At 33.3% G+C, this 243,793-nt stretch overlaps 6 protein-coding genes across 13 annotated transcripts; 2 read left to right on the top strand and 4 right to left on the bottom strand.

The window, feature by feature from the left end:
* The first annotated feature begins 1,084 nt into the window (after nucleotides 1–1,084).
* Nucleotides 1,085–145,217, top strand: LOC140434227 (uncharacterized). Of its 2 annotated transcripts, none has more exons than XM_072522326.1 (7): nucleotides 1,085–1,433; nucleotides 92,213–92,342; nucleotides 107,139–107,249; nucleotides 109,710–109,847; nucleotides 127,730–127,827; nucleotides 134,031–134,196; nucleotides 142,149–145,217. In XM_072522326.1, the coding sequence occupies exons 1-7, from the start codon at nucleotides 1,308–1,310 to the stop codon at nucleotides 142,253–142,255; spliced, it is 876 nt and encodes a 291-aa protein (XP_072378427.1). In that variant the 5' UTR covers nucleotides 1,085–1,307; the 3' UTR covers nucleotides 142,256–145,217. The 2 variants fall into 2 exon arrangements, with proteins under 2 accessions (XP_072378427.1, XP_072378426.1); XM_072522325.1 differs by lacking the exon at nucleotides 134,031–134,196 and adding an exon at nucleotides 133,829–133,994.
* LOC140434226 (uncharacterized) lies at nucleotides 76,510–84,985 on the bottom strand. Its single transcript, XM_072522324.1, has 2 exons — nucleotides 84,216–84,985; nucleotides 76,510–78,991 (listed from the first exon to the last, which is right to left on the bottom strand). Exons 1-2 carry the CDS (start codon nucleotides 84,239–84,241, stop codon nucleotides 77,035–77,037), a joined length of 1,983 nt encoding a protein of 660 aa, XP_072378425.1. The 5' UTR covers nucleotides 84,242–84,985; the 3' UTR covers nucleotides 76,510–77,034.
* A 3,725-nt stretch (nucleotides 145,218–148,942) lies between the features above and the next one.
* LOC140434225 (uncharacterized) lies at nucleotides 148,943–159,699 on the bottom strand. The gene is made up of 6 exons (XM_072522323.1): nucleotides 159,151–159,699; nucleotides 157,601–157,865; nucleotides 156,564–156,818; nucleotides 155,484–155,749; nucleotides 154,222–154,467; nucleotides 148,943–151,346 (listed from the first exon to the last, which is right to left on the bottom strand). The coding sequence occupies exons 1-6, from the start codon at nucleotides 159,558–159,560 to the stop codon at nucleotides 150,980–150,982; spliced, it is 1,809 nt and encodes a 602-aa protein (XP_072378424.1). The 5' UTR covers nucleotides 159,561–159,699; the 3' UTR covers nucleotides 148,943–150,979.
* A 3,000-nt stretch (nucleotides 159,700–162,699) lies between these two features.
* Nucleotides 162,700–203,935, bottom strand: mus301 (mutagen-sensitive 301). 5 transcript variants are annotated; one of them, XM_072522315.1, is made up of 17 exons: nucleotides 203,818–203,935; nucleotides 190,174–190,248; nucleotides 189,344–189,386; nucleotides 186,987–187,165; nucleotides 185,909–186,182; nucleotides 183,901–184,106; nucleotides 183,413–183,558; nucleotides 183,214–183,338; nucleotides 176,334–176,661; nucleotides 174,374–174,605; nucleotides 171,419–171,545; nucleotides 169,749–169,906; nucleotides 168,037–168,135; nucleotides 167,886–167,984; nucleotides 164,097–164,285; nucleotides 163,408–163,542; nucleotides 162,700–163,072 (listed from the first exon to the last, which is right to left on the bottom strand). In XM_072522315.1, exons 3-17 carry the CDS (start codon nucleotides 189,348–189,350, stop codon nucleotides 162,995–162,997), a joined length of 2,382 nt encoding a protein of 793 aa, XP_072378416.1. In that variant the 5' UTR covers nucleotides 189,351–189,386; nucleotides 190,174–190,248; nucleotides 203,818–203,935; the 3' UTR covers nucleotides 162,700–162,994. The 5 variants fall into 5 exon arrangements, with proteins under 5 accessions (XP_072378416.1, XP_072378415.1, XP_072378412.1 ...); XM_072522314.1 differs by lacking the exon at nucleotides 203,818–203,935 and adding an exon at nucleotides 203,647–203,805; XM_072522311.1 differs by lacking the exons at nucleotides 190,174–190,248; nucleotides 203,818–203,935 and adding an exon at nucleotides 187,586–188,796 and having other exon boundaries at nucleotides 188,862–189,384.
* stck (LIM zinc finger domain containing stck) lies at nucleotides 190,262–236,179 on the top strand. 3 transcript variants are annotated; one of them, XM_072522318.1, is made up of 9 exons: nucleotides 190,319–190,401; nucleotides 190,755–190,798; nucleotides 218,619–218,732; nucleotides 221,823–221,955; nucleotides 222,025–222,197; nucleotides 223,101–223,206; nucleotides 223,343–223,495; nucleotides 223,556–223,697; nucleotides 225,984–236,179. In XM_072522318.1, exons 2-9 carry the CDS (start codon nucleotides 190,776–190,778, stop codon nucleotides 226,193–226,195), a joined length of 1,056 nt encoding a protein of 351 aa, XP_072378419.1. In that variant the 5' UTR covers nucleotides 190,319–190,401; nucleotides 190,755–190,775; the 3' UTR covers nucleotides 226,196–236,179. The 3 variants fall into 3 exon arrangements, with proteins under 3 accessions (XP_072378420.1, XP_072378419.1, XP_072378418.1); XM_072522319.1 differs by lacking the exon at nucleotides 190,755–190,798 and having other exon boundaries at nucleotides 190,262–190,401; XM_072522317.1 differs by lacking the exons at nucleotides 190,319–190,401; nucleotides 190,755–190,798 and adding an exon at nucleotides 204,006–204,213.
* On the bottom strand, nucleotides 229,519–230,886 carry LOC140433618 (uncharacterized). Its single transcript, XM_072521601.1, has 2 exons — nucleotides 230,481–230,886; nucleotides 229,519–230,321 (listed from the first exon to the last, which is right to left on the bottom strand). The coding sequence occupies exons 1-2, from the start codon at nucleotides 230,884–230,886 to the stop codon at nucleotides 229,519–229,521; spliced, it is 1,209 nt and encodes a 402-aa protein (XP_072377702.1).
* Nucleotides 236,180–243,793: the final 7,614 nt, after the last annotated feature.

Here is a 243,793-nt window from a genome sequence, read left to right as displayed (position 1 = left end):
TTTAGCACATCAGTATTATATTTCGTAGATTTTGTGCTCTGGCCCTTCTTAGCGTTTGATATACGAGCCCTGAGTTTTGTTCTTACAAGGTAGTGGTCAGAGTCTATTTATTAGCATCTCTACATGCTCTTACATCTAGTACGTCCGAGAAATGTCGACTATCAATTAGTACATAGTCGATTTGGTTTCTTGTTTGACCGTCTGGTGATTGCACTGCTGAAGAAGATGCCAGCAGTACTCAAAAACGGGATTACAGAAACGCAGTGATATAGAGTGCGTAAACTGTAAAGTGGCTTTGTGCTTGGATTGTTTTAAACCATATCATTCAAGTGCCTGAACTATTATTTTTATTATTATATTTTTGTTTGTTTATTCCAATATTGTGCAGTATTTTTGTATTATTTAAAGTCTTATACCTATTATTGATACACTTTTTATTATTTGGTACTCCCCATGTACCAAAGAAACTAGCATGAAAATTATTCCTTGATTGAATTCTGGTACAACGCCAACGTTTGACCAGCATTTTTTTTTCATAGAGAAAACAAAAGTACCTTTATTCAAAATTTAGTAACTGATTTAGTACTAACTATAGTATTCCAGTATAGTAATGAGAAACCAAGAACGTTACGGCCTTCTCCAGCTGATTCTCCAAGGGAAAGTAAATGGTAAGAGAGGACCGGGAAGAAGACGCATTTCCTGGCTTCAAAATTTGCGAAAGTGGTATAACACGACTACCACTGAACTGTTCCGCGCTGCAATAAGCAAAGTGAAGATAGCCGTGATGATCGCCAACGTCCGGAACGGATAGGCACTTTAAGAAGAAGATAGTATTCCAAACTATTATAGTATTCCAAACTATTATCTGAAAAAACTTTAAAAAAAATTCATCATAATAAACTTGCGGCTTAAAGGGTTAAATTAATAAAGTAAATAGTAACGTGTTAATTTTGTTCACGAGTTTCGGTGGTATATGAAAATTAAACGATGTTTAAAAATATCTCGAGTACGCTCCTGTCCATTTCTTGCGCAGGTACAAAACACCGAGAAACCTGTTCCCTGCCTTCGGCTTCCTTGGCTCGCCTGGAGTTCGAGTGTCATCTACAATCCGAAGAACTACTTTCGAACACTCCGTCCGAGGCGCAACGTGTACTTATACTCGCAAAAAATCATTTTCGTGGACCTCTTCACCATCGAATAACATGCCCCCGGGCCACCAGACGCCTGAATAAAGTTCATCGTGTGACCTAGTGTTAAATTCCCTGTGATTTTGTGAACTTTTTACTGTGAAAATTTAATAATTAACAATGCCTTGTTCTGCTGTTACCTTAAGTTTGGCCACTATTACCTCCATCATAGCTGTCGCTCTTCTTGCTATTGCATTCACAACGGATAATTGGTTGTATATCGAAGTAAAGAGGTCAAGCATTCAGGTAGGTGATCAGTTTTGTTAAAATTTTGAAAATCTATTTAATTATTGCGGGTAAGATGAAGTGTTACTGTCTTAGCCCATCATTGATTTTTCTTAACACAAAGAATAATAACATCTGTTCAGATTTAATGATATGTTGCTATATGTTTCTAGCTGCTTTATTTACAATATTTCTAACTAATAAACTTAAACTCTATTTCATGTTGGAAATTAAATATTTTATAGACTTATTTTTTTACGATGGATAAGTCAATAAATACCTACATATTTTTCAGAAGTCAAGATCATAAATTTGTAATAAAGCTAAAGGTGACGTAAGGTTCCAAATATATTTATAATATATATAATTTAGTAAGTAGTAAAATGTTGAATAAGTAAATATTCTTTTGTGGGCACGGAACCCCGTGTACAATAGAAAAAGATAACCGAGGACCGAAGAACCTTGGATTTCAACAATTCAAAAATGCTACTCACAAATTGAGAACAAATCTTATTAAATTGATCACTTGCTTCTTATTTTGACATTTAGATATTATCTCTCAAAAATATGAACAAAACAGACAGTGAGAGTCAACACAGTGAGAGAGTGATAATTACAAAGAAACTTCAGAATATTATGTACCATGGTTCTGAGAAACATTTTTTAATCGCTTTAAGGTGATCTGTTATTTAGACAAGATTGGATAAGGACCCTTATATAATATTGAATAAGAACAACGATTAGGTTACTTAAAAACGAAAAAATCGAATGAAATTTTAAGTTATCAATGAAAGAAAAATGTTGGGAAGGTTTGCGATGGTTCCCCTCCGAAAGGAATAGCTCCCTCTGGTAGATAGACATGATTTTGATAAATGAAGATACATAAATATAATAGATGAGATAAATATTTTCAATGAAATACGGAAAGCTCTCACTTTGTTGACATGACACTTTTCTGAAATTTATTTTTAACCCAACTAATGAAAATAGATACAGTTGAGTCCATGGTTCTTTACCCGTGCGTCATCATTTAAAGCATACGAAAAAAGTCGAAAATTTACTCCACGCAACAAGTAACAGAAAGTGGCTACTGCTCCGATCACGGATTATTTTATAAAATTTGACGTTATCAAATAAATGGAATGTAAAATGTTAGTTTTGCTTTAAAATTTTGGTGCAGGATTATAGCTACATTTGAAGTAGCTTAATAAATTCTTTTAATATCATTAGTGATATCAATAATATTTACAGTGTATATGTAATAGGTAACAGTAAAATTATTTAAATAAAAAGTTCCTAATTATAAATATTTTCTTATGTAATAAAGTTGGCAAATAATAATATATTGTTTTATTAGGTTAAAAATGATCCTTGTTGTGGCAAGGCTGTACCTTCGTTTGATAGATTAAGCAGAGGCACAACAACAATTCATTTTTACTCCAAATAGAATATACTATTTTTGTTTTTTCAAACGCCAAAATAATTTTTGTTACTTTGGTTACTTCTATTCCCATATTTCTCATGTCTTCATCGATGTTATCAAGTTCCTTGTTCTGGTACCACGTACCTTGTTCTGGGTCTTCCTCTTCTTCTCTGACCAATGGGTCTATCAAGGAGCGTATCGAAAAATATGGGAATACGTGCTTGGCGGAGAAAAGCGATGGATAGGGACGACTGGAGAGAAATTCTTGAGGAGGCTAAGAAACACGCAGGGTTGTAAAACCAGAATCATGATGATGGTTACTTCTATTGATTGCCACTTTGACAAATTAGAAAAATCTCGTTTTCGCAACTCGTTAAGTTGTGAAAACGGTTATGCTTATTGTGGCCCAAAAGTACTAGTATTATGTCTGATTCCAAAGATCCCACTCAATGATGCTACATAAAAATTATTGTTTTATCTCACCCGATAGGTATTAATGACGCACGGGTAAAGAACCATGGACTCAACTGTATCAAACCTTCTAGCATGCAAAATATGGGTCTATATAAGAAAAAACTTCTGCCTTACTTCCTATATAAGCACTATGGTGAATACACACATCTGTGTAAAATAGAATCTGGAGTTTCACAAGGTTATGTTCTGGAGCTACTGTTGTCTTTCACATACCGCAAAGATACCTACAAGTGACACGATTCTATCAGCAACATTTCGCACCCTCAGTGCAAGACTGCAGTAAGTCAGAATAAGTAAGTTTCGATATAAAGACGATTTTGTTTATTTTCGAGCTAATATCGGTGAAATAAGACACAAGTTTTAAGAAAAATTAACAATTAATTATGATTTTGAGCCTATATTACGTTAACCAAAAATATAAACTTAAATAAAATAATAATAATGCTAAAAAATTAGGAATTTCAAAGTTGCAACACTTTTGCACGGAGAAAATTGTTATACACTACACATTTAGTATTAGAATTTTAAAGTTACAACACTTTTGTACTGAGAAAATTGTAAAAAGTGTAGACACATTTTCTGTTACTTGTTGTCCTCTTCTCGTATATCATCTTGGGCCAAAATATTTTTATAAAAACTATAGCTTCTGGTATCATAAACGAATGGCATAAGTATACCAAATCTTTCTTTTTGGCCATTTTAATTTTTCAATATTTTTATTTAAATTCAAAACAAAAGGACTATAATAACAATATGCAAATCAGGCTACCTGAGTACAGTGATTAACAAAAGGATTGGAATTCACTACCTTAGTAAAAGTTGGGAATTACGGGGGGGGGGGGCAATAGGATAAGAACAACCTTCCCGGAAGGTTACATGAAGATTTAATACAATTTGGAATTTAGTTTTTATAGAACAAGTTTTCTGAGAATAAATATTTTTAACCTGCCAATATTGTTAATACACAAGTTTTAAGATAACTGTTTTTCCTTTCATAAGAAAAAGTACTTTTTGGTTGTAAATAATTAGTCTTAATTTGTGTTTTTAATCCAATCTAATAAATAAATGGTCAAACGACATCGCACACATTTTATGGAAAATATAATGTCACACAAAGGACATAAAACTTACATGAATAGATTGGTCTCGTGAATCTTTGTGTATTGTCTCGGCCGTTAATGGATTACGTAGACACGCTGTATATTAAAATTAAACACCACAGATATAGATATTAAAATAACAAATATTTTACTCTTTTTGTGCCTTTCATTGCTTGTTCTCCAAACCATTGCAATGTTCCGTGCAAAACTGCTGTAACTCTGTTACATTAGACTTACAACAGTTTTGCACGGAACTTATGTACAAAAACGCAAAATAGTTAAACTGTTGTGTTGTAATATTTAGCCGGTTAAGCATTTGAAAGTTACTAAAGTTTTACAGGGAATAGATATGCATGTTTACAATCGAATTCCGTGATTACTTCATTTTCATAAAATTTTGAGTTACTGCAGTCTTGCACTGAGGGTGCGATTTGCAGACGAAACTATTTTCCTAGCATCCCATGAGGATAAAAACATCACTTTATACCTAAGTAGTGCAAGAGCAGTTGCATAAAAATAGCATACTGGTTTATAGGTATTAATTATCTTCACAAACCTTAAAGAAAATTTTTCATCCATCACACTCAAAAAACAATAACTGCCACACCAAAATGAAGCAATATATGTATCCAATATAGAGATTTTTTGGTGCGACTGATAACAATTGCTTTATGTTGTTTTCCAAACTTCTTCATTGCACAAGGCCTCCACATAAACTCCGACAAATAAAAAAAAGACTTTGAATTTGTGAAAACTGGTTCGCAGACTTTTAGACTTAGTGTGATGCGCAGGCTCAAACGTTACAGAGCGACTTAAACAATTGCAACGGGGTATCTAATCAATTGCCATCTACAGTCGCCACTCATTTCTTTTTGACTCCCTTTTATATTATCTTATCTCTATTTTTTAACGAAGCCACCGCAAGTCACCGTAACTTTTACTGGCGGCTTCCTCTGGAGTTTCCTGACATTGGCCTGCCTGCCTAAGTATTGAATCTCGGTCTAGTCGACCTTGCCTTTCAACGTCATCTTCCAATGATTTTCGTGTCCTCTATGAGGCAGATTCTCGCTGCTGCCTACTTAATCCAGCTTCAGAACTCTCTTCTTCTCGACATCGCTGTTTAGATTTCGCTTCCTAAGCTTGTTGTTGTCAATTTTGTTGAGCTCTAACTTCCTTTCTTCGAGCATTACTAGCTTTCTTTCGTTCTTTATCGGAATTATATTTTTTAGGTCTTTAGGTTCCTAGGTGGCGCTAGGAGTTATCGTCCCGGACCGACTGCGTTTAAGCTTGACGTCTTGTCCTGGCCTTTTATATTGTTATATATTTTTTAGCATATTGCAATTATAGTGTGATTGAAAAAATATAATTATTAAAACAAGTAAAGAATTTTGATTTCGAAAAATTTCAAGATGAGCACTTTCCGAACACCCATTGTTTGTCGTCATTAATTGATTGAAGATGCCATTGTCTACGTCCTACCAGCGTTGTTTATTATTTCCACCTTGTACTTTAAACTTAGATCGTATATCTACAATCGACATCCCCTACTAAATGTTTATTTAAATATCTACAGAACGTTCCTATGTAATGAATCGTTAATTAAAAGCGTTATTTACAATTAAAACAAAGAATGTTGAACATAAACCGGGTGTTTGTGTAGTACAATGCATTTATACCTGTTTCCAAGGTTAATCATTACACAATCTTTAGATATTTACAGATGTATTTTAGATTCAAAGTTTAATTACAGTACAGGGCGATTGAACAACGAACACGAATCTCAAATTTATTAAAATTGCATGTATTTGATGCTACTGTGATTTGAACCATTCGAATTGTGGTGCTATAGACGAATCCTAAGGATATCGTGGGTTTCGCACACTTCCAATGAAGATGTTCTTCAAATGATCAATCAGAACGTCTGCTCATAAACACCATAAAGAGGAGAAAAACAGAATACTTCGGCCATATAATTAGAGGACCTAAATACCATCTACTTCGCCTTATAATACAAGGAAAAGTGGAAGGAAAGAGATGGATTGGTCGAAAGAAACTTTCATGGCTGCGTAATATTAGACAATGGTGTGGTTTCACAGTAGAAGAATTATTTCGCGCAGCAGCCGACAGAGAAAGGTTTCAGGAAATTGTAAACATGATGACGGCCAACGTCTGAATACGGACACGGCACCCAAACAAGAAGATGCTACTGTAGTTTACGAAATAAATATAACCTCTCATAACCTCGTTTCATAATGGAAGGAAAAAGTAACTGAAAAGAACAAAATGGTGATTGCAAAAAATATAAAAGATTGAGCACGCATGGATAGACATTCCTATTAACGATCTCGAAAAATAGAGATGGATTTGATGTAATAATAACCAATTTTCAGTAAAATATGGGGTACCTCAAAAATAAGTAGGTAGTTTAGATTTTTATTAGCCAAACCAAACACTAATAGACCTGTATGTCTTGTAATTTATCTTCTTTCTACAACACAAGTAGCGGGACAGACGTTGGAACTGGCTAAGTATGTAAACTTGGATTCAATATTCCTTCGTTCAAATAGTTTTTTAAGTCGAAATGGTAATAATAATGCTTGATGAATTTAAGGGCACTTTATTTTACGTTGCACTATTATAAATGATATTTATTTACAAATGTATTTAACTAAAACTAAAACTTCTTCTTTTTCTGCTATGTGCGAACGAAAATTTACATAGAGCGCATGTATTCTAGAAGTGAATTGAGATTTTTACTGCCCGGCATGTGAAAATGTGAACCGAAAGAGTAGTCTGGTGTCTCATTCCGTGTGAGAAACGAGAGAGGACTCTTTTTACACAAATGTTGAGAGGTCGAGATGTACCTACTCCTCAGGTTGGTGGACCGAGAACGGAGTCTCTGAATGCCGCTTCAATCCAACATTTTATAGGAAAGAGAATCGCCAAATTTCAACAGTCTTTAACGAACTTTAAACGTTCCAACGGTGGGTTATAATAAGCCACTTTTTCTATACATTTACGAAGAAACTGCCATAATAATAAAACAATAAAATTAAAAGATTTATTGCCCTTTTACGAGTTCCGAAAACAAATAAACATTACTGACCTAGTTCTATGTAGACAAAAAAACTTGTATTTTATAGTGACCTAGCGAAGCGGTTGGTACTAGGAAAAAACATTAATGACCAGTTGTGGTCATAAAAATGATAACTTTTTATATTGAAAAGAGGAGAATTGGTGGTAACAATATCGAAGCGTGTTTAGATACCAAAAAAAAATAACCTGTTTTAGCAGGAATCCCAACGGAAAACGGACGAGACAAAAAACTCTTTTTATTTAAGCTGAGATATATCGAAAATAAATAGAAAATATTTTCCTGTTTTATTAATAATTGTAACAAAAATAATGAGGGATTATTGGCGATATGTTAAGACTTTTAAGACAGTATGTTTTTAAGTCGACGGGAGGAAGGGGAGGAAGTCGAGAAAGGTGAAACAACATAATTTTATAAACAATTCTTTTTCTTCTTCTTCCTTTGCCCTATCCGTTTCGGACGTTGGCTATTAACAAGGCTATTTTGACTTTGTTTACGGCACCTCTGAACAGTTCGGTCCGTGTTAGTCCGAACCATTGTCGCAGGTTATGCATCCATGAGTGTCGTCTTCTTCACGGTCCCCTCCTACTGTCGATTCTTCCTTGGACTATTAACTGTAGCAGCCGGTACTTAGTATGCCTCATGACATGTCCGAAGTACTCAAGCTTCCGTTTCTTTACGGTGAAGATGATTTCTTTGCTTTTGCCTATTCTCTGCATTACTTCCACGTTAGTGATGTGGTCTGTCCAGGATATCCGAAGAATACGGCGATATATCCACAGCTCAAAGGATTCTAGTTTCTTCAGGGTGGCTTCCGTTGTGGTCCATGCCTCTGCTCCATAGAACAAGACCGGGAAGACATAACACTTGACCAGTCTTAATTTTAGTTCCATTGAGATTTTGCTTGTGAACCACTTTTTCATATTGTTGAACGCGTTTCGCGCTTTTTCAATTCGTGATCTTATTTCTGTTGACTGGTCCCATTTTGTGTTGACTGTGGTTCCAAGGTATGTGTATGTCTCCACTTGTTCTATTTTTCGGTTGTTTAATGTCCATTGCATCGGAGGTTGTTGTGTTCTGCTGATGAGCATGCATTTAGTTTTGGTTGTATTGAGTTCTAAACCAATACATACATACATAAACAATTACACAACGAAATTGTCAATGTATTAAAACAGATCGTATTAAAGTTACAAAGACCTTGAACATAAGAGTCTGCAGTAATGCCAATATCTAAAAGTTTGCGAGAATGAAAAAAGTCAAGGCAGAAGAAAAATATGTTATTTTGGAAGATGCTAAATTGATTTCCTTCGAAACAGATTTATTGCATAGCAGGCTGAGGCTAGTTTCTTACTTAACAAATCGATATGAAGGGACCATTTAAGGTTTCTGTCTATAAAAATACCAAGAAATTTTACAGAATCAACGATACTGATCTGGCTGTGTAAGAAGCAAGGGTTGAAGAGTTCCCTTATAGGATAATGCTACTGTCTTATCCACGTTAAAAGAGAGTAAATTAGAGTCAGACCAGGTTTTTATTATAAGTATTTACGATGTTAGAGTTCCTCCAGGTAATACTGGTATCATCAGCAAAAAGAAAAATTTTTCCATCGATTTTTAAGTTAGTAATGTCATTTATAAAGATAAGGAAAAGTAGAGGACCCAATAGTGAACCTTGTCGTACTCCACATACAATGCTTTTGTGACTAGAGTCAGTATCATTTGCTCTAACTCATTGTTTCCTATTCCTCAAGTAAGATTGGAACCAATTTAAAGAAATACCTCGAATTCCATAGAATTTTAGTTTTTTTATCAAATTGTCGTGATTTACACAATCAAAAGCTTTGGCATAGTCACAAAAAACAGTGGCAGTGTAAAGATTTATTGTTTAGTGCTTGATAGATCTCATGTAGTACAGAAAACATAGCATCACTGGTATATTTATTAGATAAAAAGCCGAACTGGCTTTGTGATAAAATGTTGTTTTCAACGAGAAAGGACATAAGTCGGGCTTTTACAAGTCTCTCAATAATTTTGGATAGGGCTGGTAGTAAGGCAATAGGTCTATAGTTGCGGACATTCGATTTTTCACCACTTTTATGAAGAGGAATAATAACGGCTGTCTTTAGGCACTCTGGCAATTTACGTTTTTCAAAGGAATCTTTAATTAGTGAGACCAGGACTTACAAGACATTTTTTGGGAGATTTAAGAAAATTTTTATGGATAGTCCATCAGTAAGTACTACAGGAAGATTTGCTTTTGATACTACTGATTGTTTGAATCAGTTCAGATTTATCAACTGGTCTTAAAAAGAATGAATTCGAGACCTTTTTTGAGAAGTGGATATAGGAAACAGGATGTTGTTGTGGCAAAATAGTTGATGTTACATTTTTACTTACATTAACGAAGTATTCATCTGAATTTTCAGGGTTTGGAAGAGAAAATGTTTGAGCTGTGTTAGTTTTATTTCGAATATCGTTTATGATGGACCAAGTTTCTCTTGCAACATTTTTTGAGCTTCCCAAACGATTCTGATAGTTCATTTTTTTTAGCTGTTTTGATAAGTTTTAGATAGCTTCCTCTGTACTTGGAGATATATTCAGCGACAAAGACGTTGGTAGTAAATTTCTTGATGTACAGTAGTAAACGCATATTCTTGGCTGATATGCGGATACCTTTGGTAGTCCAAGGTTTTTGATGTTTTGACTTAATTGTTATTAAAGGAAATGCCTTATTGAAATTACAGACAAGACTATCTAAAAAATCACTGCAATTATAGTCTAACTTCACAGAGGGAAAGTGCCACCCAGAAGTCAAGCACAAATTTTCGAATTTACGAAAGTTCTGAACGGAAAAAATCCTACCTAAACGTTGGGTTTTCGAGGATTGTTTGTTAAGAGTGTTACACTTGGTATATACCGCTTCATGATCAGATAGTCCTGAATTAATAATTGTAGAGCTTACATCAAGGGTGATACCCCTTGGAAAAACTGATTATTGGCAAATTATAATGCCTTCAATGCCTATCATATCGTCTTCTACTTTAATTCCGGAAATTAATACTGAAAGATTTTATTTTTTTTAACATGTCGTTTATCATTAAGGTTGAGAAATGTCCAGTCTCTATTAATGCTGTCAATTTCGTTTCGTGTACTTATAAACGGTTTTCGACTCCTTTGTTCTTGTTGATCATTATTTTATTCATTTTTCCATTTAATATGTTCCTTTTACGTGAAGCAGTGAAAAACTGTCCCATTCAATAAACCTAAACAACCATTTAGCTTTAGAAAGTCAATTACTAAAGTTTTATAGCTGTCCGTAAATGCTGTCCTGTACTTTTTATTTCCTAATGACCGTTTTAAGCACAAAATAACATATTACACCGGTTTATCAGAAAATCTTAAATGAAATTGCAACTAGACAATAGACGTCGTCGCTAACAATTAGTAGTAAAACTAATTTTGTATTTTTTCTCACGGAGGGAAAGTTACCGCTTTTTAAACGTTGTATTTCGAACAACCATATCTCACTACTATTAAAACGCTATTTAAATTGGCACTTGTGATAATTTTGAGTACGTGGGAGAAGAATTGTAGAATCGGAAAATTGTCAATACAGAAAAAAGTGTCGCTTCAAATCGATAAAGTGAAGGAACTAATATGAAAAATGTATCATACTTATATTCCATAAAATGTACTAAATAAATTTTAAAACTTTAAATTGTACTACGCCAATGACCTTTGAGGTTGAGGCATAAATAAATATAAAAAATCGATAAAGGATTAAAAAGACAAATCCATTTGTATTATGAAAAAAGTAAACAGTTATTAAAGTAAATTATATATAACAAATTATAAGCAAAAAACATTAAACTTTCTGGGTTACTATCATCGAGCAAAAAGACAAAAGAGGGAATGTAAAGGTAGTGGGGGCAAAAATATTGTTAGACAGGAAGTGTCATCTTGAGAGGCCAAATTAAACAAGGAAAGAGAGTCTTTCCTTGTTTAAGAAATCAAATTTAGTTGGGTTATGTTATTATGTGTCCCAACTGTCACATGAAATCTTATTTATATTGAAGTTTTTTAACAATTGTTTCACATTTTAGACTGTTATCGTTAATATTTAATTAAAATTTTCTCGTCTAAGACACATTCTGAAAACTATTTTATAGCTACTGTTAATAAGTGTCGGAAAATTTAAATTTGGCGCATTCGCATTTCCGGATATGTCCGCCATCAGAGGCCACTTTTTTGGTCGCCTTTTCATAACGATTAGATTCCCTCTTTTGTCTTTTTGCTCGATGGCTACTATACGGTAAACGTAGGGAATATGACGCACAATTCGGGTTTTTGGCAGATCTCAAACGGTAATAACGATAATAACATGTTGATTAGTGTTTATGACACCTAGTACTAACAGGCCATCATCATCCAGCCTCAAGAGTCCACTGCTGAACATAGGCCTCTTCCTCATGTTTCCAACCCCGTCTATCTTGCGCCGCTCTCATCCAGTTTTTATCGAGTCTTCTTAAATCGTCAGTCCATCTTGTAGGTGGTCGACCGACGCTTCTCTTGTCTTCCCTTGGCCTCCATTCCAATAACCTCTTTGTCCATCGCCCATCTGTCATTCTGGCTATGTGTCCTGCCCATCTCCATTTTAGTCTGGCTATCTTCTCGATGATGTCAGTCACTCCGGTTCTTCTCCTGATGTCTTCGTTGGTTATTCTGTCTCGCAGAGTTATTCCTAACATGGACCGCTCCATTCTTCTCTAACTAACAGGTACTCACAGCATAAATTCCAGCTAAATCCTACAATAAGAATTACTATAATTTAAAAAACAAAAAAAGTCAACTTTTGCGTCATATTCCCGACAGGAGGGGGGGTAATATGACGCACTAGGTGTTGGGGATATGACTTATGGGAAATTACATGTAAACCAAAAATAAAAACTCACAGTGATTAACTTTGCAACTTTTAATGAAATGAGGTGAAATAAAACTGTCTACACAACTGACATGGTGTTAGGGAATTTAACAACAAAATTGAAGTGTCCACGACGAACATTAGGTTTTGGCAGGATTTTCTTAATTTGTTCCATTTTGACAATACCGATGTCTTCAGCTAATAGAAAGACGAACTCAACCTTTTCTTTCTTCATAAACTTAACTTCCACGTCATCATTATTGATGCTAATTACTGCGCCCACATAATATAATGACTTGCTCTTTCCTGGAAACTCAACCAATACGTAGTCGTCGACGTTAACACTTTCTACACATTGGAGGAAATCTTCCTCATCTACAATTATTGCATCATCGGAGAATTTTTCGTCCCACTTGCCTCCAGATGATGATGGCAATTCTTCTTCTAGTAAGATCTTCTTTTTTGCTGGCTTTCGAAGCTTGAATGTCTTCTCCTACTTTGCAATTTTGATTGCTCGTTTGGCCTTTTTAGCTTCTATATTTTCAGTCGTTGTCAAAAGTTGAGCATGCTATTTCTTTCTCGCTACGGCAGGAGCATCAGATTTTGGTACTGGTGACACAATTTGTAGAAGTTTGGTAGGAGTTCCTTTTGTGGTTTTATGAGAATGTGGGTCAGTAGGCTTCTTCTTTGGAGTATTAAGTGAGAGTGAACCAGATTTGCTGGGTTGAGGATCCAAGGCTGAGCTAATACTTTCGTCGTCCTTGTCCATAGAGTTGGACTCCAAGGTTTCTTGTAGGTAACCGTAATCAGGAACAGAGGAGGGAGGAGAGAATGGAAACACCCCACAGGCCCTGAAGCCTGCTGAACCCGTAGACATTGTTGCAGTTTGTGACCAGGCTTTCTGTAGAAGTTGTCCGAAGCGTTCTATCTTCTTTTCAGGATTTGCATTTCCCCATTCGATAGCTGCACTTCGGTAATAGGCCTTCAACGGTTTGAAAAACGATCGGTCGAGAGGCTGTAAGTAATGAGTCGTGTGGCTGGGAAGGCAAAGAAAGTGGACATTATTTTCCAGCGCTATCTCTAATATGTCCGGCGAGTTAGTGTGAGATCCGTGTCCGTTGAGCAGTAATAGGCATGTATCAGCTGCCTTCCTTGGAATAAAGTGGTTTTCCAGCCAATTTTTAAAAAGGTTTTCATTCATGTAGGCTGATTTTCCACCCATCACCACTTCAGAACCGTTAGGCATATTATCGAGCCACACTTGTTGTTTGTATACACCTTTGAACACTACGTAGGGAGGTAAAAAACTTCCCTCTGCATTACAACAGGCAACAACTGTCACTGTCTCTCCTTGTTCTTTTGATTGCCGCACTTGAACTGCCTTGCTGCCTTTGGCCGCTATAACTTGAAACCTGACTCATCTACATTGTAAATATTTCCGGGTTTGTTCAAGAGGTTTAACGATTCTAATGTCTTTTTTAACAAATTGAAATAATCATTCACTTCGAGCCGTCTGCAACATCTTCAGTTCAGCAGCCCCGCATGTTCTTACACTCGTAGCTAGGCATATCTACAAAAGAAAAATAATTCCTACTGATGTTTGCTACAGGCAAAAGAAAGAACCAGAAGGCATCATTAAACATTAGAAAACTCAAAAACAACGATACAAAAGAAGCATATACAGAAGAAAATAACAATAGTTTCTTTGACATGACAACTGTGGAAGAAGGACTATAGGCCGCAAAAAATCAAGAACTAAAGAAGACAAAATATGCAACGAAACTAATCATCTAGTGAAGGAAAGAAGACAACTACTAGCGGAAAACAAACGTCACACTCAAAAATACGTATAACTAAATAAAACAATTAGAAAAGAACTAATATGACTACAAAAAATCGAACGAGAACTTGATAGAGCAAGTCATAGAAAACAGTAGAGGCTTAAAATGTCTAAGACCAACATTGGGTGTTCAGAAAATTATCTAAATTAAAAATTTCAGTAACAAGGAAGAGAAGGACAAATATAAAATAAGAAAGCTATTTGAAGACTTCTTCAAAACCTTGTACAGTTCGCAAAGCCAGTCTAATGAATCAAGAAAAGAGAACGTCAAAAGAAAAATAAAAAACTTGGGCTCAGAAGTACTACAAAATATAGAAGAATAGAGATTGATGAAAGGACTTGGAAGAAACCCAGAAGAAACCTATGTCAAAAAATGCACAATAAAAGGTTAGGAAGAAGAAGATGAATGTACATAATATTGCTAGATATAAATATAGGCATGTATATAGTTACTTTTGTTATAAAAATAAATATTATTCTGTTCATGACTCATTATTCGATGGCAAAATAATCGTTAATTTATGATAATTTTTGCATATTCGTGACTATTGGCAAATACCAGTTAAATTGTGCGGTATCTCATGGAATTTAGAGAAACAATTTTTAATTATTAAAAACATATATACTTATAAGTCTATGCTTATAAATTGTAATTTATTGTATCATATTTTGTAAAAACCAGTTTACACTGTCGCAATGCAATGTAATTTTTCTGGCACAATAGTTTTTGTTGTATTGCCAGAATCTTTCATTACATGCATCTAATAATGCAATGCAGTATTACTTATTACAATATAAATTCGAAGGATGGTGGGAAATAATCTACTTAGATGGAATATTACAAATGATACGTTGACAAATATATAAAAGTTTTTATTGTAGCCATAATGATTGGTTACAATATGAACTAGGTACTTATTGACTCTTTGAAATACTTGTCATGAGCAGGTAGTGCCAACCTTAAACACTAAAAAGATCCAATTTAGAATTGTAATACCAATAGAACAATAGAAGTGCCATTGATGGAAATGTAAGGCTCTGATGCCAGAAGCTGTTCATTCAAAACTATTTCAAGACCATTTGATTTAGCTCTAATAATTTTATAAGATTCCAGAATATCCAATCTATTACTGTTTTTGCATGTGTGTAAGAGTTTTACATCTAGAAGGAAATAGGAGTGGTTTGTTGACAGACTTTGGTTGGAGAAAGCAGAGTTATAGGTATTGCAGATGTTCTGAAATGCGGGTCTCTATTCTTCTACCACTTTGGCCAATGTAAACTGCTTTACAACAACAAAGCTTATAAACCCCAGACCTGTGTAGCATTGACAGTACGTTAGACAATACGAACACATGTCACAAATTCTGGTTCCATACTATCTCTCCAAAATGGTAACCAGAAATGAGCAATTGGACTTTTGGAGTCTTTTTTAATAATTATCTCCTATGGCGCTGACAACCTAGCCTATTTCTTTTAATTAGACTCCGTAAGTAGCAAATTTTTACATTAAATAATCTTCTGTCCACTAAGTTCTTTCTTAAAATTATGTATTCTTGTGCATTTCAGATTTGCCTACCTTCTCCTAAATTTATAGCTGAGGATAACAGAGATGTCGAAACGCGTCCAATGTTTTAAATAATAAAGATTTTTTACAATATTGTGGTTTTACATCGAGTTAGTAATTGTAGCAAAATTTTCTAATATAAATTCTAGCAGAATCCTTTTGGGAAGCTTATAAAGTAACTTTTTCGATAATAAACAAATTTCAATGATCGAAAGACCGCATTATATTTTATTGCTTTAGTTACAAAATCCGAAGAACTATAATAATCTCTTTGAGTCCGTACAATTTTTCATGTTGGACCAATTAGTAGGCAAAATTTCTCCAACAACTATTTGCGTCTTATAACTAGAATAATAAATGAATATATCAGAGATCTAGGGGTACTACTCCTATTAATACGGTGTTTAACTATGGTTTGTTTTTAACCAGGAGGAGTAAACTAAAAAGACAGATTCACACCCAAGAAAAGTCACCAAATACATCGTCTTTTTTGGTTGATTATCTCGGCCTTGCGGTAATCCACTAATCAGTATCGGACAACCTCACACGTCGATTCTAACCTAACTTTGTTTATGTTTGAATAATAATTTTTTCCAATTCACTTCCAATATGTATTTTTTTTTGTTTTTCTAATTCCAATAAAAAAATGTTTGATTGTAATGAAGAAGTTGAAGAATTTTTAGAGAGTTTATTTATCACATTGTAGAAGAAAATAATATTTATTTTATTTTACTTAAAATTTTAATTAAAGTGGGCATTTCATTATTGAAAAAGAAGCTGTGTACTATATGTCGTACAGATGTTTTAACTGTTTCATCGTATGTTGCAAGGATATAAGGTCGACCGCCAATATTTTTTTATGACATCTTACTGTTCCAGTTTGCGTATATTCCTTAATTGTTCTGTAAATAGTTGAATTCGCTACACCTAAAACTAGCACATTACTTTAGTAAGTCTTGATTTTAACGATAATTAAGGATTAATGTTATTTTCATTCTAGGATTATCAGTTTTTATTTGTTTATATATGTTTATAATGCATTGTTTTTCATTTGATGATAAATGGCCCAATTCTACTCGGCGTTTTTTAGGTGGAGAAGGATAATTATCACTAGTACTCCAGTCACTGTGGAGGAAAAGAGGTCAATACCTCTAATTTTTTTATAACTGAATCGATTTTGCTAATAATTTGGAATTAGGCTTATCTTACCTCCCTCTTCAAAAGTTATATATGCGATAGGGAGCTTTTTATTTTTAAAGCGTGAAATCACCCCTTATTGAAAATAATGAAAAAAATTTATATTAAAGCATTTTATGGATTTAAATCGTGTTAAATTAGGTAACTGAAATATTGTCAATTATATTAATGGATATTGTGTACATTCTCAACCCTTAAATAATCTTAAAAACCACCCCTTCTAATAAAAATAATTGTAAAAAATCGTTTAACAGGTTCAAACACTTTTGTAGTGCATTTATATCATCTACAATGTAATTTTCTGCTTATATAAAATAATTTTGGTTGATTGCAATACTTCAACCCTTAAAAACTACCCCTATGTCAAAATATATAAAAAAATCTTTTTAAACAACTTCAAAAGTTTTTAATGTACATTTATATTCAAAAATTCCTTTCTTATCAATAAAATATTTTTTGATTGGTTGCTTATTTTCAACCCTTAAAAACCATCTCTATGCTCACGAAACAAATTCCCCTTTGGTAAATGTCTAAATAAAAAAATTAAGTATACTCATGATGTTTTTATTGTAAAAAATTATGCATGAAAATACTTTACATTAGAAAGTATACGAAAAATATATTTACAAAAATAAAAATTATTTATAATGTATCAAATTATTCATTGTCTGAAGCGTCATTCTCGTCGTATTCTAACTCCACCTCTTCGTCTATTGCAGGACAGTTTTGACAATTGTCGCCAGAGCATGTTCCACACGTAGCATTGCAAAATAGACCTAGTCTACGACAGCCACACGCTGAGCCGCAACCCTTTTTGCAATTGCAAAAAATCAGTTTCAATAGTTCTTCTGGTGCAGGTGAACTTTTCACATTTATTGGTTGTAAAATATCATCACTATTGAACCATGCCCAATCCGTTAGATCAATCTCTTTGTTTCCAAGCCATATCTGAGTTTGTAAATAAACTCTTTTGATATGCTCATTCAGGGCACTTACAGTTGGTACAAGACATGATAATTTAACTGCACTATTTTTAGTTGTGGCTTTAATAAACGATTCGTATCGCATTTGTTCAAGTAATGATGAATAATCTTCGACCTTATTCATTTTGTTCATGTGGGTGTCTTTGGCAAGGCCATACAGCAAAATTGTACAGTATCTCCAGCTTCTAAAATGTCTTCGAGATCTGAAGTACTCATTGGCACTCATTGGCGGCTTGCCCACGCAACTTCCAAGGAGTGTCGCTTCTCTGTGTTCGTTAGTTCTCTGAAGCAAATGTTCAGTTTAGAGGTGCCTATATTATATACATAACATATATATATATATATATATATATATATATATATATATATATATATATATATATATATATATATGGATGTCTGTATGTATTATATACTTGAATATACTTGAATAAAGCATTTATATATACAGAAAATAAGTTGATGCTCCAAAATATAAATAACATGCTCCAAAATTTTTTTAGAATAACTCCGTTAATTTTTAAGCTACAGCGTTCATTAAAAAAATATTTTGAAGGTAATTTCAAAAGCTACAAGTCTAAGTAGATTAAAATATGTTAAAATTCTTTCTTTTTAAATAGTAAAGGGCCAAAGTGCTGATTACAGGTCTGTCAGCCGCTGTATCTCAAACTTCAATTGGCTATATCTCTATTATTTTTTGAGCTACAACAAAAATAAAAAAATCATAATGTTTGTTAAAAAAAAAACTACATTTTGGTATAGAACCATTTTTCACGTATCTCTTATAGTTTTAGATTTATTTTGAAAAAATGTAAATTTTTAGATAATTAAAAAAAAAAGATTTTTTAATTTAAACATGATTTTTTTAAAAAATACGCATTTTAAACAGACTTTACTTACAAAACTTATAAATAACACTAAAATAAAATAAATTGTAGAAGATATACGTTTAATTTCAATTCTGATCGAAATAGTGTTACTTATACTGCTCGTTTTTTTTAACGCGAGTAATTTAAATTCTTTCCTTCGTATTTCGCTTTGTTTTAATCGAAATGGCTTTTAACATAGCTCATTTTAAAGGTTTTTTCTAGCTCTTTAAAAAGTGTCGTATGAGTTTTTATCAAAAAAGATGTCTATTTTCCGATATTTGATGTTAAATGCATCGAGTATAGTATCCCAAAAACAAAAAGTCATCTTCAAACAATTATAAATCGGTTATTATTGTACTTATAAAACTAAGTAAAAAAATAATCTCTTTGTTTTTTTATAAGCTTTATTTTTGCTCATTATAGATTTTTCAATAAAACGCTTTGTTTTTGAGTTATTCGTACAAAATAATTGGAAAACATGTTCTTTTTTGCGAAAAGTTTACTTTTTCAAGTGCGTATAACTCAAAAAGTATTAATTTAGCGAAAAAAATTTTTAAAATTTGATTCTATATTAATTCCCGGGGTTATTTTAAGTGTAAAAAGTTCAACCTCCTAGATGGGGTGCCAACCACCCCAGGGGTAGAAGCACACATCGGCACCATATAACTTATGTTTTCTGAGTAATTTACTACCCACTGTAAAAATTTCAGATAAATCGGTGCAGTTATAAAAAATTTAAAGGGAAAATGCCACAGTAACTGGACTATAGTACTTGGCATTGAATCCATATTGTGATCTTAATAACACTAATACGTCGCTAAATAGTTATGAAAAGAACTGTTTTTTATATAAATGCAAACTAAAAATCTAAAAATTATAGGAATAACGCAGAAAATACAAAAAATCGTCGATATAAATTTGGAATTTTAAAGTTTTATAAATGTCATTAGTGTCAAAATGTCATAATTTAGTGGAGTAAACTTGCCTGCGATTGGACCAATTACAAACAAGCATTACGGAGCGGTGAATTTGAATTACTCTTCCTAGTTAAAAAATAAACCATAATAGATTAAGATCTATAATAGATTAATATATCAAAATTGTGTTCATTTTATAATAATTCATCATATATGACTTTATCATATAAAAGGGCTATTATTTAACCTCTGTATTGATTATACTTTTCTTCATAATACGCTTTTTCGAAACTACTCACGAATTACTTGCTGTTTGGACTCACTCATTGAATTATACACTGTCCGGTATATGTTAACATTTCTGGCATACAAGTATATCAATCAAACTCTCTCTTGGTAATGTGCGACTCATGTTCACTTATTGTAACATCAAGTGGACTACAACTTTCACATAAGCAAATTTGATTACATTTGTGTTTTATTTTGTTAAAACTTAAAACAGTTTGACATAGTCTTATTGGCAACTCACATAGAAAATAGCACAATCACAAATGAAGTCTTCCAGTGTTTGTTCTTGGAAAATATAGTAATATTTTAGAATAACCTACCTTTCTATGTGTACGATTTACACCTCATCTTTCAGTCATAAGTACTTGTAACTTACGGTTATCGGTACAAAGGTTATAATGATCAACTACTCCAATTAGGGCTTCTCAAAGTCTTGGTTTGGTGAGATAGATCAAGCCATTAGAGTAAAAGTTTCTGTTGTTGCTGTCAAAATAGCACTTAATTTTTTTTATTCAACTTAATCTGCTATTTTTATTTCTTAGTTCCATCTTTCTTTTGGTCGACGATCCAGTTTCTTTTAGTCATTTTGATGTTTGGTTCGCTGCCTACTATGATATCGACTGAGTTCTCTAGTGCCGATAGGTATGCTATGTCATGGGTGCAGTTTATTATTTGTTACGTCCCTCCACACATATTCTTAGTTTTTTTTATTAATAATTTTTATTATTTTATTTTTATATTTAATTCTTTAATTAACGTGTGTGTATGTCTATAATCGTGAATTAATACGGCCCTGTACACAACTCCCTATGAGACTTAAGTTAAGGGAAGCGAAGCAACGAGACGACACGCACTTCAGTCAAAGTGACAGTGACAGTTTTGTATAAATCAGCGCGCAAAACACTTCAGTATTTTTTTGTGTAAACCTGACGACGCGGCTTTAAGAAGATTCTGTCCCATCTGAATCAACCCCAGTGCACTGTGGAAGAAGAAGAAGTGTTACATCAACATCACAGGTACCGTAATTTGATTGCATACACACACAGTATTTATATTAATTGATAAATTTACAAATAACTTATTTTCGCATAAAAGTAATACCAGCACCTAAATAAACATTTATGAGCGAGTGTTTCTCTTATAGAATTTACAGTCGTTCATTATTATTCAACTATTTATTATTTATTTATTTGGATGTTACTCTATTTGCTTACTTTCGGCAGTTAGTTGTTATTATCTCCGTAACTGTTTCTATAATTTCCTTCTTGATAGTTCCCTGTTGTCTTGATCCTGCATCAAGGTTCCTAATTTGTATGGGTACAACTTGGTCTTCTCCTTATATCTTTACGTTTGAAGCCCCCACTTTTTCGGCGATGGTTTCTTTAAGGAGCTCTATGCTTTTGCTTTTCTTATCTACTTCTAGCAGTATGTTACCTGCCGCAGTTATTTGAATTCCTGTTAGTTCTATACCTAGTTTTTCTTCGCTTACAGTACTTTTAGTATACATAAGCACATCTGCGTAGAACTTCCACCTTTGTTTTTTGTTATAAAAACCTATTTTTTCTACCAGGTTTTTGTACTGAAGCCTTAGTTGTAGCAGACTGTTGTATACTTTGTGGAGTTTTACTTTTCGGAATAAGCATTTTACATTTGCTCATCTCCTGCCAACATAGGAACTCGATCGCTTTCAACAACTGAAGTATGTCGATTCCTTTTGTTGTCGCCAGTGCATTTTCGGGTCTTTCCAATTCTGCTGCTTTGGTTATTAAGAATCTTCTTCTTTACGTGCCATCTCCGCGACGGAGGTTGGCAATCATCATGGCTATTCTGATCTTGGATGCTGCTGCTCTGAATAGTTTAATCAATGTGCATCCGTACTATTCTCTCAAGTTACGCAACCATGAGATTCTTCTTCTTCCTACACTTCTCTTGCCCTGGATTTTCCCTTTTATAATCAATTGAAGTAGGTTGTATCTCTCATTACGCATAACATGCCCCAGGTATTGCAGGTTTCGTGTCTTGATGGTTTCCAATACTTCCATTATTTTGTTGATTCTTCTCATGACTTCGTTGTTTGTTACATGCTCGGTCCATGATATCTTCAGGATTCTTCTATACACCCACATTTTAAATGCTTCCAGCTTTTTAGCAGTCGACGCGTTAAGTGTCCATGCTTCTATCCCATAAAGCAGAGTCGAGAAAATATAGCACCTTGCCAGCCTAACTCTCAAGTCCAATTTTAGTTCTCTTGCACAAAGTACCTTTCTCATTTTATTGAAGTTTGTTCCTGCTTTCTCTATTCGAACTTTGATTTCTTTGGAGTAATCGTTTGTTTGATTAATTATTGTGCCAAGATAGTGGTAGTTTTCAACTTGTTCTAAAGCACTACCGTTAATTGTCAGGCTTTCACCATTATTTTGGGTTTTTGATATCCTCATAAATTTGGTTTGGTTTATTAAGAATAAACTAGCACTATACAGTTTTTGGCGATCTATTGTTTCCCCATTTTTCAGAGGTCTCGCCATCTATAACCATCTAGTAGTTTCTTCCGAGCTTAATTTGGGAGATTTCTGAGTCTGCGTTATGTGTTCTATATCAGCTTCTGAACATGTTTGCAGCAGGTTTACTAATTTGCAGCAGGTACTGCTTTTTGGTGGCGTTGAGAAGTCCTGTATTGCCTTTATCTTCTGTGTCAGCTATAATTTCTAGATTAAAGATTTCCGCAGGCCAGTATTTGTCCACTATTTTACATAGATCTTCGTAGTCTGCCTTTCCATTACCTCCCTGATTTGCACCGACTTGTTCTTTTTCTTTTAGTTCTTTAATTATTTCATTTTGTTCTGTCTGGACTCCTATGCAATTTACCAGCATTTTTTCATTAGGCTCGCTCTTCATTTCGGACTCATCTTTGGAGCGATCTAGAAAATATGCCTCACAAAATGTTTTTGTTCTCAAGTTCGCTCGTTCCTTGATTTCTTTAGCTTTCTCGACTTTCTCGAGCAGTGTTCACCTTTTATTTAGGGAGATTAAACAGGGTTCGCATGTTAGTTAGTCGCGTCTGTATTTCTGTTTTAGTGTATGTGTTCACCTTGATTAACTCTCCCAGTTGTGTTGCCGCTTTCAAGGCGTTTTAAGTATTGTTTTGAATTTGTCCACGCTCTCACTTTCGATGAGCCACGTCTTGGTTTATTTTTTCTTTTTTTGGGACATTATTTACGTAGTCTCTTGAGGCCCTACCTTCAGAAAGCTGGTATACTGGACCATGGTTGAGATCTTCCGTCTTCGTACTGGTCTTTATCTTCATCGTCATATTAAATTGTGAAGGTTGCTTAAGGCGTGCAAAAAACTTCTTTGAATGGGTCTATTGATTTTCGTGATCTAGGCAGTCCGTTTCCTTTGATCTCCTGATCATATCTACTTTTTGTGGAGGAATTTCCTTCGTTGGATTGTGTTATTTGACTTTTCGAACGTTTTTTATAATCGAGTAACTGGTTTGTGTGATAATATTTTTTCTTTGTCTATCTTTATCGTGTCGTATCAAGTGAATTATATTACCATCCAGTTCTCATGAGCAGCTAGAGAAAATATGTCAACTCCTACATAGCGTTGCTTTGTGCCCTCCAATTATAAAAAACTGGCAGGACCCTGGTCTACCTGGCCTTTCGGCATACGACCGTTAGCGACTCCACTGCCCCTACGAGTCCGATACCAAAATGAAGGTGGCGTGTTGCATACGCATCGCGGGGCTCCACCTCCCCCGTAGTACCTGTGTTGCGATTACCTCACCTATCTTATCCCCTCCCACGGGCGGACAGGTGACGCAGGCAGAGGAATTTCCACCTCGCACGTAGACAGGTCGCCGACGAGGATCTCTCCTCTACCACTCTTAAATCTCCAGGCGGGTACGTGCCGAGACACCGACACCCCTATTGGTGGTGTAAGGCCAAAAGAGGTGTGTACGGGCCCAACTCGTTCAACCTCGCCTGCTTCTCTTGGAATGAAAGTAGAGTGGTCCCACGAGAGTCTTGTCCCGGATACTAGGAGTGTAGACCGGAGACCATGACGCCTAGGCACCTTGGGTGCGCTTCTGCAGACCCGACACCTCAAGCGACGGCTCTTCACCTTTCGATTTCTACCCATTAGTCGCCTCTTACGACAGGCAAGGCCTTCTGACCTCGGCCGTATTCTTATCTCCGCGAGCCGAACGTAGTGTCAACTCCTACAGAGCCTCACATACAGGAGCAAAGCTGTTTGTCAATGGGATTTCGCCAGGTATCCCAAGAGTATCGTTAATGACTAACTCACATGGCCATCCCTCGGCATGATAACTTTCACTTTGGATTTCGGATTTTTTCCACTGGCTTTTTCCATAGGTTTTTTATTCTGTGTAAGGTTATCTTCAAGAGTTGTGTTGCGGTTTGAAGAAAGTTTACTCGATCGTGCTCATTTCCAACAAGTAAGGACCAAGACCGAGTCTGAGCTTCTTCACCAAGACAAGGTAGCGAGTGATTTGACGGGTGCATTACAGATAAAGAAGCTTAACTACATAAAAGGGTTGAAATACTTAAGTTAAATAGTTGAAATGCTTAATTATTGATATTGCTGGGATGATTTACTTCCAGAGTTTTAGGTACTGTGGTCAACTAGCTTCTTTCTGAAATGCTAAAATACTGAACATTTCTTAGTTATTAGTTAATATATTTTGGGAAATAATCGCAAATTACTAAGCAATATTTTATTTGAGGTTTCGACGTCCTGAGAAATCTGCAGGATGTAGCTTGTCTAGCAGAATATAGCGGGTTGACTCTTGTACCCCACTTATGTAGTTGAGATTGACATAGTTGCTTGATCTTATGATTTTAAGTCTGACAGCTGGCAGTTTCTCTTCGTTGAAATAACTCATGTATACAAGCAATATTTATATATCTGTCCATCGTCTTTTATTTGTTTTCTAAACGAGTATTCACATCCACGCGGAACTAAAACGAAAAAATTAATAAAGAAATAATTAGAAACTTCACAAATCGAAACGGTTAGCTTTAATAAATTTATGCCAAGGATACATATATCGCCAGTAACAGTACATGATTTTGCATCGTCACACTCGGTGGGCATCGCCTAACATTACTTAATTCACAAACACTCCAAAGACTACCGGAGAATATACAATTAAAGTGAACATCACATCATTCGAAAAGCCTAATTTCAATTACAACATTGGACTTTTGTAAACGTCCTGTACGGTTTTTTATTTAAATTATATAACTTTTCGACCGGTAGAATGCGGCAATATCGAGGCGTGGTAGTGAGAAGTCGCTCTATGAAAAACTGATTCAAGTGACCTTAAAATTTTTAATAGGAAGCTTACGCAAGGAAATGTTTATGTAATATTTATTATTTAAAATGCAGTCTTGATATTAAAAAAAGTGGAAAGCCATGAAAAAATTGTTATATAGCGTACTTCATATTTACTTAGGAAGTATTTCATTATCATCAATTTATCAGGATCTCCATCTCTTGTACAACCACCGTTGTTGACCGGTCTGGAGACTAGAGGTCCTTTTGTTTTGTAGTTTTGTGGTACGTGTCCTCAGATTTTAGCCCTCTTTGCAATTAGAATTCTTCTTCTTCCTCTTATGCTTGTAGATATTTTACAGTTTAAAGTTATATCTTTCGCATATTTTGGGTAGTACCTTACTTTTAAAAATCAATAGAGTGGATTCGTGTGTTTCGCGGTCCATGCTTTTGATCGATATGTGAGAACGGGGACTATGAGTATCCTCTACAGTCGTATACGAGTTTTTCTAAACAGGAGTTTGATGACTAAGTATTTTGTTAGCCTATGATGGCATTTTGCGGTTATTAACCGATGTCTCTAGATATATGAACGCTTCCAAGCTTTGGTCATTGACAATTAGATCAGCTTCAACATTTACAGCTCTCGTGTTTGTGTTAGTCAGCATGAATTTCGTTTAATTTTGATTTATAAATGTATTCCCATTCGTTCTACTGCTGCTACTATCTCGGTTAGGATTGCCGTGGTTTTCGCCCTAGTTCTTGTTATAATGTTCGGTATATGCTAGAATTGGACTAATCTAATAAATATAGTTCCCTGCTATCAAAACTAGCGTCTGATACGACTTTGTCTAAGGCTATTGGAGAGGAGCCATACCTCTTTTGATATGCAGACGGGGCGCTGGCGGTTTTCATCATGAAACCAAACCCCCGCCATCCGAAAACAGGTCTTATCCTATTGGTCTGTTCCTCTCCGTTCCAATCCGGAAAGTAACAGACCAGTAATATAAGGCCCTTTATGGTGCGGTATTTCACCAGTTGTACATCGCACGAGATCCACTATCCTCTCCTGCTATTACTATCTTCGTCCGCCAAAATGTCGCTAGCTTGCATAAATGGCGACAGAAAAGTAGAAAAATGTATAATAATAAAATGTGGAAAAAAGGGCATTCACAAAACATAAATGCGGCATTCACAAACATCTAGTTACTTAATCAAAGTCATAAGATACAATCTCTAACTAGAAGATCCCGTGATAGGAAGAAACCGTTATTTGCACTCTGCACTTTGCATTTTGAAGTAAATATGTTATCAGTCACTTATGCTAAAACCTCATAAAATGACTATTAATATGACTGCTACCTTGAATAGCCTTGATAGGTTAAAAATTCTCAGGATACGAGAATTCGATTACACCATGTTCCGCGAGCTCCCACGATTAGAGGTGCCATGCAAATAGTTTTCCCTAGATATAGGGTTTGCATGGTCTGAAGGAATTGAGGCTCAGTGTATAGCGCCGTTTTATTGGCGGCGGTTGTACTTAGGGGTTCAGCTGATCACAACGTCTGCGACAATTACCCGATCACCCTGCTGCGTGACAAGGTCAGGAATCTTGAGAGTACCGTCCTGACATCTTATTCGCGGCTCTGTCTCGCATATCTACCCTTTCTTTTCAGCTGCTTTTCGAAGGAATGTAACGAGCTGATTATGTCTCTTTATTCGGTGCCAGTGGGCTGCGGGGCACTTTTGAAGAACGTGACTTAGGCTCTCAAATTGATAAATAATTTACGGAGATATTTGCAAAAAACAATTTTTTTCCACTAATTTATAAATTTTAGTAATTTTTTTATTAACAAAATAAAATGTTATTAATATATTTGAACATCGAGGAATTACCGTCTTTTAAATTTGTGCGAAGTTTTCCCCCGATCGGTCAAATAGTTTAAAAGTGCCTATTGAAAACTTCTGTTAGTATCTCGAATAGTTTGTTGGTTCCATTTTTTATTAACTCTGCATACATATATCCCCTTTGGACCCGGAGCACGTCCATTTTTCAACAATGATACAGCTTTTTTAGTTTCTTCGATGTTAATTATTGGTGGCTCTCCTTGAATCAGGACTTCATGTTATTCTATGTTTTTGTATTCCGGTCTTTCTTCTACTAACAGTGTTTTATAGTGTTTTTCCCATTTTTCGGGCTCTATGGAGTGTATGGCTATTTGTTCTGTTTTGTTGGATCTGATGTTTTTTACAAACCTCCAGGATTCTCTTCTCGGGTTGTTACCATAGGTATTTTCTAAATTAACAAATATCAAAATGTCCTTTCGTACAACTATAAATTTTTTTGGTATCTATTCGGTATCTTTAAAAAAGTTTTCTATAGAGGATAAATTTCGTGAACATCCACTTTAATCTTCCGCTATTCTTTGACTGGTGTTTGATCATCGAACATTAATCGGAACTATTTTTAAATATTGATACCGGTTATATTTTAAACGAATCTATTTTTGTTACATCTACTGTTCTAAATCACCTATTAGATAACCTAACCAACGGAAGAGATACTCATACCATTTTTGACATACTTCCTGATTCACAATTTTGCTACACACCTTTCTTCAAACTGGGAAATTATTAGTTGATTATATAGATGTGTAAACGAACAAGGAATTATAATCAAACTACTTAGATTTCTATTCTCACATCAAACCAGATTAGTGTAATCAGGAAATATTAGAAATGCAACTAATTTTTGCAGTTATCGACTGCTCGCTCGAAAGCACACGGATTTTTATGTGCTGATGTTTATCTTGGAAATAATAAATATGTTAACGAATTTACTATGTTTTCAGTTATTTACCGTAATATTTATATGGTAAAGTAAATTAATATAAGTTCGTATGTATGATCGGTGTTGACGGTATGAACGTTTTTTTAGCCTGGTAGCTTCGGTAGAAAGTTTGACCATCGATCGGTCGAGCGCGAGCGGCCCGGCTTTGTTCAGCGGAATACTTTAAATACATATTTCCAAGTGACCACATGAATAAAATGAGTATATAAGTAGTAATAATAAACCATGGATAATGTCTCTCCTACTTTAGCGATATTTTTGGATCAAGCTAAGGCATTTGACACTGTTAGTTATCAGCAGTTGTTAGCTGCTTTGGATGATCTTGGAATAAGAGGCACACCGTTCTTACTATTTCAAAGTTATTTAAAAAATAGATCGCAAATTGTCAAAATTAATAACAAAGTAAGTGCTGAAAAAATCATTGAGTATGATGTGCCTCAAGGTACTGTTTTAGGTCTTTTATTGTTTTTAATATATATTTTTAACATACAGAATGCTACTATACGTATTCTCCACATTGCTCTGTGGCTTGGAAACAATAAAACAATTTAAAATTAAAAATTAGTTTCTTTACAAAATAAGCAAGACTCATATAGCGAGAAAGAAGAATATATATATATATATATATATATATATATATATATATATATATATATATATATATATATTAGGTTGATTATGTAGCGGAAGCTACAAGACAGGAGAAACCCTGGATCAAGAGTAATATTAGAAACAGCTGATATTTGAAAGGACCTATAGAAGAAAACACTAAAAAAGTTTCATTAAAATATTATTAGCATTAAAAGGACAAAAAATGAAGAAATTGTCTGTTTTTTTTTTTACGAAATACCGTATATTTTTCATTTATTTGTAAATCGGTAATGATGCAGAACTGATTTTATTTATACAATTAACGCTTTTTAGAAACCATACTTACTAATATAATTTCCGGTATTTTTTGAGGCCCGGAGAAAGTTTGATTATATGTTTCAATTTGTGCCTATTTGGGAAGCCAATTTGTCACCGATGGAAACTATACCATTTTCTCTGCCTCCTTACTTTAATTAGCAAACTCAAGACTCATTTCTATCTTTCATAGATGGATAAGTGTGAAGATTTTGTATGCATTGTGAATATGTGACCACATAACTGTTTCACCTACTTAAAATACAATGTTCACATAGACAGCGGCGCAGGCAAGTAACTTTAGAATTTCAATGTTTGTATAATTTATGCAAAATATAATCGAAAATAATAAATTGATTGGCAAACATTAAGAGCCAGACCAAATTTTTTCAAATAATTACTGAAATATTCAAAATACAAAAGTGTTTGAATAAAAATGACGAGTAATTAATAAAGATTAATGATAAGACTATTTATCTGAATTGACTTATATTCTGCTTGAAAAGTAAGCAAGCAATTTAAGTAAACTCAGCCTGTGAGACATGTTCACCCCTAAGAATTACGTTTGGGTGTAACATTTAACTCGAGTTAAAAACAGGAGTCACTTCACCGCACTCCAATGCTCCAGGCCATCCCTTTCCCCCCTATAGCACTCTGATGCGCGATAGGGGCACAACTGTCAGCCAAATGCTTTTCATGTGGAAGTCCTGGGTACAAGAACTCCAACACGATGTCCTAACCCGAGTCTGAAACCATAATAGAACAATTTTTGAAAGACAAATAGAGATATGTGGTCCAAATATCACTTCCCTTGTACCAAATATCACCTCCCATCAGTTCGCCAAATGCCGTTAGGCTGTTAGAAAAGCAACCATTTGACTTTTTGGCCAGTTGCAACACAATCTGGTGGCTTCACCTTTATTTAAACTTAAATTTCGTTCATAAATAAAAGAAAGTTTCAAGGCATTTTCTCATAAAACTAAGATAATTATTTGAAGAGCCAATAATGGGTAATCCTCTAAGCCCATTGCTGTCAGATATTTTTATGGATTGTCTAGAAACAAATATTTCAAAACATCCAACATTCAAACAGTTTTTATATTGGTGGAGATACGTAGACGATGTACTGGTATGTTTTACAGGAACTAACAGGCCAACTCACTCGACCAATTTTTATCGTATATTAATTCACTCCATAGTCATATTGAATTTATAATAGAAACAGAACAAAATCAATCCATATTTTTTTTAAGATTTAAAAATTATCAGACTTAAAAACAAACATGAGTTCTCCTTATTTCATAAACCTACCCATACTGACACGACTATACACAATTCATTATCCCATCCTACATAACATAAATTGGTAGCCTACCATAGCATAACATAGATTAATAGAAATTCCGATGTCAAAAAACAACTTTGAGATAGAATTAAATACCATTAAGCAAATAACAGTAAACAATGGGTACAACCAACAAAAAATAAATAACATTTTAAATTAAAAGCTACATAAGAAAGCCCTGAAATTAGTATTTCCACCACCAGAGAAAAAACGCAGTACATTCTACTCGATTACATATACAGGCAAGATATCAACAAGAATAGACAAACACAAAAAAGAAAGAAATAACGATGATTCCTCGTTTTTAACTTGTTTAGGCTCTGTTGCCGCTTCAAGGGTGAGTTTTTTATATACGTGAATCTGCATATTGCCGCTCTCCGGGACTAAGTGGAAGTTGTAAATATAAAGTGGACGCCGGTTGGACCAAGCCCGACACTAAGTACAAGTTCTATTGGGAAAAACGGTCCTTTTCAGATTGTTGGCCTTTTTGTTTTGTTCGGTTTAAACGCGCGGAGGATAGCTGTGGCTGTGTCCTCGCCTAGGATCAGGTATCGTTGTGCAATGAGATTGGGAAACACCGGAAAAACATTTTTGTGAAAATGCCGGGTGACCTCTATTACAGTTGGAATATTTGGGAACACCTATCGTGGAGCATGCGGTAGACCTGTGTTGTTGTCCACAGAGTGGACAGATATTTGATTTTTTGGGGCATTCGATACTGAGGTGTCTGCTTTTGCAACATTTCGAACAGTATTTTAGTCGAACTGGAACGGAATTGCTTGATCTTGGAATCTCGCATTTCAATCGTTCTCCCTCGATCTTAATACCGTTCGAGAGAAAGGAATATCAGAATAATGTTTAGAATAAATATATATATATTTAGGGATTCTACAGTATTCACTGCCTTCCCTCGCTCAACCGTTTCCATCTCTCTCTGTTGTTCCATTCTCCATCGTTTAGTCCTCTCTTACTCATGGCGTCGTCTACTTCGTTCCTCCAGGATTTTCGGGGTCGTCCTCTTTTCCTCCTTCCTATGGGGCTCCATTCGGTTATTTTCTTTATCCATCTGCTGTCGCTAGTTCTTCTTACATGTCCATACCACTTTAGTCTTTTTTGTTCTATATATGTTAGTATGTCTGTTTCTATTGATGTTCTTTGCTTTATTTCGTCATTACTTCTCCTATCCATTCTTGTTACTCTGCAGCATCTTCGCAGGCATTCCATCTCTGTTGCTACTATCTTACTGCTCTTACTGTTTAGAATAAATAAAAACTTAAAAACAAACTTAAATGTGGCGACTGACCAAAAACGTACATCGGTCAAACTGGTAGAACTTTTAACAAACGTATATCAGAACATAAAAGGGCTTTCAATAATAGGAAAACAGATTCTACGTACGCATTTCACCTTCTAGTCCACAATTATTCTTTAATTGACGAGTTTCAAATTCTTCACATCCAAAATAAAGGCCTTAAGCTACCTGTATAAGAATCTATGCAAATTAACAAATTAAAAAATACGGACATAATTCTGAATGACCAACTTAAGAGAAACAGTTCTCCCCTCCTCAATGTATTCAGTTTAAGATTATAAAGTGTAAATACATGCCAAAAATAGATCACTTGAGAAAGGCACTCTACCGAAACAGCTGTAGTAATAAGATATAATAAATTTTGTAAAAGTTTTTAAATCAAACATTTTCAGTGTTTTATTGTTATATCTTAATAACTTTATTGATATTTATGGAATTATTTTATTTATTAATTTTTTTTTATTATCAATCGTGTATTTTGTACCACCCATCCATCATAAGAGTAGTGGACCCGAAGAAACATACACGATACAGTCATGTCTCAGTCGAAAGGAATGTTGATTTTAAACATGCAGTGTACGGACTTCTTGGATTTGAAAGTAACATTCTTCTGTGCGAATTTTTACATCGCGTTAATACCTCGCGTTATTCTCGTACTTTTATAGGATTCTAATGCACTGCAGTAGAATTTTAATACATTAACTTCCTAGCGTTTGATAGTATAACGGTTTCGACAATTGGCAATTAAACTAAAATGATAAAAAAGGATATATATGACTGTTAAAAGTTAACAAGATCCTATTATTACCGTTATTATTTATTGATTTGTAATTAAAACATTTAATACGGGTAGCTGTAGGTGGATATTAATGACATTTTCTTATTAGGATATCAAAACTGCTTTTATAATATTTTCTATACTTGAACATGTTGATATACAGTTATACACTAAAATATAACAGAATGACGGTATTAGATTTTTGTTTTGATAGAGTGCAGCAACAACCGTTGATACGTATTTCGACCTCCTTAAGTCTCTTCAGAACGGTATAGCCACTGCTCTGAGCAGTGGCTATACCGTTCTGAAGAGACTTAAGGAGGTCGAAATACGTATCAACGGTTGTTGCTGCACTCTATCAAAACAAAAATCTAATACCGTCATTCTGTTTTGTTATTTACTTCGTTGGAAGTACGAGAAACTGAATTCACTACGAATTTTGACTAGGATGAACGGCTTGTGGGATGCAATTTTAGATTCCCTTGCCGAGTAATTCATCCAGCTGTTTGTTTCGCAAATTTTAGGAAACACAGTGGTTAAGATTTGAATTCGGTTTCGCTAAGTAGAAATCGTTTGATTTCTCTTTTTGTTTTACTAAAATATAAATTTATTTGTCGTTACTAATTTTGATTTCTTAATGTTCTAAAAACTCATTGCTTCGTGGCTCATTTTTTACATTTACTTTTCATAATTGCACTGACTTTACTTTACTTTACATTTACTCGACCTATTTGAACTATTCTTATTCTCCTTCTTGAAAGTTGGTGACTGCGTATCATCTTCTTCTCTGATATGTAGATGACCAATTAGTTAACAATGTTTCCCCTGGCGTCTTAGGGCTTCTGTGCACTATGCGGCTACGACAACCTCCTATATGAGCAGTCAGTTACACCAGCCAATTGACAGCCAATTGTGTCCGTTCTTTAATATGAAGCGAATATAAATATAAAGAGACATGGACAGAATAAAGAAAAGGCTGTATTCTTCAGAAGATATATCCCAAAATGGCTTTCAGCTTCCCTAATTAATTTTTCGGTGTCAAAAGTCATTTTAAAAACGTTGGGGATAGGTCCGGCTGACACAAGTGCAGTTGAAGGCAGCCATATTAATTTCTCTTCAAAATGCTCACTCGTTTCGGCTGCGGACAGCCAACACGGGCTGCCGGTGTAACAGGCACGTTTTAGTGGCTGCCGCAGCCTGCCTGGCTGCGCGGGGCCCTAAGCCCTTTATTATGTTGTTGATTAATTATTGCATATAGCAGATCCAGAATGATCGTTGTGGGTAGTTTTTTCGTAGTATTACTCAAGTACTGTGAACTCAGGTACAGTAAATAGTTGTAGTTTCTTTCTTTATAGAATTGTGTGTGTGTGCTGTCGGTTTCCTTTGACTGTAGACTTATCCATTAGCCGCTTTTTAGAGTTAATTTGGTACTTGGTCTAAATATTTCCACAGACGCTGTGTGAGTTTCTGGTGTCAGGCCCTAGTGAATTCTGCGGTATCATCTGCATAGAGTGCCATCCTAGTTTAAACAAGATACAGGATGACATTTTTCGTAAAAATACCTCATCCGAATTTTTACCTATTGCAAACTGGTCAAATAATAGATACAGTTTATTTCTTACATAATTTAGAATTCACTAAAACTAAAACTGTTTTTTTTTACCAAAAGGCTAGAGATACACGCGGGGCGTCCCGTCCTGCACTTTGTTCCGCATTTTGTTTCGCTGGATGAGGCGGAACACGGGAAAGTACAGAGACTTTTTGCGGGACGCAGCTGGGGCTTTGTTTCGCGGGACGTCCCGCATGTCCCACAAAACTTTACTTTTTTTATTATCGGAATGATTTGACAAATAAACTTCTACAGATTTGCAACGTAAAATTATTTATAGAAATTAAAAGTTTTTTCATTTATGTTATGTAAAAACGCCTATTTAAAGTAACAGATAGAAAAGTGCGGGATACAGGACGAGACAAGAGCCTGTCCGCGTCCCGCTGTCCCGGGTGAAATCCTAAAAACGGCTTTTGGTTTAGACGAATCTCCAAGTTGAGGGCTGGCTCTCAATAGATCCCAGTGTGGAATCTGCTCTAACAAGTACAACACTCTGCAGGTACGTAAGTCGTCTACAGATAATTCTGAGTTCCAACCTCGAAAAGATTATAATACCCATGTTCGTCCATCTAAAGATCTGGTCTACTGAAAAGAATCGATTCCATAGTAAACCGATAATCTCAACGAAATTAAGGCTCATTCGACAATTGTAGTGAACTACGATTGCCTAGTAAAGTCACATTGTTTTGGGCCTTTCGACTCTCGGAACTCCAAGAGATGTAGTTGCCACCTTTTTTCTCAAGTAAATGCGTCAATCAAACGTATGAACTTGCGATTCCTCCCGTACTGAGCAGGATTACTGTCGCAACAGCGAGTAATCAGTACGGTAAAACTAATCTTACATTCCCTGTCTGTGTGTGAACGTGAACAATCCAACGCTTGGCGAATTCTGCTTCACAATGATATAAAGAGCCGAAATCGAAGGATCAACAAAGCTACAAAATAATACACTAGATGTAAAAACCAAAACACAAGTGGCATACTATAATTACAAGACAATTTGAAACGAAACGCATGCACTAAAAAATGATCACTGGTAAAGCTTTTCGAAAGAAATTGAACATGATTTTTACGGTCTGCAAAATAAAATATGGCGCTTCATAAGAGGTCAAAAAACGGAGGTAAAGGAACTAATAAAACCAAAACACATAGAAAAGGATACGTGGATTTACTACCTAAAAAAATCTATGCAGAGGAAGAACAAACGACGCTACAACCGGAAACACCAGAAATTACCACAAATGAAGAACTTAGCATAAACGTACAGGAAGTTCGGAAAATACTTGAAAACCTGAAGAATAGAAAAGCAGAAAGTAAAGACGGGATTAACAAACGAATTACTGAAATGTTGTGGAGCATCAATGACAGAACAATTAACAACATTATTTAATAAAATTATAAAACACAATAAAATACCGGAAGAATGGAGAACGAGTAAACCAATTCTACTATTCAAAAAAGAGATAAAAAACAGCCAGAAAACTACAGAGGTATAAACTTGTTAAATACTACGCTAAAACTTACAACTAAAATTTTACAAGTGCTAATAAATCAGAGGATAAGTTTAGCAGATGAACAACAGCGTTTTCGTAGTGGAAAATCGTGTACAGATGCAATATTCGCTATAAAGAGAGTTACTAAGAAATCATTAGGGTATAATAGACCAACATTTCTGTGTTCGATTGACCTAAAGAAAGCGTTTGACAGAGTAAGACTCAAAGATGTAATCCATTTTCTGTATAATAGAGAAATTCCCCTAAATATTATTTATAGTAGAATAATATAATAGAATAATACAAGAGGATTCATTGAGCCCATACTCTTCAATTTGATCATGGATGAAATCATCAAAAGCGTTAACAAAGGAAGAGGATACAGAATGGGACACAAAGAAATAAAAATACTCTGTTACGCAGACGATACAATATTGATAGCCCAAAATGAAGATAGTCTGCAAAGACTTATCCATAGGTTAAGCATAAGAGCAGAAGAATTTAGAAAAACTAAAACAATAGTAGTCAGTAAAGAACCAACCATATGTAAAATAGAAATTGATGGCATCAGAATCGAACAAGTAATGGAAATAAAATACCTGGGACCACTGTCTAGCTATGGAGACCTGGACAAAGAAGTGAGAGATCAAGTACAAAAAGCAAATAGACTGGCAAAATGCCTTAATAACCGTATATGGTGAATCAGACACATTAACACTGAGACGAGGTCAAGAATTTATAAAGCCAGTGTAAGACCAATAATGACATATGTCTCAGAAACAAGACCCGACACAGCCAAAACGAAAAGGCTACTGGAAACGGCAGAGATGAGAGTACTAAGAAAAATTACAGGAAATGCGCTGAGAGGTCGAAAGAGAAGTAAAGACAAATACAACGTACAGTGTGTAAATGAATGGACACAAAATAGAAAAAAAATGGAATAATCACATAAGCAGAATGGAGGAGACCCGTGTCGTCAAAATACCAAGTCACCAATCGGCAGTAGAAGTATCGGACGACCGCGCAAAAGATGGAGTGACAACCATCCATAGAGGTATTAATCCGCCAATGAACAAGCAGAATTACTTATAAAGAGAAAGAAAAATAAGAATGTGAAAACATACCATTTTACACAATTTAGGATTTCTCCTAATCATACAATACACTTTTGTATCGAATATTTCGTTCTTGCTTTTATTTTTAACGTGGACTTTCCAGCTTGAGTATAGAAAAGTAGACGTGAGTATGTATCATTTATTCTAATGACATGTGGTAATAAAAAGAAAGCAGTTCAGAAATAGAAAACAAAAGAACGTAAATGTACATTTGAAAGTGTTTTTCAAGTTTAAAACAGTTACAAATTTTTATTTCAAAACTTAAGTCGAGATTTTAAAAATATTGAACAGAACTAATAAAAGACTAAAAAAAGAATATCAGATACATTTAAAAAATTTAGCTACTTAGTCCCAAATTGGAAAAATGCCAAAATGCACTCAACGATAAGCAATAATATATTTTTTAAATTGATTTGAATAAAAGAATGAGTTTAAGAATGATTGACTAGTAGTGATGTTGCTTTTCCTGGCTCTCTTTCTTAACTTACAATATATTCCCATGAATAGTGACATAATATCATCGAAACTGTACTGACAATATTATTAGACTATTATTATTTGTTATTACAGAGACATAAAAAACTTTTTCTACGTACTTATTATTTGAAATGAAAGTAGTTATTATTTGATGTAAAGCTACTAAAGGAGGAAAATGCAGTGAATTTATTTCCACGATTATTTATAACTAATTAGTAATTACGAATGGTTATACCGTCGGAATGAAAATTTAATTACTTTCTTCAGCAATGTATGGCTTCTACTTCGACTACTGTATTATTTTAATAGAGTAGTAATAGTAGAAGGCATCTACACTCTAAAACAAAAATAGTGATCAAGTAAAAATCGTATCGACTACGAAATACCTCATAGATGTGAATAGCCATTTATAAAATACAATTTTGGACAAGAAATGGACGAAGAAACTAAATAGAAAAATACAAAAAAGAAACGACTTCACTCGAAACATCGTCGTAGGTTAAATGAAATTAAAAGTGCTGGAGTCTTGGTGGTGTTAAAAATATAGATGGAAAAAGCATCAAAAGACAGAGGATATTTGAGAGTAAATATATAAAAAAAACCAAATAATGAGTTCAAGGAACAAGATCAGAATCTATAAAATAAGTGTAAAACGTTTACTTTAACAAGGCATAGAATGCAAAGCCAAAATATAAACAACAAAAATAATAATGGCAAACCAACTGAAAATATTAAGAATTATAGAATTATCAAGGAAATAACTCTCTCTCTCTCTCCCTCTCTCTCTCTCTCTCTCCCTCTCTCTCTCTCCCTCTCTCTCTCTCTCTCTCTCTCTCTCTCCAATGGCACTACAGCCCAAAGCTTTGCTTCAATTTACTATTCTTCTTTGAATTTCTGGTTCTTCTGTTCCATCCGTGTTTAATGTAACTCCCAGATATGTGAATACAGTTTTAATAGCGTCCTTTAATTCAACTGTGCGTATGTTTCCACTAGATCTTGCCTGTGTTAGTTTTTTGTCTTTTGAATATTTATTTCTAGTCCGGTCTCTTCTGCTCCTGTTTTTAATTGGAATATATTTCTGCTGTCTCTTCTGTTCTACGATACATGATGTTAATGTCATCGGCATAGGCGGCAATCTGTATTGATTTATTTGTTAAGAGATTCATCAATCAGCCAATGGCGTCCACTGCTGGACATAGGCCTCCCTCAGTTATTTTCAGTGTTCTCTACACTGGGCCGCTTGTAGCCAGTTTCCCGCTACTCGTTTTATATCATTGGTCCATCTAGTCGGTGGTGGTCGTCCTCGGCTTCTTTTATAGTTTCTGGGCCTCCATTCCATAATACGTCTTGTCCACCGTTCATATTGTGTTCTGGCTAAGTGCCCTGCCCAGTTCCACTTAAGCGTCGTGGTTCTTTCGATGACGTCTTGAACTCCTGATCTTTGCCTGATTTGTTGGTTTGTTACGTGGTCTTGAAGGCTCACGTTCAGCATTGCCCGTTCCATGGCTCGTTGTGTAACTCTGAGTTTATTCGCAGATTTTTGCGTGAGTGTTAAAGTCTCTGCTCCATAAGTTTGTACATCCAAAACACATTGGTTATAAACCTTTCGCTTGAGACACATGGGAATTGAACATTTTAGAATATGGCTTAATTTGCCAATTGCTGCCCATGTCAGGCGTATTCGCCTCTGTATTTCATGTGTTTGATTGTCTCTGCTTATTATGATCTCGTGTCCCAGATATTTGTAAGTGTCTGTTTGTTGTATGGTATTATTGTCTATAGTTATATTTTCACTCATTACGAGATTTGTCATAAGTTTAGTTTTCTCAAAGTTTGTCTTTAATCCTGCTCTTTCAGACAGACTTTTAAGCAAATGTACCATAGAAACTGTATCCTGTAAGTTATCTGCGATTAATACAACATCATCTGCAAACCACCTTAGATGATTTAATCTTTCTCCATCTATATTGATGCCCATATCTTGCCATTGAGTGTTCTTAAATATTGACTCTAGAGCTGCCGTGAACAATTTTGGTGAAATATTGTCTCCTTTTCTAACTCCTCGACCTAAGCTGAAGTTTTCTGTGTCTTCGTATAGTCGTATACTTGATGTAACGATCTCGTAGATGTTTTTGATTAGTGTCGTGTACCTGTAATCTATTCGGCTTTGATTTAGGGCTTCCAGTACTGTTTCAAACTCTACAGAATCAAAAGCCTTCTCGTAATCGACAAATGCAAGAACCAGTGGTATGTTGTACTCGAGTACATTGTTAAGAGATTACCTCTTCTTATTTTAAGCTTTCTTATCACATATTCAAGAGTCTGGTTGAATAGTGTCGGTGCCATGTCTTAATTCTTTAACTATTGAAAAGTTCTTCCCTTGTTCTCATTCTTGCAAAACTCTTAGGACGGTTCTCTCTTTTGGTATTCGTAAAACATGTCCCAATCATTTAACTCTCTGTCCTGATTTTCTGTGTTATTTTGGTTTTTTATACATCTCCATTAGCTCCTAATTTGTTCTTCTGTACCATTTCCCGTTATCCTCCTTCATATCAGCAAAAATTTTTTTTCTCCCCAATCTCTAGCTTTTTTCTCCTTTCTGCATTACTTTTTCAATTAGCGCACTGGGTTGTTTATAGAACTTATTTTTTATTTCCATGCATTTCTCTTCTGTAGGAGCATGTACGTAATGATGCTGATATAACTAACAAAAATACTGAAAATCTAAAGATTACTGGTAAAATAAATAAAAGAAAACAAGCAACGATACAATATCACAAACAACAAATCCTGTATAGAAATATACCACAAAATAAAATTATTATCTTATATACTAAAACGCTAAGCCCTTTTCTTTTCCACCACTTTACTCAAAAACCATATTAGATAATTAAAATATTTTTTCGGAATATTATTAGTATTACGTATGAGATTGTCAAGATATACTTTTGGTACAAAAATTCACTTCCGGTTTTGAGATGACCGGAAGTTAAAATTTACTTTAAGTTTTAGACCCCACAATGTATATATGGATCGAAAGGTCTCGTCGAGACGAATCTAAATATGTACTTCCGGTTGCGATCCGACACCGGAAGTGACCCAAAACGCGCATAAAACGTCAAGATAGAGCAAATCTGACACCGGATTCGTGATCAGCATGCAAAATTAACTGCTAAATGATATCCATGTCGACATTTGATGAACTAAAAATTGCATTCCGGTTTTGAGTCGTTTTTAGTAGTCAAATCAATAGAGAATTCAGCATAGAGTTCAAAAATGTAAGTTCACGAAATGATCATTTATAGTTTTTGAGTTATTGATAAAAATATTTTTACTTCCGGTCATTGTATATATTGTATATTTTTCTCGCAAAATAAAAATTTCATTTAAAAAACTCGATGTCGAGTTGGTCCGCTAGTATATGATAATAAGAAAGAACGAGTATATTACATAACAGGTAATACTATATTGTGTAAAAAAGGATTAAATCTAAAGCTAATCTGGAAAAAAAACGTCTGAAGGCTAGCCAGCGGACTAAATAAAAAAAAGTTATGGATTATTCTAATCCACCAACAACACAGAAAGTACACAGAAAGGTCTAATCACCAAAACTCCTTCCAAATTACGGATCATTTGTCCCCCCTTCCTGTGTAAAAATTGGTTGCGATTGAAACCCCACAACAGGATTAAAGTTATCAAAATCGGCCGGTTTTTATGGAATCAAATTTTAGGGTTGCAAAAATTTTCGTTGTATTGTCAAAATTATACAATTTTGCTTTTGTATTCAGCTTTCAACAATTTTCTATGTCTTTAACACATACATCTTGTCTCAAAACTTCTGTTCGTGAGTGTATTTCTAATATAGCTACTGATTAAAAAATATTTCTGAATCAAGCAAACGGCGACATGCATCGCTACTTCAAAAAAGTGGAATTGCCAAGGCTTTCAGCGAAGAAATTCAATGCGCTCCTCTAAGAAATAAATAGTAAACTTTAAAAGGACTTTCGCAATGAAACTTCTTGTTATTCTGCATTTATATCGACGGACACTTACTCTGATGAAAGCGCGTGTTTTTAAACTAAGATGAGAATGAAATGGAGCGAATAATTTGATCGAGTTCATTGGATGCAGCGGTTTTGTTTCTATTACAATATCTATTTTTTAAACGTCTGCAATACATTGTTGCATATTTATAGACTCAAAAATGTAAAATAAATTAACATAACTGGATTAATAGGTTTTTTCGGAAGATATTTGTAAAATGGTTAAGCCGTAGCCAGTATATCTTTTTTTCTATAAATATATTAGTATAATAGGCTGCTCAGTTGCACACCTAAAATAAAGATATACACGAATACAAAAGAATCTACCCATTAATCGGACAGAAGATAAGATATGGGAAATCTCAATTTCATAGAAAATAATGTAACGAAATTGGAAACACGATACTTCACCTGCACAAAAAAAAAATAAAAAAAAATCCCTGGCAGTCAATATCTCCCAGAAACAACTATTCCAAATCCACAATAAATTTTTTTTGAACTATTCCAAAGTTTATAAGACAAAAAGGGATACGGAGCACTAGACGAACAGTTATTATAGTTTATTTTTATGAACGAGAGAGTAATTAGCATAATTTTAACTGGTAGCTCCGACCACTCCATGGGCGTGCTCAAGATTAATTGAAAAATTACTTTGAATAATTGTAAAAAATAAATGAATTATTTCAGTGTTATAAAGTGTTATGTGTATGTAAACAAAAGTGACCTCTTTTATCACACACTATATTAGAACTGACTGGCCTACATTAAAAAGGGTTTTAAAAAATTCACATTTTTTTTAATTTTTAAAAATTACAAAAGAGAAAAAGAGTTTTTAAAACCGTCTAAGGTATGTTAAATAGATGAATAAAAATATTAATATAAAACTTACAGCTACTTGTTACAAATCCAAATCAGATTCAGAAGATGAACTTTCAGAACCAAGATTTATAATAACTGGCTCGATCATTTTATCAGTAATATTGTCCAGCTTCCACATTTTTTCCTCTTCTTTAGTAGTGTGATTTACTGCCTTTTCCCAGTTTTCAGGTTTTACATTATTTACGGCCTCCAAAAACAACTGTTTAACATCATGAATTTTAAAAGTGGTATTTTTTCTTGAAACTTCACTCTTTATCTGTGCCCATACCAGTTCAATCGGGTTTAATTCACAATGATATGGTGGGGATCTAAGTACTGTCATTCCACGATTTTTGGCAATTTCATCAATTTCGTATTTTTAAAATTTTTCTTTATGAAGGGCACACAACGAATAAAGTTCCTTTCTTATAGATCCGGGATGGTACGTAATATTTTTTGAACTCAGCCAATTCTGCAAGTCTTTTTTTAACCACTTGATTGTGTGCAGTCCTTCTATAAGTCTGGAGTGATAACTTGCATTATCCATTACTATTACACAGTTCTTAGGAAGAAGATCTATCATTTGTTCGAACCATTCTTGAAAGACATCAGCGTTCATGTCTTCATGGTAGTCACCGGTACGAGTTGATTCAAAAGTTAATAAACCACCTTCAACAAAACCGTCTGAACTGCCAATGTGTACTATTATCAGCCTGCGTCCCTTTCCTGATGGTGGGTTTAAACCAGTAGATAAGTTATTTACAAAAGCGTGCCTTTGACTTGTAACAGTTTCATCCTGCCAAAATTTATTTGGTGTATGACCCTCGTTGATCCATGTTTCATCAAGATAAAATATTTTTCTTTTTTGGTTTCTCATTTCCTTTATGGTTCTTAGAAAATGTCTTCTCCATATGACAATATCGCTTCTTTCTAATAAAATAGACTTTCTGGGATTCTTTTTCCAGCGGAAGCCTATTTCTTTTAAAAGTTTCCATAACGTACTTCGACTCATTTCTGGGTAATCCTTATCATCTCGAACTGAGACAAGAACTTTATCCAATGTTGGAAATTCTTGTCTAAAGAAGAATTCATGCACTTTCCGTCGAAGTCCTTCTTTAAAATGATATTCTATTTGAAATTTTGGTTTCCCTGGAGCATTACGTGGCATTTGAAAACTACCACATTTCTCTTCTTTAATAACTCTGTAAATCGTAGATTTCCCAACACCAAGTGTACTGCTAACTAACTCAACGGTCTCATCAACACTTTCACATAAACGTTTGTCTGTAAATGATTTAAAACAATTAAATATTAATGTTTTTTCATTAACTGTTAGAGGACCAATTTTTCGGCGTTTACACGGCACTTCCAAATTTTCCATAACACTAGTATACACAATAAACTGCACCTTGCAACTGAAGTACCTACTTTTAGTGAACTGTTAAGAATTTTGAATACGCCACTTGGACCTTCCTATATACAAAATGGAAAAACCCACTATCACATTTTCTGTGGAATAAGTTTAGAAGGTAATTATCTATTCAATTACTGTCGTAGATTCCTGGAATTAAAGAATTAAATGTTTGATTGTTGAAACCCTTACTTCGTGGAATGCACTTATTTCAGATAAAATAAAACGTTTTATTTTATCTAAAGAATTAAACTTTATTTTGCAAATAGGCAAAGAATTAAACTTTATTTTGCAAATAGATAAAATAAAACGTTTTATTTTATCTAAAGAATTAAACTTTATTTTGCAAATAGGTAGGTACTTATTAAACTTTTATTGGTTATATATAACCAATAAAATAAACATCTTACATTTTCTTGCAAATTCATTAGTACCTGTTAACCTCCATCACTCCGACACTGGCAACCTTATTTAGGGATTAGTAACCCTCACAACTATTGTATTCTATTCTGCTCCAACCTTTATACCTGGTGGTCATACTCAATTTAAAATTGTTTTCCTATATACTTCTGTAAACTTGTTGACAAATATCTGTTTTTCATTGAGTCACCCGTATCAACAGTTTAGGGATTTGCATACATAATTTATTGTTTTATTACTCTCTCATACATAAAAATACACTATAGACCAGGGCGAATGTTTTGAGGTGGATATGAGATTCTCCTTTTGCAAAAACAGTCGAAAATTGAATTTTCCGTAAGATACAACTGGTTAAAACATGTTTTAATTTATTACCCTAGATGCAAAATAGCAATAAATATAAAAAAGGGGGGAAACAAGACTTTTCTTATTCAATTTTTTTCAACCACTTATGACCTTCATAATTCGCCCAAAAAATTTGTATAATATAATAAAACATTCCACCAAATTTGATTAAAATCGATTTAATAGATTTCGCGTAATAATGTTGCAATCTAAATTATTTTTTAATAAAGTTCTTCAAAATCTTGTACAAGAAAAACTCGACCTTATAGAAGCTTGAAAATTTTTTACATATATAAAAAAAGCACTCTACCTATCTAACGTACTTTATAGAATTGAAGTCGGGTTATTTAGGCGGTATCAGGAGACATATTTTCGAATTCAATCGAATTTTCTCGTATACGAGTTAACTCGAATGAAAAAATTCGCTTGCGAATCTGAATGTGTATTTTTGAAGGTCCTACGAAATGTTATACGTATACGAGAAGAATTTGCACCGGCAACACTACAAATTTGAACAACCTAAATTCAAATAAAAAAAAAGAAGAATAATTGACAATTTTACTTAACCTATTTTATGGTGATTTGGTCGTATAAAATCATAGACATATATTTATGTATAATACAATTCATTTCCTGTAAATTAACTGAAATGAGTAAAAAAAAGGGAAGAAATATGGTGGTTTAGTCTCTGCCGAATAAAAATCCTTTATAAAAGGTACTTATATAATTTTATACCTTTTATAAAAGAATTTTTAATAAAAATTGTTTGAACTATTTCAAAGTTTATAAGACAAAAAGGGATACAGAGCACTAAACGAACAGTTATTAGATCAGGGCGAATGTTTTGAGGTGGATATGAGTTTCTCATTTTTGCAAAAACAGTCGAAAATTGAATTTTCCGTAAGATACAACTGGTTAAAAATGTTTTAATTTATTACCCTAGATGCAAAATAGCAATAAATACAAAAAAAGGGAGGAAACAAGACTTTTCTTATTCAATTTTTTTCAACCACTTATGACCTTCATAATTCGCCCAAAAAATTTGTATAATATAATAAAACATTCCACCAAATTTGATTAAAATCGATTTAATAGATTTCGCGTAATAATTTTGCAATCTAAATTTTTTTTTAATAAAGTTCTTCAAAATCTTTTCCAACAAAAACTCGACCTGATAGAAGCTTGCCAATTTTTTTAAATATATAAAAAAAGGACTCCGCCTATCTAACGTACTTTATAGAATTAAAATTGGGTTATTTAGGCGGTATCAGGAGACATATTTTTGAATTCTATCGAATTTTCTCGTATACGAGTTAACTCGAATGAAAAAATTCGCTTGCGAATCTAAATGTGTATTTTTGAACGTCCTTCGAAATGTTATACATATGCGAGAAGAATTTGCACCGGCAACACTGCAAATTCGAACGACCTAAATTCAAATAAAAAAAAAGAAGAATAATTGACAGAGTTACTTAACCTATTTTATGGTGATTTGGTCGTCTAAAATCAATAGACATATATCTATGTATAAAATAATTCGTTTCTTGTAAATTAACTGAAATGAGTAAAAAAAGAGCCATTAAAGTATATCAACACCATTGTGAAGGGCTTTGTTAATCTGTACAATTTTTGAAATTATCCGAATGGTCCTCTAGAGGGTTAAAAAAGAGATGGTAAACTCTTTCCCCGTTCCGCCAATATTCTCGCCTCTACAAGGACATTAACTGTATTTCTTTCTATTAAAAGATTATTTAAACCAGTCATTGAAAACAAAGTTCAATGTGAAAATATTATATACAACGATTAAAAACTATTAGCTGAAATCTTATCTGACGTACACGGGCCTAGTGTCCCAGTGAAAACTGAAATGACAAGAATTACTTTGATCGTACCGTATACGAAAAAATTTGTACAAGCAGTATTCTAGAATTTCTCTTAATTTCGCATGCGAAATAAGCTCGAATGAATTCGAAAATACGACCCCAGGAATGTTTTAAAATTACGAACAATTTTTTGTCTTATAAACAAATTGAATCCAGAAAACGGCGGTGGAAAAGACTCAGCAGGACGCTTCTTTTAAAAGAAAAAAAGTTTAATTACTAGCAATGGTTCCTGAGATACAACCGGTCGAAATTGACCATCATTTGCGACGAAGTTATAAACAATAGAATGGTAATCTTTGAACCATTACATTTTTCCACAAGGAAATTAAATCCCTGTAGCTGGCTGTATACCATGTATATACCGGCAACGTAGACTCCACGGAGGTTGCTGTTCCTGAGAAAAAGTGTCTACGAGGACTTGTTGCTATTAAATTCGACTGGAGATAGGGAATAGCTCAAGGATCATAATCCATATTATGCCAAAGGGCGCTTTCATTCGGATGTGGAAATTTTGTATTATATTCTGACCACTATTAGAATTAGAATTTTACTTAATAACCTGAAGAACTTACTTCTGAATACCGCTAGTAATAGCAATAAAACAAATAATATTAAATGTTAAAAACGTAATAAACTGGAATCTAAGTGGAATAAAAATACCAGCCATTTAGGTTAAGAAACCGATAACCGATACAACCGATAATTAAAATCGATAGAGAAGTAGAAGATTTCTTTGAAATAATAAAAAAAAAGGATATACCAGTCGGAAAAAGGATAATGTGATCATTTTGTTCTTAAAATGTCATGTCCTTCTAGAATTTCGTTTATTTTCGCAATTAATTGCATCATGAGGTTTTCTTTTACCTCAACCTCATTTCCTTTAGTTCATATTTTTCATTCATCGAAATAAGTCAGTGAACCTTCCCCTCGAAAATCGGTGCAGTATGACCGATTGATATGTAGTTTGGTGAATTCTATTCGTGAGAGCTTCAGAAAATATTGTGAACTAATGCGATCATGAATTGCATTTGTGAATAAGAAAAATGCATTTGGAAAAGTTGTTTTAGAAAAGTTGCATTAAAAATGTTGTTTACTGGAGTTTAATTTTTTTTAAATTGACCTCCTTGTTATAGTAAAGTTGCAACATTGCTTATAAAAAGTTGGAAGCACTGATGCTACCATTAAGCTACTTCAGGTAAGGAGTTCTTTACCTACTTTTACTGTACACGGCAATAGTATAAACCCTCTCGTACATAAAACTAACTACGTTTCTATGGGTTTTGCATAAAACCCCCGAAGACCAGGTGAGTACGATGACGCCCTGGACACTAGGTACCTTAGAGACCTTCGACGACAAGATGTTCGAAAACTGCCGAGAAACAAGTTTCGAATGATTTTATACGGAATCTGCAGAAAACACCCGGAGACGAGATATGTATTATCCGCCCTGGGCACATCGGAGACCTTCGCCTACATGATATTCGTGTTAAGCGACCCCCAAAACCCACGAGTAGCTAAATTAGACGTATTTTATTCAATATTTTGCCGAGTTAAAATTTTTTAAATTTGCAACTCTGGAAAATGCATTTTTCAAATGCAATTTTTCATTTTTTCATGATCTTATTAGTTCACAAACTTTCCTGACGCTCTCGCGAATCGAATGTACCAAACTGCATCTCAATCCGACTTTCTGCGACGATTTCTGCTGACTATATTATTCAATATGTTCATGTAATAAGTGTCCTGCATTACTTGAATGTTGCTTCTATCGTATCGCGTCTGTTATTTTCTCTTTTAACCATTGTAATGATGACATATCGTTTAGAGTTATCTCGGAAAACCCATGGTTTCAACACACCCAAAGAAATACATCCAATTATGTTAAGTTTCGAGATTAAATGGAAAATAAAAATCAGCGAAACGTAAAATCGCATTGTTTACAAACATCTCTAGCAGAAAGCTTCGTGTAGTCATATTTAGCTGAAACAACTGTCTACTGAAGGATGGATTTTTTAATTTTCAAAACCTCTGAAGATCATCTATAAACGGTGTAAGAACTTACGTGATATAGTGCTCTTAATTAATAGTTGCTGGACAGCCGTTTTGCTCAATGAAGTAAGATCCAATAATTCCCCCTTCGGAAACTGCGTATCTGAAGATCACTTGTTCAACACGCAACCTCTTTCTTGTACCTCTTCTGTTAGTTGGTAACTTAAAAATGTATTGATACGTCTCTATGTATGATCCAACACATTAAAATGCTGTCAATTGTTCGGTGGTCAGGAAATAACTTACACATGGACATTAAACTCTTTCAACTTCGTCTGAAAAGTTCTCCTGTTAATATTAAATTTGACGTCGTAGTGAGGATAATTTGAATACACGTTCGCCATTTTCTTTAGTATCCACAGTATTTCTTCGTCCAGTTTACCTTTTCCTTGATGTAGCATACTTTCAAATCTTCTAAATTGAATTATAATGTTCAGTATTTAGACAGCAACAACGTTCATTTAAACAACAGCCAGAGTATATATAAACTATTCCGATATCAGCCATTGTGATTCTTTTTATATAAATTAGATTGTTATGCTTCATTGAATCAACTAGTAAGAAAGTAATTCATAAATTATAAAAAAACTACTGTTACTCTCAAAATCAAACAGATTTCTTCTTTAAATTTGCTATATTCAATTTTAAAGTCATTCTTCGCAGAATAAACGTCAGTAAGCGTTGCATTCTTCTTATAACAATATGTCGATTCCAATGCAATGAACGATAAATTCCAAAGAATGTGGAGGGAGAAAACGTTTCGATAACTTTCATTGTAGAATCGGTCGAGCAGAAAACTCACCGATATCTCGACGGCTCCATTAATATTTTTTAATGTAGGTCATTGGTTATTTTATGCAGACTCTTTAATTTTTCACATTTTTATGGAGAAACTAATAATAAGCTATATGCTGCACAATTAGAGACAAAATCTAGGTAATAGCTGCGTTCTGAATACGAAAAATTATTCATTGAATGAAATAAACAAAAAAAAAATGTTATGATCTGTTTAAACGTATAATGGAATAAAATTATGTCAATTTGTTCATTGCCATGTCCTTTATTTAAGTATTTAAGGTACAATGTTTTCGGTAATCGGTGTAAAACGTGTACTCAACGGTAATTTTGTGAATGAATAAAAAATTTTGAGTATAAACAAACCGAATCCTACATTCTAAATATTTTATTATATGCAATAACTTATTATCAGAAGATATGACAGAATATTTGAAAAATAATAGCATACTTGGTTTATAAATAGAAGAGGAACCTCTAAATATTGACGTGGAATCTTTGACAGAAGCAGGAGCTTAAAGAATTGTACAACTTGCGTCCCACAAGGTATTCCGGCAGAATTGATTAAAAATGGAACATCTAAACTTTTTCAGATTTTAACAAATGCGTTTGAAATATTTCTGAATTTTTTTTAGTATCAGTTTTTTTTTGTATATTTTCTATTATTTTCTACCCTTTTGGTTTTATCGTATGCTGTTTGACGACATTATCTTCCTTCGAAATACACAAAAACCTGGTTAGCACATTTCTTCACAAACATAATTCAGATCAGCAGAATCTTACGGGAATTTAAACGTTCAAAAGTTATAGCAATACTAAAACCGGGGAAACTAGCTGACCACCAAAAAAACTATTGACCAATTGCTCTATTTTCTGTGACGTACAAACTACTTGAAAGACTATTTTTAACAGAATAAGGCCAATAATCCTCAAAGCTATTCCAATTGAGCAAGCAAGTTTTAGACCAAATGGAGGTTGCACTGACCAGGTCTTGTCTGTCTGTACTTACATAGAAGCCGGTTTTCAAAGAAAACTAAAGGGTTCTGCTGCTTTCATAGATCTGTCAGCAGCTTTCGACACAGTTTGGCGAGATGATTTACAAACTCTAACGCTCTAATCCTTGCAAATTCTCCTCCAGATTAATAGAAAATATGCTCACCGAGTATTTCAAGAAATTATTGGATCAGAAATAAGCACCCTCAGAAAACTCAAATATTGTCTACCAAAAGGCTCGGTATTCGCCCTACTGCTTTTTAGCCTTTAGGTTGCAGATATGTTGACAACAATATGAACAAGAAGAAGCTAAGAATATTCTGACGGAATCTCTTCATCTTCTTCTAGAAATTTGGCATCCACTCTTAGGTCTTCAGGCTTCATCATTCAATCTTCGCTTATCCACTGCTGGACATAGATCTCCCTCATAATTTTCCATCTATTTCGATCTTGTGCCTCTTGCATCCAATTCCTATGACAACGTTTTAGATCGTCAGTCCAACGTGTTGGTGGACGACCTCTACTTCGGTAGGCATCATCTCTTGGTCTCCATTCCAGTATCCGCTTTGTCCATCTATTGTCTGTCATTCGAGCCACGTGACCTGCCCAGTTCCATTTTAGTGTTGCTACTCTCTCTACTGCATCAGCCACTCCTGTTCTTTGTCGTAGCTGGCGATTTGGGATCTTGTCTCGTAGTGAAACGCCCAACATAGCACGCTCCATCGCCCTTTGACACACACGGATCTTTTGAACTGTTCTCCTGTTTCTTAGGTCTTCAGGCTTAGCTCTTCTTTATTCTGTAACTGAATATTGCACACTAATATGGATCAACAGTGCTCACGTTCAAAATATTGATGTCCAGATAAAGCACCATGATAATGATCGCTGAAGTAATTAAATCCACACCAACCCATTGGATACCAGTGCTAAGTGATATTCCACCAATACACCTGCTCTAACTCAATCTTCTGACCAAAGAATATAAAAAAGTCCTTAACAACATTGCGCTGCAGATATATAACTGTATAGAAGATGCAACCAAAAGTCGACTGCGCTCCATAAAATATCCCATAGAAATCACAGAAACGGCCTCGGCCATTGGGTTCAACATGATTACCATATAGACCCATGAATGTTCGGAAGTCCAACCAAATATAATTACACCATGCATCACAGAGAGACCTCCTAGATTTGATCTACCACGGAAGATCTGCTGCATACTTAACCGCATCACCTTAATCATCAAATGATTAAGTCTTATACAGTCAATATTAATTTAACTAATCTCATAAATAGCTGTTTTCACTGGAAAATACTTTTCTTGTGTGGTATTGTCCAGTTTTTATTATTTTCTGTAGTATTTTAAACAATAGGAAAATAACAGTTTGGCCAAAAAATACTGTATGCAACAAAGCTGCAAATAAAAATGGGCTCTAATAAATATTAACCAGAGATTTGTAAAGGGCTCAAATTCATTCAAATATATCAAATCATTACTCAAACCCAACTATTACTATTAACAGACTTACCTATATAAAGAAGAAAACAATAATCAATAAAATAAACTCATAAAAAAATAATACACTCCAAAAAAGTGAGTTAGTTACTATTTAAATGTTCAAAAATAAAAAATAATGGATATGGACCACAATTTTTCAACCGAAAAAGCTTTTTGTACCGAACCAATGAACCGAAAAGATACCTACACGTAATGTACTCAATACATAAATGAATTTTATAGCTTTATGTAATTTTATAGTTAATATTATGTAAATTTGTTCGAAAATAAATGAAAATTTAGTCGTAACATGAATTATATACATACCTCTAATTCCACCATAAAAATTTAACGTGAAATATCTTCACACCTAACTCAAAATTAATCGGTCGATAAACTCAGCGCGCTCAGCCTTAGAGGGCATGTGTCTTAAAGCAAAAAAAGGTAGGTACGGCCCTTACAGGTCGAAATTTAACATTATCTGGCAAAACCAAATAAATCCCGCCTGCCGGTGGGACTCTAGAAATATAAATCTTTCTATATTTTCGTGAGCAAACAAAGAGAGACAAAATTAAAATAACTCACCACTAAAGCGAACTATCGCCACAAAACTGTATTTAGGATACTAATTACTTAACGTCTGCCGCCATCATACACCAAAACTAATATGCCTCAAATTTTGGCATCTGGGTATTATATATACCCTTTAGCCAAACAAGTTAAAACTAAATGTTAATACAAATATTTTTAATAGGTACTTTGAGACAGAATATGCGTCTGTGTTTATAATGTAAAATTGGTCGCATCGCAGAAGTATTACGTACTTTTTAACAAGATTAAATACAGACGAAATTAATTATATGGGAACTGCAAATACGGCGTACAGCACAATCAAAATTTAAGGGCAGTTATTACTAGAAAAATGAAAACGCCACAGTATTATCGTATTTTCCACTATTTTCTTTCATATTTTCTATCCGAATCTTGGTTTGTTAACGTCATTTTTGTTTTCTTTTTTACATACTCTCTTTCATTGTTAATGAAAATAACGTCTTATTAAAAAACTTTTATTAGTCTTGCCTTGTCCCTCGCCTTTCTTGTGTAATATAATGCAAAAAAATAATATTATGGTAATGTTTTATGACGAACAATATTCTCGTGAAAGTTTAAATCGCTTAATAATTATTGTAACCCTGAATAATTTCCTACCTGTATTTATAAATAAACACTTGACTTTATTATTTCATCAACAACTATTTCATCGTACGCTTGCAATGTGTCCAGTCTAGTTTTAAGGTCAATAGTATGTAATGTAATTCATATAATTAACACAGTCCAACAGACAACAAGGCTTCCTCCTTATATTTGGAGAATAAAGAAATCGAAGAATTTCTCTGAAAATAATCATCATGAAAATACACGTGTAAGTTAAACCAGTTTTCGAATTTCTTCTTCCACTCAGAATGGGAAAACTTCTAAACTTATTATTTCTGTGCTTTAAACATTGAACTCACTATTTACTTTTTATGAACGGAAGCAGTAATTTAGGGCCAAATCAGGGCTGAATGAAGGATAATCCATTAATTGTTTTTAATGCTCAAAACTTAATGTTTATGAGTTTTTCTAAGAAAGCTAACAACTTTTGTTGGATTGGTCCCCTCTTTAAACATCTATACATTCCACTACTATTTAATTTCGATTTTAAATGCTTTTATTCGTGATTGGTCACCTGTCATAATCTCCTTTTCATCACCACGCTTGAATGTTTTAACAAATTTGCCGGTTCTTGAAGCCGACACTCACAGCGTCTTCACTGTTCAAAGATTCTTCCAAACCTTCACTGTAACTACACATAAAACTTAACACTGCTACTACAGTACACATTTTCTCATGATAGATGACGAAAAAACAGAAAATATTACAAATTTGAAGAAAAATTTGGACTATCACTGAAACCAATTGCTCCTGACAGCGGCCTCAGCGAGAGTGATGTAATTATCTTTAAAATTCATTCGCCCAACTTGGTATAAACAAAGCATAGAAACGGGAATATTTATTTAACGCGCAATATTAGGAGGCATAACGATCAAAGAATACCGAGGAGATATGCATCTGTGATATATAAACAAACTTTAAAAATGTGTTTATTATCAACTCGTTGATGCAAAAAGGATTGAAAGAACATTTCGGTGTTTTAATACCTACGATAGGAAACAGAAATACATTGAAAATATTCTTCGGTGTTTTAACATATACGAGGGGATTTCAATATATACCAAAGAATTTAAGAATACTACAAGTTTTTTATGTTTTTAAAGTTTAAAATTATATTTATTATAAAAAACGGAATGTGGCAATCTGGGAGTGAGCGAGGAGGGGAAACATAGCTTTATTATCGTAGTTTACGCACGGTTTTACATTTTTCAACATTGAAGAGACTGACTATTGACGAATCTTGAAACTGTCTTTTTTTTCTCTTGACTAGATACATCACTATCACTATTTACCATGATTTTATCAAGTTGATATTGTTATATGCCCCTAATTAGTCCAGTACTTCCAGTCCAGTACTTCGAGGGGCGAAGCTGTTTTCGAAAATTCTAGTCAGCAGTTCTTGACTTGTTCGCAAAATCTAGAAGTTACGATATATCTATTAAGGAGGTGATCTCTCTTAACCCACAGAAAAACATAAGAATATTAATAATAATAAATTTAAGAGAGCACGTGTCTGCAACATCTAAAAGAAATACGCATGGGAGTGCGTTTAGTACTCCAAGTAGTGTGAGAGCGTAAAAGAGACATGGAAGGAAAGACAGCGAGAGGGAGATGAGGGGACTGATTCTACAACTATACACAGCCGTATTAGAGTGCGGTATATATCATGTATATAACTATATGTATAGAATATGTGGTTCGCGCAATCTGTCGTTACAGTAGTTTCAGTAGTTCGTCTTTTTTTATCCTACCTCTGCGCGATCCATCGCTCCGTCACGCGAACGGTATTACAGAGTAATGGAAAAATAGATGAAGATGCATGCAGTAGAATTAGAGAGCGATGGATGAAATGGGAGAAGGGAAGTGGTTGGTGTGTTGTGTGACAGAAAGATTACAATTAAACTAAAAGGAAAAGTGTATGTATGTCATAAGAGCAGCTGTGATGAACGTAACACAGGGCAGGACGTAACTTAGGCAGTTAAAAAGAAAGAGGAACAACGAATGAATGTGGCGGAAATGAGTATGCCTAGATGAATGAGTGGAGTGACAAAAAAGGATAAAATAAAGAATGAGTATATTAGGAAAAGTCTAGTATTATTCTATTTTCGTGGCCTAAAAATGGTGCTACCTGTCAAATGTCGTATGTCACGTCTTTAGCCTGCTAATCGTCTTCTTTACAGTAGAGTGTGGGCCACTTAGGCCTGGTAAAATTTTGTATCTCAATAGCATTGATTAATTATCAATAAAAATGGCAACCGTATTATTTTATTTTCGTGGACTAAAAATGGCGCCACCTGTCAAATGTAGCTCACTGCTTTAGCATTCTAATTTTCTTCTTTTTGTCTGTAATGTCTTCTGTTATTTTGCGTTTGTGAAATCGTTTTTTACGTGTTATCTTGGTCTACCATTCTTTACTCTACTAATACTTTATTTGTTATTTGTTTACATTTAAGTAGTATGTTGTATCGTTTTGGGTTGGATTTGTGTATTTGCCAGAATTAATAAATCAATATTAAGTAGACAAAAGTCTTATGTTCAGATTGTTTTTTTTTTAATTTGTAATAACCAAACAGTGAAAAGTAAATATTTGCATAGTTTTTTCTTTTTTCGTAATTGCGATATTTAATCATTATATACTCAACACTTGTTAATTCCTGTAAATAAAGTTGCTGCATTTAAATACACGGTATAAAAATATTTACCGACAAAAATCAAGGAAACACTGCATTAGAAGTAGCAGGAAGTCCAGGTGCTAACTATTCGTGACCCGCACAAAAAGTTATACGCATTATACGGGCGAAAATACGTAAATAAATTGTTGAGCACGTACATACAATTACAATTTATGGGCTACATATTTTAATTTGCTTCACAGTGTTTGAATGTAATTTAAGATTAAAGCACAATCGCAGAATTTAGCTACTAAGTATTTAATGCACTACAGTAAATTACTTTATTTGCGTTAAAATTGCACTTAATGGGATGATGTTCTAAATTTTTATATTTACGACCATATAATAAATCCGATGGGTTGGATTTTGTAGGATGTCATTTGTTTGGTATCTCCAATAGGGTTTCTATGTCATCGTAATCGTATACTTGTAATGGTTGTCGACTTTTTACTGAGTTTCTGTGGTAGTTATTTGGTAGATTCATAAAATGAGGTTTTTGCTCATAATCCAGTAAAATAAGGCAAAAAAGGGGGCAAACCTCGGAATGAAAGATAATAAGCTGAAAATTTGCATACGTCTTTATTTTGATGGTATAAAACTTACCTCAAAAGTCTCATATAATCACGTGTCCGTGACTTAAGATATTAAAGGTTAAAGGTCACAAAAATGAGTTTTCTGCAAATATCTCGTTTCCCTTACACTTTATGGCATTTAAGGTGGTAAGAAAAATTGTAGAATGGAAAATTCTCTTCAATTTTTGTCTCAAGTACTTTTATGTACCTTCAACCCTTCTTAAGATAGAGCGCAAAGAGTGGGGGACCGCTTACCTTTGTATACGGTAACGTGAAGTCAGCCAGTAGGATTCAATAAATAATAAGTTATATAGTTAATTATTCACTTAAAATGGGTATATGCTATGTACGCTACGAATGCAATCTGCGAGGAAATTGAAAAATTTTGTAACGTTTCTTTGGATTCTTCAGAACAACACGTTGATAATAGAGATTCACGAGTGAAAAGAGGTAATAGCGATGTAAGTAAACTTCTAGATTGGTTTGCTCTTCATAATCCTTTTCAAAGTACAAAACAGGTGATATCTATAGCTTCTGGAATCGTGGGCAGTGACCAAATAAATTATCATAGAGCGTATGATATCGGCATCGAATCAATGGCGAAAATAACTGGTTTGAGCTTTAATGAGATAAAACTAAAACGTGTTAACAAAGTACTACCACTTTCAGCGGTTAATAACTCTGTCAAAATTAACAATTGTAAAGTTTCCATCGATCGATTACTACTCTTCCAGAGAATAACAGCAAACAAAAAATTCCAAAATAATCTAAAGAATATCTACAATATGAGTTAAGTCCGTATCCAACATCTTTATTTGATAATAATGGCATGAGAAAAACAACAAAATCAGCACTATATAAAAGTATGACTCCTAGTGATATTGAACTGGACGAAATCACTACAACATATATTATCGATGGTGGATTTCTTTTGCACCGCATTGTATGGAATAAATATGATACTTTCTGTAATATTTTACATAAATACGTCAGATATTTACAAACACATTACGGCTCAAGTATCGTTGTTGTATTTGATGGTTACTCAGACTACACTAAGAACATTAAAGCAATGGAACAACTAAGAAGAACTGCCGGTATTTCAAAATTGAACGAACTCCGTTTTGATGAAACAATGAATGTGCCTATCAGCCAAGAACAATTTTTATCGAACACATCTAATAAAAAAATCTTTATAGACATGCTTATCGATAAATTAAAAGCTGTTAATATCACTACAAAACAAGCCAGAGATGATGCTGATGTTTTCATTGTAGAAACAGCTATTGCAGAGTCTGAACATGTAGGAAAAACTTCCGTCATTGTAGGAGAAGATATTGATTTGCTAGTTATCTTGATAGGACGAGCTCAATCACATCAACAAGAAATTTTTTTTAAAAAAATTGGTAAGGGTAATGCGGAGACAAAATTATATTCATCGAAAAGTTTTGATAAATACCCTCATTCTAAGAAACACATCTTATTTTTACACGCGTTTAGTGGATGTGATACGACTTCTGCGATTTATAGGAAAGGTAAAATATCGTTTATTAAAATATTCGAAAAAAATCGTATTTTCTTAGCAGCGTATAATGCTCCAACATCAGAAGACGATATAGACTCTTTTCGATACACCCAGTTCATCAAATCAACAAGACTCAACAAACCAGTGCAGTTATCAAGTCTTCCACCTTCAAGTGCAGCAGCTCGTCAGCATATCATTCGTGTCTATTATCAGACCCAAATTTGGTTGGGAAATGATTTAGAACCCCAAGAATTCGGCTGGGTAATGCAAAATGAATTTCTGGAACCAATAACAACATTATTACCGCCAGCACCAGAAGAACTGCTGAATACAATATTTTGCAATTGCAAGAAAGGTCGTGGTTCTAATTGCGGATGCAGGAAATCAGGATTGCAATGTACTTTAATTTGTGGGCAGTGTAATGGAGAATCATGTCTAAACGCTTCATCAACTTCAGATGATTTCAATGAAGAAAGTGAATATGCACCTGATATTCTTGAATATTTTTATTCTGATACTTTAATAAACGAGAATGATGATGATGAATCCGATATTGAGCAGTCAGAGGAAGAAGAAGAAGAAGACAATGAAGAAGAAAATTAATACAAAAATATTAACCATACATAATAAAAGAATATATATTATATTTGTAACTTTAATAAATCGATTATTGGATTAATAAATAAATATATAATTTAAAAAAATAATAAATATGATGTTTTCAGTATTTAATTAAATATAAAAATGATTATCAAAACAAATGTTAAAAATATCATTAAAGTTCATTTGAAATATTTCATTTAATATTGTATGTGTGTTAAAAATAAAATAAATATTATATAAAAAACATATATTTTATAATTAATATCTATAAATATAGTTTATTAAATAATAAATAATAAAAATTTAATGATAATAATAGTATTTTAAGTGAATAATTAACTATATAACTTATTATTTATTGAATCCTACTGACTGACTTCACGTTACCGTATACACATGTAAGCGGTCCCCCACTCTTTGCGCTCTATCTTAAGAAGGGTTGAAGGTACATAAAAGTACTTCAGATAAAAATTGAAGAGAATTTTCCATTCTACAATTTTTCTTACCACCTTAAATGTCATAAAGTGTAAGGGAAACGAGATATTTGCAGAAAACTCATTTTCGTGACCTTTGACCTTAAATATCTTAAGTCGCGGATACGTGATTATAAGAGACTTTTGAGGTAAGTTTTATACCATCAAAATAAAGATGTATGCAAATTTTCAGCTTATTATCTTTCATTCCGAGGTTGCATCCTTATTTTACCGGACTATCAAGTATAATTTTTTTTAGATCTTGTAATTTTTTAAATATATCTTAATAACTCCTTAGCTTTTACATATTTATTTTTTGTAATTATTCTCATCCACCTTATTTAGCTTTTTGCTAATAAATCTCTGGTTCCGCCTTTTATGTTTAAATATTATCTCGAAAAGAGTAAAAATGTGACAAAATCGCTACATTTTAACACATACTAATTTATTTACTCAACGAATTACTTTCTCATTACGCTAATGATCGTACCGCGAAAGAAAAAAATGCAAAGCCTATAGGCACGCTCTGTTATACAAATAACTTTCAGGAACTCGTTATGAGAATCTTGAATGCGGAAATTCATGTGGACTTCAGTTGACAATGTGGTAAGAGTTGACTGCTTGAAGCAGTTTTCTGAAACTATAAACAGGGAGAAAATAGTTTGCTACATAGTTTAAAATAGAAATATTAATAATAATTAATGATTGTGTTGCTTTTTGAGTCATAGATGTTTTGTTGTAATAATATTTAAAAGTATTCTCCGTTCATAAATTGTTGAGAGCACGAAATGTGCCTCAAACTCATAAAACGGTCGTAAACTATAGGCGTTCCTGAGGTGTTTATTCATTAAATAATAATATAATATTTTTTAATACTGTTATATATATATATATATATATATATATATATATATATATATATATATATATATAAATATATATATATATATATATATATATAACATTAATAATATTTTAATACTAATATATTTAGCAAAAAAACAATTAAAACTTTCACGGCTAATGTTATGTAATTATATTATATTAATAAAAATAAGAATTTAACCATTAACAATTTTGTAAATAAGAATACCTTATCTCTTTGGATATTTCAATACTAATCTTCGCGTTTAATCACTTTACTAGAAAACCTGGAATTCATATCCGAAGGTACTATTCGTTGCAAGATAATTAGGATGGAATTCCCCAGATTTTTAATAATATAATGGGTATGCTTTGGCCACGTGCCTCGTTTGTTCAGTTTATATTCCAAACTTAACTTAAAAGGGTGAAGTTATTACGAACGAAAACATTTTTTTTGTTTAGTACGTTTTTGATCGCATGTAATTTACGGCTCGTCGGTGTGTCCGCGTCTACGGCAGTAATTAGCGTCTCGAATATTTCTTTTGCGAATTATATGCACTGCGTGAGTGATTTTTTATTCCATATACCTACGAACATATACGTACCTTTCGCTCGTGCTCGTTTTGTTGGATTGTTTGTGATGGCTTCATCATCAACATCATCAAGTTTTACACCGGTACTGTTGCGTACAGTCAGTAAGTCTGTCTATTCACCAAGAGAGAAGACTATTGTCCTGAATGTTCACGATGCTCTGGTTTCTCAGAATCCCACAAACACTGTTCGCAACATAGTCGAAAGTTGTGCCAACATGACTGGCGTAGGAGAGTCAACTATATATAGGTTCCTATCAGAAAGAAAAAAACACGGTATAGCTAACCCAAACACAAACGAACACTTAAAGAGAGGGAAAAAGCCTATTGAAATTGATGAATTTGCCAAAAATGGTATTCGAAGGAAAATTCATGGATTTTTTTTCAAAAAAGAAATACCAAACCTAAACAAAATTTCACAAGAAGTTAGAGACGACCCGGATTTGCCTCATATCGGACGAACTAAATTGTGGCAAGTTTTAAAAGAATTAAATTTCCGGTGGGAGAAATCAGACCGAAAATCACTTTTGATTGACTGGGAGGAGATAATATGTTGGAGAAGAAATTATCTAAGATCCATACGAAAATTCCGGGCTGAAGGAAGGCCCATCTTCTACCAGGATGAAACGTGGGTAAACTCAGGTCATACTCTAAAAAAAATTTGGTCAGATAAAAATATATTAAGCTCCAGGCAAGCCTTTATGGAAGGTTGGTCTACTGGTATCTCCCCACCTTCTGGTAAAGGCAGTAGATTAATAATTTCTCACATTGGCAGTGAAAAAGGATTTGTTAAGCATGGTTTGTTGGACTTTCAGTCCAAAAGCACAAAAGACTATCACGAGGAGATGACAGCTGATGTTTTCGAAGAGTATTTTGAGCAGATGATTGAACACATACTACCAAATTCAATTATAGTATTAGATAATGCACCTTATCATTCACGACTAGTAGAAAGACTTCCAACGACTGCGTGGAAGAAACAGGATATTCTTGACTGGCTGCGGAATAAGTATCTGCCTTACGAAGATGGAATGGTAAAAGCAGAACTTCTAAAAATTGCCCGGCAACACAAATCTAAGTTCAAAGAATACGTAGTTGACAAAATGGCGGAAAGGCGAAACATTACAGTCCTTAGACTTCCACCCTACCACTGCGAAATAAATGCAATTGAACTCATTTGGGCACAAATGAAAAGTTTTGTGGCTAGAAAAAATACGTTATATAAAATACAAGCTGTACGTGAATTGTTATACGAGTCTTTACAACATATTACAGAACAAAACTGGAAAGATGCAGTAAGGCATGTAATAGAAGAAGAACAAAAAATGTGGGATCTTGATAACATAATTGATGCGACCGTAGAGACACAACCGCTAATTATTAACCCTCAAGATGACTCGGATTCCGAAGTTGATCCTATTTATTTTGAATTTGAATAGTTTTCTAATCGTAATTATATAAGGTAAGTAACAATAGTTGTAATCGTAAGGTATTAAAGGGGAAAGGCGCAAAATGTCGCCTGTCAAAATGTTCAATGTGTTTTAAATGTATCCATTTTTTTTTCAAATCCTGAGAAAACTAAACAGCATTTTTGAAAAATTTAAAGGCTGAATGAAATATTTATTAGAATAAATCAAAAGTTTCTTTTGCATGCAATATTTTCAATTAAAAATTATACTATATTTTCTCTTTTATTTTCACCCCTGTTACATAACATATTAAAATAAACATTGTAGAAGTTTTCAGGGACTTTCTGCCCTCAGTAATAATGTAATCTTTCATTCTGCGTTTAAATTTTTCAAAAATATTTATTAGTTTTCTACGGATTCAAAAATAATGGATACATTTAAAACACATTGTAAATTATGCCAGGCGACATTTGGCGCCTTTCCTCTTAATTAAATAAATGTATCTTTTACAAATGGCAAGAAACTTTTTATTTTTGAATAAAATAAAGAAGTTTTATTAAAAAATACAATTTACATAAGTACAATTTAAAAAATATATTTATTTATTTAGTTCAAAAAAATGTTTCAATCATATACTCTACGACACTGGTGATGTAATAGGATTATAAGGTATTGTATTCCTTCAGATACAAGGTGGGTTAGTCGAAAACGTCTTAAACCGTCAGTTTTAGGTTGGTTTTTACTATTATATCGTATTACCTATCCTCTCTGTATTTCAACTCTCTAATTAGGGTTAAACTTGTAGTGAGCTATCGACAATTTGTAAACCGTGTATAGATAGTTACCAACCATAAAATTAAATGAATGGTTGTATGATGGTGCTTTGCTGTTATTAAAAATGTGGTATGGTGAACTGAAATATTTGTTAGTAGAAGGAACTCTTACTAAAGAAAAATTGATCAAATTCGGCCAACACTATCAATCATATAGTCATACATTAAAGACAAAAATTCTCAATTATGTTAGCAAAGTAGAGACTCACAATCCAAATTACTTATTTATTGTTGTAACTGGGGACGACTGGTTTCGGGGTTTACAATATAGTAGAAACTGTCAGAGGATATCAGTAATAGACACAGTGTCTTATCAAGTGTCCTTAGCTAATAGGGGTACGTAGGTTCTGAATGCTAATTTGGTTTGAACCCATCACGTCAAGATATTAAACACTATAGCCTTAGTCAAGCATTCTCTAGAAAATAGCCATTCTTTTGATTTTAAAAATGAACAGATTTTGGAAAAAGAACAAAATTACAACAATAGACGCATATTGGAGATGATTCACATAAAAAAAGATCAACATTATATCAATAATAAGCCTGATATTAATAATAAACAGCTGTTTTCGCTTGGTAAATATGTGTTTTCTCCATGTGAGCCTGCGATCCAAATGCATTCATGAGTATTTTATGTCATCTCTTTGTGACAGAGGTTGACCGTTTAACGATACCGGAGGGCAGTTTCCATTGCGATTTGTAAATGTTACCTGCGCAGATTTTGTCTCATTGGTTCGTAGACGCCACATTTTTAACCACATTTGTATTGCATTAGGATAGCCTGTACTCTGTGTGATGCTACGGCTGGGTCTTCATGAGAAGAGATTGCTGTATCATCTGCATAAGTTGCTGTTGTGACTTATGGTGATGTAGTTAAGTCCGCAGTGAATATCAGTTACAGCACTGGTCTGAGAACCCTACCTTGAGGGACTCCAGCCATAATTGGGTAAAGTCTGGTATACTCATCGTATCATCATCATGATTTTGTATAAAAGACCATTATGCTAGACTTTATCAAATGTCTGGGAGATGTCTAAGAAGATTCCGGAGCAATATTTTCTGTTTTTAAGTGATTAGCATTTGTTCATTGGCATTGGGGTAAACCCTATGAATTTGTTCAGTGGTAGCGTGCTGTGGCCTAAATCCAAACTGGTGACGAGGTAATATTTGTGTGTCAATTAAAATCGGCTCTATTCTCGATAACAGCCGGTTTTCCAATATTTTACACATAATAGGGAGCAGGCTAATGGGTAGGTACAACTTAATTTCCTCCAAGGATTTTCCGAATATTGGAATTAATATTATTTGTTCTAATTTCCAAACTAGAGGAAAATGTCCTTTTCTTAATATGGCGTTATACAGTTGTGTAAGATAAAGTAGGGCCTTTCTTGGTAATTCCTTTAAGATTCTTACGGTAATTAGGTTATACTCTGAGGAGTTTTTGGGGTTTAATTTAGTGTGAATAATGTTATTGACTTAAATGTAATTTTTTTAGAGGAGTTTGAAGTTGATAATGAATTAGTTGATAATAATTAAGGTAAACAACTTGTACCTTTGGCCTGAGGTGCTTGCATACATATAATATTCGCATGAAATTATTGTTATATATTTTGCATGTGATCTTATTTACTGGAAAGTAAATAACCTTATAAATATATTAAAATGTATTACAAATATTTAGGTAAAATTGGGAAGTTAAGATTAATATGATATTACAAATTAATGGGATGCATTTGTGATTGAACACTCAGGAGATGGCATCATTTTAGTATAATTTTCATTATGTTGGAGGTCTTTTGACTATTATGGTCTATATAGACCCAGTTAAGCTGTGTCTGTAAAGTTAGAAATGATGAAGTTCTTAGACCGCTGAACTAAACAACACAATTGGTAAATATTATAAAAAGACGCAAGCTGAAATACTTCGGTCACAGTATGAGGCACCCTCATCAACTTTTGCATCTCATCATACAGGAGCAGATCCAAGGTTAACGTGGGCTTGGCAGAAGGAGCACGTCATGACTTTAAACCCCGCACAGGTTCGTACGAGTTACGTACTTTATATAGGATACTTAGAATCTTAATATCAAATTATAAATGTGTTTATTAAAAAACTAGAAAGAAATATAAGATATGCCGACGACACGGTGATCCTTGCCAGTACCATAGACGAATTACAGCAGGTAATGGAAAGAGTTTATTCGGTTAGTGAGGAATACGGCCTGAGCCTCAACTTCAAGAAGACAAAGTGGATGCTGATAAGCAGGAAGCAACAGCCTGCTCGACAGTTACGGATAAGTAACATACTAATTGACCATGTAGAATCTTATGTGTACCTTGGCACCAACGTAAATGCAAAATGGGAACAGGCCACAGAAATTAAGGCGAGAATAGAACGAGCTAGAGCAGCATTTAGCAATATGAAAAAGCTCCTCATAAGCAGGGATTTGTCTCTTCCCCTAAAACTACGTCTAGTTAAATGCTACATTTTTCCGATCTTACTGTATGGTGTGGAGGCCTGGACGCTGACGGAGACGCTCACGAGAAAACTAGAAGCATTCGAAATGTGGGTGTACCGACGCATTCTTCGTATATCCTGGACCGAACATGTCACCAACACAGAGGTAATCCAAAGAATCGGAAAGGAGAAAGAAATCGTGAATACAATTAAACAAAGAAAGCTTGAATATCTAGGCCACATATTGAGACACGATAAGTACCGTCTACTGCAATTGATTGTCCAGGGAAAAATAGACAGTAAGCGAGGGCCAGGCATGAGAAGACACTCGTGGCTCCAAAATCTGAGGAAAGTGGTTCGGGCTCACATCGGTCGAACTATTCAGAAGCGCCGCAAATAAGATCAGAATTGCCATGTTAATAGCCAACGTTCGCAACGGACAGGCCACTTGAAGAAGAAGAAGAAGAAAGAAATAACGACGTAGTAATAACAATTGTCAACTTACCAAGCGTTATATTATAAACAATGGAATTAATGCAAACTTTTAAGACACCTTTCCTGTCTTATAATATTTATATAGCACTACAAATAAAAACTCTTTAAAAATAAGATGATCCGTGCAATGAAGGTTTAAAATCGCAATACATTTATTTTAATTATTACGTAACATCAGATTTGCTAGGATTTGCCGCCTATCATTGGCATGATTTACAAAGAAATATTTTGTAACGAGTCGTGGGTCTCATTGTTATCTACTGTACTCTGCACGAACTGGAATTAATGAAGCAATTGTATAATTTCCCTGACGATATTATTGAAGAAACGATAATTATTATTGTGTCATAATATTTTTGATTCACAATAGAGATAAGTATAGCACCTGTTTACTAAAATCTAAAATTCATATATATCTTCGTTTGTATATTAATAATGACATACCAATAGTCCTTACGAAATATTAAACAAAAAACTACTGTTAATACTGAATATGTAAATAGTGTATATTACATTGGTTAAGCAGCGAAACTTTGCTCAAAAATATATTCTTTTTACAAATTAACTCATTCCTCTTCTTTTTGTACCCATATTTATCCTCTTCTGGACATATAGTGCCTAATGTATTGTATTCATGATTGGTACAAAATATGGCAGTGTTGTCTTCTGTTTTCAGATCAAGTTAAGTAGTTAGTTTAGAGTATTTTGTGTTACAAAACATCAAACAATGTGACTTTACATCAAATACATTGACAATTGACATTGAATTGCTGTCTTTAGTCCATTTTACAAAAATATCTCCGTTAGGTAATTGTGCCTAATAAAGTTGCCTACATAGATTATAGGAGAGTTAAGTAATGACAGTCCTTTTCCACTCCATTTTACTTGAAGAAGTTTATAAACATTTGTTATTGATTGGTATTTATTACTGCAGATTGCAGACTTTTTATCGGCCGATAGTTTAACAAGTTCTGATGTTAAACTTTATTCTGAGTATATGACAATGTATGAATGTTATTTAGGCGGATTTTTCAAAAATTATAACAAATATCTTCTGTTCCATTGATAAATTGGATGATAAAATATGAAACCCTCAATTTCATTGCTTACTTTTTAAATATTCAAGCTAGACGTGCTCGAAAACGACAAAATTAGCTGTAATAAAAGGTTGTAAAGTAATAAAATTAAAAGCATCGGTAAGCTTTGAAAGAATCACCAGATGTATTTAGATTATATTGCATTTGCAATAATTTGTTGTACACACACACACGCAGTGATCAACCCTGCCCCTAGGAACATGTGTATACCAATGTAAGAATGGGATCCACATGTCCGAAGATCAAACCGGTCACACCTCGCTAGTCGAATTGGTACCTATCTGACCCCCAGGCTTTTCCACCACCCCTCCTCGTCGTGTGACTTACGTGAGGTGGCTTATGATCTGAAATTTACTTAAGATGCCCTGGGTAATAGGACATCCTCGGTTTTTAGTGAATGTGGTTATGCCACCTAACTGTAGGGGTAGCCACATCTAGGCTTTTCTCCCTATTTACTTTACTGACTCTATTGATTTTACTCTAGCTTTACGTCGGGACTTGAGTCCCTAAAAAAAAAGAAAAAAGAGCGTGTGTTCCGACCATAGAGCCATCAGCCTGAGCTGGTGACTCTATGTCCGGAAAAGAGTGTGTGCTCGGTCACTCAGCCGCCGATTTGGCAAAATAAATTTTGTTCTCCTCGCCGGCGCCGGCTGAGCACCCGAGAGGGGTCCGGCCACCAAGCCCATGCATGCCGTACATGACCTCAGTGCTCGGATTTCGCGAGTAGATCTTTCATTCGATCTGCCTTAAGGGCCTAGTCCGCGGAGCGGTATATAGAAGGCCTGACGGGCCCCTTCTATATTTGCTATATAAGGTAAATTTACGTTAAACGGTTTAATGAAAAGTATGAATATATCAATATGAATTTACGTTATTTAATCAGAAAACACTTTTTTTTTGTGGACTTCCTTGTGGCTTCGGGACTATAAAATGCCTGGGCAACAATTCTTTCCTTTTTCCTTAATCCTATTTGTGTGCGTGTATTGGGGTGTGCATTCCCAAGTGTATAATAATTTGTTGTATTATCATAATCTAATGCCGTCGGTTTATTTTGCTATGGATTCAGTAATATTTTCTACGCCTTCGGTGTTAGATGTTTTTTGGTTTTACTGTTAGTCATTACACGTGTTTTGCTAAATACTTCAATTTTAAATTATTTTTAAAATGAGTGATGAATATTGCCAACCTTCGACTACTAAACGAGGTAGGTGGGAAACTTCTCAGCCAATCTCAGATGATGAATTATTACACATATTAGAAGATTCACATGACGCTAGTGATGCAAGTGATGAAGATTTATATTGTGATCAAGATGATCGGACAGACGATCCTAATTTACAAGAAGAATCTGAAGATGATGATGGTGATGATGAGTCTCAAAATATGATTGAATGTGCTACCATCTCAATTACAGTGCTACCATTTACAGCAATACCAGGATTGAAAATTAATGTGGGTGGCAGCAATCCTATTGATTACTTCAATTTATTGGCATGTGAATTATTCTATGACACTAATTATTCAAAATAGCAATTTATATGCCGTTGATATTCTTTCTCTAAGTAAATCTGAGAAAAGTAGAATTGCAGCTTGGAAGGATATAACTGTAAAAGAATTTAAAATTTTTCTTGGTTTGTTGTTTCACATGGGAAGCATAAAAATTAATCGTATGAATGATTATTGGAAGAAAAATGATTTATTTAGTATTCCAGTGTTTGGACAATATATGAGCCGAAATCGTTTTATGTTAATTTTGCGTGCCTTACATTTTAACAATAATAGTGACAATAACCAGTCCAGCCTTGTCAAGATATCTCCATTATTAGATTTTTTTAATAATAAAATGGAGAATCTTTATTATCCAGAAAGAAAATTAGCCCTGGATGAATCTATGATTTTATGGAGAGGAAGACTTAGTTTTCGTCAATTTCTCAAGGGCAAACGACACAAATATGGTGTCAAACTGTATACTTTGGCAGAATGTACCGGGATGATTCAACGCATATTAGTTTATAGTGGAGCTAGTGACCCTGTAGTTGGAGGACGTAATCATACGGAAAAAATAGTGCTAAATTTGATGGACTCGAAACTAAATTTTGGTCACTCCTTATATATGGATAATTTTTATAATAGTGTTCCATTGTGTAAAAAACTACTTTCGGTTAAAACTTATCTTACAGGAACATTGAGAACAGGAAGAGCGGAAAATCCACACGAAGTTGTTTCTCAAAAATTAAAACAAAATGAACTGGTGAGTGCTTACAATAATAAAGGGATATGTGTGTGTAAATGGAAAGATCAGCGAGATATTTTAATGATCTCTTCCGAATTTGGTCATGAAATGGTTCCAACAATATCTAGGAAAGGAATTGATAAAGAAAAGCCCCGTTTAGTCGCTGAATATAACAAAAATAAAGGTGGTATTGACTTAGACCGCTCATTTCACCAGGCAAATACGAACTTTAGTACCTCTTCACCAACCGACTGTTTAGTTGGCTCGGGTGCGCACTAACAGCCCAACCCGTTTACACGTTCAGCTCCGTCTCTTTTTTTAAGGGAAAACAGTGGGCCACTGAGATGTATTTGTGTAAACTAATTAATTTTTAAGGTACACTTTAAAAAGTCATTTATAATAAATATGGGTACAAAAAAAATTAATTTGGTCACAAAAAAAAACTCACCGCGTGAGTCGCGTTGGTGGCCACAGGGCAGAAAATGTGTCGGCTGAACTTAAAAAAATAATAATAATCTGATTGAGAAAAGATATAATTATGAACCTAGATAACTAACACAAGTAATTATTAAATGGCAACAACATCAAGAAAACAAATTATCTAATTTTCAATTTCTTCATGAAAACGTCTAAAACAATTTTCTAAGCACAATCCCGGATGTTCAGGGCACTCCGCACAATGAAACAATGAGCCCTTTCTTTCTTTTTTAGTTTGCCAGCAATATTTACACCGTCGTCGTTTTGTAATACCATTAGCTGATTTAGGGCAATGGGATGGCAAATGAAACGTCAAATTTTTCTTGACTTGAGGGATTTTTGGGTTTAGTCCCAAAAGACTATCAATCACCGACAATCGAAAGTCATATAATGACATTTTTGTATTAAAATTATTATAGAAATACTATGCGTTGATTAGCATAATTTGAAAAATATGTATGCCTATTTTTTTGTATCACCTCATAGTTTTGTGTTCGCAACTATAATAATTTAACATCTGGTCAATACCACCATGCAAGCATTGTCTACTAGAAATGTTATTATTGTATTATTGCTCTCAACAATGAAGGAGGAAAATCAAGAAGAGATTCTGTGAGTGTTGGGTGCATCCAATTCTCAGTGAAAAATTTTTTAATGCAAAATTTTACACCATTCTAAAGTACTTGATTACCCAAAAAGTGTTTCGCTTTTTATCGGATTAATATAACCAGCTTCGATGAATTAGTGATGCTAATTGGACCAGCTATAGCAAAGGAGAATACCAATTTAAGATTTTCTATACCTTTGGAGGAGAGATTCAGATTTAAACTTTTTTTATAAAGCGCAGGTCTTTGCTCTACTTCTTCTATTAACTTCACCACGCACGTTTCTTCAATCAACGATAGTGAATTGGGCAAAACCATTTTCTCGTAAAAATAATCAAAAAATATTAGCACAGCACGAGTTGGGACGCTAAAGCTATAAGCGAATTGAACTATCGACCGATAAACAATCGACGTCGTGTGCGTAAGTCGTAGTTAGTCAACACTGATTAAACAGTCGGCCGATAGTTGGCAGTTAGTTTGAAGGCAATTGGGAAGCCCATCAAACTTTTTTATCGGCCGATACTGAATCGGTATAATATGCATACTTCTCCGTACGGGTTAAGAAGCTGACCAAACGATCGGCCGATAAAAACTCTGCATTCTGCGGGGGCCCTTAAAGCGACCGACGATTTTGAATGTTAGTTGAATTGATTGAGTGTCCAATCAACAAAAATCAAAATTCATTTTAAAGGTGAAAAGCCTGACAGTGGCCAGAGAGCTTGGAGTCAGTCGTTGTATGGTCCAAAATATACCAACGATTCGTAGAAACTGGATCTCACGAACGACAACCAGGATCAGACGCGAAAAGAACCACGGCGGCCAGAGAAGACCGTTCTGTACAACTTACTTTTTTGCAAAATCGGTTCTTTATGGCTAGAGCAACCCAAAAACGTTTTCAAAATGCTCACGGGTGGACATTAAGCACTTCTACAGTGGGAAGAAGGTTAAGGGAATTTGATCTAAGGGTCTGCTGTCCAGCACCTTTGCTAACAGCAGCTCATCGACACCGCTAACTTGAGTTTGCTAGAAACCACGAGCATTGGACAATAGAAGGTTGGAAAAATGTTTTGTTTAATGATGAGTCCAGGATGGTTTTTTATCAGCATGGTCAGCATGCAATGCCTTTTGCTGGGTTTGTGGGCGAAAACTTTATTTTCATGCAAGACAACGCGCGGCCACATGTAGCCAGGATGGTAATGCAATACCTGATGAAGCTGTTAAATAAAAAACCGTTGCGCGATTTTTGATATTTTTTACGATTCTCATGAGATCAATAAAATTTATCACTTCCATTGACCAGGAAAGACAAACTTTTTTGAAACCCCAAATTGATATTTTCAAGTAAAATTCAGTTTGTTCGTATGATTTTTAGAGGTTCGGTGTCCTTTTGATATCGGTATGACCCAAGATAGAATCTTACGGAAAAAAATTTAATTAGCGAACCCTTACCTGCATAGGAAATTAGGAATAAAGGCAAAGGGGCAAATAATAGGTGTAGTTTTGTGTTATATTAGTTTTTAATAAGTTACTTTAATAAATGAATTCGTCTATGTTTGATTTCTGCTTTCCAAAGTTCTTCTATATGGAAATAGTAAAAACAATTGAATTTTTTTAGATTAACTTTCATTGCTATTTAAACAACACGAAATATTTAATTCAGTACAGAATTTCAAATCAACGAAATATATCTGTTTAGCTTCAAATGTAATGGTATGATATCGGATTACAAGAAATGTACTTATTAGTAGTATGATAAACAGTAAACACATAGTGTTATTTGGTACGATATCAGTGTACCGTATCAATAGCGGTTATTTGATTAGGAAAATATATAGGTAGATGGACGTATGTGGTATAATTTTTGTAACGAACATAAACTGAGAGTTAAGACCGCAAACCATAAGGTCAATTCCACGAGCAGATTGAATTTAATGGTAACATTACACAGCGTTCAGCGTAAGATTAAATATGAAATTAATTATTTCAAGAGTAATAGAATTGGGTTAGTGTTATAAAACCGTTCATTAATACAAGAAGTTAATTTGTATTAAAAATTAGTTTTAGCTGTTGAATATAAATTTACAGTCACTTACAATAATTGTTTTGCTGTTTATTGGTATAATTTGCCGTTGAGTTTTCCAAGAGCGCAATGTTCAATCATCATTATAATTGTCCTCAATTGCGTTGTTGGTCCTCTTACCTATGAGAATGTAGTATACAGGATATTTTCCTGGTTTGCAAGTAAAAAGAAAGCTTTAGGAGATGATTCAGAGAAATACGGTAACACGGCCAAGTGTATCAAGAAGTTTTTTGAGACTTGTGGACCACAATAAATTAAAATCTGTAGGTTTTCTGCAGTGAATTCAGCGGATATTTTAAATTATTAATAATTTGAGGTTATAATACCCCCTTTTAAGTACCTTCGCCTACGAGTGAAAAGTAAAGCATTTTAAATGAAATATCGGTTAACTATCTTATATAAGACGTCTAAAGATTTAAAATGGCGATTTATGAATGTTGATCTACTAAGTTCTTGCATAAAAAACTGTAAAAAACCTAAGACTTTTTAATTTTCAATGTTAGTAACTACTGTCAAAAGTTAAGTAAGTAAAAGTCATTTAAAAAGGGAAGTTTTCGACCAGTGTATTGTTACGTAAAAAATATGAGTCATAGTTTTAACCTGTAAACATGTTTTTATTCACATGTTTATGTTTTAGATTTTACGAGAGGTTTCTATTTACCTGAAGGGACCTTCCAGAAAAACGGTCGAACCGATGTGAAAATACCCGTTTGCCTTTACCGTTATAATTTCGCCGCTAGTCGAGAAGGCTGCCGATGGTTCTAGCTAACGGCATTGGCATATATTAACAGGACATTTTATTTGGAAGGGACGGTTAAATCTGAAGACTCGCGCCCGCGATTTAATTGTCACATTCGCCTTTAAATAAATTATGTATTATTGAGTAGTTAAATAAATTAATATAAGTTATCGTGCTTTTTAATAAATTAAAATAAGAACCTTTTAATAAAGACATTATAAATTGAATAAAGACAAAAGACAGCAGTTAAATAAATAACATCACAGTATTCTACCAGTCCTTACATACGGAGCAAAAACCTTAACTATCACACAAACATCAGCGGAAAAATTGAGGACACAACATAAAATAGGAAGGTAAATAGTTGAAATAAGCTTGAGAAATACACTATGAAACATAGAAGTTCATAGACGAACTGGAGTGAAAAACATAATCGAACGTATTACAAGTGTTACGATAAATATTACTCATATTTAACCTGTAAACATTTTATTATTCTAACGAGTATTTTCTAGTAGGTTCTCCGATCCGCTAAAAAACATGTCTGGCGTTCCATACTATTCGAGAAGGGTCAGCACAGGTCCAGTCGAGGGGACTCCAGAATAACGGCTGTTTTGTATATGTAGAGGACATTTTTATTTGAAGTTAGTCTGAATAATGGTATAGAGTCGTCGAATTGTAACGCGAAAATAAATTAGTGTAAATAGTCTGAAAATAAATATTGTAAATAAATAATATAAATTAAAGTAGTTGTGTTCTAGTTTTTAGTGATAAGTGTAATCTTGTACATAAATTAAATAAAGACTCTAATAAACTAAGTGTTAGAACATATTATAATAAATAAAGTTAATAAATTAGATTCATAAACTCAGTTCACAAGACAAAAATGAAGGTGGACGGGAGGGACATGTTGCAAGAATGAAAACGGCAGATAGACAAAAAAAATTGTTTGAGGGGAGACCACGAGTAGACAAGGGAAGAAGGGTAATGTCCCTAACACGATGGACCGATAACCTAAAGCCCGCCACTCACGATCCAACGGCGCAGTACAATTTTGTTGGCTGCAATTGCAGTACAATAATATTGAAAATCGAATGGGAATACACACGTACCGATTTTGCAGTACGAGTTTTATTTTCAAATCTGCAACACAAAATAAGGAAGCAATCAGAAACATGTCAGATAACGATATACTTGTAGCGGCTCTTGCTCTTGGTATAACCGAAAATAAACGAAAAATGCAAGAAACTTAGGTGCTGGTGCAAAAATTGGTTGCTGAAAAGTCATATATACAGTCACATTTATTGGAAGAATTGCGATTATATCCAGATGATTGGAGAAATTACCTTCAAATTGATGAATCTACTTACGTTGAATTGTTATCATTATCAGCAATCTATCTATCTATCTATTTATAGCCCAAAATCTATTCATGTGGTAAATATAGGCCTCTCCCATTTGTCTCTGTCTTCTGTTTGTCTTTTCCACATTGGACCTGCGCTTTGCTCAATGTCATCTTTCCATCTCATTTGCATCAATCTAAGTTGTACCAAGAACAACTTAGATGGAATGAAGAAAACTCAAAGAGCTATGGAAAGACAAATGTTGGGAATATCGTTGAGAAATAAAAAGAGGAACGAGTGGATAAGATGCAAAACCAAAATAACAGACGCTGTCGAACATGCATTGAAATTAAAATGGAAATGGGCTGGGCATAACGAAAGATATCAGGATGGAAGATGGAATAAAGAAATTGGCCGCTGGAGACCATATACTGCAAAAAGGTCAAGAGGTCGACCGCAAATGAGATGGAAATGAAATGAGATTATCAGCAATAACACATTTTATTCAGAAAGAGGACACAGTTATGCGTTCTTCAATACCCCCATATGAAAGAACAACTTTAAGGTAAGTACCAACGATATATTTAATATCGATCTACAAGAAAGTTCGCGCAATAAAAGTTTGTCACAGACTGGAATGGTCAGAAGAAACAATTTTGTGGAATATTTTAATAATGAAGGCGCTGTAATCTGACAAAATAAAGCTATGTATATGAATTATATTTCTTTCATTTACTTACCTCTTTCCCATCAGACATATTAGAGACAGGTGTTCTTCGAAAATCTTGATCGCCTAAAAAAATAGCAATTGAAAATACCATAACTTTGGCTCATAAATTTCTTTAGTAATTTTAATTCCCTTTTGTAAGATGTTCGAAAATTATTAATTTTTTTTACCAACTCCTCATTAGCATTCACTTTCACTTCTTCAAATTTAGCAACCAAAGTATTCATTGCTTTTTTCTAGTGGTTTTATCATGACATGATGTCGATTCTATTTTCCAAAGACAATCTTGTTCTTTATAAATGTCAAATAAATCTCTTAAAAATTTGTCGTGATAAGCCATTTTCAAACGATTTTTTTGTACGATTTTTGTACTGCTGCAAACTGACTTGTTTGTCTGCCGTCAAATCGCGCCAATTTGGTCGAATGGTGCAAATACACCAACAAATTACGTTAAATTTTGTAATATTCGAATTCGACAAAATCGTTCTACGGCGTTGGAACGTGAGTGGCTGGCTTAAGTGCTGTTTCTGAAAGAAGAGTTCATTCTATACAAAAAATCCTAATAAACATTTTTTTCGGCGTACAGATTCGGTAAATCGATGTTTTCGGTTCCGCTCCTCCTAGAAGGGGGGTTTTAGAAGGAACCCCGGGGATAGGAGGAGCAAACTTCTTTGTATCTTTTTTGGGGTCCTAAAATTGACATTCTCACCAAAATTCAGCTTGTTCGTATGATTTTTAGATGTTCATTGGCATTTTCGTCTCTGACTTTGGAGCAGAAATCAATACTAAGAATCTAAAAGAAGCTTGAACCGATCACTGAGACAGAAATTAGAAGATTTAGAAAAGAATCCGTGAACTAATTTTCGAAACCAAATCTTCCAAATTTTTCTGTCCTTTCAAATCTTAACTGTCTTTTTCCATTTAGAAAAGAATAGATGGGAAAGGTTGAAATAAATTCACTATCATATTTTAAATTCTTATTAATTCAAATTTTTCAGTGTTATTATTTAATTTTGTTTAACGAAATTTAAACTATTTAAATCCTAATCTAAAAAAACCCGTCTTCACTTTCTAAGCTAATATTTAAATTATCTTACAGACTCATCTGTTATCCAGTTCACATGTTCACAACCGATTTGTGTTTAGAAATTCTGATAAGACGCTTCCCTCTTTGTTTTATAAAATATCTGCATTCTCTTTACCTGCTAACCTTTCTTTCGTCCCATCAACATAGTTGTACGCCGAAAGCTAAAAGCCTTAAAAAATATTAAACAGATGTCTTGTACCGTGGGCGGATGTTTAGCATTTGATATTTTTTGTTGGAAGGTCGCAAGGCACTTATGGTTCTTCAATTTTATTCTTTAGATTGAATTATTTAATAGATTGTAGATAACTGCGTATTAGCAAATATTTTTGTAACAGTCTCCTTTAAATTTATAATTTTACTAAAAATAATGTTACAGTCTTATAATCCCCATCTTCAATAATTTATGCTAGCTCCTGTGGAAATATTTTTGCGATGACTCTTTCTGTTCTTTCTAATAATACATACCTTGAGTGAGATGACAATTTGGCGCTTAATTTTGTACCAGAAACTATAGATTTTCTTATAGCAACTTCATTCTTTTTAATTGCTCTTACAGTTGATTCGCCTAAATTAAAATGTTTTATAATTGCCGTAGATCCTTCACCTTTTCCTAAGCGATCTAAAATTGCAATTTTCGTTAACAACGAAATTGATTGTCTTTGGTGTTTTTTTCTCCATTGGGCTAAATAACATCTTAAAAAAAGAAATAAAAAGAAATAGACTTACGATATTGAGATTGCAAAAACCTCTTCTAATGGAAAATAAAACTTTTGTTATGGAATACTATGCGTTTATTTCTTCTCCGGACTAACTCTTTGTTTTGGAATTAAACAGAATATATTGACATGTATAAATTTATTATATTAGAGGATGAAAATTACACTCTGCTTGTTATTTCTTAAAACTATGAATATATAAGTTCTGTTATCTACAATTATTTAACGATGTTTCTGGATGGATTTGAGTACAAGAGATTGGACTCAAATATTAATATTAAAATAGCAAATACGGATAGCTTATCGAACAAAGAAATAAGAGAAATAAATTATTATTATTCCATAGATACGAAGTATTAGGTGAATAAACTAGCGAAACTTATTTATTCTAAATAGGAAAATATTTATGAAGAGTATTGATTCTGATTTCTAACAGCAAATAATTATTAGTGATTATACATGAGAACTTTTCATAATTGTAAATAACATATACCAGGTGACTAAAAACTATATAGAAATACATAGATACTTTAATTATCTTACATGTGAGTAGGTAGGTACATTACACCTCCTTTTGTAAGAATGAAAATAATTGTAAAATGAATTTTCATTTAAATGGTATAAAACATTTGTATACATTATTATTTTATTTTAACACATTTAAATAGTTTCTTTTAGTCTCGATAGTCTTTCACTTCGTCTTATCGGTGTAGTCTCTGTGAAACTAGTCTCTTCACACTTTTTGGATTCACTATAATTATTGTCTTTATTATGTTTACAATCTATACTTAAATCTGTCTCATGTACATGTTTTCGTTTACTTTGACATATATTTAGTGTTAAACAATTTGTAATTTGTTGACAACTATGTGACGGATTTCTACGAAATCGTCGGTAAAAATATTTAATTATCCTGTATAAAATATAAAGTAACATACATTTTATCAAAAATAAGATTGCATAAGTGAAATAAGAACTATTTTTTATTGTGTCTGAAAAATTAATATTTGTTTCTGAGGTCATTTTCTCTAAATTATCTAGTTTATGGCTTGCTAAATTTAATGCATCTCGATCGAGATTATTTAATTGTAAGGGAACAAGGTGTAATTTGGATTCATTATTTATCTTAATATCATCACAACAGACTTCTGGAAGGGATAAATCTGGAATGATAGACTGAAAATTACTTTCTTTTGGATTTGAGACAGATATCAAAATAGTTGATCCGGTGTAAGTTTTGCAATTATTCGAAGTAGAAAAAATACCTGTGTTTGAAAGAACAATAGATATTGGCGTACTAGTCTGACAGCTTAAAGTTAAATCTGTTGGTTTGGGTAAAACATATATCCAAGAATTTGGTTTGTTTAATTTATGCCAAATTTCATATTCTGTTTGAATTATACGAGTATCGCAACTAGATGGTATGTTTGTTATTGAAGTTAACAATTCAGTTTCACAAATTGGATTAGTGTGTGTAAATCGGAAAGTATCAGGATTTTTGCAAATAAGTTTTTCTTCATCTAATGAATAACAGTCTTCTAATGTATCAATAGTAACATAAATGTTTCTATTTTCTGAAAGAACAAGATATTTGACAGATGGAAGAATAAAGGTAAGTCTCTTTAATGTTGGATGAATTATAGGAAGAGATATTAGTTTAAAAAGAGAATAAGGAGTATTACTAACCAAAGGTATACTAACCGTAATTAAAATCTTGTTATCAAAATATATATATTTAAGTAAAATGATATCGAAATATTTATGAGCATAATCGATAGTCAATGGAAATGGATAAGTCGATGTACTAGGTAAATGCGTTACCGTTTTAGATAATTCTTGAATTAGTTGCTCAGGTGTTATAACAGAAGGATGAAGGTTATTATTTCTTGCAAATAGAATAACGTTTATTAAAGTAGAATATTCTTGTTGTAATTCTGTTATAAAGAAAGTTAGTAAGGTAAAATGTTCTTCAATTTTTTGTTTTAAATCTAAATTAAAATATTTATTATTCATTTTATCTGTGTAATTGGTAATTGATTCAAAATTTTTATCAAAAATCACTTTGTTTCGGTCTAGATTTGTAATAGAGTTATTAAAATTTGCAATCGTGGCTTTTACTACATGAATTTGTTGTTTTAGTAAATCAAGAAGATGATTTTCGTTACTTTCAGCTTTGTTAATAGCATTATTGAAATTTTCAGCATCATCACTGTCTAAGGTACCGAATAAGGTCCTGAAAACAGATCCAATTGCATTAAATAGAGCGCGTTTTGGTCTAAAATGTTCATGCAGAATTATGTTTTTTAAAGTTTGTTCATCTTGAAAGAGTCTAGGTATGATTTGTCCTAAGAGTTTTAGTGAAGTATCGCATAATCGTAATTCAATAAGAACTGGTTTGTTTTGACACAGTCTTAATGTTTTTTGATAGGTGAGATCTACAAAATTTAATTTGTCTGTAAAAGGTTGTAAAGGAATATGACTTAATATGTTCCAATGAGTTTCAATAAATTGAACATTTTTTATGTGTTCGTAATAGATTCCAGGTGATTTGTTGATAGGAGTATTGGTATATTTCTTGTGAATTTGTTCACTATTTGTCAGCCATATTATTGCATACCTGAAACAAAAGCATGTTTCAATCTATTCATGTGAACTTTTATTGGTTTTTTATTTACTAAAATTGTGCAATTGACAGGAGAATTTATCTCTAGAATTTTATAAGGTCCATTATAATTTTGTGTAAGTTTTTTGGTTTGACCCTTCTTTGTTTGCTCATTTTGGAGATATACTAATTGTCCTTCTAAGAAAACGGTGTCATTAATCTTTTGGTCATAATATTTTTTACTGACTACTTTAGATTCTAATAGATTCGTTTTTGCTAACTCATGAGATTTTCTAAGCTTAAGTGTTAAATTATCTAAATAATCTTCATATGTATATTTGAGTTCTACTGGTCGTATTATACTGCTAGGTAGATTAGGTGTATATCCAAATATTAGTTCATATGGTGTGAATTTGGTTGAAGTATGATTAGTTGTATTATATGAAAACATAGCAAAATCTAGCCATTCGTCCCAATCGGATTGATCAGCTTTAATATAATGTTTAAGGTAGTCTGCTAAAGTAGCGTGACTCCTTTCTAATGCAGCATTTGATTCTGGATGATAAGCAGTACAATTTATATGTCTGATTTTAAAAAGCTTGGCGATTTGAGAAAATAATTTGGAAGTAAAATCTCGGCCTTGATCAGTAACTATTATATCGGGTTTTCCAAACTTGCAAATAAATCCACGAACCAGATTTTCAGCGATAGTCTTGGTTTCATGATTCGGAATTGCATAAGCTTGAGAAAATTTTGTTAAGTCATCTTGTAATGTTAATATGAACTTATTACCTGACTCGGTTAAAGGTAAAGGACCTACTATATCTAAAAATATTTTTTCTAATGGATTTGAGCTTGTTGTTGTTATCTCCATGGGCTTTACGAATTTTTTTCTAACGAGTTTATTTTTCTGACAAGATTCACAGGTTTTTATAAAGTTTTTAATATCATTTTTCATATTATTCCATTTGAAATGTTTTTTTTATACGATTGTATGTCCGATGAAAACCAGAGTGTCCAGCCGTAGGACTAGTGTGATTCTCTTGTAATATTGTAGTTATTTCCTCAGGTTCAGGATTTGTTAGTATATCATGATAAATGATAATAGATATATCAGTTTTTCTAAAAATAAATCTAATCATAGATCTAATTTTTCCCCAACTTAATTTATCGTAGCTAAAAGTTATTCTGGGTAGGCAAATTTTTAATATTTTATCGTTTAATAACCAGTCTCTTAATTTTATTAGGGAATTAAATATATCTTCATAAGAGGTATTGTCCCAATAATTATTTTTTATAAATATGTAATAAAAGTTTTTATTTTGATCAGAAATATATATAATGTCATTTAGTCTTGGATTTTTGGCTTTCAATTTTTCTATATGACTGAATTGTTTATTTATTTGTTTCTGAACGATCTCATTAAAATTTAAATCTACGGAAACAAACAATGCTAAATTTTGTGAAAATGATGTAATCTTTTCATTTGTTTCTTTTATATTATCATTTGTTATTAATATAGTTTCGGATTTAGATAAGAACTGTGAATAAGTGTCATTATTTTCTTTACTCATTTTGTTTATTTGTAAGGTGATTGTTGCCGGGTTTTTGTTTTCTTCGCAAATATTTGTTTCAGATATGGTTAAAGGAGGACGACTTAAACAATCAGCATTTTGATTTAATTTACCTGGTTTATAAATAATTTCATAGCTATATTCTTCTAATGCTAATCTCCACCTAACGAGTCTTGATCCGGGATCTTTTACATTAAATAGCCATGTGAGTGGTTTATGATCCGTATAAATGAAAAATTTATTTCCGTACAAATATGGTCTAAAGTGTTTAACACTCCATACAATTGCAAGTAATTCTTTTTCTGTTGTGCTATAGTTTGATTCCGCTTTGTTCAAGGTACGACTAGCATAAGCAATAGGTAAATCATCTGGTACTTTACCTTGAGAAAGTATGGACCCTATTGCATAATTACTAGCATCCGTTGTTAAGACAAAGGGTTTGGTAAAATCTGGATACTGAAGTATTGGTTCTGAACAAAGTATTGATTTCAGGTTCTCAAATGACTGTTGTTGAATGCTTGTCCAATTAAATTCAACATTTTTCCTCAGCAGTTTTGTTAAAGGTTGTGTTAAAGCACTGAAATTTTTTATAAAGCGTCTATAATAACCAGTGAGACCCAAAAAGCTCTTAATATCTTTTTGTGTTCTGGGTATAGGAAAATCTGTAACAGCACATACCTTTTTTTCGTCCGGTTTGACACCAAATTCAGTTATTAAATGTCCTAAATACATTACTTCGCGACGAAAAAATTCGCACTTATCTGGTTGTATTTTTAAGTTGAATGTAGACAATTTTTCGAATACTTCTTTTAATCTTTTATTATGATTTTCTAATGTATCGGCATGAATGACTATATCGTCGAGATAGACAAAACATCTGTAATTTTGTATTCCTGAGAGGACAGTATTCATTAGCCTTTGAAAAATACTGGGAGCATTTTTTAATCCAAATGGCATTCGTGAATATTGATAATGTCCAGACGGAGTTGAGAAAGCAGTCTTTGGAGAATCCTCAGGATCCATTTTGATCTGGTGAAATCCTGATGTTAAATCTATTGTTGAAAAATATTTTGAATGACCCAATTGGTCTAATATATCGACTATATTCGGAAGTGGAAATGAATCTCCTATAGTAATATCATTTAGTCGTCGATAGTCTATAACAATTCGCCATTTCTTCTTTGCTGAAGCATCGGCCTTTTTTGGCACAACCCAAAGGGGCGAATTCCATGGCGAAGTTGATTCTTCGATAATACCTTGATCTAGCATACCTTTTATTTGAGTTTCGACTTCATGTTTGTGTACTTCAGGATACCTGTATGATTTAGTGCTAATAGGTACATTAGAATTTAAAGGAATTTTGCAAGTTATGGCATTTGTACTGGTAAGTTGATCTCCTTCCAGATAAAAGATATGATTGTACTCCTTGCAAATAGAAATTAAAGATGATTTTTCTTCACTATTTAAATGATCTGTTCTCAAGGCATTTTTTAATTTAGCAATTCTGTTAGAATTCGTATTATCTTTATAAGAAGACATTTTTCGTATATTTGCATTGTTTTGTAAATTTGGAATTTTTTCTATTGCTACTTGAATATCGTTTAATTCAACATCCGTTTCAGTAGTGTTTACGATTGAGGTTAAAAAGAAATCATTTTTTACTTTAACAACACTAGGACATAAAAATACACCTTTAAAGATTTCGCGTTCGGGACATAATCCTTCGCTTAATTCATTATTTATTACTTTAATTTGAACAATTGTTTCAGTTCTTGCGGATAGAATAGTTTTATTACTTCTTGAGTTAGAATTAGAGTTTTGATTTAGTATAAGATCGTCTGAACAGGATTTTTCTTCTGAACAGGATTTTGATTTATGATTTCGTGAAGAGTTACAAGTTTTATTTGTGCATATCTCAGTGGATTTTACACATTTTGGACTTGAATTTTCTTTGGATTTAGAGTTAGATTTAGATTGAATTGGATTGGATAGTAGTTCTTCACTACTTAAGGTTATTTGGATATCATTGGTTTCTAAATAAGAATGATCCTCTATGGATTTAGCATCATAAGGAAATATTTCATCGATATTAGAACTTGTCTCGATATTTTGATCTCTCAGAAATTCGTCATTGTCATTGTTTAATGGAGATTTTATATATTCGATTGAAATAGAACAATTTTTAAAGTTTAATTTATTTTCTTTATAATCAATTTGGCATTTATTTATTTCAAAAAAATCGCTACCTAATATACCGTCGAAATGAAGAGGAAAATCGTCTTCTACGACATAGAAAACATGAGTTTGGACAAAATCTTTTATCTTGAAATTTACGTTACAACTACATATAGTTTTATTTGGATTTAAGACATTTTTATCAATGCCTCGTAGAGTAATAGACTTAGAATAAATTTTTGGAATGTTTAGTATTTTTGAATATTTAATTAAAGAAATATCTGCGCCTGTATCGATTAGAAACTTGCAAGAGGATGGATTAGAATTATTTACTAAGGGTAAATCTACATAGGAAGTGACTGAGAAGTTGATGGTTGTGATACGGCCTGAACTGAACGAACTCCTCGAGAATCGACCGTTGGTTGTCGAGGATTCTGGAAGTTTAAAGAATTTGTTGGATTTTTGTTTTTATTGTTAAATTCGCGTTTTCTACATTCTTCTATAACGTGACCTGGTTTTTTGCAGTATCTGCAAAAACGTTGGGAAGTGTTGGTATTTTCTTTTCTTAAGTTTGGAGGAAAATCAGAATTGGAATTTGAATTTGAAGGTTTATAATTTTGATTTTGAGAATTTGACCTTTGAAGATTTGAATTAGGATATTTTGGGTTTTGAAAACTAGAATTTTGAAGATGTCTAACATTTCTATCTGAATTGTTTTTATATCGACAGTTATTTGAGGAATGGTTATTTCGTTTGCAAATATTACAGAATGGTCTGAAAATTTCTTGTCTTGATAACTGTTCTTGTTCTTCGGCAATTGCTATAGCAACAGCTCTTTCTAAGGAATCTGGATTTCGGGCTTTGATTAAAATAGAGAGGTCTTTGTTTAATCCTCTAATAAAGACATTTAGTGCTTGAGTTTTTAAGAGTTTAGTACATGCATTTCTTGCATCTGGAGATAAGTCTGGATCAAGTGTATTTATTAATTTTATATAGCAATTTTCAACTTTATTTGCAAATGACATTACATTTTCACTGGGCATCTGACGTAAGGAATGTAATTCCAATTGCCACTGACCTTCAGTTCGGCGTTCAGAATAAGCATCTAATAAGAAGTCTTTTAAATCTTTCCATTCGTCAAATGTTCTGTTTCTAGTTATGGCCCTAGCTTTATCGGTTAATTTAGTTTCTATAATGGCTAATAAGATGGGTTTGGATTGCGGATTTACTAAATTGTATGCTTTATCACAATTGTCTATGAATTCGTATAATTTTGATTTTGTACCATCAAATCGAATGAGAAGTTTTTCAGCTATTTCAATTGATACTGACATTTTATTTGAATTAGAAGTAGAAGAATTTGAAAGAGAATTTGAGTCGGGAGAAGGTATTTGTTCGTCAAATAAGTTACTTATATCAGGATATAAAGTAGACATACGTTTACAAGATTTTTAAAATATGAGACAGAATTTAAGATAGAATGTACTTACAAGTAGAATATTGTTGTTGGTCGCATAGTCTATTATTCCACGGGTTCACCTCTACTTCCGATGGAACTACAATTGGGTTATGACTGGAACTGGATTTCGAACTGGATGTACTGGACCCCAATGTAATTAGTTGTAGTGGCGATTTTTCCACACTGACAGTTTTTTTTTTGAATGATTCCTCGAAGGAAACAAGTCAATTCAAAAATTCCTCAGCTCTCCTTCTATCAGCAATCAGAGGAACTCTGCTACTAATATCCCACGTTCTGACACCAAATTTTGTTATGGAATACTATGCGTTTATTTCTTCTCCGGACTAACTCTTTGTTTTGGAATTAAACAGAATATATTGACATGTATAAATTTATTATATTAGAGGATGAAAATTACACTCTGCTTGTTATTTCTTAAAACTATGAATATATAAGTTCTGTTATCTACAATTATTTAACGATGTTTCTGGATGGATTTGAGTACAAGAGATTGGACTCAAATATTAATATTAAAATAGCAAATACGGATAGCTTATCGAACAAAGAAATAAGAGAAATAAATTATTATTATTCCATAGATACGAAGTATTAGGTGAATAAACTAGCGAAACTTATTTATTCTAAATAGGAAAATATTTATGAAGAGTATTGATTCTGATTTCTAACAGCAAATAATTATTAGTGATTATACATGAGAACTTTTCATAATTGTAAATAACATATACCAGGTGACTAAAAACTATATAGAAATACATAGATACTTTAATTATCTTACATGTGAGTAGGTAGGTACATTACACTTTACTACACTCACTTGAAATATTTCAATTAGAAAACCGTTCTGCTTATCATACTGCAACTTGGATTCAGCAAAATTTTAAACAACTTATAAAATGAAGCACCTCTAAGAGAAAAACTAGTTTAAAACAATAACAAGCAAGCAAGCAATTTAATTTAACCCAGCCTGTGAGACTTGTTTACCCCTTAAGAATGACACTCGGGTGTTATCATTCATTGAGGCGAGGAGGATTAACTATTGTACTCAGGAGTCATTCCACCGCGCCCCAATGCTTTAGACCATCACTTTCCCCCCTATAGCACTCTGATGCGCGATAGGGGCACAACTATCAGCAAAGTGCTTGTCGTGTGGAAGTCCTGGGTACAAGAACGATATCCTATCCAAATCAAAGCAAGTTAGCTTAAGGCGCTCTTTTCCTGCTATCTCTGGTGACTTATCATCTAATCTGAAATTGCTTGCTCGGGCCCCAAGTCTCCGCTTCGGGCTCGCCCAGTTCGGCGACTTGGCGCTCGAGAATGAGGGCCTCTCGTGCCCGGGTTTAGGGTTTCTTGTTAATTTTTTTTTAGTGGCATTCGCCTTTTTAGTAGTTTTGAATTTTTTTTTTTTTTTTTGGTGGCCGAAGTCGTTTTTTTAAGTTTTTTGTAATTTTTTTGAGAGATGTCTGAAAAGTAATGTCATTAGTCATTATAAAATTTGCCAGTGCTATGTGCTGGGTTGTTTTCTGTTGATTGTTGATGGTTGTACCTTTTAATGCGAAACTAGCACTGATATAATAGGAACATCATGTAACAAGGGAATTCCCGAGTTGCAAAGGCTCACTTTACTGACATCTGTATGTGAATAGTTAATATTTAATTATAATAGTTGATAATAGAAATTTTTGGATGAAATACAAACCTCATAACTTTAAAATCGCATAAAAATAATCCGCCTAAAAAGAGACCTTACTGTAAATTTAAATGGTGAAACATTAAATTTGTTTATCGTCGCTCAAACTGCAAAACGTCGTATTTGCAAAGATAAACAAGTTTAGTTAATGCAATCTCTGTGTGGAGGCCAAACGGCCATTTTAAAAACTGTGAAACTTGCAAAACATACAATATTTACAATTATTTACAATGTTTACAAATTTAATCTTTATATTTTTTGGATCTCTTTTAATTTTTCTTCCTTAGTACCCTAATTCTCTATTTATTTCGACGCTTCCTTTGTTCTTCATTTTTATAAATATTCCAGTAAGTATGCATTTCCAAGATATAAAACAACTTTTTCTAATCCATATGTGATCAAGCGACCGTCCTTGATGACGCATTAATAATCAACATACCAGAGAGGCAAAATACGTAAATGGGGGTCAAACGTTAAAGATTCTTTCTTTGCCTGTTTGGAAAAAGCAAAAGCAACTTCAAACAAGGCATAACATGAATAATCGTTTAGAGAAAATGTCGGTCAAAGGTTTTGGTTTATTTGTCGATTTAATTTATACATTGAGGTTATGCAGATGTTAAAAAGACGAAAATTTAAAAATATATTTTAATTGAATTGTAAATGGAACTGAATTATGTTTCTTTCGCTATTTGATAATGACTTTACTAAAATGAATTAATAGAAACTTTCTATTACACTTGAATGCAAAACAACGTTCCTATTAATTACTATGATATTCAAGAATATATATGTTTAAACTACACAATGGCAAATATAAATTCGTAACACCTTTGTAATATTGGGCGCTGAATTAACAAGCTATTCCAATAAAAAATTTATATTTAATATTAATTTAATATCAGTTAAAAAACCTAAGATAATATAATAATCCAAAAATTTACAATAGCGCACATAACTAACATATAAAAAACTTTTCCCTAACATTTCGCATATTTTCGGTCCTTATCATATGTGCTAACGTTTTGATCGGCGAGACCTACTCCTCCCATAAAATTATTGTAAAAAATAATTACTTCTGGACAAGTGAACTCAGCTTTTTCTCCAGTTTTCAGCTTTCTGTTGATAATTCCAGCAGTTTTACTGTGACAATTGGACATCAGCATCACTTCTTTCGTATCTTTCCACCTAGTCGCTGAAATTCGTTCGGATGAAACTGAAAACTTAAAACCCCTTAACATCTTGTTATTATCAAATTCGGCTACGTTTACCCCATCGGCCATATAGGTTCCTAAACATGGTAAATTTAGGGTGTTCAGAAGGTTGAACAAGGTGAAAAATCTATCAAAGCATAGACACACATCTAGTGACCTTATGGTGTTGACTAGAGTTTCAACAACTCGTTGTCGTAGAGTTCCAGTGGTTGGTGTGGATTCTTTTTCCGAGTAAATATTGAAATCTTGTGAGAGATCCCTTCGTTGCCACATTTTTATACCACTTTTTACTGGTTTCATATGAAGATACTGCTGCAAGTCAGATCTTCCTTTGAACTTAGTCATTGATTCGTCGATGGACGATGGGAACTCTCGGTCCTCGCTTTTACAAAAGTTTGTTTCAAACAAGAAACCACTTCATAGATGTAGTATGTTTTTGACGTATTACTATTTTTTTCAGGATTATTATAGTAGGACTTAGATAGCAGGAATAAACAGCGATCTCTTGAAATAGCTTTTTTTATGGATGAATGCTGCTATTTTTTGGTTGTACACGAAGCAATATGCATAAATAAACTACGCGGAAATAATCAACAGGACGAGAATCTTTATCAATATTTAGTATCGTTATCCCATTTCTGTGGGTAGGAATTTCTTTTTTCGGAGAAAAGTTTGTATTTGGTATAGTTCATTGCGCAGTCGATTCATTTCATCGCATCAGAACTTTCTTCGACGGAAGCATCGACACGGTCAGAGTATTATCAGGTACCTCATCAGAATCTGAGGCAGAATCGTCACCAGGTACATAATAAGACTCTGAGGCAGCATAAGGTTCTTCATCGGATTCATTTTCAGAAATATTTGAGACGTTTTCAATTTCTTCTTGAAGCTCTTTTTGTGTTATAAAACGTCTACGTGCCAATATAAGTCTGCAACCAAACAATACGAATGGGATAAATAAGACCCGGTATAAACTACTACTGGGACACTAGAGTCCCGTTTAGAAAGTATGGTAGAATCGATGAAAACAATATCAAAAGTAAACAATATATATATATATATATATATATATATATATATATATATATATATATATATATATATATCACTAACCTGTGTTAATCAGCAACTAAATTATATATAATCGGTTAAAAAACAGAGAAGCCACTTTTTCTTTACTAAAATTGTATTAGTTATGAGTTGTTGATGCTTTTTAGCATTGATTGTTTAGTTAACATCAATTTATGACGTGATATGTAGGTTGTGGATACTAATAGGTAATGAGTAAGGAATGCGTTCAAATAACCTGGGCTTTAGGGACAAACAGATGCCAGCAGATTTTTTGAAATATGCTTGGACATATACGTCCCCACAGTAATGAAACGGTTAAATATCTCTTGAACTTTTTACGCAAAATTTTAATAGTTAGCAACTAAATAAAAGAAGTTTACTAGCGTAAACTAGAATATCTTGGACATATAATCAGAGGACCAAGATATGAGTTCCTTCGGCTAATTCTCAACGGTAAAATCGAAGGAAAGAAATTGATAGGACGGAAGAAACTCTCTTGGTTGAGGAATTTGCGGCAGTGGACAGGTTTGACAGCGGACCAATTGCTACACGTAGCGCAAGACCGAGATCAGTATAAAAATATTATAAGCAACTAAATAAAATTGTTTAATAAATATTTTTATTTTACACATTATTCTTTAACAAACTGCAAGAGACATGGGACTACAAAAACTTTACTGAAAAATAATTCCAGCAGTACCTACTGCCATAAATGATTACTCCATCAAAATCTTTTAACTAAATCAGATTTAAAAAGAACATACCCAGTTTTATTCATTCTGCAATAAACCGATTTCCTTATAGAATAGAAAATATGAATAATACATGATCGATTTTGTACATACACAAATTTCTCACAGATCTTATTTTTTATATTTCGCTCAAGTCGTGTTGTGAATTTTAAAGAAACTTAACTTTCTCTGCATATTGTGGCAGTATTACAAAATTTTGCAACAAAAAAAACAATGAATTCACTTAGTTAAGGTTGTTAACTGTTTTAATTTTTGATGGGTTTAATCGGTTTATTATGAAACGGAATTTTTAAAGCACGTCTAATGTTCCGGATACAACTTACTGTAATTAGCTGTATAGGACGTAGCATATTAAGCATTTGGAAGGCTTGAATACCCTGCCCTTTCTGCCTAAAAGGTTGTGCTGCAGCCACACTATGTATATTAGGGGAAAGTAGCCGTAATTGTACCGGCGCCAATATTGTACCGCCGCTGTTATTATTCTTTATGAGGAAGCCAGAGCACTCTTATGTCGTTTAGTGGAACTAGTTACTATCTAGAGTTGATTGCTGAAGTTTTACAACGTTCACGTTTGTCGATTTTGTTTTATCGACTTTTTTTTATTTCATGGTGTTTCAATATGGTTTTCTACTTCCATACGGTTACAGCATCTGTAAAGGTATGTGCAAACCATTTTGGTTCATAAATACAAAAAATCATATATTTAGGTGTATAACATTGAGTTGTTTCCCTTTGCTGGACCATTTTTAGGTTAGGAATCGTAGTTCATTTACATAAAGTGCAAGTTTCCCATATAGTACCACGCCGAGTTGCCTATATTGTACCGGTATAATTTTAGATACCATTGGGTATTTCTTCTTCTTAAAGTGCCCTCTCCTCAATGGAGGTTGGCTACTACAATTTTAAACTCTTCTCTATCTTCAGCTGTTCTTATTAGCTGTTCAAAATTTAGCCCTGTCCATTGTCGGATGTTTCTGAGCCACGATAGTCTTTTCCTTCCTAGGCCTCTCTTTCCCTCGATTTTTCCTTTCACTATAAGTTGGGCGTATTGGTACTTATTATTTCTCAGTATGTGGCCTAGGTATGATGTTTTTCTAACTTTTACTGTGTCATTGGGTATTTAAGACCTACTTATTTTCAAAAATAAATAACACACACTGTTCTTGTGTGTTTTAGATGTCCAAGGGAAAATATGGGACTTGAAATGTGAACGACATGAGCCGGGTTCTTTAAACATTACGTAATGGAGACATGGGATTAAATGAATGCTGCAGGCAGTATGGAGTCCCTAAGCCTACCTTGCTCCTTCACGTTAAGAGGACCGATGTCAAGGCAAAGAAGAAATGAAGGCTTTTGGCCGAGGCAGTGTGTTACCAACAGCAATGGAGAAGGAGCTAGTTGATCATATTTTAAAAATGGAGACGTTGATGTTTGGCCCCACGATCCTCACGATAAAATACCACATAATATTAATAAAGAATCCCAAATGGCAGGAAAGAAGTGGTTTTATGCTTTCAAAGCTCGTTATAAGGACATAATCTCACTGAGAGAACCTCAAGCAACGTCCATGATGCGCGAAAAGGATTCAATAAAAGGAATGTTTACGTCTTTTTCGACCTTCTGGAAAAAATTGTTAATAAGAATAATATTGATGCAACTGGCATATTTGACGTTGACGAAACGGGTGTCAGCACTATGCAGAACAAATGCCAAAATTTTCTGGCACAAAAAGGTAAAAGGCAAGTTGGGTCAGTGTCCAGTGGAGAACGTGTCAATACAACAGTTGTTTTCTGTGCGAGTGCTTCAGGAATTTACGTTCCACCTATGCTTATATTTAAGCGTATGCGTATAAACAATGATTTGAGGGTTGGTGCCCCACCAGGGAGTATGGTTGAGATATCAGAATCAGGCTACATGACTAGTAATCTCTTTGTAAAATCACTCCAGCATTTTATTGATTTTATTAATATTTACAGTAGCCTCTCAAAAGCTACTACACTCAATCAGTTGAAAAGTGGCTTCGTTCTAACCCCGGACTATATTTTACACAACTTCACGTAGGTGGCTTAATTTCTGAAGATTATGGGAGAGCAGCAAGCATTGAAATTGCAGTGAATGGTTTCCGAACTAGTGGAGTATGGCCTGTTGATCGCATGGTCTTCAAAGATCGTGACTTTTGTGCGGCTGAAAATTTAAATGACCTTGAAGACAGTGAAACTCGGGAAGATGGTCAATATGAAGAGTCTAATAAGACAAACAAGGAACCACTTATGTCTACAACAGGAGCTAATGTAGAGAAATAATCTGGCCTGAACTACCTAGTCCTAAAGAGAGTTTAGCTACGAGTACTACACCCACTAGGCCTACTAAAAAAACTCGTGAAGCAAGTCCAAAACTTAAAATTTCAAATGATTTAATTTCCCCGATACGGAAGCCTCCTCCAAAATCCAAGAAGGGAACAGCACAAAAGGCAATGGTTTTGACGGAAAGTCCCTATAAAAATGAATTAGAAGTAGCTACATATCTACAGTTAACGCAGGAACAGATAAAACAAACAAAAATGAAATTGAGGAAGGTTAAACCGAAATCGTCCAAGAAACTTGTAGGTGCTCCAAAAATAAAACTATAAGATAAAACTAGTCTTAAAAGTAACAAAGACGCTGTCAATAAAAACTTAACAAAAAAGGAATGTGAAAATCCTACAGAGTCTGTTCTTCTGAATGCCGCGTCAAGCTCAAATCAACCTGACATTGTTATAGATATGTGTGTTGATGAGTGGTTCTGTTTAATTTGCGAGGAAAAAAGAATTGAAGACATGATCCAATGCACCAAATGCCGTTCATAGAGCCACGAACTTTGTGCAGGTGTCCAACCTGGAACCCAAACTTTCTTACCGAAACGTTAATATTAGTATTAATTTTTGAAGAAACCAACAAAAATAGTTTTTGGGTGTATATCTCTTAATCTTGATTGATATATCGATTCTATAATTTTCATAGTGCAAAACATTTGGTTTATAAACATAAGTAGATCCAAAATGGCAACTATATCTAAAACCCAAATCATTTAAATTTGATAACTTTTTGATAGATTTTTCCAGGATTATAATAAAATGACAAACACTTGTTTGTTTTCACATTTCGTTAATTATGTTTTAGTATATTCAATGTGTTCCTCTAGATCAATTTTTTCTTTGTATTTCTTTGTTTTTATTTGTATTTATTTTACCATAATTGCAAAGAAGACGAAAAAGTTAAAAAAACTTAAAATTTCTTTTTCTTTTCAGAATTATCTAAGTAAACATTCAGATCCGCAAAGCCAGGCGTTGTTAGAAAATGTGAATTCAAAATATTACTACTATACGAGAACAAAAGGATTATTCAGGATATGTTACCCAAAGGAAAGGCCGCCTACTGGTAAGTCCTGCATAAGAAATAGGTTTAGAATATTAAATACATCATTTTTCCTGAAAAACATAAAATTAATCATAAGTATCTAATAACCAGTAGCGTCTCAACCTTCAGCAGATGTAAGACGTATTTACAGTGATTCAGTTTGTATATACGTGTACCTACTATTCCCTATAGTTTGTGTGGATAAATATATGTGACTACTTAGATAATAACTAACATAGACTTTGGTATATTTCACGTTTTTTTTAAAAAACCTTTTCAAAAACCCTTTTAGTTGCCGAGATATAGATGATGGGGTAGTTTTTGGGGAATGGTTAATATACCAATCAACAGCCATTAAATAGCAATAAAATATGTCGCAAAGATGGGCATTGTACCCATTTTCCTTTCCGAGATATAACTAGGGCTGCATAGCCATCGTTTCTTGGAAACGGTTGCAGCAATATATTGTTTCTTGGCGTAAAACTTTGGCAATAAATTATCAATCAATTCCTTACGGTTCGCTTTTTATCCGATATCTCGTTTTTCCGGGGGTGTGTTTTGAGCTAGGGGATAATGGGGTAGTTTTTAGGGATTGGTTAATATACCAATAAACAGCAATTAAATAGCAATAAAATATGCCGCCAAGATGGGCCCTGTACCCTTTTTCCTTGCCGAGATATAGCTTGACTATGTGAGCTTTAACGTAAAGTTAGCATACCCACTGTTTCTAGTGAACGGCTAAGCAATATTTTTTTACAGCATATATCTTACTCATATAAAGTTAGATATACTGCCGATAACATCGTAAAAGAAACCGTTGTCTAATATTTAGCATTTACCTCTCTTCACGGTATCAAGCAAAAGAAACAAACAAAAGACAAACGTGGATTAACCAAAAACCCAACAAAAAAACCGAAGGAGGTAGATGATTGTGTGATTAATCATATTAAATCTTTCAAGGGTGCGAAAGCCATTACAGCAGAAACAAAAGCAGTAAATTATACTTACCTGATGAACTGAATATTAAAAAAATGTATGAAATGTATAAAGCTCTTCAAAGTCCCATTGTTTCATATGAGTTTTATAGAGGGATATTTAATACAAAATTCAACATTTCCTTCGGGTATCCACGCAGTGATACATGCAGTGAGTGTGACAAATCCTTAGCAGAAATGAAGTCACTTAAACAAGTTTCAAGGCAAGAAATAGAAGCACAGATTGGAAAGTTACATATTGCCAATAGTGTACACAAAGGAAAAGCTGAAGCTTTTTATGAAATAAAGAGATCTGTCCGTAAGAAAGCAATGAAAATAGTTAAAATGGAGGTCATTGCTTTAGACTACCAGAAGAATCTAAATCTTCCTAATATTACAACAAATTATGTATACTATAAAAGACAATTAACTTTCATTTCTTTTAATATTCATGTGATGTCAACTAATCAGCCAATTTTTTATTGCTATCCAGAGACAGTTGGAGGAAAAGCTCAGATGAAGTTGTCTCATTTCTTCATAATTTTATATTTTCGTGTCTTAACGAAAACGTACGCCACTTAGCCATATTTTGTGATTCATGTGACGGACGAAATAAAAACTTTAAAATGTTATTGTAAAGTTTTCTTGTAGCAGCTTGAGGCTATCAAACATTACTGTCACTTTTCCAATGCGTGTGGATTCGTATTTACAGTGTGATCGAGACATGGCGTTGGTATGTTAAAAAACAAAAGCTGAAGATCCCCAAGAATGTGGAAACTACCGTGGAATCACGCTTCTGAATGCAGCATACAAAATAATGTCTAATGCCATTTATGAAAGACTTAGACCACACACTGAAAAAATAGTTGGCAAATACCAAAGTGGATTCTCTAAACAGAAGTCATCAATATACCAGATATTTGTTCTGCGACAGATCCTCGAAAAAACAAGTGAATATAACATCGACACTTATCATCTCTTCATAGACTTTGAAAGGGCATATGACCATATAAACCGAGAATTCTTAATAAAAGCAATGAAAGAATTTAAAATACCAACATAACTAATATAACTGATAAAAGAATCTCTAAAAGTAGAAAGTAGAATCTGGATACAAAATGAATTAACGGAAACAATAGATGTGAAAAAGGGACTACGCCAGGGAGACGCTCTATCATGCATCTTGTTCAACATCGTACTCGAGAAAATACTGAGGGACACAACAGTCAATACACGAGGAACAATCATTAATAAAAGCGTGCAAATACTAGCATTTGCAGATGATGTTGACATAATCGCAAGATCAAGAAGAGAAATGATAGAGGCATACAACCAAATAAAACGAGCTGCACAAAATAGTGGTCTTAAAATCAATCAGACCAAAACAAAATAATATGCAGGTAAGTAAAAATGCAGAAATAAGGCAGCCACAAAATATAACAATAGGAGAATACAACATTGAGGGGGTAAAAAACTTAATATACTTAGGATCCCTAGTCACGTCTGATAATAACGTTACGGAGGAAGTGAAGAGGCGAATATTTATTGCAAATAGATGTTACCATGGCTTAATTAGGCAACTAAGATCAGATAACGTCGCAAGAAAAACAAAATTTCAAATATATAAAACCCTAATAAGACCGGTACTCACATACGGCTCAGAAACCTGGACACTCACTAAAAGAGAGGAAACGTTGTTCCGCCTTCGAAAGAAAAATCTTGCGACACATATATAAGGGCACAAAAGAAAACGGAATATGGCGTAGAAGATACAACTCTGAACTATACAAAATATACCAGGATCCGGATATTATAACATTCATTAAAATAGGACGGCTGCATTGGATAGGACATGTAGAAAGAATGGAAGAAGGCGAAATACCAAACAAAATATTCAAACAGATGCCAGTAGGAAAAAGAACAAGAGGAAGACCGAAGCTTAGATACTTAGAACAAATAGAAAATGATATAACAACCTTAAAAATAAAAAACTGGAGAAAAAAAAGCACGAAACAGATCAGAATCGAGAAGAATCCTAGAACAGGCCAAGACCCAAAAAGGGTTGTCGAGCCAGCGATGATGATGATGAAGAAGATCCTCAAGATTGGATTACTGAGATTTGTACGTGCAGGACCAAGCCTTCTCCATTTCGGGTGATTGAAGTAGATCATCTAATGATTAGGGATTGTTCAACACTTCTGGATTGTTATTATAAAAAGAAATGTCGCCAAAAGTAAGTTTTTAAAATGTGGTGCTCTAAACCTTTAAAACCAGTTTTCTCACTAGTGTACTTGATTGAAATTCCCCCTTTTTGCAGTTTACTCTTCATATTATATTATTAAAATTGGCTATATATCATTACTATCATAAAGCAGTTTAATTAGTTTATTATAGCTATTAACGAATCTAACACATTTTGAAATTTTGCATTGTTTAGTACATAGTTTATTATAAGCTCTCACCAGCTTAAAATATAGACATGCATATAAGGTTAGAATAATATAATCTAGTTTAATCTAATGTAGCATTACTTTCCATTTTATTAAGATCACATAATTCACAACTTTATACTTTCATTACCGTGTTCCGAAAATTCACCACTGCGATACATATCAATAGAAGAAAACTAATAATTTATGATACGTTTTATAATTACAACGTGGAAACCAAAATCGGCATTGTTTTCTAAACAATCGTATGTTTTTTTGTTTCTCGTAGATATATGAGAAATGTCAATTTTGGTCTTTTCACAATGCAGCTTCGTAACTGTTTTAAGAATGCGACAAGAATTCGTGAGAATTAAAGCAAACGTACTTTATGTAAATCACCCTTTTCTTCACTTCATTACAAATGCTGCTTTATTTGTGTTACAATCAAAAACAAATTAAAAGTTTCTAATTGAATGAAATTTACATTTAGGTTTCGCGCTTTTCTATATGTTAATGTTTTTTATCGCCTAGTAGTAAAACTGGGTTTTAAAAGTTTAAAATGCAAAAATTATGGATAATATGAAAATGAACTTGACAAACAAGAATTTTAATACAAAAATATCAAACTATAAAATATAAAAATACAAAGTATACTTAACTCTAAACAGAAGGCCCAGAGCCCCTCTTCTAAACTTTTTAAGTCAAACTTTTTGAAATCCTAATGCATGTAAATCAATATGATTTGTGAATTTTTTAAGTTTAATTTTAATTTAAATCCATTCTTCTTCTTCTTCCTTTGCCCTATCCGTTTCGGACGTTGGCTATTAACAAGGCTATTTTGACTTTGTTTACGGCACCTCTGAACAGTTCGGTCGATGTTAGTCCGAACCATTGTCGCAGGTTATGCATCCATGAGTGTCGTCTTCTTCCCGGTCCCCTCCTACTGTCGATTCTTCCTTGGACTATTAACTGCAGCAGCCGGTACTTAGTATGCCTCATGACATGTCCGAAGTACTCAAGCTTCCGTTTCTTTACGGTGAAGATTATTTCTTTGCTTTTGCCTATTCTCTGCATTACTTCCACGTTAGTGATGTGGTCTGTCCAGGATATCCGAAGAATACGGCGATATATCCACAGCTCAAAGGATTCTAGTTTCTTCAGGGTGGCTTCCGTTGTGGTCCATGCCTCTGCTCCATAGAACAAGACCGGGAAGACATAACACTTGACCAGTCTTAATTTTAGTCCCATTGACATTTTGCTTGTGAACCACTTTTTCATATTGTTGAACGCGTTTCGCGCTTTTTCAATTCGTGATCTTATTTCTGTTGACTGGTCCCATTTTGTGTTGACTGTGGTTCCAAGGTATGTGTATGTCTCCACTTGTTCTATTTTTCGGTTGTTTAATGTCAATTGCATCGGAGGTTGTTGTGTTCTGCTGATGAGCATGCATTTAGTTTTGGTTGTATTGAGTTCTAAACCATATTCTTTAAATCCCTTAAACTTTAATATCATCCAAGACGAGGTTTTCTGTGGCAAAAAGATTCTTTGTCTAATGTCATCTCTCTCTCTCTCTCTCTCTCTCTCTCTCTCTCTCTCTCTCTCTCTCTCTCTCTCTCTCTCTCTCTCTACATCCAAGGCGAGAAGTTTGTCGCTGTTCCTTATACTCTTTTATACTCCCGGGTGGAAGAACAGACACGTGGTAAAGCACTTCATTCTCTTGGAGCTGAGAAATTAACTCCGAAGGCGAAAGAGCTAAATTAGTCAACGGCATTAAGATGTGGAAAGCCACGGGATGACTACTACATTAAAGATCCGCATGGATATCCTTAGTAAAAATCATCATAGACCCACTAGTCGATAATTTACTTAATGATCATGGAGCTCGGAATCCAAGATCCGGCAGAGGAGGACAATCAAATTTAGACGACAGGGCCTCTCAGGTCGTCATCAAGGTAAATCCCTGTCACACAAATAGGAATAACTCTATAGCCTTGAAAATTGGAACATGGAACGTAAGAAGTTTATACCAATCTGGCAAACTAGATATCACTGTGTCGGAGATGTACAGAATGAAGATTAACATACTGGGGCTTAGCGATATACAATGGACTGAATCAGGAATATGTAACACCAAAAATGGAACAATGTATTATTCCGGTAACAACAACTCCAACCACAGGCAGGAAGTTAGCATTATAGTCGATAAAAATTCTCAAAAAGCTGTTTGTAACTTTGTTCCCTACTCTGATCGAGTATTGATGCTGTCTCTCAACTCTCCTTTGAAACGTAAAATCTATATAATCCAAGTATATGCTCCCACTGCAGACACGGATGAAGACACCATAGAGAACTTCTATGTCTTAAGAGTATAGGCACAAAATTTCGGGCCAATGCTTTTTAAATGCATTCATTATTTTGAATCCTGAGAAAACTAATAAGTATTTTTGAAAAATTTAAAAGGAATAAAAGATTACATTATTACCGAGGGCCGAAAGTCCCTGAAAACTTCTATAATGTAGATAATCTATAATATAAACACCATTTAGAGTTATTTCTTGCGAGGACCAGGAAGTTTCTTTTTCCTTTGTATACAAAAAGTTGTCAAAACAAATTTTTTTCTTTTCATTTTTTTGGAATCTAAAAACGAAGAGTAGCCGAAAAAATATTCGATAATATGTAAATTCGATAAAGCAAGAAATGCTTGCCCCTAATAAGAACCTGCGATTTCTTCTAGTTTCCACTACGACTGAGATATCTACAAAGATACCTGCTGGTTTTAGGACGTTATACTTAATTAAAATAATAATATAATCTCGTGCATGAAAACTAAATTGTATATACTTTCGCTGAAATAATTTATTAAGTCTGTATTTAAATTTATATTAAAATCACGACCTGAAGCCAAAGTCAGTCGTGAGAATAAGAGTATGAAAGTAAAATTTTATTTTATTAAGTATATTAATCAAGGTAAAATGCTTGTTAGAATGGGGGCGCTTAAGATAAAACTTTATACGCCAAAGAAAAAAACTATTACATGTTTATTGGTCCGTTGACCTTTGAGTGACTTTGAGTTTGTTATCTCTTTCTTTAGTGTCCAAGTTCCGCATCCCTATGTCATGATTGGTAGTATACACTGCTCGCATGCTTTTTTCTTCAGAAGGAGTGGCATCTTCGATTTAAATATAACTGCATTTCTACCAAAAGATGCCCGATCCAGTTTCATTCTTCTGTTGATTTCTAGGAGTAAGGAGCCAGATTTATGTAATAATTGCTGCTATGTCTATGGTCGCCGTCTGTTTTGAATTTATTTATTACACTGACATGTTTTATTGTAGCAATCTTGTTAGTTAGAATGAAGTAAATTTCGTTCTTAGTGGTTCCATTTGGTGCTACCCAAGTCCATTTCCTGTTCGATTTTTTCTTAAAGAATGTATTTGCAATTGGTCTGTTTTGGTAGTGTGCAAACTGAATCAGTCTTCCTCCCCTTTCATTTCTCTCACCGATTCCATACTTTTCCATGACTTGTTCCTTACTTACTTGTTATGTTACTGTGCAGTAATCCTTGGGGGTATATTTGTATATTCTATCTCTTTGATAGATGTAAGATTAAGCTAGCTACTCTATCCGAGATACTAGTTATTTTTACTACTCTTTGTTTCCATTTCTTGTTGATTAGGAATCCAATATCGCCTGTTCTGCCCCTTAATGTTCCTCGGTAGTAGAATGTGTTTCCTGACGCTAATTGCAATAGCTCTTTACCTTTCCGTCTTACTTCGCTGATTCCTATGAAGTCCCATTTTATATTTTCAGTTTCTTTTTCCAGTTCTACAAGTCTGGATTGATTTGATATATGTCACTATATAAAGCGTTGTTGTTTTATTTTGGGTATCGTTTTGGACTCAGCAGATTCTTAGCACCCTCTGCCCTCCTGGCGTGATCCCGAAAGCTACCCAGTTCAGGGACATTTGCATCTACAGAGAATGAGGGCCATAATATGAATGTGTCTTTCGTGTTAGGGGTTGTGGGGCGTACTTTACCACGATGCTTTAATGCGGGTTAATGCGGTAATGAGTAATATTTTGCGCCTTCACCTCGTTCCAAGACCTTGCCCTCTCAGCTCTCCAAGTTTGTGTTGAGTCTTCTTTTTTTTTACTTGAGGATTCCAATCTAGTCTTTGTAATACAGCAGTTAAATTTACTAAGTTTGTGATCGATCCAGTCCTACTTGCTGTACTTTATTTCATTCTCTATCCCCTTCTGTACGGTCAGGTGTAACAGATCTTAGTTTCTGATAGTTTTAGGCCAAAAAGATACCAACAATTCTTCGTAGACAGTTGTTAACAAAGTCCTGTAGTTTGTCTATAAGGATTTTTGCCACTTTCCAGGTTTCACATCCGTAGAGTAGAACAAACTTGCCATTTGACTGGAATATTCTAATCTTTGTGTTTATGCTATACTGGCCAGACTTCCAAACAGGGTTGAGCATGCTAAATGCTTGTTGAGCTTTTCGTATTCTCATACGAATATCGTCTTTCGTGCCTCCACTTTTAAGGTTTGTAGAATTGTGCACCTTTCCAATCTGTTAGTTATTAATAGTAAATAGTATGTTATTTCTTGCATTGATTCTTATGGATTTGGTTTTATTAATATTATTTTCAAACCTACTTTACTGGCTTCAGTAGAAAATGTTACCAATTGGTCACATCTTGGAACTTTTGCCCTAAGAGGCAGATATCATTGGCGTATTGTAAATCGCGTGTGCATGTGGTTAACGTCCATTGTATGTGTCTAGTGTCGGAGACTCGTTTGGAGAAAAAGTATTCTATAGCTATATTGAGAAGTAACATAGAAAGCCCGCATCCCTATCTCACTATAATCAATATATCAAATCCGTCATTGATCCCATAGCGCTTTAGCAACTTACTTTTTTGATATTTTTGACACCATTGCTGATATTTTCTCCACTAGTAGTTCTAATGATTTTTTGTCATATTTTTCGTTTAATAGACTGTCGACCTCTACTAGTAGTATCTTTTTCACATCATTGTCGTGTCCTATCACGTTATTATTGTTATTGTTTTATTATTTATACCTCAGATACATCTAAGCTGTTTAAAATATTATACTTTCTTTGCTGTATGTTCACTCATTATATATCTTCCCTTCACCGTATGCTTTACCTTTTAGCTCCCTACTTTAGCTTCTTTAACTTGTGCCACAGTTAATTTTTCGCCATTTTTAGCAAGATTGGCATCTGAGAATAAAATGAGTTAAATCAGATGATATCGAACATTTTAACTTTATACCTTCATAGTAACAAAAATTTACATGTTTTTTCCATATTTTTAAATCACCATCCTGTATTACGAATAATAGAAAAATACTACCTAACAATCACTCTTTAGCAAATGACCCGTAGTATAACTCGAATGCCCAACAACAAATTACTATGCTCGTTGTAAATCAACAAGTAGAAAACACATTTATGTTGCCTGGGCAATCATTATTCATGAAAGGAATTAAGATTTTGATACGCCGTGTGGAGACTTAAATTACTGTAGAAAAACTCGCTGGTATCTAATAGCTAACAGTAGCAGTGGTCATTTATCCGTAAGGTAGATATCTCGAATCGCTTAGAACCAGATAAAAGTGGATTAAATAAAAAATATATACCGTGATTTGACGATATGTAGGCAGGAAATATAAGAAAAGGTTGTTGGCGATATTAATTGAATCGCTCAGAGGAAGAATGAGCCAATTAAAATATGTGAAGAAAGTTCAATAAAATAACTAATTGGGGGAACAAGCGGTCTTCATTTCTATAATTTTAATGGGTTTTTAGTTAATGCCTTGTTAATGTATTTAGACCAAGAAATCAGTTTTTCTCAGGTCATCGCAGTAGGCAGGTATTTGTTTCTGTATCCCACTTTTCACCATTCTCCAAAACACTCTTAACCCTTTGCAGCCCGAATTATGCTATTTGCATTAAAATGTATTTCTCAACAAAAATTGTGTTATTTATCGTAAAATTTAACACCAAAAATTGGAAATAATATTTTTTTATGACAACTTTTTGGAGTTTGGAGGTGGTTCCATGGTGGAACCACAGGGAAATAAGTATGAATTAAAAAAAGTTATTTATTTCGCATGAAAACTACAAAAACAATTACAACCACAGGAAAATAAGTATGAATTCAAAAAAGTTATTTTTATTTTTTATGAAAACTTGAAAAGCAATTAGATTTATCCGTGAGACAAAGCCCAACTTTACATGAGGAACAGTGCCATCTAGTTCTATGAGGTTGGTTTCTAGTGCTACAGTGAGCACATCGAACTTTATTGCCATGAATGGGCATATGAGCAGCTTTGTCGGTGCGTATTTCAATGGGAACCTGAATTTTAAATTTATTCGGCACTTCTGCTTTTGAACTTGGTCTTCCTCTTTGGGGAGTGGAAGGATCAGCACCTATCAAACCTGCAGATACTGCTAAACGAAAAACTTTGAGAGTAACTGATGGTGTTTGAGATCTTTCTTTGAATATGATATATGCGTTTACAATTGTTAGATCAATAAAATGCCAGAAAATTCGATGCCACCATTTTTTAGATTTACGATCTATTGCATAGCAAGCCTTGTACATATCTGATTTATCTACGTAACCCATATGTTTATTATAATCTGTCACTACTGTAAGACCAGTGAAAGTTTTTTTGGAGCCATCTTTTTGCTTTCTTGAGATTTCCTGCATATCTTCAGGGTTATGAAAATTGCTCAAGAAATGAACAGATTTGTTATCCATCCATTTTGTTGCCAATATGCCCCCATTACTAATTTTCCAACATGTGTCACCACGTTTCATTGATTTATCGTTAGAGAAATCTTTGGGAAAAAATTTAGTATTCAGCTTTGCTGTTCCACAAGCATATATATATTGGGCCCGTAGTTCTTCTAAGAGTAGATAAGAAGTAAAAAAATTGTCCATATACACTTCATGACACTTACCAGCAAGACTACTTGTTAAATCTTTGACCACTCTAGCCCCTAACCTTTTTTCTGCAAGATCACCTGTTTTACCTGTATAAATCTGGAATTGCGAAACAAAACCAGATTCATTTGCTCGCACCCATACTTTATAACCCCTTTTTGTCGGTTTTTTCGGCATGTATTGTCGTAGTGAGCTTCGCCCCTTGAACTTAATCATTCCTTCGTCAACTGACTGGCATTTACTGGGATTATAATACTTATCAAATGTTTCCGTCAATCTATCTATCATTGGTCTTATTTTATACAATTTGTCATAATCATTAGAACCTTTTTTAGGAGCAATAAAGTTGTCATTTAGGTGCATGTTACCCAAAAACCAATCAAACCGATTTCGAGACATAGCAGATGATATATAGGTGTCCCGTAAATCAGTTCTTGCAGACCAATAATCTCTGTAGCTTGGATCTTTTTTTATACCCATAAGAATATTGATTCCTAAGAAACATTTCATTTCTTCTTTTGTTGTTGGAATATATTGTTTATTTTTTTGGGTTGCATACAACTTGGTCTGAAATACTAATGTATCCAAAAGCTCCTCTGAAAAAAGAAGCATAAATATATCCAGCGGTTCTTCTATCTCTTCGGGCACATTAGGACCTACATCACTTACAAAAACTGAAGGACTCTTACCAAATTTTTTTGAATCATCGGACCAAACAACTACCTTTTCTTCATTCTTAGGTTTCTTTTTACCTTTGTTTTGTGTATTTGTGTCTTGTATTTTTTTTGTTAGTTTTCTTTTCCTATTGACTCCAGTTTCGTCTTCACTTGATTCTTGATTACTTGATTCTATTTCAATGTCCGTACCAGTGTCTTCATTTTCCGCAGTATTTTGTATTTCTTGAAGATCATCTTCAATAACAAATGATTCATCATTGGTATCATCGGGAGGTTCATCCTCTCGTCCATCATCATCTGAATCTATTTCGGAAGCTTCTGATTCTTCTCCGGATGGTATCTCTTCAATAAGTTGAAATACCTCATCAGCTTCTAGAGCTTCAAGCTCTCTAAAGAAACGGTTTCCTGAAACAATAAAAACAAATATTTATATTATGCTAATAATAGGCTTTGTGGGTCCACATGGAACCACATATTTTGAAAGCAAAAAACAACATATTTATGAAAAAATATAAGAACTTTTTTGTAACAACTCTAAAATAACATCAATATGTATATATTTATGATCCACTTACCTGACATATCTTTTATTTGCGTAGTTGAAATAAAAAAATTCGTTATGCGTGACAAAAAGTAAACATACATCTACCGCTCCTTGAAACAAACTGAAGCCACCGAGAGAGAAAGTCGCCGCATTAGCGATCTAAAACACAAAATGGTAGGGGACACCGGTCTGAACGTGGTTCCGGCAAGCGTTTACTGGGAAAGGTTTTAGAAATTTATGTATTTGTGGTTCCGCTGTGGAACCACTTGCCCGAAAAGGGTTAAATAATTCAATTTTTAGAGGATTTAGAAAAAAAAGCAGCCATTCCACTTAATGTTGAAAAAAAAATTTTCCCTTCTTTGATCTGCATGAGCGATTGGGATAAAACTAAGTTTAGTTTGTGGGAAAAACAATGTATAAGTATCGCACTATTACATGTTTCTCGCACTTTCAATTGTAGACCCCTAAATGCTCAGCCATAACCGCAGCGCCGTCATCTTCTTCTTCTTCAGGTGCCATCTCCGCTACGGAGGTTGGCAATCATCATAGCTTTTTTAATTTTTAGTAGCTCTAAATAGTTTTTTTTTGAGCTGCATCCAAACCATTCTCTCAGGTTCTTAAGCCATAAAATTCGTCTTCTTCCGATGCTTCTTCTGTCATCTATCTTTCCTTGCATTATGAGTCGCAGGATGCCATACTTCTCGCCCCGCATCACATGTCCGAGATACTGTAGCTTTCTTTCTTTAATTGTAAGTTCAACTCCCTTCTCTTTACCTATTCTTCTCAGTACTTCATTGTTCGTAACTATATCTACCCAGGAAACCCTCATAATTCTTTTATAGGTCCACATTTCAAAGGCGTTAAATCGTCTCATTGTGTCTAGATTTAACGTCCATGATTCCATTCCAGCGCCATCATAACTTTAGGCAATTAGCTTGTCATTACCATTAATGGATTTTAAAAGTTCACAAACAATTTTATATAATGCGTCTGCCGTTCTATCTTCTGATACATTTATAAAACCTAAAATTGGTAACATCAGTTGTTTCATCTAAAATAATTGCAATGAAGCGTTTTTGTTTAATGTAATCAAATATTTTGTTTGAAACTACTGTCGAAATAGCAGAAATCAAATCATTCTGAATTCGATTTGAGGTGTCTTGAAACACACTGGACTGTTCTGAGTTTTTAAACAAGGATCGTACTTAGAAATTAGTGAAACAACATCCATATAATTGCCCCTATTTGCTGATGTACCGGTTTCGTCGTTCATCGAAACATAAAAAACACACAGCGTCAATAAGTCTTTTTAGCATGTCTCTATTTTTATCAACTAATTCATTATGTTTTTGATGACGTACTTTTAATGAATTATCCAAAGTGTGTTCTATTCTATTTTGTTCTATGACATGTCGTTTCACTACCTTATGAAAATTGTTTAAATCACCAAAACCACTATGATTCCAAACACCATTTTCATTCACAAAGAGCAAACAACGCCAGCAAAAGAGTTTATTCCTAAATCCACAACCAGTTAGCCACTCGTATTGTTCGTAAGATTTTTCCGAATTAAAATGACCGATACAAGTTTTTATTTTTTTTCATTTCAGGCTTCGACCTACCTTTAATTAAAAAAACAGTAATACCTCAGCTTCTTTTATCAATTATTTTATTATTTTATTGATAATAATATCTAGGCCAGCCTTGGTATATTCTTCTTGTAGTTTCTTCATCATATAACTGAGGTTTTCTTGGTCTTGTGCAATCCCTAATTGATCGTCTGCAAAGCTTAACGTATATAGGTATTCGTTTCGTACCGGTAGTCCCATGCCTTTTTCTTTTCCATGCAGTCAAGGCTTACTCTAAGTATATTTTGAATATAATATAGTACTAATTGATGGATTCGACCGTTACTTGATGGAAATTCATTTTATGTAACAATAAAACACTGAAAACTTTGTTTTCAAAACTTCCACAAATTTTTATTTTAAATTCTTATCACTACAGCTGTTTCGGCTAATTGCCTTTCTCAAGTGATCTGTTTTTGGCATGGGTTTACACTTTATAGTCTCTAATGAAATAAGTTGAGGAGGGGAGAACTGTTTCTCTCAAGCTGGTCATTCAGAATTATATCTGTGTTTTTTAATTTGTTGCCAAGCCAGTTGTGACCAAGCCAGTTTAGTCTTTGTGACTTAGACCAAATCTAACAATATCTGCGCTCTGCATTAGTACATCCAGCTCGTGGTTCATTTTAATTCTCCACGAACCATCGCTGCATTGGGTAGGTCCAAATATATTCCTTAGTAACGTTACCGTTACTGGACTTACCGTTTGATTTTAAGCGTCTACAATTTTCCGTGCGTTTAGCTTTTACAATGACGATAAACAAATCGCAAGGGCGGCAACCGTTGGAAGAAGTTTCTGAAATTAACTTTTCCATAATTCCATTATCCAAGGCTTTTTATTGGGATTGTTAACCCTAACCTACCCTAATCCTCCCCCTTTATCAACCAGTCTTGGGATTGGCTATGGCGGAATTAGGTTCAATTTAATTTATAATAATAGTAACAACTGAAATCTTGTGAAAGTAAATCTTGTTTTAACTTAACTAACCAAAATAAAACGCATACACACGTCTGCTTTTTGCGCGTTCTAGCGGAAAAGTGGCTTTAATGACGACGGCGCGACAATAAGTTAGAATTGAGTTAGAAACTAAGTGAATAAAGTTTTAAATTCCGGTTAAAACATTGTGCTACTACTTACCTTTGTTGCTACTAGCCTCTCGCGCCCGTACGTTGTTCATTCAACTTCTATTGTATACGTAGGTCATTACGTTGTATTATAGTAATTCATTTATTTCACCGTCATTATCTGCAGTATTGGAGTTACTATGAATTAGACCTTGACAGTGTAATACATTCCATTATCCATTATAAGGGTTATAGCATAGTAGCACGGTCAAGACCACGACCAATTTTAACATTTACTCAAATCCAAGGGTGCGCACTAGAAAGAATTAGTAGTGATCGCCATGTCGGTAGCGAAATATTTCAATTCATGGCCAGTGTCATTTAAGTGCTGTTAAAGTTGTTAACCTATTTTTTCTTAAAAAATGAAGATTTGAAAAAATTGTCGCCTTCAGAGTATAATCATAGGTACTTTATAGTTTTTTCCACAATTAAACAGCGTTTTTTATTTTCTGTTGCAGTAAAGACATACTTGAGCCCATTGGAAACACATTGCAACAATGTAAATTACTATATTCCCGATGAAAATAACGATACCAAGGACTTCACCGATGATGCTTGGACAAGACTACGTGAGTATTTCTTATAATTATTTTATTTATGTAAACTATAATATCACTGTGTAGCTTTATCTTGTAATATAAGTTTTATCTTTTAATATTTCGATTCTACGAAATGATCGACAAGATTGTACTGTGATGGAGCGTGCTATGTTGGGCGTTTCAATATCAAGATCCCAAACCACCAGCTACGATGAAGATCAGGAGTGGATTATGCTGTAGAGAGAATAGAATCACTGGAACTGGGTAGCTTACGTGGCTCGAATTACGGATAACAGATGGATAAAGCGGATGCTGGAATAGAGACCTAGAGAGAAGAGATGATGCCTACCTACCGAAGCAGACTCCACCAATACGTTGGACTGACGATCTAAAACGTTGCCTTAGGAATTGGGTGCAAGAGGCAAAAGATCGAAACAGATGGAAAATTATGAGGGAGATCTATGTCCAGCTCTGGAGGAGCGCAGATTGAGTGATGATGATCTGTAACCATGGATAATAACAAAACCGTCAAACCGATATCACATTTCAGATATTTAGGAACTGACCTCTCGAGTGACCACGATCACGAACAACATTATTTCAAAAAGCTTATCAACGGCAGCCGTCAGACAAATGAAGGATGGAAAGGCATCGGGACTTGACGAAATTCCTGCAGAACTGCTGAAGCTATTAGATGCAGAGCAAATAAAAATAATAACTGAAATATTTAATGAAATATACAAGGCAGGAAAAATACCAGTAGAGTGGCTCAAATCGGAGTGCGTACCATTGCCCAAAAAAACCAGGAGAAAAAGTTTGTAAAGACTATAGGACTATAAGCCTAATGAGCCATCCGCTGAAGCTGTTTTTAAAAGTCATCCACAAAAGAATTTACCGGAAATGCGAAGAACAAATTGCGCCCACTCAGTTTGGATTTGTGAACGCCGTTGGTACGAGGGAAGCTTTATTTACAAGAAGCTTTTCGATAGAGTCAGGCATGAACAAATGATGGAAGTAATGTAAAGGACAGGGATTGACGGAAGAGATCTAAAAATAATAGCTAACCTGTATTGGAATCAATCAGCGGTGCTCCGAATAGATGGAGAATATACAGATCAGGTCAAAATCTTAAAGTTGAGTGAGACAGGGTTGCATAATTTCACCACTGATATTCAATCTGTACTCGGAGACTCGGAGCACATTTTTGAAGAGACGCTAAAACATATTGATGAAGGCATCTCAATTAATGAAGTAAAGCTCAATAACCTGCGGTATGCAGATCATACAATAGTGTTTTTAAATACCACAGAATGCAAAACTTGAACAAAATAACGGAAACAAGTAGAATATATGGACTGGATATAAACACCAGCAAAACCAAGCTAATGATCATCAGCAAGGAAAACATAACTTTAGCATATCTGTATGTGAACCAAATGAGAATTGAACGTGTCTCACAGTACAACTACTTGGGAACTATAATTAGTGAGTCGTGGGATAATACCCAAGAGATTAAATGTCGCATGGGAAAGGTAAAAAGTGCTTTCTTGACTATGAGCTCTATGTTTAAGAGCCATGACCGAGCCATGAAAATGAGCCCCAGGATAAAGAAGAATATCCTGGCTTGCTAAAAGCATGGTATAGAAAGACCTCAACACAGCTATTCCATATAGCAACCAACAAAGTCTACACAGGCACCCTAAGAAGAAGAATCAACAAGTGTTGTTAGGGGTCTCAGAGCGTTTAAAAAATATAGTTTGAGAGAACAAATATATAAGAGGGGACATGTCAGAATATGCAATATTTGCATTAGACCCAATCTCATATAATGAGATAGTTATCGAGTTAATTTGTTTATATCGATTACTATTTAAAAGGGAATAAGCCACAATTAAAGGTTAAAATACGTTTATTGACGTTTCAATTTCCACTTCGGAAATCGTTCTCAAAATACAAACATTAGTAAATTAGTAAACGTCTACATTGAAGGCGGAAACTCTATCAAAACTTCAGGCTTTTGAGCTATGGTTATACATAAAGATCCTGAAGATACCATGGGCACACAAAGCCACCAATGAAGAAGTACTACGGAGGATGAACACAACCGCTGATTTGGTCAACATCGTGAAGGGCCGTAAGCTGCAGTGCTTTTAAATTAATTTTAAATTCCGCCTTCAATGTCCACGTTTACTAATTTACTAATGTTTGTATTCTGAGAACGATTTCCGAAATGGAAATTGAAACGTCAATAAACGTATTTTAACCTTTAATTGTGGCTTATTCCCATTTAAATAGTAATTAATTTAAAATGCCACAAGAAAATAGCTTCAGAACAATATTGTTTATATCGATCTCTTATATTCTAATCTACACCGTTTAATGTTAATGGGATATCAAAGTTTGAGTATATAAAAGGGTAGTATCACTAATGTAGTGAAAAGTCTAATTATTTATGAGGATTTTAATTAATATAAAATCTATATTTTCCAGATATGGGACGGTCCATGATAGCGCTCTTTATCATATCGTTCATAGCTGTCTTTGCTGCCTTCTGCACAGGAGTAACGGGATGTTGGAAGAGGTCTCCAGGAAACATTACAGCCACTGCAATACTTATGCTGCTAGCATGTACGTATTCATTAATTAGCTTATTATTTATTGACAACTTAGAGTTTTTTCCAATTAAGCAATTGATTTCTTTTTGTCTCAGTTTGTCTCAGACTGATAGGTCGATAAGATTAGACTTCACTGGGATCCTTTCCTGGTGGTGGTAATAAACGTATTTATGCAATTTTTAGATTATTAGACCAATTAATTACACCTTAATATTGCGTTAAATATAGATGTGAGGATTACTATATCCTTTTGGGGCAATTCTTTTGCCATTTTTGGTGTTATTAGATCAAAACTTGGTGACTTTTTGATATTTATTCTTAAGATTTCTTCTTTAAGTTCTTTTGGCGTTGTTAGTCTTATTGGATTTACTGATGATTGTTCAGAATTTAGATAATTAATAATTTCTTGATCTTCTTCATTGTTGTGTGGTTGGCATACTGTTGCTAAATGTTCAGCAAATAATTCTGATTTTTCTTTATCGCTTCTTGTCCATTGGTTCTGTGTGTCCGTGGTTTTTGTACAGGTGCCGATATTGTTTAGGTTTTAAGGATGATTTGATTGATTTGCATACATAATGGTCGTATATATTAAGTTGTGTTACGCATTTTTTGACTGATTCTTGTCTTGCGATTTTTAGTTGTTTTTAATTTATTAGTTAAGCGATTGTAAAACGTTTTATCTGCTGGATGCCGACTTTGTAGCTCAGTGTTCAGTGTCGTATTTTAAACATCATTCATATTGCTTTTAAAAACAACTCAATTTATTAAATTGTTATACATATTGGAAAGATCTTTGGTGTCGGTCTTTCAGTATCATTATTGATAGAATTTTGATCTTTTTTATGTGAATCATCTCCAATATGCATATTTTGTTGTTTTGTTGTAGTTTTGTTCTTTTATTAAAATCTATGCATTTTCAAAATCAGAATAATTATTTTCTAGAGAATGCTTGGCTAAGGCTGTTGTGTTTAATTTGTAGTTTTGTACACTATGTTTGTGTGCGACAACCCTTCTATGCAGATATTGGTGTGTTTGCCCAATATATGTTGAATTGCAGTCTTTACAATTTATTTTATAAATAACATCCGACTGATGATCTTTATTCACATTGGGTTTAAATTTTGAAAAATATTTTTCGGATGTTTGTGGCGATCTAAATCCAATATTAATATTTTGCCAATATTGGAATTAGATTGGTTTCCGATAATAGAACTTCTGGTGGATAATTATTTTTTCTCAGATATCCTTAACTTTTTTCAGATATTCGGAATGGTATTGTGGACTAGATAGCTTAATTGCTCTGTCAGTAAGACAGAGCTAAGGCAGAGGCAGAGAAAAATGAGCTTTTTTTTCTGTACGTTTCTTAGAACTTATTGAACCAGTTTTACAAAAAAACCAGAATACCATCAACCACCACCAGTGGTAAACAAGTTTCAATCTTCCTGTACTAAACACAAATTAAAAAAAAAACACACACACACATATCTTTAATTGTTTTGTTTGATTATATGACAACTGCAGTGTTTTATTAGGGCTATAGTTTTCCAAACCTACCTCAATAGTCTAAACAATCAATTGATAAACACTTTTTTAATTCCTTTATAGCCAATTATCTCTAGAAGTACTTATTTATTTTAACGACCAAACAAAGACAATACAAGCCGTTTTCCCACGCAAAATTGCCGAGGACTGGAACGTTGAGAGGCATTGAAGTGAAACCTTCGATTTTTTGTGGTAGCATCCGATTTTCAGTTTGCTATAACTAATCCTGACCTTGTAAAGAATGTTAACGAATCAAAAGGAGTTCACTATGACAATGCCTGAATATTTATGCAGGTATTTTGCTTGCTAAATGTTTTAGACGCCTATAACTGTGAACAATAACGATATCAATTTGTAATCAGTTGTGGATTTGCATTTTAAAATGATTACGATAACATTATAAAGGCTAATGCTAATGGGGCGAAGTTTATTATAGACGAAAAATACGAAAGACATTATGTTCTTCTTCGATTAATGCTTGAACCAATGTCGTACCGCATTCTATAATCCTTTCGCTAAAAAGATCCTTTTTGAAGAGGCTTTGATATTTTTTCATGTGTTTCTGTTTCCTAACACTGTTTCAAAATGTTGGTTTGATAAAAATATTACCAATTCACGACAGGATTTTATGGAAGTTTATTCCTCTTCTTTGATTCCAGCTATTAGAAAATGTTACTTTAACTTGATTGGTCTAATAATATAATAAGATTATAATAAAATAATATTTTCCAAACATTTATACATAATTTCACAGCACAGAATCGTCAAATCTTTCGTTTTAGTTTTATGTTAACCCTCGAACCTATTGTATATATCATAATACAGGAAGGATACAAAGAAAGACAGCGAGTAAAGACACATTTCTAATAAAGAAATGCAAAGAGTTGCTTTAATTTTTTAACGACCCTCTAGTGTTTTGGGCACATTTTTGAATTTATAATAAGATGCTGTGCTATCAAGCTCAAGAGGACAGAATATAAATGCCTCTATTAATTTCCGGTAGTTTTTTGACCATTCACGAGTGAATTGAAAGAAAAAATAATTATTCGGTAGGGGAAGGGGAGGCACATGTGGACAGAGGCACAAGTGGACAGTTGATTTGTTCCGTCCAGATTTCTTTTCAAGTGGTTCTAGCTCACCTAGGTGGCACTGGTGATATAGTTCTATGCCAAGAAATAAATTCAATGACAGTTGCCATTTGTTTGTGTCACGAGGTTGTGTTACTTTTGCCGCGTAAAAGTAAATAAACAGTTTTTTAGAGATTGTAGTATTATTTAGTGACATTCTGTGTTTCCTTGTAAAGTACATCGTATTTTGAATATTGTCATATTTGATATCAGGTAAGTTTCTACAATTTTGTTCTAGTCATAACCTAAAAACAGATATCCGGTACTTTTGAAAAACTATGCATACGGCAGATGTGGACACCATACAGGGGAACAATTGGATAGTGTCCACTTGTACCCCATAGGTTCTTTCAAAACAAAACAACCTAAAATATCTTTTTTTTTACCTTACAGTTCGAAATAATGGTGAGAACCTACATCAGAAAAACTGATAGAAGTAATATTCCTGAAAAAGTAGTGGTTCAGGCCATTTGCGATATAAAAAATGGTAACGGATCAATCAGAAACGTAACAGAGAGATATGGATTGAAGAAGTCCATATTACATAAAAGATTAAAAAAAACTGAATAAAAAAAATATAAATGATACAGAAATATCCGAAATAAAGTTTTCATCAAAATATACAACACAGCAGATTTTTTTAAATGAAGAAGAGAACAATCTAGTAAATTATATTCTTCAATCTTCGAAGTTACAGTATGAATTAATCTACTTTCAAATTCGAACATTCTCATATGAGTATGCTCAGAAACTTGAAAAAAATGTGGCAAAGTCATGGTCGGAAAATCATTTTGCTTGAATTGAGTGGATGAAAGGTTTCATGAAGCGTCACAATAATGTATCTTTGCGAAAACCGAAGTCTACGAGTCTAGGCAGAAACCACAGTTTTAATAAAGTTAACGTAAACATGTTTTTTGATAACCTAGGGATTGTTTACAAAACGTACAAATTTACTAGTGATAGAATCGTGAACGAAGATTAAGGCGGAGTGAACACTGTTCTGCAAATACCAAAAGTGGTCGCAAATAAGGGCTGTAAGCAAGTGTTACAAGCAGTTGGAGCAGAGAGAGGTGAGCAAGTGACGTTTGTTGGAATAATAATTGCCAATGGAAATGCTATTCCACCTGTTTATATCTTCCCACGAGTGTGATTTAAAGAGTCATTCCTGACTGGAGCTCCAGAAGACAGCATTGGTATTGCTTCTCCAAGTGGTTGGATGACCAATGAGGGATTCCTCGAAGTTGTAAAGCATATTAAAAAAAACATGCATGCTTCTAAGGAAAACCCTGCGTTAATACTTTTGGATACACATGCAACGTTAGATGTTATATTGTATTACAGGGAAAATGGTTTAGTACTCTTAACGTTTCCTCCACACACAACACATCGTTTGCAGCCTCTAGATGTGTGTGTGTTTGGGCCTTTTAAGGGTCGTTGTCGTGCAGCATTCAACTTATGGATGTCTACACATCCGGGAAAAGCTATAACAATTTATGGCATTGCACATGTAACAGCTCCAGCCTTTGACGAAGTATTTAATAGGAAAGATATTATTTTTGGGTTTTTAAACACTGGTTGCTATTCCTTTAATAAAAATATTTTTTCCTCAGAAGATTTCGTAGGAGCTGAAGTTACGGAAGTCAGTGATGTATCGAGATACCACAACTGATGATTGTTTAAATTGCAGTACACTCTCTAATTCTGAAATGCCTTTTACATCATCATCGCCAAATGTTCAACCACAAGTCAACAATAATTGTCAACCTGTTTTAACTACCGAAAAACAAAGTTCCAAAATTGAAATTATTTCCAATGTAAAACTTACTTCAGAACATTGGTCCATACCGAAAGACCGTGAAAGGAAGAAAGAAAAAAATTACATCAATTCTGACCGCTACACCAAAAAAAAAATAGATTAGAAAATGAAATAAGAGAAAAGGAGAAAAAAAGAAACGCAAGGTAAGAAAGGCAAGCAATATAAAAAAGAAAAAATCCAAATCCCATATTCGCAAAGTTTTTGATGAGGAGACTTCAGAAAGCGAAATTAAGAATTATTGCGAAGAATTAGATGATAGTCTTATGGAAGTTGAGACTGAAGATGGTAAAGATTTTGGATTGGATCTTACGAATATCCAGAAAGGGGATTTTGTTCTAATTAAATTTGCTACAAAAAAAAACACTCAAATTTTTTGTTGGTCAGATCGAAAACGAACTAAAAGAGTCAGAATTTTTAGTAATTTTTTTAAAAATGACGCCGCGACAAGATTTTGTATTTCCAGATCAGAAGGATGAGAGTCATATTTCTGCAAATGATATTATGAAAAAATTGTCAGCTTCTGAAAAAAAAATTGGGACAGCAAGATCCAGCTCCTTTTTTAGGTTTTCGGTTAATTTTCATGGGTATATGGGATAATTCAATGTATTATGTTAAATAAATATTAAAAATTGCACTTATAAAAAAATGTTATTATTTTATTTTCATCAAAACCTGTGTCCATATGTGCTCCGTAGAAAATATTATCTTCTCCATATGTGCCTCTAATGTGGACTAATTACATCTACTTGGAATTTAAAGCACGTGCCCTAAATAATTTAATTACTGCCGAATTTAAATGAACACAAAGACTCAAATATGTGAATCTTACATTGGAGAAGCCGATACTTTACAATGAACCTCATTTTGCGGTATCAATTTTTTTTTAATTTGTCTATATGTGCCCCCCTCTCTCCTAACGTCAGAAAATTATTAATTGTTTGATGATCACTGAGAAAGAGAAGCAAACGAAAGTATTAGACAGGTGCTTGTAGAGGATTATCGCTGTTATAGCTGTTAAAATACAAAAGGAGGATTTATTTATGGGTGAAATATGGCAAACCCTGTTGCAATTTAAAATCACACTGAAAATAACGTTTGAAACGCTGTATAGATAGTTCGAAATAAAATAACCAGATTAATCACAATAACCAGAAGCACTAAAACGCAAATTATGATGTCCTGATTTTTTGTTCGGTAGTCGGTACTGTATATTTATCTGCTTTCCTAAAAAGACAATACACAAACACATGTGTTTACGTTATTTATACTATTTTTAATGATCTCGCACGCTCTCGATGTAGGTGAAGCAGAAATAGAATGATGAAAGTACTTTTTCTCGTGCTCGTCCGTGAAAGAGTGAACACAAAAACTAGGCAAGTGACAAATTAAATAATAAATTGAGTCAGTCACTTTCTAACAATTCTTTACCTCGTTATTAACAAGTTTATTGAAGGATATAATTTGCGGCGGCGCTTTTTCCTTTTGCATAAGAATAAATACGTGGTTTTTGTACGTGTCACTTGAAATTGTCAGTGAAAAGATGTATTTATGTAGAAATTTATGATTTATTACGGATGTCACTGTTGCAGGTTTTCCTGTCAACCTAGAATTGCTAATACGATGAATTGCTTGATATTTTAATTGGCTTTAGGTTTAACAATCATAGTAACTATAATAAATCTTTAACATAATTTGAATAGTATAAAATAAAACGTCGATAAATTGCTAATTTTTTTTTGTTGTCACTAAACTACCGGACACTTTTTTCCGAATTTTGATGATTTGCCGAAGAAGTACTACTGATGATGGTCTCATAAGACTGAAAACGTTAATTGGTTAATTTCAATTTTTTATAAAAATAATTTTTAGATATATATAATTTTAGACTAGGAGTTTGTCAGTTAACTGTAAGTTTCTTAAATTATGATATACAGTACATTCAACCAACTTACACCTCTAAACGATTAATGGAATTCGCAGAAAACCTTTCGTTGTAGTAAAGTGCAACAAATTTAAGTTTGGGAATGTGACGTAGTGTCTAACGCAGGTGGGCGGACTGTTTCTACCAGTGGCGGGCGAAAACAGGTAGATTTAAAATAATTTTTCACGAGTATATCCAATTAAATTAACAATGAATTTGTTAATTTTTATTTTCATAGTTCTTAATCATTATGAATTTTATAGTCAGTTGCACTCGAAAAATAATGAGTAAAATATTAGGAGTACTTTAATAAATAACAAATTCCTCAATACTTACAATTTATTAACATTACCCCGAAGGAAGGGTTTCGATAATACAAAAAAAATAAGTAGTTTAATATTATTTTAATTAATTAAGTAATACATTTATTTGCTTAAACAAGAAGTTAGTTAGCTAGTTATGATTCCTCGCATGATTCTAAGATCTCTATTCCTGTATTTGGATCACAATCTTCATCCTCAGAAAAGCTTTCTTCGGATAAACCAGTATTAATAACAGATTGCGTAAGTAGTCCAGCGAAGTGTCTAACAAATGTTCTTTTTCAATTTAACTGTTTTTATAATTTTGCGCGTGTTTACATACATTAATCCACTCTTCTAATAACACTTCTTCTGAAAATTTAGTTTTTGCTATATTTTCAACATCATTTAGGTCTATTAAATGTTCTATTATGAGTTGTCACTCTACCTTTTATCAAAGCCCATATTTTTTCGATAGGGTTTAACTCCGGATGATAGGGAGGCAAGTGAAGACCTTGATGTCATAAAAATATCGTAAAAATTATTTTAAAGGAATTTTTCGGCGAATTAAAATAAAAATAATCATTGTATATTTTTGCTGAATGACTTTTAACTCGGTATTAGTTTCGTGGATAGTCGTTAATAAGCTTTTTATGAAATTTTTGTCAAAAATAGAATTTTATTTATTATGAAACTTTAAAAGTAATTATGGCTTACATTACTGTTATTGTTGCAACAATTGACTTTTTAATTATAAAGATGCACCTGATTGAAAAATTCATACGCATATTAAAGCACACAGCGTTAGGTACAAATCCAGTCTCTTCTCCAGCCTGAACAATTATTAGCCTTTTGCCCTTAGAAATTGGTTTCTTTAAAGTTTTTCCACTTTGATCTGCCCAGTGATATAGTGCACTATGGTTGATGTGTACCTACCTATATGTCTTTCATTGGCATAAATTATGGTTCTACCTTCAGATCAAAATCAAATTGGCTGTTTTAAATATTGTAATAGTTTTGAACGAATATCATAACTTTTCATTAGAACACTCCTATTGTCTTCGGATTTTCGCATTGTCTTTGGATTTTTGCCACCTGCCACCTGCAGTTTGTTTGGGATTATTTGAAGAGTATCTGTTCAAAAGTATGATGGTTTTATTTGTTCCTATCTTTTTAGGAGCCATATTGTTAAGTAACTATTATTAATAACTAAAATAAACACACTATAGATACCCTAAGTGACTTAATAATACACTAATTACTACTCCCAATATACTAAGCACTAATCTAAAAAAAAATTAATAAAATATCCAACACGATCAAATAAACATGTCAAACACTTTCTGCGATACGTACTTCTGAAACTACGACACTGGCAAGCAGTACACTGGTCGTTTCCATGGTAACACTAGTAAACACGATTCACTGCGCATCGTCGAAGTATGAGTCATATTCCCAAACTTGAGTCATATTCCCAAACTTAAGTTTGTTGCAGTCAAATGGAATTTTAAATATAATTGTTTATTTGGCTAATAATGAATGTATAAATATAATCGTTAACCTGTTGTACAATTATTTTGTAAATAACATTATAATAGTATACTTACTGATCATCTAAATTTATAAATCATCATCATCGTCACTAAATTCACTACCGCTCATCATCATCATCATCATGCATTCTCTTCTGTCCACTGCTGGACATATGTCTCTCCCATTTTTCGCCACTCTTCACGGTTCTGTGCTTCTTGTTGCCATTTCTTGGATATTCGTCTAATGTCGTCCATCCAGAGTGTTGGTGGTCGTCCTCTGCTGCGTTTGTCTTCTCGTGGGCGCCAGTCAATTAGTTTTCTGGTCCATCTTGTGTCTTTCAGTCTCGCTATGTGACCTGCCCAATTCCATTTCAGCTTGGCTATACGTTCGAAGACATCACTGATACCTGTTCTTTTCCTTAAGTCTTGATTCCTTATTTTGTCTTTTTCTGTCAAGCCGAGAATTGATCTTTCCATGCGCCTTTGTACCACTCGCATTTTTAGTGCTGTTGTTTTTGTGAGCTTGAGAGTTTCTGCTCCGTATGTGATAATATGAAGAACGCATTGGTCACTACCGCTATCATTATGTAAATCTATAATCACTGGATTAATTTCACTAATTTTATTTTCCCGGATCCACCACTCTTCTATTCATTTTCACATTTATTTACAGTTTTGGCCCATATTTCTAAAGTTGCAGTTTTAAGAGCTTCTTGTCACATTTCCCTAACTGATCGATGTTCTGCGCGCTACCTGGAACGAGACAGGGAGCCTTCTTGCCGATGAATGGAGTGTGGACGTGTGGATGTGGATGAATGTAGAATGAATGAATGAAGGTAGTGTTTCGGAAGTGATGCCGGCCTTACAGCGGTCATTCCGCTTCCGGATAACAGAGTAGGGTCTGGTTTAGCAGGTATGCGTTCGGCGTAGACTCGGCGTCGAGAGGGCATTTTAAAGTACCTCGGGAACTATCGCCGGGAGTACGAAGAACGAATCCTGCACTATGGTCGGTCAGGCGGCGTCCTGGACTGAGTTGTGTTTTGAAGATTCCAGACCCACTCTCTAAAAAAAAAAGATAGATTAAGATGTGACATCGAAGGTATTAACAAAGAATATATCATATACGCATATTCGTCTATATTATTTGGTATAAACACATCTCTTATTTTTCTATATATTCGGTGCGACCAGAGAGGCTAAAAGAATTTGTCTAAAGGATTTCTTTTTAAGCGAGAAAAAGCTCCAAACATTTATCCTTCAAGTGAGGCATACATATGGTTTATCCATAGCCAATTCAATATTTTTCAGCAAGGAATTATAAATATTGAACGAAATACAAAAAGTATTATAAAAGTTAATGCTGTATTGGAATCTGCTCTCACGGCTTTGACCCGAAGAAAAGAAAGAAAAGAGGAACAGTTCTTATCATTTAATGTAAAATCCATTCTTAAGCGTAAAATTATTACGCAACACGACGAAATTTAATTAAGAACTGAAATTAATGACTTTTATGAAACCTGCATATAGTATCTTGAAAGATGGAGTGTACCGTTCTCGAAGATAAAATACTCACGAAAAATGGTATGTTTCTTTACAACGCATGCCAGACAGAACAGCACTCTGAATTTTTCAAGATATGCCAGTATGTGTTAGCGATTCCTGCCCATAATGGACGGATGAAAAAAAATTCTTCATGATGTTGCGTTAATGGTTCCACATAATGTTGCTTTTCCAGCAGGTTTGCTTGTTCATTACATTAAACTCCCTGAATGTCCCAGAGTTAAAGTGTCTTTATTATCTCTTACCAGTATATTAATGTCAACTGTATGCTAGTATTCTGATAGGTTAGGTTAAACATGTTTTGAGTATGATATTTTCCTAGAATTGCTCTGCGATTTCATTTTGTTTATAAAATCAAAATAGTTATGGTTAATAAGGTCTATTGTTTTTTTGATTTGTTTTTCTGTAATCTTGACCTATAAACTGTTTATAATTATATTGATTTATACAATTGTTTTTTTTTATTATGTGTATACATAGTTATTTTAAACCACTATTTGGCGATTTTATTCTATGTGAAACTTTTGAATGACACAGTAGTTTCACTTTTTCCTCAACATTACTGAATTAGTTACATAAAGAAACCGTATATTTACTTATTTCGCACATCGTTGACGTTCAAATACCACTAGTATTACAAACACTACGCTAGTCATTTTCGCCTATCGAAGTTGATTGATAGGAAAGCCAATAGCGCTAATTATTATTCATTCACGTCCTCGGTCTTCCTTCGTTGAATTCCTAATAAAGAATTGACCAACTGTATTCAACTGTAGCCTCGGTCGACGAACCAAAAATTCAACTTATTACTGTAAATTCTTGTCAAGGTCGGCCGTATAGAGTTTTTTCGAAGGATATTATTGTATGAAGGATTGTTGGCAGAAAACTATTAAACGTTTAGAGAACAAAAGGAAGAATCAAAACATTTGGTAATTATTTAGTAAACCGGAACGCCTCAAAAATGCCAAATTTTTTGTGGACTTTATGTGGACTAAATTTTAACGTTTTCTTTGCTTTAAACTAGTAAAAGTGCCCAAATAATCTAAAATACAGAAAAAATAACAAAAAAAGTACTATGAATCAAAAAAATTTACATAAAAAGCAAGGAAAAGTATATATACATGTCTTAATAAAAAAAACGTAACTAAAACATATTAAATATCACTGTTTTTTACTGTTTAATTATGAAAAAATGGGTAAAATTGTTTAAAACAATCAAGATTTTTAATATTTCAAAACAATATGGCGGCCATGCGCAAGAAGTTAAATTTTATGTACTTTTGACATTGTTGCCAGTTTTAACCTTTAAAAGATCTAAAAATTTCATGAAAATTACCTTAATTAAAACAGGTGGATGCCATGGACGATTTATACGTCCATGGGTGGATGCAATCTTAGTAACCACGTGCAAAAGAAGTACTCGTTAACCATCAACCAAATTTAACTTAACACTGGTAAAAAAAAAAGCAGTAATAAGAATAAAATGTTATAATTAAAAATCAAAATTTTTATATTTCATAAGAAAACATGAAATTAAAACTAAACCAACGTAACCAAATCTAACCTAACGCTGGTAAAAAAGCAGTAATAAGAATAAAATTTTGTATAATTAAAAATAAAAATTTTTATTTTTCATAAGAAAACGTGATAATAAACGTAAAGTAACGTAACCAAATCTAACCTCACCCTTGTAAAAAAAGTTATAATTTTCAGTTAAAAGTACGTAATATAAACTTTACGTTTTAGGTAAATTTTTATTTTTCATTAGAAAACATAATTTTGAATAACTATGGCAACACTGGTTAAAATTACCCTTGTTGACCATAAGAAACAGTTGTCATTCCTGTCATTTCTTGTTGTTTCATGGTAAATAATGGCGGTGGCTTTTAAAAATCGGGCATATTTTAAATGGAAATTACATAAAAAAGAACGTTTTGCAACGAATAAAAATTATTGCACAATCATTAGTAAGTGAAGCAGAATTCATTGATATAAATTTCATCTCCATAGACACGGTTCCGGCTTATTACACTAGTACCAAACATTTAAATGTTTTTTCGACAATGAATCACCAATTCATCTGTGCATTCATGATTCATCAATAGTTTTCAAAGAATCGTTCAGAGAAAATTGCAATTTTATCTGTACGTTATTTGCTGATAAAACATTCGATTGCATTTTAATTCAAATCAACCGTAAAAAAAAATACACTCGCGATCATAAAATCCGGGTCACCTTGAAAATTTTAAGTTTCTTGGATATTTTTGCATCTGGTGCAGTAATAACCTTTTTTTTAGGCTAATGTATTTTTTATTTGTCATCAATGTTTGTTTTGAAAGAAAAAAAAAAACGGTTTTTTTATTGTTTTTATTGAAAAAGCAGAAAACAAACCAAATTGTTGAAACAGACATACGAAAGAAAAAATGAAAAATACAGAACATGGGAAAACATCAGTGGAATTTCAATGACTAATATCGTGTATTGTTTCCCCTTGCTCTAAGAACCTCTTGCAAACGGCGGGGCATATTCTCAATTTTTCTCCGGATTACATGTTGTGGTCTGTTACTCCACTCTCTTACTAACAGATCCTTAAGCTCCTGTGCGTTGTTAGGAGGAAGTGTATGGGTTTGAATACGTTTTTTTAAATCGTCCCAGAGATGTTTGATGGGATTCAGGTCCGGAGACCTAGCTGGCCAGGGTAACCTCGTAATTCTAACCTCGTCCAAGTATTGCATACTGATCCTGGCAACGTGCGGTCGCGCATTTCCTGCATAAAAACGGCATCTTAAACACCTATAAAACTCCTACCTATAAAACATGCGTTTTTTAGGTAGGAAATCAATAATTTCAAACGTTAAACGAACCGAATTCATCGCCAAACATTAAAATTTTTAGCTGCCCAACAATCTTTATACCAAAAAAGAAGTGATGGAATGGAAGCAACGGTGATAATTTCATATGAAGCTTCGCTGTTGCTAGCACGCAAGAAAAATACATATTCCGACGGAGAGAACATATTAAAAATAGTTTAATTATATGTTGAAATGTTAAAACATAAATAATCGCCAGACTATGACACTTCAAATATCTTTCACTGAGTTTGGATGAACAATGTGACATGACAGACAAGGCGCAGTTGAGCATATTTGTATGCTTCTTAACAAGCTTTTAAAGCTTTCTTTTCTTAAGGCTTAAATAGTTGTTTTCTTCCATTTTTCCTATCTTATTCTAGGTTTTTAAAATCTTATACTCTCAACAATTTCAGATTTTCTGTTAAACCCCCTACAGCCGTCCCGACTATATCACCCAACTGTCGTGACCGACAATGTTAGGGCCGACGGTTGATGTGGGTAGGCTTGTTGACCGACAAAAAAAGTTGTCACGTCTCGACTAAACAGGTTGGATATGAAGAAGTCGGCTGTTGGTCAAGACAGTTAGTAGTTTTGTCGGGACGTGTGTAGCCATCTATTTTCTTCAGGAACGTCCTCTTTTTCTTTTTGAATCAGCCTCAGAGTTTATTAATTCTTTGGGAATTTTTCCTTCTGTCATTCTAGTTATCTGACCGAGCCATCTTAATCTTTGAATTTTAGCAAGTATCCTTATTTTTGGTTGTCCATATATTTGCATCAATTCGGTATTGATTTTTTTCGTCAGGCATTTTCCTCTTTCAAACTTCTGTATTCTTCCAAGAGTTTTTCGCTTCATCTATCTAACCACATCTTTGTCCAACAGTTTGTTTCGAAATGAAAATCTTTATTAGATTTAATATCTGAGAGAGCTGGCTTAAATTTTTTGGGATTTCCCCTCATCTCCATATATTTTCTTTTTTCCTCATTTATTTCTAATCCATACTCCCTAGCCTTCCTGTCTAATAAAGTAAAAGTTTCTTTTAATTTAGCGATTCTTCTTATGATTAAGACGAGTTCGTCTGCATATGCTACACAAAGATGCCTGTGATTATATATTTAACCTTTAATGTGGATGATACTTTCTCGTTATATTGTCTCCAAGATTAAACTGAAATATACAGTGTATAAATAGTCAACTTGTCGTACATCTCTATTGATTTTGAATGGCATGTACTTATATTATAACTAGGCTTGTAATTATAGACTACAAGCCCCTGGGAAATTTTTCAACATATTTTCTTGATTTTTGTTCATAACCCATGTTTCGGTTTCGAACGAGACCGTGGGTTGGATCACTGTTCGGTGTAGTCTCAATTTTGCCTCTCTGGGGATGTTTTTTGCGCTTAGTAGTTTCTGTAGAGCTCCAACCGTCTTCCTTCGTCTCAAAATCCGTCACCTTTTTGAAGCAATACTCTCTACGCCCGTTGTTTGTGGTAGCCGTCAGTTATGTGTCTTCATATGCGGTCTGTCCCATTTCCATATACTTAGGAGTTTGAAAATCCTCAGTAGTTCCCCTTTAATTCTTGCCATTAACACTACATCGTCCGCAAAGGCCAGAACCTAGCTTCTGTTGCCATAAATCATACCTTTCGTTCGTATTCCACTTTCTCTAATTTATTGCCTCCAGCAAGAAATTGAAGAGTATTGTGGACAGCGGATGTCACTGCTTTAGTCCACTTCTTACTTCAAATTTTCCTGTTAGACTTCCTTCTATCCTTACTCTCTTATCAGTCCTCATTAAGGTCATTTTTACTAATCTGATCATCTTTTTCAGAATTCCAAGTACTCTTAGGGCGTGGTATAGATGCCTTCTTATCACAGAATCGTAAGCTTGTTTGAAATATATAAAGAGGAGGTTTAGCTTTAACTGTTGCTCGTACGTACTGCTTTGAATAATGTTTAACACGAATATTTGATCTATGGTAGATCTGCCCTTTTTGAATCCTCCCTGGTATTCACAAACCTGTTCGTTTAAGTACCTTTTCAGTTTACTTCTTATGACTCTGGCGAATACCTTAAATGTAACATCCAGAAGATCTCTCGCTCCCAGATTTTCGTCGCAGACTACATATTCGCGTTTCTTCCATGCTTGAATAGTTCTGCAGGAATACCATTGTTGCCTGCACTTGAATGATTTATCTTATTTCTTCCACGGTGGGAGTCTCCATTGTTTCCGCCGTGTCGTTGACTTCCCCTGCCATTTTCACTCGCTGCTAATTATTTCCATCTGGTTCTTCATTAAGCAGCTCTCTGAAATGCTCTTACCATCTATCTAGCTTCCCCTGCTTATATTTCCTACTGCTTCTTTCATAGCTTTTTCTATTATTCCCCACTCCCTTTCTATGTCACATTAATTTTTGCTTTGAAGTAGTTTTGCTGTCACGTCTGTGACTATTACATTTTGTAGTATTAATTTATATGTGATTCATCTCAAATGACCCCCTAAAAATGTCCCATGCGTCTATTAATCTTATTATTTTTTATGGATAATATGTATTTCATTGTATGTACGTATAATTTGAATTATTTCGTACAAATTTCACCTATTTCTGCATTTTTTTGATAAACAATTTTTGATGGCCCGAATACCTTTTTAAAAACAGATAGTGGCATGCTGTCAAGAAAGGTTGGCCACTCCTGTAAATAAACTAATATTTGGAGTATTCTATTTTTAAATATAAACTGGCAACTGGCAATCCAATATGATTTATTCCAAATATACCTAGATAGTCACACTATACTGCCGTAAAACTCCGCCACTGATGTTTATTGAGTAAGTAAAAAAATTACGGAAAGGTTTCATCGCATTATAATTAGTTTTTACAGTAATTATGGGTTAGACGACTTTGCATGTGCCGTAAAAGGAGTGGAACTGTGAAATACAAATCTCGGCTCCGGTCTAAATAATATTACTTGTTAGTTACGAATATTCACTAATATTGATTGTAACTAACAATCGAAAAGCGATGAATCATTGATATGATGAAAGAAGTTCGTAATCTCGTTACCTTAGTTAAAACAGTTAACGATGTAAATTATACGGTAGCATATTTTAACCATTGCGAGAATGTTTGAATACATATAAGAGAAAAATCAATTAGAAAATACCTTATGAGCAGCTCATACAAAAATATTCTCTAATTAACAATAGGTATATAATTTGATATCTTAGCAGCCGTAGGTTATCAACTGTGTTATCAGAAACTGTCTTAAGCCTTTATTTATATAGAATTCCTGATAAATACTGTTTCCGCCGAACGGTTTTCAAAGGAATTCTCTTCTATTTTCTCTTAAGCGATTTCCGCAATAGGATCTCCACTCTCCCATTGGAATCAGGTTCATTCCTGCAGTGTCTTTATGTTGTTTTCGCATTCCCTTGATAACCTTCCATGCATTAGCCGGGAGGCCCTACAAAAACCATTCTGTCCTTGTAATGCACTGAGGAAAAACCAACAACCGTAGAACTGCGTTCCTATTTCATTAACTGCTGCTATCGCCGTTACCAGCTGCCCTCTTTCAGCGGACGTTGCACTACCGATTTGTGTCATCCCCTTAGGTCCGATTATTTTTGAATGATTTTGGACAGTGCTCGTTCCTGTTTCGTCAGTTTTCCAAATCCGTTCCGGTGGAATTGGTCCAAAACGCTTATGAATTTCTCTTATGTTCTGAAAAAAAAAAACCAGTGCACATTGTGGCCATTGAAGCTCGTGGCATGGCTAAGACTTGTGGCTTCTGGCTTTCGAATCGAAATCTTGCCAGAATCTCTTTTTAAAAATGCTCGCGTCCATTTTTCTCCAGTCATTTCTTCATCAAGCCATGTTTCCGGGTATTTTTTTGATTAACCTTTGTAAAATTGAAAACCAAAATTTTGACACTTTTTTTTGACGCATAGTTTACAGAATATTCAAATTTAACGGCCCCACTTTTCTTGTATTTCTTTAAGTGTCTAGTTATTGTAGACCTGCTCACTCTGAATACTTTTTCCGCCATTCGAAACGTCATTCTGTTGTCGGGTTCTTCATTATTTATAGCTTCGATTGCGTTTTGCAATGCATCAGCATTTATTGGTTTCCTTTTGATACCTGTTTTGCTTCGTGGCATGATGAAGTTAACAAACAAAATTCGCTGCAAATTGTACCCTGTAATTGTACCCTGAGCCGGTCTAAGGTACAAGGTACACGTGTATGCAAAAATAAAAAAATGGCTACCCATGCCAAACCTTTCACTAAATGATAAAGATATTCTGCTCTTTTCACTTACCAAGAGACAAACTACTACTCAATTTGCTATTGATTAATATTAATACTATTTTACACAATACACCCACACTTAACAATGCTTGAAAATCTTTACTTTTGCTCACAAAAACAATAAATTTATCACCCCTTCCGACAAATCCGGCGAATGGCCATATAACAGCCAGTAGCATGGCTACCTAGGTACGACGATTACTCGGTCCTTAGCGGCACTAATCGGATATTGACTATGGCGCCAGGTACACCATGGTCAAGGTACAACGGTCTCCGGTATTACCTACTTCTAAGTTGATTTCTTGGCATCTCTCTTGCCAATTTTTTTGCTCTTCTTATCTCTTTTTTACACTCCTCTTCTTGTCATTGTAGATTATTCAACCTGCATGTTTTGTGTACCTAGCCATTTCCTGTAGGCATAACCCTTGAATATTCCGTGATCCAATTTGCAAAGTCTTTTTCATCGCTAGTTTTCGTCAACTTTTTTGACAGTCCTTATCCGAGGCTTTATTGAGAAATTCTTCGATTGTGATTTTTCATAAGTGATGAGCTGTAGACCCATCGCCTCCAACCAAATCAGGAGAACCAGGTTATTGTTGATCAAGGTTTTCTTCCAGGATGATGATCCAATGCCAAACTCCAAGTCAGCATCTTCGCCTGTATCCTAGGCAGGAAACCTCACAGATTGATATCATCCGGGCCAGATGAGCCCTAGTTTTTATAAAGGTCTTACTCTTCTATCCCTCCTACTTCCTCATCTCTTGATGATGAGGCACCAGGCTTGGGACTGGCATAGCCTAAATAAATAAATTACATCTTGTTTGATTTCTTTTCGAATAAGGCTTTATTTACTGAGATACTTGAATTAAGTTTTTTTTATTGATTTTACTGATATTTGTATAGTGTTCCCGATATTAATTTACTGGTAATTTTTTTCAGGTCTGTTAAGTGCTGGTGCTATGGGTCTATGGCACGGAGTGGAATATTACGAAAAAGAAAAACAAGTAGGTGAAGAATTTTACCAACAGTGGAATACTGTAAGTATATTTTTCTTGGTATTTGCACTTAATACAAACAAACTATTGAGAAACTATCGATATTCTAGAGAATTTTTTACTTTTTTTGGTGGATATGTTTTGCGTTGTTTACCGGTCTTCAAGCAGTACAGTTGCTGTGGTGTTAATTGACAATTAAATAATTCTGAAGAAATGATGAGCCGAGTAACAATTAGGCAGTTCATAGCAATTTCCCAAAGCATTTACGCGGCGTTGTTAAAGTTGTGAGAGTATTACACCTGGTTCTACTTACGCTAACGAAACATATATCAGGCGTCATAGATGAGAAATATAGGAGATGCCTAACCCAGTCATTGTCATAGAGCCGTGTGGTTCTCAAGCTTAACGATTGCTACGTAGATAATACGCACATGGATCTTATCCACGCTAGGTATAAGAATAGCTCATTCTAAAATCTTACTTGCACAAATAAATGACCATTTTTTGAGTGATAATTTTAATAAATATCATAATATTTTTATTACTTTTTTATTTTTTCACTGTAGGACAACAATTTTTTATTTACATGCCTAAACTAATACTTTTTACCAGGAAATACTTGACTTCTTTCTTTATTTTCAATACATCATCAGCTTTAATATAATTGATTGAATATATTTTATTTATAGCATTGTTATAATCTTTTCGCAATCGAGTCGTAGTAATAAATCAAAATTATAGGGAAATTTATAGCACGGTCGGATCAAACAAAGTATGCATTTTAATAGTCTGCCACTAAAAATGCTGTGAATATAAGACTTTTACTTGTGCCTATCGGTATTGAGGAAATATAACACTAGCTAATCCTTATTAACAATAGCCAATTATTTTTGAATCTCTTTTAACCCATGGCCAAACCCTACCATGGCCAAAAATAGTAACATTTGTACCATGGCAGGGTCAAATTTGACCCCCCATTGTTTTTTGTATCAAAAAATATTCTTTTTTTAACTTGTTTTATTTTAAATTATTTTGTTTACAGCTACTTTTATATTTATATAAAAATAAACGAATTTGGTTAATTAGATATAACTTTATTTAAAAAAAACTTTTGTATTCAGTCAAATTAACATAGCTATGCACTTTCTAGAATTATAAGAAAAATAATAACAATGTGCAGTTTTTTTATATCCAATGGTGAAATCTAGGTATCATAGCTCCTACCTAAAATAAAAAAAATCGATTTAGATTTCGTATCTCAAAAATGACAAGCCTGATTTTACCTTAACACAGCTTATGCATAACGTCTGTATGCGGGAATGATTTTTGCAAATAAAATCTCGACATTTATAGCACGATGAGCTTTCTTTCTTTTGGTTTTTGGAATATGGACATATTTTACACCTTCCCCTCTTTTTTCGTCGTTGTGGCTCTGGATTTGCGGCAGGCATTGGTTCCTGAAGTCCGGAAACTTTAAAAATGGCACTACGAATTTCTCTCGGTAAACAAGTTTGCTGAGCTCTACGAGTTAAATGGGCCTTAATAAGTTCTTGACCTAAAGTGGTTAGAAACAATCTTCTTTCCATTATTTGATTTTGCTGAACTCCATTAAAAATTACGTTAGCATTTAATCCTGCAATGTCCAAAATGCGAAATCATATTACTTGAGGCCATCTACGAGTTCTTCTGCCAGTTTTATAGCATGCACATTTCTTATCCAATGAATCCACCCCACATCCTGTCTCGTTGTAAAAATTTATAATCTCTGGCTTTCCATTAACCATTGTGTTGGAATGATGCATAGTTGACACTAACAACACTGCACGATTTTTCTTAGAAACAAAAGATACAAGGCTCTCGCTTCCAGTAAAACCAAATAAGGCAGAATTAGGTGGTCTGTTTTTTTGGGGTTGAAATTCAGCAGGAACCTCTCTTTTATTTCTTTTTGGAGTTCCAACATATGAAATTTTATGGCTTTTCAGTTCTTTTATGAGCTCAATGGACGAAAACCAATTATCTGCTGTTATGTTTCTATTTGTACCAGAAATTGGTGGAATAAGTGTCAAAACATCTAGAGTGGGGATGGATAACTTTTTTGGATTTGCTCTGCGTGTATCTTTTCCAGTATATATAAAACCATTTAGCGAATAATGTGTCTTAGAGTCTACTAAACACTGCATTTTCAGACCGTATTTGTCTGGCTTATTTTTGAGATACATCCTGAATTGGCACCTTCCTCTAAATGCAATAAGCATTTCATCTATTGTGAGATATTCCCCACAGCTATAATTGGACTGGCAATTAATTATAAACATATTAAAAATATTGGATATAGCTGCCAGTTTATCTCCGTGCGCAATACGTTCTTGTCTAGTAGCTGGGTCGTCAAAACAAAGGCTTCCAAGCAAAAAATAAAATCGGTTTAGTGACATGGTTGCTCGAAATATATCACGGCCAGTACGTCATTATGTCAAGATGATTGGTATATTGACACGATAAATTGTGTAAATTATATTTAGAAGCCATATTAGTTATTCGTTCATTGGTTTTCTCAAGAATTTCTTGCAATATATCGTGGCTAATAATACATTCCCAAGCATCAACTGGTTTCTCTGGCATACTAGCTCGAGCTTTTCCAATAACACCAGGTAAATGACTAATTAAATTATGCTTACGTATACGAGAAAAGGTGGGAGAAGTTTTAGACCACTTGTACCTATTTTTGCCGTAAAACACATCCCTTGAGTCAGCTATATCACTTTCTTCACCCGAATATTCACTACCAGTTTCGGAATTATTAATTTGCCAATTTTTTTCGTCATCATCGTCCCATTCCTCTTCACTGTCTGTTTCGTGATCACTGTGTTCACTAGCCTGGTCTAAAAACTCACTGTCACTATCTAGTCCATTGTCCATAATTTTTTGTCCCTCCCCTTCAAGTTCTTTCTGTGTCAGAGGACGTTTAATGCGACTACACCACGCCATTTCAAATTACTCGTTAATTGCACTAGAAACACTTATACCATAAGCGGTTCAAAATTGACCCTATGCGTGGCTAACTCTGCAGTAGTAACAGATAAACTAACGGAATTTTCGTAGATCGATAAATCACCTACCGGTCGAAGATTAGCAGAAAGCGCGCAATGCTCAATCTATGTTTCGGTAGCGAAACATGGCATTAAAAACGCGGGGGGTCAATTTTGACCCCGCCATGGTACTTAAGGGTTAAGACTCTGACGGGCATACTTTTGGGAAAATTGTGAAAATTTGTGAATTAATAATTTTTTTAAACAATTTTAAATCCGGAAAATCTGAAGACAAATTGATTTAGCACACACTCATTTTATATTTTAAATGCAAGTTTCATAACATATTGGTTTAAATATAACTTATAATGATTTTTACTGTTGACTAATGGTTGAAGAGTCTTAAAATTACCCTTTTTTTGTTAAAATTACGTAATAGAATGAAAAATCTGGGTTTTTTTATTCTTATAACTGGGTTTAACTTTTTATATTCTGTCTCAGTAGAGCACCCAGAGGGGTTTTGGGGGATTAAACCCCCCCCCCCTCCCAGTACACTATTCCGACACAGTTACTCACAAATGTTAAGGCCTCAAAATGGAGGTAGCATAAAAAATTGCATAAAAAAAATTTCAGTGCCCAATCAAAACTCATCTCTCACAGGAAAATTCTAGGTGCGCTACTGTTCTGTCTATCTGGGTTTTTACCATCTGTGTCAAAGATATAACAAAAACACTATCGTAGGAGTATATTAAATAACACTCATCTTAAAACTCAATAGTTTTTACGTTTATTTCAGTCAGGATGCCATAAAAGTTGTTAGACAACACCATATTTTTCTACATATTGGCCTCAAGATTTAATTTTCCATTGTTTCGCAACCTTGCCCACATAATTCTAATCACAACTTTTTTTAAGTGAAAGTTTTAAGTGTAAATTGTCAGATAATTTTTGCATACACTAAGTTATTTTACGCATTAGCATATTTTAACCTTAAAATAATGTATCTATTGTTTTACATGAACCATTAAGATTAGAGGTAGTGGCGAATATAGAGAGTAACCATTCGAAATTTTATGTAAAACAGTATAAAAGTGATATAAAAGTGAATTCGACGGTCGTAATCCTTTTCCGATATATACAACGATATTTTTTCCGATATATTTCCGACATATATATATATATATATATATATATATATATATATATATATATATATATATATATATATATATACTCCAGGTAGCTGTAGCTTCCTCCGTGGTTGGTGTTAGTTGTTGCCCTGGAAACCATCAGCGTCTTCTAACTCTAATGCCATAAATTGGTTGCATTGCTCCTGTAGTGATCCTTTCCCAAATTAATATGCTCCTTTTCTAACTTGGTTGCACCGTACTGAAGACGACCAATAATCAGAAATACGTATATACGGTTGCCTTCCATCGATATACCATTTTTGGTTTTTTGTTTTGCGAGACATGCCATTACTTTTTACTTATATATATATATATATATATATATATATATATATATATATATATATATATATATATATATATATCAACATGCAACCTCTTCTGTCCACTGCTGTACATAAGTCTCTCCCATTTTTCGCCCCTCTTCACAATTCTGTGAGTCTAGTTGCCATTTCTTGGATATTCGTTTAATGTCGTCCATCCAGCGTGTTGGTGGTCGTCCTCTGCTGCGTTTGTCTTCTCTTGGGCGCGAGTCGGTTAGTTTTCTGGGCCCATCTTGAGTCTTTTAGTCTCGCGTAATAAGCTTCTGGAATTTGACTTTTCGCTCGTGGCTGAATTTGTTGAAGATCAAAGCAAAGGCTAACAGAATGAGAAACATCAATTTCCATGTACTCATAAAACGCCTTTGCTCTTCTTGAATGAATCCGCTTTTCAACCATTAGCTGCGCCTTTTCAGCAGACTGTGCTGGTGCAATTTTAATTTGTTCTTCGAGAAGGTAACACATATTGCAAGTATCGGAGGCAGGTGATTTAAAACCTATGTTAATATTTTATTTAGTTTACTAATATTTAACTCACTACTCAGATGTACTCCAACACTTTCCTTCTTCAGATAGTTCTTATTTTTGGTAGAGTCACCTCCTCTTTTACCTTCAATAGCAAACCCAAAATGCACTGTTTTGGCTATGTTTTTATTGTAGTTTCTCCAATACCAATTACAGGGTAAAAAAACTTTAAATATATTGAAGTTTTAGCACCAGAGACAGTTGGAAAAAAGTATTGTATTGAGAACTTTCGCTCAGGTCCAAGTTTTTCTTTTTGTTAATTCTGGCAATTATATTGTCTTGTCTTTTCGTGTCTGGAACTTTATAAAACTCTTCTTTGAAAGCTTTGATGTTGTTTGTTTTCACGCACGTAAAACGTTTATTATTGTGCTTAAACGGTACAAAAACTAGGGCTCTTTCAGGAGCTACATATCTACTATTTTGTTCACTTTTTCTTTTTCCTTCTGTAACTCTCCTTCACTAACACTTGAATAATAACGTAATTACTAATTGTTTTTAAATACTTTGACAATAAACCCTCACTGAACCTCAAATTTGTAAGACTCATTAGGTCAGCTGAGTGGCAGTTGCAGAGCTCCTTTTGGTTGGTTGGAAATAAGCTGGTTTGCGTGGAACACATAGTAGAAATAAGTTGTTTTGCATGTAAAGGTGGTTTTTAACATGCGTTTACCATTGCAAATATTTTTTTTTGCATGAATCGGATAAAATAAACCACTTCGGCTACAACAGAACAATGCATTGGCACATATAACTCAACTTTGATTTTTGGCTGTTTGCATGTGTTATCTCCTCAATTAGAGAAACGATTTTCGAAGTATATATTCTGGATAAATCTAAACACGTAAAAACGATAGTGTCTCAATAGTTTATTTAGGCATCACGCACTTCAAATTGCTTTCGATATTTTATTTGATACGTAGATGTTGCTTTAAATAGATAATATCCCTGCCCCATCAATTTTTGTTTTACTTTTCAAATACAGATACTTCAAGAAAACACGGAAGTGAGTTACGAATGGAGTTTCATCCTGAGCTGGCTCGGAGTCTTCAGCTCCTTAGGCGCTTCACTGCTCTTCTTCTTCGCCTCGTGCTGCATGGGTAACGAGAAAGAGAAAGAAGACCTCAACAATATTCAGTACCTAATGCCAGGTTGGTTTTAAAATATATCTTTTTTTCAAATTCTAGGTATTGCGCGACAACACCCGAGTCAACTACGAGTGGAGCTACATGGTAGCATGGGTTGGTGTAGGGTGGTCGCTGGTGGCGGCCATTTTGTTCTCCGGAGCAGCCATGTGCCTGCGAGGGGAGCGGGAACGCGAGGAGGCTATCAACATGCAGTACTTAATGCCTGGTAACTTAATGTGGATGGGGAAACCTATTTCTATTTACCAAAAACCATTAGAAGCTACCGACACAAAGGCCGTCAAAATTAAATTTCATGCTTTACGATGTAAATTTAATATTTGAAATATATACCCGATTTTAGCCATAGGTTTCTTAAAATTTGTGACTATATTAAATTCATAGTGGGCTAAATCAGACGAGTACAAAAAATCGCTTAGAGATTTATTTTCTATTTGTTTGAATAACTGGTTAAGAATATGTGCAAAATGTTTACCCATTTCTTGAACATAATATTCCTTAGTCAATAATATAACTATCAAAAAAAGGCAAAGAGAAAACTAACTAAGAACGAAACAAGAACACGTAAAGAGAACAATACAAAGATATTAAGTGCTTGGAACGACCAAAATGGGACAAAGGAGAAATAGACAACCGATTTGTATAAAACAAACAATATATGATCAAATTCACAAGAAGTAGTGTTTGCCAATATAAAAAATAGCTGTCACTTGTATCAGAGCCATAAATGGGCTATATCAAAAATGTACTTCTTGTCCTTCTGTGCCCTTTGATAAAACAGATGGGAATCAAATCATCGAATTAAGAGCGAATTGTACAATTTTTGGCCCTTAATTCGATTAGAATGGCATGTATCCTAAATCTAGGAGGAATCCACGTGCACATTTTATTTGCGTTAAGTTTGTATAAAAACCTATATTTGTTTCGGTAGCTTCTACTCGCCCCATTGTTTGTAATAATTATAGTAATAATTACTGAACTTCATTCAAAACACCATACAAAACTGTTTCGCTTCTCTGCTTTTTAAAGCTTTTGATATGTACAAAGAATAATTTTTTCATCTGATATGTACCTGTAAATAACATCATTTGTCATAAAGCGAAAAGCTTAGTAAGATCAAAGGAACCGGTACGGTGCAAACTTGAGGTTGAAAAGCAAATGATAGAACAAAAAACTTATCGAGCGGCAATAACCTTGAAGAAGAAGTAAGTGAATAAGTGGCACAATTAAACAGAGCAGCGGGATCCCTTCACGACACAATATGGAGAAACTTGAAAACGGAAACAACAGCAAAAGAAATGAGAGACCTAGGCAAAATAAACAACATTAATATATGGGCGCAATGGAGAAAACGAGAATTAACAGCCATATCAGTCGAATGGCAGAGAACAGAGAAGAAGCACATGTTCACGGAAAAGATGGAATGATAACTGAATTGATGAAGATTCCGCTTTGGATGTCCTCTTCGGGCGCCATTCAACGGTCAGCTCAGAACTGACACGGCCTAGGGGAATCCGACTGTCTAATTAAAACAAAGCATTGCGATGGCACCAGCGGGTGTTGACACAATGTGATTGTGCCCAGTGCTCTGAATGTCAAAGCACGAAATTCAAGTCAAAGAAAAACTGGCAATTCGCCATTATGAAAATAGAAGAAAAATATATACACTTAAACTATGACCAGTTGAAAAATGTATCACCAAGCGCGACTTGCAACATTTGAAAAGTTTTGGTAATAGTTTTACTCAGTTTGAACTAAACAGGTTGCTTTTCATATAAACTCGTCTTGCGATATAACGAGAGATTGTTTCGCGCAAAAATTCGTTCTACAAAAGCAGCTGTAATTGTGTTTTGGCAAAAATAGCAGATATTGAGTTAAATAACGCTAAAAAATGCTGCCAACCACATTGCAATTTTAGCGCGCAATTCAAAAGTCCTGGAACTTAATGATCAGTCCTCGTACTTAATCAAAAAAAATATTTGATTAGTTAACAGCAAATAGAGTAAAATAGAAATCAAATAAAAACTTTTTAATCGCTTTCAACTTGCAACGAAATAAACGGTGTATTTATCTGAAATTTAAATAAATATTTGATTTCTTTTCTAATAACTTTAAAATGCATGACTGTATCTACTATATTTTCTTTTAACATTGTACATAATAATTAACCTTAGAAAGTGACATCTCAGAAAAAACTATTTTAATTATAATTGTATAAATATTGGTTATTTAATAACAAAAAATAAACAGTAATAAAAACAACTCTAGCATGCCTAATGTTTGAATTGCTTGGAATTGTCTTTAGCTTTGACATATTGCTTGACTTTTATTAATTTTTATTTATAATTTGCTAAAGACGAAAATCACTGTGTTCCGATAATATCTAAGTTCTCCATGTTTCTACATTCAGATGCAAAAAACGCAACGGAGAAAATTTTTCTTCAAATTCAAAGTATTTTAATTTTTTTATTTTTAGCCCTATTTTGATGAATTTTTTAGCACACTGTGTATAAATTTATAAATTTTAATTCGGTATAGTCAGTTTTTTGATAAAATTTTATATTCGACTTATTGTACGGGGTTAATTAAAACGTGGTTTTATTATCCTAAATTTGAAACATCCTGTGGAATAATTCCGTTTGCAAATTTTCGTAACACCTTATTTTTCGGTTGCAACCATGTCTCCTAAGCATTGTGTTTTTGTTTCATGTCAAAATATGCCTTGGTTCATTTTTTAGAGCCAAATGAATTTGCCACCCACAATTTAGGATTTTTTTAATTATGATTATTTTGGAGCTATTTTGTAATACGACGAGGTGGCTTTGGTGACTATTATAATTATGTCGTATTGGCACTTACATTTTGTTTACCGATAATTGATCATGGTTCTTAGTGTCGAAGATTGTGCGAAAGCCGTTGCTCTGCCGTACTACATTCTCATCGCTCTACCATGCAAAGGGTAATGGAACGTTTTATACGAACTGGAACAAACAAGCGTAAAGCGGGAAGTGGCAGGAAGCGCAAAACTACCGCTTTAGATGATCGTTTTAAGAGCGGTGCAAACAGGAAATCAACTTCAAGAGGTTCGAGGCAATAATGTAAGTGTATTTACAGTGCGTCGAAGATTACATGAATTAGGTTTGTAAATTTGCAGACCAGCAACTAGGCCCAAATTACTTCCACGGCACAGAGTGGCTAGACTACAATTTTCCAGTGAACATTTACATTGGAATTTAGGACAATGGAGTAATGTTCTTTTTACGGAGTCGAGATACTGTCTTCACTCATCAAATGGAAGAGAACGAGTATGGCGTCACGCAATATTTAGAGTAAGTTGGTATTAATAAAATGAACTGGCCAGCGTGTTCGCCAGATCTGAACCCAATAGAGCAACTATGCTTGGTAGAAATATTAGAGGTCAAGAAGTCGCACCAGCCTCAATTAATGAACTTCGCTTGGCTCTAGAAGACGAATGGCAAAACATCCAACAAGATGATATTCGCAACCTTACAGACAGCATGAGCCTACGTGTACATGCAGTTATAGAGGATAGGGGAGGCAGTACAAAGTATTAAGTTATTTTTTAGTAGGTTTTCTTTGTTATTTCCGTACTTAGGTTAAGTTACAGCTGAGTTTTTTTTATGTTTTGTTATTGTTATCATTGTTCATTAAAATCAAGATCATGTTGTTGCTTTTAATCATTATTTAAATACAGTGCTTCTGAGATGTCGATATGGCATTCCTTCGATATCATTCACCAAAGCCCCCATCGTCCAATTACAAATTAATACAAAAGATAATGGTAATATTCAGCTTGTACTTTCGGTAAACTCAACCCTTGGTGATATAAGTTTCCAAGACTTAAAAAAATTATTTTTCAATCGGTTGTTCGTGTAGCTGAAAGTTTGCATCAAAATATGAATTTCATATTCAAACCATTTTTTTCTACTTCCCTGGCACAATTCACGAGATGCTCGAGGTCTTACAGATTATGACATAATTGCCATCGACAGTGCCATCTTCATCTCCTAAAACTTCCTTAAATATTTTGTTAGAATAGAAATTAAACAGTAATGGTGACAGAGCGCATCCCTGTCTCACTCCATGTTCTATTTGGCATTCCGTACTTGTATAATTACTATTTTACATTTGTTTTTTGCTTTTTACATGCATGTTTACTATTCGATGGACACATCATTTGGTCCAGTAGCTTTGCTCTCTTTTGTGTTTTTGATGGCATAGATGACTTCTTCCCGTAATATTGGTGGTCTGGTATCTTCTGTGATTTCTAATGATAGTTCTTTTCTTTCATCATTTAATAGCTTTTGGATGCAATTGGTCCAGTGACACAATATTTCCTTCATATCAGTAATAATATCTCCTTTATCATTTTTAAGGATATTTGTTCTTGTGCTTTTTCTAGATCCTGTCATTTCTTTGATTTTTTTTGTGTAAATTGAATCATACTTTTTATCCAGATCATCGAACAGAAACCAATCAGCCGAACTCCACGTTCATTTCTCTCCCCGAATCCATATCGCCCCACACAATTCCCCACTTTAGCGTTTAAATCTCCCAATGTAATATTTATATCACGTCTTTTAGTCAGCTTTAAGAGCGAAGGCGCAAAGTTTCGGGCCAATGCTTTTTAAATGCATTAATTTTTTAGGAATCCTGAGAAAACTAACAAATATTTTTGAAAAATTTAAACGCAGAATGAAAGATTACATTATTACCGAGGGCCGAAAGTCCCTTAGAATAAACAAAAAGTTTTTTTGAATGAGATATTTAAAATTAAAAATCACACTAAAATTTCTCTTTTTTTCACCCCTGTAACTTATTAAAATAAACATTATAGAAGTTTTCAGGGACAACATTGCGCCTACGCTGTTAAATACAAATCAAATTTTTATTATCGTATGTCTCGATTATCGACTCCAGTTTTTTGTAGAATTTTAATTAGCGTAGCGTGTTGTCTCTTGTCGAAAACTTTCTCATAATCTATCCAACACGAGCATAAAAAAAATGATTTTTCCGGAACCTGATCAGCAATGTTAGCTAAGATAAGTAAAATATTGTTTTGTACAAAATTGATTTGATACACAGAAGGATAAAACTTGCCTTATAAATAATTGAAGGGCTCGGGTGAAGATAATGGTATCTAACATTTTTGGCGAAATCGACTTTTTATATGGAAATAATGGTAAATGTAGCTAGAAACAGATTCCTTGTGAAGATTTATCGATATCTTAATAGATGACGCTACAGTAGCACCCTAACATCCTGGTAACTGACAGTCGTCGTGACGAATATAATGGTATTTGTCATCATGGCGGCGAACAATAAGTTGTTTACGTCTTTGTGTGAACAAAATAAGCGAAATTTGCAAGAAATATGTGACACAAATGGTAGTTTAGAATGCGATGATAGCGATAAAGATCCAGACTACAGTTTTAACGAAGATATTGGCAAGAAAAAGGTAAGTTGTTGAATATCTGTCTCCAACTTGATTTAGCTTGAAAATAATGGTAATTGTGTAGATACCATTTTTTACGTATAATGACGTGACTAACGAATATAACCAATTCACAAGTAGTTACCATTGTTTTCATCAATTTAATGCTTTTTAAATGCATTAATTTTTTTCGAATATTCACAAAACTAATAAGTATTTTTGAAAAACTTAAACCCAGAATGAAAGACTACATTAAGAGCGAGGGTCGAAAGTCCTTGAAAACTTCTACAATGTGTATTTTAATAAGTTACGTGAGTGAAAAAGAAGAGAAAATTTAGTGTGAATTTTAATTTTAAATATCTGAGTCAGAAGAAACTTTTCGCTTATTCTAAGGGACTTTTGACCCTCGGTAATACTGTAATCTTTCATTAATGTTTAAATTATCAAAAATACTTATTAGTTTTCTCAGGATTCGAAAAAATGAATGCATTTATAATGCATTGGCCCGAAATTTTCTTGCGCTTAAAAATGTTCTGTTTGTACAAATGTACAATTTCTTTTGCAGAAACTTCTTAAGAAAGAGGAAACGAGGATGTAATATTGATCAGCGACAACAAAACAAACGGAACAGTGGTCAATCATATACTTGTAAAAGAGGAAAGGGAAACGTTATACCACAAAAATCGATGGGAGAAGATTGTTTGTGCAAAAGAAAATGTTTTGAGGTAGTATCAGCAGACGAAAGGAAAAGTATTTTTCAGAAGTTTTGGGAGATAAATAATGTTAATACCCAAAATGAGTATTTATTTGGATGCATACAGATTAAGACAAAGGCCCGCAGTACCAAACCAAAGGAGTCGCCTTCCCGAATGAGTCACACTGTCGATTATTTAATAACAACTACGGGCAACACGAGGTATCAAATTTGTAAGAAAGCATTTCTAAATATTCATGGACTACAACATAATAGGGGTAGAGTCGAGAATATTGCTAAAAACATCAAACAAGGTTTACTAACGCCGAAAATGGATGGAAGAGGACGTCATGTAAATCACAAAAAAAAATTTTCTAATGAGGACATCCTATTTCTTAAAGAATTTATTGAAAGACTCCCAAAATATGAGAGTCACTATTCCCGAAATTACAACTGTAATACGTATTTTATGACAATGGACTATACAATAGAGAAGTGCTATGAAGTTTATAAAATTGAATGTCTATCGCAAAATCAAGTCACCTAAATCAATCGCCTAAATCCGATACGTGCCATATATGTGATTCAATCTATGTTAGTATGAAAGAGGCTACAATACAAAGAAATGACGAACAAATTCAAGCGTTAAAATTGAAGCAAGAACTGCATCACAGGAAGGCTAAAGCTGGACAAGACGCGATAAAAAATGCAACAAAAAAATCACAAGAGAGCAATGAAACATATGCAATAACATTTGACCTTCAACAAGCACTTCCAACCCCCAAATTGTCTACTGGTCCTACATTTTATAGAAAGAAACTGTTTTTTTATAATCTGGGTATACACTCGTTGTATCCCTCACAGGGATACTTTTATTTATGGGATGAGTCAACCGCTGCTAGAGGTGCAGACGAGATCGGAAGCTGTCTGCTTAAACACTTCCAGATGCACAATATTAAAGGACATACGTTAATAGCTATCTCTGATAACTGCATCGGCCAAAATAAAAACTGGTCTTTGGTTGGAGTGTGGCTTCGTTTACTAGCTCTGGGAAATTTTAAGGAAATAATACATATTTTTCCACAGGTCGGACACACAATGTTACCATCAGACAGAGATTTTGCTGTTGTAGAAAAATACGTACGAGCTCATTGTCAATATGTATATTCTCCAGCTGAGTGGGAAAACATACTAAGAACATGCCAAAAGAAAAATCCATTCATCGTTTACAAGATGAATCAAGAAGATTTTTTAAAAGTGTCTGAAATGAGAAACTATTTTGTACAACCCAAGTCTACACCGGCTAATCCATGTAGTATTAGAAATGCTGTGCAAATGCGCTTCTCTGCTGAAAACTTTGAACAAATCGAAATCGCTGATACATACAATGGTGAGTTTAATTCATACCCAGTTCAAAAAAGAGGAAGAACTGGGATCCTACAAGAACATTTTATTCGAGATTTTCAGAAAAAATATGCTACACGGCTTGGTATTGAACCTAGTAAACTTGATCATGTACTTTCGTGTTTGGATTGGATTCCCAACGTTCATCACGAGTTTTACAGGTCATTATTTGTAAAGTCCCTGTAATGTTTTTCTTATTTCTATTATTGTTTCTTGTGTTTATTTCTAATCACATTTTTTAGTATATTTGTTTCATTTTTATATCCTATGTGCAGTTCAATAAACGTAAAAAATGGTATCTACAGTGTTTTTTATTCAAAGTATCGTTTTACTCGTAAATATAAAATTCGTTTTCAGCGGTGAAGTTAAAATAAGCTAGTTAGAAGATTAACGATTATACATGTAAAAATACTGCTATGACAAGTGTCATTGCAACAGAGCAATCAATCGATAAACTTTTAAGTTCCATTTCTGAACATTTGTAGAAATGTGACTTACCATTATCTTCACCCGAGCCCTTCAATTATATTTGTATCATGTACAATTGCTTTGTATTATTTTATTCGAACTCAAAAGGTATAAATCTAATCTCCATTTTGTTTTTTAGTGTACCCACAGAAACAACAGTACGCATATGGAGGTTACCCTGTTCCTCAACCTTACGCAGGACCGTACTACACCACCGGATCAGCGTACGGACCCTACAACTACTGACAAAGTGGAAACAAATCTCTAGAAAACAAACGAACAACTTGAAGAGACTGATGTCTTCGAATTACCTGTTTTGTATTTAAATACACAATTTAAATACAAAATATATTTGATATTTAAGATCATATTGTTACAACGAAACTTTTGCGAATCGTAGATAGTAAATATAATGCTTGTTGCAACCGATGTAAGAAATTCTAAACCTCTATTACTATATTTGGGTTGAATTTTTGTCTCAGGTTTGTCTCAGTATAGGTAACATTACTATATTTATTCGCAAAATTTTCTGGTACAGTAAAATGCTCAGGGTAAATTTTATTTTACCGTCTAGTATAATTCTTTTAATAAGATCTATTAAATATTTTTGTTAATAGTTAATTATGACGGCAATACGACAGTAGACACTGACTAATATTCAGAAAGATTTCACTACTGCCAATATTTATTGATTTATTTAATGTATTTTGAAGGAGAGAAAAGTCAAACTACGATCAGTATCTGAGTAGATATTACTCATAATTCCAGTGAAGATACTGATTAAAATGACTTGATATACAAAGACTTGATACTTAAATCCTTTGTATTCCATAAAAATTTAAGTTTCATATAATTCAGATCCAGAAATCAAAGATAATTTCCAACACTGAAACGCGTAACCTGACAGATCAGTAAAATTGTGACTACAGTCATTATAAAGCTTTGTTTTGGATTAATGCGAGATTAGCTAGCATCTATACAAGCATTTTTATTACATTGTACACTAAAATGACAGTAAATCTAAATATAGTTTATATTATATAAAAACTTCTGCCTGGGAACATTCAATTTTTAATAAAAAAAATATTTAAGTATAACGAAACGTAAACTATCATAAAGAATTAGCTACTCAAAACAGTTTGTTACAGTAATAATATTTCATTGAGTTTAATACATTTATTTAAACATACTTTTTAACAAAGTCTCCAAGAATCCATGTTCTACAAACGTTGACAAGTAGTGACAACTGACAAAGAGTCTCCATACATTGTGCCTAGAGCCCAGTGACCGTAATCATAACCTACTGATATGACATCTTTCCCCTTATTTGATAGTCCTTGAAACGCACTGGAGCCCTTTTGAGTCTAGCGCTAGTTCTATTTTCAGCATTCATCTGGGAGATTGAAGGTTCCTCTACTCCACAACTCTGATTCCCAGATGAGGAGTTTAATGATCTATCATTATGTGCAAAATCAGTATTCTTCTTAATTTCCGCTTTAACTAGGGAAGGCCTTAAGTGATAACTGTTTCACCTGACTTCCCCATTTTCTTTCTGCACTAAATAAGATCTGGGTGCCTCATCTACTTTTTCCAGAATTTTACCTGGTCTCCATTCTCTACCCTCTCTGACACCTACATTCTCCTTACCATTGAAAATGCTTCAACACCAAACTCACAATTTCTTACTTTATTTTTTAAATCTGTTAAAAAGTGGTCAAAAGGCTCTCCTTCTTCTTGAATGCGCTTATAAAACAAATATCTTTCATAAACCACGTTTTTTCTAGGGGTGACATAAGACTCAAATGCTTCCAATACCTCTGCTAGCTTTTCTTGTTGGACCTCGGTTAATTCCAAACTGTTATAAATCTCAATGCCTTCTTCTCCAATTAAATTGAGTAAAATTGCTACCTTAACTTCATCACTTTTACCACTTTTTCCTGATGCCATCAGATATATTTCAAAACTTTGCTTAAATCGTTTAAAATTTTCGGCCACATTGCCTTCAAATGATAATGGATTTGGTAACCTTGCTTCCATGATTTTCGTTTAATTTCCACTAGACTGCGCCACGTAATAATATTTCATTGAGTTTAATACATTTATTTAAACATACTTTTTAACAAAGTCTCCAAGAATCCATGTTCTACAAACGTTGACAAGTAGTGACAACTGACAAAGAGTCTCCATACATTGTGCCTAGAGCCCCGTGACCGTAATCATAACCTACTGATATGACAGTTACATATCTCTAATTCTCAAATCCAGTGGCATATTTAAAAACTCGCTTTCCTCCACTAGTTTTATACATTGGATAAATGATATATGATCATTTGTTTATAAGAAAAATTCTGAATATTAGCAATGTGTCTAGATATTTGATTATTTTATTTTTTCAAAATAAGCCAGTGACTGTAATGTGTTCCAGCCAACATAAAATTAGAATCAATAACATTTATTTGTCTTTCCACTAAATTCATTAGTTCAGAATCACTCTCAACTTGAAACAAAGCCGTAAAGATTTGCGCATGTGCAAACTTGCGCATTCGCAAATCTTTGAAAATTAATAATTCTATACCTTAGTTATGATGAAACTAATAAAGCTAGGAACTGATGATTCTTTTATTTAATAAGGTGAATACATACTAAACTTTAAGCTTAACAAACATGTTAACATAAGTAAAGAAAATTTCTCTTGGGTATTGCTTAATAATGTCTGAAAAAGCGCACATTTGCGCTTGCACTCAAGACATTGCACTAGCTTCCACTACTGTTTGCTTCATCCTCAAGATAAAAACGAGAAAGTAATGTGATATGTAGTGTGTTTTTGTTTATTTTGAAAAAGTGATAATTGTTAATGTTTATTGATGCCATCATGTTTGATATCACCTTAAAAACCCAGTAATTCAAGTTTTTGGTGCATTTATAACATACCAGTGTCTATTCCATAAATTTGACTCACTAGAATATTTACATAAAGATGGATAACCTGTTTTATATTTGGAATCTCTATCATTTAAGGCAATAAGAGAGCACTAAGGTGTATTCGTTTGAAAATTTGCTACCACAAGCCAAAACAGAAACAACGAAATAGAACTAATATCAAGTAATGCATAATGTCGGTACGTCATCCGTTGTATCTTTGCACATTCATGTTTATTAAATTTTAAGGAATTAAATCAAAATTATTCGAGTGTATTTGCCAGCAAAGTTTATGTGATTAATTAGAATATTAATTTCCGTTATTAGATTATAAATGAGTATTTACTACTACAAGCAATCGAACAATATCAAAGTTCCAGTATTAATCACTGTCCTTCATCATATTGGTGTCTTTGCGTGATATTTAGTGGACGGAAAGCAGCTTAATTTCATGGTTTTAGTTTTTATGAGTAGAAAAGAACTACATTAAATGTGCAAAGAATCAGCGAGCGAACCTTATTAAATGTGTTTATGTTTTTATTTTTCAGAACAATATCTCAAAATTGTTTTACCACAAACATCACCAGTGATTTAATTGATCTGACCGAGTGGGTTTTATTTTAAGTGCAATTTAAAGAAAATCCTTATTTTCAACAATTAAAACTACAGGTTCAGAATATACTTTCAAACAAACGTTACTTTTCCTATTCAACTTCTTCGTATGCTTTAAATATATGCTTTTTGTCTTATATATTTACAAGTTTTTCCCTCATTATGCTCAGTTAGAATCGTTCAAGGACTGTTATTGTGGCATTGTCGTGAATAATGTACATGCGCTATATTTATGCGCATGTCACTAACTGCGCAAATACACACCGCAAGTATTGCCAGCATGCCAGTAATCTTTTAAAATAATATTTTTTTTGTCTGTAACGTAGCTAAATAGAGAGATAATACTGCTTCGCTGATATTTTCTCTAGAAATTTAGTAACAGATGGTATATTTTACATCTTTGTATTCCAATTTATTTCTAAAAATATCTCATGAATTATCTTGCTTGACTAAACTTTTGATGTGCTTTAAGGCACCAAGCTGGCTAAATGTACGATAATAACGTTATTGAAATATATTTTTATGAACCTGGTAACGTAAATTATTATAATTATTATTAATATGTAAACATCTTGTATATATATTTTACTAGAATTAAGTATAGGTAAACTACAACCTTAAGATATTGTATAAAAAGTGACTGTACTCTGTCGTGAAGTAGGTATATACAACGAACAATTCTATACAATGATTAACAATAGTTATTTATATATTTTTTATATTTCTTTATATAAAATATTTTTAACAATTTAGGTAAGAATAAATAAAATAATGTTTTGATAATTCTGTGTTTTATTTCATGAATGTCTAAAGAATAAGGACAGAAGGGACATTTTTCATATTTGGTCCCGGTGAAGATAGCTTCAAAATAGTTGTCAATCGAGTTTCACAGAAGGAAATATTGCATTGGCAGTGTTGCCATGTCTTTATAATGTATATGTTATATACTTTAAATATAAAGAGAAAAAGCTTTTAAAAAGTACATATTTATTATATTAATTTATGGAACCTGCAATTTAATAATTTATAAAAAACACGAATGAATTAATATTTGTTTCTTTTAATATTTTCAGTTAATTATTAAAAAACAATTTTGCCATTTGCTCTTTGATAGGTTTGCGGATAGATTTGGCAATAGAGTCAAAATCCTTAAACCACCAGTTGCCAGATTATTATTATTATTATACATAAGCGAGGGCAGAGGAACTAAGTCCATATTATGCCCAAAAACAAAGAAATTTCATTAATAACCTACTAGTAAAAAACAAAAATTACAAATAAAAGAAATAAAATTACAATTTTTGGTTTAAAAGAAATACAATATTTTAACTATAATATAAAACGGTCAAGTCTGTTTTTGAACTAGAGGGGGCAGAGACAATGTTATCGTTAAGGTTATTCCAGCACTCAAAAACTCTACTTGGTAAAAAGTTCTGCTTTGATCTTGTAGAAAAAGTTTCTTCAGTTTGAGCTGATGACCTCTGAGGCGTTCATCTTGATTAATGATAAACATTTCATCGAGATTTCCAAAATTGAATTTTAATATTTTAAAAGTTGTAATTAAGGCTCCATGTTGTCGGCGAAGTTCAAAAGAAGTTAGGTTAGCCATACTAAGTCTTTCTGCATAAGAAGTTCTTCTCGGTCCCAAAGAAATTCGGGTGGCTTTTCTTTGGACGTTTTCCAATATAGTCTTGTCTCGAACCAGATCAAGATACCACGTTGGTCCAGCGTATTCAAGTATGGGTCTTACGTACAGAGTGTAAAGTTTACAGAATGATTGCATTGAAACTCTCGAAAAACACCTCCGAATAAGATACAGTCTGGAGTTCGCACGTTTACAAGTAGAGGTAATATGGTCGGACCAAGTTAGGCTGCTGTTTATGATAACACCAAGATCGTTATACGAAAACACAGAATCTAATGGCTGCCCGTTAACAAAGTACGGCACAAGTGGATTGCGACAGATGACTTTTTAACTTTATTATTTATACTGACTTTTTATTATTTACTTTTAAAAACTGTTTTAAAACCATTTACGTTTTCTTTTTTAGCAATTCTAAAGTATCTATTAATTTTTAAATATCTTTGGTTGCTAGCTTTTGGTTGCATATGTTTCATTTGTAATCTAAATTTTAACACTGCCAAACACCAACATTTCGTTCTGTCAAACTCATTTGAAGCTATCTTCACTGGGACCAAATGTGAAAAATGTCCGAGAGAAGAATAAAATAATAAGGACTGTGGATCTTTCCCTTGCATCATTAATACCTGACGATAATTTTTTAAACACCCTCATGATGTCCAATCTGTGAGAAGATTTACTGTATTTACTGTGTATTTATAAAAAATAGTAAGTTGTTCATCAAATTATTCTGCTTAATAGGAAAAACACGATTTTATGGTTTCAGCCAGTGGCGGTCCGTGAAGTAGTGCTATAGAGCCATGGCACTACCTTATTTTTAATGCAGAAATATGTTTTGTATCTTTAAAACGTCTTAATGCCTGTTAATTTTTTTGTGTTTATTTCTATTTAATTTCATATATTATATAAAATCTGGCAACAGTGTGCGTAATACAATATACACCATCCACGGCGGAGGTTATTCGACGGGATAATCCATAGCACACTCCCACCATCTGTGGGATAATTTTGTGCCATTATCATACTGGCGAGTATGAAAAGAGAAAGATTTTACGAGCATTTCCATGTAAGTGACACAGATAGAGCTATATTGAACTTTTAATAATACGGTAAATGAGAATCTTTTCAAAAGACAAATGTTCACTTGACCATATTAAATATCTGACAATGGCTAAATCGATGTTTGAATCCATCAGTGACATTCTGAATTATATTAAGAGTGATGTTCAAAATTTATTCTCTAATACATTGTTTCAACTCTTCGATCTATTTGAACAGACTTTGCATTTTAAAAAATTCCACAACTAAAAGTCTAATGGAATTAATTCCGGAGAACGAGGTGGATATTCAATAAACCCTCTTCTATACATCCACTTATATTTCTTGAAGATAATTCCGCATATCATCCTAGAATGAGTCGGTGTAGCATATCGTTGAAACCAGATGTTATTAGATGGTACATCTGGATCGTCTTCATTAGGAAATATGACCACTAAGGCTACGATAAGATCAAGATGTAAAAAGCCTAAGTAAACATCTTCATTTAAATTGTCACCAAAAAAATATAGGTCTACTAATCCGATTTCCACCAATCGCTGCCCAAAAATGAACTTTTTATGGCACTATTATATGACCTTGTTGAACCCAATGTGGGTTTTCCGGACTCTAAAACCACGTATTTTGCTTATTAACGATGACGTATCTGATTTATGTTTGCCGGACTTTTTGGTTTTGAAATAAAAATAAGTTGCGATCTTTTTTGTCTATATTAAACTCTATAAATTACAGTACGACAGTCATGGAAATTTAAGTTACACAAAAAACACATTCGATAAGTTATGTACATATAAAATTAATTTAATCCAATCCAAAAGCATTTGGCATTTTTTAATTGCATTGTTTTTTGCATTTTTTTTTATTTTTTATAACTATTTAAACATTGAGATAAATGTGTATTTAGACGCACTCACATTTTAAGTCGTTTTGTGCTGTCATAGAAATGACAAAGCAGTGCGATGTTGCCGGTATCACAATTTTTCCCTTATAATCACTCAAATTTTTTATATATAATTTAAATTCATAATTATTCTGTTCATTTATATGTATAAACAATTACAAAACTTATAAGCAGATACAATAAAAAAATCAACAGCACATTCAAGTGTACAGTCAGACAACAACTAATTTCTAAAGATTGCGAACGGACCTCATGTGGGTGCACAAGAACTAACTCTTGCGTATACAGTTGCTATCGCGTGATGTCACGTGGAAATAATGTCTTTATCAACTAACATAATTTTGTACGTATACATACATAACAAGTCTTTACCACTTTAATATTGTCATTACTCGCATCCCATGCGCCATCGTTCGTGTTGTCATCTACTTTCCATTTCCATGTGAATGGTCGAGATCCATTTTTTTCCTTGGACTTCCTTACTTGTTTCTTTGTGTTGGTTGTCCAGGTCCAAGATTTTGATAATATTCTTTCTTTATTCATTCGCCGTAGATGGCCTTACAAGTTAAACTCTTTTTCAGCTATATCATCTATTATCCCTATTATTAAAAATCTGTACCAGTCCAATATAGCAACAGTACGACTAGATCAGAAGTTCTCAAACCATTTCAAGACCGATAGAGGTGTTAGACAAGAATGCGTGTTCTCACCGGAATTATTCAACATTTATAGTGAACATGTCATGAGGATGGCGTAGTGGGACGCGAGGGGACGTGGGACGTCCCACGAGGACGGATTTGCAGGATTACATGCCTTTGATTTTGTCGTCTTCCAAGACTAGGTCACATATTTCATCTGTTACCACTGAAAGATATTTACATTCACCTCATATTCTTCTTGCAGTTTTCTTACCATAGAGCTAAGATCGTAGCTGTCTTCGGCAATTACTACCTGGTCATCCGCAAAGAAAAGTGTATATAGCGTGTTTTCTTCCACCGTTATTCCCATGTTTCTACATTTTTTTACCCATTTCACTAAGGATCTGTCCAAATAGATTTTAAATAAGGTGGGTGACAGACAGCAGCCTTGTCTTAGTCCCTTTGTTGGTTGAAAAGGAGAGGTGATTTCTTGTCCCATTTTAATTCTTGCAAAGTCTTGTTCGTAATATTTTTGAGTCGCGTTAATAAGAATTGGGTTTATTTTCAAGTTACCCATACAACATAATGAAACATAATGGAATTATTCATAAATATGCAGCTCCTTTTCATCCAGCTACAAATGGTCAGGGAGAACGTTATGTGCAGATTTTAATAAAGCTTTAAGAGCTACGAGTTTAGAGGGAAAGGATAGAGAACATGAACTTTGCAAATTACTGCTATAATATAGGAAGGTCCCACATTCTTTAACAGGAAAAATGTCCCTGGAGATGCTCTGAGAACGAAAGTACTTGGTTAAGTTTTAATAAAGAACTGTGATCGATATCTGCCTTTTATTTGTAAAACTCATATATTCGAACTGCAACCATATCTTCTTTAACAATTTAATTAAACCAGCAACGCTAAAATGGGTTCATAAAAGGTGGCGTTTGCTATACACATTTATCCCTTTTTACATTACTAATTAATGCAGCATAATTTACAGTGATGATTTAGGTATGTTGTAATGAGTGAGTACCCGCTTGATACCCGACCAAGGGGCACCTCACTTCACGAAAACATCCGAGTATAAGCCGCCTAAACTTACAAAAACAAGCATCAAAAATGAATTAGGAATGAACAAATAAATTCTTAAAATACAAAATTCACTGTTACCTAAACCTACTCAATACTCTAAGCAAAATCTACTGTACAGCCTCGACTAGATTGGAATTTTCACTATCACTAGCAATACTTTTATCAACAACCACGCTCTCTTTTTCACTGCTAATATTCATATCTTCATTCTTCGACTCTTCTTCATCGTATTCATTCATAATATTTTCTTGGTGATGTATTTCGGCGAAGTGATCGAGAAGTAACTCCCTCGTCTTAAACGATTCGTCGCAAAAATCGCAATCGTGTTCTTCTTCCGTGACTTTTTGGTGTTTGCCCATTTTCATGTGTTTTTCTTTGGTTTTTTTGTGTTTGAAACGTTTCTTGCATATATCACATTGAAAGGGTTTAACGTTGGAATGTCTGTACATGTGAGCTTTCAGATACTGCTTGAGCCTGAAAATAATTTCCTTCTTAGATAAATATAATAAATAGAAAGAGCAGTTTAGTATTAATTATTTAAGTAAAAGATATTGTACAGCTGGTTCCTAAAAAAACTGATTCGACTGAAACCGACTCTTAAAGCCTATTTTGTAGAAAATTGAGCAGTGTATTTTGAAGGATAAATACTTATTATTTACATACTGTCACTGTCACTGTCACTGCCAAATCTTAAAATTTGTCAGATAACTTATTCTGTTGTTTAACCTCAAAAAACGGCTCCACAAGCTAGCAAAGAACTGAAACGAAGAATTATAACGAAATTAGCAGAACAACAGTTTTTAATATTAATAAAAGATGGAGAGAACAAGAAACTCTCGAAAGAAAGCAAGATTCTGGAAGACCAAAAATATCTACCGCTCATGAAGATCGTACGCTTTTGGAGAGATTAGAAGAGAATCCTTTTGAAGATGCGAAAACTACAAGAATTATGTCACAGTTTCCGGGACGAAAGACAACAACTTGGCGCAGAATTAAAGCATCGCGTCTTAGGTACCGAACTGCAGCAAAAAAATAAGCCCTTACACCACAACAGAAGCAATCAAGACTTATATTTGCTTTAAACCATCAAACATTTTTCAATCTTCTAAAAAGGGCAAAATTGGGGTGTATAGACTAGATAATAATAGATTATCTCTACAAATCCCTATGCAATATTCTACGAGACACTTTTAAAAATTCAGATTCGATCTTGTCAAATGCAACAGCCTCCTAGAAGATATAAACAGCACAGAGAAACAAAAAGAAATTATAGAGAACTACCATCAAGGGAAGACTAACCACAGAGGAAGTAACGAAACCGAAGCTCAAATAAGAAAACGCTACTACTGGCCTACGCTAAAGAAAGACATCGAAGAAGTTATCAATCTTTGTGATACGTGCCAAGCTAACAAGTATGACAGAAATCCAATTAAGCCGAAATTTATGGTAACACCAACTCCAACGAAACCGTTAGAAATCATTCATATGGACACATTCCAAGCTAACGGACAAAAATTCCTTACAATAATTGATGCATTCTCGAAATATGGCCAAGCATATCCTATAGAAGGATCCAACGCAATAAATGTCCTTAATGCCTTCATGTTCTTTATATCCGACCATGGACTCCCACACATGATAATCGCAGATAGTGGAACCGAATTTAAGAACGGCGTTGTTCAGGAATTTGTCAATACACACAAAATTTCGATTCACTACACAACACCAGATAATCCACAATCGAACGGAATGATAGAACATTTTCACTCTACAATTTTGGAACACCTACGAATACTTAGAGAAAAAAGGAAGACTCTGGGTATTAAAGAACATATGTTATATGCATATAGTGGGCCTGCGTAGCGCAAGCGGTAGGATGCTTGCCTCGCAAGCCGGTGGTCCGGGGTTCGAATCCCACCGCCGGCAAGAACATCTAGACATTTTAAAAATGTCTATAGGCCCCAGGTCGACTCAGCCTGAATAAAAATGAGTACCTTGGGTAAAACCAGGGGTAATAATAGACGGTTGAAGCGTAGCACTGGCCATGTTACCTTCCTTGTATACCGTAGGCCCTAGATATAGCAGACTACCCTGCTATACTCCCAAAGCCGCGACAGCGGTATAAAACGGGAGACTATTATATTATGTTATATGCTATTTTAGGATACAACAATTCCATTCATTCATCAACTAAACAAAAGCCAATCGAAATTCTCAATGGCCATATCGATCCTCAGGATCCATTTGACATCGATATTAACAGAACCCTAATAAATAACTATACACAGAGCCACAGATTAAAGACAAAAAAATCTACAGTGAAATAAACAAAAAGCTACAAGAAACCAAACAGAAAAATATTGAAAAAATAAATCAAAAAAGACAAACACCAATAACTTATAAACCCAGCACAAAAGTTTACACTAGAAAAACAGTAAAAAGAAACAAACTTCTTCCGAGATTTTCTTCCCGCATTGTGAAAAATAACAATCCCGTAACAATAGACACTCAAGATACGTCGATACACAAAAAGAACATCAAACACCAACCAAAGATTAACGCTAACGTCGTCTATTGTACAGATTATTATTCTTTTATTGGACATATTAATATTGTGCATATATTTACAAACTGCAGTTATTACAAAAAAGGGGTGCGACAGGAATGTATAATGTTCCAATTATTATCTAATCTAATAAAGGCTTGGATGACACGTCACACGGTAATGCAATGTATCTGGGAAGATAACTTCTAGCGCCATCTAGGAGAGAAACCTTATCTTCAATCTTAATCAATCCGTTATCGTTGGATATTTACGTAACGCAAAAAAAAAACAAACATATTGCTTATTAGAAAGCATTAAATTGATTCAACAGTTTTCTTACATACTATTTTGGAGTATTTTAATTTGGTTTTTTGTTAATTTTTAGTTATTGACATTTGACACTTTATTGCCGAGCTGCTGTCAACAGAATTAGTATAGACGGTTCATAAGACCAGCTATGATGTACGGAACTAAATATTGAGCATTTAAAATAAATAACGAATGTATATGAGTAAAGTGGCTAAATCTGCATCTGTATCTTGTCTTATAAAATATGTCTATGGACACAATTATCTAGACAATAACCTAGAATTATATTGACACAGAACATAACAATAGACAGAAGTGATTATAAGTGATTAGTCCTACTAGTTACATTAATCAACTATTGACAACACTGTTCTATTTTCTTATTTAACTCATACTGTACGAAAACATGAGATGCACTATAAGTACAAAAAGGTTAGCTGACGATAACTTTTCATGTAGTTTTTCGAATACTTCAACAAAAACGAGAATACTTACTTAAACTTTTGGAGACATATATGACATTCGTGATTTTCTCCAGTTGTATGACTCAAACTGTGCGTATAAAGCCTACGTGTCGTCTTGAACGTTTTAGCGCAAATTTCACACTGGTATCTTCTTTCTTCGGAATGTGTAGCGAGGTGATTCTTGAGACTAGTTTTACTGGCAAAATAGTTTTGACAAATGTCGCATTTGAAATTTTTTGCACCTGAATGTGTGACGTTGTGAGTTTCTAGATTATACCTAAAATAAAAAAAAATATCACAACTTATTTTAATTTTCATAATCTACATAATTTGTTTGTTCTGTTACAGTTTGCTGCTTTTTCAACTGAATCAAAGGAATAATTATTTACTAGGTAATTATAATTATTTTTAGATTGTGATATGTTCTTTCTTCTTCTGAAGAAGAAGTAATATGGGGATGTAGTTGAAAAATCTTTTGAAGATCAGGCAAGAAGTTGACATAGCACTCGTACCTCAGATTCACCTGATCTATGGCACACTATTGAGCAAAATAAAGCAATTCGTTTTCAAAGAAACATATAATTTTGATGATGGATATCTACCAGGATATCTATCTGAAGTTGAAGATCTACCAATGCAGGTTGTGTCCTACCAGACCACAATTTGTTTCAATCCAACACTATTGTGAATGCAACTGGTAATATTCTCGACTTGGTGCTGGTTGATGATGCTGATGTAACTGTGTCCAGGGCAGATGAAGCTCTTTTGAGGGAGGGTATGCATCACCCACCCCTGGAATTTAAGATAAAGATGACCAAAAGGTGCCCCAATTATAATGGTTTGTTTAGTGATGTTTTCTATGGGGACTTTAAGTTGGTTGACTATGTGAAAATAACTGATTTTTTGTCACAGTTCTGTTGGGATAATTTATTTTTAGAAAAACAATTGAAGCAAATTGTAAATATTTTTTAGAATATAGTTTACTTAGCTATAGAATTATTTATCCCCCCAAAAAGGTATTCAAAATGTAGATTCCCTTCTTGGTTCTCTTCAGAGTTAAAGGACCTGATGAGAAAAATAAAGCTCACAAAAAATATCCTTATAGGGAATATTCCACAATTTTACTTTAAAATAAGTTTATTCTAACGTTTCAGTTTCCACTTCGGAAATCGTTCTCCAAATAAAAAACATTGTTTTGTGTTTCAATTTGTTTCAAGAACTATTGAGAACATTTTGAGAAGTGTTTTCTAGTCATTACTTAGGAGCAGATGAAGCAACTGAATAAAAACTTACCTGGAAGAAAATACTTTGTCACAAAAAGTGCATTTGAAACATTTGTCGTGAGTTTTAACGTGGTTCCTAAGTAAAGAATTATTTATAAACTCCTTTCCACAAATGTGACATTTCTTCTTTTCTCCGTCTTGCTTGTGCTGAAGTCTAATATGCTCGGCGAGATTTTTTGCTTTATCAAAAACTTTCTGACAGTATTCACATTCAAACGTCTTTTGTTCATTGTGCTGTTTGCAATGTTTGTTAAATAGGAATCTATCATAAAACACCTGAAATAGAAAAACCTGCTTTATTGAAGAAAGAGATTATACAGGGTAAAACACTATCAATGGAACAGTGAAAATTTGAATATTTTTGTCATGTTAGTAGTTTGTATATTGATAAAAACACGATTTTAAAATTCTAATAAACCTCTCAGTTTACTGTTTCCTCGAAGAAGAAAGGGTTTATTACATAATTAGGTAAGTACGAAAGACACCACCCCAAATGTATAAGGACCAGTTACATTTGACTCTTCATAATTATTTGCTGTGGAGTAAAATTGGAAGTTGGAATTCATCTCCGAATTAAACAAACTCAAAAACATTTCTTTGTACAATTATTTTTTGTAATATGCCAATTCACATAAAGCTACCTTTCTTTAAAAATTATTCGCTGTCAATTATTGGTGAAATTTTCTGAATAGATCTACAACTAATGTCTTGCTCTCTTAAAATATTTCGGATACTTGCATGAGGATGCTCAGTAATGGCCACTAAAACATTTAATTGTGGTTCTTCTATTATAAGCGTTTTTGTTATTTAGTATTATATAAAAAACTGAAAAATTGTGATTGAAGCTATCCATTACATTTTGAAATGCTCTCTTATTCAGTTGTAGATGATCTGGATATCGCTTATGATAGACTCTTGCTGCAAATAAACAGTTCTTATTACATTCATCTAACATTCATACTATGTGTACCAGTCATTATTTAATATATTTTTCTAAATGTTCCAAGCAATATTAAAAATTGTCAAAATGAAAAGATGTAGACTGCAGATTATAGTGTAGCTTGTGACTTTCAAAAACATACATACATACCTCTTTACATTGTGTACATGTATTAGGAACATGCGCCCTTTTAATATGCCTCTTGATCCTGTACATTGACGGATAAATCTTTCCGCAGTATTCACAAGGGAACTGCAGTTCTTTGTGAGTACTCAAATGACTTTCTAATCCGCGCTCCGTTTTAAAAGGTTTATTGCACAAGTCGCATTTAATCTCCTCTTTTGTAGCATGCTCAGACATATGTTCTTTGTGTTCCGCTTCTTTTTGAGACTTAAAACCACAAACCTAAAAAATATTTATTAATATGAAACATTTTAGCATATGTGAAAAATTTTTAGTTTATAATTTAAAGAAATTTACTAATAGTAGCACATTATCAATTTGGTCATAATATTACTTTATTACTGGAGGAAACTTTTGTTATACAAATATATTCTTTTTCCTTCTATTCTAATTAACATTAGCTTATTAGCATTGCTGTTACATTAGTAAGCTGCACATGTACTCAAAGGATAAATTTGTATAAAAGCCATTGTACAACTTTTTCATTCTCAACTATTATCACTGCATTTCCAATTAGTCACAATTAAGTGCTTTGACGTCTTAAGCCAATAAAACAGTTGTAGGCTGGTTTATTATACTCAAACTACTTGTTTTTTCAGTTATTTGTATTTGTTATTCATCCAAACATGACCTGCCTGATCTAAACTCTTGTTCTTCAACTTCTATGTAAATCAGACTATTGACTTTATTGATTATATACTTTGTTATAAGTATGAATATAGTGTTTGGTAAGTTTACACCTGTGTAAGTGGAAGGTATTTCTTATAGCCCTTTTTAAACCCTTTTGAGATTTCATGGTGATACAATATCTTCTATGTTATTATTATCAATTTTTGCACTAAACTTTCTACTCTGTAATTCACTAATTCGTTTTGTTTTCCTATTCTTTAACTTATGAACAAGTTGTTTTAAGACAGATATTTCAATTATAAAATTATCATTATAACAATCAGTACATCAAAAATTAATTACATAGAGAAGACAAATTTATAACAATAGCTTACCTTACATTTTAAGTCATCAATAACTTTTTCAGAATGAACCAACCGGTGGCTTCGAAGAGAACCACTACTTTTAAAATGCTTGTCACATTGATTGCATTTGTAGATTTCGTCCTTATTGTGGCATCTTTTGTGTAAACTGAGATGATTTTTTGATAAAAAATATTTTTCACACTCGTCACATTTGTAAGGTTTAAAACCAAGATGTTTATTTACATGTTCTTCTAATAATGAAAGGCTCTTCAATACTTTGTTGCATATATGACATCTAAAATAAAAAGTAAGCACATTATATCAGTAATATTAAAATGGTTTAAGGAAGGTTATTCTTCAATACAGCAGATTGCTCAATACATGTTAAGGAGACAAAAGTTTATTAGAATGTCAACACAAGTGGATCAATATAAGTTTATGTAATTGTCTTGATATATGATACAAAGTATGCATGAAATAATTAAAGCAATTATACTATTTCATCCAAATAATATAGTTTCCTATTTTGAATGCAGAAATTTCTTGATTTCGACATTCTTATTACTTTCCTTTTTATTTGAGGAACCCTTCTTATTTTAGGAATATTATCTGTTACTGTGATAAGTTTTTTAAGCCTTTTTAAAATGGTTTTGGTTGCTTCATGATTTCATCCCATTCTTAAGGTATAATCAGTAGGTACATGATTGACTTAACAAATCCAGTCATCTTTGAACAAATTTTCATCCATAATCTACACTTTTTAAGTACAATTATTTTTCTGTTTATGCCATGATACTATGAATAACAAGATAGGATCTTCCCGTAGCACAAAATCGGTCGTGTTCGCGCATGCCGTCATTGGAGACCAGAATTTGAATTCTTGTTAAAGTTAAATGGGATTTTTATACATTCTGTGATGAAATTATTCGATTAGCAAAATAATAATATTAAAAAAAGGTTTAATAATTACAATAATCGTACACAAAAGGATATCTCCAAACTATTTATTAAAGATTATTTATTGACACATACAAAAAACTGACATTACGAACGTGCAGGTCTCCAATTACGTCACGACTTATGCGCAATATCTTATCTTCTTAATCATAGTATCATGGTTTATGCATAAGGCACATTTAGTTGTACATTTAACTTGAATGAATCCTGAAAGACCTTTAATTTTAACACTACAAAAAGACCTTCATAGACATTTGTTATTATGACAGGAATTAGAATATTTTTTAATGAAAAGACAGATTAGACTGTTTCACAAAATTTTCTAAGATGAATTGCTCAGCAGAGCAGTTACAAACCAGAGAGCAAATAGAAATAACTGACATGTGGATTTTATTAAATTTATATATGATAAGTAATGCCCTATACTAATTGGAATAGCTGAAGTTTCAAGGGTTGGCTATTATTAATTAAAGGGACAAAGCCTTCTTATGATAAAAATGAAGGCATTAATTTATTCTTAAAACCATAAAAGTAAGAACAACAAATAGCATGTACACCTGAAATAATACACAGAAAATAAGCAATCATTTTCCAAGTATCAGCTATACAAATTAAAACCTTACCTTCTTTTCTCAATGTAATGATTTTTTCTGTGAACTTTAAATTCTTCATATTTTACGAAAATTGTATCACATAGCTGACATTTGTAGGTAGTCGTTTCATTTACAATAACAGTCATATCATTATTTATGCCTTTAAGTTCATCGGAAGAAACAATTAAATTATCATCTTCAAAAGAAGAGTTGTCTTCTTTTACCTTAATATCTAGGGGTTCTGATTTGACTTCCGTTTCTAACTGATATTCGCTATTGAGTATTTCATTTTGTTCTTCTTTTATTATTGGTGTAAAATCTATATCCATATTAACATCATTTTCCTGTTTAATACAGGAGTTTGGTGGTATAACTTCTTCAGGTTCATCTTTTATAGTTATTGACTCGCTATTCAGTTCCGGTTTAATTTCTACCTGCATGTTGAATTAAACTAAACTTTATTTCAGTTAAGTTATTAGGTATTTAATAAAATTTAGAGTTTTGTAAATCTTTTTTAAACATTTTTATTATTTTTGTTAAATTGCATTTCCTAATGTCACTAATTTATTTGTGTCAACACTGTCAATTCAAACAAGATTGACATCACAAATTGACATTGAACACAGCACATTCTCACCCAGCAGTGCCAGTCCCGTGTTAACGAGTAAAACGTCGATTGGCGCATCGCCTAGTGTCAGGGTGCGTAACTATATTCGAGTTCTCTAACAACCGTGCCGCCGACTACTGTCAAAATAGATAACTAATACTATTAATATCAAACATTTGAATAAATTAGTTTAAAACTGGTATATATTTCATCAAATTTTAAAAATAATGAGTTTGTTGTCTTTCAACTAGGGGTCTTTTAAAATTCCCTATCAAATTTACAATTTGAGAACGCGAATATATACATGGCGATAAATTCAAAAGGCACGTAAAATTAAAGTAAGGGAAAATCAATATAATCCTAAAATAACCTTATTCTATATATGTATATATTTTTCGTATACTATTTGAGTTTTCTTGTTATGTTGAGATTATATTCTATAAAATATAGAATAAAACTTTATTTATAACAATGTTACAACTTACAAGAAATGTTATATGTGTTACAAGAAATAATAATACAAGCAAAGTTGAGTATAATTTATTGTTCTTAATGTTGTGACAAGAACTTGTCAGTATTTAAATAATTGTTTTGTTATCGTAATCTCAAGTTTTATATGAATACAAGTCTGATCTTGGTCTTCTTACCTAGTCGTGGTAAAAACAAACTTTGATTATATCCTCATCTTTAAAATGACTAGCGCATACATGAAAATTGTTATAAATAGTTTCTGTTTTCTCTAATTTAGGGCTCTTAATAGCATTCACCCATATATAAAACATATCCACATAATTTCGTGGAACTGGAAAACGGTATCGTCGAAAACTATACCACCACTTTGCACTATATTTATGAAAAAAAAAAACAAATAAAAATATGACTTATTCTTCTCAACGGAATGAAGCACAAACCATACATAGTAGGTATTGTATGGTTTGTGGAAGGAAGACTTTAAATTTAAAGTGACAACGAACAATGCGCAGGAACATGGAGGTAAGATGATTTCTTACGTCCATGCCCAGGAAAGAGACTAGCACTGCTACCAAACGGAAGGGTGCACAAATAAAAACGTGCGTTGACCTTGGCTATCTTTGTCACCAATTCAATTTATCTCTGGACATTGAAGAAATCTTCAGTCAAAGACAAGGAAAAGGAGTAATTGACTAGTCCGAAGTTAGCAACATTAGCAAGAAATATTTCAAAAATCATAGACGGCGAAATTATTTAATCATAATAGGTTTTAAAATTTATTTAAATTATTATCGTAAATTACTTATAATAAACTAATATTAACACTAATTAAACCTATATGTTCTATATTTTTTAGATTTGGGGGAGTTTTTACGTTAATATTCTTACATAATTATATTTCTCCAGAGTTTATATACTTGGACTTTTCAATTTAATTGTATTTTTCTGTACAATAAAACACCACTCTCTTCCTTCCATTGCATTCTTATATATTCCGATTGACCTAATATCGATTCTCGATACATAAAACTATTGTTTTTTATATTTTTTCACTCTACAGATCCTAAGTAGTTAAAAATAATCGTTGAACACTTTAAAACAGTTTTCTGTTTTCTTTTATTTTTTCGCCTACATATACTTTCCTTCTCATCTTTACGATGATCTCACAGATCATAGTAACTTCTAACCTTTTTACATCCACTATCTGATTTTTTACTTCAATATTCTGCACAAACATCTAATGTCGTTGATTTTCAGTCTATTACTTTGCAATTCTTACATCCATGTATATTTTCGTACCTTAGCAACAAATAATCTATTTGAGAATGATTTTAACCACTTTTTTTATGTGATAAATTGACTTTCTCTCTTTTGGAAGACTTTATTATCAATTGGCATGTCGGGGCTACTGCTAGATAAAGTTTATTACCTACAGCATTAGTTCTCTTTCCAAACACCTGTTCTATGTAACGCTTGACATTCTTTTTTGACTTAATTTACTATTTTTATAAGGAATTAACCACGATTTTAGTTTAAACTATGATTATTTTCACGTTTCAATTCCCACTTTAGAAATTTTTTTCAAAATATTAATATTTATTTTAATACGTTTCGGTTTCCACGTCGAAATCGTCCTCAAATTATAAATTTCCATATTTTCGCCGGGTGATTTCCAAAGTCATTCGAAAAAAACCGAATCGAAATGTCAAAATAAACATATTTCTAACTGAAATTATTGGTCTTCATCAGATGGTAGGTACTCACTACCAGAAGACTGAAATGGTTCTGTGTCATAGTTCTCTAGATAGTCTAGATCAACGGACTGCTGAGTTTGTGCAATTTTTTTCCCAATTCAGCCAAAAATTTGTCCCTAGTAGGAAAAGAAAAAGAGTATGAGAATTTTTTATTTTGAAAAATTTTAACAAAAAAGTACCTGGTATCACTTGCTGATGTATTTCCTTTAAAAAAGTTTTTGGGATCGGGATTGAACCAAAACAATGTCTCACACAAACTGTAAATGGTCTGGAACGACCATGGAACATAAAAATTGACAGATCTTGGACTACTGACTCGGGCTTCGGATTATCTTGGATGACAACAAACTGAAATCTTCAAAACTCGGCCTCTCAAACGCTCCTAGTTAAAACCATGTTGTCATTTCCATGACAAAAACGAATAACAAAAAAACAATAACAGATTTAAAAAAGAAAAATCCGGACTAAACAATGAACTGACCACTTTAACGATTCATCGTAGAGTGGTGTAATTCTCTTCCCCGCAATACTTTCTCACCAACCTAAGTGGATATTTATTTGACGCGCAATATTACGCGGCATCACGATCAAAGAAATACAATTAAAATTATTATATACGGACCAGAAATGTTTATATTATCAATCCCAACGACGCAAAAGGATTGAGAAAATATTTCGGTGTTTTAATACATACAGGGTTGTTTGAAATGCTACAGTTTCAGTGTTACAGAAAATATAAAAATAAAACAATGTGTAAATTAAATTTTATTGAAAATTATTTAAAAAAAGTAAAAAAAAATATTTATTTAAAAATCTTTTATAAAAAGAAACAATTGCAAATCCTTAAAAAACAAAATTCAGTACTTGTAACCTTCTCCTTTTTACTATTTACTTCAACCATACAATTATTATTCCATGCAGAATATATAAATATGATTCTAGATCTTCAGTTGAAATATAAGTTTTCTTTTCTCTGTTGATAGAACTTTATCAAGTTTTTTCAAATGAATCGACAGTCTAAAATTTAACACGTGCGACACATTTATTTCGTCACTTCTGCACCATCCAATACATCTTCGGCCTCCTCCCTTAAGTTTTCAACCTTCTCGAGCAATAACATCTAAAAATAATCGAAATTTTTTTAGATTACAATACATTTATTTTAGAAGAAAAACAGTGATTGTTCTCAAAATTAATAACTAACGATTTATGTATAAACGGATCTTCTTAAGTAAAGTATTTTAAAATCTACATAACTATTGATGTGTGGTGACATTCCTAATAATCAACGAAGAAAATTAATTTTCCTGTTTAAAGTTATTTATTATCCAACTATAAAGAGTTGTAGGAAAATACTCTTCACTTAAGATAGATGCATTAATACAAAAACAGGTTTTTATAGATTGTTTTTATTAGATACAACTTTTAATTGTTTTGTCGTTAATATAAACTTACCTTAGATGCAGCTATAAGTTGATTAGCTACTCGAGTAGACATGAACTCTATATTTTGTACCAAATCATTAACGTTTGCTTTTGCAATACTTTGTAAAGTCTTGAAACCCGCATTATACAGTTGTTTGGCTCGACTCTGTAAGAAATATATTAATAAATAAAACATAACAAGTTTTACCAAGTTTGTTTGGTTACAAAGGTTATAAAAACCTGCTGAAATTTTTAATTAATCAATTTACATTGAAATTTATAAGTTTTCTGAAATTATAAAAGTCTGTTTTTATTAGAGTTTTGCAGTTTTTAACAACTACCGAAATATTGAAAAAATATTTCTGGGTCTGGAGAAAGCATATGGTAAAGTATACAGATTTTATCGCACTATGATGCCGCAGATAACAGGTCAACAGAACTAGGTTTAAACTAGGACCGAAAATCATTCAATTAGGAAATACGTCTTCTATCTGAACTCATTTATTCCTAATATTGTTTTGAAGCTATTTTACTGTGGCATTGGCTATTATATTATATTATACTATCTTTAATGGGAATTAACTGCAATATCAATTTAATAATGGAAATGAAAACAAGATCCGATTTGTAGAAAAAAAAAAGTATTAAAAACTTTTGGCTTCTTAGAATTTTGACTTCCAGAACATTAGAATGATTCTAACCATACTAAAAATAATTTACCTGTTTGACAGCTGGCAGATCCATCAACGGTAACAGTTCTTTAACACAGCAATGCGACAATCTTTGGCTCATTCCTTTCAGAAGAAAAGCGTATGCCCAGAATTCTTGTAGTTCTTCGCAAAAATTGACTACATTTGAGGCAAATGTGGCGGCAATTGTCATCAGATTTTGTACGATCCCTCGGTTGATCTGGAAAAATACAGATGTTTGTATCTTAATCTAAGAAGAAAATAATTGACAACTGGAACAGTTTTTTCAAAAATCCAAACAAAACAACAACTGGAATAGATTTTTCAAAAATCCATTGAGGGTATAGATTTTGTCGAGAGAATGTCTCAAATGGTAATTGCTTCTACTTCTTGCTTTTTCACTATCTAACGGTCAAAGACAAAGTAAAATTTTCCAAACAATACAACCATATAATGCAACATTATGTGGCGTTATTCTTGAACATTTGAACATCCCTATTTGCTAATGGAGATCAAGCATCCTAATACCTCTATTCAAAAAGAGGAGGCAAATCGGACCCGGAAAATTACAGAGGAATTAATTTATTAAACACTAAAATTAACAACCAAAGTGACAACAAATAAACTGAATTAAATTATAACATTAGCAGAAGATCAACAAGGTTTTAGGTTGAGAAGATCATGCACCGACGTTATATTTATAATGAGGCAAGTGAAAGAGAAAACATTAGAATACAACAAACCGGCATATCTATGTTTCATGGATCTTAAGAAGGCATTTGACCAGGTCAAATTAAAGGACGTTATCCACTTATTGTAAGCAAGAGAGATACCTCTAGGAATAATCAAAACGATCGAAAATATCTACCAAAACAACACAATAACAATAAAAGTAGAAGAAGGACTAACCAACCCTATTGAAGCTGGCATTGGGATAAGACAGGGAAATTCCCTAAGTCCTCCTCTATTGTTCAACCTGATTTTAGATGAAATAATAAAAAACGTAAGAATTAAAGAAGGATACCAAATGGGAGAAAAACAACTTAAAATAATCTGCTATGCAGACGACGCAGACTACTCTCTCAAAGGGAAGATGATTCACAACGTATGCTGCACCAATTTAATATAACCGCAAGAAAATTTAACATATTAATTTCCCCAAAAAAGACAAAATGCATGGTTACAACCGCAAATTTACTAAGATGTAAGTTGGAGCTGGAAGGTCAGATAATAGAACAAGTGATGGAGTTTAAATATCTAGGCTAGTTTATTACCTAGCTACGGAAAGCTCGAAACTGAAGTGGAAGATCAAGTGAATAGAGCAAACAGAGTCGCAGACTGCCCGAATAAAACAATATGGAGAAATAAAAATATCGGGAAGGATATGAAAGGCAGAATTTACAAAACAGTCATCAGACCAATAATGACATACGCGGCAGAAACACGACCTGACACAGAGAGGACAAAAAGAATGTTAGAAACAGCAGAGATGAAAACACAGATGAAAAATTAATAGTAAGACACTATGTGACAGAGCTAGACGTACATATATAGGTGGAGAACATCAAGAACTGGGTAAGAAATAGAGGAGTAGAATGGAACGATCATATAAGCCGAATCATACAATCAGACGATCAGCCGATCAGACCCACCAACTGTTCACAGATGGTTTGAAGAACTTTAGAACGAATTCCGTGAAAGTCATCCGGCCATAGCTGTTGTCCCCGAAAAAATTTATGCTCGGCATGATGGAAGCAGATCCTTGCATCATTGGCCATAGGCATGAGTCATATACAAACAATTTTGCATAGAAATTGATAGTGAAAAAGACGAGTAGTCGTTGTATTCCTCAATAAAGTAATACTTTCGAAAAGTATTACTTTATTTGTGTACCAGCCTTCGAGATAAACAGGTCAACTTGGTGGTAAATCGTTTAGTCAAATCATGTCTTGTAACTGTTCCGCTAATTTCGATTTTTTTTATTAAGGCTGTTTTATCGGTGCACCAAAATCTAGGGACAGTGTTTTCTCTGTTATTTACCGACAAAATGTCTCGAAATTTGGACACGTTATTCGAAATTATGTTGCCTTTAAACTGATGGTGTTTTACTTTTTTTATTTTTTTGAAACTTCTGTTGAAAAATTGGATTATACTATTTAACGTTCTATTATAACCAAACTTTTTACGCCCATCACTTGGAAGAGTTTTTTTTCTGTAATCGTTGATTTTTGTTTCACCTTTCTGTGTCCAGTAATAATCGAGAAAAGCGTGTTCCAACTTTAAAGAAAATTGCTAAAAAATACTGAAATCTAATAGTGAAACTTGTTACTCATCATTGGCGCTTAGTTTCATCGTTATCGCCTTCGTGACGTCAAATCTCATGAACGTACGGTCAGTTTCGCTTGAATCAGAATCCATTTATAGTTATTCATTCTTGTATTTTCTTCATCAACTTGCTTACTGTTTACAGTATTCTTAGTTATTTTGAAAACATTGAAATTCTTTAGTTTACGGGTATGTTTAAGTAATATATTATTAGTTGAGTGGTATAAGTTACAAGTTTTTTAGTTTAGGCGTATTTTTAAGTATTACATCAGTTTGGTGATATAAGTTTTAAGTGACAAGATAAGAAATGAGTCCCAGTAAACGTCCTAGGCCAAGGAAAAAAAGAGGAATTGCACTACAGTAAAGACAGCTAGCAATAGCTCAGAAAAAAATATTGCTACTTTATTGTTTGGACACCTATGGGTTTCATTGTTGATAAGGTACGTATTTATATTAGTTTATAAACGTATTAGAAACTTGTTTTTTCATGTCAGAATTTTTAGAATATTCAAACAATATTTTTGTGTTTACTATTATTATTATTTATGTATCATTATTTATCGTATACTTAATACTGGTACTTGCACATACTAAACTACACAAACTAATTTTCTAATTACAAAACAGAAAATTATACTACTATCCACGATTTGTGTTTTATTCACCAATTGGATACTTTTCTTATGTAACTGCAACCTATAAATATATTAAAATAATGTATATTCCATTCAGAGAACTTGTTCCTCACAGTGCGTCGCCTCGAAATACTTGCCAGATACTTAAATACATATACTATTATGATGGTTTGGCAGGTCACAATTTTTTATAGATAAATAATAATATTTTTTGTTTAATTTTTACTAGGCTAATATCAGTTATCTCTAACAAATAAATAACTTCTTGAGACCATTTTCAAGCTATAACTGCAAAATTGTTTATTTGTTTGTGACAACAAATTGTAATTTTTTTGATAATAATATTTTTATATTATTTTAAATTTATTATAAATAAACACCATGATGTTTTTTGCAGTCACGTTTCACAAATTTTTATTCAATACTATAGACTATAAATTAAAAATGTGATAATTCTTTTTAAAACATTATCTACGATAATTAATCTAAAAAGGTATTCCCGACAAAACTAATTTGAATGGAGAATAATGCATTTGTTGTCATTAAACTACCTGTCCGCCGGCGCCACTGAGTAAAGATCGATACAAGCTGTCTGGCGTAAGCAGTGTAGAAAAGTAAGTGATACGCCCATTTCAAATCGCAGTGTGCTTCAACGGCTAAAACAGCCTTAATTATAGACTTGGATGTCACTTCTGTTTGCAAACGTATCTCGTATTCCGTATCTTATATATAGTATCTTCTAGCTTGCATCCTGCCGCTAGTTATACAACTCTATGTGGCTCTTTGGATACATAGATATCATCCTGCCACTGCAAGTAATTTTTTTGTATTGCATATAAATAAAAAATAAAACAACTTACCTGATACTTTTCCGAAACTTGAAACACTGGCATCTCGTTCCACAAGTCGTACAGCATCAATGTTACATAAAACCTGTTGATTACTCGCTCAGGTACGCTCTGCGGACATTGGGAATTAGTAAATCTCAACGTAATAGTGTGGAATATTTACCTTAATGGGATTATTCGATGCCAACATTTTAACTGCTACGGATTCGTTGAGACCCAATGTTTTTGCTACTCTTAATTCACTGGGTTGTAAGTGGGTAAACTAAAAAACAAGAATTCATGATCAAAAACATACTCCCCACAAGGATTTTAGGCTTCGCCTTGGAAGAGCTCTCGTAGGTGACTGTACAGTAAAGGTATCTCGATCTGTGATATTTAAAAATAAAAAAGCTGGAAACTTTGGTGTTCCAGACGCGAAATTCGGCTGAGAAATGTAGCTCATTTACCAGATGTTCAAAAAATTATACAAGATGCAGATTTTGCTCAACAAAAAAGAAGAAAAACGAACTAACATTATATGTAGTTATTGTCAAGTAGCTTTATGCTCAAAAAAATGTTTAAAATCATTTCGCACTGCTGTAGTTGAGACCTAAATTAGTTTTGTCACCCAGATATGCATTTTTGTATTCTTTTATTAAATAAATTGTTTCACAAACTTTACAAGGGTAATTAATTTCCCACCTGCAAACATTTTATAAGAAACAACGAGAAAATAGTTCCCACCACTTTTTTTTTAATACTTTTTCAAATTATTTTTTATTTGAATAAAAATGTGTTTATTTACCTCCTTTAGATACCAAAAGTATATAAACAAACCAATTAATTCTCCTCATATCCCAGATCTTATTAAGGGTTAATTCTAAATAGAAATAGTTGATATTTAGTATTGATCATAACATAGCTGAAATAGTTTGATTTTCTCTACTTAATAGTGGTAATCATTTTAGTTTGTTTATTCATTTGGTTTAATACATATTTATTATGTGTTGCCTTAGCAGGCTAAAAAGTTTTAACCATTCTCATATATGCCCACTTTCTCCTTAAGTTTTTGCCACACCTCTCTATTTTGTCTTTTTATCCAGCTTACAGCAATACTCTTTATGTCGTCGGTCCATCTGCTGGGTGGCCTGCCTCTACTTTTATACGCTTCATGTCTCGTAGCCATTCCACTATATTTCTTGTTCACCGCTCATCCGTCATTCTTTATGGTAGATTGGGATGCCCATTTGTGAGCACTTTAGACACTTAGACCTCTTAAGGCGGTTCCCTCGTATCACATCCGTTATTCTATTAACATGGCTGTTCCAATTTTATTCTAGATGCAAAATAGCCTCAACAGCGCCAGCGTCTCGCACCCCCCGTCTTGTACCTGATCGCTTGATTTGGACCTCGGTCATTTTGGCTTATTCCCAGCATTCTTTTCATCTTTCTCTGCATTTTATACCATCATAGGTATGTACAGGGAGCCAACAGTTAGTAAAAATATTCCCTTTCAGGCATATGGGAATATGGGACTTAAATATGTACTTTAATTTTCCAAATGCTGCCCAGTCCTTCTACACGGACTTAAATGAATTAAAAGAAAAAATAAGATCGTTTTCAAAAGGTAAATTACGGAATTAAAAGAGTCCAACAAGCTCAGGGACGTCATTTACGTAGTATTGTATTTAGTTTATGAAAAAAATGATTTCATCTTAATTTTTCTGTGTATAGTGATTTCATTTATTATTAATGTTGACTTTTGATTTAAAATAATTTTAAAACTATTGTTACGTACTAAAGAGTTTTTTTTTTCGATAACTCTTTCAGTATTTAATGTAGTAAACCGAATAAAACAAATTCAAATTAGAACATGTCCAAGCAGAAAGAACCTACCACTTCATAATAAACTTGTTTATTTGGTGTAATTTGGTCTGCAGTCTCGTAAGGTGTGACTAGATATAGAAGATGTAAATGACCTTGGAGAACAAGGCAAGCTTGGGCCTCGTATAGATCTTCGTATAACATATGTGCTCTTGATAGTTCCAAACCACCTAAAACGAAATAAATGAATAACTTAATGTATGTCAAAATTTAAGAAAAATTTTAATTGGATAGAACACACTGTTTTTTTCTTTATATTATAATTTTGTATCTTTCGAAATGTGCTTCTACAGAAGAATTTTAAAAGTTTCTTGGGCGAAGAAGATTCGAATCTCCACAATACTAGAACGTCTCAGCAAGACTACTAAGATTATAATATGCACCAAGAAAAGAAAGCTGCAGTACTTCGGGCATGTAATGAGAGATCCAAACGCAGTCCAGAACGAAAAAAGATGGTCTTTGTGGTTAAAGTTATTGCGAGATTGATATGGTATTGATACAATCATGATATTTACGGTGGCCGTGAATAAAATTAAGATCGCTAAGATGGTACCCAACGTTCTGAAAGGACATGGTACATGAAGAAGAAGATGGAATAGCACAACAAGCTAATCACCTCCACAGCTTTGCTAGCACATACCCAATCTTTTGTCGAAATTTTCCACGGCCACTTTGCATAAATGTAACCTTTGACTTCAAATAACCCCTGAAAAGAAATCCAACGGTGTTAAATCACCCAATCTAGGTGTCCAATTCTGATCACTGATACGAGAGAGTACACGACCAGAAAATGACTTCTTCATCTTTTTGTATAGACATTACTCTCCAGTAAGTTGTCGTTCCATCGTTTTCGTGGTCTTTCTACTAATCGTCTTCCTATTGGAGAACCGTCTCTTGCCGTCTTAACTACTCTATTTGTTGTCATTCGGCTTATATGATCGTTCCATTCTACTCTTCTATTTCTTACCCAGTTCTTGATGTTCTCCACCTTGCATCTACGTCGTATATCTGTACTTCTAGCTCTGTCCCATAGTGTATTACCATCAATTTTTCCAAGTGTCTTCGCCTCTGCTGTTTCTAACATCCTTTTTGTCCTCTCTGTGTCAGGTCTTGTTTCTGCCGCGTATGTCATTATTATATACCGCATATGACATACCAGAAAATGTCTTATGTGGTAATTGAATTGTTTCACGAGCTACATGGCATCTGGCACCGTCTTACTGAAATTAGGTCTCAATTCTTGTGTTAATTGAACTTTATAAGCATGGAGATGCAGATTTCAAGAAGCTGATAAGAGAAGAGAAAATCTAAGGTACAAAGTCAGTTGATCGAAATCAAAATTTATGGCTGAAATATCTACAGAGTTGTCTTTTCAGACAGCAGAAGGAAGTTTTCAAAACCACTGTCTCCCGTAAAGTTAACCCACTGTAGCCAACCAACCTCATTAGCAATGCAGCGCCCAAGAAGATTACAACAAATGGATACCAGATGTAAAACTGACGTAATAATTTAAAACTATCGAAATTGAGTATACTACTTTAACAAATGTTATAAATACTTTGTAATATCTTTCAAAAGACATTTTAAATTAACAATGACAGTGAACGAAGACAAATACGTAAAAAATTGTTTTTTTTAATTATAAAACCAACAACAAATATCTGTAATTGTTTCAAACTCACCTTTTATAGCAGCACATCCTAATTCACTAACGACTAGTTTTGTATTGTCGGTCAATACAATAGTTCTTTTTCGTTTCTTTGTTGGTGTTGTAACATTTTCATTAAGAGAAGTGTCTTGGATAGATGTCTAAAACGTTACTTAATTAAAATTAAATAGATGCAGTAACAAGATACCTTCATAAAAAGTACATAACAAAAAAGATAAGATACTCTTCTTCTTCTGATATCTTTCCGTTATAGAATTATTAAGTCTGCCCTGACTTCGAATAATCTAGAGAAGTCGCGTAGTCTGGTTTCGATAGCATACCTGGAGTTCCGGCGAAGGATGTATACTATAACAATTTTCAATTGTAAAGAGTGGAAATGGGAGAAATACTTTATTCGTTCGGCTCCTTCATCATCAAGCGATCATATCTGCATGGGCGTGGTGTGTTCTGTTTCTTGTGAATGTGACTTCGTTTTATATTTATTAAATATACTTTATTATATTTATTAACTTAGTTTTTTAGGTAAGTAAACAACAGACAAATAGCAGAATAATATGATTGATGTTTATTCTTTTTATAGCATCAAGATGGATACCGTGTAGCATTTTTAAATTCTTTGGTATATATTGCAATCCCCTCGTATATGTTAAAACACCGAAATATTCTTTCAATCCTTTTTGCGTCGAAGAGTTGATAATAAACACATTTTTAAAGTTTGTTTATATATCACAGATGCATATTTCCTCGGTATTCTTTGATCGTTAAGCCGCCTAATATTGCGCGTTAAATAAATATTCCCGTTTATATGTTTTGTTTATACCAAGTGGGGCGAATGAATTTTAAAAATAATTACATCACTCTCCGTAAAGCCGCTGTCAAGAGCAGTTGGTTTCGTTGTAGTCCGAATTTAGCTTCAAATTCGTATTGGATTTTCGTTTTTCGCCTTTTTTTTCATTGGAAAATGTGTAGCAGTGTAAAGTTTTATGTGCAGTTAATGAGGTTTGGGGGAATCTTTGAAAAGAGAACACGCTGTGAGTGTCGGCGTCAAAAACCGACCGAAAAAAAGTGATTTATACTCAATATAATGTCAGTTCAGATACTAAGAGATTTGTATCTAATAGATTTGCGGAGTTTCCAACAAATTTGAAAAAGACAATTTTCGTTAAATCGAAGTTACTAATTTCTAAAATATTTCTCAAATTTCTCAAAATAACCGTTACAACCGTAGCGGATCCAAGTAATGTACAAATAAAGCGGAAGTTTATGTCGGTAGAAGAAAAGCAGATTGTGTGTAGAGTGTATGAAAATTTAAAAAATACACTTCGTACAGTGGAAGCTGTAGCTCAGTGTTCATTTTTAACGGGAGTATCCGTGTCGACAATTGAAAAAGTACATGAAAAAGGTGACTGGGATTGTACAAGCTTCAAAACTACATTGTCGTGGGAGAAAAAAAATTGAGTTGAACGAGTACTCGAAAAATTTTGTATGCACTGCTATTCATTCTTTCTTTTTTGAGAATAAAGCGCCAACCCTCGAATCCATTAGGACAAAGGTAATGGAGAATGATCTCATTCCAAAAATGAGCAGAGAGACGTTAAGGATAATAATAAAAGAAGATTTAAAATTTATATATGCCAAACGATCCCGTAAATCTGTCTAAATAGAAAGGGAAGATTTAGTTTCATGGCGACTAAGATATCTTCGCTCTATTAGAGAGGTTCGTTCTGCCCACAAAAAGATTTATTGTCTGGACGAAACGTGAGTGAATGCTGGTCACATAGTATCTAAGATCTGACAAGATACTACTGTAACGAGTTATCGTCAAATATTTGTGGACGATTTATCAACAGGGTTACGAGTACCAACGGATAAAAGGGCAACGACTAATTGACGCCCATATAGGTAGTGAGAGTGGCTTTTTAGACGATAGTGCACAATTTGTTTATCCAAAAAACGAGGGATTCTCACGAAGACATGGACGCTCAACGCTTTGAAAAATGGTTTGAATCACTTCTTTCACGAGTCGATTCAAATACGGTAATGGTGACGGATCACGCTTCTTATTACAGCCGATTAGTACATCTGACAAGTATGACCACCAGAAAAGTAGACATGCAGAGTTCTTCTTCTTAAAGTGCCCTCTCCTCAATGGAGGTTGGCTACTACAATTTTAAAATCTTCTCTATCTTCAGCTGTTCTTATTAGCTGTTCAAAATTTAGCCCTGCCCATTGTCGGATGTTTCTGAGCCACGATAGTCTTTTCCTTCCTAGGCCTCTCTTTCCCTCGATGTTTTCTTTCACTATAAGTTGGACATATTGGTACTTATTATTTCTCAGTATGTGGCCTAGGTATGATGTTTTTCTAACTTTTACTGTGTTAGTGTAAGGGTAACTAATATGCAGAGTTAGTTCGGACTAAAAGGAATTCCATTTTCCGAGGACATGGTTAAGACTGAGGTTATAAGTGTCATAAGACAGCATCGTGACGTATATCGCCAGCATGTTGTAGATTCAGTGGCAGTGGCATCACTATTTTGAGACTTCCTCCTTAACATTGTGAGTTAAACCCAATATAATTAATCTGGGCTCAAGCAAAGGGTTACGTAGCTCGTGAAAACGTGACATATAAAATTTCTGATGTCAAACGTTTGTTAAAACTGGCAATGAAACGGATACGGAAAGAAGATTGGGCTGATGCCGTTGCCCATGTGATCAAGGAAGAAGAGAAAATGTGGAGATTTCCAGTACCCTTTAATTTGGTAAGTTTGTCAAGTTTTGTTATATAATTACGCCATCTAGCGGTGAACATACAACATGTAAATCATTTCCAAATTTTTCTTAAGGTCATTTTTGTTATAAAATTTGTAATATTATAATCTATTTCTGAGATAGGACCGCGTGCTGTAATTAATTAGCAACCCAGTATACTAAGTCCGTCTAATATTAGATAGGAAACTAGTTAACTTACATCCATTCTGACAGAAACATCACATTTGGTGTTAGGTTCTTCCTTATAAACAACATCAAATTCCTTGAGAGCACCCAATTTAAATAGATTCTTAATCACTTTGTCCGTGAGTTGTTTAATATTGACTTCTTGTTGATCACTTTGGACTGCTAACAATGTGTGAGCCGTAACCTCTTGTAATTTTGCTCTAGTATTGGCTATTCCTAAACTTATGCAGCTGAGCAGCAGATGTCTATAAAAATTGGCAATTTTTAATAAATATCTTACAAAAAAATGTAAACTATTTTTTGAAAAATAAATTGTTAAAAAAAATTTAAAAGTCAATAAATAAATTTACTTAACGGTATTTGTTTTGGTAGAAAATATTCAATTAATTGGGTACTCAAGAAATTAACATTTAAAGTTCGAAGGACCATGAAAAAAACAAAAAAATGACGACTACCACGTTCAAGAGAAGTAACAAAATTAAGTGCCTATTAATTGGATCGGTATACAACACTAACGACCACTTACTAGTGATAAAGAATCTGATAGAGAAGTGTGCAGAATACAACAAATCATCGGCACTGATATTTGTCGACTACGAGAAAGCATTCGATACCATAAGCGGCATAAGTCATCAGAAAATGTTAAAAGCATTGACAAAATGCCGAATAGACCATCGCTACACCAACATAATCCAATATATCTACCAAAATGCCACAGCTAGCTTAAGACCATCTGAACAAGAAACAAAAAAATTCTGTACACAGCGAGAAGTACGGCAAGGAGACACAGTCTCTTCAAAGTTATTGACGACGCTTTTAGAACATACTTGTAAGAAGACACATCTAAACGAGCTTGGTATCAACATAAATGGAGAGAAGCTCAGTCATTTGAGATTTGCAGATGACATCGTCCTTATAGCCGATCGTATGAATGATGCAATAATAATGGTTGAAAAATTATATTACGCTTCCTTGGAGCTCGGACTAAAGATTAATAAGAACAAGACGCAAATAATGACTAATCTGGTGCTAAACCGAAATATTGCTGTTGATGGAAGGGATATTGTGCAGACTACATCGTATAAGTACGGGATATTGTGCAGACTACATCGTATAAGTACTTAGGACATGAAATTCGGTATATTGTGCAGACTACCGTATAAGTACTTAGGACATGAAATTCGGTTGGGCAGAGACAACCAGACATTTGAGCTCCAACGTCTAATAGGATTAGCCTCGGCAGCGTTTGGTAAATTAAACTATGTATTTAAATCTGATCTACCCATATGCCTCAAAAGGAAAATCTTTGACCAATGTATGGAGCGAAATCTGTACCCACTTATGGAGCGAAAACATTAACACTCACAAAAAAGGAAATGAATAAGATTCGCGTGGCTCAGAGGGCTATGGAGCGCCTGATGTTGGATGTTTCTCTGAGGGACCGAATCTCAAACAAAGAAATACATCGTAGAACAAAAACAACAGCAGACGACGCCATCGAAAAAATCGCGTCGCTAAAATGGAATTGGGCAGGACACATCGCCAGATTATCAGACAACCGATGGATATTGTCGAGTGGAGACCAAGACAAGAAGCAATACGAAGCAGAGAATGCCCATCAACTAGATGGACTGACGACCGAAGTGTGTTAGCAATAACTAGATACAACATGAATTGATTTCTGCAAAGTATAAGTTTTGGAGTAAAAAGTAATTGTTTCACGTGCAATCAATGGCGTATAGTGATTGGTTTTGTAATCTTACAGAGATTACAAAACCAATAGATGATTAAATGATACAAATAAAATATTTATGTAAAAAGCTAAACAACTTTTCCAAACAGTATTTAAGAACTCAAAAGCAATAAGTGTTGATAAAATCACGCGATTAAATATTAAACTAAAACAATTACGAATTTGTACAGTTTTTTTTTAATTCCAGTTACAGTTACAGTAATAATATCATAATAATTACCTTAACCCTTTTCCTTCCGCGAGATGCATTCCAGACATAGCTCTATTCATAGGTGACATCATTAATTCTACAACCTTCGGCAAATCTGGAGGTTGAGTGATTAAAATACTTTCGCCAGTTTCTCCCAGTCCAGCTCTTCCCGCTCTTCCAACCATTTGTTTATACCTAGAGAGATTTATAAAATCCCTTCCTATATACGGAGATCTCAGTATGACTCTTTTAGCAGGTAAATTAACGCCAGCAGCCAGCGTTGACGTACAGCATATCACATAAATGGTGCCCGCTCTAAAGCCTTCTTCGATGATGCGTCTTTCGTCGCTGGTTAGACCTAAAAAATATATTGCATGATCTTGTTCTAAAATTGATTTTTTGGGGGCTCAACAACAACGGAGAAAGACTTCTAGACCTTTATTTAATGAATAACCTCCGAATTAACAACACATACTTTGACCACCCAATACAACATAAGATCACCTGGTCAGATACAAGAGGACGTAACTCTATGATTGACTACATTATAACAAACAGACAAATACACCCCAAGAATATATTAGATGTGCGCACTATATCTTCCGCCAATGTAGGATTCGATCATGGCCTGGTACTAGGAAAAATAAATATAGCAATCACCATACAAGGCAAGCGAAATACAAAAGTAGAAGAAAAGTTAAACATAGAAAGCTTAGAAGAAGAAGGAACACAAAACTTGTATAAAAACAGACTAACAGAAAAGCTAAACAGCCATAACCTAGAGACTAAAAAGAATATAGAAGAAACTTGGAAAATTATTAAAAAATGTATCCTACAAGCAGCGGAAGAAGCTTTAGGTAAAAGAAAAGTTAACAGAAATAAACGGGAATACAAAACTCCATGGTACGATGAAAGGGTGAAAGCACTAGCAAATGAAAAGAAACAAGCTTTCCTAACATACAAAGGAGTGAAGACACCGGAGGCACGAGCAGACTATGTGAGAATCAGGAATAGAGTAAATCAAGAAATAGATAACATCAAAAAAGAACACTGGGAGAAATTTACCAAAGATATGGAATACGACCTCTATGGATCCCAAAAAAAGGTGTGGAAGATGATAAGGAGACAAAAAACAGAAATGAATGAATTTGTACGCATATATAACATTACGGAGGAACAATGGACTGAGCATTTCACGAAATTATATGGAGAAGGAGAAGAAGAAAACAGAGAAAGAATCATTAATGAAATTCACGATAGAGTACTAATATCAGAAGAAGAGCTACAAGAACAAATAAAAAATTAAAAAACGGAAAAGCACCTGGTCCTGATAAGATAAACAATGAACTGCTAAAATATGGAGGAACAACACTACGCAAATAGCTCCTAAAATTATTCGTCGATATAATAAATACCGGAGTAGTACCAGCGGAATGGAAGGAAAGTCTCCTGCTACCGATACTTAAAAAGAGACTTGAGAAATCCTGAAAATTATAGACGCATTAGTCTGATGAATAGTACATTAAAATTGTTAACGGCAGTCATAAAAGATAAAATTGAGGAAAAAGCGAACATGGCAGATGAACAACAAGGCTTCCGGAAGAACCGCAGCACAATAGACGCAATTTTTATTATCAGACAAATAATAGAGAAGTCTATTGAATATGGAAAACCAGAGATTTAAAAAGTGCTTTTGATAGGGTGAAGCGAAATGACATCTTAAATTTATTACAAGTTGAACAAATAGACCACCAGATAATAAGGACAATTAATGAAATTATGTAACAAGAACAACAAGACCAGAGTTATAATGCCAACAGGGGAAACAGAATGCATAGAACTAAAATGAGTCCGCCAAGGAGACTCGCTCAGCCCATTGTTATTCAATATGGTGATGAATCAAATAATTCACGAAGTAAGAAAACGACACGGATACCACATGGGAGCGCATAAAATCACGATACCTTGCTATGCCGATGATGCAGTACTAATTGCTGATAACGAAGATGACCTACAAAGGCAGCTCCACACCTTCAATATCACAGCAAACAAACTTAATATGAGAATATCAGTAGAAAAACTAAATGTATAGTGATCAGTAAAGAGCCGCGTAGATGCAAACTAGAAATAGACGGCAAAATTGTAGAACAAGTAATGAAATTCAATTACCTAGGAGTAGAGATCACTAGTGACAGGATATAAGAATAGAGACCACAAGACAAGCATCAAAAGCGGCAAGAGTAAGTGGTTGCCTCCGGGAAACCATATGGAGAAACAGATATCTGATCACGGAAAGCAAAATGAAAGTATACAAGACAACAGTAAGACCAATCCTAACATGTGCAGCGGAGACAAGGACCGATACAAGAAAGACGAAACAACAAATCAACAATGTCGAAATGAAAGTATTAAGATCAATAGAGGGCATATCATTAAGATACAGACAAACCAACAGAAGTATACGCGAACAATGCAAAATTCAAAATATTAACAGGTGGATAAAAACAAGAAAAAAAACTGGAACGAACATGTAAACCGAATGTGACCAGATAGATTAGCGAACATCTGTAAAAACAACAAGCCGTATAGCAGAATACCCGTTGGAAGGCCGACAAAAAGGTGGAAAGATAATGTACAGTCAACAACGACTGAAACAGAATAAGAGGCAGACAAACAGGAGTAATCCTAGTCGCACGAAGAAGAAGAAGAAGAAGTTATTTTTCAGACATTCCTGATGTTCACTCTACTTATGTACCTGAATCTGATTCATCTAATGAACAAAACCATTTTCTGTTCATGAAAACAATAAAACATACTGTCAGTTAAAGCCTATTATGTTTAATGATGTTGCCAATGGAAATTTCTCCATGGATGAAGAAACTGAGAGTGAAAACATATTTGCTAAACCTTTTTGTAGTAGATATTCTGACTTTGCTAATGAAAATTTCTCCGTTGATGAAGAAATTGATAGGTAAAACATATTTGATGAACTTTTTTGTAGTAGTTATTCTGACAACTCTGTGGATGGCATAACATATAAACCAGATGATAGCAGTATCAATGATGATTGTGAGGAAAATACAACCATTACCTGTGTTCAAGAACATGATTATAGAAAGGTGCTTTCCAAAAAACTGAACATGGATAACAGTATTGAAGTGAACAAGGGAGATAAAACAAAGACATTTTTAAAGAAAACTAGAAAGAGGGAGTAGAAGCTTTCAACTTGGACATGTAATGTAACAGCACAGAAAAGACGATTAGGAGAGGAATATGTAGTTTTTAAAAATAAAGTGAAAAAAGCTAAAGAAGTAGGTCCCTCGTGCAATAGTTTATGTAGGTTTAAATGTACTACTAAAATACAGGATAATGTTAGAACGCAAACATTTAATAGTTTCTGGAAAATCCAGGCAGACTGAAACCATAGAAGACAATTTATTGCACAAGCAGTTGATGTGGGTCCTGTTAGCAGAAGACGTCTAAGAAATGATACTCAAAAGGACCGAAGACAGCATTCTTTCTCATCTCAAACGGATCTAAAACAAGGGTGTGTAAAAGTCATTTTTTTTAACTACACTTGCCATCTCTGAGAAAATAGTCAGAAATTCAATAAAAAAGAAAATTAATGATGCGGCTGGGTTGGTAATCAGTCACCATATACCTAACCACCAAATTCCATAAGAGGCAAAACAATTAGTCATGGAACACATAAACTGTTTTTCAAAAATTGAAAATCATTATTGTCGCAATAGGTCTGGAAGAGAATATTTAAATCCAGAACTAAACGTAACAATAATGTACAAATTATATTTAGAGTAAATTAATGAGAAGGAGTATGCAAAAGAACTTGCCGTAAAGAAAAGTATGTACCGAGAAATTTTTTCTACCGAGAATACATGTGATACCTGTGACAGTTTTAAAAATAAGCGAAAAGAGACAGATTCTAATGGAATTGAAAATAGTTTAAAGAAAAAATCATATCATTTGAATGACGAAGAAAACAGATATAAGTTAAAAAGGCATGATAAAATAAGATGCAATCAGAATTTAAAAGAAGTTGTAGCAATGATGGATTTGCAAAAATGCCTCCCCACACCTATGTTAACTAATGAAAAATCGTTTTATTTAAAGCAGTTATGCACATTCAATTTTACCGTCTATAATGATAGTACTGCCGAAGGTTCATGCTATATGTGAGACGAGTCTATTGTAAAAAGGGGTGGCAACGAGATAGCTTCTGCTATAATAATGTGGTTAAAAAATTTACCTTCTTTTGACATTTTGGTCAGACAACTTCTCTAGCCGATTTTTTTTTATTTTGTATGAATATGTGGGCTATCCATAACACCTCGGTAGTTAGAATTCATCATAAATATTTACTTAAGGGGCATACACACAACGAAGCAGACACCATACATGCACTGATTGAGAGGAAGAAGAAAACACTGCCTACTATGAGTATTTCTGTACCCCATGAATGGGCCCAGTTTATAAGGACCTGCAGTTCTTTAAAACCGCTTATGGTTTATGAGCTGAAAACAAGTGACTTTTTCAACTTTCAAAAAATGGGCAAAGAATCGACAAGTCCGTTTAATAATAGGAATCGGAACAGAGACAATGAACCCTTTCTATCCTCTAAAATTGTGCACTTGAATGTCGAAAGAGACCAGCCTGGCATTATGTTTTATAAAACAACATTTTCCCAAGAAAATTTTACAACTGTCAATTTTAAAAGGAAAATGAGAAGTTCTCTCGATGGTCTCCTACCAAAGATATTGAACCAAATAAATAATAAAAAATCAATTCCAATTGATAGTTTAAAATATAACCACCTAAGGGAATTGCTAGAATGGGTACTTTCTATTTAACATTCCTTCTATAAATCTTTAAAAACAACAATGCATGCTTTATCACTTTCTTTAAAGCTGCAACATAATTTGATGATTTTAAAGGCATTTTAAATTATGGTGTACAAATGAAGAGCACTAATTTTGATCTACTGCAAAACAAAGTGAAAGTTACTTTCGCCCTTTTAATTCTAACGAACAGATATCCGCACCAAAAAAAGTTATAAGTAAAATAGTTACAAATAAAACTAAATTGATAGTCATTCCTTCAAAGAAAGCCAAAGATTTCGTTAAAAGCTTTCTATTATAGACCTTCAGGAAAATAAGAGCAGTGTAATGTGAAGATAGCAAGGAAGTAAAGAAGGAAAAATTAAGGGGTAATTAGCCTAGAAAAGAGTAATAATTATTTAAGTAATTATTACATATTCCAAATTGATTAAAGAACAAATAAATTCATAGCTAGTAAGTAACATATTTAATGTAAACATTTTACATTAAACAAAGATTGAAAACTCGACCTAGTTTAAGTGTAGTACACGAGTCTCAAATATCAGGTCGCCACGGTTGTTTAAAAGAAAAAAATCACGTTTAAAAACATAGACTTTCGGTGTAAAATAACACGGGGACTCAGTCAGCAAAAAAAAATAAAAACTCGACCTTGGTACTACGATCGGAAATTGAGAATACGGTCTCATAAAAAACCGAACGAAGCGGGCCAGCGAGTAGTAAGAGCGCGGCGCCTAAGAGTGCTCCACGCGAGTGGCGCGGCGATCGAGACAATGCGCAGCCAGGAGGCGCGCTGTTGTAACTCGACGGGGTGGTGTGCCGTGTGAGTGCCGTATCTGGAGTTTCGAAAGTTCGTGATAGCGCCGTACTTCAACTGACTGATCTTGAATTCCTGTAGGACTGGAGGCGTATCCATTAGCTAGAGCCTAAATACGCGAAGGTAACTAAGATCTATATACTAACCCAAGGAATATATAATAATACGGATTGTCCACCCTTTAATTCCTTGCTTTGTCTCTTCTCGTCTCCCTTCGCGCCTGATCAAATCATTATTGGTCATAACTGATATTTTGTTATCTTAGTTGTAGTATACAGTCTATTTAATACATTGTAAACTCGAAATTTGGTTTTATTGTTCTTTCCGGCCGTTACAGGTAGAGACTAGAAGAGATACACATTTTTCGCTTATGCAGTTCTCCGGCTTCTAAAGCAAGCCCATAGACTCACTCTTTACAGGACCTGAGACCGAGAAGTCCTTAATCCCCTTCCTCCCAAAATCTCCCTACCCTCTTGTAAATCCGCGAGGGCAAAACCAGTCAGTCCAGACTAGTGGACCAGTATGCCTCAAATTCGCTCGGACAGCTAAATCTCCCTTAAACACAGGGGATATTAGAGTGGTGACAGTGCTAAGCCATCCCTTAGCATCAATCTAGGTTTATTAGAGCAGCACACTCAAGAAAACAATCGGTGGTACCCATGAGAACAGTGCTTCCTTCATGAAGCAAAAAAACTCGTCTTGATTAACGATATTCTATTCCGCACACATTTCATTTGTTTTAGGTTAGGTTAGGTTGGGTTAGAACATGTTGTTGATTCAGTTGTACACAGCGATGTTCTTCCGATTTTCAGTTTTCGATGACATTGTCAATGTATGTCGAAGAAAGTAGGGAAACATGTCACTGCTATTTATAACTGGTAGTAAAAAGTAATTATAATTTTAGCGAGTTTTTGGTATATATCAGTTGTTCATTAATATCTTTACAATTAATATTTTTTAATATCTTCTACACACATATATTCAGTTTTAGCAACTGTAGTCATTAATGATTTTATCATACAGTTTTTTAAAGACTCTAAAATACATATTTAATATGACATCCTTAACTTTTAAAACATTTGTGGCAAAAAGATTACCTAATGCCATCCCCTCTTTCTGAACACACACAACTATAGTACCTATTTTGTGTCAATTTTATGGTCAGATATCTGTCAATGTCGTCATAGTCCTCAACAATTTTTGCTAGAAAGAATTACTGAATTGGGAAAATAAAAATTACCTGAATGATGATAAGCGATACCATATTGAATAGATACAGCTAAAATATCACAGAGTATTCCTCCTTCGTCTTTTAAAGCATGAATTAATTGTTCCTTCTCCGCCTGCTTGTACTTTTTTAAATCCCTAAAAATACAGATAAGACGAAGTTGTATATTTACATAAAATACAAATCATGTTCAAATAATAAATTCACTTACGGTTTAGAAAGTTTACACAATAGATTGGCAACATTTTCACAATTCTTCTTGGATGGACAAAATACCAAACAAGACCCATTTGGGATTACCTCCATAACAAGACCACCTATCATGTCAGGATCCAATTTTTGAATTGATTCAGAATACTGCAAAAAAATATTATTTATATGATAAGTTTTGTCTAGGCATACGCTTTACGAAACCTTCTACGTTGGAGCGGCCTTTTCATCATGTGAGGAGCGCAAGCGCAGCAGACATGTTGAAATAGCAGCGAGTCACTAGTTTAGTTTCGTACTGTTTTTATCAACAATGGCTGGGAATGCAGTATTATCTTCACAATTGAATCAATCATTAGAAAAAATAAAAAAAATGGAAACGTCTACGAAAAAGAGGTGAGAGGTTAATTTCAAAAAGTGATCAAAAAGCGACAACAAACATTGACGTTGCAGAAATAAGATGATATTGACAAAATTCAGCCTAAATCTTACCTTAAAATCGATCTTCTTATGATCCGTTAATATATCATCTTCATTTGTATAATTCCAATTAACTTTCGCTATTTTATTGGTACATTTAACATATTCCGTCAATTCTACTGGTCTAAAATTCTTAGTGTAAACATCCGCATTCAAAAACTTGCACAAATCTGCTATGTTCCCTATCGTGGCACTCATAGATATGATTTGTATATTAGCTAAAAGTAATACAAAAATTAGTATATTATTTAAACCTATAATAGGAAAATAAATAAAACGAAATGTGTAAAAGATTACACAAATCTTTTACACATTTCGTATAGCCCAGAGGACAGAAAACGATATTGTTAAATCGTTTTCGTTCATGGCCACTAAAGCAGGTAAAGCTGTACGCTAACCACTGCAATGGTCAAGTTTTAGGAGACATTCCTTGGACTTTCTAAGTTTAAATTTGTATTAGCCCAGCGTCTGATGAGGCAGGGATATGCTGAAATGATTCATAACACTATATTGATACCGATTCGAGCAAAAGAAGTTTAACGAATTTTTCCTCCTAGGCCATATATATGGTCATTCAATTCAACAAAGCGATAGCAGCTTTTGCTAAAAAATTTAATATACAGTATACTCCCTCTATAACGAACACGGTTATTACGAGGTTTCGCTTATAACGAGGTACATTAGATGTCCCGTGAAATTTCTATTGAACTATAACCCTCTATAGCGAGGTAAATTTGTTTATAACGAGAGAAAGTAAGATTGAAAAACGTGTTTTTTACGTTTTGGCCCTGCCGTAGCTATAAATAAATACCCTTTTTAACTGCGGGCCGCCCGCAATAAACTTCTTACAATTTATGATTCTTAGTCGGAAATGTAAAATTTATGATTCATAAGTGTCATTGTAGGGGATTGACCATTCACATCTAATAATATGGGTCCTAATAGACAAGATGTGAAAGTGTTTTAAAGGTTGTCAGAAACTTTATCCAAGGACAAAACGCAAATGAAGAAGCATAAAACTGTTTCACATCTTTAGAAAATATGATAGATAGAATACTGAACAATTTAAAGCTTAAAAATACGCTTTATACATATTTACAGAATACAGATTTTTTGTTTTAACGTATATCATTGACAATAAAAGTAAACAACTCTTTTTTGTTTTAATACATTTCATTGACAGTAAAAGTAAACAACTTTGTTTTAAAAACGCCATTCAAACAATATTTATTAGCATCTTATATTGCTCCGAATGACTTCACTATAGAAAGTTAATGTTTTAGAAAACTACATATTCATATGTATGCACAGTATTATTGTTGTTGGATATAACGAGATCCGCTTATAACGAGGTAATTAGTCTGCCATTTCAGTTCTCGTTATAGAGGGAGTCTACTGTATATATATATATATATATATATATATATATATATATATATATATATATATATATATATATATAACAACGTGGTCTCGAATAGCACAAGATAGAAAAATATGGGCGCAAATGAGCGCAAATTATTAGAACAACGTATAACTAAGACATCGTCGAATAATAATAAGAACATAAAATAACATTGAAATAAGGGAGGCTGCACCGTAATTGGAAACGGTTGATAAAGCTGCACATGATGATGATGATGATGATATATATATATATATATATATATATATATATATATATATATATATATATATATATATATATATATATATAGGTTTATTAGACGTTACACCCTTCCTGTAGAGAGCCACAAGTCTCGGTGACATACATACAGTCTAGTATGTCATCCACTGAACTGTCAAGAACGGCAGTTGATATAATGCATTGGACCAATGTTATCGTAAACTACTAAAAATGTTAAACAGTAGAAGAAAAACATGCCGAAAAACGTAGTAACAAGTAGAAGATACATCTGTCCAAATTGCATGAACGAACACTGGAGAAGAAAAAATGTGAAAATTGTACATCACAAAATTTAATAGAAAAAAGGCACAATATTAAATGACTATCACTTACCTTTTAAATACATAATTTTCGTTAAAGATGCTTCTAAAGTAGGACCTCTTCCATCTTCTCCAATTAAGTGAAATTCGTCAACAACTATAAGGCCTACTTCGTGCAGTCTTCCAGTCTCTACCAAACTATTTATTATACCTAAAGCTTTTTCAATGGTAGCTATGTAGATAGAGTTTTTTCTTCGTCTCTTTCGCGGAGGATAAACACCTTTGTTGGAGGCGTATTCTTCAACCAGAAAATCTAAAGCGACACCAAACGGAGATATTGCCCACACCTAGGAAAATTAGAAGTAGTAATATATATTACACAAGTTAGAATTTTAATTAATTGATTTAACAACTTCTTTAAAGCATTGCATAGCATATGTTTCGGTTGAATAAAATAATGATCAACTATACACCTAAAATATCTTTAATGAAGCACGGTTTTTTTCCTTGGACATGTAGTATTTACACAAAGGCCTAATTAAAACAACTCCCTGAGAATATTTAAAATACCTTGAAAACCCCAAAATACATCGATTTTGTTTTTTTGGTCTCTCTGAACCGCTTCTTAAATGGAATAAAGGGTCGAGTGGCATACCTTTTTCAAGATGCTTCAATTCTGTTTACAGGCATACTAATGATTTCCCAAAATTCCAGTATAAACTAGCAACTTTTCTGGATATTATTAGGTTAAGATAACCATTAAAAAAGCTTGTGCAATCTGCAGAAAAGTCAATCTTCAAAATCTTTTCATCCAAGAGGCAAAAAATGATTTATGGCGATCGTAATGAACTTGATTAAGATCTTGTACAAGATGAATTATATCTGAATGGAATTGCAGTTTTTTAAAGTCCTCTGAATATTATTAGGTGAAATTTTTGAGGTTGTTTTTTTATCTTCTGGTTCTTAAAATTGGGCATTAGAACCTAAAATTCAGCAAAAAGGCCATTTTAGCACAAAACAGTTTATACTGAATTTTCATCCCCAGTTTTCAATTATATTATTAAAAATGAAATGTTTAAATATATAAAAATGATTATACAACACAATGTGAATGATTAATACTACAGATTTGAACAAAAAAATGCACCTACTTTTTCCTGTACTATAGAAACATAAGGTAGGATAAAAATTGCATTCTTTCTACAACACAACAGTTCTCTAAACATCAGAATCTCTGCCACCAAGGTCTTTCCACCGCTTGTAGGTAAAGCATATATCAGATTCTTTTTACTTTCAATGGCAGGTAACCTTAAACACTCATCTTGCCAATCTAAAATATGTACAGAACATATTAACACTTTATGTGTATGAATAATTACAGAGCTTCTATATATCAAAGATCATTTTCCTGCAATGCTATTAAAACTTATTATGAAATACCTGAATTCACCAAAAACATTAAATCTGCAGGAGATAAAAATTATCTATCAGGAAATTTAGTGCAGTTTTATGAATTTCTGACTTGAATATGTTTGTTATTTTGGTACTAGCTTGAGTAGCAGCTACGAACTGGACTTCACTGAGGATAATTAAAATAAAGTTCTTTTTTATTTTCCTTACTTTAGCGACTATCAACTGGTTGAGTATCAAGTACAAATGCAAAAAAGTGATGAGCAGAATTCGTATCAGAGTTTTTACTTATCAAAATATTATTTTATATGTTATTCAATATCTTAAGCTAATTACATACCATAAAGTTCTTCTATTCCTTTATATTGTTGTATTAACTGTTTAACTTTCAATGGAAGCCCATAAAATGGACCTAAATTCACAAACACTGATTTTGATTCATTAATTGATAAATTCAATACATCAACTGGCTTTTTTCTTTCACCAGGACCCTTTGTAGAATTATTTATAAGTGCTTTTTTAATAAGGGAGCCAAAACTCAGATCCATTCTGGAAGTAGCAATTGGGGAATCTGAAGAACTGGGTTTTTCTGGCATTTCTTTTTTATCTGGAGATGTTTCAAAATCATCATTAAATATAATATCTAAGAATTCTTCAGGTATATTATATTTTGAGCTCTCTTCGCCCATGGCACATATGGAGTTTTCGATTTGTTCAAATATATGATCAACTTCTTTCCTGTATTCAGTAGTAACTTTTTCATTTTCAAATAGTACTGTTCTTTCTCCTATTTCTTTGTCAATCAATGTCTCATTCATTGATTCTTTAGATTTGAGCCTTTCTTTAAAACACAACTTAAAAGGAACTGCAAATTTATGATCATCCACCTCTTTCTGAACCTGATTGATGTCATTATTTACTGAGTCATTTGCACACATCTGTTTAATGTTATTATTTAGAGGTATCCTATTTTTTTCTATACTGTTATCAATATGATTTAAAGCTTGAGTATCAAGAAATTGTGATTGTTTTGTATCATTATTTACTGAATCATTTGCACAGATCTGTTTACCATTGTTCTTAAAAGATGTAGTGTTTTTTTCTATACTGATAATATCAATTTGATTTAAAGCTTGAGTATCAAGAAATTGTGATTGTTTTGTATCATTATTTACTGAATCATTTGCACAGATCTGTTTACCATTGTTCTTAAGAGATGTAGTGTTTTTTTCTATACTGATAATATCAATTTGATTTAAAGCTTGAGTATCAAGAAATTGCGATTGTTTGGTATCATTATTTACTGAATCATTTGCACAGATCTGTTTACCATTGTTATTAAGGGATGTATTGTTTTCTTCTATACTGACATCAATTTGATTTAAAGTTTGAGTATCAAGAAATTGCGAACCAAAAAGATCTTCATTGCTTGTACTAACTGAAGAGTTTACATCTTTTTTTAAAACTTTATCTTTGTTAGCATTGTTTTTAGGAGTAAAGGTGCCACTCAGGTAATTGGCAAATGCATCGAATTCATTCTTTTCTGCTGGGCTACCTAAAAAACAATAACTTAAGATCATAAGATCATCATCAGGTAGTGTTAAATAAAATTTTACTTACTCTTTTCTAATAATTTTGATATATTAACAGAATCAAGTGTATCTTGTAAACATTGTTGAGACTCTTCAATTGTTGAAGCATTCTCTAATTTTAACTTTTTCGATCCATGTAAGTTAGGTAAACTGAATTCAATATGTCTTTTATCAGAACTTGTAGTTGGAACTGAAGTGATTGTTTCGATAATATATTCTTCACAAGAATCTATAGAGCTAATACCACTAGAACTTTTTTGAAAGTAAATTGATTTTTTTCTTGGATCTTTTCCATTTTGTATTGAATTTTGATTACATTTTTGCATCATATTAAACCTACCAGGCATGATTTGTTTTTTATTTGATTCATTCATTATTTTATTTTCTTTAAACGATAAAAACAAACTTTTCCTTTGGTTTCAGCTGATTTCAACATAAATATAACCTACATCTACATTCTACATTTTAATTCAAAACTCTTTGGTCTGTCCTTGCAGCCTACATACCAATCATTTCCGTTCTTGAGATTCTTTAAATGGACATACACGCAGAGTTGCCAGATTGGGGTATTTTCCCCCATTTTTGGGGTAATTTCAAAGGGTCTGGGGGAATTTTTATAAGCTAAAATGGATGGGGGATTTTTTGGGGGAAAAAATTGTGGCAGATTTAGGGAATCATCATTAATTAAATTTGCGAATGTAGATAGAACTCACTAGAAAAGACTATTTCTTTAATTTCCTACATAAATAAATAATATACATATCTGGTTTTTTTAGTAGATACCTTTAAGGCATCCAAAAAAATGTACTTATCTAAATTTTTTACAAAAATATAGTCTTTTGTAAAAATATGTAAGTTGCAGAAATATGTACTTCCATATATCGGCTGTGGATTAAAATTACGTTGAATGCAGAATATAGCCAAAACGGAAGGCTAAGAAATTTGGGAATTATTGAGTTAATAAAAGAACAAATGGGATTCAGATTCAGAGCCTAGTCGTCCCAATTCTACACATAATCAATGGCGTCCGATTTTCTAATTTTGTTTTTGAAATTTCATTTTTAAATACAAGTGACATCAGTTTTTATAAATCGTGAAGTAATAAAATTGTTCTCATTTTTTTAGTATGAAAAATTATTCTAATTCATTGTTTTAGTATAAATAGTATAAAAAATTATAGTACAGTCTGTTCTAGTCTACAGTCTTTTCAAATTTATAAAAATTGTAATTATTCGACAAAATTTTAAGTTTGGGGGATTTGAGCTTAAATTTGGGGGAATTTCAGTTTCTAAGTGGGGGATTTAGAAAATCGCATCTGGCAACTCTGCATACACGCTGTGATTGGTCAATATTAAAAATATCAGTGCATCATTTGTATCTGATCTCTTTCTGGCAGTCATCTTTATCTATCCTACGAAAGAAAACAAAGATGTTAAACACGACAACACCAAAAGAATGGTAAATGTCAAAACAATTTTGTATTGACATTGACAACTGAAACTGACCACAATAATAGGGTGTGTAAAATTTCGTAATTTTGCTAAAATTTTACATTTTATATTTGGTAAGTTTGTTATATTATTGAAAAATAATTGTGTTTAGAAAACAATATTTTTAATTTAATAATTACAGCTAAGGTTAATTAAACGTTCATCCAAGCATTCAAACATTGTATTTAGGTAATTTCTATTTATATGTTAAATAATTTTGCGAATTAAAAAACGCAAATTTATTAGGCAATACCATATATTAGCAGTCGTATTAAAGAAATACAATTTTATATCTGTGGTTTGTATGTAATATATTATTGAATGTGCTTCTGTATCAATAAGCTGTAGTATTATGATTGTATCAGTATGTTTTGAGCTGCGATTGTAGCAGTGTTTCTTGTATTATAAATGTTTATTGGTTTTTCAGTTTATTTGAAGAGTTGTAAAAATGTCACCGACCCCTATGCCTGGGTAAGCTTGACAATAGTGTTTAAACTAAAAACTAAACATTTTGGGTAACTGTATTTAACAATACTAAATCTCACTGCAAATTAGTAATATTATTGACTTTATTTTGGGAAGGATCTTCGATTATTGGTTATTTAAAGTGGCAGGCAATGTAATAACACTCTACACCTAAATTAACACAACATTAATATTAAAATGACCTGCTTAGTCTTTGGGGTTTTCGTTGGTAGCTTGTAGCTTTTTGTTTCTATAATAGTTTAGTACTTATTTATACACTTGGTATTGGTTTAGAAATCTTAAATGCAATTTTAAACTTTATTTTCTACTAGTTGTATGTCCAATTGATAAAATATTTTGTTCTGTAAGTGCTAAGGGTGGCTGTCCCATTAGGCTGGGGTAGACTAGGGATGAAATCTGCTACAGATCGTGGCACTGATGCTCTTGGGTTCGTCAATATCATTTACTCTTTAGAGTCTTATAGCACGAAAATTGGTAGTATCTTGAGAAGGCGTTAGAAATTAAACAATCAGTTAGATATTTGTAGTAAATAAAGTTAACTTGAATAAGTGAATGGAAGGCAAAAAAAGAAGTGCCACTATAGAATTTTATTATTTTGAGTTAAAATTTTAAAGGTAATCAAGAATGCCTATAACAACTTAAATCTTATCTTCTGTCAAAAATTTCTTTTTTTTTTATTGAGAAACTCCCCAAAAGAAAATCGTGCAAGGATTGAAAATGTTAAAACAACAGCAAATATTAGATGTGTTACAAGATAAATATAAAATTGGTTATGAAAGTATTATCAATTTTGTCAGTGACTTAAACAAGAAGAGTTTAAAATAGCTCCAGAAAATGTTCTTTGGTATATTTTGTTGTATCTTACATGTAAGTAATCTTGTTGTAAGTAATGTATTATCCAGGTATCTAATGCATTATAAGTTTTAGTACCACTATTATTTAAATAATGTTCAATTTTTTTTCAATTAAATGATTATAATATGCCATGATGCAATAAAAGTTTTAACTTTAGATATTTATATGAAAGGGGCATGCAAGAACATTTTTGAGCTCTTGAGAGTTAAAGATAAGACAATAGAAGGTTTAAAAACAAATGTTACAAGTATTATAAATGATGTTCTCTCGATGGCGGCTTAGGTGAGTGTATTCATTCACCTTTGGTGCTCAATGAAGAGTTCAATTCCTACTATGAAATTAAAAAGGAATAACTTTTCTAAAACTCATCCATGCTTGGTTGTTTAGAGTCGATGTTAATCTATAGGTCCCATATATAGGTCTACACTTAATGATATACAATGCAGAGGCTCTGCCTAAATGAAATTTTAAGAATTCTCTTTTTTTTTTGGTTGACAGTATCTCATAAAATAGGTTGCAATTTGCATTCGAGAAATCAAGGTAATATTCAAATTTAAAAGGACTCAAATCTAAAGAAAAACAATTGGCGACCATATACGGGGGCTATTGCCAAAAGAAGTATACAACATAAAATTGCAGGCGGCAAAATTATTTAATAAAAATGTATATTTAAAATATTTTTGAAATTTCTATTCTGATATTTTGAATGCAGTACCTAACTACATAGTGTAAAGCGACTATAAACTGAATAGAAGTGATATTATTTTTCAATTTGTTTAAGCTATAACATTGTGACAACCCCAATGACCGCAACAGAATCAAAATGATCCTTTTAAACTTTTAAGCAAATATAAAACTTTCTAAGAAGCAGTATGCAAGATGACTGACTAAATGTTGTACCTATATTTTCGATAAACAACAACTATCTATTCATGATAAGATGAATAATTTCGATGAACAGACAAATTTAATTGTTTAAAGCAGTGTCAGCACATTCAACGCTTGAAGCAAATGTCAGTTACAAGCGGGAAATAAAGTTTTTAAATGAAATTTGTATCAACTCGTCAGTAAAAATTCAAGATCTTTTGATCAGAGTGTTCTAACAACAAAAATCTAAATGCGTTTTAAAGGTTGAAGAGTACAGCTTTCATTCTAAATTTTTGCATTTTGTTGCAAATAAGTCGGTTTCTATAATTTATATATTTTGCGAATTTCAAATGTCTGACATTTGTTGCCAAAAATCCAAACCGAAATTTCATGCCATAGGTTTTGAAGATTAGGCTTTAAAAATGGAAATTTCACAGCGACTGATCAATGAAAGTGATAAATTTTATTGATCTCATGAGAATCGTAAAAAATGTCAAAAATATCTCAAAGTTTATATATTTAACAGCTTTAGAGAAACTGACTTCATTTGCGGCAAAATACAAAAATTGCATAAGAAAGTTGCCCTCTTTACCTTTAAAACTCATTTTAATTGTTGTCGATAGGACACTTCGATCAAAAGATATCAAATTTTTACCTTCGAGTTGATAGAAATTTTATTTAAAAAATTGATTGCGCGCGTAACTGTCATTCAAAATGATCTCAGCTACATTTCTTGTTTGGAATGGCATAAAGATTCTTCGTAAATAAATGTTTTCCGTTCACCCCCCCCCCCTCCTCCTAAGAGGTTGGTTTTAGGGGAAGCCCGGGGTAGGAGTGGTAAACTTTTTTACATCTTTTTGCGGTCTAAAAATTGAGATTCTCGGCAAAATTCAACTTGTTCGTTTAATTTTGAGAGGTCAAATCTCTGACGACTGGAAAAAAGCCAAAACGCCGTAGAGTCAGTGGCGGATCCAGCATTGTTAAAAGGGAGGGCCGATTGGCCCTCTCTCCAAATAAAAGATGACTGAAAACTGAAAGTTTTGATAGTTTTTATAATAGACTCATGGACAAAAATATCGAATATTTTGGAATTTTTTTTGTAGTCACTATTATTTCAAAATAATTTTAGATTACTGATAATACTCATAAAGTAGGCTGATGTACTCAACTGGTTTGAAATTTCTTGATGTTTATTTTGACGTTTATTCAGTGGTTAGTGTCATTCGTACATTTTATCATAAAAATCCTTCTTCACGTAAAGGAAAAATAATACTAATTCGGTTATTTTATTAAGTTTAATTAAATATTGTTTTGATTTAACTAAGTTTAAAACAAGTATCCCACCAATTCGGCACTTCGATGAAGTCCAAGTAGCACATATTGTAATTTTGTACGAGGAAGGATATGCACAAAAAGGTATCGCACGACGTCTCAGTAGAACTGAATCTATAGTTTCAAATACTCTAAAAAGGTACCGCGAAACAGGAAATTTTGTACGAAGGCCTGGTCAAGGACGCCCAAGGTACACAACCGCAATTGATGACCGTTTTTGGTTCTTAATTCTACACGAAATCGTTCATTGACATCGATGCACCTCAGAAATGTGCTATTAAATGTTAGACAAGTTAATGTGAGTTCACAAACAGTTAGACGAAGATCAAAAAAAGCAAACTTAAAGCCCAGACGCCCCGCCAAAGTTCCACGTCTTCTCCAAAATCATAAAGCTCGTCGCTGTCGTTTGGAATTTGCAAGATCACATATTTAGTGGAATATCGACAACTGGAAAAACGTTCTTTTCACTGATGAGACCAGAATCCTATTATGGAAGCCAGATGGTTAAAACTAAGTCTACAGAAGAGTTGGAGAACGATTCGCCAGCTGCAGTCTCGCCCAGACCGTTAGTTTTGGAGTTGATGGCATAATTCTTTGGGAAGGTATTAGTTGGGATGTACTTACCGCACTTGTGGAAGTGATTGGACGGATGACTGGTGATTCTTACGTTTAAAACATCCTGCAAGATCATGTTTTGTCATATGTTGGTTACATTGGATATGAAAGATTCACGTTAATGCACGATAATGCTCGACCACACGCCGCTGCCATAGTGAGTAATTATCTTGATGAAGTCCAAATTCGAAGATTGGATTGACCACCGTCTAGCCCGGATTTAACTCCAATAGAGTACATGTGGGATCACCTAAAACGCAGCATACAACAAAGAAATCCCGTTCCAAATACGATGGAGCATCTTCGGCTTGCTGCACAGGATGAATTGAATGCAATTTCCCAAGGATATGTCCAAAATTTACTTGCAAGCATGCTGAGAAAGATGCAATCAGTAATAAGAGCTAGAGGGAGTAATACTCGTTACTGATCATGCACTTCTTTCAGTCTAAACCAGTTGTTTAAGCAATTTAAATTATCATTTAAGTTTAGAGTAAAATAACGTTATTTACCTAATATTAAACATTTATTTTTTCACAATTTTCTCCGCATAAAAACTTAAAATTGTTCATTAAACATTGTTAAAATAAACTCTATTTTACAATAAATGACTTGCTTGGCCAGAATTTATTTTGAAAAAACAAAAATTTGAAAATTCCAAAATATTCGATATTTTTGTCCATGAGTGTATAATTAAAAAATAATAATTCACTTGGTTTGAGAGGGAGGGCCGATCGCCCCTATCGCCCTCCCCTTCAATCCGCCAATGCGTAGAGTTTGGTTTAAAAATGCATAGAAAAAAGATAAGTATTGTCTCACACCTATTAAAGTCAAAAATTTTAAGTGGAATCACTTGACCATAGAAATTAGCTAAGGATGTCAGAAGAATCATACAATGAATTGTCTTTAGTGGGACCTATAATACAAAAACAAAGCACTACAATGCGAGAAGTGAAAAAATCGAAAAACCTGACAAAAACTGCCGAATCGGCTCGCCGTACGTGATCGACGCGCCATTTTACATGACAAGCCAAGTAAAAAATATGAAAAATATAACGAGCCGCTTGCCAGGCTCGTTGGTATATAAAACCACGGTATTGTCATGATACACTGGCGAGCTTAACCGACGAGTCATAAAACCGCGGTTTTACGCGCGCGTCAATAAAGGCTTTAATAAAAGATCTTAGATATAACGAAATAATTACATTTACGGAAGACAAACTAGCGAGATGGAACGAATATATTCAGACACTTTTCGACGACGATAGATTGTGCTCCACCATCCACAGATCTCTCCCTTCAATCCTGACCCCTGGAGGGAGTGTACTGGTCATCGTGGTGTGTATTGTTCGTCTCCAAAGATTTCTGTCTGTGGTCATTTCTTTTAACTCGAGTATATTCAAATATATATTATAAACACAAGCATATTCCTGTAATTGTGGGTGGCAAAGTCATATCGCTCCTAAAAATGAACCAATCCATATTTTCACATGAAACAAAAAACATAATACTTAGAAGACATGGTTGCAACCGAAAAACAAGGTTTTACGAAAATAGGCTAACGGAATTATTCCACAGGATGTTTCAAAGTTAGGACAAAAAACCACCTTTCCATTAACCCCGTATAATAAGTCAAATACAAAATTTTATTAAAAAACTCACTATATTAAATTAAGATTTATAAATTTTTACACAGTGTGCTAAAAAAATCATCAAAATAGGGCTAAAAATAAAAAAACTGAAATACTTTGAATTTCAGCGGAAAAATTCCAGTAAACAGCTGGATCGTATTTCGCTTTAATTCACGCTATATCAATATTCAGATCGCATTGAATATTCAAATTTTCCGAACAACAATTTTGAACTAGTTTTTGCGCTCCCAATCCCAAATGTCACGAGACGTCGCTGATTGTGTATTTCGTTAATAAAATAGAACACAACAATTAGTGTGTCTGTTAATTTACAAGATTATATATTTACTCTTCTAATGTAATCAACTAATTACGTTATAAAACTCTTTTTATGGTGCCATAATCTTTCAGGTATTTTATCAACTATAATCTGTTGTGTCACAGTAGTTGTCTTTCCTTGAATTAAAATCTTCATATACATATTTTGTAATAATTAGGTTTATACGTAAATAATTTTTATTTTCCTAGTTTTGAAAATATCTCAAGGTACTTGGCGTCAGTAATGTATTATATTATTTTAGTATTTTACAAAAATATGTCTGCAATTATAAAAATATTAGTTCTTTTGGATATTCCAAACTTCGAATGTTTTGTTTGGTACGTGAATTAGGACGCTTACATAACACTACTCTCAACACTAGTAGAATATATTAATACACTGACCAATATAAATATGACCTTCATGTGATTAATGTATATAAATTTTGATGCAAATCAATTAGGAATAAATTGATTAATTTACATATTTGGGTTCTGTGTTAGCCAAAGTTGAACAAAGAAACAGGTTTGCTTGGTAGACCCTTGTCGAGGTTTTTTCATTCATTGTTTAATACTTTTTTTTAAACACCTGCTTAATAATAACACAAACACTTTGATAATATAGAAATAAAATAAACTAAACATAAGGATTATAAAAGCGGCCGAATCAAAAAGAAATAAGTTTGTGTGCCAATAATTTTGTCTTATTTTGTTTTACTACATGGATTGGAATTTTTGAAAAAATAAATTTTGGTATATTAGGGAGAGCGTTAGGTAGCCTTTAATTAGTTGTAACACAGACTTTTAAATTCAACCCTTATTTTGAGTTGCGTCACTATTTCACATCAACATTTTGTCTTTCAAGACTAATTAGGGCAAAGATAAAACTGGCATTTTTTTGTTATTCCCATCAACTGAAATAAAGGTTCAATAAAAAATACTACAAGTTACTTGAGTGAGTCAAAAGAAGAACGAAATAAAAAAAGTATTATAATAATAATAATAATAATAGGAAAAGTTATTGAGAATGATAACTACAAGCTATACTGGGACCGCACTGTGCTCACAGACCAAACAGTGGCACATAATAGACCAGATCTCATACTAGTTAATAAACTAAAGAGACAAACAACACTAATTGATGTGGCGATACCCAACAACAATAATCTTCGTATTAAACAAAACGAAAAGATCGCCAAATACACGGATCTGGAAATTCAAATACGAAGACAGTGGAGAATGGAAAGTACCCAGACAATACCTATTATTCTCTCTACTATTGGAGTTATTCCGAAGAACCTCGTAGAAAACATAAGAAAGCTAGGTCTGAATGAACATCTCTACAAGACCATGCAGAAAGCTGTACTTCTCTCAACATCCAGATGTGTACGAAAATTTTTGGGAGATACTCCAGCATACCAAGTCACCTAGGGCTCGATAACACGGAAAGAGTCCCACCAGAGCTCAATCCTTTTGATACCGTAGGTATCTGGGATGAGTGAATTTTCCCCTTAGAGGGAGTGAGAGCCGTATGGCTAAATCTGGGAAAAGTTATGATTAACAATTCTTTAAATATCGGTAGAAATCAGCGTGCATTTGTGGAACACTCTTGTCTTCACAAAGGCTAGTAAGGTATTTTTTTATGCACAAAAGATCTCTATAGGTCGAAGTGCGGTGAGGCCGCATGGCCTTAACGACCTCGCATAATCTAAGGTCTTTTTTCTTCTTTTCAGTTATTGACAGATTGCTAGTGTAAGCCTTTTCTAGTTCTATAACATCTATGCTTTCTAAACCCTTTCTTGTTTTTTTCTTGGTGGTATCAACTGATCTGTACTTCTCCTGTGCAAATGAAGTTTTAAATTAGTAGTTAGTACCAAAGCTTTTGTTACATGAATTTCACAAATATCGTTAAAATGAAAAGTATTTCCTTGGACATATTCATTGAAAATTGTCGCTGTTTTAGTATTTAACTTTTTCGGGTCAAAAAACTCATTACGACGTAATTTGTGTACTTCGAATGGTTGTTTGCAACGAGTAGTTGGTGATACTTCTTTCTATGAAAGAGTGGCAGGTGTCACCCTCGATTTGAGTATGGCCGACAACTAAATAGCGATGAGTTAGAGAAAAAATCTTGAAATGAGGTACATTGAAATTAGGTACTTGTTTTTTTTTTTTTGGCCACCACAATTGTCTTAGTAAAATATGAATCTCAAATCGTCAGAATCGGTTTTTATAGATGTTTTTCTATGGCATCTTTACTACCTTATCCTTCGCGCTAAACATAGCTGTGCACATTTTTCTTTTTCTGAAGTTCACATATACAGAAATGATATGTTGAGAGCTAAGATTTATAATATAAAGCGGAAACGTCTCCTTTTGGTGTCGGTAGGGCAGCTTGTAGGTCAAAACAAGCAACTTTTTGTTAGTTAGTTAGTGCACTGGTCGAATTTTTGTATTTCTCACAATACTGACATTGATCTTTTTTGGGAGAAAAGAATGCATAGTTAAATTCCTAATTAATAGTAAAGTATACAGGTTTAAAAAAATCTACATTAAAAAATGCCCTAAAATAGACGATCCTCTCTTTGTGGACCGATTGGTGTGAACAAATGGGTTTATTTTTTGTTTAAACTGGTAGATGTAAACAAAAAATCGTCTAGAGTTTTCTACTAAATCGATTATTTGTAATTATACATTAAAATAATATTGATATTACCTACGTTACTTCTGTTCGAGATAGGATTAATTCACTTCTTTTCTGATAACCCTTTGGATCTGGCATGTTTAAAACAATAAATTTATTCCTTTTATTTAATGTGACATAACTCCAAAATTCTCACTGATACAGTTTGAAAATATCTAAAATTGTCTGCTATAGTGGCACAGCTTAAAAGTGCCTTTATTGCATAGAAACTTGATATCGACACGGTTAGACTTCCACTGTACAACTAAAAGGGCCAGTACTGCAAGAAACAATTTATCTCAATCGACATAGCGACATTAGTGACGTCTAGAAGACATTTTTGCTATTATTATTGCGCCAGTTTTGCAGGTCATAAATAAGTCTTTTTCAAGCCCTCTGTCGATTTTAACTCAATTTTGTCAATTTTTGAGTTAAGCCACTATTTCATTCAGCCCACAATTTGTTATGCGGCTTCTCTGTATTGAAGAAGATTGAAGTATAGCCTGGAAATTTGGCAGATTTGTTTGTGTTACCAAGTAGTTGGATAGTATATATTTTGAAACAATTTCGAAGATAATAAAATTTTTAGTATACAAGATAATTGTCAAGAAATATAACAAGTATTTTTCAAAAAAGTTGTGCGAGATATCGTTCCTATATACAGAGTTGAAATCACTTATGGAATAAAATTATTTCTGTCCTTGTTTTAAAAAATTATAAAAAACACTGAGACTCATCGACTTTTATATATAAATATGCGCTGTTAAACATAAATTTAAGTGTACAGGGTGACTCACGCAAGCGTAGCATAGTTCAAAAGCTTTTTTTTTAGTGGAAAACCATGTATATTTTTATATTTATATAAAATACTTTATTTATCATTTTGACTTCCAGCTCGGAAATCGGTTAGTTACAAGTGTTTAAAAATTAGACATATTAGATTCGACCACTACTTGATGGAAATTCATTTTATATAGGTAACAATAAAACACTGAAAACTTCGTTTTCAAAACTTCCGCAAAATTTATTATAATATAATATCACTACAGCTGTTTCGGCAGAGTGCCTTTCTCAAGTGATCTATTTTTGGTATGTGTTTATTTGAATAAATTTAGTCTTTATAGCCTTTAATTGAATAGGTTGAGGAGGGGAGAACTGTTTGTCTCAAGTATGTTATTCAGAATGTCTGTATTTTTTAATTGATTAATTTCCATAAATTCTCATAGATAGCTTAAGTCCTTTATTTTGTTTTTCCGTTTTTCTATTATTGAAAGCCATTTTATGTTCTGCTATTATGTATTACGGGGACCATAAAAACAACTCCTACTGCATCGTTGGAAGTCCTGCTGAATCTATCACCACTTCATATCTTTATACAGGGTATACGAAGCCAGATCGGTGATGCATAGATTAATCCATAATCAGCGACATATAAGCCAGATGCATTATGCTGACAACAGAAAGCTAATCGAGGAGCTTAAAGCCGATATTGTGATGGGGCAACCTATCGATGCAACAGCTACGAGATATAGCTTTAATAAGTTCACAATTAAGATACCAGGCAGGGAAGACTGGAATAAAGGTGTATCCATACAAGCTGTTGCTACCTGGTACACGGATGGCTCAAAAACATCGGAGGGTGTGGGAGCCGGCATAGTAGGGAGAGATCAAGGTACACAGGCGGACCGTTTTCCAGGCGGACCGGAACCCTTCTGCGGCGTTGCAAAGTCAGTAACAAGAACGGCTACAAGGAAGTGGGTAGCTCACAAATCTCTGGAATAGTGGAGGAATTCACCAGGACAAAGACAGGCGAAGCAGTTCATTACAGAACATTCGCCAAAATTTACGGCAGACCTAATAAACAAAGACAAGAAAACAGTCAAAGCCATAGTAGGTCTTCTAACAGGGCACTATAATCTGAATAGGCACTTGAAACTGATGGGATTATCAGATGATGACCTGTGCACCTCGAAGAAGAAACAGCAGAGCATATTTTATGTCAGTGTAACAGTCTGGCAAATGTGCGGTTCTTTGCGTTAGGAGAAGAAAATCCACCGGCAAATAGCTACATGGAAAGTGCAGTCTCGAAGCTATTAGACTTTATAAAAAGAGTAAGGCTAGAGAATGTTATCTAGGACTAGAAGACCACAATAGATCTGAAAAAGTCGCAATGGAATAGGCCTTCTAAATATATCTATCTACAGGAACTAACAGGCAACCTGACTAATTTTGATCGTATATTAACTCATTCCATAGTCATATTGAATTTTCAATAGAAACAGAACAAAATCAATCCATAAATTTTTTAGATTTTATAAATTATCACACTTAAAAACAAACATGAGTTCTCCGTATTTCATCAACCTACCCATACTGACACGACTATACACAATTCATCATCCCATCCCACACAACATAAACTGGCAGCCTATCATAACATGTTACATACATTAACAAAAACTCAAAAATACAACTTTGAGACAGAATGAAATATCATTAAGCAAATAGCAGTAAACAATGGATACAACGAACAAATATTTAATAAAATGTTAAATCAAAAACTACACAAGAAAGCCCTGCAATTAGTATTTCCACCGCCAGAGAAAAAACCCAGTACCTTCTCTATATACAGCAAAATATCAACAAAAATAGCCAAACACATAAAAAAGAAAGGAATAACACTAACTTTTAGAACAAACAACAACTTAGGCAAATATATTAAAAACAACAAGAGCCAAAATAAAAAGCAGTTACACAGTGGTGTATACAAACTTAAATGTGGCGACTCCCCAAAAACTTACATCGGTCAAACTGGTAGAACTTTTAACAAATGTATAGCAGAACACACAAGGGCTTTCAATAATAGAAAAACAGATTCTACATACGCACTTCACTTTCTAGATCATAATCATTCTTTTAATGGCGAATTTTAAATTCTTCACATCCCAAATAAAGGCCTAAAGCTGTCTATTAGAATCTATCTTCTTCATGTGCCTTGTCCATTCCGAACGTTGGCAATCAAGATGGCCACTCTGACTTTGTTTACGGCAGATCTGAATAGTTCAGCAGATGACAATCCGAACCATTGCCGCAAGTTTTGGAGCCACGAGTGTCTTCTTCTCCCTGGACCCCTTCTGCTGTCTATTTTCCCTTGAACGATCAGCTGTAGTACTCTATATTTATTATGTCTCATAACGTGACCCAAGTATTCCAACTTTCTTTTCTTTATACTTTTTCCTACCTCTCTCTCTTTACCTATCCGGCGTAGTACCTCTTCGTTGATCACGTGCTCAGTCCAGGATATACGTAATATACGTCGGTAAGCCCACATTTCGAAGGCCTAGAAGGTCATTAGAATCTATGGAAATTAATAATTTAAAAAATACAAACATAATTCTGAATGACCAACTCGAGACAAACAGTTCTCCCTTCCTTAAGAGCGCAGGCGCAAAATTTTGGGCCGATGCTTTTTAAATGCATTCATTTTTTTCGAATCCTGAGAAAACTAATAAATATTTTTGAAAAATTCAAACATTACATTATTACCGAGGGCCGAAAGTCATTTAGAATAAACAAAAAGTTTCTTTTGAATGAGATATTTGAAATTAAAAATCACACTTAATTTTCTCCTCTTTTTCACCTCTGTAACTTACGAAAATAAACATTATAGAAGTTTTCAGGGACTTTCGGCCCTCAATAATAATGTAATCTTTCATTCTGCGTTTAAATTTTTCAAAAATACTTATTAGTTTTCTCAGGATTCGAAAGAAATGATTGCATTTAAAAAGCATTGGCCCGAAATTTTGCGCCTAAGCTCTTAAAATATTCAGTTAAAGACTAAACAGCTGTAGTGATAAGATATTATAATAAATTTTGTGGAAGTTTTGAAAACAAATTTTCAGTGTTTTATTGTTATATAAAATGAATTTCCATCAAGTAACGGTCGAATCCATCACTTATAAAATAATGTGTCTAATTTTTAAACACTTTTAACTAACCGATTTACGAGCTGAAAGTCAAAATGACAAATAAAGTGTTTCCAATCGCAGCACTTTCCGTAGTTGCGATCAATTACGAGAACAGATTAATTAATAAATAAAATTTACCATTTTTATTGAGAATTAGCAACAATTTCGGCTTAAAATACATTTATTTTGACGTTTCGATTTCCACTTCGTATTTTGAGAAAGATTTCCGAAATAGAAATCGAAACTACAAAATAAACATATTTTAAACTGAATTTGTGGTTAATTCCTAATAAAATTAATAAATAATATTAAAATGTAACAAGAAAATAGCTTCAGAACAATATTAAAAAATAAAATGCCACAAAAATATCTTCAAAATAATGTTAAGAATTCTTGTGCTTACCCCGTAAGAATGTTTGAAAACGCAATCAATAAACAACCTTGTTAAAATCACTTATAAAATACAATTGAGTATTTGGCACTTGAAAACAATTTAAACAACTTTACGAATCAAACAACAGTTACATAAACTTATTCATTATAAAAATAAATAAAATAACTTCGTACCTTTGCTCGTGGAGGAAACCATTAATTGACGTTGTTAAATTAACCAATACAACAATACTAACGTACTTTTAACAAAACAAAAACATCGCTGATGCATATTTATTACCAGTCGCGCTTTTTCCGTATGATGATCACATAATTTTTAAATACAAGAGTGAAATCGTGACTTACCAGCTACGAAATACTACATTCCAATTAAAAATCCGTATTTACTACTGAAATCGACAAAGGTAAACGAGATAAGAGATAACTATTGTTTGCATTTAATAGATAAGACTGAACAGCGAACTCCAAACGTGCGAATTTGAGTTGAGGTGACGGATTAAGTAGTTTATGACTTGTCAGTGAAGTGAACAAATTGTGGAAAATGCCAAGTTTGAAGGACATATCTCCCGTGATTCCGAAAGTTGGTGCTATCGGCGAAAGTTCGTTACTCCAGAGGAGAGCTAATTCCAGGGAGCAATTAGATTACTCCTACCACAAGTATGATAGTTACGATGATGTTTCTTTGGGACCTAGTAGTCCACAGCTACCACCCAAACCGTTTTTCTTGGAGAAACCCAACAGGTATTTCTTCGCTGTATTCTCAAAAACGCATGAGCTCATTAGTTTTGTACTTTTAAGTATTTTAGAAAGTCTCACTGCTTTTGCTTGTGAATATGTTCTTTGCGTCCTTTAGTATGCCTTCCTAGGCAATAGGATAGGATTATTTTGTAGGTCTTTTTCACGCTTATTCTATTTTTACCAAATATTTTATTCCATCTACAGATTTTTCTTCAAATTTTCTAAATTAGACTTTTTATTTCCTTCCGTCCTCTTTACTATTGTTCTGAAGTTATTTTCTTGTGGCATTTTAATGCAATTTACTATTTTTATTAGGAATAAGACAAGTTTCATTTGACATCTCAATTTCCACTTCGCAAGTCGTTCTTAAAATACAAAACATTAATAAATTAAACAAATTTTGTTTTTGTTACTTAGTAACAAACTCTTCTAATAATTTACTTTTATGGGACTCATTCATATTGACAATCCAGACATTTATTATACATTTTACAGTATTTTGACAATATTTTTGAGTTGCATTCCTGGGACGACTTTATTAGAGATAGTTCATTCGATTACATGAAATCAACTTTAACTTGAGAATATCCATCAGAAAAATCATAGCATGTAATTTGTCTATGACAGTAAAATTCTCCTGTTAGTGATCTTATAGTAAATCTTCTTCTTCTTCTTCTTCTGTCTGTTTTTCAATGTGCCTCTAGTAATTTGTCGTTCCATCGTGTTCGTGGTCTTGCTACTGATCGTCTTCTTATTGGGGAACCGTCTCTTGTCGTCTTTCCTACTCTATTTGTTGTCATTCGGCTTAGGTGATCGCTCCATTCTACTCTTCCATTTCTTACCCAGTTCTTGATGTTCTCCACCTTGCATCTACGTCAATATCTGTACTTCTACATAGCTCTGTCCCATAGTGTCTTACCATCAATTTTTCTAAGTGTTTTCATCTCAGCTGTTTCTAACATCCTTTTTGTCCTTCCTGTGTCAGGTCTTGTTTCTGTCGCGTATGTCATTATTGGTCTGATGACTGTTTTGTAAATTCTATCTTTAATTTCTTTCCCGATATTTTTATTTCTCCATATTGTTTCATTTAAGCAGCCTGTGGCTCTGGTTGCTCTATTCACTCGATCTTCTCCTTCAGTTTCGAGCTTTCCGTAGCTAGATAATGTGATGCCTAGATTTTCTAGCAGTTATATTAAATTGGTGCAGCATACGTAATCAGTTTGAACAATAGAGGACTCAGGAATCTCCCTGTCTTATCCCATTGTCCTTCAATAGGGTCGGTTAGTTCTTCTTCTACTTTTACTTTTATTGTGTTGTTTTGGTAGATATTTTCGATCGTTTTGATTATTCCTAGAGGTATCTGTCTTGCGTACGATAAGTGGATAACATTCTTTAATTTGACTCGGTTAAATACCTTCTTAAGGTTCACGAAACATAGATATGCTGGTTTATTGTATGCTAATGATTTCTCTTGCACTTGGTTTATTATAAATATAGCGTCGGTGCATGATCTTCCCGACCTAAAACCTTGTTATTCTTCTGCTAGTGTTAAAATTTCATTCAGTTTATTCGTTATCACTTTGGTTGGTAATTTTTGTCTCCCTTTTTGAAGAGAGGTATTAGGATACTTGATCTTCATTCTTGAGAAATTTTATTTTGTTCTATTATTTTGTGGATTAGTTTTAATAGTTGTTTGGTCAGATCTGGTTCTCCGTACTTTGGTCAGATCTGGTTCTCCGTACTTTAGGAGTTCGTTCGGTATTCTGTCTTCTCCTGGTGTTTTTCTATTTTTTAATTTCCTTAATGCTTCCTTTACCTCTTCCTCCTCAATATTTATTTCTTCGTTTGTCGTCACGTCTGGTATTGGTGGTTCATTATCGTCACCTTTAGCAAATAGTGATCGAAAGTAATCTACTCATCCTTCTGAATGTGTTTCGTTTTTATTAGTTCGTTCATCTCTTTTCTTTGTCCTCATCATTCTCGATATTTCTTTTTGTGTTTCGTAAGTCGTGGTCCATCTGTTTTGAGAACCTTTGCCAGTGTTTCCTTTTTATTTGTCTAACTAAAGTATTCGTTTCATTTCTGATTCGTTTATAGTGGTTATATGCCTATTGTGTTTGTTGTGCTCTGTATTGTAAAAAGGCTTTCTTCTTTGCATCGCATTTTTTCTTCACTTCCTCTCTAAACCATGGTGTTTTCTTTTTGACGTGACAACGTCTTAAATTAGGTTGTGGCTCGGAGTCATTTAAGAAAAAGTGTAACGCCCGCTCACGTCTGTTACAGTGAGTCACCGAACGAGAGAGAGGCCCGCCGGACCGGCGAATGCCTTGCGTCTCTCTCCCACTCAAACATGATCGGTCCGCTGCGCGCGGCACTAGAGAATTAGGCGCGTTGAATCGCTAAAGTTGAAAATCGTTGAAAGTATCGTCAGCTGTGTCTGTAGTGAAAATGTGGAGTGCTTACAGTGTCCTATTTTAGGGGGAACCACCAGTATCAGATATAATTTTAGGAAATTACCTAGGGACCTATATTCTTTTATAATATTGCTATGGATTTATCCATTTAATATTGAGCAATGATTGTAAACATTCTTTATAGTTTAAACTTCAATGAAAATTATTAACTGTGTCTAAAGACATATATGATATGAGGTATTTTACCCAAGAGTATTAAGTATAATGAATATACATAAAAACATAATTTTGTTTTCTTAGGATTTAACATTTTGTCAGCACATTATCTCAAATTCACACTTAAATCAATATGTTTTTACTATTAGGTCTGTTGAATGTTTGTTCTTTACACAAAATTTAGTCTATACTTCATATTTATTAAAGGCGGTAAAATATACATTACAATTCAGTTGTTTATAAACCACTTCCAAAGCATAAAGAACCTTTTAAGCTTTGTTTATATTATTTTGTGTATATTAATTGAGTTAATAGGAGTAGCCCACTTTGATACAAAAATACAGTCAATTTATGGATATTTCAAGGTGACAATCTAAAAAAAGCTGATTTCCTCCCATGCATTTTATTAGAAACACTTGAAATTTAAAAAAAATTTAAAAATCGTAAGATGTAAGACCTTAATCGTGAGATCGTGAGATTTGTCTTCAATTCGTGAGTAGATTCGTCATTTACAACAACTACAACAATAAAGGTAAATAATTGTACACTAATATTTCATTATCGTAAACTATGATTGATTGATTAATTGTTATATTGACACAAAAGTTGAGAAACTGAGTTTATAGCGGCAATTCCTTGTTCCTATTGTGCAATTTAATAATATTCATATCAATAAATATTCTACCGAGAAAAAGACGTTGTCACGTAAAATCTTCGCCCGTAAAACCGACTTTACAGGCAACCAATTTTTTTTTGGTACGTTAGTGTTCGTTACTTTCCTCCAAATGATTATGTTGCTGTGCTAATTGTAATTTTTGAGTTTCTCCCAGCTGTCCTCGATGTTATTGTTTTCTAATATTTCATTCCCAGCGATCTCTGATATTTTTTTTGTATAAGTATTGGATTCTGTATTTAGTCCTTCAACTTTGATTTTTGTTTGTGTTGGCGCCGCTTTCTTGGATGTGAAGTATTTCGGGAAGATTCTTATTTTACGTAATGCTAGGCTATGGTCGCTACCTACATCTGCTGAGTTGAGGCATCTTACGTCGATTTTATTTTCTATGGATCTATATCTCTGTTGGTTATAACATAATCTATCATAGATCTTTGTCCACGGGTGTTATTAAATGTATATTTATGTTGGTCTTTGTAGTCAAAAAATGCGTTGTTTATTTTTATTTCGTTATTCGTGCAGAAGTTTATCATCAGTTCTCCATTTTCGTTTTTAACATCCTCGTTATGTTTTTGCTTAATTCAATCTTAACAACAAACCGATAAACGTACGATGTAACATACTGTACTAAATTTAGGGCACTACAGAGGTAATTTTCTATGAAGATTATCGTATAAAACATAATATGTCACATAGTTATTAAAAAAAATTACACATTCGGTGGGGTGAGAACAATTTCGGGGAACTACAGAGGTAATTTTCAATGAACGTTATGATATATGGCGCATAAGATATTAAAAAAAAATTACATTTTCGTTCGGGTGAGGCCCATAGCGATATATTTCAAGTTTCATGTTTCTTTTTTTTTTAAATTTACAGAGAAATTATTTTTTTATTAATAGAAAAGGTATATAAAGTTTCAATGTTAACAATAAAAAATTACAGAGTCTGTGCTGTACTTTCATATGGCCTGACAGGCCTCACCCGTCCGCTGGAGGGTTATAGACAAATCACATGCTATGATTTATATGTCGGGTGTTCTAAGTTAAAGTTGATTTCATGTAATCGAATAACTATCTTTTAATAAAGTCATCCCAGGAACGCAACTCAAAAATATTGGCCATATCATTTTAAAGTCGTCTACTTTAAAATGTATAATGTATTTTGAGAACCGAAGTAGAAATCGAAACATCAAAATAAGCTTATTTTAAAGTAAAATTGTAGCTTATTCCCATAAAAAATAGTAAATTGTCCTCTTTACTTTTTTTTATGTCCAATATTTTCTTTGTAGTTCTCTCTAGTTTGAGTTTTGACTTTATTGTGATACCTTTTTTGTTTGGTTTTTGGATTAAATAGTTTGTGATTGGATTAAAGGCTTAAAGCCTTTAAGACTGTAAAGGTCCCGTTTTAAATTCATTCTTTTTCTCTTTTGTCCAATTTTCGGCTGCGTCTAATTATAGCGTTGTACATTTTTTCCACTTCTATTTCATTTGTTTTTTGTCATGGTGTTGATATCTTTACCATATATAAACCGATCCTGCTTCTACTCCTTGCTAGACTTCGCTAAAGTCTGGCAAGTATTAAATGAAATTAGTCATCCGAAATCACGCGTCGTAAGTGGTGAAATGTATCCGAAATCACGTGCCCATAATGAATTCTAGGAAATTTTAAATTCTATCATTGGTGGCGAGTAAAAAAATATGTTTCCTTGCTGATCACTTTACATTGTAACAATAGAATATTATATTTCTGCTTGTAATAATAAAAATAATAAATTCGATGGAATTCCCGAATGCGAAAATGTTTTAGATTATATTGATATATTTGATATTCGTTTGTAATACTCCATTTAACGTTTTTTATAAAAATATTGCTTTTAATTATGTGTTCTTAATATGTCATACGTTAATGAAAAATTAAATTCTCCGCTAGTGACACGCTTCTTGGTGAAACTCATAGGGACAGCTAAATTATTAGATAAGACATCACGCGTATGACTCATTTCATTATTTCTTTGCTGGAGTAGTATAATTTGGTTTTCTCACTTGTCTTATCTTCCATGTATAAGTGCTACAATTACTGGGATGTTTTTTATTTCCTGTTTCCTCTTTCCAGTCCGGTACTTGTACCAATCTGTTATCAGCTGTCATATCCTCCAAATTGGCAGCCTACCATAGCATGTTAAATAGATTAATAGAAATTCCGATCAATGTCAAAAACAACTTTGAAATAGAATTAAACATCATTAAGCAAATAGCAGTAAACAATGGGTACAACGTACAAATAATAAATAGAATTTTAATTCAAAAACTACATAAGAAAGCCCTGAAATTAGTATTTCCACCGCCAGAGAAAAAAACCAGTACCTTCTGCTCGATTACATATACATGCAAGATATCAAAAAAAATAGCCAAAGACATAAAAAATAAAAGAATAACACCAACTTTTTGAATAACAATAACTTAAGTGCCAAAAGAAAAAGCACTTACACAGTGATGTATACAAACTTAAATGTGGCGACTGTCCAAAAACTTACATTGGTCAGACTGGTTGAACTTTTGACAAACGGATAGCAGAGCACAAAAGGGCTTTCAATAATAGAAAAACAGATTCTACATATGCACTTCACCTTTTAGATCATAATCATTCTTTTAATGATGAATTTCAAATTCTTCACGTTCAAAATAAAGGCCTTAAGCTATATGTGTTAGAATCTATGAAAATTAACAAACAAATAAATACAGACATAATTCTGAATCACCAACTTGAGACAAATAGTTCTCCCCTCCTGAACTTATTTAGTTAAAGACTATAAAGTGTTAGATGCATACAGATGCAAACAGCTGTAGTGATAATAATTTATAAAAAAAATTGTGGTATAAAAAAAATGTTGAAAACGAACGTTTTCAGTGTTTTATTGTTAGATAACCTAAAAACAACTTGTTGGTTATACATATTCCCATAATTTTTTAAAATAATAACTTTTCCTGAAAACGATTTCCGAAGTGGAAACCGAAACTTCAAATATTATTTAGAAATGTAATTTCCATTACAATTAGAATGCCAAAAAGAACAAAAGAAGATGCCTTGTACACCTTTTTGAACTTTCGCGTAGTAGTGTTATTTAGTCAAAACACTAAGAAAGAAATTATTTTTATAAACAGTTTTAATAAAATTGACTTTTTTATGGAAAGTTTTCTTAATGATTCACTTGTAACATGAGTAGAAAATAAATATATCGCCTTAAAAACTGTTTTGTGATTAGTCATGACTTATTCATGTTTTAACCTAATATTTAATATATTTTCTAATAATTCTACATTATTTATTTATGCAAAAATGCAAATAATACGTTATTGTCTGATAATAATAAATGCTTATGTTTTTGTCATAATTTGCTTAATCACGATCGGAAAACATATTTTACTGTTCTTATCGTTATGAATTATGGCCAATTTACTATGTATCCCAAGTAGTTTATTCCAGTTTTTTACTTTGCCTCATTATTTTTAACGATATCTACAGTTAGTTGCCATACAAAGTTGTTCTACTGGAACAAGTATTTATTCAACATAATATCTCTTAGTATATTGTTAGAAATCGAACGATACTCCCTTCGAAAATGACCGATAGCGCGGTTTTTAGCACAACTGATAATCCCCAACGCAATGTGGTCAACCATAGAGACACTAATACCTCGGTCTATCTGTGAAAAAATCATCGATTTCACGTAAAAATCTTCAGATTTTTGAAGCTTCAAAAAGGTATACTATAATAGGGATATCTGATGACAAATCTTTAAAGACGTACAGCTGGAAATCAAATGCAGAATGAGAGAATACAGTTATTAGGGGCCAAATTGACTTCATTTTAATAAAAAATCGATTTAGAAATTGCATTAAATCAGCTAAAACTTATCCAGTACTGAGATCGGGTCTGATCACAATCCCATATTAGCTGTAACCCATTTTAAATTAAGAAAGGTGATCAAAAATAAGTTTCGCAAAATATTGATATAACCCAACTACAAGACGAGAAAGTTAAGGAAGCGGTTCAAAGACAACTGAGCGAAAATTTAGTTTGAGAAAATATTGGTGAGAATGTCGATGAGGACTTAAAAAATGATAACAAAAGAAATCTGTGAAAGGAATTTAAAAGGCAGCTCGAACCTAAAAAAGAAGGCTTGGATGCCAGAAAACATATTGGATTTAATGGAGCACCGACGACCAGCAAAAAACGATAAACTTTATAAAAGTATACAAATAGAAATTTGACATAAAATACGAGAAGCAAAGAGTCGACATCTAGCAAAACAGTGTCCTGAAATTGAAGAACATGCAAATAGGTATGACACATTTAACATGAAAATATATATTTATATATATATATATATATATATATATATATATATATATGTGTGTATATACACTCATGGACAAAAATATCGAATATTTTGGAATTTTCAAATTTTTTTTTTCAAAATAAATTCTGGTCAATCAAGTCGTTTATTGTAAAATAAAGTTTATTTTAACAATGCTTAATGAACAATTTTAAGTTTTTATGCGGAGAAAATTGTGAAAAAAATAAATGTTTAATATTAGGTAAATAAGGTTATTTTACTCTAAACTTAAATGATAATTTAAATTGCTTAAATAAGTGGTTTAAACTGAAAGAAGTGCATGATCAGTAACGAGTATTCCCCCCTCTAGCTCTTATTACTGCTTGCATCTTTTTCAGCATGCTTGCAAGTAAATTTTGGACATATCCTTGGGAAATTACATTCCATTCATCCTGTGCAGCAAGCCGAAGCTGCTCTTTCGTATTTGTAACGGGATTTCTTTGTCGTATGCTACGTTTTAGGTGGTCCCACATGTGCTCTATTGGATTTAAATCTGGGCTAGACGGTGGCCAGAATTTGGACCTCATCAAGATAATTACTCACTATAGCAGCGGCATGTGGTCGAGCATTATCGTGCATTAACGTGAATATTTCATATCCAATGTAACCAACATGACAAAACATGATCTTGCAAGATGTTTTAAACGTAAGAATCACCAGTCATCCGTCCAATCACTTTCACAAGTGCGGTACGTATCTCCCAACAACCTTCCCAAAGAATTATGCCATCAACTCCAAAACTAACGGTCTGAGCAAGACTGCAACTGGCGAATCGTTCTCCAAGTCTTCTGTAGACGTAGTTTTGACCGTTAGACTTCCATAATAGGATTCTGGTCTCATCAGTGAAAAGAACGTTTTTCCAGTTGTCGATATTCCACTAAATATGTGTTCTTGCAAATTCCAAACGACGAGCTTTATAATTTTGGAGAAGACGTGGAACTTTGGCGGGGCGTCTGGGCTTTAAATTTGCTTCTTTTCATCTTCGTCTACCTGTTTGTGAACTCACATTAACTTGTCTAACATTTAATAGCTTATTTCTGAGGTGCATCGATGCCATGAACGATTTCGTGTAGAATTAAGAACCAAAAAACGGTCATCAATTGCGGTTGTGCATCTTGGGCGTCCTTGACCAGGCCTTCGTACAAAATTTCCTGTTTCGCGGTACCTTTTTAGAGCATTTGAAACTATAGATTCAGTTCTGCTGAGACGTCGTGCGATACCTTTTTGTGTATATCCCTCCTCGTACAAAATTACAATATGTGATACTTAGACTTCATCGCAGTGCCGAATTAGTGGGATACTTGTTTTAAACTTAGCTAAATCAAAACAATATTTAATTAAACTTAATTAATTAAACTAAAAATAACCGAATTAGTATGATTTTTCCTTTCCATGAAGAAGGATTTTTATGATAAAATGTACGAATGACCCTAACCACTGAATACCTAAACGTCAAAATAAACATCAAAATAATTCAAACCAGTTGAGTACATCAGCCTACTATATGAGTATTATCAGAAATCGACAATTATTTTAAAATAATAGTTACTACAAAAAAAATTGGAAAATTCCAAAATATTCGATATTTTTGTCCATGAGTGTATATATATATTTGGAAGAAACTAGAAGATGGTGATTATAAAAAAAAAGTATTATTAAATTCACTGCGACCATTTTCAGTACTAGAAATCGTGTACATAATTTAGATTATTCTTCTCGATACACCATGTATATTACTATCTTTCCCATAAATAGAATGATCAAAACATTATTGTTGGAATTCACCTGCTTAATAGTCATAGGCTGTTCTAGTTGGTCAATATAAAAAACACATTAAAAATAAAAAGGTTGCTTGTGCAAAATGTGCAGGAAATATGTTTGGGAATTAACACTTTCACTGCCATGAGAAGCATAACGTGATGCACGGGTAATATGACTTTACAACCGCGAGAATCAAATATCGATTCTCACGCATCACAAATTATAAAAGCTGCGAGAATCAGTTGTAGCCTCGCATATCAATGTATCCAATGTAACCAATGTTTGATTCTCACAGCCTGAAAAGTGGGTTACTGATAAAAACTGTATACTCAAGTCAAACTATTATTTAACGAAAACTATCACTTCCATATATTGTTATTTTAATAATAAATTAACAAAAACTTTATTTTGTACATTTGTTTATTTTAAAAAAACTCTAAACAATAATGCTTATTACATTGCCTACAAAGATATCTTAACGAGTTTTCAATTGAGCCTTTTTCATCCAGTTTTATAGTGTATTTTTATGTATGAGAGAGCAATAAAACAATAAATTATGTATGCAAATCCCTAAACTGTTGATACGGGTGACTCAATGAAAAACAAATATTTGTCAACAAGTTTACAGAAGTATATAGGAAAACAATTTTAAATTGAGTATGAACACCAGGTATAAAGGTTGGAGCAGAATAGAATACAATAGTTGTGAGATTTACTAATCCCTAAATAAGGTTGCCAGTGTCGGAGTGATGGAGGTTAACAGGTACTAATGAATTTGCAAGAAATGTAAGATGTTTATTTTATTGGTTATATATAACCAATAAAAGTTTAATAAGTACCTACCTATTTGCAAAATAAAGTTTAATTCTTTAGATAAAATAAAACGTTTTATTTTATCTGAAATGAGTGCATTCCACGAAGTAAGGGTTTCAACAATCAAACATTTAACTCTTTAATTCCAGGAATCTACGACAGTAATTGACTAGATAATTACCTTCTAAACTTATTCCACAGAAAATGTGATAGTGGGTTTTTCCATTTTGTAGGAAGGTCCAAGTGGCGTATTCAAAATTCTTAACAGTTCACTAAAAGTAGGTACTTCAGTTGCAAGGTGCAGTTTATTAACTTTTGAATCAACTCGTACCGGTGACTACCATGAAGACATGAACGCTGATGTCTTTCAAGAATGGTTCGAACAAATGATAGATCTTCTTCCTAAGAACTGTGTAATAGTAATGGATAATGCAAGTTATCACTCCAGACTTATAGAAGGACTGCCCACAACCAAGTGGTTAAAAAAAGACTTGCAGAATTGGCTGAGTTCAAAAAATATTACGTACCATACCGGATCTATAAGAAAGGAACTTTATTCGTTGTGTGCCCTTCATAAAGAAAAATTTAAAAAATACGAAATTGATGAAATTGCCAAAAATCGTGGAATGACAGTACTTAGATCCCCACCATATCATTGTGAATTAAACCCGATTGAACTGGTATGGGCACAGATAAAGAGTGAAGTTTCAAGAAAAAATACCACTTTTAAAATTCATGATGTTAAACAGTTGTTTTTGGAGGCCGTAAATAATGTAAAACCTGAAAACTGGGAAAAGGCAGTAAATCACACTATTAAAGAAGAGGAAAAAATGTGGAAGCTGGACAATATTACTGATAAAATGATCGAGCCAGTTATTATAAATCTTGTTCTAAACAGTCAGTTCTAATATAGTATGTGATAAAAGAGGTCACTTTTGTTTACATACACATAACACTTTATAACACTGAAATAATTCATTTATTTTTTACAATTATTCAAAGTAATTTTTCAATTAATCTTGAGCACGCCCATGGAGTGGTCGGAGGTACCAGTTAAAATTATGCTAATTACTCTCTCGTTCATAAAAATAAACTATAGCAATAGTTTCATAACAAACAACACACCGACGATTACTGGAACCTACGTGTTGCAACAAATGACTCCTTAGGATTACGGTTTTGTTGAATGGACTTTACTAGGCTTACTTCGAGGTTGTCTTTGAATTTTGTTATAGTCGTTTTCTCATTTGACACTTCTTGGTGTAAAATATAGGAATTTACTAACGTAGTACCCACAAGCAGTTCAATTGCAAACTTTCTATACCACTTTACTCCCTTTCTCAATAAGATGGTGTATGTTTTCATTTGGTCAGACAGATCGATGTATGTTTTATGTTTATTCTAGTCAGTTACAACTTTTGGTTTTGGCTGTCTTCTGTGAGTTCGGCAGTGTGTATTTAGAGTATAAACATCGAGTTTGTCTTTCATTTTTGAATCACTACTCCTGTATTACTTTCAGCTGCAACTGTTTGTCCTTTTTGTAATTTTGTACCAATTATATGTTTGGGATTTAATTTTGGATTGGTTCTCAGAGTTTCAACTAAATGAGTGTTTCTGTTCCGTAATTTATGGGCTAGAGAAATACTGGTGTAATAATTATCTATGAGATTGTACCTTAATCCAGTAGGTTATTAGGCAAAGTCAGTATGGGAATGGGCATATAATTGTAATAAACGATATTAGATAACAAGACCGCATAACCCATATGGACTTGTTTTTGTGTGAATCGGCATATGTTGCACAAGGCTGTAATAAACGATATCAGTCAACAAGGTCGCGTGAATCATATGGCGATTCTCATCTCTAACTAACGTAAATTACCGTTTTTTTAAAAAAAAAAGCGTGTACATATATGCTTAGTTCTTAATTTTGTGCGTATATAGAGGAAAAAATATTTACGACTGGAAGGACCCTCTTTTTTTGACTATGGTGGCAGTCTAAGTGTTAAAGGTTCAAACAGAATAGCTGCATGACATACAGATTGACCTTTAAGCGGAACTTAAAATGTGTTCATATTACAGTAAAACCTCGATATAACGGACCTCTATTTAACGGACTTCGGATATAACGGACAAAAAATCCGGTCAAATATAAGACAAAATAAAAACGTACTATTAATATTATACATGCTTAACCCGTCCCATACCACTGTATTTTACAAAGAATTTCAGCAAAATCCAGCATAAGAGTCATTTCTAATAGTAATATGTATATATTTTTTTGCTGAAAAATAAATTTGTTAGAGAAACATAAAAAATACACACATGAGATATAAATTTGCACATTTGTAGGCAAGAGACAGAAAGTGAGATTATCACATATCATTAGGGGATTCCCTGATATAATAACACGTAGGTTTTTATGATTATATGGTTGTTGCTAAACTAATACATTTAGTGTACACCAGTAAGACAAACGGAAAACAATCAATCTAAAAATCAATCAAAAACTAGATATTATACAAAAGTTGGAGTCTGAAACGTCTGTGTCTCATATATGTGATCAATATGGCATAAAAAAGCAAACTGTTTCGGACATAAAAAAAAACAAAAACAAAGTAAATAAATTTGCATTCATGTGTGATGTAGGAGAGAACAGCAATCTCAGAAAACGAATGAAATTGGCTCGTAAAACTTCACTGGAAGAAGCAATCTTAAAATGGTACGGCCAACAACTTTCTAGAGGGTCCCAGTCCGGGTAGTCGAATTGAAATCTGATGCAATTAAATTAGCAAATCATATGGACATACCATTCAGAGCAAGTGATGGATGGCTCTAGCGCTTTCGCAAAAAGCACGGAATCATGAATAAAAGAATTTACGGCAAAGCTTCAACTGCCCCAAAAGAAGAAATAGAACCTTTTACTTAAAAATTAATAGAACATTATAAGTAACGAAATGCTATTAGAATCTTAGATTTACAATATGTACTGACGAAACTGGTTTGTTATGGCGTACTTTGCCTGAAAGCACACAAGCCTCCAAATATGAAAAATCTAATTCTGGAAGAAAAATCAGCAAGAAGAAGATCTCGGCTTTGTGCTAACGCCGATGGATCGCATAGATTGACTCCTGTAATGGTTGGCAAATCTCGTAAACCTAGCAACTTTAGCTGTATGTTTTTGTCAAAACATACAACATTGCTTATTCAACAAATGGATCAGGGAATAATTTTGGCAACCAAACGAATATATCGCAGAAAGTTTTTAGAGGATGTAATAGTTGTATTGATCGATGGAAATAATGTAGAAGATACAAGAGGGCAGCGTACCTTGCAAATTACAATTTAAAGTCAACAATTTTTAATTTTGCTGCAGCATGGGAGGACGTGAAAGAGCAAACAATGAAACATGGTTGGAAGGATTTGTTTGATGGCCTAGATGCATACACAGATTTAGAAGGGTTGGAAGTTACTGATTTCTGTAGGACAATACATAATAATGCCGGAGAACATATAGCTGAGGAAGGTATAACACCATGACTGAAAGTGAAATAGCAGATGAAGTTATGAACCTAAAAAATGAGGATAGAAGTGATGATACCGAAGAAGGTGACAAAACAAGACTACTAAAAATGAAGTTATCAGAGGTAAGATCGCATCTCGACGATCTAATAACAGTTATTGATTATTCATCAGATAAAGAACTTCAACTGTGTTCTACGCATTTTCGTAATTTTAGAGAGTTGATCATAAAAAAACAGCAAACATCGAAAGTGCAAACGAAACCTGGTTTCTTTTTCAAAACTGGATTACCGACAGCAAGCGCGTCGATATCAACAGCAACGTCACTTCACGGCGAATGTCCGAATTCAATTAAATAGAATTTTGTTTGTATTTTGAATTTTTTATATACATCTAAATACATACATATTTAAAAAAAAAGTTTTTTCGATTTATTTTAAACATATTTTTATATAACGGACTTTCGGCTTTAACGGACACCCCGTCCCCCCAACTAGTCCGTTATATCGAGGTTTTACTGTACTTAGATTTACCCACTTGTAAATGCAGTAATAGTTTCATCAATTTATATAACAATATCTTCTATTAACATTACCTTGTATAATTTTTAGGCTTACCAACATGTCGAGGGACAATATGATATGTTCCAAATGTGGAGATGGTTTTGAACCTGAAGAAAAAATCGTTAATTCTACTGGACAGTTGTGGCATCAGCATTGTTTTGTGTAAGTATATTTCATTCTTTTGTTTTTAGGCGTCGAAAATGAGAAAAAAAGAACAAATATCTAAAACATAAAAACCCGCTTGTATGCGGATGATCTAGTTGTCTATATCAATGGAAAAACACCACAATTATGTCCTCGAACCACAACTGAAAATTTGATCGATAAACACTGTTTTTCAGTTTTAAAAACTACTATAATACTATTTTCCAAGGAAAAACTAGCTATTACCCCTAATATTTTCCTTTACAACAAGAAAATTGTAGCATTTTTTCTACTCGTATAAAGTTTTAATTTGCGTCTTATAAATCTTTGAAATAGAAATATTAGATGGCTGTCCAGCATATATTTCCATATGATTTGTGTAGAAGGTTCTAGCATCAACGGTGGCACTTTTATACCATACTTTTTGGGCTTGTTCGGTATGTACATTCGAAAAGCGAAAAGCATTTCATCCAAAGTAACGTACTCACAAATGAAAATGAAATTGCGCTGGACAGGTCACGTAGGCTGATATATGACAACAGGTGGACACGGAGAATTCTAGAATGGAGACCAAAGACGACAACAAGAAGCATGGGAAGACCTCAAAAAAGATGGGTAGATGACATAAGAGCAGTGGCAGGCAAATAGTGGATTAGATTGGCGCAAGATAGAGAACGATGGAAGCAATTGGGAGAGACCTACATTCAGGAGTGGATGGAAAATGGTTGACAAAGAGACGTACTCACATATAGAATAATAACTTATACAATTCTGAACAAATGTGTCAAATATCTCTTCTTATGTGAACCAATTTATCTGTTCGCTTCCTTTCATCCCTAGTATTTTTATCGTCAAAGCGAATAACTCTGCCATAGTCGCAATAAATATTTCGCTTCCTAATCCATCTCGTGCCCAAAATTCTTTAACATTTCTTCGAGATCCATAATCTAGTCCTGCCAAATAAAGCAAACAACGCCGAAATTGATGTATCTTTGACAACCCGTTTATCTTTGAAATTTATAGAAATAGATCTAGCATAAAGATTCGTATAGTGTACCACAGAATCAACGATATTACTAAATAAAAGGTTCCATCATTAAATCGGAGTACTTGCATTTCTTCCAATACCAATAGTGCCTGGTAAATGTTGAACAATATTTTCTTTTCTAGTACACACTGCTCTAGAAGGTGTATGTTTCAGCCATTTAGTTCCATCTTTACCATAGTAATATAATCACCTGTGACCTTCTGTAGCATTCCTGTATTCCTGGTGCTGTTGTGTAGCCTCTGCCGTCTCTTGCTCAGAATCAGTTCCATGGTTACTGAATATCTCTATGTCCTCATCAGACATAGACTTATCAGAATCATAAATCTCTTCGTCAATCTGAACTTCATCATATAGAGCTTGCAGATGCTGTGTTTACCTTTCATTGGCATCCATATCACTAAAAAAAATTTATAAGTATCCTGAACTTGTTATAATATTACACTTAGCTACCTGAGAGCAATAATTGAATTACTTATAAAATACAGAAAATTATACCAGAGTCCAATAATCACTTGTAAAATACAAAAACTATGACCCATTACATATTATAAGATATATCCTCGTTTATTAGCCTAAACTACCCTTATATAAGTACTCTGGGAATTACCACAACAAATACTTGTTTTTATTCCTATTTACTAACGTTCGAACGTGACTTTAATCCACAGCCGATAGATGGAACTACATATTTCTAAAAGTTACATGACCACACGAAGGTGGCCTATTAGGACAAAATGATCTATCTTTTAAAACTAAACGCTTTTATTTTTGTAAAATATTTAGATAAAATACTTTTTTTTTGGTGCCTGAAAGGTACTGAAAAAAAAACAGATAAGTATATTATTTATTTTTGTAAGAAATAACCTTTTGCACATTAACCTCGTTCTGATAGACCACCGTCGTGTATCGGAGTGATAAACACAATTTTTAACTTTTTTTTTGTCTATTACTAGCGGACCAACTCGACATCGAGTTTTGATGTAAGTTTTGCTGATATTTAAGAGGGGCGGAGTCTAACGATCCATCGTTTCCGTCGCCTGGTGTAAATGTTCCAAAAATCCTAAAAATAAACTGTATCGACGCCAATTTTTTTAAATTGAAAATCGATACAGTAGTTTGTTAGGATTTTCAGGAAGATTTACATTAGGAAACGGAAACAATATGATTGTTAGACTCCGCCCCTCTTAAATAAAAAACGGAAGTAAAACCGGAAGTAACTTTTTTTTGCATATTTTAGATTGTAAATTGCCACGTTTAAGAAAAAGAAGTCGGTTTGAGAACTCTAACTAACTAACTAAATTTATATTTAAATATTATTTAAATTTAAAAAATACAGAAAACAGTATGATGCTCCGCGCTAGTCTACACGACCGCCTACTGTTCCACTTTTTTGAGAATACGCCACAATTTTACTTTATAATAAGTTTATTTTTTATTTATTTAAAATAAACCTAATTTAAAGTAAAATTGTGGCTTATTCCCAACAAAATTAATAATATATTTCTAACTAATAAATTAAAAACAAAGTAATGCTTACCTCATTATTTAATTCTTCAAGTATTAAACTCAAAACGTAGTCTAAATCTCTAAATATCAATCACAACACCTCACACACGCTGCACTTGTTGGAAACAGAATACTTTCTAACTAAATATAAAAATAAAAAAATACCAACTCATCAGATAGTGTAAAACAGACCCCATAAATTAAAATCGGAGACAGGAGGATCCCGAATTTTGAGTGGTCATTATCGTTATTCCTTAAGTGGAAACACTTGTTGGTGCATTCCAGCATTCGAGAATTGACGCGTTGTTGCATTGTGTATAATATTGAATTCCTATACTTTACTATAGGAAAAATTCATTTTATGGCCGCCATTTTTAAACCGGTTCGAATTTTTTAAATTTTAAACCTTAGGGGGAATATACTCAACAATCTGTTTAATTATTCGAAAAAATTATTCTCCTATCTATCACCGTTTAGGAGGAGTATTGCGCACAAGAAAAGGGCTTAGCCTTTTAGTATATAAGATATCAGAAATAAATTTGATAATTTTTCAGGTGCGCCCAGTGCTTCCGTCAGTTTGCAGATGGCGTCTTTTACGAATTTGATGGTCGCAAATACTGTGAGCATGACTTCCAAGTGCTTTTTGCACCATGCTGCAACCAATGTGGCGAGTTTATAATTGGACGGGTAAGTTCTTAATCAATAATTTTTTTGAAAGATAAAAAAAATATTAATAAAATCTCATACTTTTTTTAGGTTATCAAAGCCATGAATGCCAGCTGGCACCCAAAATGCTTCAAGTGCGAAATGTGCTCCTTGGAGCTGGCTGATACGGGTTTCATCAAAAATGGAGGCAGAGCCCTATGTCACGAGTGCAATGCCAAGGTTAAGGCTGGAGCATTAGGCAAATATATATGCAATAAGTGCCAGTAAGTATTTTGAATAGAAATCACAATTAAAAGGTATCTGGGAGACAAATTTAAATGCAAGAAATATATTATAACTTTGATTTTTATTGACTAATACTTAGTTGTGAATATTTAACATTTTTTAAAGAAACACTTAAGTTGCCCTTGCTCCTTTTAATCGGTTAATTCACTTTACTAATATAAATAGATAATAGTGGAAACATTTTTTCTATAGTCATCACCAACAAGCGACAACTACGTTATTTAATATCTTTAGATATTTTAAAAGTGATATAATATTCAGTAAAATTGGAGAATGCATGATCGTTTTAAAAAAATGTGTCTACTAACCCTTGATCTAAAGGGTATTTTTTAGATGTATAGAAATGTAATCACATTTTGTGTATAACACTTTTTTAACTGTCGGCCATTTTGACAGCTGTCAAGTAATTTATGTTAAGTTTGGTTTGGCATTTCAGCATGAATACACTTAATGCCTGAACAACGCTTCCAAATTGTACAAATTTATTTTGAAAATTGACAATTACGTCCATTTTGTGCTCAACGTAATAGTCCATCAGAACAAGTAATTCGATTAGCCATGGAACGTTTTTGCATCACATTTACTCTAAGAAAGACTACAAAAATCATATTTAAATTATAATGCCAAGAGATTATCTTTCGAATAAAGTCAATTTATAAAAATCATCTTTGATTTATTCCATTTGAAAGTTCTATACCTCTAAAAAAACACCCTTTATAACTGGGGTAAATATAGAGTACTCAATATTTGCTGCGTTATAAAATGTGCCTACTGTCTGTTCATTTCTTGGACTTTTAAACCTGGACATTTTCTTCATCATAAAGTTGCACTGTATGATTATTATCATAAAATAAAAATCCAATTTTTTTATTTACTTTTAGTGCTATTATCGATGATCAACCCTTGAAGTTTAGAGGTGAGGTGTACCATGCATACCACTTCAATTGTTCTGCATGTGGTGTTGAACTGGACAGCAGTGCTAGAGAGGTAAGATTACGTCAATGTTAAAAATAAAACATTCATAGCACTTCAACTCAAGAGCTATTTAATCATAATGTGTAAAGTAAATAGGAAAGTTAGAGCTCAGAGATGAAACTCGGTTCATCTGTTTGTACATTTTTAGGTTAGAAACAGATCTGGATTTGCTAAGAACGAAATGAACGAGCTGTATTGCTTGAGATGCCACGATAAGATGGGTATTCCAATCTGTGGAGCCTGTAGAAGACCTATAGAAGAACGTGTCGTTACTGCTCTTGGAAAACATTGGCATGTTGAGGTATAACTGAATATTATGAATGAAGTTATTTTTAAGCCTATTATTATTTTCTATTTGTAGCATTTTGTTTGTGCTAAATGCGAGAAACCGTTCTTTGGTCATCGTCATTATGAGAAGAAAGGTTTGGCTTATTGTGAAACTCACTACCATCAACTTTTTGGGAATCTATGCCATGTATGTAATCAAGTTATCGCTGGAGATGGTAAGTAAATTCGCATTAAAAATTGTGGTTTTTATCATCAATATTTATTTAAAATTATATTAATAACTTAAGAATAAAACAAGGAATTTTAAACTCAGATGTTGCAGCATAAGATCAATCCAAAGATTGTGTGATAAAAATTGGAGCAGTATCCAATAAAATCAGTAAAAACTATAAAAGCTATATGATTTAATGTGATTTCTCTGTGATTTATTGAATTTATCATGGATCATGTTTATTAATTCATAAAACTTAATAAACAAATATAGTATTCATAAATCTTCATGATTTATGAAAATATCACAGAACAAGCAAGACAAATGTTGATATCTGTTTGGATTCCATAATGATCTTGAAACTAGTGAGGACTGTTTTATTGTAGTAGTGCAGGGATCAACAAAAAATGGTGCAAATAAGTTTTGCAAATACATGACTTAAAAAATTCAGCAAGCAGTGATACAAGGTTGTGTTCTGTGGCCGCTGTTCTTTAATTTATACTTATAAAATGATTTAATTTTGGTAGCTGTCAGGTATGAACTATCATAAAGTTACAAATAGCCAGTAGTTGAAGCCAACATCCAAGAAAACTTATCATCACTATCACACAAAAGAAAAATAAAGAATTTTTAATGATATTACTACTAAATAATTTGATTTATACATTTTACCAGTCATTATTGTAACTTGAATAATTTTATTTAATAGATTCATCTCTGAATTCCCATTGGGATCTTGAGTTATGCTGTAAGGCAACAACAATATCGAATTCTGGTTTATTATCATTAATATCAGGTTTGGATTTATTTTATAAGAATGGTTTTGACCACCATTTATTACCTACAACTTTTTTGTATTGACCCTTATCCATAGAATGTAAAAAATGTTACAATGTTTTAACCACTTGTTTGCTTGCTCCCTCAATTTTTGGTACTTGTATGGCATAAGATTACGAGCTCTATCTTAAGATATATCAATGAATTTTGCTTCAGTTAGTGATTTATATACAATGTATTATTTTTCGTTCATCGTTAATTATTTTCCATTTAAAAATGGGATTATTTTTCATAGTGCTAAATAGCAATGGCAGCGTTGGCATTTTTGTTTTATGCTCAATACAGATAACTCCATGTTGCCATTCTTATACAAAATATAGTTTTATTATTATATTTAATTATATTATATATATTATATTAATAATATAATTTATTATATTTAATTAGTAATTTTACAAAAATTACTAATTTTTACACCTGTTTTGTTGACATAAAATTTGTTTTGCGATAATTTTTGTGAAACATTTACACTTTTATATTCCATAACACTTTATTGCGGTGAAAAACTGCAACTAGTTGGAATGAAGCGACCGAGTAGGCGATAAAGTATGGTTGTATTAAATTGAACTAGGTTATGTTATACTAGCAAACCAAGAGAGGGATATTGGTGACAGGGTGAGCATAGGTATGCTTTTGTTAGGTTAGGTTATGCAAGCCAGCGAAGCAAAGAGAATAGTTGACTGAGATTGGATAAGATTTGGTTAGGTTAGTTAAGGTGAACGAACTAAGCCAGTGACATTATTTAGATTAGTTTAGGTTAGTTCGTTGCAAGATTATTAGGATGGTTTTCAAGCCTCATATTTTTGGGAGCAATTTGTGATTTCTTTAACAATCTTGACTTCAAGGTCATATGTAATGAACTGATTAGATACATACCATGCTGCATTTGTAATGACGCATAGGACTTTGAATGAAACCTCTCTCAAATACATTAGACCATCCCCACAGCTGGATCCCATAACTCCATACTGGTTTTATGACTGATTTATACACTAATACCTTGTTATGTAGAGATCGTTCTGATCTTTTATCTAGTAACCAGTAAAGTCCGCTAAACGTGCATTGCGACTAATTTGTGGCAATAATGTTAAAGTCTTCTAACATTATTACCACAAATTAGTCGCATTGCTCCTGTAGTAATCCTTTCCCAAGTTAACATGCTCCTTTTTTAACTTGGCTGCACCGTACGACCAATAGTCAGAAATACGTATATACGGTTGCCTTCAATCTACACATATTTTATTATATTTTTTCCTTTGTTGCGAGCTATGCCGGTACCTATTAACTTTATATATATATATATATATATATATATATATATATATATATATATATATATATATATATATATATATATATATATATATATATATATATATATATATATATATATATATATATATAGAGTGTGTTCTTTTAAAATTTTTGTATTATCCCCTTTTGTTATTTTCAGTGTTTACTGCCATGAATAAAGCCTGGTGCGTCCACCACTTCGCCTGCTCGGTGTGCGATCAGAAAATGAACCAAAAGACGAAATTCTACGAATACGATTTGAAGCCAGTATGCAAGAGGTGCTATGAGAAGTTCCCAACTGAGTTACGAAAGCGTTTAAGACGACAACATGAAGCTACACCAAGGAAACCCGGTACACCGGTACCAACTTAAACATGTCCTGCAGTTTGATTGAAAGGAAACGATATATAAAAAAGGGTATAAAAATTAAAATTGTTTTAATAAAATAGGTCAGTTATATTTTCGCGGTCGATAAGTTTGTAAAAATAGAATGCTTTACAATTTTCACAAAATTTAATAACATTATAAATATTTAACCACTGTTACTATCTTGGATTTTTGTTTATTAGATAGGTTAGTTATTAATAGCCACTTACATTTCTTGAGAAACGTGTGTGACTAGATGTAAAATCATGTTTGTTTTTCTAATGATCTAAAGCTTAGAACACGTTGGTACTTTCTGATAGACTATATCTAATATGTATATATATATATATATATTATATATATATATATATATATATATATATATTCCATCTAGACGTCATAATGATCACCATTTATGGAACAAATTGGATCACTTAAAAAATTTTTGTGAAAATTTGTAACTCTTTTATTGAATTTTATTTTGAGCATTTAATTTGGGTAAAATGAAAGCGTAGTGTACTCTTGCTAAATTATCTTTATAGTACACTGATGGACAAAAAATGGTAACCCTGAAATATTTCAAAAACAGCGCTTCAACATTTATTAATTCTTCTAAAAAAAGTGGTTGATTAAAGAACCGTTTGTTACTGATATAAAATGCAAATACCAATTAATACAAAAGAATTATAATTAAGTGAAAGAAAATAAAATAATCAAAAAAGGGGCGAATATCATTTTTCTGTGTGAATTTTTATTTTTCAAGCAAAGTTGTGGATCCCAGACAAATCGATCGTTTATTGCAAGGTAAGGTTTTCATTTTAAAGAAGAAGGTTCGAGCTTTTAAGAAATCAACAACTTTTGCATGTTCCACGACTAAATTTACATGTCAAGAGATCAAAAGTAAACCGGAAGGCTACGAAAATTTTAACCGGAAGTTAACGAAGACAAGTTTATAGACATATTTTTGCACGTTGATCATGAATCCCTTGTTAAAATAAGTGTATCTAACATCGTTTGCGAGTTATACAGTTTTTATTAATTTTCTCAAAACCCGAAATGGGTATTTCCGCTTTGACAATTTTTAGCGTGATAATGTTAAGTGCTGAATCAGAAGCCGTCGTCAGTTTTCTCTATCTATTGCAGTTTTTTCAATCTAAGACTGGATAGAAGTAGATGGGTATCACTTGGGTACACTTCAGCCCGTTTAACCCCGCTGTCCCTCCGCAACCGCAACCCCTACCGCCCGCAACCGCAACCCCTACCGCACGCAACCGCAACCCCTATACGACGTTTTAGGCGTCGTTTCACGTTTCCGACGTTTTATGTTAAATGTCATATAAAATGTCGAATGTCGCATAAAACGTCATAAAAAACGTCGAACGACGCATAAAACGTTGTGTAGGAGTTGCAGTTGCGTGCGGTAGGGGTTGCAGTTACGTGCGGTAGGGATGGCGTTTGCGGTGAGGCTGCGGGGTTGAACGGGCTGGAGTGTACCCAAAAAACTTACACAAGTGATACCCATCTACTGATAGACAAACGGACGGATGGACGAACAGAAAAACAATATAGGATCGAACTTTTATTTATTATTATTTCGGTCCAATACATGTTTACAAAATCGCGGCAGTTTCTCGGCCTATTGCTAACTTTTAATACCATATAATACGTTGTTCTACTAATGTACACAATTTAATCATTTGGCATAGAGTTAATCAAATCTGCAATTCACATATGGCGAATTTTTCCAAATTCTTCTCTAAGTTGAATTGAGTTCTACCGTAACTCTTGAAAAGTTGCTGGCATAGCTGAACAACGATGAGTGCACCTCTGAAGCTGATTCCATAAGTACTCAATCGGATTAAGATCTCTGCTGCACGCTGGCTAATTAAGTCTGCTATTGCCAAAGCATCAATTTGAGCAAATAAAACGTTGTACTTCCTATGTGCTTCCATAGAAATACCTTCCCACGCCATAACAGAACCACAATTGAAAGATAACCGTTCGGAGATATAGAATCTAAATATCGTTTCACTCCTCGTCACCATACTCTTTCGAGGCCATTAGAGGAAAGCAGACAAAACTGTGACTCATGAGTAAAAAGATCTTTGCTCCATTGCTGAACCAATCTGTTATCGCGTAAACAGCAGACAACGTTTCGAGGCCTATGCTGGGACTTTGATCTGTGGCGGACCTTCTCAAGTTTAAATTACTTTTCGCAAATTTACTCTTCTAATTGTTGTCTTAACTCCTCGGACACTTAGGACACTTCTCTCTTAGCATATATCGGATGAATAAAAATGTGCATAATGCATAACGTACCATCAACAGTATTTTAAAGTATTAATAACCAAAAAAAGCAAACAAATTCCACATTAAGAGGAAAGTGCATGTCGATAGGAAATGTTTCAGAGTAATCGGTTTTTTGTCGGTTAGTTTAACTTACATTATTATACAGGACTATTCGTTTGTCGCCAAAGATGTGTGCTAGGACTGTCCTGATAATTCGCAGTAGCTAAACTCTATCCACCGAGAAGCGATAGTGCCAGTAAACAACGAAATATACGCGTGTAGGGTTATAAACGTTTTAATTGGCTGGCGTTTAGATCTCTCTCCGCCTATTTCAGATCTGTATTACGAAAATTAAGTGATATTTATGAATATATATTTTTAAATAATAGAACATTTTTGATTCAATGCACATACAAAGTCGGCAATAAATGTTTTTCTCATCCCATATGTCATAAACTTGGGAATAGATATTCATTATACAATTTTTTATTTGTATTTTTAAATTAAATACTAATACTAAATCAACTGACAACACTGTACACAGCTGTACTGCTGTAACTTCCATTAAATTAGTATTTGAAGAGAAGTCGAACGATAAAGATGAATCCCTAGCCACAGTTAGACGATACTTCTGTTATTGCGCTGTTGCCAATTTGTTATATTTTATTGTGCTACATAGATTTTAAATCCATTTGTTGACAATTATGAAAAATGAGCACATACATTTTGCAATGCATATGGAATGACATTTAAAATAACTTTTTTTTTCAAACCCTTTATATTTTGTGCACTTATTTCTATTTCTGTTAATCAGTCTGGTAAAATTATAATAAATCAAACTTGAGGAAAATGTATGTTATGCATTATTCTTATAAAAAAGATTTACAAATAATAATTGAGATTAGTGGGATAATTATGAAAATAAATACAAACAAACGAGGCTTACATGCCAAAAAAATCGTTCGCCTTCCGTTTTATAGCTAACTTGGGAAAAAAAAACGTGGCTACTAAGATGGCTTACCTTGTTTCGTTAAAAACAATTAGGAAAAACTTGAACTATCACTATCACCATTACTACCAATTTCTGTAATTAACGGTTCAACCATGACCTCGATAATATGATCAAGTTCCCAGAACTTTTTTTCTACTGTATTCTGCACATGCTTCACACAGTTTTTCCATTTCTCCTGGGTAATGTTGTTAAGGGCATCATTTAAAAGGATTTTGACATTTGCAAATTTGAAAGTCTTGTTGTTGACAGCAACAAAATTTTTAGCATCAGCCCAAATCAGCTCAATAGGATTGAGCTCACAATGGTAGGGTGGCAAACGTAAAACGGTTTTATTTTGAGCTTTTGCGAGGTCATCGATAACATATTTGTTATATTCAGCCTTACGCGGTGCCACTAATTGTAAGAGTTCAACTTTAAGCATGTCCTCATCGAAGTCGATAGTTTTTGATCGTAACCAGTCTTTTATTTTTTGCTTTATCCATGCTGTAGTCGGTACTTTCTCACTTTTTCGCGAATGGTAAGGAGCATTATCGAGAACTATGACACAGTTGTCTTCTAAAAGGGGCAAAATATTTGCAAACCACTTTTCAAAACCGTCTGAGTTCATTTCCTCGTGATAGTCGCCACTCTTTTTTGATTCAAACGTCCATAGGCCACCTTCTACAAAACCTGTTTCACTCCCAATATGTGTAAGAGTCAGTCTTTTTCCTTTGCCAGATGGATTTTTGAGACCTGCTGAGAGACCTGACAAAAACGCCTGCCTGGAAGATTTTACCGTTTCGTTAACCCACACATGAGAATTTGTATGTCCTGCATTTACCCACGTTTCATCTAAATAATAAATTTTCCTGTTTTCCTCCCGAAATTTTTAAATGGATTTTAAAAAATTTCTCCTTCATAAAATAATCTCTTCTCGTTCTAATAAAGCACTGTTTCTACCCCTACGTACGTATTTAAAATCTAATGATTTTAGAAATTTATGGAAAGTACTGCGTTTAAAATTTGGCAAGCTTTCGTCGTCGTTAACAGCTGCAAGAACTTTGTCTATAGTTGGTATTTCGTTGCGAAAAAAAAATTGGTGTACAATTCGACGAATAGCAGTTTTATCAAAATCGTCTATTTTGTGAAGTATGGTTTTTCTGGGTTTGTTCTTTTTCGGTGAAGAAAATCCTCCTGTACTTTTCTGTTCCCTAATAATTCTGTACACAGAAGCTTCACCTACTCCGCTGGTAGAAGCAGTTTGTTTAACTATTTCCGATATTAAAGCTTCAGGACGCGATTCCGTTGTCGATTTATAAATAATATATATAACGCTTTTTTCCGTACTACTAAATGCACGTAATTTTGAACGCTTTTTTGAAGTTAATTCCTCGGCAGAATCTGTAGAACTCGACATTGTTTGTAAAACTGAAAATTAGACAGCAAACTGTAAACAGTGTAAAAAAATAAATATAAAAGCAAACAATAGAAAGCATAAATAAACACCCACTAAGTTCGATTAAACGCGCCGAAATGTACAATTATTACCACGAAAGCTATTTTATCAACTGAACTTATAGCGAGTTTATACACGCAAGAATTTGCTGACGACAGTATTTGTTGGTTCAAACAAAATCAAATAGTAACTGATTATGGCAGTGTTAACAGTGGCGGTGTTTTATTTCATTGTAAATAGGACCGTGTTACAAATTGCTATTCATTTTTAAAATGGAAAAATTTCTTTTGCATAAAACCAACAAGATTAATCCAGATAAGTACAACATATTATTAATTTTGGATTTCCGATTTACCAAAAAAATATGTTTAAAAAAGTATGTATTAGCAAACGTTAAATCCGGACCTGGCAAATTTGGCAACGCCTTGTTGTTTTGGCGCACTATCTCTTCTCGTTGGATAGAGTTTAGATGTGTTCCATTTCTTTAATGCGCATGACCATGACGGTCCTCGGCGATAAACGAATATACCTCATTATTTAGCGGTTTTAAATATCTCATTTTTTAATTTAGAAGTTTAAATATTTGTCATTACATCTTAAAAAGTTTTTTCGTGTAAAAATGCTAATATCTCAGCGAATAATAGTATTAGTGAGAATTAAAATGAATTTAACAGTTTTAATTTTTGTTTGATTGTCGCTTGTAAAGTTATTTGCTATTATTATGTACATTATTTTAAATTTGGGGCGTTGAAAACCAAAGTGGTTTAAGTCACATGCATATAAGTTGGAAAAAAGTATTTATTTCTACAAAAAATGTTAGATTGGAGAAAATACAACATGGATTAACACTAGAGTTTGAAAATAAATAAATTAGATAACCTTTTCTCTTATGTCATTCACATAATAAATTGTGTGAAGGTTAAAAAAAGGGTTTCCTTTTAAAATACACTAATTCTGATCTTTGATAATTATCGAACTTCATTCTTTAGGTTAAAGTACTTAATTTTTCTATGCTTACTATTAACAGATCTTGATTTTACACAGCGAAATTATTAAACCATGACAATCGTTTTTCCTTAGTATCTATTTTCATCTCTTGGTTGTTCTTTACCTAGATCTTCCAATCGATCAACGAAAATGGAATTTGGAGATTCATATATAACCACGAATTTTGCACAGTGTTCAAAGAAACAAGTATCTCACTTATTTCGGCTCCACAAACTTATTTAGACAATAAAATACAGAGCATAAGACCAACAGTGAGGCCAAGGAATTGGAATATAGAGCCGTTGGAAGAAAATGAAGAGAATGATTTTTTTTTCATGCTAAATTACAATTTGCTCCATCTTTCGCACAAGTAAACTTACAATATTTTTCCAGAAATGTGAAGGATGTAATATTTCATGAAAAAAAATTGTACCTAACCTAAATTAACAGCGGTGCCATCTCTAATGAGATTTTAAAATTTATTTGTCTCGGAGGTCTGTTGTAGAATATCCTTTTGTGTATAGTGTTCTACTTCCGTAATAAGCTTATGCCTATTTTATCTTCTAATTCTTATTGAATATCTAGGTTTCCATCTCTTTCTTGGCCTTTCTGTACTTCTTCGGCTGTTGATATTTTTACTAGTATATCCCTTCCTATTCTACGTATCACTTTAGCTGACAATTATTAGTTTATGCTACCATCTGTAAGATACACGCCAAAATTGTGATTGGAGCTTTGTGGTTAAATTTCTGTTTTGATCTTAAAAATTCACCACTTTAGCTTTCGTCGCCTCATTCACCACTGCCATAACTAGTTTATTGATGTATTTTTAATTAACTAAATAAGAGCCTCGTGTATTCTTTATTAATACTTGGTTGAAATCATATGGAAAACGATTGTTAACGTTTTGTTATCATGTATTAAAGGTTCGGCATGTTTAAAACAAAGTAAACTACTGAAGTATCCAATTATTATGATGTCGATATTGTTTAGATTTAAAAAAATGCAGATCTTTCGTACAATATAACTTCCATATAATTCCAACTTACGTGAACACACTGTATAATGTTTTATGACTTATTTGCTCTTCTGTATATAGTGTTATTACAGATATTTAATTTTTATTTAATATTTTGTTTCTTTATATTATTAACAACAATCTTCTGAAAAGATTGAATGAATTGTATGTACAATCATTAAGTTAGGTTTCTTTTTTATCTGTGTCAAATGCCAAACTTTTGTCTAAATTTCATATTGACTCTAAGCTGAGAAAATAAAAGATCTTACTTTATTATCTCACCTAAAATTCTATAATAAGCGATACGTTTAATGCCACTAAACAATTAAAAAATTATTATAATGACAGGTGCGAACATAACCTAACTTAATCCATTCGTTTGTATTGTTTATTATGTGACATTTATACATATCTATTTGGTGTATAAACACAGATTGTTGCATCATAGATCCGATATGATATAAATAAATAAAACCAACAAAGTGCCATATTTTTTGTATAAATGCAACGTGTTTAAACCTAATAGCAGAGGATCCCACGGTTCGTAGACTTACTACGGTTGCCTCTTCCGACTGGGGTGGGGATGCTTGAGTTACGTCACCAGAGTACACAAGAATACAAAACCCATTTATTCGCGATTGAAACTGAATGTAGAGGGCAGGTCGATTGCAGTGTTGACTGGTTGAAGGGGAAGAATTACGTCACGAGAGTACAGTTTCGGGCTTAATGTTCATTGGTTAGGCGGAAGAGGCAACCGTAGTAAGTCTACGAACCGTGAGAGGATCCAAGGAAATGTCTGCAGACATATTGCGAAGACTCGGTTGGTATTATTAACGGTTAACGCATGTTATTTGTAATGCACGTGATGGTAATTCTGTTTAATTGACAGAATTCTAATTAAAAGGTATGTAAATGAATGGGTTGAGTTAGGTTATGTTAGATTGTTTTTTTTTATTATTATAATATGATTAAGACATCTTCGCAAATGGTCGGCAATATCCTATTTGTTATGATTTTTCCTCTTTAATTATAATTACAAACATAAGTTTTATTTTCTACAGCATAATATATTACTAAAGTGAGTTAGTTATTGGGACAAAAGTTTAGTATCTGAACACTTAAGAGTTTCATTAACTTTTAGTCTTAGCATCTAAAATATTTGAACGCCTAACATTATCTTTTTAAGTGCTTATATGAACATATTATATTTAAGAACATTGCTATGAGCAATAGTGTCAGTGCCCCAGCGTTATGAGATGAGCCAATGTATACACATCGACTAATAGAAATATTTTAAATTTTGAATGTGTAACATTAAAATTAGTTTTAAATATTTATTTAGCATGCTATATCTAATATTTGTCTGTTTTAACGTTTTTTATACTCCTGGGGTATAGTTAACATGTTTATATTAGAAATTTAACGATAAATATAATATCCTCATCTACAGTCAAATTTCTCTCGTACTTCTTGAAATAAAATCCTGTGTGACCGGAGCGATATAATTTAAAATCTTGGACAGATTTGAACTCTATATTAACCAGTGTATATAGTACGCCTCCAAAAATGTATGGAAATTCTCATCTCTAAGAAAAAAAGGTGATGGTCATGGAATGGTTACGGTTCTTCTATCGTCTAACCAAATTCAACTGCATATTCTTTTAGTTATATGGATGGGCATGGACTTAATTGGTTTTTAGGCTTTCCTCCAAGTGAAGAGAAACTCAAGAACATTGAGTGCCAAACTGTAAAACTAGGCAAAGAATACAAAGAAATCACGATGAGGTATTCATAACAATGTATAATCAACTAAAAAGATATATCACTCGTCTTGTTGAGATGTCTTAACAGCTGATTCTGATTATTACTCTCTTTTTGAAAATCTTGACTGGCAGAATATTGACCTGTGCGCCAGTATCCAACTTTAAGCTAATCTTTTAGCTGTTTAGCTCTACGTGCTGAGTCATCATTTAATTTTAAGTCTGCCAATCTTAATAGTTTCTCTTGCAGTTTTCTGGAGCTTATACCTAGTACTAATCAGTCTCGTAGCATTTCGTCTTCCTTTTTAAATTCACAGGTTTTAATCAGTGCTTTAACATCTCTCAGGAACATAGTAAAGTCTTCATAATATTTCTTGTGTCTCATATGGAACATCAAAGCTCTCATCTATATCTATATCTCTCAAATATTACATTTCGTCTTGGATTTACATAATCATCAAAAGCTTTATTTCTTTGGGATTTTTTGCATTTCCTTCACTCAAATTTACTGTATTAAATAGTTCTTGACCGTCTTCCCCTACCAAGAAATTCAGTAAAATTGCAGCCTTCACTTCAATAATTGATTTTGAATTACTACCTGGTCATAAATATGTCGTTAACATTGTTAATAATTGGAAAATGTTCTCATCAACAGTAAGATTATTCGGAGGTTTGTACAGCTCTATACTATGCCATGTCTTACATTAAATTGCACACGTTGTTTTTATGTACTTAACCTCACTTTTGTTTTTCTTAGATGGATTAAAAAAATTTTATAATACTTTATATTCAGTAGTGTTTAAACGTTTATTAACGACCACATTCTTACAATTATGTTGACAAGTATAAAGTGTCTAATATCATTCTGACATTTACAGAGAGTGACAGTGTTGCCAACTATCAATATACGTTATTAGTTCACAACAGTGATGGTTAAAAATTTTTGTAATAAAATATTCAGGCATTTGTTTGACCTGACAAAATTAGAGAACTGCTACGGCTTTTGGAATGTACCATAATCTATACGATAAAAAAATCACGACAGGTATCGTTATAAATTTAGTAAATATAGATCTAAGAGACAGAAACAACTAAAGGAAGCGGCCTCCATTGACAATTTTGTCTTTTTGCCAACTGTCAATATTAAATTTGTTTTTCCATAGAATATTTTTTGGTTTACTCAATGATTTTCTGTTTTTATACTTTTGTCACATAACAAAAAATCAAGTTAAACTTATAAATGACACATTTTTTGACACAAGGCCATTTAGTCATCGGCCATGGAGTTGGCGGATCATCAGGGTTGTATTGTGATAAATTTTGTTCCCGTTAGACAGGTCTGTATTATAATGATTTATTACGAAATATACTTCGACATCTCAAATACATACGGCTAATATCATTATAGCGTTTTTTTAGTTATTTTGAGCGAACCCGGTGCGTGTACTTATAAATTTGCGGGAGGGTTGACTTCCTGATTGTTTCTTATTCTGTACTTTTGCTTCGTAGGCATGTAAAAAGCAGCAAAAAAATAAAAATACGTAATCACACATCCTTAGTTGTACATTATAAAGAAAAGATAACTTATTAATATAAAACGTATCTTTAATATTCTATTACAAATAAAAAAGCCACAAGAAAATACAGAGTATTCAAACAATATTATACAACTTAACGAGAATGGTGGTGACAGAAAACGGCAACGTAGTCGATAGGGATTGCTTCCTCAGCTCGTCCTCATCTAGGTCTTACCTGGACTAGGTATTTGTAACAATGTAATAGAATAGGTGCCTTGTAATATCGTGTACTTAACGCTAATAAGAAGTAAGGAGCAAATATTTCAAAGATCAAAACGTCAATATAGCGATAATTTACATTAGAGGTAGATTAAAAAGTCATATTTGTCATTTAAAATTTTATTTAACTCATAGTCGTGCCATCCTAATAGTATTCATGGGACTCTAGACATGCGCAATATAATTGACAGTAGAAGCTGTTGGAATATTGGAGCCCTCATAAGATAAGATAGAAATTTTACACAATCTATAAAAAATAATAGTAGTTTTCTTATCGCAAAATATATTATTCTCATCTTTTAGTTGGTGAGGTTTATACACTCGCGATCATAAAATCCGGGTCACCTTGAAAATCATCGTTATTTTATTTTTAACGAGCTTTATCGTAAATAATAATAACACAAATACAAACTAATGCATGTTTCTGAGAATTGTTGTCGGCTTAGCGGTTTCCTTTGTAACAAAGAATTCCAATAATACCGATTTCGCTGAAAACTATACACTTCCCAAAATGAACGGTACCTGTAACTGCCGCTTGTTTTAAATGTCTCATTTGTGCTTCGACTTTCTGTTTAAACGCAACAAACAAACGTTTATTATTGCCACCATTAGTGTTTATTAGTGTTTATTTTTTGCCAAAAATGCCTTTGACTGTTATTGAAACGGCACGCATTCTTACTCTTGTGGAAGACGGTCACACTCAACGGCAAATCGCCAGAACTTTTGGCGTAAGCTTTTCTACGGTTCAACGAGTGCTTCAACAATTTCAGGAGACGGGTTTGCTAACCAGACGACCTGGCTCTGGATGAAGAAGAACGACCATGGCACGAGATGACCGTTTCCTTGTGTTTCAGGCTTTACGAAACCGGACCTCAACTGCGGTTATGCATCGAAATTGTCTACAGGAAGTACGAAATTGCAATGTTAGCGTTGCAACAGTCAGGAGAAGACTTCGTTCTTCTGGACTATCTTCTCAGGTAATGGCTACAAGACCGCCACTTCGCCGGGCGCATCGAGTTGCACGACTAACTTTTGCTCGACAATACGCGCATTGGGGAATTAATGATTGGAGCAAAGTGTTATTCTCAGATGAATCCCGTTTCTGCCTAACTGGACCCGATGGACGTGTAAGAGTTTGGAGGAGAACCGGTGAACGATTTTCACAAGCTTGCATTGCTCCAAGAATGCCATTTAGTGGAGGCTCGGTCATGGCTTTAGGAGGTGTATTTTCCGACTTCCGCACAGAATTACTCTTCATCAAAAATGGGTCTTTAATTGCACGAAAGTACATTACAGAGATTCTGGAAGAACATGTTATGCCCACCATGGCAGGGCTTGGAGAAGACGCCGTTTTTATGCAGGACAACGCGCGACCGCACGTTGCCAGATCAGTATGCAATACTTGGATGAGGTTGGAATTACGAGGTTACTCTGGCCAGCTAGGTCTCCGGACCTGAATCCAATCAAACATCTCTGGGACGATTTAAAAAAACGTATTCAAACCCATACACCTCCTCCTAACAACGCACAGGAGCTTAAGGATCTGTTAGTGAGGGAGTGGAATAACATACCACAACATGTAATCCGGAGAAAAATTGAGAGTATGCCCCGTCGTCTGCAAGAGGTTGTTAGAGCAAGGGGAGGCAATACACGATATTAATCATTGAAATTCCACTGATGTTTTACCACGTTCTGTATTTTTCATTTTTTTTTTTTTTCGTATGTCTGTTTCAACAATTTAGTTTGTTTTCTGTTTTTTTCAATAAAAACAATAAAAAACCATTTTTTTTTTCTTTCAAAACAAACATTGATGACAAATAAAAAATACATTAGCCAAAAAAAAGGTAATTACTGCACCAGATGCAAAAATATTCAAGAAATTTGAAATTTTCAAGGTGACCCGGATTTTATGATCGCGAGTGTATATAAAATAATTTTGCATACAATAGATGATTTTTCTTTTAAATATTTGCTTCTTACATTAAGTGCCTTCCATATATGCAACCGATTAGATCTGAGCATGTGTTGTGTGTAGAAATAAAAATATATATATTTTGTAGATATTTTAATATATATCAATCATGTGCCTATAACATACACATGTCAACTTATATATTGTAATTGTATTTTCGTAGTAATTATTCTAATGAGTTCATTTACAATATTAAATCGCTTTCCTAACATTTGCCAATGATAGTTTTAAGGTTTTAATTATATTTAATGTCATTTCAATACTGTATAAATCTTCCATTTATTTATATTTTCTTAGAAAATAAACTATTTGGTGCTTAATTAAAAATAATTTAACTTCATTAACTTATTTTTATAGTATTTAAAAATAAATAAATAACAAACTAAAATGTGTTTTTTCAATATCCTTACTATTACATAAAAGTTATAATATAACTTTGATCAGATAAAAGGCATATATCGAGCACAGTTTAATTAAATCTTGCCCAAGTACTTTCGATCCCTAGATCATCTTCAGGGGCATTTCGTCAATTGCGGCCTATCCGACAAGAACAAAATGTCATAAACATATAAATGTACATCACACTACACTACAAAAGGACAAACAAACACTTTAAAATTACTTAAGAAAGGCTACATTACTTGCAGAAGCCGGAGACAGAATGGCTCCCGATCTAACGGAAATGTTGGGGTGACAAATGACAGTTAAGTGACAAATGACAGTAAAATTAAGTAATTTTAAAGTGTTTGTCCTTTTGTAGTGTAGTGTGATGTACATTTATATGTTTATGACATTTTGTTCTTGTCGGATAGGCCGCAATTGACGAAATGCCCCTGAAGATGATCTAGGGATCGAAAGTACTTGGGCAAGATTTAATTAAACTGTGCTCGATATATGCCTTTTATCTGATCAAAGTTCATTTATTCGAGCATTCAACCTTATATTTAGTTATAATATAAATTTGGTTTTCAAATTCGCCATGTAAGGGGATGTATTCGCATTTAAACGCTAAATTTAGCAGGTTAATTTTATTTTAACCTCCCATTTTGGGTCCGAAATTGTTTGTAGCTGCTGACTATGTGTAGTATGCAGTGCTTGTTAATTTTATACCAACCCTAGAATCAAGGATTGCCACATCCACACCGTATCAAATATGAGACGTGTAGAAGTCAAGGGATAAATGTGCTTTTTTGTAGTTTTGATAAAATCAAGTTTGAAGTTTAACACCTTTCCTAAATTCTACCGCTTGTTTTTCAAAATAGTGATTGACTGGTCTTTTTAATTTTAAAAACTTTAATGTAAAAGTACAATTCTATCGGATTTAAAAAAGTTAACATTTTAAAGGTATTTTAGAATCAGAAACAGCATTTATACCCACTGTATTCCCATTAAGTACTTGGATTGTATTTGTATCTTTATTCTTTTAAATACAATTTAAGTAACAAAACAAAGAATTTTTATTAAAAAATTGGCATATAAAATGCAAAAAGTAGGCAACACACAAGGAGTAAGCTAGTCATCATCGCTTTCGAAACAGTCACGATCTGCCTGAATATTATCGAGAGTGCTTTGATCTGTGATTTGTTTTCCTTCCCGTTGTTTATATAGGCGAGCGGTTTACCCCTCAAAAGACGCTTAGAAACAGAATATACCGACTAAAATTCTTTTTGCATTTCTAAGCCCCCTTTCAGACGAGGATACTGTATCCGAGATACGCGTATCCGAGACGCAGATATTACATAGACTCAAATGGAGCTTTTCACACGAGACGCGCGAGAGATGCAGTATGCGAGATACCGAATTCAGTATCTCGGACTTTCCTGTCGCCGACGACTGAATGCGTATCCCAGATACAGAAGAAACATTACGTTAAATGAACGCTTTCAGACACGAATACTTTTGCACCACATTCCATAGACGTGCGATTTTCTGTCGAATAATTGTGAATGAGCAACGAAAGAAAGACGGTGTTTTCTGAATATAGTTAAATAATGGAGCGTACTGTATTTGATAGTGACAAATTTATTTGTTTGGTACAATCAAATCCCTGTCTATGGGATACAGCATCGCCAGATTACTGCAATAGAAATAAAAAGCAGCAGTGCTGGGCCGAAAATTCTAAGCGACAATTTTGAGGCCATGACTGCAGTACAGTAAATGAATATGGTAAGAAATAAACATGTTTTTATTATAAATACATAGTAGAATAGTTTAATATTTTGTTTCATGCGTATACAGTTTAGTTTTAAAAGTTTGCTAATTGGAATTTTGATTATTTAACGAATATCAAACTACATTATTGTGAAAGGAATACGGTCATTTTTTATTTAGGGCGAGGTAAACAATTTACAAATTGGAGATAAGTACACATATTTATTTTAAATTTAAGTCATAGACTTTAACTTTAAAAAGTCATAGGAAGCCGTTCTTTTGATGAAATAATTCTACGCATAGTTGTGTCTTTTTTACTCAATTGAATTTCCAAAATTTTGTGAAGTTCTTCTCAAACGACTTCACAGACATTCGAAAATAATTAAAAAACTTCGATGGATCTTGCAATAAATCTTGATATAGCAAACTATACGTTCCCTTGGTTTCTCTTAATTCTACAATAGGATGAACCCATAAATTACGTCGTCTTTTCAGTTTCTTTTTCTTTTTATTTAATATGTACCACAGCATAACACACTCTTCTACATCCATAATCCAAAAATATAACCGCACTGCACTGCTACTATTTTCATACTGACGAGCATGACCGTGAATCCGATACAGCCGCCATCGAAAATTCTGTATCTCGCATAAAGTATCTCGGATACAGTATCCTCGTCTGAAAGGGGGCTAATGCACCAAACCTTTTTTATTCGATTCTATATATTTTTCCAAGATGAAATGTATTTTTTTTTAATTTTTACAAGTGGGCCGGCAATTGTTATTAACAAATAACTTATACAAAAAAGCAATTTCACCGAATTGCTTCGGAATCATTTTTTTTAGGTGTATCTCATCAAAATAAACACTTTTTCTCTTTTAATAATTTTTCAAAAAATGCTTCCTTTTCGAGCTATTTGCATTTTTTTGTTGAAAAAATGCCTTAATTAGTGATTTTTGGGATTTTTTTTCTAAAAAACTACTAAATGAATTGCAATTCTACAAATAGCTTTATAATCTTTAAACCGTCGAGTACAAGTTAGAATATTTTGGCAAGGATATTTTTTTTCTATCTTGCTAAAACTGTGGACCCAAATAGTGTGTACAGCGGTTGCGGCGATACAGGCGTGCGGCGCGTAGAAATATTTGGTTAAATTTAAAAAATTAATTCAATACAAATATTACGTACAATTTATTAAAAAAAAAGATATTTCTAATTATTTTTATATAGACATATTATAATTAAAACAATTAAAATTAATTTTTTACAATGCTATAATAATGTAATTTTTTTAGGCATATTCGAAATATTTGAGTCCACGTTTTTAGCGAGATAGAAACCATTTATCCATGTCAAAATATTCTAGCTTGTACTCAACGGTTTAAAGATTATAAAGCTATTTGTAAAATTGCAATTCATTTAGTAGTTTTTTAGAAAAAAAATCCCAAAAATCACTAATTAAGGCATTTTTTTCAACAAAAAAATGCAAATAACTCGAAAAGGAAGCATTTTTCTAAAAATTATTAAGAGAGAAAAAGTGTTTTATTTTGATGAGATACACCTAAAAAAATTGATTCCGAAGCAATTCGGTGAAATTGCTTTTTTGTATAAGTTATTTGTTAATAACAATTGCCGGCCCACTTGTAAAAATTAAAAAAATATATATTTCATCTTGGAAAAAATATATAGAATCGAATAAAAAAGGTTTGGTGCATTAGAAATGCAAAAAGAATTTTAGTAGGTTGATGCTCTGCTTATAGGGGTAAACCGCTCGCCTAATAAAACAAATTTCATTAAATGTTCATCAAACAAACTGCATTAATTCCACAAGATTAGCATATTTTGCCTGTTTTAATAATGGCTTTCTGGTTTCATATGGTATATTTTTTAATATTTAAAATTTTCAAATAGTTTTCAGTTTCTCCATTGTTCTTGAAAAACAATGTATTAGGATGATCTTTTTTTTTACTGAAGAGTCTGTCTCTGGAGCCACTAGCGTCGATCGTTGGTGACTGGTCCGAGAGCAGACACATGCGATTTTGAGAGTTTTTTTATTTAAGAGATTCTCTTCTGGAGACACTGGATATAGAATACAGTTTGTAGACGACTTTTTCATATCCTGTTTTACTAAACTTAACGCAAAATCAATCTGAAGTTCATTCAAACGGAAGAACTCTGGAAACTTAATATCATCTCCTAATAAATGGTTGTATATTAAAATTTTGAAGTATCCATCTTCTTGTCTTCTTTTAAATATTGCATGTTTTTCTAATCTTGGAACACTTAACATTTCTTCGTCCTTTATTTCCTCTGCTAGCAGGTATTTTAACAATAATTGTTTTCTTTTACATACGCTCATCGCTGCAACAAAAAACACTTGTTCACTAGATAACGAACAATTCACTAATCAAATTATCGCTTCAGTAAAAACACTCCGCTTTACGTGCAAACACATCATTGCTCAGCGTCAATCGCTTAACGATGATCGCAACGCCCCAGCAAAAACGTACCTTAACAACCATAAATTTTGAACTGGTCTTGGCAATCATCTCTACCCAATGTTCCGGTACAAACTTTTCTGTTAGTTTTTTTTATCTCAATGAGACCAAAAATTTTGTCGCATTCATTAAATGAATTTCCAGTTACAAAAAAATCTGCACTCTACAGTTTTAATTTTCGTTGCAATCCAGAATTTTACAAAAATTTTACTTTTGTTCTGGCCTCCACAGTTGTCACTAAAAGCCGTAATATGTTTAACATGTTCTGGTAAACTTTGTATGAATTTCAAAAGACAAGAGGCGATTTATTGACATCCCCGAGATGCCTGTCTTTCGTGTCATAAAAACATGTACCCAACTCCAGTTTTTATGTTATGAATGCAGAAATTATACGTCCATAATTGACGCAAGTAATATACTTTAGAGGTATGAAGAGCAGGTGTTGCAACATCGTTTGTAAGTCGAAACAAATTGCAAACATATGATTCATCTTCGAGATTCCTAGAACTATGTTTAGTTATGATAACTGGTTCTGTTTTACATAAGTGAACACTTTTTCGGCGCTATAACTGCGTTCCTTGTTGCCTCATCTTCACTATTATCAATATTTTGTAATTTATCACAAACACCGCATGTGTCGGTTAAGGGTCTATGGAACCTCAGATTAAATTGTGTGTTAAAAATG

The sequence above is a fragment of the Diabrotica undecimpunctata genome, chromosome 2 (genome assembly GCF_040954645.1).
Source record: "Diabrotica undecimpunctata isolate CICGRU chromosome 2, icDiaUnde3, whole genome shotgun sequence".
Taxonomy (NCBI): domain Eukaryota; kingdom Metazoa; phylum Arthropoda; class Insecta; order Coleoptera; family Chrysomelidae; genus Diabrotica; species Diabrotica undecimpunctata.
Note: the sequence above shows the minus strand (reverse complement) of the source record. Positions and strands in the feature narration are given on the sequence as shown.

Bases quoted from the DNA above. Each gene is read 5' to 3' on its own strand.
- LOC140434227 (XM_072522326.1), top strand. From the start codon at position 1,308: ATGCCTTGTTCTGCTGTTACCTTAAGTTTGGCCACTATTACCTCCATC. The intron at 109,848-127,729 runs GTACGTATTCAT...AATTTTTTTCAG, and splicing joins AATACTTATGCTGCTAGCAT to GTCTGTTAAGTGCTGGTGCT. The intron at 127,828-134,030 runs GTAAGTATATTT...TTCAAATTCTAG, and splicing joins TTTACCAACAGTGGAATACT to GTATTGCGCGACAACACCCG.
- LOC140434226 (XM_072522324.1), bottom strand. From the start codon at position 84,241: ATGCGACCAACAACAATATTCTACTT. The intron at 78,992-84,215 runs GTAAGTACATTC...CTTTTGTTTCAG, and splicing joins CCAACAACAATATTCTACTT to GTATGCAATAATATGGCTGA.
- LOC140434225 (XM_072522323.1), bottom strand. From the start codon at position 159,560: ATGCAGGTAGAAATTAAACCGGAACTGAATAGCGAGTCAATAACTATA. The intron at 157,866-159,150 runs GTAAGGTTTTAA...TTTTTATTTTAG, and splicing joins CATTACATTGAGAAAAGAAG to ATGTCATATATGCAACAAAG. The intron at 155,750-156,563 runs GTATGTATGTAT...TTTCTATTTCAG, and splicing joins CATGTACACAATGTAAAGAG to GTGTTTTATGATAGATTCCT.
- mus301 (XM_072522311.1), bottom strand. From the start codon at position 189,211: ATGAATGAATCAAATAAAAAACAAATCATGCCTGGTAGGTTTAATATG. The intron at 187,166-187,585 runs GTATGTAATTAG...TACATATTTTAG, and splicing joins AGGAATAGAAGAACTTTATG to ATTGGCAAGATGAGTGTTTA. The intron at 183,559-183,900 runs GTAAGATTTAGG...ATTTTTTTGCAG, and splicing joins ATAAGAAGATCGATTTTAAG to TATTCTGAATCAATTCAAAA.
- stck (XM_072522317.1), top strand. From the start codon at position 204,014: ATGCCAAGTTTGAAGGACATATCTCCCGTGATTCCGAAAGTTGGTGCT. The intron at 204,214-218,618 runs GTATTTCTTCGC...TATAATTTTTAG, and splicing joins TTCTTGGAGAAACCCAACAG to GCTTACCAACATGTCGAGGG. The intron at 223,496-223,555 runs GTATAACTGAAT...TTCTATTTGTAG, and splicing joins GAAAACATTGGCATGTTGAG to CATTTTGTTTGTGCTAAATG.
- LOC140433618 (XM_072521601.1), bottom strand. From the start codon at position 230,886: ATGTCGAGTTCTACAGATTCTGCCGAGGAATTAACTTCAAAAAAGCGT. The intron at 230,322-230,480 runs GTACTTTCCATA...TTTATTATTTAG, and splicing joins CTTGCCAAATTTTAAACGCA to ATGAAACGTGGGTAAATGCA.